The 288,358-nt window shown below is 40.5% G+C and overlaps 7 protein-coding genes across 8 annotated transcripts; 3 read left to right on the forward strand and 4 right to left on the reverse strand.

Annotated features, from left to right (window-relative positions):
- The first annotated feature begins 23,366 nt into the window (after positions 1 to 23,366).
- PUS7 (pseudouridine synthase 7) lies at positions 23,367 to 42,215 on the forward strand. Of its 2 annotated transcripts, XM_082490255.1 has the most exons (16): positions 23,367 to 23,762; positions 25,655 to 25,751; positions 25,863 to 25,964; positions 26,866 to 27,010; positions 29,023 to 29,040; positions 31,399 to 31,510; positions 32,868 to 32,945; positions 34,646 to 34,774; positions 35,023 to 35,148; positions 35,453 to 35,514; positions 35,934 to 36,094; positions 36,977 to 37,103; positions 37,609 to 37,710; positions 39,421 to 39,550; positions 40,652 to 40,743; positions 41,468 to 42,215. In XM_082490255.1, the coding sequence occupies exons 1-16, from the start codon at positions 23,398 to 23,400 to the stop codon at positions 41,602 to 41,604; spliced, it is 1,983 nt and encodes a 660-aa protein (XP_082346381.1). In that variant the 5' UTR covers positions 23,367 to 23,397; the 3' UTR covers positions 41,605 to 42,215. The 2 variants fall into 2 exon arrangements, with proteins under 2 accessions (XP_082346381.1, XP_082346382.1); XM_082490256.1 differs by lacking the exon at positions 29,023 to 29,040 and having other exon boundaries at positions 25,655 to 25,739.
- Positions 42,216 to 43,214: 999 nt separating this feature from the next.
- On the forward strand, positions 43,215 to 55,787 carry RINT1 (RAD50 interactor 1). Its single transcript, XM_082493727.1, has 14 exons — positions 43,215 to 43,234; positions 44,293 to 44,488; positions 44,642 to 44,883; positions 45,051 to 45,224; positions 45,302 to 45,451; positions 46,586 to 46,742; positions 48,533 to 48,643; positions 48,840 to 49,065; positions 49,921 to 50,058; positions 51,163 to 51,362; positions 52,604 to 52,818; positions 53,475 to 53,655; positions 53,742 to 53,860; positions 55,053 to 55,787. The coding sequence occupies exons 2-14, from the start codon at positions 44,312 to 44,314 to the stop codon at positions 55,267 to 55,269; spliced, it is 2,307 nt and encodes a 768-aa protein (XP_082349853.1). The 5' UTR covers positions 43,215 to 43,234; positions 44,293 to 44,311; the 3' UTR covers positions 55,270 to 55,787.
- A 540-nt stretch (positions 55,788 to 56,327) lies between these two features.
- EFCAB10 (EF-hand calcium binding domain 10) lies at positions 56,328 to 57,728 on the reverse strand (the record flags this gene model as incomplete). The annotated part of the gene is made up of 4 exons (XM_082483106.1): positions 56,328 to 56,364; positions 56,902 to 56,986; positions 57,266 to 57,430; positions 57,629 to 57,728. The coding sequence occupies 4 exons, from the start codon at positions 57,726 to 57,728 to the stop codon at positions 56,328 to 56,330; spliced, it is 387 nt and encodes a 128-aa protein (XP_082339232.1).
- A 12,008-nt stretch (positions 57,729 to 69,736) lies between these two features.
- On the reverse strand, positions 69,737 to 114,349 carry ATXN7L1 (ataxin 7 like 1). The gene is made up of 10 exons (XM_082481142.1): positions 114,277 to 114,349; positions 101,683 to 101,905; positions 92,605 to 92,888; positions 87,512 to 87,594; positions 86,400 to 86,656; positions 83,699 to 83,891; positions 81,129 to 81,250; positions 77,020 to 77,974; positions 72,761 to 72,835; positions 69,737 to 69,891 (listed from the first exon to the last, which is right to left on the reverse strand). The coding sequence occupies exons 1-10, from the start codon at positions 114,314 to 114,316 to the stop codon at positions 69,883 to 69,885; spliced, it is 2,241 nt and encodes a 746-aa protein (XP_082337268.1). The 5' UTR covers positions 114,317 to 114,349; the 3' UTR covers positions 69,737 to 69,882.
- Positions 114,350 to 144,210: 29,861 nt separating this feature from the next.
- Positions 144,211 to 189,795, reverse strand: LOC309682665 (ataxin-7-like protein 1; the record flags this gene model as incomplete). The annotated part of the gene is made up of 4 exons (XM_082496781.1): positions 189,538 to 189,795; positions 188,919 to 188,987; positions 144,406 to 144,510; positions 144,211 to 144,275 (listed from the first exon to the last, which is right to left on the reverse strand). Exons 1-4 carry the CDS (start codon positions 189,650 to 189,652, stop codon positions 144,211 to 144,213), a joined length of 354 nt encoding a protein of 117 aa, XP_082352907.1. The 5' UTR covers positions 189,653 to 189,795.
- Positions 189,796 to 215,149: 25,354 nt separating this feature from the next.
- CDHR3 (cadherin related family member 3) lies at positions 215,150 to 258,414 on the forward strand (the record flags this gene model as incomplete). The annotated part of the gene is made up of 20 exons (XM_082497993.1): positions 215,150 to 215,157; positions 216,677 to 216,759; positions 221,467 to 221,669; positions 225,729 to 225,897; positions 229,013 to 229,098; positions 231,063 to 231,157; positions 231,263 to 231,367; positions 235,000 to 235,148; positions 236,486 to 236,675; positions 238,331 to 238,499; positions 240,000 to 240,141; positions 240,245 to 240,343; positions 244,734 to 244,960; positions 246,718 to 246,889; positions 248,700 to 248,944; positions 251,546 to 251,727; positions 253,098 to 253,111; positions 254,595 to 254,626; positions 255,549 to 255,597; positions 258,089 to 258,414. The coding sequence occupies 20 exons, from the start codon at positions 215,150 to 215,152 to the stop codon at positions 258,412 to 258,414; spliced, it is 2,745 nt and encodes a 914-aa protein (XP_082354119.1).
- A 15,639-nt stretch (positions 258,415 to 274,053) lies between these two features.
- SYPL1 (synaptophysin like 1) lies at positions 274,054 to 278,423 on the reverse strand (the record flags this gene model as incomplete). The annotated part of the gene is made up of 5 exons (XM_082498018.1): positions 274,054 to 274,176; positions 275,048 to 275,236; positions 276,080 to 276,284; positions 277,471 to 277,589; positions 278,355 to 278,423. The coding sequence occupies 5 exons, from the start codon at positions 278,421 to 278,423 to the stop codon at positions 274,054 to 274,056; spliced, it is 705 nt and encodes a 234-aa protein (XP_082354144.1).
- Positions 278,424 to 288,358: the final 9,935 nt, after the last annotated feature.

Raw genomic sequence — 288,358 nt, forward strand, 5'->3', positions numbered from 1 at the left:
CCTGTGCCCAGAAATAGCTGCATCAATCCAGACACATATTGTACCTAGTGTAAAATAGGGCACAAACTGGCATGACTTAAATCAGATGTGAAATAGGATTAAACCAGACTGTGGCACTATTTTAATGATAATATTTCTTCTAGTGTTGAAGTACCCAGACTTCCAGAATGTCTTATTCTATATTCCCCCATTACTTCCAGCAGGCTCCAAACACCCCTTCAGTTAAACTTCCTCCAGTTTCCTGGGTCCTTGTCCCCTCTCCTTCTGGTTACCAGCTCTTTATCTAGCTTGCCCTTCTCATTTCAACCTCCCTTATCTCCTTGTTCTAATCTATTGCCTTTTTTTTCCTGTTTAAATTGGATGATTTCTTCCTTCATGCTGATTAAAGGTCAGCAAGGGAAGAGAGGATCACTGAAAGATTAGTGACTGCTTCAGTTTCCTGATCAAACACAACACAAACAATCATAGGGAGAGCTCTTCAGCAGTGATAACGCAACACAAGCAATTATAGTGAAAGTTTTTCAGCAGTGATGCAGCGGTGGTTTGGACTCGTGCCTACTATTTCTCTCTGAATGGTAGCTATGCAGTCTGGTCATGCATGAGAGATATTTATCCGATAAATGAGCATGGAATATTTTGAGACTTAAATATTAAACTCTCACATGTCTCTATCCATCATGTGCAAAATGCTGTTTTACAAAGTCTCATAATTTGGCCAAATTTGAGAAGATTTCCATAGGGATTGCAAATGCACATCTTTGATATTAAGGCCTCTTTCTCTGAAATCTCAACTTCCTACTCGAAGGTAGGGATTGCCGACTAGTGAGATGAGAATCCAATTAGAAACCAGATGTGGGGTTTACCCAGTTTCCTTTACTCTTGGTTTGGACTACACAAACAATAGTCACAATGAAAACAACAAGGGACAAACTGTAAGCTCAAGCTTAATGTAAGAGGAAGCAATTGACTTATTTTCTCTTGAAGAATAAAGCCTCTTTCTTCTCTACAACTTCCCCTGTACTTTTTACTTGATACAAGATGTTTTCATAGCCTTCAGAAAAATCAGACACCAGCTGACTAGTAGGATGATACCATGTTATGTCAGTAGTGCCCAGATGTCCTTTCTTCACACATCCTTCAGTGTGACATCGCTACAACACTCCCACCAACACCTTTCTGGGAAATTAACAGCCATTACCCTGCTGCATCTCAGTAAGGACTGGTGTTCCTTTACAAACTTTCAGGTTACAATGCATTCTGAAATAAACTTGTTAGTGGAATGGCCAGTAAAGAAATGCTGGCCAAACTGGTTTGTCTGGGTACAGTTAGAGAATTTCATCTTGACAGCAGTGTAAGCTTGTCCTGCTTTGTAGGAAGCAACCATTTGGTAAACGATGGCTCAGTTACACAGGCAACATGCATTAGCAGCTACAGTTATCAGTACAGTCTTGTTTACCATTAAGGCACAGCACAGTGCTTAATTAGTCTTGACTACATACTGGAGCCAAGGAACTACTGTGCTAGAGGGGCATTTCCAAGAAGTGTCTCAGGTTTCTTTTAATATGGTCGAAACAACATTGTTTAAAAAGTGTGAGTTATTTCATTACTCAGCATGGGATATTTCATCCCATATGATTAAAATTTTACAAAGTTAACAGTAACTGGATCTTACAAAGTGAAATGTCAGCCAGCTTCAATAGTCATAGGCATTACCAGCCTGGTTCATAACATGTGTGAACTAGCCAGTTTCATCCTATCTGGATATGTTTATACCATATCTATACCATGTAAAACGGCAAAATTAACTCTTTAAAAGCAGAAAATGTTACAGCTAATTGTTAAAATAAAAGCAGAACTGGCTTGGCTTGTTAGCCAACCAGTATTTCTTTCCAGCCTTCACAAAGAACACTCTTAAATGAACTTTGTTACTTTCAAAGAACTGAATAAAGACTTATTATCCACCTCTAGGCACATGAAATTCCCTGTGCTCCTGCTATAAGATGCGTAACATCAAACAACAGTGAAAATATTATAAACAGTCAGCTATGTTCATTCAAAGCACAGAGAATTAATCCATTGCAGTTTGGCCTTGTGCATTGTTTCTTAGAAATTAATTCAGTGGGCTTGATTTTTTGAGTTTGATTTAATCACGTTTTACACTCACTTTACCATTCATTGTAGTAACACAAATGACTGTGGTAGGAAATATACACATGCCTTTCCCTTCAGAGCTGCACAATATTATAATAAACATTAAGAATGTAAATATTGTCACCAAGGAGTATGTTTTTGTTGCAGTATTTACGCAAGCCAGGCCTTTAAAATTACTGCACTGTAAAACTGCATTCACACATGTCCATCTATTTACAGTAACTTCTAAGTATCAGGACTTTTACCCACCTTCCAGAGCACTCGCTACTTTACTAGCTGGGCTGCCCTGATAACAGAGAGGGATTAAGCACAAAACTAAAGGATTATGGTTATTTCAGTTCCTAGTGAGGAAGAAATCTAGTGTAGGACAATGATTTCTTTTTTTTTCCAGATACCTGACTTTAACCTGTTTTGAAAATAAGGGCTTTTATTCCCTTCAAACACTAGTTACAATAGGCACCTAAGTGCATTTCCTAAAATCTCATCCTCTGTCCTAACTTATGCATTATTCTTAAAGTAAGAACATAATTGCAGAAAACAGCAGAAAAAGCATGGCAAGAAACAATTGCAAAATGGTAATAGAATGCACATCTCATTAGCTGATGGTAGGATACATCCAAATCCATTTGTTTACCAATGTGCTTGGTGCTATTTGCATTCTATGGAACAATACACTGCCATTTCTGAATGCAGTGTACCATTTCTATGTGGACAGAAGCAAGCAATGATACTGTGAACTCAATACACAGCTAAACCCCGTGCATACACTCAGAGCATACCTTATCACTGAAAATGCAGGAGAACAGAGTGTGCCTTTTGTCTCTTCCTTTGAATTGTAGTTGAAGTCCATGTGGAAATGTGATGTTGTTGAGGGGTTTGTCCGCATATTGATTTATCTAATGCTGGTCAATGCATCTTTGTCTGCCCTGTTCAAAACTTTGAATAAAGTTCTCTGTCTCTTCTTTCCTTCCCCAAAATAATCCATAGTTCAAGACCAAGAATTATGTTGCAAACTTAAGTACCATATGAAATAGTACCGGGAATCTACCTGCAAATAAGAAAAATATGCAAAACTCTTATTTGCAGTGAAATTAACAATAATCCCAATTGTAATGGAAATCTGCATTGCCAGCATGCTATTCTCCTTTTCTCTGTAGCCAGCCTGGTCAAATACACCTGTCCAGGTGGTATTCCATTTCAGGAGTTTATGGTTGGCTATTACCCTTTAAAATCTGGAATTGCTTAAACAGCTGAAGAACCTGATGATATGAAGTATGTGTCCCCTGTATATCACATACAGCCTGGTAAAGATGTGGAGGCTGCAGCTTATTGGACATGAGAGGAAAGAGCAACTCAAGAAACTATACTTGATTTTGTAATTTGTGTATTCTAACTTTCCAGTTGGTCTCTAAATTATTGGCAACCACTTTTCATTCTTTCCAGTTCCTCTTTCAGTAGAACTCAAGATGCATGTTAGGCCTGTGTCCAAGGCTTATTTGCAGCAGGATATCCTTGAATCTTTGCTGTTTTGGTTTTTGTTTTGTTTTGTTTTTTAATCTTTGCTGGATCAGGGTCTTTTTCACCAAATATGTATCTGATTTTGCCCACAGAGAGAAGAAAAGGAAAAAAGTATCACCCTGTGACATTCTGTATCGTACTAAGCCTGAAATTAATATTTTATGTGCTTACTGTGCTTTCATTTAATCTCTCTCTTCTGTTTAGAAACAGTTATATCCCATGCTGCCAGTCTATAGAGCCTATAGTATTTCATATTAATGCATTCTTACACAGATTTTTTGATGGTTAGGGGGCCCTTGCTGAGGGACTGGGACTGTCAGATAAAAGGGGTGTTTACCAGTTACAGTTTCAAAAAGCAGTGCCATGAGAATAGATTAATCAGTTGGAGGTCCCAGATTAAAAGAAGAAACAACTTTTCCCAGCATCTGGTAGAAAACTATTATAATCTGGTGACCAATGAGCAAACCACTGAATGGAGAGAGCCAATAAGCTGTGGAACAGATACAGGAAGTTAGCTCTCTCCAGCAATTTCACTGACCACTGTGATTTTATCATCTTTCAATCATTTGGAAGACTCATCAAGCAGGAACAGGGAAAATATACAATTGAACATTAAAAGGATACTGAATTAGGATGCCAAGGCTAGCTAAAAATAAATCTGACTCTTATCTTTTTGGCTGGAAAGCACACTGTGAACTAAAAGTGACAGGAGACCAAACACTACAAGCACAAAATTATTTCTTCACTTAATACTTAAGTGGGACTTGCCATGGACGCTCCCTGGAATGGTGCTTTAATGCTAATACCCATATAAATGCTCACAGAATTCAGTAGGTATAGATAAAAAGGTAAGCGCTTGGTTCTTGCTAAGCCTCTAATCTGAGCTTTGAATAAGTTTAATAGTTACCAGTTAAACCATGGCTAAAGTAAATCGTTAATTGCATTGGTAAATTTTCCTCACCTGGAATCTGTATTGGATGATATGGGCACATACCCACTAGAATAAGGGACTCAAGTAAAAAGAGACAGGGGAGTGATGCAACTCCTGTCCTTGACCAAAGGAAGGGCCATACTATGCTGTCTGCTGTCCCCCACACTAATACCTGCATAGGTTATACTGCAGTAATTTCTTTCCATAACCTTTTACCTGATGGCTCAGTCATCAGTTCTGTTTCTACGTGAGTCCATCCTTTGATAAATCCATGGTGTCTGTCTATTCCGTTGTATTTGAGGTCTGCTCCATATATAGGTTACCACTTCACTACCTCTGCTGTAGGAATTTCCTACAGTACAGCCCTTTCTGCCCCGATTTTTGCCCTGAGACAAACTGTTCTACCTCAAAAGCTGTCCAGTGTGATTGTGCCAGCAGATGCATTTGAGGCTTTTAATTTTCTTTCTCTGACATTGAATTACCCCCTGCTTGATTCTTTCTTTCTCAAACTTACCAAAAGTAATCATCTGTAAGAGCGTGCCATCCAGAATTATCTTCTTTGCTACGTTCACCCTAGAGGACTAGTAGAAGGTCGTGCAAGTCTCCATCTGGCTCACAGCATGCTGGAACATAGCTGTCCCAGAGAGTCTCTTTTTGCATTTCTTGATTGAAATAGCTGTACAGAAATGGAGAAAGTCATGTGAAAACAGGGACATAAACTGCTGTGTAGCCACAGAATCACAGAATCACAGAATAGTCAGGGTTGGAAGGGACCTCTGGAGATCATCTAGTCCACCCCCCCTGCCAGAGCAGGGTCACCTACAACAGGTTGCACAGGACAGCGTCCAGGCGGGTTTTGAACGTCTCTAGAGTGGGAGACTCCACAACCTCTCTGGGCAGCCTGTTCCAGTGCTCCACTACCCTCAAAGTGAAGAAGTTCCTCCTCATGTTAAGATGGAACTTCCTGTGTTCAAGCTTGTGCCCATTACCCCTTGTCCTATCAATGGGCACCACTGAAAAAAGACTCCTCCCATCCCTCTGGCATCCTCCCCTTAAGTGTTTGAAAGCCTTAATAAGATCCCCCCTCAGTCTTCTTTTCTCTAGACTAAAGAGACCCAAGTTCCTCAGCCTTTCCTCGTATGAAAGATGTTCTAATCCCCTAATCATCTTCGTAGCCCTTTGCTGGACCCTCTCCAGCAGATCCCTGTCTTTCTTGAACTGGGGAGACCAGAACTGGACGCAGTACTCCAGATGCGGCCTCACCAGGGCAGAGTAGAGGGGGAGAATGTCCTCCCTTGACCTGCTGGCCACACTCTTTTTGATGCACCCCAGGATGCCATTGGCCCTCTTGGCTGCCAGGGCACATTGCTGGCTCATGGTCATCCTGTTGTCCACCAGGACTCCCAGGTCCCTTTCCACAGAGCTGCTCTCCAGGAGGTCAGTCCCCAACTTGTACTGATGCGTGGGGTTATTCCTCCCCAGATGCAGTACCCTACATTTACCCTTGTTGAATTTCATTAGGTTCCTCCCTGCCCAACTCTCCAGCCTGTCCAGGTCACGCTGTGAAGCAGCACAGCCTTCTGGCGTGCCAGCCACTCCTCCCAGTTTAGTGTCATCAGCAAACTTGCTGATGGTACACTCTATCCCTTCATCCAGATCATCGATGAATATATTGAACAGGACTGGACCCAGTACTGACCCTTGAGGGACACCACTTGTTACTGACCTCCAACTAGACTCTGCACCACTAACCACAACCCTCTGAGCTCTATCTGTCAGCCAGTTCTCAATCCACCCCACTGTCCATTCATCTAGCCAGCACTTCCTAAGCTTGCATGTGAGGATGATGTGGGAGACAGTGTCGAAAGCCTTGCCAAAGTCAAGGTAGACAACATCCACTGCCCTCCCTTCATCCACCCATCTAGTCACTTCATCATAGAATGCTATCAGATTAGTCAGACACGACTTCCCCTTAGTGAATCCATGTTGACTACTTCTGATAACCTTCTTTTCATCCAGGTGCTTTGAGATGATACCCAGCACAAGCTGTTCCATCATCTTTCCAGGGATGGAGGTGAGGCTGACCGGCCTGTAGTTTCCCGGATCATCCTTCTTGCCCTTTTTGAAGACTGGAGTGACATTAGCTATCCTCCAGTCCTCAGGCACCTCACCTGTCCTCCAGGACCTTTCAAAGATGATGGAGAGTGGCCCAGCAATGACTTCCCCCAGCTCCCTCAGCACTCGAGGGTACATCCCATCAGGCCCCATGGATTTGTGGATATCCAGTTTATCTAACTGATCTCTAACTTGCTCCTCGTCAACCAAAGGAAAGTCTTGCTCCCTCCAGACTTTCTCTGTTACCTGCAAAGTCTGGGTTTCCCAAGGACTGGCCCGAACAGCGAAGACAGAAGCGAAGAATGCATTTAGCAGCTCCGCCTTCTCTGCATCATCTGTCACCACAGCACCTGTCTCGTTCAACAGTGGGCCCACATTTTCCCTAGTTTTTCTTTTGTCTCCTATATACTTAAAGAAACCCTTCCTGTTGGCCTTGACATCCCTCGCCAGGTTCAATTCCAAGGCTGCCTTGGCTTTCCTTGTTTCCTCCCTGCATACCCTGACAGCATTCTTGTATTCCTCCCAAGCAGTCAGCCCCTTCTTCCACCTGAGCTTTTTCAGAAGGTCCCTGCTCAGCCATGCAGGTATCCTTCTTCCCTTGCCTGATTTCTTTCTCTTTGGGATGCACGGATCCTGAGCTTGGAGAAAGTGACGCTTAAATAGCAGCCAGCTCTCTTGAGCTCCCTTACCCTCTAGAGCCCTCTCCCATGGGATTTCTCCAAGCAACTCCTTGAAACGATCAAAGTTAGCCCTCCTGAAGTTTAAGGTTTCAACTCTACTTGTCATTTTGTCTATACTACACTTAATCCTGAATTCTATCTTCTCATGATCACTGCAGCCCAGTCTGCCCCCAACCTTTACATCCTCCACCAGTCCCTCTTTGTCAGTACCAGGTCCAGTAGAGCACCTTTCCTTGTAGGCTCCTCCACCACCTGAGTCAAAAAGTTGTCATCAACGCACTGGAGGAACCTCCTGGACTGTAGTCCCTCATACTCAAGAGGTAAATAGAAAATGTGTAAGTAGACAGACAAAAATATAAGTTGTACTGAATTGTGCAGGCCCCCAGAATAATGTCACAGTGCACATGCCGTAATTCATGTTCACACCACATAACATTTATCCCTTTAGCTATGCAGATGAGACTAGACTCGGAGGACTTCAAGAACATTTCCTAATATGACTTTTTCAGGAAGAGATCGCAAGGTATAAAAGTACAAGTCATGTTTCCTCTCCTGTCCTATTTTTGAACATCAATGGCCTTGTGTAACTCTTCACTTTTCCTCTCTCTGAGAAGAAATGGTTCAGCTTTTCATCATAGCCTAGTAATTTTCCTTTTTTTGTTGTCAGGATCAAACATGCCTTCCTGAAATTTTTTTAAATGCCCACTGCAGACAAAGATACAGGTCCAACTTGCATAAGCAGGTCTGTGTTAGCTTTACATGAGGCAGCTTAGGTACTATAGCAGCAGCCTGTTATTGGTGACCTGTGGTTATTCTGCGCTAAATTATCAAATTAATGAATTAGTAATCTAGAAAATTAGCAGGCTACTCTGCTGGATAAACACAAGCTAACTAGTTAAAATTAGTTTCAATTTATTAATACAAACTGTAATTACACAGGATCTGCAGAGCTGAGAACTATTTTCTGTGATCTTAGACCCTACATTACAGTCTGTCATGTAGCAGTACCTTGAAGGTGCGTCAGCCAGTAGATCACTGAGTCAATCTGAAATTTAGGACCTGGAATCTCCAGCTATTTCTCAGCCCTCATTGAAATGAAACCCAGCCACACTCGACCTTCTCCACCACCTGGTTTTGATGGGTGGAATTAGAATTGGGCATGATGCCAGAAAGCAGCTGTGCTGCGCTCTATCTAGTCTGGTCTCTAGTCTGAAGGAACGAAGGGACCAGAGTTGGGGTATATTGTGCAGCACAACGCTTTTGTAGACAGGACTTGAGAAGTTTAGACCATTTTAGATTAATAATGAGTTTGTTGAATAATGTGTGCATAAAAATTATTTTTTTCTGAATTTAATCATGCCTCGCCAGCAGATAGTAAAAGAGCATAGGTATTTCAGATTCTTCTCCTGTTTCTCTTAAAAGTAGCAGACCATTAATTTCCTGTTTCTTAAGCATTACTTTTGTGGGGGCTTTCTAGGCTTGATCTCTGGCTACAGGAAGAATCCCTATTTGTAATAGCAACAATTCACCCCATATATTTAAGCACTTAGAATTTTAAAACATCTTTATTTTTACTACATTCATCCTTCAAGGAAGGTTTAATTTCATTAATGAGGTAATGGTACCCTAAGACTCAACTTCTGTTTGCAATGTCTGAAAACTTTGCAAAACAGCTATCTCAAAAGTTTCATGTTTGTTATCATGCTGCATTTGCGTTTGTTTGCTAAGCAATAAAACAAAGATATCTATTAATGAAGACCAGAGACTCAGTTAACCACACATTTTTTTACTCAAGCAGTATTTAATTAAATTGGAAAATTAACCTTTTGTAGGGCCAAAGGTGTTGAATCTAAACAGAAATATATGTCAAATTGCTGTCTCCTGCAAAAGTACTAGAGTTCACAACAGAGTAATTTTAAAATGCCAAGAAATGCTAGCACCAGAATATTTGCAAATGTCAGAAATTTTTAGCTAGGTTCTTAAAGTTTTAACTCTGAATAACTTATACATCTCATAATTCATTTAACCTTTCTAAATTATAATCTTAAGCTTTTTTTCCTGAAGTGAAAAATTATTTATTTGTATGGAGTGCAAGCAATCTAATACTCTAAAGTAATTAAAATATCTAAGACAATAATCTCAAAAGCTACTCTAATTGTTTTTTACTCCTGTTTTAATTTATTTGATAGGATTTGTATTAATATTTTCTTAGCATATTTTCTAAGAAAACAATGTATGGAGGGTTGGTCCCCATCTGATATATTTTTAATTCATTGTTCAATTTCAAATTAAGCTGGCAGAAGGCTAGAAGTCTCAAAGTTACTATGAAGATACTAAGGGCAGACACTATTAATGTCTCCGTTGACAGCAAGGGAAGGAGAACTCAGGACCCTTTTGCTCTCTTTGGCAGGAGTTGCTGCATCCTCACCCGTGAGTAAACCCTTTCTCCTACTGTGGTCCAGGCAACAAGGTGGAAAAGGGCAAGCAGAGGGCAAAGGTGGCATCTAGAGTGATGCACAAATGAATTAGAAATATTACAAGGTGGGGAGAAAGCATTTGAGATATAGAAGGGAGCCGAGGGTATTGGAAGGAAGTGCAGGAGGCAAAGAGGAAGACTGGGAGAATATTTTGATGGCATCATGGTGAGAAGATGTAGGGAAGACAGGACACAAATTTATCAAACAATGACCTTCATTGGTTTACTACTCATGAAACAAAGTAGTGGTTTCATAAGCCAGCATCTTCTTAGCACTTTTTAATGGAACCTATCTGCATCTTAATTGCCAAAGTTGTTTGAAAATGGGACTTCTGACTGGGGTTTCTACATTTTTTCTTTAAAATGCACCTTTAGAACTTAGACTCATAGAATATCTCAAGTTGGAAGGGACACATAAGGATCGTCAAGTCCAACTCCCTGCTCCTTGCAGCACTACTTAAAAGTAAACCATATGTCTCAGAGCATCATCCAGATGCTCCTTGAACTCTGACAGGGTTGGTGCTGTGACCACTTCCCTGGGAAGCCTGTTCCAGTGACCGACCACCCTCTCAATGAAGAACCTTTTCCAGTCTGAACTTAAAATTAGAAGAGATTGGTATAAATGATTGTGTAATTTTGACACTGTCTTGGGATTTCCATATCTTTTTCAAACTTGAGAAAATATGATTTGCAAATCAGAGTTCTGGCTTTACAAACTTGATAAGTTGAGTGATCAGAAATTGGTTCAATTGTCATCACAATTATTTTCAGCTAATGGACATATTATAATTTATAAATAAGAGAGGTTTTAAAATGAGTATTGAATCTTACACCTTGATTCTGTTTGAGGGATGCAAAATAAATTGCAGGGTTATGATTCTAAGATAATACTTGCTCATTTGCACCAAGTTCAGCTCTTCTCATTTATTCTGTCGTGGACTAGTTGAACTGCATTCTTCCCAATGTCTAAATTCTGTTCACATTTTTACCCATGTGTCTTGAATATATTTGAACTCAAATAAATACAGATCTTCTGTGGGTATTCTTAGCTCAGAAAGTACAACTGTCTCTATGTCAGTTATGTGAACTGTCTAGTCTTACAATAGAAAATCAGAATTTGGCATCTTGTTCTTTAAAGTGAATCATGAGTTTGAGCTGCAACTTTGCTTAAGGCGCATTGTTTCAATTGCAGCCATGCGGTCAGTCAGACTTGTTAAGTGTGTATTTATATGGCAAGTCTTGCTGAGAAAAAGTGAGCATGTCTTTATCAATAATCAGTTATTGAGCAGGGTCGTATTCATGCGACTTGCCTTGTCATGTCTGCAGTTTTTGTAAAAGTTACAAAAAATCCTGAACCTAAATTCTTTTAACTTGAGTACAGCACTGTGAGCTGGTTACCATGAACCACCTGGAGCCGATTCAGTTTTCCTCGACCTACTTGGAGCAGAAAATTTCAAAAAATCTGTCTGCAGTGTGTTGTAGGGCATTTTTTTTTGTCAGTATGGACTTTTTTGGAGGGATCTCTTCTGATTGTATCCTAAGTGAGTATGTGTTTGAACAGCTGTGTAGAGGGATGCTTCAAGATGCGGGAAGAAGCTTTTGTGGTTTATTAGACTATATGGTTGTCAGCAAGAGAGAAAGCATTGGAAATACAAGGCACTTGTACAAGATAATCCATGTTGTAATTGCCACTCTATCCTCAACTGTATTTCTGTAGCAGGAAAACTAACACCAAGATGATGAGTGGAATTACTATTTGTAGACCAGGGGTGATTAACAGCAGCACCTATCTGCAGTCTATCTGCAGACAAGCGCGTTGTGTATAGGAAAGCTGCTGAATAGAAATTGGCCACCTATGGGTGCTGTGTGATGTTGCAGCGCAGCAGTGAGCCACAGTGTTTCTGCGAAGGTTGTTTACTTAGCATGGCTATCATGATTTTCAAATGGGACTTTCACACTGCACTGGAGAGAGCTTTTCACGTTTTTTCAGCTTGTAAAGGGCAGTTCCAGACCTATTGTAGGGAGGAGTGTAGAGCCAAATAGCTGCTGATTAATTCCTTCTGTTTTGTGCCTGATTAATTTTATGGATTACAGTGAATAAAAGGCTAATTTGTCTCCTAAAGCATATATTGATATAAATTGTGATCACTTTTCTGCACTTCCTAACTTGGGTTAATGGAGTGTTGATTCAATGTATTATGTTTCTGGCATGTTCTGACTGTATCAATAATGTCTTTGTGTGGCCTGAACTTCCTGTTCATTACAAATGCGTGAACAGCAATAAGCAGTTCAACAAACAGATATTTCTTGAGCTGTCAAACTCAAAGCATGAATAACCTAGAGAGGAGTGCAACCAGACCTGCCAACTGAAAACAATAAATACTTTTCTAAAATGCAGAATGTCTTACAAATCAAATAAAACTGCAAAGTTAGGTTGAACTGAAACTCTTTTGTAGTTTATGAAGACATTAATACACAAAAGAATGAAAGCAGCACCAGTGCCTCATATCAACTGCTTGCTTTTCTGCTTTTTTCTCTTTTCCTTTCCTGCTTCTTTCATGCACAGCGCAACACGCTACAGGCATACAAAGGGAAAGGGCTGCAGGGTTCCCTGAATTGTTCCAGTTAACTCTCTGCATGTTTGATTGCTAACTCCCATGCATAGAGATTAGAGAGAGACTTGAAGAGATTTTAGTGTCTTACTAAGAAGCTGAAGTAGCAGCAGAGCAAGAAGTAGGCGTTCATTTCTCCATGCAGAGGCCTGAACATGCACAGCTACTATCCCTGTGAGTTTGGCCCTTCCCTTTAGCTTCTACCTGTAAGAAATTCTTCTGGAATTCTTGGCTCTGCACACACTTATACCTGAATTTGAAAAGATAATGTCATTTCCTTAGTCACTTTTTCCCCATGATCTCCATTCTTGCAAGCTGCTTTTTCTGTTGCTTCCTCTTTTCCTGTAGTAATTCAGAATTCTCTACTGAACTTTGGACATAATGTTACGTGCCACACATTTCCATTTGGTCCTCTGTGGCAGCATGTGTGTACTGAGGCGAGACAGGAAAATGCCCAGGCTCTCCAACCTGGAACTTCAGACCGCAATGACAGTCCGGTCATTTTTTATGTGTATGTGGTAGAAACACCCTCCCACCCCCACCCCCCTTCTACTTCTGTAGAGTAAGGCCATCAATCACGTATGTATCAATCAATCAATAGAACTTGTATCGTGTTAGAATTTTTACCCTGACCCACACCTACAGGAGCAGGCAAATATTGATTAACAATAGAGAAAATTCACAATCTAGTCTTTTGTTAATTTAGATATTATTTTTAAGAAAGGTGTCTTACTCTAAGAGAAAGCAACATGACTATTAGTGAAACAGTTATCAGGGAACAGAAAATAAAGAGCTGAGTTTATTAGTCAAGGCTGTCTGTCTTTCAAAAAACATGCATATTTTTGGAAGCACCAGAATGATAAAAAGGTGTCTTTTCAGTCTTGGAAGAGGAGAGTGCCCTTTCAAGGGTACAATGGTGCTTTTCAGAAGACCAGTGACTGTGCAACATGTTTGTCAGTGGAAGGCTCATTTCAGAGAAAACCGTGCTCTACCACTTTAGGTAGCTATTGACTAACATTACTGATTGACTACAATTCTTGATGCATAAAAAAATCCATAAATATTGCCTCTTTAATATGAGTAAAAATCAGGGGAAAACCCAGATAAATTGAGTAGGCAACCACTTTTTCAATGGTGTCTGTTGAACCAGACTCCTCCCTTGCCACAAGTTAATGGGAGGAGGGAAGAGAACTGTCCGGACTTTACCATTGAGGGCTTGCTTGTCTGAGTTACTCCAGCTGAAACTGTGTCTGGCCAACAGGACCTCAGCCAAAAACACTTCACCTCTCCTTCTCTCCCCCCTGTTTTTCCTATTCCACTCCAACACACAGTTTCCACAGAGACAGAGTAGCATGAATAGTACAGGTTTTGGGTGCATTTCTGCAGAAGTAAATGTTTTTTAAACATAAGATTCTGAATATAGTTTTCACTAATTAACACCTCATTTTGGTGAAAAACATTATTATTATCTTGATACTAAAAATCATACATGGAACATTTTAAACCTTGTGTAGTAACTCCATGGATTGCATGACTGCAATCATGGCAGCAGAAATATGAAAATAATATTGTATTTTATCACTTGGTTTAGGGCTTTTTTGGATTTCTCCCCCCCCGTCCCATATTCATCAGCAACATTGGCAAGTGCCTTGGCAAGTGCCTGACACAGAAATAGAATCAAGCAATCCACTGTCTGCCCACTGTATGGCTTCCACCATGTCCCACAAACAAGCTTAGATTCAAAGCAGAATCCTCCCTAACGTTGCACTTATTTCATAATTACAGTGTAATTTCGTACACGGAAAAATACAGTGAAGGTGGTTGCTCTTAGGACATACTCCATGTTCGTAGCTGACTACCAAGCAGGTATCTGAGAGACCAGGTTCTCTGAAAAGCATACTCTTAAGTTTGCCACTGAGCCAGCCTCCTGACCTCCTTATAGACCTTCCGACTGAATAATTCCCCGTCTTAAAAATGTTGTCATGCCAGTCACTAAGCTCAATGATTAAAAATTGGCAAGTACCTCTTGGTCCATGTAACAGGCAAGCTTTGCTGGGATATTTTCAGGATTCTGGTCCTCATCCTCAGCTGCATAGGAGAGCTTATTTGTGTGCTCCCGGTACCAATGCACTGGCGCAGTGAATGCCCAGCTAAACAAGCTGCTGAGAAATGGCACTGTGGTGGAATACATTCCTATTACCTGTTTCCTATTTGAAATCATGAGTGTTTACTGTAGTCCTCCTAGGCAGTAGCCTGAAATCAGTTGCGCTCCTTTTGTCAAGTAGCCAGGAGAACCCAGGGATTACTTTTGCCAGTGCTAATCAGTTTGGACAATTCCACGAGTGAATGAAGGATCAATATTATCTCCAGGCATAAGGAAAGAGAAAGGTGACAGAAAGGTAGAGGATTGCCTGTATTCTGGATTTTACCATCCACAAACTACATGAAGAATTAGGTATGTAAAGAGGGAATACTACAATGTGACTACAGCCTAGAAGTTAACCAAATGCAGGTAACCAGGATTTTCTGTATGGATGATGGGGAATGAGATTTTAAAGTCATTCACAGCTATGAGTAAAAAAATACTATAAGTATTGCCATAATCCATTTTAGTTTAATGTCTGTCAATCTTTGACATGGATGCTGTGACTTTTAAAGTGGGTTTAGTGACCAGATCTAGTCGTACTGAGGACAACAGGCATTTTACCAGGAGCTTAATAGGGGACAAAATTTCTCACCAATAACAGTGATCAAAGGCAGCCAAAAAAATCAGGGAAAACCCAGTGTGACAGCAGGCACAGGCATGGCAGGCAGGCATATAAAGAGCATACTCTGCTACCCTGCAGGCCAGTGCCTGAGCAGCATGAGCTGCCAGGATAGCTCATTTTCTCCCTCCACCTTTTCAGCCTTCTGCTTTTCCTCCTGCCTGTGAGGCAGCAGCTTTGCTGCAGGAGACAGTCTCACCCGGCACCGCTCAGCATCCTCGCTCTTTCGTGGCCCCTGTGAGAGCAGCAGGAGCAGCCAGCCCTGCTGGCAGCTCATACTTCAGGCTCCGAGTCCTGTCTCAGCTCTTTTCCTTTTCCCATGTGCTTGGCACTAGCCCAAATACACAGAAAAAGGTCTTCCAGCCCTTGGAGGCGAAAGCCCTTGTGAGATAATTGTGGGTGAGGGCAGAAATATATAATTATTCCCCCACCTCAGATTCCTATTTCTTGTAATACTTGCTGTTTACTGTCTTTGCAAAAATTGAACGCTGCCGCTCAAAGATACTTGATCTGTGGGCGATAACATCCTGTTTTGTCTACACTGCTGCAAAGATTTACAGCATCCCTGAATCAAACTCCTAACAGTTAAACAAAGGTACAAAAAGAAAATGTATTTCACAGTTACCCCCCAATTCTATGGTTAAGGTTTTACTTAATCTTCTACAGTCACATGCATTCTTAATTTAAAATTACCCTGTACAGCACATTAACTAACAATTTGTTTACAGCTACCTTTATATCATTCAATTTTTAGAGAGGAACAAACTTGGTCAAAAAAACCACAGTCCTATCTGCCTAAAATTCTCGTTGTCTGTCTAGATAAGATGCTTTTCCACCTTTCTCCCATTGCAGACTAATTGACCAAGGGATTTGGAGAGATTAATTTGAAAAATAAGCAGCTTTCCATTTCCAAAAAGAAATGGGGGAAGGGAAAAGGGGAAGAATCAACTTAAAGGGGATGGCCTATTATAGCCCTATAAACCTTAATAATTTGTGTTCTCTGAAAACCACTTTTTGGTCATTATTTTGGAAATCTGTATGGTTCTTCTTGGACTGTTTTCAACACACTTCAAAGAACCTCCTCACTGAAATTACTGACCTTGTGCATTAAGTTCTCTATGTCCAAAAAAAACCCCCATTTTTTTCATAATACTGTACTTTCAGATTTTGCATGGTAATCAATTATCACCTCCACTTTTCACTTCATGCAAGGCTTCAAAATAAGCATTAGAAATGCAAACAACCTACATCTGAAAAATACATTAGGCTTTTGATAGGTCTTTCATTTTAATTCTCTGTAGTGCTATTAGTGACAGGTAAAAATCAGACCAGTTAAGTGCAGCTGGTGCAGAGAGGTGTAAAATTAAAACTTATCTGCCTGACTGTCTGTGCCCTTGGGGGGCATAAAACTGAAGAAGAGTGAGTGCAGTTATTGCTGCTCTATTTTATTAGTTTTTTCTACGGAGTGGGAACAACTCGACTTTGTACCTTTGGGTTTTCGAGGAGCATCTTTGGAGGAGACTGACTCAACATGCTTCTCACTTGTGTTCTCTTCCTAGCCAGATTCATGTTCCCATCTGCCAATATGTGCTCTCCTGATTTCCCCTCCTGGGGAGCCTGAGAGTAGGAAGACATTATAAACTTATTACAGGCCATAACTATGGTCAGTCATAAATTTTTTTCACAAAACAAACTTCCTTTAGGTTGCATTAAATAAAGTTTCTATGGGAACGTAGCAATATTCACATTTTAATTGAGATTGAAAAAATACTTTAATGATATCACCTGATAGGTATATTAGACCATTTATAATAGAGTATTTTTAATTATTAAAACAACCAGAGGAAAAAATCAAGCTGAAGTTGCAACCATATCATTATTTTCTTATTATGCTTTACACGATACTTCTGTATGTAAAAGGAGCTCTTGACAAATGGAAAGTGGTAATGACTGCATGCCCTGTGCCAGCCCACGCTTGGAAACCATCTTAGGGTTAGACCGTAACAGACAGTGACTGGGCATGCCATCTTTTAAGTACCGATGGTCTCTACTTGCTCAGTTTTATCTCAGAAGCAGAATTAGAGATTCTCTCCTTCCAACCCCTGAACCATAGGAAGGATGGTCTCAAGGATTTTGTCTGTAGATTCTCAGACATAGACAAATAGTTCTTGTAATATGTCAGAGATTGCTCACTGGTATTGAGAAAGGAGTAATGAACTTTGCTGAATATATTAGATAACTTCAGAAATCCATAGTAAAGATCTTATTAGCTATTTACCTTGTGGTAGCACCTGCAGGTCCTTCAAAATGCTAGTTCTTCACTGGATGAGGCACTTCATACCACTCCAAATTCTATTCGATCCAAGCTGATGGTAATGGATGACAGATGAGCATAGTCAACAGGGAGAACTAACAGTAGGGTAATTATCATACCAAGCACAGGTTGTAACGTACAACCTACTTAATTACTGACAAGGATTTTGTAGATGGGGAGATACTTAATGTAGGAATTTGGAGGAGGAAAAATAAGTATTTTAGGGAACTTCTCCCACACAAGATGAAATAAGTAAAGACTTACATGAGAAAAAATGTTGGCCCAACACATGGTAGAAGTCTTGCTGAAAGATGCCCCCAGCCAGATAATATGTCTGCCTGGGAGAGGTGAAGGAACTACCTTTCAACATCTACATACCGTGGCTATAGTAATTGGTCAAGTGACAGCAATTTTCAAAGGATGCATAGCTCTTTTTGTATTGCCCCTACCACCGAGACAGCCTGGGATTTGGACAATTGTAGTCCTAGCTCTAGATTCCTCAGTGCTGCTACTTCACAAGTACCATACCCTGCCTTGTTCATCACTAATGTCTATCGCTGTTATCAGTCCACTGTTGACCTGTTCACAGGAGCACATTAACCCCATTCCTGATACCCCTACTGGTTTCTAATTGGTTATTTAAATTCCAAGTGTGAAGGGTGGACAGGGGGTAAACTAAAGCTCTGTGATAAAGACACAGCTTTGATCCCCTAGAACTTGATAAAATATATCTCTAGGGATCAGTGTCTGCTCAGAACTAAGGATAGCCACAAATCTTTGCTCCTTCCCTTCTAACTGCAACATGCCCGTCCTTGATGTGGTCTTTTATAAGCTAGCCATACAGCAAAGCATGCGTACCTGGGATTTTTCAAATCTAAACCAAAGCTCGCCATTGTGTTACCTCCCCTCCTGGAGCAGAAAAAGAAAGTAAGTACAAGAGATGAGGAAGTAAGTCACTCAAATATGCATAGCTGTTGTAAGTCTCATCACATACAAGCGTGTGAATAGAATACAACTACGGAATGAGAACTATGAGGAACTAAAGAGTGGCGTTAATAGCCTGGCAAAGAGGAATTCTGAGGCTGGCTAGGATTAAGATATGACCCAAAGGGTCTTAAAAGTAAAGACAAATCATACATCTCGAAGTTAATGAAAATATGTTCTTTACACCACTGCTTAAAATAAAAGGAGGGTAGAAGATGACATTCTGAGAATGTCAGAAAAGACTCATAGTACAGATCCAGTGTCATTTTATTTAAGGTTAAAATAGTAGTGTGATTTGCATAGATACGGTGTAGGTTTTGCAATGGTACTTGAACATGCCAGCATCCTGAGACAATGTTCAATTAGCGCAACCTGTTTCATATGTTGGGGGAACTCAGGAGGGCCGCTCTTTCACATACATCATTCCCCACTTTAGCTGTAGCTGTATTTTAGAAATTTAAGCTTTTTCTGTAGAGTTGCTGTTTGTTTGTAAACTCTTATCTGCTTCCCCCAGATGCTTCAAACTAGTTTTTTACCGTCAAGGGACGCTTCAGCAGGCCAGAGGCGATGGCAGGGATTCGGGAGCACCCCCTGGATGGACAGGGACCACCTCCTCCCCTCCGGCACCCGCCCGTGCGGCTGGACCGGCCTGCAAACTCTTTAATTAAACACGATGACGCTGTCGCGAAGCGCCCTGCTAATGGTACCTCTTTCCTTCCGCGTTAGGACCCAACCCGGCGCCCTCGCGGGCTATTCGCCGCTTTTCCCTCCGTACCGCAAAGCGGCGGCCCTGCAGGGGTCAGCCGGGGCGCGGAGGCGCTGCCGCCGGTAAACGGCTGCTGCGGTGCAGCGGCAGCGCTGCCAGCCCGCCGGCCGGGCCGGGCCGCGCTGCGCCGGGCCCCTGCGGCGGCGGGGCCGGCCGGGGGCGGGCGCAGGCAGGAGGCCGCCTCCGCACACGCGGAGCTGGGGCGGGTCCGCGCCGCTCGCTCCCGCCGCCGCCGCCTTCCTTCCCCGCGGCGCTGGCGCCTGGCCCGTCCTCCCGTGCCGGTGTGCGGGTAAGTGGCACCCCCTTCCCCGGCTCCCGCCTGGCGGCGGGCGGAGGCGCGCCCTCCCCCGGCAGCCGCGGCCGCCCGGGGCTGCTCGGCCGGCCGGCCGGGCGCCGCGGCCTCCCCGGCGGGGCCGGCTCCCAGCCAGGGCGCGGGGCCACGGCTCGGCCTCGGGGCAACTTTCCCCCCACCGCTTGCGCCGGGTTTTCTCCGGCCCGCTGCGGGGCTCCCGCGGGCGGCCGCCGCGTGGTGCGGGAACCCAGCCAGCGGCAGCGCTGTTCTCCTGCCTCCTCCCCCCTCCCCGTCCTCCCGCCTGCCCTGGCCCCTTCGCTTGATCTCGCCCTGCCCCGGCAGCCTCAGGGCTGGCACAGCCGGGCCGGGGAACCCGCCGACGCTCCCCCGGCCCCACGCCCAAGCCGCCGCTGGGTTCCCGGCGCCCGTGGCTGGAGACGCTTCTTGCACCCAGGCGGGTTCCCCGCTGCATCCTGCGACCTCCCGAAGGGGTCGCTTTCGGGCGCTGCTGTATCATCGTGCCCTCTCATCGCTCGCCTTTTAATCCGATCTGCCTCATCTCATGAGAAACCAGCTTCGCACCCAGCGAGCTCCTACTCTTTTATGTTTTTTGTTTTGTTTTGTTGTTGTTTTTTTTTTTGGTTTTTTTTTTTTTTTTTTAAGTGGGAAGTATCCTGTCGCCCCCACTGGCCTGTGTGTCTGCCTGACAGGTACCACGCCAGAAGTAATCACGCAGTGTTTCTTGCTGGGGAGAATCAAGCTCTTTATTTGTAGTAGTAAATCCAGTGTCGGCTAAAACATGGTCTCTGTTGAAATTGCTGCGGAGTTGCTGTTTATGCAGATTCTGGCTTTTATGGAGACACCTGTTTGCTAGTAAAAGGACCGAGGCAGTTGAGCAGCTGTCAAAAAATAATAGGTGCCTCTCACTAAGCAATCTGCGCAAGTGAGACAGTGTGTGCCCCACTCGCTTCAACTTGCTCCTTCAAGTAATTAACCTGCAGAAATTTTACCAGATGATGGCCACCATTTGGCACAGGGTTGTACTTTGTTGTATGTGAGTCATTCCTCTGCTGTGAGAATAGGCCATTTTTGACAACTTTGGAACATTTGTGGCCAGTGTTGAATTCTTCTAACAGTTTGGATCATTTAGTAACTAGGTACTACGGTTTTATTTTAGAAACATGAGACTTGTCTTGTTACCTTCTTTGGCAGGTGTCTCAGAGGGTTTCTCTGTATTTTGTTCGCCATGCGAAGACATTCACAAGCCGTGTAGAGGCCTTTTCCATGTCAGTGCTTTATAACATGAGCTCCATAAATTTGGGAATGTAGAAGAATCTGGAAATGCTGGTAAATTGCTTCTCTTGGCTATGATTTTGTTTTGTTTTAAAGAAGGATTTTATATACTTTTGGTTTTATTTGAAGACAAACTGAAATTGGTGATTTCTGCTTGAAGGCATATGAATTTGCTAATTGTTCTGCTTTCTTCTGCATGTGTTTTGTCGCTCTTCTCTTCGGGCATCGCATACACTTTTTTTTATAAATCTCTCCTTATTTCCCTTCTGTCCATTCTTTTTTCTAGCATCCATTTTCAGTTCTTCATTTGAGCAAAACATTTCAGGTGTTTCTAAAACAGTTGTTCCTGCCTTTTTACCTGAAGTTTGTGACCTCTACAATGGACAGTCCAAACAATGAAATCAGCAGTGGCTAACAGCTAACTGGTAACAGTTAGTTAACAACCAAGCAAGTGGTGGTTATCGAGTTAGTAATGAGTCTTTTTTTTTTAAAAACATACCCTTTAAAATTAAATAGAATGTGCTATCTAGTGGCTGGAGAGATAATGCAGGATGATGTGTGTAGCTCTAAAATACTGCTCTGTGCCTAGATTTATTTCTTAGTAATAGTTGAATCCTGTTAATTTAGAAACTTGCCTGCTGTTGTGGGCAAAACTGCCTTGACTCGGGGAATTTAATTTATTGCCAGTTAACATAAACTTTCAATTACTGATTTGGCTCATGAGATACAAAGATGGCTACTGTTTAAAGAAACACTTGGGGAAAACTCCTTTCCTCTCCCTTCCGCACGCTCAACTTCGCTCCAGACACCCCCTCTCTCCTGCTTTCCTCATCCCCCTCCCTGGTTGTCCCCAAAGGTTTCACTTTGTCCCTTGGGTGAGGCAGCAGTAGTGCAGGAAGTTGGGGTTGGTGCATAGACATTTCTTTCTGCTGCTCCTTCTTTCTCATTTCTTCTGCTCCCATGTGGGCCCCTCCATGGGCCATGGTCCCCTCAAGGATGTCCCTGCCCTGTCATGGGCACCTCCACAGGCTGCAGTCACCTCAGGGATGTCCCTACTCTGGTGTGGAGAACCTCCTTCCAAGACTGAACCTCCAGCCACATCCCCAACAATGTCCCTTTCCCTGTGCCTCCCTCTGTATCTTTTTTAGCACGCTGTCACATGCTTCTTCCTGTGCTTCCCATTGTGCTTTCTGCCACCGGCAGCTCCTCGCTTTCTTAAATGAGCCTGTGCAGAGGCACCTTGTGCTTATCTGATGTGTTGGAGTTTTGGCAGGCAGTGGGTTTTGTCCAAAATGGAGCCAGCTGGAACTGGACATGACCAGCACAGGGCAGTTGATGGCCTTCTCCCATTCAGCCCCCTGCTACCAAAAACCTGTGGTTTATCCCCAACACACTGGTGTGCCAGTTGGGTGATGCTGGGAGAAAGGTCCTGTTGTCGCCTTATTATAGGAACTCCGGTCTCCTTTCATAAACATAGAAATAAAACCAAACTTCTCTGCCGTAGGTTGCTTAATGTCAATATTGTGTTATGTTGCTAGATTGGTAACACTTTTACAATTGTATTTATTATTAACTTGTCCATCTGAGCAGTTATGTCTGCCTCTATACAACTGTTGATACCTGGGTTCAGATGTGTCTGGTTTCTGTAATGGTCACATTCATACATGTGTCCATAGTTGGGTTTTTTTGCCTAAAACTTTCTCAAAGAGTTAGTTTTCCTCTGTTTTTCAGATCTGAAGGTACTAGTTCTGCTGACGCAAAAGTCGCAGCTCAAGTTGCCAGGGAAGAGTCAGAGCTCTGTTCCACCAGCGTGAGTAGTCATGTTCTTCTCGGAGATCATTTCGCTTCCTTGTTGTTTTGCTTGTCCCACTCATTCAATGATTTTGTTATTGCATCCCTCTTATCTTTTGGTCTGAATTTCTGCCACCTTGAGTTCCATGTGGGATTGTGTGTGTTAGAAAACATGAACGTAGAAAAAGAAAAGATGGTATTTCAAGTCTGGGGGAATCGAGCCATCCTCTCTCAATCCTTGCAAGATGGAATCTTGGTAGAACAAGGAATAATCAAGAGTGGTCATGTTTAACAGAAGGCTTGGGAACAGAAAGTTTCGTAGGCACTAAATTGCTATTGACAGCCTGTGTGCACAGGGCTGAATCTAGCTGTGGTAAGAGCTGGCAAGGGTGATGATGATGGTAAATGGTTGGTGCAAAATTGAATCCTGCTCTTCTGTAGCCTAACGTGCATGCTGCCTTGGGTGGGTATTAAGTCCCCTTAACGTTTCCCTTCTCTCTTCCCAAGTACATATTGTTTCTAGCTGTACAAAATCTTTACTTGATGTTTAACTTAAAAATGCAGAAAGTTATGTGGTTTTCCTGAACTGTTGCAGGGTGCAGAATCCTTGGAGTGAAGAGACTATGTATTGATATTGCTCTTAAGCAGACGGGAAATAAGCCATTCTTCTTGCTCCTCAGGGCTTTCTGTCCTACACTGTGCCTTAAACATGGAAACTGTAGAAATGAATAGTGTATCCTTGAAACGTCCTCACTCTGAGGATGATGTGGCTAACGCAGATGAAATTAAAAGGCAGAAGATCTCAGAGAAGTCTAAGACAGGGAACGACTCTGGGCAGAGTGTTGAGACTATAACAGAACAACCTGACAAATCTCTGCTTGAGGACATGAAAAATGAAATAATCCCCCGTGAAGAAAGTGAAGAGCAGGAAGATGAGGAACTAGAGGACAGTGATGAAGATGGAGATCCAGAGAGCTTTGCAGACATGATGAAGCATGGCCTGACAGAAAGCGATGTTGGCATAACTAAATTTGTTAGCTCTCATAAAGGGTTTTCTGGAATCTTAAAAGAGAGGTAACTCTTTGTCTTGTTATGTATGTTAATTCCTTGCTTTAAGCAGCTGTTCTCCATTTTCCTTTTCTGACTCACAGGATGCAACTGGATTATGTGCAGCCACTTGGGAGGTTCATAATTTTCTTTTCTTGTACTGAGACTGAAAGAAAGGTTTCATTTGGGACTTTCCTGGGTTGTTGTGTTTGTTATGGTGGTGTTTTTTTCTAATTCTTTCCTGTCAAATGGAGCTCTGAAGAAAGCAGCTGTGTATAGATAGAAATACATGATTACACTGACCTTTGGTGTTTGTCTTGCTCTCTGGCAGCATAAAACCTTCTGCAGTACTCCCACCTTTTGTACCGTTCTTCAGTGCTAATACAAGATGCACTGGAGAATGGTATTGAAACTATCCCTCTTTGGTTCTTTGCTTTTCCCTGACTTTTTTGTGCTGATATCTTTAAACATGTATATTGTCAGATGGTTCATTAGCCTTTAAATTATAGTCTGATCAGTTGTAGTGTCATCTACAAAATGTAGAAGGGAATTTTATAACCCAGGGTGTGAAATTTTACATTATGTACTTAATAAGATGTTTGGGTTTTAGTTGCTTTTTAAATGAAACTTCTAGGTTTTTTAAATTAAATAACATCTTTGAATAAAACAGAATGCAAATACAAAAACTCACTGAAGTGAGAATCATTGTTGCCCTGACTTAGCAAAGCAGTTAAGGATTCTTTGTTTACACACCAGGAAGTCCCTGTTTTTAAATACGGTCTTCATATATAGATCATTTTACATAATAAAGTGGTACGTAGATATTATATATGTATTTATATTCAGCATTAAGCAGCTGGCATAATCCTTCAGTGGAGGACACGGTCTGTGCTGAACCTCTTTCTGGGAAATCTGCCAATTTTGAACCAAGATGGCCAAAGGTAGCTGGGTGGTAGAAATGTTTGTGGGCTCACGGTTTTTCTTTGATCTTAGTTTATAACTCCTATCATTAATTTAGTCCTGGCGTTTTTATGGTACCGGTCACTAGTATGTCTAGAGAGGTACAGATAATAAGAGAGAGGACACAACACTGCTCAGGAAGGAATTCTACCAATATGATGTGTGGCTGCACAGAACTAGGGCAGATGGGGGCTTGGGGGAGACACAGTAGAAACATTCCCCTGGTGAAGTTTTCTTCATCTTTCAACATTCATAGACTACAAATGTTTTTCTTTTAATTTTTTTTTCTATTTACAAGCAGATGCTACTTAAAAAACATTTAGCAATTGCAACATAGACTTTCTCTGCTCTGTTAAAGTGAGGGTGTTTTTATTATTGAACATAATGGCTTGATTGAAAACTTCACAGTCAAATTCTTTGTTGCTATCATAGAATATGCAGAGTAACTTTATTTGAAAGATATTCTCTATAGCAGAATATATGTAACAGAGCTGAATTTTTCCTGCTTTCCTTAAAGAGTGGCTCACGTGCCCTTTATTCTGCAGGTTATTTGAAGTGACAGAGTGAATGCAACTGTGTTCACATTGTAGCAATGCAGTAGAGTCTTAATTGTCAGTAATGACTGGGATTGAGGATATGCATTACTAATCTCTGCAAGCTAGTGAGAAAATTACTCAGAATAACTATAGCAGGTGTTTGATTATCTGCAGAGAAGTCTGCTGTGTTTAGATATGCCAGACTTTGTTCTGTGTTCTCCTGGTATCCTGAGAGGTGAGAACGGGTGCAGCTTTCTCATCGTTGAAGTTTTTTTTTTTTTTTTTTTTTATGTGAATTTAATTAAGTGAATTCAGAATTCTTGAATGAATTCTCCTAACAAACAGCTTCTTGGGAAAGGACTTTATGTGATGTGGGATTTTCATTTTTTTGTTACAATTTTAATGGGTGTTTCTTCCTATCAGATACTCAGACTTTGTTGTTCATGAAATTGGCAAAGATGGACGTGTGAGCCATTTAGATGACTTTTCTGTTCCAGTGGATGATGAGGTAAATTTTGAGGTAAAGATTTGGTAATGGCTATGCTCCTTAAGCAAAAACATTGAAAGGCTGAAAGTTGTTCCATGAAGGTTACTGGATGTTTTGTTTTTTCCCCCTTCAAATATGTATTAGGACCCATCAGAAGAAACATTTACAGTTTTGTCAGACGAAGACAAGCAGCGTTTAGAGGAGCTCCAGCTTCTTAAGAATAAGGAAGCTAGTGTTGCCATAGAGGTAAAATTAATAAATGATACGAAGTTCGGGTGAGGGAAGAGGATGAGAGAGTGAGTGGAAGGTACATGCTGTCTTGTGCATGTAAGGTATAAGAGCAGTTTGAACATGATGCAGCAGGTAATACTGAAGTGTTTTCAGTTTAGGGTTCAATTCTGTAAAGCTTACAGATACACTCAAAATTCATGCACATGAGTTGTCATCTTGATTTCAGTGGGACTGCATACATGAACTCAAATACACATCTTAATTTCTCTGGTGTTAAAATTTTCTTGCAGTATTTTTGTTTTCTGTCTAGTAGTATTTTATAGGATAATTTTGTAAAAAGGATTAAATAAAACACCTGTCCTGATGAAAGACTATTTTCAAGGTCAGTATTTAGTGATTTAATAGAAAACAAGATAAATATACTCCTCTAACAGGAAAAATAAGAAGGTACAAAATGAAGTTAAAACTTAGTATTTTTAAACATCCATACATTTGAAGAATAACTGTTGACCTAAATTTGGGACAAAGAGATGAGTAGAATTAAATCTGGTAATTTCAAATAAACATTCACACATTAAATAATCTTACGTAGCCATTTTTTTCCTTTAATGCATATAGAAAAACTTCATTTTGCCAGAGTTTTCATTAGAAGGGGGGAATTTTATTAACCACAGAAGAGAGAAATAAATCTTGAGAATTGTCTTTTATGAATGTTGAAACTGGGGTTTGTAGCAGAGTTATTTATTGTTTTTCAAGCTAATTTTAATGAGTAGGCCAGACTTTTAAAAGTATACCTATTCAGTACTTTAGTGTGATATGGTAGGTTTTCTTTAAGCCTGCAAAATTTAACTCTGAGAGAATCCCTCCCCTTTTGTGTTACTTTATGTGGTTTCTGTATGCATGTGTATTAACACAGGTAATTGAAGACACCAAAGAAAAAAGAACAGTTATCCATCAGGCTGTGAAGTCTTTATTTCCTGGACTGGAGACTAAAACAGAAGATCGAGATGGAAAAAAATACATTATTGCTTATCATGCTGCTGGGAAAAAAGCACTGGCAAGTGAGTTTCAGTATCACAGCATTTGGGTAAAGTAAATGCTAAAATTATCTCCCCCCCCCCCCCCCAAAAAAAAAAAAAAAAATTGTTACTAAGTACTTCAGGTGGGGCGTGTGTCCTAATGTAGCCTGGCTTTGCTTTTTCTTCTTTGCGACTGATGCTGTGAATCTAAAACGACTAGGAACACAAGGAATATCTCAAAGTTAAATTACTACTTTTTTTTTTTTTTCCAAATCATTCATCAAATACAAACATGTTAGAAGGGAGAGGATCTTCTGCTGTTTCAGTGGGAATAGGCAAATTAGGGGTTTTGTTTTCAGTATTGTTTGAACTTAGCTTTCATGAACTTACCTGGATGTGTAAGTGTGTGTTGTGGAAGTAAGAGGTTGTAGTTGAAATGTGTACATTACACTGACAGTCAGTGTAATCTTGACTGTTTGAAAATCCATGACAAAATTGTCAATGACTTGAATAGAGACAAGCACCTATTTGTTTTCTCAGAGTTACAGTTTTATGTAAATATATTTGCCATGATCTTTAAGGCTACTTCTGCTTCCAAGGCTAATTATATTTGTAGAAAATTGTCTTTATTCATTATAAATCACAGTTACTATTTTGAAATAATCAAAGTAATGAAGGATTTCAAAATGAAGTATTATCCACCTTAATCTTGCCAAATACTGTTTTGGTTACTAGGGTTAAATTCATGTGTTCTAAATTTTTTTAATGTTATTACAAATTTGTTGAGAGGATTGTCTACATGCAGAATGTTGCACATTTAATGAATTAAGGTTTGATACATTTAAGGTATTAAGGTTTGATTTGGTTTAAACTTACTGCATTCCTATGTTGCTTCAACCTACTAGAAATGACAATGTGTAAACTGAGCCCTTTCATTTTAAAGATGAAGGAGATGGAGAAAGGATGTGACAATATAAAAGTGGAAATAATGCCATTTCTACATTCAATTTAGTTGTTATTTTTTAAGGCTTATTCTAAGCTAATATGGGAATGTTTTATGTTTACTGGCACAGTTACAATGTGTTATGTATCTTGTTTAACCATGTTTGGAAAATTTGTATGTTTGCATGCTTTATGCATGGAGTATGTATACTTACCAGCACAAAATTCTCCTCAGCCGGTTTTGTTCTCTGTTGGTTTGTAATGGTTTTACCTCCACCTTTTCCTTCTGCTGCTTCTATTCTTTAACCATTGTTACAGACAAGCGGTTGATATTAGGCTGACCACTCTGATTTAAGACATACTGTATAAAATAATTTAAGTATTTGAAATATGCTGAAAAGAATTTAGTTGTGTGTCTCTAGGATTAAAATATTACCTGGCGCACCATCTTGTGATGCAGAGGAGCATCATCTATTTAAACCTGGATTCCTAAGTTGTGATGCTACAAACACCTGTGCATGTTGGTAGAAATGTGTGCAGCTTCAGTGAGTGTGTGTAAATGCTTATGAATGTAGGATTTAAGAGTGCAAGTTCTTTTTAGTCAGTTTAGTGTTTTTCTAATGTGTTTATATAGCCACTAACACATCTTAGTCCTGAGTGGGTTCCCCAGGCAAGAAACATTTCAGAAACGTAGAATATTCGAATATTAGCTGAGATAGCTGATTACTTTTGTTGATAACGTAAAAGATTACCAAACATACTTTCTTAAAATTTAAAATTAGAAGGTGCTTTGTGTCTATAGCAGGTTTACACCCAAAATACTTAAAATACCGCCTTACTAAATTGTCAGTAAATTGCTGTTTCATCATTGTCCACAGATGAAGTTTGTTGCATCTCCGATTGAAGCTTTCCATATTTTCACTGTTTGCCTCTGCACGATTCCATTGCATAACTGTCTAAATTGCTGTCATCCACCACCTAACTGTTGGATGCTCCCTAAAACATAAACAATCCCATAACCATAAACCTGCATGTTCACCTCTAAAAACCCTTTGACAGTCTAAAAATTAAATGCTACTCTTTTGTGCTCTTTATGCTATGCATTGGGACAGAGGTCAGAACTGCAACAGGTAAGAGTTGTTGACATTTCATGCTAACAAAATGAAATGCCAACCATTATGACCTCCTAAGTAACAAGAAGACTGGCCAAAGTCGTAACAATTAATTCTTTAAAAAACTCTACACTTAAGTAATGCTTAAAATTCCCTGAAACAGACAAGAATTGGGCTTGTGCTACCTCTTTTTCCTAGTGCAGCATAGGCAGTAGTCACTTGGTGCAGAGAAAGTCTGCCAGTAATAAGTGATGCGAGTTATCATTTTTGACAATACTGTTTTGTCGTCTATGGTAAATTTTCCATTGATTTCTTTAAGCCAAGCCTTGTATTTCAGACACCACTACCTGTATTTATACAACTTTAAAAGTATATGTCATATATCCTGACATTAAAAAAGAGCTTTCAGCCCTTGAGTTGCAGCAAACGGTTTGGAAAAAGAGCTTGGAAATACGATTTTACTGTCAAAAATGTCACATGACTCAAACATAGCTGTAAGGACTGCAAACTGTCCCTCTGGTCAATCTACACAGTTGAATACTTTGAAGTATTGGGTGAGGAGTAGTTAAATATCGGGATTTTATCTCCAGCCTCCCAATACTCAGCATGGCTGCAGTTCGGTGCGTAGGCACATGGCTGTTGCCTGAAGCATGAGGAGCCCATCAGTATATATAGTATCTATAGAGTCCTTTTAGTCTAGCCCAGACTAGGGCTCACATTGTGAAGGGTGTTGAAATGACTGTGTGCAAGGTGGATTAAATTTAAAGAATGATTCCAGCTGGAGAACACTTTCCTTGTTTATCAGGCTCTGTCTTCTCTTCCCTTCTAATTACTGAGTTTGTCATGAGGGACCTTGCTCTTCAAGCTGAATGCAGTGTTTCATTGACTGTGTTTAAGAGCAGCGGTGGCTCAGAAGGGAGACCAGCAGGAGCATGAAGTCTTTTAACAGACCATACCACTCAGTTTAGGTCCTAGGAAACTCCATAGCAGGGGCTTTGCTTAGAAACTGATGGTACAAGGCAAGTGATGCAATATTTTTAAAGTTATTAAAAACTAGGCATATAATATTTTATACTGTAGCATCCAAAATTGTTTTTTGTAGAAGTGTGTGTATGGATGGCAGCTTCAAAAAAAAGAAAAGTAAGAAGAATTATCTTTTACCAGAAAGTTTCCTGAAAATTAAACTTATTCACTGTCTGTGTGGGATATCTGGGCTTTATTAAACTAACGTGAACAAACAGGGCAAAACTTCCCAAGAACTTCTTTCCTGCATTGGTGTTTATATACTGAAATAGGACTGACTTTTCCAGGTAGCTTTTGCTGTTATCAAAAACGCTTAAACCCTTTTTTGTACAAAACCAGGAATGTCTGCTTGGTGGCTACCAAGAAATAAGGGACTTCTTACTTAAAACAAAACAAATCCTTAGCGTTGTTCTTACGAAAAAAGAATTGACAAGCAAAGCACCTCAAAATTGGTTGCTAAACCTATGTAGAATCAGTCCCCCTTCCCAGTAGTGCCATGGGATGATTGTCAGGGGATGATTGTAAAAGGAAAGTTTTATCTCTGGAGGATTTTATGTGCAAGAAAAGCTTGACGAATACATTGATAGTTTTCTGCACTCTCCAGAAAAACACCAAATAATTGTACAGAATTGTAAATCAGTTGTTAGTCTGTGGGAGCTGAAATTTCCTCACCCTCTGGCCTTCTCTAAACACTGCACAGTATTTGGCTTGAATTATTTGTTAATGTCTCTATTCTGCCAGATTTTTCTCTCCCATACGACTTAAAAAAAAAAAATTCACCTTAAAGTAATTTTTGTGAGTATACTTTTTTTAGACTTTTGTAGAGACACAACCCATGCTTTTGCATGACACAGAAAAAAATCCGACAGAAATGAAGAATATGTTAGTACTATAAATAATAATTGCAGTCTTCCCACAAACAGGACTCCAATGATCCTCATCTATTAATTATAGAAGGCACTAGATGAAACATGGAGTGGCTTTTATGGCTGAAAGTCAATGTAATGATAACGTTTTTGAGAAGTTTAAATCAGGCAATATGGTAGTTGAATGACTAGGGTATATTTTTAGATAATTTCATGACTGAGGAACTGTTGCCATTTCATTCAAGATTTTCTAGGTCACAGGACTGATTAAAGAGAAGTTTACAGCTCAGTGGAAGGGGAGAAGGTTTTTTTCAATGTGCTTTGCAGCTTTTGCTGTCAATAATTCACTTTTTTTTTTAAAGCAGGTGAAAATTAGCAGAAATTGATTCTTGCATATTTGTTTTAAATGTAGCTGCAATGGCAAAGATATTAATTAATTTTTTATAAAAAGTGACACTTTACAAATTCTAACCTTTTGTTTTTAAAGATCCAAGAAAACACTCTTGGCCAAAATCTAGGGGAAGCTACTGCCACTTTGTACTGTACAAGGAGAACAAGGATACTATGGATGCCATTAATGTCCTATCCAAATTTTTAAGGTAAAGCTGTTGTTCTGCTAGCCTGGCTAGCAGGCACCCCTCCCCTGGCATGTTTCATGTTACTGTAAATGTTATGCTTCAGAATTATGTAAGAGCAACACAAGTGATTACTATTGCCTAATTTGTAGCCACTGTTTTTAAAAAAAAAAAAAAAAAAAAAGAGGAGTAAGTTATTTTAGAATATCAATTTGAAACTTGTAAGTTTTGGAAGGAGGTGAGACTGCAACAAAATGATCCCAAGAAATTTAAAAGACTGTACTCTGCTACTTCAATGGAAAAAGGTCCACAAAAAAAAAAAAATTGAAGCTGGCTGATCTGAGGAGAAAGGCTTGGCAGCTCAAAGCCTCAATGTGTGCAACCTGAACTAAACACCAGTTTTTTCCCAGTGTGTGAATATATGCAAGTATGTTATGAACCTCTCAGATATTATTGTGATAATATGCTGATCAGTTCCTAAGCAGCTACAGTTGATAAACTGTTGTTCCATGTATTAATTTCACCATGGCAACACAGTCCGAGTTCCTTTCACCCCATCAAGTGCAGCAACTAAAAGATTTGCCAAAGGCGTGATGTGAACACAGTGAATTGCAGAGGAAGGACTATTTTAAAATTGGGTCAATTCAGTCATCTACTCATAGAGAAACTTACCCACTTCTCCCCTCCTTTTCCCTTCGCCCTTCCAGTCCAAAAATAAATGTTTGTAATCTAGACTCTAACCAGTATACTACTAGTATTTGTATTTGAGAACAGAATGGTAGGAGCATAGTTTGGCAGAAAAATATGTGTAATGGCAATCCTGCTACCCCCTAGTGCCCATAGCTGGAATAACTGGAAATGCTCCCTTTGGAACAGGCTGTAAAGTACAAAGTGGAAAGGAAACTTCCCTCTCAAGGAAAGAAATGGATCAGATTTTAAATTAACTTCTCATATTCTCACATAATGTGCATGCATGGTATTCAAACAGGCATTTTATTTGAAGTTTAAGAAAGAAATGGAGATGAATTTTCTTTTTAGTGAAATTAATGGTGGCTACACACTTGCGCATTGAGTATATAAGAAGTACTTCATATAAGTATATAAAGAAGTACTTCAAAGCCTATATTCTGAAAGCACAGTTGTGGTAAAAGCGAATCTGTCTATGTATAATTAAAGCAGAGGTTTCCCTGTGTTTTATGTACTTATAGATGAGATTAGAAAATGTCACACATATGTCAAATTGTGGGGTAGTTCTGGGGAATATATGTATATTTTCTATTTTTAATGCAGAAGATTAATAATTCCAGGTAATTACGCTGAAAATTATGTTTGATCTGTGGCTATTTTAATATACATAATATCTATTACTGTTGCTTTTAAGAGTGAAGCCAAACATATTTTCCTACATGGGAACTAAAGATAAAAGGGCTATAACAGTTCAAGAGATTGCAGTTCTTAGGTAAGTGAAAATATACTGGAGTATTTGCAATTCTATTGTGATAGGTTGAATATCTCAGTAAATACCTTGAAGACTCTGTATGCATGTGACACAAATGGTGGGTTCAGGTCTTGATCTTGTAAAGCGTCTGTATTAATGAAGACACTATAATCCTTTTTTATTCTATGGTGATTGCTAGTATTTTCAGACAGTGGTGTTCTGACTCATAGGCTGGGTGCATGTATTTGGCTGAAGCAGGGAGCCAAATTGCCTATGTGCTCTTACACTGCATGGCTCCCATGCAACAGCAGAAAAACAGCATAACACAGTGAAAATTATGTCCCATTTCCTTCCTGACTTTAGTTTCCCCCTTCCTCCAGCTGGAATCCTGTTTTCTTTCTCACTGAACACTCTGAACAGCTCCAGAGAAGGCTAATCACTGCCTTTGCTCATCTGTGAGTAGCCAGAAGGGGCAAAAAACGATGAGGAATTTTTCCTGCCTTAAGCTACTCCCATAAGTTGCCTATTAAGAGAAAATAAAATCTATTTTGTCATATTCCAAGATAATTATATGGTTTCTGGGCATCTGAAATTAGTGTTACATCCATAACTGAGAATGATGGATGCCTTGCGGTTCTATATTACAGTGTCTGTTTAGTTGCTGGAATATTCTGCCTGGGCTACTATGTACAACTCTTTGAAAAACACACTGCCCAAGTGAGAAATTTTAAGGTTTGAGAGTCAGAAATTTGATCAAATCCTTGTTAAAAGGAGGGTGTTCGCTACTTAATTGTTCATATTTTTCCTCCTTGTGGTTTGCATGTGCATATGTTTGCACATATAAAAGGAATTATTAATTTGTGAACTGTGAGAAGCCCCAGATTGTCATTGCTGCAAGGCAAGTTTGCAAAGTGATGAGCGTTAATCAAACTTGTGGTGTAGCCATCTCGGGTGCTGTTCCATTTACTTTTGACACGATCACATTTAATGTTGTGTCCAAGAGCTTCAGTGTGTTGTAAGCACTGATTGGGGGGGAATGTACTGATTTGTGGTGTTTGTTTGGTAGTGCCACAGTACCTGACTCCCCTGTGCAGCCTTGGAGAAGGATGATGCAGGAGAGGAGACGTTACCATTTATCAGCCTGCTCTGAGCTGAGTACGCTGGCCATACTAGTTGATAAACTTTTCTATCCTGGTATAAATTTTGGCAGAAGTGTCAAAGAGCAGCTCAGTGATGCTAAGAACAGGGTATGCTTCCAAAAGTACTAGCAACAAAAATGACAGATATCAGTGACAGGTTTGATTTCATATTCCTTCATCTGCACTAAGCTTACACAGTGGCTAATTACTTAACTCTGAGTTTATAACTGTGCCAACTAGAGTATATTTATGGTATAGTCACTCAAATAAAGCAGAGCTAAGCTTGTGGGGTACAGTATACATCAATATTGCAACATACTTTTTTTGAGTGACTACTGTAACATAGATGTGAAATGACAGAACTAACAGTCTTTGTCATGGTATAAATTTTTTGTTGTATGAGTAGCCTTAAGAATTATCTGTACTTTTCTTTTAGATATTTCATTAAAATACTCTGACAAGGCAACAGTAGAAAATCGGGGAAACTGGACTCACTGCTTCTTGTGAAATGCCAGCATTTCTGTATTTATTTAATTATCTGCTTTTCTAAGCATAGGTTGGTCACTGTTTGTTTCTTTTTAGAATCACTGCACAAAGACTTGCTCATTTGAATAAATGTTTGATGAATTTCAAATTAGGAAATTTCAGTTACAAGAACCATCCACTGAAATTAGGAGAACTTCAAGGGAACCATTTCACTGTTGTTCTCAGGTAATATGTTAGTTCTGTTAGAACTAACTATAGACAGTTCTGTTAGATTTTTTTTTTTTCTTTAAATAGGTAAGCCGTATCATTGCATCTTGTGTTAGGAAAAAGAAGAAAATTCCTCCTTTCAGCAGGATTTTGTTGAATTTGATACATGCCATGTAATGTTGATGTTGAGCTTTAATATTATAGGGTTCACAAAATAGTGTAAGCCTTTAATAATCTCTCTATAACTTTTTTTTTTTTAATGCTAGAAACATAACAGGAACTGATGACCAGATAGAGCAAGCAATGCACTCTCTCAGGGAAATTGGATTCATTAATTACTATGGAATGCAAAGATTTGGAACCACAGCTGTTCCTACATATCAAATTGGCAGGTATGTGTTGTTTTCATCCCCCTTTTTTATTATTATTTTAAAATTTTATTTTATTTTTATCCTTGTATAACTTCTAATGTATTTTGGGGAACTTCCTTCTAGCATATTGCATGTGCCAGTTTTAATTTTAGATACAAGAAAGAACTCGTTTCAGAACTTGCTTCAGTAGGTATTTTGCATAATACCACTAATTTTAGTATTGCATAAATCTAAACACTTATACTTCTTTTTTTGGATGAATTGGCTAAACCTACTTAAAATGTATTTAGTCACTTCTTAATACACTTTCCTGTTTGAATCTTAGAGCTATTCTACAGAACAACTGGAATGAAGTAATGGATTTGATACTAAAACCACGACCAGGAGGTGAGGACTGAAAAATGATACGTTAAGTGTTTGTCTCTCCTCCTCCAAGAATTGTATGTTCAAGAAAAACGCTTTTAGATTCTTTTAATTTGAAAGGATGTTTGTGAGGACAGCTTTGCACATGCTAAACTTCAGCCACTTTAGCAATGGACGAGCAATTTTCAGACTCTCTGCCTTTCTGCTTCTCTTTCCTTGCTGTGCAGTTTCTTGCAGTGGAAGTGAAAAGAGACTGAATACTTATACACAGAGTCTGCTCAGACTCCACGTGGAGCCTTCCAATCTCAGCTATTCTGTCATTCTGTTGATCTGTGTAATTACCATAACTGAAACTTTAATTTTTCAACTGTTTTAACAAAAGGTGGGATGGACGCTTTTTTGGTGTGTAGTTAAAATATTTTTATTTTACATCCTCGTTCTAGCCGAAAAGGGATACTTAGTAAAATGCAGAGAAGAATGGGCAAAAACTAAAGATCCAGCAGCAGCCCTTAAGAAACTACCCGTAAAAAGGTGTGTGGAAGGACAGCTTCTACGTGGACTCTTAAAGTACGGAATGAAGAACATAATCTCTGCATTCGGCATAGTGAGTGTAAAAGCGCTGTGGGGTATTTACTTGAATAAATGCTCTTTTGATCGTATCATGATGAATTTGAAATAGACTCATAGATGCTTGATGAGTAGAAAGTTACATGTAAAATCTTTACATTTATCCTGCCTTTTTGCTTGAAGTACTGCTGCATGGTAACTGACGACATCTGTAATTAATGTATGCATAATGAGCTTTCCAGTTTATACAACTATCTCTGGTAGGTCGGAAGCAATACAGTTATACTTAGTAACCATATATAATACAGATCTGAGAATTGTCCAAAAGTTCAGTATCAGACTTTTTCTGTTGCTTTAAAAGCACAAATCAAACTGATAGAGTGCTAATGAATCAGCTTGGCGTAGAGGTGGTGGTTTCACTGTCATTTTCAAGTACTGTAATCAAGATCAAGTCTTTGGAGAAAATACCTCATCACCAGCAAACTACTGGGCCCATTGTAGGAGCTGAGGAATAATATCTTGTTTATGAAGAAGATAATTAGCATAACACTGTGCTTTCACATCTGCAAAATTTTACTTAAAATTTCAGGAGGCTGAGTATGAATTCAGTGTTTTGTAATAGCCCCATGTGTTTGAGCTGTTGAATGAAAAGGAAAATTTAAAAAAGCTTTTTTTTAGTTTAAGTGCAGTAGGGTTTTTTTAATGTGGATTTCAAACATATTAAAGCATTGTTTCTTCACATATCCTTTTCCCAAATAATGAACAAAACTCAAATCTGTATACCAAGAAATTGTGTTAGTCTTGCTGCTGGAGAAGGTAACATTTCAAATATATGCCTTTTTGGTTATGATTGAGAGAAAAAACCCTGAAAATACACATACGTCTTTTTAATGTTTCACTTTTTTTTCTTTATCTCTAGATACCAAGAAATAATCGTTTAATGTATATTCATAGCTACCAGAGTTATGTGTGGAATAATATGGTGAGCAAGAGAATAGAAGAATATGGGCTTAGAGCTGTACCAGGAGATCTCACACTTAAAGGAGGTAAAATCAGACAAACAAAAAGCCAGTGATGCTCTGTAGTTCAAATTCCTAGGAAAACAAGACATGTGTTTGTTTACGTGGTAGTGCATACATGTTCGCTTTTCCCTCTCACCCATTTTCTGAATCCATTGGCCAGTTTTAGTCAAATTTTACAAGGAATTGGGAGTTAGATAATACACTTCCATGAGCTATTGGTTTGCTTGTTTTTCCAAATAGCTGGGTAGGGAAGGGACTATGAAGGACTGATTGTTCTCAAGAATGAACTCAAACCTAGTTGAGCTATGGAGAACTATGGAAGAATGTTATGAAAGTTTTAACCACAGAAGTTTTTGTTTATGTTAGTATCTTGTAAAGCAGGGACTCCACTCAGTTAAAACTTTCTTCACTTGGATTTGCTCTGGCGTTTCCTTGGGGTGAGAATCGAGTGGTTCATTTTAAATTTAGCTAATGTTAACTGTCACAGGCATTCATACTGGTAACTCTTTATTTTCTGTCCTGATTGTAGCCACAGCTGTTCATATCGAAGAAGGAGATGTTGATAACTACACTATCCATGATGTAGTGATGCCATTGCCAGGATTTGATGTTATTTATCCAAAGCATAAAAGTAAGTCTGACTAATTACTTACTCTGAAAATGTAAGTCTGCTTTAAGATTGTTCTTAAAAGGAAGATTAGATCTATGCAACCTTGGTGACCTTTAAAAAAATATACTATTTCAGAGCTCTTGATACATTGCTGTCAACCTCTCCCGTTGTGATAATAATAGTCTGCATTGTAACTTATTTCATTTAACATAAATCTGTTTCACATTTCTTTTTAGCTAGTAGCTTTTCCAAAGAAAGAAATTTTTTGCTGAGGCAAAATTATTTTATCTCAGCACAAGGGGGAAAAAAATATGGTGGAATGTTAATTGAAAAGTGTGTGCGTTTGATTTTTAAATAAGAAAACAAACCAAAGTTCTAGAATTTGTAACCCAGGCAAACAGTTGAAGTTAGGAAAAAGAACCAGATCTGTTTAAATATTAACTAATATGAATATTTAAAAAGTGTATCTTTCATCTCCCGTGTATAAAATGCACTGGATGTAAATAATTTTTAATGGAATAGGTTGAGTGATCTATAATTACCTGCATGCAACACAATGCTATTATTAAGGGATAAAGTTGTAGAATCATTTTGGTTGGAAGGGACCTCAGGAGGCCATTGGTCAAAGCAAGGTCAGTGCTGTATTCAGGCCAGCTTGCTCAAAGCTTTGTCCTGTCAGGTCAGAAACTTTCAAGAACAAGTAGTCTCTAAGTCCTCCTCTAAATCTTCTCTTCTCTAAGCTAAAAAACCCTAGTTCTCTCAGGCTTTCCTCACAGGGCATGTGCTACAAGCCCTGTCCATTGGGGTGGTCCTCCATTGGACTCATTCAAGTTTATCAGCATCTGCTTCATACTGGACACTCTATTCCAAGTGCGGCCTCCTGACTGCTCAGTAAAGGACAGTAATTGTTTTTCTTGGTGTAGCTACTGGCTAAGCTCCTGCTGCTGTTAGCTTTTGCCACTGCTAGAGTGCTCTATTAAGTCTTCTTTCTACTCAGAGTCCCAGGTGACCGTGAGTGGAGTTGCTTCTTAGCCTGTACCATTGCAAGGAATTAATCACTCTCAGGTACAGAACTTAGTCTTTGCTGAATTTCATGAGGTTCCTCTTGGCCCATTCCTCTAGCCTGGCTAGGTCCCTCTGAATGGCAGTCCTGCCCTTGGGTGTATTGACTGCCCAGCTTGATTTTGTCCACAAACTTGTTGGGGTGAATTCCAGCTCATCCACTTAGGCTGATAAAGGTATTTAACAGGACACATGCCAATTCCTTGAGGAACTCTGCTTGTAATAAGCTTCTAGGCAGAGCTCAAACAAGTAGTGACTACCCTTTGAGAAATGAGCCAGACAGTTCTTCACCCATCTAGCAGTCCACCCACTGTACTGTTCTAACATTGGATACGAGGATGCTGTGGGAACACGTCAACAGCCTTGCTAAAGGCAAGGTGGGCAGCAGTCACTGCTCTCCCCTCATCCACAGGTGTAACAATTTCATCACAGAAGATGAAATTTTGGTTTGCTAAGATTCTTTCTTGGTTACTGCCTCGACTAATCAGGTTGTAGAAGCAAACATTGTAGGTAGTAAGATTTGTAATAAGTAATTTAAACTTCTGTGTAACACTTATCCCGTATATGCTGAAAACTACTAAATGTAAGGGAAGGAATGATCTATGAAAACGGGCTGTTTCAAGCAGCTGCACTATGCACTCTCCTATTAAATATTTTCCTCTTTTGCAGTTGGGGAGGCCTACAAGGAAATGCTAGTAGCTGACAATCTTGATATCAACAACATGAGGCATAAGATCAGAGATTATTCACTTTCTGGAGCATACAGAAAGATTATCATTCGACCTCAGAATGTCAATTGGTAAGTAGGAGGATAAAGGAGATTATACTTGAATTGACAGGACAGAGTATATATGGGATGACTAAGTACGAGAACCCATGGGACATACATGTAGACTGAAACATAGGTAGGGAGGAATCTCTCTGCATTTCCCTCATGTTTTTTTCACAACTGAAGTTGAACCATAACGTTATTTCTTCCTTGGTCCTCTGTTTCTGCGATGCACGAGCATTAAGACATCTATCTCATTGTTACACTCCTTGCAAGGGCTTGCCTGAACACTTCATACATAATTATGTTGAAACCATGATAGATAATATTCAAAATGGGATTTTTGTAGTCTTGCTGTGAGAAAGTTGGTCTCCAATTACCCATCTGTCAATCAGAAAGATTTGTATCACTTAAACCTACTAAATCGCTGTTGTTAGAGATAGAACCTAGTTGTTACATGGCAACTGAATAAATACCTTTTAATCAGGTGACTGTACTGAATGTGCATAAAGACTTGATCACTGATGCGTAGAAAAAAATAGAGGGTTTAGGAGGGAGACAAAAAATACAAATGCTTACATCTTATTTTAATTAGTGCTGGTTTAAACCTTATCTGCTTCCCAGTTACTTCTTCAGCCTCATCATTACATATGGAATTTCTGTTAAATGAGTGGCAGAAAGTAGAAGACGTATTTAAGCCCTTTCAAAGAAGTTTAGATGGGGTTCTTCAAAATGAAGCCTCTCCCCCCCCGCAAGTATTCTTAGAGTTGACACTATTCTTCCCATAATTTCATAAACTATACTTCTTGTATAGCTGGAAATTCTGACAGCTCATGAGAGAAAACAGATGAGTTATGCAAAGAAACATCTCAGTAATTTATTATTTTTTTTTTTTTATGATCTTCATCAGAGGCGAGTCTCCTACATAAAGCTTTACCACTTATTGCACCATAAATTCCATCTTACCTTATTGTATTAGAAAATCAATTCCATTTCAGTGGCAACTGTCAAATTGGAATAATACTAATAAATTCTATTATAATAAAAACATAAAATGATAGAAAATAATATATACATTTTATCCTAAATAATTAAAAATAATAATGTAAAAATTTTGTGTATATTATAAAGGGAGGTTGTTGCATATGATGATCCCAGAATCCCGTTATTTACTACGGATTTGGATAAGCTGGAAGGAAAACCATTACCAGTTCTTCCTACAGGTAAGTTGATTTTTTCTGCTGATGTTTGCAAAATAGAAGTTTGATCTGGCTGTTGTTTTGAACTGCTATGTATTGGAAGCTCTTTTAAGGAGGACCTTTCATTTAACTGGACTGTCAAGCAATGGTATTAAAGATATCCAAAGTTAGGTATCTAAATAAGGACCCTTATTTCTCAAGAGTGACAGCAATTTTGCCAGCAGTCTGTATTGACTGTTATATTTCCTTAGAGACCTCTCTAAAATCAAGTAATTGCTTAGCAATAAATGTCTGTGAAATGCATGAAGGTGGAATTAAGCCACAAACTGTCTGTATGCTTGAGCATGAACATAAGAGACTATTCAAATACTTAACAGAATTCGATGGAGATTTTTTTTTTTTTTTTTATAACTCTGGTCACAGGGTCTTTTGACAGTACTTTCCACAAAAAGTAAAGAGAGACTAGGAATTTGCTTTTCAAAAAAGAAAAGTTTATTTTGCTTTGAAAGGAAGAAAACCCCCTAAACACCACTTCCCTGCTGAGAGAAAATGTTAAAACCAAATTGCTTTATGAAATTCCAGTGTGTATTATAAATTGGAGTGTGGTGGTGGTGGTTGTTTTCTTTTATGGGTTGGGGGGTTCATTGTGGAAAATTCTAGTCCAGTTTAGATGGCATCCAAAATAAGCATTACTTATGCCCTTAACAACTTTTTCTTGCTTTCTGTCTCCTCTTACCCTTTGTGATAGATGGTAAATTCAGGGCACTGAAGATGGAGTTCTCCCTTCCCCCATCCACTTACGCTACCATGGCGATTCGAGAAGTTTTGAAAATGGACACAAGCATAAAAAACCAGACACAACTGAATACTACCTGGTTACGCTGAATGAACTGCTAAAATGACTCAAGATTTTAACATATATAAAGTGTTTTCCTATTGACATGTTCTGTACAAATCTTTACAGATTGGTAGTAAGATATTTGTATTTTTTTAAGTTTTTATTAGTGCTAGCATTTAACTTCAGTACTCATTTGCAAGGTGGTGGTTGTAATATATGGATCTTTGTGACTGGTGCTTTTTAATGAATGAATAAGTTGCTTGAGCTGTAACATGGGTACATCTTTAAAAAGTGGGCTTGTAATAATTTCAGACCTGGAAGAATGTCTAGCTTTTTTCTTTTGGCAAGCACTGAATGTTTTAATGAGTTCAGCACACCTTGAAGTCTCATCAAATACATTAAATTACAGCTTAGGAAAATGAGTTGCAACAAAATTAAGGTATCGATGAACACTTACGTTGCAGGAGGTTTTACTGGTACCGTTTGCGCTGATGTGTTAAGAGGATTCTATTAGCGGGGCTTTTTATGGGCTGTAAAGATGTACAGTTATTTTAATTAGTTGGTCTTTTCACTGAGAAAATACTTTTGTGTATTTTCTAGCTTTACTAATACGTGTACCAAAGAACAGGTACCGAAAATAAATTAACCTGGAAGTCTACGTGTGCATCAGTAACTGCTTCCTTTACCCATCTCCTGTGTCCATTACTGGCAGGGGATGAGCCGGGCTTCTGCTAGAAAAAGAAAATAAATTATAAAGCTGTTCTAAAAAGGCATTTTTAAGCCTCTTTCTAACCCAAACAAAAAGCTTGCGTTGCTAAAATCGTGTAAACAGAAAGCGGTGACGGCCGGTGCGTGCCGTGGCGGCTGGAAGGCTCCTCCCGCCCGTGCGGTACCTCAGGAGAGGCGGCGGCGCGAGAAGCGCGAAGCGGTTGAGGCTCCTGAACCAGGGGGGCTGCGCTTTCCACGAAAATCAGCTGCTCCTTGAGCCCAGCTGAGCTCGGCCTTCCGCCGGCCCACCCGGGGCGGTGTTGGGGCCGACACACCGGGCGGTCACGGCGCTAGTGCTGCCGCCCGCCCCCGGCAGCGAGGTACCGCCATGGCACATGCGCGCTGCGGGCGGAGGGCCCCGCCCGCCGGGGCGCCTCACCCGGGCGAAGGGACGGGCGTGGGCAGTGCGCATGCGCCCTGCGCCCCCAGTGCTGCGCCCACGTGACCCGCGGGGTTGCGGGCTGCTGACGCGGCAGGGGCGGGGCTGTGGCGGATGAAGGTGTCGCCGTCCTGTCAGCCGCCCTTCTGTTAGCGGGACTGGGCCGGGCCGGCGGCTTCCCGGGGCTGCGGGGAGGGCGCTGAGGGGACCGGCGGGGACGTGACCCAGCGGTGGTCCCTCCAGCGAGTAGCGGTCGGCCGGGGGGGAGTCTTGGTTCTGCCTCGACGGGCCCGCTGCGAGCTCCGCTGCCCGTACCCGCTCGCTGGGCGCCGTCCAGCCTGCGAGGGAAAGCGGCGCCTCGGGGCAGAGCCCGGAGCCGGGGAAGAAGGGCTCTCCGAGGCGTTAACGGCTGGCGGTGAAAGGGGCTGCTTGGTCACCTGGCCTGGGCGGCAGGGGCCCTCGCCCCGAGCCTCCCCGGGGCCCGCAGAGCCTCCCAACGCTCCTTGAAGCGGCCCGTCCCTCTGGCGAAGGTGGGTGCAGAGCTGCGTGCTTGGGCAGGGAGGTAGTTGGAGGATGCTCCCCAGTGTCCTGTTCCTCCTCCTGTATCCCGATCCTGTCCTCCAGTAATAAAAGAGCACCGCTTGGTTAGTAGTCTTCTGCGGCATTGTTTCCATTGCTGCAAACAGCACGGTGCTTGTAACTACTGTGTTGTCTATTCGATTCTTCCTCAGTAGCACATGTGGTGTCACAGTTTGTTCTTCCGGGTGCGCTCTCTATTGCTTCTCCAACTTTGGCTGATCGGTTGCACCGTTTTCTCACTCTTTCCTGTTGCCTGTTCAATAGGCGTTTTCGCTTAATTAAAGCTTGCAGCAGATAAAGTGTATGAATTTCATTTTTAGATACTGTTCTGAAAGTGATATTAAAAAGTCAAGAATTGAACTAGCCAGACGTTGGTCATTGCTGCCTTCTTTTGCTGCACTGTACATGATCATGCTCTCAATTTCAGCTCTGTTTTTTTCTGGCTGCTGCCCCATTTGTGGATCAGCAAGTGCCTCTTCTGTGTGGGTTTTCTTATAAACATTTCAGCGATGCTTTTACTTTACAAATCTTTCCAAGAGTGGATACTTTGCTAGTAATGTGTTAGTCATCAGTTGATATCTCTGGAACATCCTAAACTGTGTGAAAAGGGAAAGCAGAATATTGTTATCTTCCTTTGTATTTTACAAAAGTATTTTTCCAGTATTTTCCGTTGAGTTTTCTGTATTACATATGTAGAAGCTACATATATATATATTGAACTGTTTTTAATAAAACTGACACTTTTGCAGAAGGAAGAAATTAACAGGCATATTTCTCTTCAGTAATTAATGTGTGATAAATCACCAGTTGGATGTGTAAGCAAGGTTTTGTTATATCTCAGCTAAGACTTATGCCAGCAAATTGTCTCACTTAAAGTAGTGTATTTATTGAATGTCTTATTTAAGTTTCAATTTAAATTGAACTGCTTTTCATGGAGTTTTGTGTCATCAGTAGATCAATAGTTGTTTGTGCTGTCTCAGTGGTGACTAATTAGAAATTGTATAATCAGTATTGCAGAGAAAGAAATCATGGCAACTGTTGCTGTTAGAAAGAAAGAAGTCACTAGAGATCTAGATCATTGTGATATCCCATACTATGTTTCTGAATTTGTGGAAAGAGAAGTTGGAAATGACTATGATTCTCTGAGGAAGCTAGACAACCTTATTGATAAGCTATCGGAAAATAAAAAGCAGTTAGAAGAACAGGTAAGCTTTTTTTTTTTTTCCCATTTCTGAATATGCTGTATGACTCATTAATACATTGCTTTAATTTAGTTAAATATACTTAACTCTCAAATGGTACTGCTCTACATAGTGCAGTGGTTTTATGTCAGACTTAATACTTCTCTGTGAATGTAGGTACTTACAGTTTCATCAGAAGTCCCGAAAAGAATTCAGAATGCCTTAAAAAATGCAGAAGATTCTAAAAAGTCTCTGAGTCAGCTTCTAGAGGAAGAAGCTCTTCTATCTGATTCAATCAATAGCCACTTGCTGAAAGCTCAGCCATGGATGGAGGATCTCGATGTACTGATTAGTCAAGTAGAAGAGATTGAACGACACCTGGCCTATCTTAAATGGATTTCACGAATAGAAGAGTTAAGGTAAAGTCTGAGTACTGCGTGTGTGTTCTGACACTGATAATCCAATCTGTCATCATTAACATTTTTTAGATTTGAGAAAGTTTTATCTTCATTTTTCAATATGCAAATGATTCTTTTCTGTTATTTTTAATGAATTTTTGGCCTTTGACTTTTCTTGTATTTTATAGTGATAGCATTCAGCAATATCTGATGACCAACAATGTGCCAGAGGCAGCCAGTACTCTAGCATTCATGGCAGAACTGGATATTAAACTTCAGGAGTCATCTTGTTCTCATCTTCTTGCCTTTGTGAGGTCCACTGTTAAATTCTGGCATAAAATTCTTAAGGACAAATTGTCGAGGTAAGAGTTGTACTGTCACTCCCTCATCTTTTCATGGTACTGTAAGTTTGTGTTAAAGTGCTTATTTTGTGTTACAGTGACTTTGAAGAGGTACTAACCCAGCTCCGCTGGCCATTTGTGGGGCCACCACAGTCTCAGGCATTTGGTCTTGCGGCACCAGCCAGTGCTCCTGATGTATACAACAATTTGGAGATGTTGTTTTGTCAGCTTCTGAAATTGCAGACCTCGTATCCTTTTAAATAGTTGTGGTATATTTTAGTAAGAATAATAAATGTCGGAGATGCACATTCTCAAGGAGAATTATTTAAAATTTTGTCCTCCCTAAAGACAGAAGATAATTTGAATTTATGTTACTTTGTATTAATGTTAGAATTTTGTTGTTGTTGTTGTTGTTTAGAAAATGCCAGGTGCCAAAGTTGTCCTTTTTGGCGGTAGCAACTTTGTAACTCCAAGTCATCAGCTCTACTGATCTCATGGTAGCTGATAGTTCAGGTTTTTTGGGGATCAGGCCTTATATGCCGAAGCAAGATTACCCATGTTAATAAAAAAAATGGTGATAAATATTTTATTTTACACAGTTAAAACTTTTCCTTTCCTAGCCTTATTTGAAATCAGCCTTTATCACTTTGATATGTCTCATCCCAGAAGGAAAAGAGGGAAAGCTAACGATACACGTCTTGGAAGGAGACTTTGCAAAAAGGGGAGTCTACAGAAGGATTTTCATTGTGCAGCGATAGTAGTCTGCCTTTGAGGTTAATCAGAAGGTGCTGCTGCTCATCCTGTTCCTTTTTTTTTTTTTTTTTTTTTTGTGAATTAAATCACAGCTAAAGCTCAACCAAGCAATTTTTCCTGGAGTGGTTGTGCCTGCCTTATTTATTTATTTTTTTTTTTTATCGTGGAGCAGCTCTGAGTTGTTAACATTTTTATTCTGGCAGACTGGGTCACTGAAATCAGTTAAGTGAAAATGGGAAATCATGTATTGCGTTTATTAATCTCATGAGTCTTTTATTCTCCTTTAACAAATATGAATAAGTGTGTCTCTTGGACAGCCCCTTTGTTTGGTTCTGATAATGGTGGTTTTCTGTGTTCTTTTTTTAATGATAAGAGTTTCCTGAATCAAACTGACTGAAGTGACTTGTATTGTCATTGAATAAATAATCTTTAGCATCCTGAGTTGTATTATATAAATGGAAATATTTTGAGTATCCTTCATATTTGAGGAATTTGTATTGATTGCATAATACTGCCTTCCATCCAATGAGGTAGAACTAAAAAATGTTCATTTTTATAAACCCATTCTATTGAAATGATGATGTTGGGAGAATTCAACACTTAAATTTGTCCTTGACTGTCAAACTTAGAGATGAACTGTTAACTAAACCTAAACAATTGCCAGAAAAGTACTCTTTACCCCCATCACCACCCATTATCCTTCCGATACAGATCATGCTGAATCCTCTTCAGAAAAGATTCAAGTATCATTTCACTGGAAATAAACAAACCAATGTTTTAAACAAGGTATGGGAGAAAGCAGTTTGATTTTTTTTTTTTTTTTTTTTTTAAAGCAACAGATAGATTGTTGTATATAAATTGTATAGCTTTAACACTTTCCTTTCTGAAATTAAGATTCGTCAAAATGGTGCAGTTCTTGTGCTTACCTAAGTGTGGACAGACAGCAAGACAGCACTTAGAGACCTTTCAGAGGCATAAGCGTTTTCTCTGGGCCAGGTGATTTTACTCCCTTGTCCAGATCCTTTAGAAAGCGTTACTACAATCTTAGACTGACTCCCATAATTTCAGAAGCTTTGATTAATTTCCTCTGTCTCCTTGCAAATGGTTTTGCACTGTTCCTTATTGGTTGAGCTCAAAGGCTGTACAAAGCTGTGACTTTGATTTTTGGCATTGTGTTTTGCTACCATCATGTAACTGAAAGTGTTGGATTCTGCTGTTTAGTATATTAAATGTTTTTAATCTAAAGGTATTGTTATAGAATTAGTTTTCTAGGTTACATTTTTTAATGGGCATACAACAAGGGATGTCCAGTTTACCAGTTGGAAACTGACTCAGTCTTCAAAGACTGAGGATTTTTATCTGAGAATTATCACTGGAACAGGTTTCAATGTGTTAATGCTGCTGTAATACACCTGGAGCAGAGTTTGAGAGTTGTTTTGTAACAGTTTAGTTGCACAAGTCTGTGTGCTTGTGTTGACAATCTTGGGTAAATGTAAATATATTTGCAATCTTGACAGCTGCTACTACAGTGCTTTTTAAAATAATGTGATGTATATTAGTAGGGAAGAGATTTCTTTTAGACACAAACAAAATTATTTCATAAGCAAACAGGAAAATTATGTTCAAGAGATGAAATGTGTGAACAACTATTTTCCTAAAAAACTTGTGAAGAAAAGTTTACAGGTAATAAAATGTCGGATCAGAAAGATATTCCAGCAGGGCCTCGCTCAAATTTGTGTTGTTTTGTTTTTGTTTTTAATAATAACTTGGATAATGGAATAAAGAAAATACCCATGTGAAATATTTGAAAGACATCAGCCTGGAAGGGATTACAGGTATTTCAGAGGACAGGCTCAGAGTTCATTCACAACGAACTTGGCAAGCTGGGGAGGGAGTGTCCAAAAAAAAAAAAAAAAAAAAGTGATGCAATTATACAATTCAGTAGACAAGTGAAAATCAATATTGAAATGAGAAACAGACACACAAAATATGGAGAATGTGAGTGCAGTTCAACAGAAGGTTCTTTGGCTATTGGGAGTGAGAAGGACAGAAGCTGCTTCCGCTTGGACTACCATTGAAAGAAGGTGTGGAAAGTGAAAAAGCTTAAAGGCATTGTAATGTGAAATGAGAAAGTGATAGACTCCTCGCTTCCAGTGTGGGTTGTGGTTGCATACAATGACAATAAGAATGGAGCTACTGGGAAGAGTTTTCTTGGGAGTGCATCATTTTTGCTGTGCCAAGAAGCAAAGACCACATGGAAGAACGGGAGGAAGTATGAGAAGCAGAAAAGAGGACCTCATGAGCAGGACTTCAGTAGAGAAGGGGGAGCTTTTGCTTGAGAAGAAACAGAATAATTAGTGCATTTAAGACAATTAAAATCCAGAAATACTTCTCTGATACTGCTTTTATGGAAAAACAAAGCTACGTAAAACACAGTGGAAGATTTGTGTGATGTGAGATCAAGAGAAGGCAGGGGAAGAGACTGGTATTTTTAGAAGTTTGTCTCAAAATATTAGTAGCACTTGAATAAATGTTGTTTGGACGCATTTAATATTTTCTTTTCTTTTTTAAATAAGCCTGAGTGGTATTTAACACAAGTACTTATGTGGATTGGAAATCATGCGAAGTTCCTTGATGACAAAATCCAGCCAATACTGGACAAGGCAGGATCTTCAGTGAATGCTGGGGTAAGCACTTTCATGGTATTATATATATGAATATGTAAGTAAATTCCTGATAGTTATTTGTACAAGCCCACTTCCACTGATTTCACTAAGTATGTGGTGAAACTTAACTCATTCTAGTAGCAGTTTGTTATGTACATGTTTGCACACATTAATATTTCCTATCTCTGATATTTTATTCGCTTTTTTCTTTCAAAAGCTTGAATTCTCTCGTGCTCTAGTAATGTTGATCTTGGAGAAGCTGGCTGCTGATATTCCATGCCTGTTGTATGATGATACACTCTTTTGTCACCTTGTGGATGAAGTACTTCTATTTGAGAGAGAGTTATACAGCGTTCATGGTTATCTCAGCAGCTTTCCCAGTTGCATGCATATTCTGTCAGAAGAATCCTGCTTCCAAAGGTGGCTAACGGTGGAAAAAAAATGTAAGGCTTCCGTTGGATTTTGTTGGCCTCTATATCACACAATTAGAAAGTATGTGTATACTTACACAAATAGCCTTCTCAAATACGATAACTCACTTGGACAGGGTGACAACATAAGACATTTTTATACTCTGTGATTTTTTTGACTAAAAATTGTTTAGACTCTTAATAGTGATTCTGTAGTACGTAGGAGTCTTGCTGCTAAGCTGTATGGAATTCAGTAGGCTTATTTTTAGACAAGTGTTCTGTTTATGTGTGTGCAGACAAGGATGAACTTGAAATTGAAATAGGGGAAGGGTATTAAGTTTTGAGCAATAAAGAGTAAGTATCATAGAATCATAGAATGGTTTAGGTTGGAAGGGACCTCAAAGATCATCGAGTTCCAACCCCTCTGCCACGGGCAGGGACACCTTCCCCAAGAATGGGTTGCTCCAAGCCCCATCCAGCCTGGCCTTGAACACCTCCAGGGATGTGGTATCCACAGCTTCTCTGGGCAACCTGTTCCAGTGTCTTACCACCCTCAGAGTAAAGAATTTCTTCCTGATATCTGATCTAAATCTACCTTCTTTCAGTTTAAAACCGCTACCCCGTATATTGGAAAATAGCAAGCCAACTATTAAAAAACAAAAAAAAACCCCAATCAACTCTGACATATTTGTTAACAGCATTGCAAATGCTGATACATTGAAGCTGTTTTTTTATGAAGTCAGTCATCAGTAGTTTTTATAACCTGAAAATGTAAAATTTAACTTACTGGAGATAAGGCTTTCATGTTTATGTATTTTAGAGGGGGTTTTGTTAGAATTTTTTTTATTATTAAAAACTTAAACAATTTACAAGTTTTGTGCATCTCAGTTGCTCTTCAGAAAATGGACTCTATGCTTTCATCAGAGGCTGCGTGGATATCGCAATACAAAGATATCACTGATGTAGATGAAATGAAAGTCCCAGACTGCGCTGAAACTTTTATGACTCTGTTGTTAGTTATAACAGGTAATTATTACTATATGGGCATTGCTCTTGTTTGTAATGAATAGTAAAAAAACTTCAGCTAACAGATTTCTTTACTAAATATCTATTGTCAGCAGTAGTAACAGAATCACAGAATGGTCAGGGTTGGAAGGGACCTCTGGAGATCATCTAGTCCAACCCACCCGCCAGAGCAGGGTCACCTACAGCAAGTTGCACAGGATGGTGTCCAGGTGGGTTTTGAATGTCTCCAGAGTGGGAGACTCCACCACCTCTCTGGGCAGCCTGTGCCAGTGCTCTGCCACCCTCAAAGTAAAGAAGTTCCTCCTCATGTTAAGATGGAACTTCCTATGTTCAAGTTTGTGCTGGTTACCTCTTGTCCTATCACTGGGCACCACTGGAAAAAGCCTGTTCCCATCCCCCTGGCACCCTCCCTTTAAATATTTGTAAGCATTAACAAGATCCCCCCTCAATCTTCTTTTCTCTAGACTAAAAGTTGCAAAGTTGTGATGTTTGCAGTTTAATAATATAAATAAAAGCTTTCCTCTTCATTTTGTATTTTGGACACTAACTCAAGCATGAATAATCTTGAGCTAGTGACATATTTACAAAACAATAATTAAAAATACATTTGATATTTAGCATATTAAAACTAGTTCATACTTTAGAGAACGTAATTTGTTACGATGCAGTAATAAAAAAATCTTAGTATTCCTTTTGACTCTGTAACAATTTAGAAGTTATTAAGTAACATCTGCTTTCTTGGAACAGAATATAAAAGCAAGTAAGTTTTCAGGAGACACTTAATTGCATATTCAATGGCTTTATCTTACTCCGTGTGAATACGCTTTAGGGACCGCACTGGATCGTGTGGTATAATCACATGTTGCTTAAAGTATTAGAATACAAAATGCTAGTGGAATCAGGAGGGGCAAGAATGTAGTTTTTTTACATGTTTAGCTTTTGCGTTAAGTAGTTTCCCCGAAATCATTAAAATACTGTTTTAAATACTGTATGATGTTCTTACAGGCATAAGGTTGTGTAGGAAGATGACTGTAATGTTTCTTTTTGAAAACCTTTTATTCCGTGTTGGAAAACCTAAAAACATATTATCAAATGTTTTTCCAGACAGGTATAAGAATCTTCCAACAGCTTCCAGAAAACTACAGTTCCTGGGCCTACAGAAGGAGTTAGTTGATGATTTCAGGATACGATTAACTCAAGTAATGAAGGAAGAGACTAGAGCTTCCTTAGGATTCCGGTACTGTGCAATCCTTAATGCTGTTAACTATATAGCAACAGTGTTGGCAGACTGGGCTGACAATGTAGTAAGTAATTATTTTACTTTTTTAAAATGTAATTAAAAATGGACTTTGGATGCTTGTTTCATAACAAACTTTTCATTTTCAGAACTGTTTATCTAAGTGTATTAGAAGAAGTAATTACTGAAAAAATAGAATGAGATGCAAATTCAAATGTAATGAAAGATGTATAAATAAGGACAGATTATTGTTTGAGATGTAAGCTGTATTAATTATAAACTTTCTAAGGAAATGCAAAGGGAGCGTAGGGGTTGGAATAATCTGAACAGGCAAAAAAGTCTCCTTTACATGCTTTCTATTGTAAAAAAAATTAGTGAGTTGATTTTGGAGACCTCTGAGGCAGTGTTAACAGCATTGATGTTGAAGTGTGTGCAGTAGCTTGTGCCCGATGCTTGAACTACTCCCGTGGCAGGTTAGCTTAAATGGATTCAGCTCGGGTATCTGCGTTGCAACACAGTTTAGGTGTTGCTCAGAAAGGCCACTTGCTGATAACTGGGAATTGGGAATTAATAATTTTGCTATATAATAGTCTGGTGCAGCATGACTATTCTGTAGCATTTAAGTTTTTCTGTGGTTATTGGTACAAAAGGTCAAAAAAACTGTTACACGTTAAATGTGTAGAAATAGGTATTGTGTGTGAGATGGCAGCTTCCAAATTCTTTTTGTCGTCAAAGGAAACTGTGGCTCTAGCAGAGGATAATCTTGACTTGATAGAGCAGCAGCCTTTGTGTTGTATAGCAGCATCTACCTACGCGTCTTGATCTGCTTGAAAGCAAAACCAACAAGTTGTTACCACTATGTAACATTAAACTTAATCTGTTTTCTTGATGTTATCAGCCCAGAAAATTTATGATTTAATGAAAAACTATTTCTAAAACAAATTACAATTAAAGATTCTAGTTTACTTTTGCAAACATTTAAAAAAAAAAAACCCACCCGATTTTGACCTTTTTAAGCATTGTGCTGTCAATCTTAAAATATCTTTTTAGTATTTCTCTAGATCTATTCCCATTACCTATCTGCTGTTGTATCTGAAACCTGTATCAGTTCCATCACTAGGATTAAACCACCATGTTTTGTTTTTCAGTAAATCAGGAAAGATAAGAAGGTGTTTTAAAATCTTAAAATTTTAAGTTAATAACTGTCAGAAGTGTGTTTTCTAGAACTTTGCTTATTAAAGTACCAACAAAAAGTTCAGATGGTAAGATTATTTTTTGTAGTATTCATATCTGGTTTTGTTTGTCTAGTTCTTCTTGCAGCTACAGCAGGCTGAACTGGAGGTTTGCGCAGAAAGTGACACTGTCAGTAAACTACAGCTAGGGCAGCTGGCTTCGATGGAGAGTTCTGTCTTTGATGAAATGATTAACCTCCTCGAACGCCTGAAACACGACATGCTGACTCGTCAAGTGGATCATGTCTTCAGAGAGGTCAAAGATGCTGCAAAGCTGTACAAAAAAGAGAGGTCATTCTGTCTGTTTACTCTCCTCCCATATTAGAATATTATTTCCTGTCAAAAATATTGAGGTAAATAAAGGCAGGAATAGCTAATAGGCAAAATTATGTTCCTGGAGTGGCACAGGGTAGTAAGTTTTAGAAAATTCTCTTAACAATTACTTCAAGACTATTTTAATGCTATGTTTTCTAAAGTAGTTCCACAATTAGTAGGGACTTTATCTTAAAAATCCTGGGAAGAATTCTGGATCACTCTAGTTTGGACAACGATTATTTTCTTCATAGTAGTATTAAAGAGTTAATACAAAATGGCCTGTAATGACTGTTCTGTCTTCACAGACTCATAGCCCTTCTTGAACGTTTTTGCTCCTGAGTAGAATTTCTGAAGTACTTCATAAAAGGAATACAACTCAGTGATTTTCTAGATTAGATGGGCTTTCTTTGAATGGCATATTCAGAGATTTATAACTAAAGCATGATTTTAATGTTAAATGAAATTTAAACATAGCATTAGACTGTGATTACTTTTAGATTTGAATTGGGCAAAGAGAACTCTCTCTGAACCATTGTAAATGGGTAAGATTTTTTTAGAAGATAATTTTAACTTCAGTGGTTGTAGTATGAATAATTTCATTATAATTACTTCAGTGTGATAATTTCTTTCAGGTGGTTATCTTTACCATCTCAAGCAGAGCAAGCAGTAATGTCTTTATCGAGCACAGCTTGCCCAATGTTGTTGACCCTACGAGACCGCTTGCTACAACTAGAACAGCAGCTCTGTCACTCGCTGTTCAAAATTTTCTGGCAAATGCTTGCAGAGAAAGTGGATATATACATATATCAGGAAGTAGGTATCAGCAAAATGTGAACTATACAATACAGTGTAGGTGTCGGTGACTGGTCTAAACAGCAGATGCACTTCTCTGTTTGTAGATAATTATGGCAAATCATTTCAATGAAGGAGGAGCAGCACAGCTCCAGTTTGACATGAGTAGAAACCTGTTCCCTTTGTTTTCACACTACTGCAAGAGGCCAGAAAACTACTTCAAGCAGTAAGTAGGCAAACTTCTGATCTACCAGTATTTCAAAGGTGAATGTCCAGATGAATATGTTTTTTACATATCACCAAGACTTTTTCCCAGTTAGTTTTGATCCACACTTAAAATATGTAGCTTATTTATGCTTCCAATGTTTACCACTAGGAAAGTTTTGATTCAGCAGCATGTACTCAGATAGCAACAGACTGTGGCATGTGTTCTGGGGGATTTTGTGCAGTCAGGATGTCTAGATAAATTAACTTATAGAAGGAATATAAGCAGCACAGACTTCCAAAACCGGGGACAAAGAAACTACTCGAAGATATAGTTACAACACAATAAACTTTATTTATTGTTAGAAGAAAGACTACTTTAAATTATGTTCCTGCTCAGAATTGCCTTGCATAGCAGTCTAGGTGCTTTCATTGATGAGAAGAAGCTACCTTCTTTGTGGTTAGTCTTTTTTAAATAGCCCACAGTCTTCTCAAGAGTCCAGTGCTAAACTCCTAGGCTAATTGGGGCAGAAATCTTTTTAAATCAATATGGAGCATGGCATTCAGTCTTGAACACTTGAAGACAAAATTATATGTTGGCATTTTTTTAATTGGAATATTGACGTAGCATCTTCAGGTTTAAGGGGTATTTTGAGCACATCACCTTCATGAAGCTAATTCATACATACAAATTAAGAGGGCACAGATGCACAAAGGAACCGTAAAAAGTAATGCATAATGGATACATGGCTATCCAGCATATTTAAACTAGAAACAATATGACAAAGACAGGGTATCTGTTTGCTCCCTAATGATATTAATTAGGGAACATGTTCAGATTCTAGCAACCGTCTGTTAAACTGTGCTCTTAAAATACACTGAATAAGAAGTTTCTAATTACCTTAGGGGAAAATGTAGTTAGGGAAAGCTAGACAGATTAAGTGATAAACTCTATTCTGTGTTTTTAATACTTGTGGAAAAACTTAAGCACTGGGAGGCAAAATATTGATGTTTATACATCATACATAATGGAAAAGGCTTAGACAGTAGAACAAGTATAGTGTGTGCCTTGGTCTACAGGAGTACTTTTCAATGCAACACTTCTGATCCTTTTCAGAAGTCCATGGAGGTTTTTTTGTTAATCACTGCGTGCACAAAATTAAGTGTATCTTGTGGGTGCTGCTCATATTAATCCATACAACTTTTTCCGCTAGCATAAAAGAAGCCTGCATTATCCTGAACCTGAATATTGGCTCTGCCTTACTTCTGAAGGATGTACTACAGTCAGCTTCAGAAAATGAAATGACATTAAAGCCAAACCAGCCATCTGCAACAGCAGCACTAAATGAACTTGGCGTTTATAAACTAGCTCAACAGGATGTTGAGATTCTTCTCAATTTGAGAGCAAGTTGGCCGAATACAGGAAAATAAAGACTCTTCAGAAATGTTTAATAACTCAGTCTAGATTACTTATTTCAAACAAAAGCAAAGCCAGTATGCTGTAATAGACTTGGGTTATATTTTTTTTTCAATACTGTATGCTGAATGACTGGTTTAATCTAATCTTATGCCTTATTGTATACAGTTCAAAAAAAATTTCAAAATGCTCCTGACTTGGTTTTGACCTGCACAGATCTTGTCATTGCATTTAGAAGCTAAAACTGTCTTCATCTCTAATGAATGTCTGCCTTGTTGGTGGTGTGTGATGTAACATCATTGTAAGGAATATTTACAGTGTAAATACACCCGTGTACAATAGGGTAACTCTTCCTTATGCACTGGTCTACCTTCACTTAAACACAGATGTTTTGCATCTCTAAATCCCAGACAATGAGTGTTCTGTTTTAAAATGTGTATATACAGAACACAGAAGGAAGGAATGAAGGAGTATGTCGCTTCTGTTTTCTTTATTAAAACCAATTAAATTTTTTTATCTTTGCTGTACCAGTCATCTTTTTTAAAAAAGTTTCTCCTTTAAAATTGCGTAAATACTGTGTTATAAGGTTGAAAAGGGCATTTTACTTGGAAGTGCTACCTTTCTTTGACTGTGGGCATGTATCATAACTTGCTGAAGTTGTTCCTTAAAAAAAAAAACCCAACACAGCACAAACCCCAAAAACCAACTTAAGAAACAGCTCAACTCTTCCTTTTATTCAATGGTAATGAGCCAACGAGTAACAACCCCTTATTGTAAGCTACAAACTGAAGGGGGAAACTCCAAAACTATCTCTTAGTTGTAAAAGAGATCTGTATTTCTTTTTTAACCACCTCATTAAGAAAAGCAGTTCTCAAAAGATACCCCTCCAGTGCCTGGTAAACATGAACAAGTTCTTGTCATTTATCCATTTGAGCTGATTGCTCAAGCGGGGGTGGAGGGGGGACAATAAAAAGAGAGTACTGCTTAAAATCAGCTATCCACAGCTGACAAACCATAAGAAGAATTGAGGAAGATGACTATTTTTAATACATGTAGCAGACTACTGCTCAAACTAATATGCAGCCCAGCTCTCCAGCATCTTTTTCTTCCTAAGACAGAAAAAAAAGAATTCTAGTCACATAACAATGAGGATGATTAGTTTTGGTTCCCTTTCAGAGATTGCAACACTTACCAGAAAATTGCCCCTAGAACCATACTTTGACCATGAGAAATTATTACAGCTCTGAGCTTGTTTCATCTACAGGCGTGTCACTGCCTCTGGCAAGGGGACAATTCTGCTTCCCTATTTCACATTTCTAGATAAGTATTTGACCCCCTGGGCTCCCAAGCCAACCCCTCTGTCTGAGCCGAGGGTGGGTAATCTGAGAAGGCTGCTGTGAGAGGATCCTGGAGCTGAGACGGTGGAGGAATATGCTGAGTTTGATTCAGGTTACAGCAAGCCAGGCAGTAACTGACCTTTTCAAATCTTGCAATGCAAAGTAAAGGGGTTAAGCTGAGACCAGGAAGGTCTTTCATTATATAGTTGTGTAAATAAAAAACAAATTTCAGTAAAGTATCTCCTGTGCATACCTACACCCCCCCCCCAAAAAAAAAAACCAAAACCCAAACCTTTCAATTAAACTTACACTTCTTCCTTGAATACATGCAGTGTGATATTCGCATCGTTTCCAAACTGCAGATCTTCAGTGCTCAGTCCCAAAGTTTTAAGAGCTGAAGTTAACGAAAAATAATTTCCTATGCAAATCTTGGAAAGATTAATTTAACAACTTAAAGTGGCCTAGACAGAATAAAAGGTAAATATACATAACTTAAACAAACGTAACTTAAACATATGTAACTTTTTAAATTTTCCAAGTTACCAGGTTGTGTATTGGCAGATGCGTGGATGCTTTTAAAGTATACATATGCGTAGCTTTGAAACTATTTTAATAATTCCGTGCAGACAAGTACAAACCCTTTAGTAAGACCTGCTGTTCAGGTGAGACGCACCTTCTCTGTACTGCGCTGGCGTTATGTGGCCTTGGCCTACCACGTCCAGCAGCTCAAACATGGCGGCCAGGTTGGCCTCGTCCATCAGGTATGGGTACTCCTCCTCGGCCCGTTTTCCAGCCTTCACCCTTTCCAGCGCCTGGATCAGGAACTCGCGTGGCCTTTCTGCAATGAAATAAAATTGCCCACAGCCGCGGCACCCTCAGCTGCTGTCCGAAGGCCACACAACACCTTCTCCCCGGCCCCCCATCCCCACCCCGGCTTCTCGCGGCGGGGGAGGCCCTACAGCAGCCCAGGCCCAGACGGGGCGCCCGGCCCCGGCTCGGCCCTGCCCGGCCCTTCCCGCGGGGCGCGGTGCCGCACCGGGGCGGTGGTAGAGCAGCAGCGCGCCGAGGCGGTGGAGCAGCTCGGGGATCCGGTGCCGCTGCAGGTAGTCGCGGCATTGCCTCTCGCCCGCCGCCATCACGCGTTGCCAGGAGACTGCGCGCGCCCCGCCCCGCGCGCCGGCCGTTAACCGCCCTCCTGCCCGCTTCCCGCTCCCTGCGTGAGGTGATCCCGGCGGGACGGCCGGAGGGAGCCGGAGGGTGAGCAGGAGGGGCGGCAGCGGGAGCGGGAGCCATTGGTACACGGGGGAGGAGAGGAGTCGTCAGGAAAGGCAACGCCACACGGAAACGGCCGCGGGGGCGCGGCGGGAGGGAGAGCGGCCGCGGGCCGGGGCCGGCGGGGAGGCTCGGTCGGTCAGCCCGGGGCGTCAGGCGGAGCACAGCGGGTTACTGAGACTACCGACTGCGCAGCCCCTCTGCAATGGGTCGAAAGTGGGATGCAAAAATTAATTTGCCTAGATGTCACCAGCCAAGTTACTAGTTTGTACCGCAGTTGCGCTAATTCACGGGGAAAGGCAATTACACGCTATTGTTTTTAGCGTTTATGCGTATCCTCTCCATTTCAGCCACGTTTCCTTACATAGGGGGTAATGCAGGCGACATCTTTTGCTTTTCCCCGTACACCGTCCACCACCCGGGCTCCCTTGCTAAAGGTGGGCTCGTTGAATCCTGGTAAATGTGAAGGGATTACAAAATGTTCAGATGCCACCTAGCGGAACGTGGTCATGTGTGCTCAATACTGGTGTGATATGCAACAGCAATGATTAGCAACCAAGAGTTAAGAAAGGTTACATTTTTAAGTCATGCCTTAGGTTTGCAGCATAGCCTGTGCAAACAGAGAAGAGCCATCAAAGAACATTTTTATTGTACTACCCAACGTGAGCAGGAGAAAGATAATAAATTAAAGCGTCCCACTAAAAAAAAAGTTCAAACAAATCTACAAAGACATAACCATCTGCCATCAAATAACAATAGACAATGATAAATGAGCATATAGTAAAGAACAAAATGGTCTTGCTGTGAAAAGTCTAGCACTATTCTATGTTTAACTATTTTCCAAAACTAAAATATCACAAGACAGTAATAGAAGTCACTTTTTTTTTTTCTTAGAGAATAAGTAGGAGAAAGGCAGCATGCAAAACTGCAGAGATTGTACAGCCGTGATCTGCTTGTATTCTTTAGTATTTTAAATTGATTATGCTACCTGCTTCAAGTCTTAATTAGGCCTAGAGGAGTTGTAGGTTTGTAACAGTTATCCCCCTTGACAGCTATCTGGCAGTGATGGAGACCTCCTTTTCCTAAGGAATATAATTAATAGTTACTAAACCCATTTCTTCATTTGACTTTCCTATGTCTTTCAATAGAGTCTGCAAAGCACTAGCCAAGTTTTTTTTCCTAAAGAAGAGTGATGGGATAAAGTGTAGATTGAAGTGCAGAGAAATACAAATGAGACTGAGCTGGCCAGCAGAAGAGAAATAAAGACATGAAAAATATTGGACTGGAGAGAAAGGTAGGTAAGTTGGTGTTTGAGGCAGAGAAACAGCATTTAGCAAAATAAATTTATCCTTCAGTGATCAACAAAGATAACCAGTATGAAACGTGTATGTTGAGGGCTGAAAGTTTAAGAATAAACACCAGAACTACAGGTTGAAGTGTGTTTCTCTGAGGAATGCTTCAAAAATCACTAAGCAGAGCAAATTAATTTGATTGACAACTAGTAATATTCTTCATTTTAATTTCATTTCACTGTTAAGAAAGCACAATTTATTTCCTTGAAAAAAAATATACTGGTAATGCATCATGTGGGGAGTTTATTATCCTCAGTTCATACAATGATATATCAGCTATACATATATAAGTCCTAAAAGTATGATAGTTTGGGATCATTTGTGAGAAGCTCATGTGGACTATCGTAAGAGAAATTGAACTTCTGGTGGCTAAGAAAAACAGGATTTGACAAACATCTGAAAGTTTTCTGGTTCTATTACAGAGATGCTGCTAATTGAGTTTTAATCAAGAACTGAACTCAAGGATCAAATCTATTTTCATGTGTTCAAAGTGTCCTGGTTACTTAAAACTGAATTGGTTGAAAGACTTAATACCTGTTGTGGCAGAAGCTGAGCCTTTTGCAGAATATAATTAATAACTTAAGCCTTTTATCTAATTACATAGGACTAAATAGACTACCAGGAGTCTTAAGGGTTATAATGAAGAGCAACAGAGACTGCAGGTCAGATATGAAGCTGGTTGCAGAACAAGCATTTGTCTTGCTGAGGAAAACAGGCAGATGGAAATGTTCTTCCAAATGGGAGTGTTAGAAGACTGAAGTCTAGGGCTGTGGGAAGAGACAGGAGCAATAAGGGCTGGGAAAGATGCGTAGGTCTGCCATACGCTTACTGTGAACATGCTGAGTAGCGGCTCCTTTAATGCTTTACCCGCCTCTGCTCTTCCTCAACATGGACATTAGAAAGCACTCTGTGTTACTGTGTTACGGAGCATAGGCTGGAGCTGTAGGGATGGGATCCTGCCGTTTCTGTAGCTGCTTTGGAAGAGCTCCACTGCACCCTTCCATTGTGTATTCTGAAGTACTTCCAAGATGCAGGCAAGTTCCTCACCAGGGGATTTACACTATACATTTATAAGGGAAAGTGAAACAGCAGAAATATTAAGCTTCTGGGTATTAATTATCTCAACCTCCAGACATCCCCCCCCCCCCCCCCTTTTTTTTTTTTTTACTGTATAGAACAGCAGAATAATTCAGGTTCGAATGGGCCTCTGGAGATCATGTGGTCATCCCCCTATGTGGGCCTGCACTTTCCTTAGCCTTTCCTCCATGTTAACATCCAAAAAATGTCCTTTGCATCCCTCACTAATTCCAACTCCAGCTTTTGTTTTCCTAGTTCTGCTTCAGCAATGCCTAGGCAGCGTTACTGTATTCCTCCAGGGTAGCTCACTCCTGCTTCCCCAATCTGTATACTCGCCTTTTGGACTTGATATCAGTCAGGAGCTCCCCATTCAGCCATGCTGGCCTTCTCCTGTGTCTGCTCAGCTTCCTGCGTATCAGAATGGACTGTTCTTGTGCTTCAGCTAGCTCCCCTGGATCCTTCAGGGCAGTCTTTCGGGGAATTCTGCCAAAAAAATGTGTGCAGGAGACAAAGTCCGCTCTCTTAAATTCCAGGGTTGCAATTCAACTATTTATCTTCCTCACTTCCCTCGGAATCTTAAGCTTTGCTGTCTCTCCTTATCACTGCTGCCAAGGCTGCCACCAATGTCAGTGTTCTCAGCCAGACCTTCCTTATGTGTGACTAGCATGTCTAGCAGAGCCAGACTCAGCTTGTTGAACACTTCTGTCAAGAAATGGTCCTTGAGGTAGTACAGAAGTAGCCTGCATCACTTGTGCCTCCACCGCGTTGCCATCCCAGCCCCCTCCACAAGAACAAGAGCCTGCAGTCATAAAGCTAAGCTGTGAGTATTGGGGTCTTTTTTTCCAGTCAACTGCAAAATAAAGACTAAACCTGCCCTCAAAAATCATATACTGAGAAAAATTAAATACCAGGAATTAGAAAAATACTTCCAGTTACTGTTTCAGAGTCAAAGAGAAGTAAAAATTGGTCACAAAAAAGCTAGTTTAATATCAGGAGACTTAGCTCTCTTACAAAACTGGCCGCTTCCTAGTTGACTGAAAACCCAAGAAATTGATTTCCTAGATCTACAGTGGTACTTTTGCAGAAGGCAAAGGGAAAAAAGAAGTTACTTAGCAGGAGCCTTCATTCTATGAGATATATAGTATATTTGTCTGTTGAAGTGTGGCTCAGCCCATAGCTCTTAAGACCACAGATGCTTTTATTCTGGTGGTATCTGCACAGTGAGTTCACACTACACAGGGTGGTGGTGATCAGAGATTCATCTCCATCACCTTAGTTTCTCTGACACACAGACCCACCCCACCTACCATCCAAAAAAGAGACATTTTGAACAATAGAAAGGCTGGGCATGCAGTTACAAAGCAAAAGTAACTGGGGATTATGCATCTCCAAAGAAAGACTCAAGTTACTGATGAGTAACTTCTGTCTTTTCCTGTATTTGCCTGCTAGTCCACATGTCTATTCTAACAGCCGTCCCTTCAGTCAGTACCCTGTAAAATCACAATTACCAGGAAGAGGTCTAGGGGTGCTTCCTGATGTCAGCATTGCTCTACCAAATCCAACACTTCTGGATGCATCAACATTTGATGAAGGTGAATGTCAATGTAGGTGGTTTCCCACAGGTGTCAAGAGTAGGCATGCTCTTCATATAAGCTGCAATACTGCATGTGCTGTAATAGGGAATGTGCTGGTTACTGGTACATAGATTTAGAAAATAATGCTGTCTAGTCTGTTACATAGTTAGCCATCCTTAATGTAAAGATGTTCACGATCCCTCAAAAACAAAGACTAGCATTCTTGGAGAACATCTGAAGTGCTTGGTTCTGTGAATGTAAAAAGACAAGACTTAGAGTGGACAGTAGTTTCTCTGCCTCATACTGTGCTGTCTTAGAAATAAAGCAGGTAAATTGATTCAAAGGAAACTGTGGTATATCTCAGGGAGATATTTGGAAAAAATCCAGTGAAAGATCTGTCTAGGAAAGACACAGTAGAGTGAGAAAGGCCAATGATAAGGTCTTGGGTGTCACCAGCTCTGAGTGGGAATTATAGCTATCAAAAAAGTTGGTTAATGAATAACACAAAGACCAAGGAATGAAGAGGGTTTGGTATTAGGAAAATACCCCAAAGAAGGCCCTAGGGAGCGTTTCTGAGAAAAGGTATCTGCAAGATCAGTCCTTGAGAGAGGAGTTAGATCATCATTATTGCTTTCTTCACATTTGGATCATAGGACAGGAGGTCTGTAGTCCAGCTTCCTGCTCAAAGCAGGGTCAGCTCTGAGGTCAGACCAGGCTGCTCAGAGCTTTATCCAGTTTGAGTTTGAAAACCTCAGAAGTTGGACACTGCACCTACCTCTCTAAGCAACTTGTTCTAATGCTTGACTGTCTCCATGGCAGGGAAGTTTTTCCTTGTATCCAGTCTGAACCTTCCTTTTATCTTTATCAACATTTTTTCTCACCCTCCCACCTTGCAGCATTGAAGAGCCTGGCTCTGATCTCCTAGTGACCTCGTCATAATTATTGGCAGGCTGCTATTATGTCCCCTTAAGCCAGGGCAAGTGGTGAGCTGGAGCCAGAGGTTCATTACAGTGTGGCCCACTCGCTCTGTGCTTCAATTTCTTTTTCCCTTATCCTTTCTTGGCAACCTCATAAGGGATTTTGAAGGCCAGTCTGGGCCCAAAGGCCCTGGACAGAAGCTCAAGACAGAGAAGCTAGCATCTTTCAGGCTTCATTGGCATTCAACTGCAGCTGAAAGGAGTTTGGGATTCGAAGATCAATAGTGGGGGTCATGGGAGTGAGTGGTCCAGTAATACTCTAGGGGCAGTTACCAGAAGCATTAGGGAATTGTCTGTTAGGAATGGAAGGCCCAGTGCGGAGTCTTTTACCTACTCCAGGAGCAAACATACACTTGACTTGTTCTGGGTTGAAAGGCGCACAAATGGAGCATTTCCCTGTGTGTGCCCTGGCAGCCAAGAGGGCCAATGGCATCCTGGGGTGCATCAAAAAGAGTGTGGCCAGCAGGTCGAGGGAGGTCATCCTCCCCCTCTACTCTGCCCTGGTGAGGCCGCATCTGGAGTACTGCGTCCAGTTCTGTGCTCCCCAGTTCAAGACAGGGATCTGCTGGAGAGGGTCCAGGAGGGCTACGAAGATAATTAGGGGATTAGAACATCTTTCATATGAGGAAAGGCTGAGGAACTTGGGTCTCTTTAGTCTAGAGAAAAGAAGAATGAGGGGGGATCTTATTAATGCTTTCAAATACTTAAAGGGAGGATGCCAGAGGGATGGGAGGAGTCTTTTTTCAGTGGTGCCCATTGATAGGACGAGGGGTAATGGGCACAAGCTTGAACATAGGAAGTTCCATCTTAACATGAGGAGGAACTTCTTCAATTTGAGGGTAGTGGAGCACTGGAACAGGCTGCCCAGAGAGGTTGTGGAGTCTCCCACTCCAGAGACATTCAAAACCCGCCTGGACGCTGTCCTGTGCAACCTGTTGTAGGTGACCCTGCTCTGGCAGGGGGGTTGGACTAGATGATCTCCAGAGGTCCCTTCCAACCCTGACTATTCTGTGATTCTGTGATTCCCTTTGAATGTTTTCTTTCTTGGGAAGCATCCATGCTCAGGGTGTGAAGCTGTAGGCCTTGGAAGCACTCTGAAAAATAACACAAGTGAAAAACAGTCTTCTGCACCTTCTTGGTGTCTCCTTGATAGCAAAGCAGCAAGCCTAGTGTGCTGGTATTACTGTTCAGGCTATCTGGTCCAAACACAAATCCTAAAGGCAATTAACAAGGAAGGAATAACTGAAAGCAAGTTTTAAAAAAAGCCCACAACACACAACCTCTACCCCAAAAAGAACCCTGCAACCTCCCCCCCCCCCCCCCCCCACCTGATTATGGGTCAAAATAAGAGAAAAGTGAAGAAAAAGGAAGGCAAATACTTGCAATTTAAGAGTGGAGCTGACCAGAAGGGAAAGTTTCCTGCGTAGGCTGTCAAGAGGATCTTCAGAACTGAGGCTACAGGCCTATATATTCTGTATCTGTGGTGGGAAAGGCTAAAGGGTTGAGCCTGAGTAATTGAGTAATTCTTTTCCAGTGACCCATCTACACCTGCGACACAGCTCTCCAGCACTGACTGTGTTTGCCACTGGGAAGGGATGGTGGTTTCTCTTCTGCAGTGACGCTTACTCTGTCACCATTCCTTCCTGTGCCTCAGTAGGGGCCAGGCTGGAAATAGCTGACACAGACGTGGGACTCACAGGGTTGCAGTCAGGATTTCATCAGGCCATTCACTGTATTTACATCAACAGGCCTTTATACCTGTAGCATTTGGTAAATATACTTTGTTCACACTAAACAACTTTTCTGAAGAGCCAGCCTCTTGTGGTGTCACATCAACCTTGTTAAATAACTGCTCCAAATTAATCAAACCCAGATTTCATTTCAGAGCTAAATCTTTCAGGTTTGGGAAATCTACAAAGGGACTGCTGAATGTTGTGCACCGTCTTGAATACCTACGGATGTCCTTACCCTCAAATCCAGTTCTCCTGGATTCTGATTGTTATTTCTGGCAAGCTTTCCTTAAACAGCTTCCCTAAAGCTTCCCTTCTCCCTTCTGTGGGGAGAGCAGATCACAGACTAGATCGAAATATTTCTGCAGGTCAGCCATAAACAACAAAAAAACACACACGAAAGAATGCTGCCCATGTCATTTGCGATGCATTACAAAATGAGGACAAGAATATGCATGCATCTACCATGGATTCTCCAGTTGAAGGGCCTGCTGCTGAATTACCAGCTTTATCTTTCTTCTACTAAGGAAAGTATGTTTTAAAGGTCGTCTGTACTTGTTTTGAGTAGTAGCTTTCAAGAGGTACTCAAGGAGCAAAACAGCATAAAAATTTGCATGAAATAAACATTCTTGTGTTCCGAAGTCTGAATCTCTTGTATGAATCTCCTCCAAATATTTCTGGAATCGGTCTTTGGCATTTCTTCCAATTGTGAATCCTGACAGATTTGAAAGAGTAAAACAGATACTCGTTGCAGACAGCAATGACTTCCTTCAAAAATAAATATTTCTGTGGTAAAAACAGAAGCATAAAAACTAGAGTGAAATGAATAAAAAAGTTACAGTGTTATCTGCTTCCCTCTGAAACTGGTGGTATTTAGAGCACGTTAGACAATACAAGAAAAAGAGTACTGCTACAAGTAAAATACTTGTTGCATAACCAAAAAAAGGGTGGGGGAAATGAACTCCAAATAGAAAACAGCTCGTAAATCATTTCACGAACCTGCAAGTGCTAAAAAATTACTCAGTCATATTTGGAAAAGAAATTTAGTGGTCTTCGGCCTTTGCTGGCCATGGGCAATGATGGCAGGCAACTGATAGCTCATGGCTGCAATATTCCATTTTCTTGGCTGTAGCTTTAATTTCTAATGGCTGCTAGAAACAGCAAAGCATCTTTCAAACACAATGCCACTCTTCAGCTGTACACAGGGACCACACTCCATCACATGAGATGTCAGTATCTACTATTACTTCACAATGTTCAGTATACTAGAAAAGATAAGCTCTAAGATTAAAAAAAAAAGTTTTCAAAATATAAGCAGCTCACACCACGGCACAAATTGGACAGTAAAAAGGAAGTTCAGGATTATCTTTTGTCACATGCATCAGAACATGCAAGACATTCCACAAAAAGCTGTTTACCTAGAAGGTAAATGTTCCTTCCTTTGATTACTGTTTCCTGTAACACAGGCCAGCTTTCTATCTCCTCTCCAGTTCTGAGCATATGCATACAAAAATGCAGTTTGCAGTCCAAATTTCTTGCTTTTAGTAAAGATCATACCGTAATTGTGAGCATCTTCCCTACAGTATCTCCAATACTGAATTTCCAGACACTTCGTAAAAGAAGCATAAAAATGTGCATCTCCCCCAGATTTGCAGAAGAGGTTTGCTGCAAGAGAAAAAACTGTAATCCTCTCCGCAGAGCTGACAAGCCAATGAACAATTTAAGTCTCATTTGATCTGTAATTGGAACAGGCTTTACACAGAACAAGAATCTTAACGCCAAGATAAAAGTTGCATTCTTAGTATTAACAATGATAAAAAGACTGGTTATAAATTTGTATTGCCCACTGAAGTGAGAATTCCTAAACCTAACAGCTCAAGCAAAGTTAATTCTTACACTGATAAGGAATGAGAAAATGCATTCAGCTAAGCAAAGGAATTTAAAAATGATTTATCAGAGCAAAAAACTCAGTAGCTGATCATCAGATGTGTCCTGACATGTAAATACAGAAATATTTTAGACACAAATGCCGAAAATAATTCTAGAGCAATCCAGCCCTGTACAGAGAGCTGGGCAGACCTTTTGAACCAGCAGTCGAATTCTCTGTGCTGGCTATCTGCACAGCGTATTTCAGCCTCTGGGAAGAAAAAGGGCAGTCTCGCAATACATACCATTTTCACTTTGCAGAGATAAATAATGACAAACCCGATCTGTTTCTTACAAACATATAAATTATTTTATTTACAAAGCCATGTTACAAAAAAAAAAATAATAATAATAAAGCAAAAAACAAAAAATACAATCGCTCACTAGAGAATATCTCCAGGCCCGGTGTTGAACCATGGCAGTATCAATCAGATACATGTTTGTTCTGTTTTTCCTTTTTTAAACTGTAAGCCATAGAATTTACTATTTACACCTACTTTAGACATTTATTCTGCTTACAATTATCACAAGCATGGAATGAATTCTATTTGATACTGCTAATACATAAAGGTGCAGGACAAAGAATGAAAATACTTAGTGTTACAAAATATGGATTGTAGAAAAGAAATTGGCTGTACAAGTATGGCATTTTTTTTTCTTAGAATGATTGGACATGCTTTCTTCAAAAGTCTTCTGGAAAAGGTTCTAAAATCTGTAGTAGGAAAGCACAATATAGCAGGTGCAAATTCATTTCTGTGCAACAACAGTTATTTAATATATCCCATGACTGACCAGCTATGCAAAACCCACAGAGTTTTGTTAAAGTGCCATGGGTCAACAGCATAACAAAATATAAGGTGTAAATAGAAAAATTTCTTTTTTTCTTCTTTTTTTTTAAAACAATAGTTCACTGAGAATCAGCAATAATAGAATATGCTGTATAAACTATTCTCTACAAAGGTCGATCAGCACTATTTACAATTGTTACATCAATACAAAAGAAGGCATACAAGTTATCCAAGTCGCTTTTTATGGCTGACGGGCCTATGCATTGCGTATGTGTAACAACCAAAGCTTCTGAGCCTCTATTGCTGGAAACAAATCACAAGATTTTCAGGCAAATGGGGAAGAAAAAGAACTACCGAGTGAATGCTACACTGATAATGCATTATAAGCTGGTCCAGTTTGTATCCATTTTGTTCAAATGTTGACTTCCATTTCACTTTCCAGGCTGAAATTTTTGACACGTATAATTAAATCATGATTTTTTGATGATGAAAGAACATTGTGGGATTTTACTTGGTGCTTAACTTTCCTGAAATGCTGTCAGGTGTAAGCCAGTTGAAAAAAAATTTAAGCAGCATTCAAAGGACAGGCTCCATATTCCAGCTTTCCAATTAAAAGATGCATGGAAAGAGCTAAAGCTTCCTAAAACTACAAAATTGCTCCTTCAGTCATTGATTAACATTATGTCTCAGAAGCAACCACTGAATCTCACAACCACTGTTTTCCCTCAACAACTAGAAATAGCAGTTCATTGATTACAGAGGATGACTTTGTTACTGAGATTTTTAAACTCCTGCAGTTTTATAACTCAAAATAAATTAAAAAAATCAACATAGTACTGCTCCTAAAACTGAACAAGACAAAAATTGTGCAAAAATAACAAAGATATGTACACATTTTTCAGTCTGAAGAAATGTACAATAAAAACATAATTCAAAGAACATTTTAAAAATATAAACATTGCTTAAACTTTCCTAAGTTTCATACTGTTTCTGAAACTATACCGGTCAGTTAGCTCTGAAGTATAGCAAAACATAAATTATTACAAAATTAACACTATAAAAATTTATTTTAAGAATATTTCTAAACTTTTTTCAAAGGGTCTAGCCTTGTTTATAATTGCTTAAACATTTTTAGTCTTAAAATTTGCCTTAAGCCTTCTTTTTTTAAAAAAGAAAGTAGTAGTAATAATCTCCCTATTTGCAGTCTCTCGCCTTTCCCCAAGATGTAAATAAACCAGCATATAAGTGCACTTTTAACACTGTAGAAATAAAAATTAACTCCTCTGTACTATTGTTCCAGTACCTAGTATTGGCTTCCTGATTATAAAATCTATATTTTATTAAAAAATTATTCAGTAATCCTATAAGAAACACTGTCAGTGCAATTCTATTAATGCAAGCCAATCTGCTCAACTCCTGTCCTTGCAAACCCAAACTGTTTACTGAAGTTATCAAGTGCTATGATCTTAAGTGTCTAGAAATCCACCAAGATCTGGGGATTTTACATGTTGAGCCCCTGATAACATTAATTACAGTTTGGCGCAAAAATCCCTCTATGTATTGATTGAAGTATAGATTCCTTAAAAGCCTGATCCTGGAAGAGGCTGAACACTCAGAATTCCCACTGAAATTATTAAATGCTGTAGGTACAGAGCACCAGTCAGGATTAGTCCCTAAAGTTGCAGTGCCCCAGCTGTTTGCAAATTACTAAGAAATGCACTCAATTTTTATCCATAGGACAAGCTTAAATACAGAATTACTGTAATTTTTATTTAATGAAAAAATTTTGAGATCCTTTAAATAAATTCAAATCATGATCTGGATTTTTTTTTGGAATGTCCGCTGTGTTCTGGTAAGGAAACAAAGGGAGCATTGCAACGCTAACAGCTTTAAAAGGCATGAAACATAACCAAGCAGAACGCACAGATCAGTGGCAAATACAAGTGAAAAACTAAACAAATCACTATTACAGTTTTCTGTAAATTTAATTCTCTTTAAAACCACAAATTCATAAAAGGTTAAATCCATCTGCAGGACATAGAAAAGAAAAACCCTGTGGAGTAGGGCTGCTGAGAGCTAGAGATTATAGGCTGATTCCTTTTCCTTGTTATGGAAGAGTCCTTATTCTACCAGTCCGGTTTGATGTCTTCTAAAAGAGAAACCAGAGCCAGGTTCAAAAATCACAAAATGTCTTTCAGTATACAATACTTTAATAACATCTGCGTCTGACAGAACTCAAAGCAGGAATTTATTTCAAGTCCCTGAACTAAATTCCCTCTCTGTTTACTGATTACGTTAGACCTTTAAGAAAAGGAACTGCTTTGAATAAACAGCGTATTTCCTTTTGGGACTCTCTGATTCTAGTAAGCTTTGGTGAATCTCATGTTCATTAACTTGGTGTATCATTACAAACAAAGAGCAGCAATTAGACGACAACTCTGAAGAATCTTTTCCTCTACACAACATGTTTTCATGCACAAGGGATCCCCACACAGCATACACGTTGTCACCTTCCCTTAATAAAATGATTTAGTTACTCAGTATTTAAAAACCACGGCATACTGAGGTCTTGAAGGGTTAACACATTCAGGCACCTAAAAGCACTATGAAGACAAAAACACTTGATTAGTTATAAACCTAGAACAAGGATAAAATCTGGAGAAAACAAGCTTTCAATACATAATTTTCTATTAACAGGCACAAATAATTTAACTGTAGAACTATTTCATTAATGTTTGTTAAAAACCAAGTGGGTTTTGTAGGGAAAAGTAGTATTTTTTTATTAAATCAATAATAGTTGGAAAAACAGGCATGCTTTTACATATACAAGCCCCTGTTCAGGTCTGAAATAAATGCAGCAACATTCAAATTAAACATGAATTGCGAATAATTCATCTGAGTTTAGCCTGACTGAGTTTAATGCTAGAGGAGAGAGCAGACAGGCCCACAACAGTTACCCTCACTGCCACCAGTCCCTCCCAGCAGTACCCAAGAGTACAGTGTACTTCAACAAACATAGCAAATAACTGAAAGAAACTACTTGTGTGAAATGAAGACAACCACAGGGCACCTTTATCTCACAACTCAATAATGAGAAACACCAAGTTATTGGTGGCAGGTGACTTTCCCAGCACTGCTGCATGTCCTCTCAGCTCCGAATGGACACCTGCAGAAGGTAAGGAGGGAAGCTAGCCTTCTCAACTAGGACTGCGTGCAGGCCATCACGGGTTCAAACGAGACTGGTTTTACAGTCTACCGCAATTTCCCAAATGCCTCATTCTCACCAGTCACTCACCCCCGTGTTAAGGGCCACTCTCCCTTCTCTTGAGAAACAAGAGCAATCTTCTCCCTTCTAACTCCCCCTCCCTGCACCAGCAGGCGACAACAGCAGGCTGCCTGACCAGGTCACACAGTGGAGGCAGTCCAGAGTAACTGCTCTATACTCACATTTACCTTGACGGCTGCATTTCAACTTCAAACTACACCGTTGAAAGTCTGTTGTTCTGACTTGTATTTGTGAAAACTTGCCTGTTTTTTCCAACTGTAACCCCCAGTGGATAGCAGAGATTGTCTCTACCTACAGACCTTGCTTCACTCGGACTCCCTGATTATCATGGTTATAACAACACTAACGTTAAAAACGAGAGATCAGGTCCCCCAGTAATACTGTTACTGACAAGCATATACTTGCAGATCCACTTATAGTTACCTAATTAATAGCACCTTTATAAAGAAATATTATAGCACAGTTTAAGACTAAAATTTTATTTAGAGACTATTCAGTTGCTAGATTGGAGAGGAAAACTGTCAACAAAGCAGCTCAGATGTATTTTGACAGTGACAAGCATTTGTCAGATAGTTAATCATTATTCATGCTTCCAAATACTAAAATCCTGTGTTAGAGTTTAAAAAAAAAAAGTTTAATAAAACTTAATACATCTTCATTTTCTTCTGTAACTGTATTCTGAGCTCCATATTCAACTACCAAACTGACAGAAACATATTTTTAACAATAAAGAGTTTGTGGGACTTAAGACAAGCAAACACTTCTATTTTTGATAAAGTTACGGAAACAAGCAGCTGAAAAGCTGAGCAATAGCCTCTGTTTACATAAGGCTGCCACAAAATTAATGTTTTGTTCTGTTAGGTTTTCCCCATGGGATCTAGGCAACAGATCCCAACAAGCTCTGCTCCTCGGGTAGTGTGTATTTTATACTAACACAAGAGCAGGAGGTTAAAGCAAAAACAGTTTTGCACTTCAGAATGGCTTTATCCCATGTTTGTTACTGGCAGTTGGATGACAGTGTCTCACTCAGGAAAATACCACTCCCTACAAGCATGAAGAAACTTTCTACTTTTTTCCCCCTTCAGATTAGTTCTTCCATATGTATACTGCTTTGCATTCAACACCAGCAGAAAAAAAATTTACTGTTTGGCAGTCCATTGCAACATGTGAGTGATTCAGAATGGGGATGATTTTAATGGGGATACAGTCTGGATTATTACTACAATCATTACTATTCTTTTGCTCTGTCTACACAGCAGAAATTGAGCAGCACAGCCATTTGGAATAACTACTCCTGTATAATTTAGCCAGAATATATAATAGAATTCTAATACACTGACTGGTTGTACAGAAAAATCCTCTGGAATTTTTGTTTACTTGTGACTACACCTTGCTGAGGTGGGGAAACCTTTTCATACCAAGGATCTTGATGATGAATTCTTGATGAACTACTCAACTTGGAGAGTCAAACAGTAGGGGCCATATTAAAAAAATAAACTAGTCTGTCAGACCTCCAGACAGATGAGGGCTGGATCACAGGTCAAGCACCTGTCCTCACAAAACAGCTGAGTTACAGAATTTATTATAATTACCTGACGAGCAGTCTGTGTGATAAACAGGTTTGGTGGGAGCACTAAGGATTTCTCACAGTCTACGAAGAACTCAGATTATGCTTACTTTAGTTATGCTTTCAGATTAGTTTCTCTGAATAGCCAAGTGCCCTGTCTTCTCTGACCTGTTTGTGTCCTCCCTTTGCTGCTTTCACTTCTGGCCTATTTTTAAATGCCATCCCTTCTACGCTAGTTTGGGGACTGTGCTGTGCCATCTCGGTCAGCAGAGGAAGTTGGATAGAAAACCACGTCAGGGTAGCTGGATCCTGCACAGGCAGTTTCAGCTGCTGCTAAGTTTGTATCACAAAGCAACAGCCAGTGAATAGCACATAAGCCAACCTGAGGCATATTACAGGTGGTGAAAAACAAGCAGAAAACTTGTTATTCATAAATCTTGGGGGGTAAAACAGCTGGAAAAAAAATAAGTAAAAGGAGAAATCTAATATTAGTTCACCGAAAGGCAGCTTCTGTAAAGAATTGTATTCATAAAAAAATGGTATTTTAAGGTTTTACAGTATAAAATATTTCAAAACCGCTTACAGACTACTTAAATGCACTTTTTTTAAAGCAACTTACTTGTCTGTTGTGTACAGGATTTGATGTACTCGAAGGACTGGATTGTGACAAAGCTACACTGCTATTTTTTCCAATCTGAAAGACATTAATTGAGCAGCATTGAGAGGCATATTTGTCAGTTGAATGCAGATGCTGGTAATGGCCTTCCCTTTCCTGTGTAAAGTGGCACTAATTGCTTTGCATTTGGAACACAGGTATTTTGCTATTGCAAAAGATAGATTCGTAATTATCTCTCAGAACCTGTATACTTTAAATAAACTCTTAAAAGACACATAAATACTACTACAGGTCAGAAAACAACATAAGAAACAGTTACCGAGGGAATACAGATTGTAAACCCCTACCTCTCTAGACCGAAACACTAGTTTCTGTAGTTACTGGAGTCACTTAGTGCAGCTTGTCAGCAACTGAGAGCACACAGAGCGTTCAGGGTCACAGACTCCTCCCCAGGGGACCTTCCCCACTCCTGGTGAGTTTAAAGCAAGTAGCAAAGCACCATAGCATGCCTTAAGTTATTCCATTTTCTTCCATATAGAGTCTTCATTTATTATTGCTCAATAAAACAAATACTAATCAGAAGAATCAAACTCCAGAGGTTTAAATTTGCAATTGTATCAGTTTACTGCATCAGATAATTTCTTTGGGAATGAGTGCAAGATCAATAGTACACGTACATACATTTCAAAAGTACTTAGTTAAAATACTGCAATATTCAATCTGCATATTTCAGTGCTTGAGAGATTACAGCACTTGGGAAGGGCAGTCTGTCTTGGGTTTTTCTACAATGACCCATAAACAAAGTGTAGATATTTCTGTTGCGATACAAAAGGGGAGACAGCTGTTGAGTAAGAGGAGTAGTTCCTCACTGGTTACAAGGCTGGTAAAAATTAACCACGGATACCTGCCGACAAATGGCAGATGACTGGAGTTTGAATACTTACTCACAAGGTCAACGGACTTCAAGTAACATCAACTTTGATCATTTGATGGAGAGGTCATAAGGACCTGTCTTCTAAACAGTGAGAAATGCAGTTGCAAGTTTCTTACTGAATAGATGGGACTGTGGCATTGGCTGACAGGGCTTTCACCAACATCAGTTTCCTCCTTCCCTTCTGCAACATCACTTGTTATTTTGCCATTTCACGTATATAGTGAAAAGTAGCTTTTGTCTTTCTCTCCATATCTGCCCTTTCTCACACAGTGACTGTTTAAAACAGTGTTCTCTGGTCACATTCTATCCAGAAGAAATGTTTCAAGTTCTTATTTACAGCTAATTCTGAAGTCAGCTCCCACAGTGCACAAAGATTAAAAGGGTAGTCTCTGCCTGTCCCGTTCCCTTTGGCTTGTTGTTTTGCATGCCACAGCTGTTGGCTAGGTAGTAATGTGCTTTTCTTCCATATACAAATCTTGACTAAAAATACGCAACCTTGTAAAAATCACTCCTAGCCATTCAGAACATCATGACACACCTGCAAACCTTTCTTCTCTACATCCACTACTATAACATTCATAGATGCCTTCCATAATAAAATACATGTCCATCTTTTAAATAGAAGAAGAGCCACTAGGAAATTGACTTGCCGAGATCCTAGAATCATAAGAGGGAATATTACACCTCTTTAGGCTTTCATTCATTCAGTGCTCCTACAACTAACAGACTGCCTCCCTACATAAGACAAAGCAAGGAGCAACGCAGCCTGCAGCCCTGCGGCCAGCTTCGAGCTGCTTTACCCTCCTGCCGTCACTCGGAGCAGGCAGGGCAGCGCTCCACCACAGAAGGGTAATTCAGACAGACCAAAAAGTTACAGCACTCAGCGAAAATGAAAAAGATAGATTCCCAGTTGTGTTGGGTCTTTAATGATAACACCATTTCAAAAGGATTAAGGTTAGGCCAAGACTCAAATATTTTTTTTTTTCTCTTTTAAAATAAAATATACTTCAAAACCTAATGGTTAACACTTTCAGTTACTATCTATCCAGGCCAGACTGGAATGAAATTAGAAAAAAACCCAACCTGAGCCTATCACCAGTTACTTGATCTTTTTTCTGTGCTCTTAACCTCTAAATTTAATTTGTCCTATTACATCAGGGAACAGGAGCAAGATTTTAAGTAATACTGATTTTTTTTTTTGTGTGGAATTTTTACCATGACTCCATTCCTAGAACACAGCAAGTCAAACCAGCACAGCTTTAAAGTGATTTCAAGTATTGTATTCTCCAGAGCTTCGATATTCACATGTAGAGTATGTAATATTATTTGACCCATATGCTTAAGTGGGTACAAATTTAATTTATTTATCACACAAATAAACAATAGGAAAACTCTATTTTGTATTGCATACAATTCAGTGTCTTTGTCACAATTAGCTGCCAGCCAGACATCTGAAATACAATCAACTCCACTTCACCTCCTATTTTTGATTACTAGTGTGGCTCCAAAGATCAGCCGTATAAGAGGAAAGTGTGACCAACTTTTACATACCTAGACACAAATATATGCATTTATACATATATATGTGTATGTGCTTGTACACGTATAAAAAAACATTATGTTTAAAAACCTGTATATCATTCCATTCATTACATATATTTAAACTTTTACTTAAGGAAAAAAAATATTTGTGTGAATTACATATTTATAAATATTAAAAAAACCCCTCTGATTGATTCTTTGTGGTTTATTTTTTTCCATTACCATGCAACATGCTGAAATACACATCACAACCAGGAACAGGAATGTCCCACAGGAACAGATTTAATCACTAGGGGAGTCAGAATTTGAACTTGGAACCTCCTGCATGTAAGACTTCCTCAGACTGCACTAGCTACAGATACAGCCTATGTACTGTCAAAAGACCATACAATCCATTTCCTATTACCGATGTTTGTACCAAAGTAACAATTTGTACTTACTTTCTTCCCATTTGAGATCATATATCTCAGGGCAATTTAATCTTTTTGGACACACGCATATTTCAAAAATCTGATGCGTGATAGAATGAAGAATTTACAGCATCCTCCACTGACTTCAGTAACTTAAAGATTAGTTCTGATTGCAGGACACATTTAAAAGGCTTAAAATAAAAAGACAACGCCACTATTCATTTCTTTAAAAGCCAAACAAGTAATCTCAGTTGCACCTCTGCTGGAAGCAGGAAAGAGAAAATATATACTGCTGAGCCATTCTTTGAGACCTTCGTTCTGTCAGCTATATCAGTTTTAGAATTCATTTATTCCTTTCTTCCACTCCCATTTCCGCCTGCTATTACCTATGGACTTCTTTGCCGAAGATCTTACCCGCTTCATTTCCAAACTCCATTTTACATGCAATATCCTAGGAAATGAGAGTTTCATAACAACAACAACAAAAAATCCCTAAGCTACCTTCTCTGGATTTTCTGAGGTATGCTATTTTCTATGGTTTTGTCTTCTAGACGCCAGACCCAAGCTTTACTCTCCGTGTACTGCATAGCACTGGACACAGTAGCAGAATGAAACAGTAGATTGTATTGGCAGTTTTTCCACCAAATTTTAATTCACATATACTTTAGTTCTTATATAGCAAAGAGAAGTCAAAGCTGTATTGCTAGTGACAATGCAGTAAGTGTGTAACCGTATCTGTTGCACTGACTTCAATATTCTGAACACAGGCACACTGAAGAAGATAACCGTATGTCCACTAAAGATCATCTGGTAAGGATCTTCATTTCTTAATTTTTCCAGTTTTAAACAAGAAACAGCATCTGAGGTCAGGCATCTCAGACTGTCCCCAGGGGACAGGTAGATGTAAGTGTTTTACATAAAAGAAATGAGGAGACTTGCATAACATTAAGAAACGAATCAGCAACAAGTTTGGGGAAGGAAATAAACAGAAATGCTGACTTTTATCTTCCTGTTTTAATGTCACAATTTATTTCAGAGAGATGAGAATTAAGATAAAAAATTAATTTCTAAAAATTATTTATCCATACTGGACATTCAATTTTACTTTCAGAAATACAAATTCCTAATTTGTTAATCGAATTAAAAAATCTCATAAAAATATTTTAAGAAAGTAAATATATATATTTTTTTTAAACTCTCAAAACATCTTTCTATGATTGATACAAAACAAATACAAATACGTTTCTGTATTTACCTAGAAAGTAAGCTGTGTGATGAAAAACAACCTGAAGCAAACATGCTATTTTCAGAATGGATGAAATATTTCAAGTAAGTCAGACATGACCTGCAAAAAAATAACTGGAAGAGCCCCTTACCTGCCGAGAGATGGAGCTGCTTGTAGGATCTGGCACCGCAGAAATAAGGTTGGCAGTGCTCTTTCTATGAACACTATTCATACCAGGCATTTTAGTGATTTTACAGGCTTTGCTACTAGAACTAGAGTTTTTACGTTTTTTTCCTTCTGATTTGTCAAAAGAAAGGGGTAGAGAAGACACTGCATTGTGTGCTCCCAGGGAGTGGTCCCCTGAGTGGTGCACAAGAGAAGATACAGACAGATTAGAGGAGTCAATACTGCTTACTACCATGCTCATATGTTTCACTGAGTCTGTTGAACTACTTGATAATGAAGTCCGTCCTGAGGGCTCCGATTTGGCACTGAGTGGGCTTGTTCCATTATTGGTATTGTGCACAGACATGCTGTTATAGGAAGATGTAGCCTGATAGGAGTTCAAAGTTGAACTGGGGTTCAGGACACAGTTCTTTTTGTGGGACCCTGAAAATGAAGACGAGGAAGATGTCTGCAAAGATAATGAGGATGATGACGACGATGATGACGACGACTGCGGCTTTTTCTTTTTATTACTTGAAGACTCATCACTCCGAGATGACAGGTCTTTCACTTTTGAGGATTTGCTGGTTTTTGTTTTGGATGGCTTGTGGGATGGGGAAGGGATGACTGCTGGCACTGGTGACACAGCTGATGGCGCCTTAAAAGTTGAGTCCATGATACTTAGGCTTGCAGCCACATGAGGAAAAGCTGTAGTGTGTGACATAATGGAATTCGTATCTGATGTTGTCACAAAGGCTGCATTTGATAACATGGCTGACGTCATTATGTAAGAAGAAGAAGTGATTCTTGAACTGATAGGTGTTGAAGGAATATACACCGCACTGGGGTTGCTGAAAGGCTGTAAGACTGATGCTGGAAAAGGAGTGGAGACATGTGCTGCTGGAGAAGGCATGGGACTATCTGCCGCAGGAGGAATTTTCCTAAATAGAGAGAGAAAAAAAAAAAAAAAAGAACGTTTTAGATACATAAAAAATTCCATCCAAACAATGCCAATAGGAAATGGTTTCTGGGAAGGACCAACTTATTAAAAAAGGCAAACCTAGTTAATTCTAATTTTGATCCTGTTTACCAATCACTTATATTTTAATATTCACAGTTCAAAATCAGCTCTGCATTCTGCAACAGCTTAAAAATGTTATTACTTGGGTTTTTTTTCCCTCTCTTTAAACTCGCAATTCCATTCTGAGGGTCTTTGGGATTTAATACAAACAACAAAACCCCAAACACATGTGTTTTAATATTGCAGAGATTCAGAAGAGCTGGATGGTGAAGTATATTTTCCTAAAAATTAATTTTGAAATGAGGTACATTAAATCTGTGGAGGCAGCAGAGACCCAACAGAAGATGATTAGGTAAAGAACTACACAGTGCAATTTTCCCTAGAAAATTCTGTCATGGCACATGAGCCCTAAACTGTGTAACTCAGTTAAACCAGAACTGAGCTCCACTTCTGCACAAGTGCCCCGTGTAGCAATTAAGTACATAGCATAACAATTCGATCACTTTTCACAAATTTAATTTCCTTTTTTCCTCTCCTATTTTACCAAACAATTAAAAAATGCAAATAAAATGTCTGAAGGTGGGATCTATAAACATTCTAGTCACTGTGTTTCACTCATTGCAAATGTTTTGCTTGAAAGTTCAAGTTGTGGAACAGTTTCAATATCAACCTGAACTCAGAGGTTAGGTTTGATGAGGGCAGTGCATGAGCCAGACTTGGGGGCTGTGAAGCACTTAATCACTGAGCTTAAAGAGGAAAGCTCATCCCATTCCCAGTGCAGTTCTATTCCCAAGAGCTCACTTGAGAGCTGGTTAGACAGGATTAACTAGGTAAGTCATTGATTAATTTCACTGATATTGAAAAATTGACAAAATATTAAACAATGCTTGATATGCTTTATAACTAGTTGAATACTATTCTGAGAATAAGATTTAACATTACCTCTGAAATTCATAGAATGTCTTCAAATTCCTTTATATTCAGCCACCGTCTTCTATTATTTTACCTAGTCCAGCGTTAACAAAGAACCAGACTTCCATAATGCCTCTTGGAAAATTATCATGTGAGCTTTTCTCATTATTTAGACTAAAATTTAATTCACAGTTTAATCCTATTTCTCTTTGTTAAGAACCTGTACATCACCGTAACTCTGCCCTTGTTATCCTCACTACTGACACCTTTTCAGTTTTTAAAGGCTTGCTCTGGCCCTCAAAGAAGTATGATAAAAGAGCAGCACTGGGTGTGCTGTTTTATCATAAATCAAATCCTAATTACAAGTGTTCTCTCCTGGTATTCTTCCTATGGAGACTGTCAGACAGAACACTGTTTATGGCACAATTACATAAGGCATTACATACAGTCCATGCCTCCAGAAATGAGGAAGTCCTACTGCCTGTGACTTGCTACACAAAGCTGCTTATCAGAGCCACTCCTCAGTTTATTTTTTAAAGAAGGGTCAATAATTCTTACCCACCTTTGTAAAGTACTTTGAGAACTAGGGATAAAAATAGTCCTTTGTAAATGTTATTATTGTTCTCAAAATATGGCCTGGCATCCCTGTACCTTTAGCCACAGCGACAGAGCTGCATTAGCACCAGCTATAAAATACCAGTTTTACGCATACCCCTGCTTGGGGAAGACAGGAAAAGATCAGTCCAGAGTAGGGTTGAGGACAAGAGAAGAATACAACAGGGGTTAAGCACTGTGAGCTTCCTGTGTTATACAGAAAAGTAAGTACGGATGGAATTTATTAAAACATTAGAGATTACATAAACAGCTAGAATTTGGGAAAACATTTACAATTGGATTTAGCGGGAGCAGGATGAGGCCTGTTTATTTCTTGTATCATACAACTACTATAGAGGTTATTTTTGGTTTTCATGATCGTAGTGGTACTAGTGACACATTTTCGCAGATGCCCAAGTGTCTTTTCTCCTGACAAACAAAGCCAATAGATAACAAGTTTTAATCTTCCTATTTAAAGAAACCAAATTAGTTTTATTTGTGGAAGGAGACAGACACTAGTTAACAGCCAAATTTACTAAGTAGAAGAGAGGAACCCTTTGCAGATCAAGTGTGGTCTGTCTCTGAACAGACATGAAACTGGCCCTTTTACGGTAAACCCAACCGTTTCCAAGCTATGTCTCCCAGCACAGTAGCACTGTTATCATCAAGTTACCAGGTTAGTCAGACAAGCCAAGCTTTAGTGTTTCAAAAATATATTTAAATAAAAATCAAACCTTGTTTATCTAATGGCTGGTATCCAATGAATATAACACAGTCCTGATAATAAACAGCGACAGGAAACACTGCGCTTTAGTGTCATTACATTGGAAAAAGAATGCATGTTCTGTAGCAGAATACCCCCAAAAAAATCAACCCTACCTGCAGATGCCATGAGCTTTTCAAATATTTATTCTTTTAAAAAGAATTAGCATATTTTTTAGACGTGCAGTCTATTTTAATGTATCTGTGTAGCCAAAGCCTATAGTGCTTGGAACCTGCGTATGTGATATAGAGGTGCTTCAATACTGAGTAATAATCAGAATTTTAAGACCCCAAAGCCAGTAAAGGGCACTATGGACTAAAAAAACCCTATTATATTCCATCTTACACACAGGCAAATGTGTATTGAGTTCCTTATCTTAAAACACGAGTCTCACAGAGGAAAATCTGAATGGGTGATATGGGTGCATGATGCAGGTATAAAAATCTAGGCAAAATCTAACCTGCGTGTTATAAAACGATAAGATATCAAAATATATCTCCAAACCCAGAAAACATTGAGCTTTAATACTTTTAAGTAATGTTAACAGAACTACTCAATTATTCCTCCCCAGATTCAGAAGGACTAAAAAGAAGTCCTAAATCTGGCAGAAAATTACGTCAGAATAGGAGATTGTTCTGTTGTGCTGCATATTTCTTAACAGAGAAGAGAAAAAGTGTACTCATATTACTGCTATGATGTAACACAGAGGTAATTTTACAAACACTTCCCATGAAGTGTTTAATTTAGAAGTTTTACACAATTAAAAATGTTTAAACTACCCACCAAGTGTAAAGATCCCACTTACTTCCACATCTGTGAGTTCAAGTGTTTTTCTACCATGGAGTTTAGTGCGAATCGAAAATGGTCCCATCTTCTGTCAAAGACATAGTACCCTCTTCCCATTAAGCGACTGCCATATGAACAAAACTGAAAGAAAAGATATTTCAATATTGTTTATAAAAAAATATTTGTACATTATAAAATAATTATCATTTATAGATCAAGGAACACCTTTGTGATTTGTATCATGCATATAAAGCACCTTTTAAAAGGTGTTTTTCACTAGCTGCAGCATAAATACTTTTTGCATGATATATGAAATATGTACAAAACGTCCCAGCTTAGTGTAAAGTATACTTCATGCTTGACTAACAATGTCAGTTTACTATCAGGTACCTATGTGTGACAGGGAAAGAACACAAATGCTGCGGTACTGTTAAGGAAGCAATTCTGGCTAATAATGCTCTTACTGCCTTGGAATGACAGTTACACTGTTATGTGCACATTAAATCTTGTAATTGTGTAACAGGAATAAAAATATAACTGAAGAGGAAAAAGGTGCAATGGGAGCATCTTTAGTATCTATTTAATAAACAATCAAACCAGTGACATTTCAGTAAAAATATAAGGCACCTGTGCTACAACCGAACACCGGGTACACTCTTCACAGTGTATAAAAATCATATAGAGGAGTAGTAAATATTTTGAGAATTCTATACAGTTCAGAAGTATTTGCACTGCTTCCTCTGGAGAACTTCCTGCAAAGTCCTACTACACTGAAATGGTATGATTGGGAATCTACCCTTTCTTCAGTTCAGTCTTACTGATCTCACATTATGTAGAGAACTGCCACAACACCTATCTGTGGGAGAGAAACACATTATAAATCATCCTCAGAAAATAAGACAACTCTCCATCACGCAGGGACCAAGTCAAACAAATCCTGGCTGAGAGCAGAAGCTACTGATGCAGTAGGAAAGCATCTGTTTAAAGTACTTTTCAGCTTAACGGACAGCAAGTGGTGACTGTAATTGTTTACCTTGTCTGTTTCATGACAAGGGTAAACAGGTTAATTAAAACCACCACCTACATTAATAAATGAGCCTCACCTCCCAGTGATGCAGATCAGTTATCACTAAGAGGTAGTCTACGAAGCTACTGCCTTTTCTCTGTCAATTACTACCCCCTAGCTGGGAGAGGACTAGGTAAGGAAAACAGTCCACTTCAATATGCAATTTAGCAAGTTAGCATGAACTGTGCTGAAAGCAATTTACACCATCTTTTCTGACTTCACCTTGATATGGACTAAGAACAGTTGCACTGTCAGTAACTGCTTCAGCTGGGAGATGCTAAGATTTTGAAGAACAGGTGAGTCAGTGGGTTTTGCCTTGAAACAGAACTAGGATCCTAAACCAAAATGGCTGTTGACAGCCACGCCTCACTGATGATGCCTGCACAAGAACTGTCTGCACTTAAATTATTTCTTAAATTGTGTGGACACACATGCAGTGAACATTTAGTTTTTAATTCATAAAGAAGCAGCCAGCAAAAATGAAGCAGAATATGAGAGTACCAAGGAAGCAAGAGGTTACTGCATGTCATAGTATTATATGGACTATAATGTTTCTTATATCTGTATTTGGTTCTTACACAGAAGGATTTCATCTGACAGTCATTTTAAGTTCAGCTCATACTTTTTCCTGGTGTCTGACAGTAACAAGTTCTCCTTTGCTCTAGGGAATATAGACAATGCTACAGTTATCACAGCGTTCGTTGTCTTCTGCATATCATATGGAGAACAAATAAGTGAAGTCTTCATTAATTTTATTCCTTGGCTCAATTTTGATGAGAACCAACTGCTTAGAAGTTCGAGAGTTCTCCCATTGCTTCTTGGTTTGTACAGTGTAAACAAATTCACACTGCAGAGATAACACCACATGGCAGCTCTAAATACTTACAATGAAATTTCTCACTAACATGATTGAAAGACAAAACAGCTGCCAGAGAAGCACAAACTTAAGCCACCACCAGAGCAGATGGGCTAGGCCATGCTCTAGACCTTCCATTTTTAGACGAACGAAGAAATAGCTCATAAGTCCACATACACTCACATAAATTATATTTAATTACTGCTTCAAACCAGACTACAAAAATCAATGAAGCACTGTAGTAGCCTTTGCTGCCATCTGATTTTCAGAACTATAACCAATTACAAGGTACAGTTTCATAAGAACTATGACAACAAAGAGATTATCTGTTCATATCACATTTAAAACAATGCAACTTTTCTCAGTTTAGCAGAACTACACACAAGTTGCAGTCTACTGAGAGGAAAATCTAACACTAAAACTTGTGATTTTCTGCTGCTCATCCTGTCCTGCAATCTAGCAATGGTTGTCACATGCACTGACCGGTCTTCTCCTCCTACTTCATCTCATCAGTACCATTTTCTGTCAAATGAATTTGTTGTCTTTGGAATACAGTTTTCAGAATGTAAGGTCCTCATTCCTCACATTTTTACTAAATTAATTCATTTTTCTCCCCTCTCTTATTACATAAGAATAATGGCAAGGCATGCCAGAGACAGACACATACCCCAAGAGGTCTGGGATGGTGTCCAGAAAAATGACAGTCTAATTTCTCAGATTCTTCAGTTCCATCCGCTTCTCCTTCATCACTGGATAATCTGCTTGTTAAATCTCCTCCCATGGAAGGCAGTGGCAGTTCTGGTACATACCCACTGTGGTTTGAAGAACTGTTGCTGTTTATGCTATTTGCAGATGATGGTCTAGGAGGAGAATATACATTTAAATCATCAGTGTTGAAAGGCTCTGCAAACCTACCCGCAGGAGTCAAGCATCAACATAAATCATACCAGAAGTGATCATATAAAGGACAGTAAAAGATACAGAATACCTTACATTTGGTCTTGTCAGAAATATATCACGAGCTATCATCAAGTTAATGTTAGCAGAAGCACCTTTGTATTGCCTGAAATTTTTGAGTTTAAGACCTTGAGAGAGGCAAAGTATATTAAAAATGCAAACAAAAATCAGATGTGTAAAATCTTCTTACATTGCATCACTACTCTGCTACTTTGATTAACCCCAAGGGTCCAGTTATGAAATTTTATTTCATACCAAAACCCTACTGAAATTAGTGTATTAAATATAATGAGAGTGTTTAGCTGACATCCACTTACTAATCTAGCTGTAGAGAAGTAACTGGGAGGACCTCTTACAGCATGTAGTTTTTCTTTACCTTTGTCTAAAACCCAGTAAAACAAAACAGGAATGCCTTTGCACCACAGGGCACGATGCTGCCTTGCCTTTCAAAAGTAGCTTGGACAGAAATCAGGTTAGAAGTGGGGGTGGAAAAGGATTCTCAATTACAGTCTGTACAACCAAGTATGTATGTGGACCTCTGAGGTTGGAGCAGATGTCCGCACTGAGCAAAATCTGAGGAAGATTCCAGAGAAGGGCTACAAAGCTGGTGAGGGGTCTGGAGGACAAGTCTTATAAGGAATGACTAAGGGAAGTGGGGTTGTTTAGCCTGGAGAAGAGGAGGCTGAGGGGAGACCTTATCACTCTCTACAACTACCTGAAAGGAGGAAGTGGTTTTGTCAGGGTAGGTTAATGGTTGGAATTGATGATCTTAAAGGTCCCTTCCAACCTCAGCAATTCTATGATTCTAAGATCTTCAAACTCAAGAATTTATGCTATCAGGACACAGCAGTCACTAAGACTGTGGACAGGTGCCCTCTTCTGAACTGGACAGGGATTGCTTAGCAATGCCCATCAGCTAGAAATAACTGCTGCAGCTGCTGTTGCAAGGAATGAATTGTGCGAGTGCTCCTTAGCCTTCAGGAAAAGTCGGCCAGGTCAAGCCTAGTCACCTTCAGTGAAACCAGCAAGCTTTGCCTCAGCAGAGCGGGGAGCACTCACATAACCTCTTCCAGCAGCAGAGCTGCAGGCTTGCTGACTCCCAGCAGAGAGGTAGCAAAGCTTTCCTCTGGCACAGCTGCTTGCAAAAACAGACAGGACGACAGAACAGAGGCACTGCAGCAGAAACAGAAGTGTAGATTGTATAAACACAACGTACGACTGCTAAATTCCTCCACCTTTGCAATTTCTTCAGCTGAAGAAATGAAAAACTGAATCACATTCCAGTTTTGTTTCTTTGACTGTAACACCTACTAAAAACAATGTCTGCCTGTCCCTCTGTGCTCCTCTCTATGTAAGGACTGTGTGAGGTCACTCCTTTTACAAGAATTATGCAGACTTCTCACCACTTCATGTATTTACGGGTTTTCCTTCATTGTCCTTTCACTCAAACCCTGTAAGACCCACCTCTGCCACTGTATGAATAAAATTTCATTACGGCTTGATGAACACACGGAAAACATAGGAAATGGCTTCCTCTGTAAGACTGGAGATAGCAAATACAACAAATATCTCTGAAATAGGGACTATCTTAGTACAAAAGTTCCCAAATGGGCACTCAATCCTGACCCAGGCTTTTGCAAAGAAAAGAAACATGAAACAAAAGAAATATGAACAAAACCAACTAGTTTAGCTCTATCTACTCCAGCCAAAACTGGCACCAAAAAGAAAACCCAGCCGATGAAACAAAACATGTGGGAAGTTTACCAGAGGATAAGTAGAATTCAGTTAAGTCAAATACATCACACTAATTTTTCTAAAGGGATGTCTTTGGAAGTTTGCGTTGTCTGCCTGAAGACTGTTTTTGTCCTTAACAAGAAAAATCTTCAAAATGAGGAAAGACATGCTGTGAAGCAGTTTCAAATCAATAGTTTTAAGAACTAGCTGCTTATGTTGTCATTTACACTAAATTACAGCCTTTTTTAACAAGATGTTCCATTAACATAATTGGTGAAGTATTTGCAGAGAAAAATTCTACATACATGTGCAGAATTGCACCACTGGTACCCACCCTGATTCGTGTAAATAGACTTTTATTCCCAAAAGTGTCAGAATGACTTGAATGAAAACTTTCCTAATTATTACTGATCATTTCAGCAAAAATGACAGTTAGTCTGAGATTCTGATCAGAGGGTGGACGCGACCCCTCACCCCATTTCCTATCAGATAACAGGCTATTATGGACAGATTTAGGTCAATATAAATGTAGTCTATCTTCTACTGCTAAGAGAAACTCTTATATTGATACGTTTTACCAAATATACCAAATGCTTATAAAATTAGCTGTATGAAAGATTATGAGATTTCTTACAGCACCTTCAGAACGCAACATTCCACACTGGAGAATTGCTTACCTTGGAAGTACAGAATTTGGCGGTCTAGATTTTGCAGGAGATGTTACTTTAGATTCTTGCCCAGAGTTCACTGAAGATCCTGACAGCGAGTCTTGTGCTGGTGTGGGCTGGCTCTGATAGCTTTCCCTTGCAGATGGTGGGTGCTCTTTGTCTTTTGCAACTTCTTTTTCCCTGGATCGAGCTTTGTGTTCAGCTAGAAGGATGTCAAACTGTTTTTTACGGCCTGGAACTGCTCGTCGATGATTAAGTGAATGAGTCTAAAAATAGGGTGGTTAAAAAGCATTTGTGTGTGCATGACATTGTTTATGAGTCCTCTATACTTCCGATACACCACAACTCTAAAAGATAAAATCTACTTCAAACAACTTTAGCCACAGTTATGGAAATAAAGCTGTTATTCCATACCATCTTCAATAATTTATGAAGTAATTCTTAAGAAATGACAACATCAAGGCTAAAATTACTTTTTGCAACAATTTTCATATAATAGAGTCTATTGACTTACCTTTTCCAAGACAGAAAATGTAATTCCGATAATTTTAAAATATTAAGAGTAACATCATTGTAGCTCTTTACTTACAATGAAAAATTGATTTCATTGGATTGAAAAATGGAAATACATTTTAAAGCTAATTTAACTGATCATCTCTACTGACAGGCAGCACATACACATACAAATGTTCATTATAAATGTCTTACACTGCTGCTACTTTTTGACATGAGACTTATTACTATCACAAGGGCAGCCTCCAAGTAATTTATTATACAAAAATCATGTTAATTTTTTACTAAAAACTGACGATACTTCAACATTGTTGCACACATGGACCAAAAAAGCAGCATTTAAAATAACGCTTGTGCTTCTACATGAAACGTTAATGCTTTTTGCATAACAAAACGACAAGAAAAAAAATCTTTTTAGAAATATCAGTGGAATAATGCAGATGCTCTGATTCAAAGAAACAGAATTACTCAAAAGAATTACCTGAAGACAGCGCCTGAATACCATACCCATTGTCTGTAAGACAGGAGCAGGTATGACCTCTCAAACTACTGTGGTAGGATTTAAACTATAACAAAGCATCTGATATTTTATCTTCTAAGAAAAATACCTTGCAGGTGAGTGATCTTGTGCAAGGTTTCTTTGTTTCAGGATCCAGTACTCCACAGTGTTTATTTGGGTCAAATTCTCTTTCTGTTTGACAGGAGGGTGGGTAGAAAAAGGAAAAAAAATACATTATTACAGAAATTTTAACCAGAGTAGCTATAATTTTTGCCTGATACAACTTAATTCAGCCAGGCTCAACCTGAACCACTGATCCCCCCCTGCCATCACCCCATAATAGTGCCATGTGCATCTCTCATGCAGTTATGCTTTTTTTTTTTTTTTGTCCTTACATGTTTCAAACTATTTAGCACAGGATTTCAGTCACAGATTTCAAAGAAGTAAGTCTGCTTACAGAGCTGTGCTCAGCAGAGTGGCCCAAACACAGGACTGAGCCAAATACCCACAAGTTCAATTCCCCCTCTAACACTGACTGCCTCTGGGGCTGTGAAATATAGCAGTTGCAAATCTGGCCTCTGAGTTTCGCTAAGACGCGTACGGACTAAATATCCCAAGTACTTCGAACAACATTTCTTTGACATACTCAGAAACTCTGAAAAACAACGCATGTGTCTCAAAAGTAAATGCAACATTATTAGTGGCATTTTGAAAACAAAATTTATCTAAATCCGTCCCTTAGATCTGTATAAAACAAACACGTATGTTAGTTCTTATTTCCCTAAGTGACGGGAGGCATGGAATTTAAAGTTTGCAGACATTATGAAAAAAAGGCATTTACTTGAGTTCTACTCATGATTAACATTAAAAGTGCAATAATATTGAATATACTGTATATGCATATTTCATTTTAATTAATATTTTAGTATTTATATACCACAAATAGCATCACCTCCTTTAGGTTACATTAATGTAAGTTTAGGGTTTGCACTACAGAGCTGTAATAAAACTAAGGACATACACTTTTTAGTTTATGCAGCCAAAAAAAATCTACCCTTATCTTTATATACCTTGACATCCTATGTTTTAATTGGCAGACTGGTTTGCTTTTATTTGATAGTGCAATACAAACTATTTGCTAAAGCCTATTTTAACTATACAGTGGTGTTACATTCAGATATAATAAACATCCTGTACTCAAATACAACATTTATTCTAAGGATCTAAAAATTCTTTATAAACAAACAAATCAGAGCTAAGATGAAGACAGCAATTCACAGCTATGTTACAATGTTATGACAGCACCACAGCAAGAACAGCTGGAAGAAGAAACGTGAGACCAAGTAGCCTACATTAGAGGACAACTATTGTCCAGATATCATGATTACTAGCAGTCTTACATATTCTGATATATGGACTTAAAAATGATAAAGGAAACATTAAACAAATGGTTATGTTATTAACCTATTAGCAGAGACATCCCAAAAAGCGAGCTTGGAAAAAATAGTCAGAACTATTTTTTTGGGGTGAAATCTACAAAGGGACTGAAATCTGTCACAAGTAGTTGTGGTTTCTGTGGCCTTAACAGCACAACAGAAATGGGAAAGTATCTGTGTATGACTACTATAAACACTTTTTTTCTAGTTAATAGATGAATATGCATGCTCATGTGCTACAGGACTTAATTACTTTTGTTTTTGAGTGTATGATGTTCCTATCACAGTTTTGTGAATCACTCACCTAAAACCCTATAACACAAATTAAAACAAACCAAAAAAAAAAAGAAACTAAATAGACTATATGGACTTATACCTTCAAATAAAAAAAAATCCCGAGGGTAATCATAAGGCTGTGGAATGTGTTCTGAAAGTCACCAAGCGAGGAATTGTTTTAGACCAACAGGGAAACCTACTTCAAAAAATCAGAAGTGCTCCCTTTGGGAGCATCTGGATTGCAACTTGTCAGTAAGAGTGTCCCAACCAAGCAAGACTTGCAGGACTGATTATAAAAAGCCAGTTTTTAGGAAACCATATTGAGGTAAAATCCACATAGTGAAATATAGTCAGAAAAAGTGGGAGCCTCCACCACCTACCGACCAACAAAATAACATGCTTTTCCTGAGAAACAGAAAATACTATACAAACAGGGAACCACTTCTCCTGGCCGAAGCATGCGTGGCTGTTCCAGAGAAGTCCTGAACATCTAACTGCCAGCTACAGACGTGCCTGGTTTGGGCAACACATTGCATGAAGATTATCACCTTCTTATCAATAATGAAATGCAGCTTCTGACTACCTCTTTATTAGGAACTGTGTAGTGTGAGAAGCCCTAGACTCCTGTGCACAGGCACAGCTTGAGGAGCCTGTTTCTCCAGAATGGATTCCCCTTCACGTTTGTAAAGGACACTCATTATAACCCCACTGGGTCAAAACTGAACTTTTACAAATTCCTGTTTGCAACACAACAGATGTGCTTGGTTTAAAATGGGCATCTGCATTCTTTAACTTCACCTCAAAGAGAATCACAACTAAGGAAGACTTAGAAAAAAAAAGGGTTTTTTTTGCAGTTTGCTACTAGGGAATGCTGATCCACTTATGCTGGGCAGCTACACACTCTCTTTTGTGGTTCCACAAGCTGCTTCCTCTCTCTCACCACCAACAGCCCTCCTGAAAAGACGGCAGGTTCATTCATCACCCAAACAATGACCAGCTCTCAGCAAAGAAAAAAACCCAAATTTCAGCCATGGTCGGGGAAATGGTGTGAGAGAGAGTGGAAGTTGCTAAAAAGGAAAAAAACCACATGTAAACCAGCCAGACCTATTAAGGAGCTTCAAAAATTAACAGCTGTACAGTTCCACAGCAGCAGACTGAGGGAAACCTAAATCCCCCAGCCACCATCTCATTCTTTTAATGTGAAATGAATGAAATTTATGGGATATCTAAAATAATCATCTCATTGACCTTCCAAGATCTTTTTCTCAGCTTTTCAGAGTTCTGTATAATAATGGAGAGGAATCCATCATAGTGACACCCAATCTGCAGGCCATTCATCTACAGCGCTCTCAGGACTTCTATTTGCATCATCGCTAAATTATTGTGTTCCTGCATCAATACATGAGGCAGTAGGAGCAAGACTGAATAGATTCTAAATCTGATAGTGATAGAGGAGCTTTAAAAAAAAAAAAAAGTATCATTTGTGTGGATTTGTTAACCATATAAAAGTAAACTAATGCCTATTGTAGTGCTCAAAAGAGTCCTGTGCAGAGACCCAGCCTGTTTGGAAATTTCCAGCAGTGAAGTGTCTTCTAGGCTAGAAGACACTGAGTGACAGCTTAGAGACAGAATACCAATAGAGTCACCTCCAAAGAAAAAGCAAGAAAGCTGAAGGAAGGCCTTACAGAAATGATTCTCCTTAACAAAAATTTTCAGCCAACTCTCGAACAAAAAAAGGTACGGGTACCACCTACAGCCCTGCGGTGGTATGTGGTGACATGAAGAAAACCAGTATCTCAAAAAGTATCAGTTTCAATTGCCCAAGTAGGAATTCAGAATTGATTAGCTGAATTAAACATCTAAACCAATAAAGGAAATAATGGTTTAAAAAAACCCAGTATTTTAAATTAACTGGAAAATATAGACAGTTTTTATTACAATAACAAATTGGATCTTAGCAAGTGAAATGTAAGGTTTAAAAACCTAATCAGCTACTCTCTCTTAACATTTTTTTCATTTTGTGGAACACTACAATGAACAACGGTTCTGTTTTCTTATATGCCACTAGTTAAAAAAGCAATCAGCGTACTGAATCCTTTAAGGCGATGGCATTGTTCCATACCCCACACAGCCCTAGCAAACACCTCGCACTGGTCTGGAATCAAGCCAAAGTAGCAGTACCACAGGCTAACTGCCAAATTTGAGAAAACGAAAAAAATAAACCTGATATTCAGTCAAAAATCAGGGCACATGCATTAACTGGAAATGAAAGCATTTATCTTGTACAACTTCTACTTGGTTCATAACTAGTGCACATTTAGAAATCATGCAAACTAACTTTCTACTAAACTGACGATCTAACGTGGATCATGCTGCCATTAGCAAAATTAGCCTTTCAGTACACACAAGAAGTTCCTGACCAAATAACAAAGTACTGCCAGCTGATGAATAGACTCTGCACAGCTTCTGAAGCCGTAAACTTGAGTCAGTTATTAAAAAAAAAAAAAAAAAAAAAAAAAAAAGTCCCTAAAACCACTGTTTCCTTTCATTCAGAACAAAAATATGTTTTCAGCTTTAGGGGGCAAATTCTCTACTTGCTGCCCAACAGCTGGCATGGGTCACCTCTGGGGAACTCCACAGAAAATAATTCTTCCTCCCAATGGATGGCAACCTTTGTAACTGAGCCTCTGTCCTCCCACGATGGAGGGCTCTGTGCTTTGGTGGCAGATTTGCACAGGGACGTACATCCTCCATACTGTTGTCCCGGTGTTCTTGCTCAGAAGATGATTCCATTTTCTAAAGTACCTCAATGCTGCCCTGTCTAAGGCCATCCGGGGCATTTCCTCATTTAATGGCACTCCTTCAACCCCACTGACCTGTCTTCCTGAGAAAGATCGAGATCCCCACACTACAAACGTCTTCAGTCGTATGTGAATCACAGGGGGAGAGGGGTGGAAGGGAATTACGACTTTTGAGACTTCCACAGCATTTCCCATATCTACTTAGAATATTCTAGTATTGAAAACCAAGAAAAAATATTCTTTAAAAAATCATGACTTGGTGGATAATCCAATGTCTTAAACCTCAACTGTTCAGCTTGATCATGACGATACTAAAGTCACCCAACCAAGGCACATTTTCTTTTGTTGCAAATAGAACCAAACTACATTACAGAAGGCTTGAGAAAAGCCTTCTGCCTTTCTGTTTTAATGAATTTACTTCCTTAAAAATTTATATTTGGCCTGTTGACCAGTTGAGAAACACATTAGACACTAATTTCAAGCTAAACAGAATGTGTACTTTGCAAATATTTTACACATGCTAAAAGTGTGAAAGCTGTCTTATTCATATATGCAAACCGACATCTTACAGTAAAAAAATTAAACCTAAACCAGGCTACAGTATTTTATTAGCACATTATTTCTGACCTATAGAAATATTAATGAAGAAAGACGGATTACCTCAAAAGATGGATTACAACATCACTTACCTGAAAGTCTTTTGTAAGGCTTGTTACTGCTTTTAGTGCCATTTTGGTGTTTCTTGTCTATTGATGGAGCTATAATTCCTTTGCCATTCAGAATCTTTTCTGGTGACGGTGGCACTGACTTGGATGTCAAACCAGATTTAACCAAAGTTGGAGCAGGTATGGTGGATGAAGAGGCTGAGGAGGAGGTGACGGTGGTAGTGGTTGCAGAATTCATTTTAACATTGGCACCATCTGCCTTCACTAGGTTAGGAATTTTCTCTAGACTGACTACTGGAACAGGAACGCTGCAAAACCAAAGAAAAAGCTTCAAGTTGTATTTTCTGTACCAAAGATTTACTTAATCACCTTCCACAGATATAAAAGTTTCGCTGCAAGTGACACAATATCTTCAGACCAGACTGAAATGAAATACTCAGTACCATTATTGACCGTTTTTGTGCAATCAAATGTTTACAAAACCAGGCATCTGTAAAGCCTGGCAGTGCAGAGAATTATGAAAATGAACCTTTGTATTTTTCTTTAAGATCCAATCCCCCACTATTCATAAACAAGTTTCTGGTACTAAGCAAAACATACCCCCTTACATATATGGTCTCCTGCCTTTAACACAAGCACTTATCAGGTATGTGTACGCTGCACTAAACTCATCATGATAATGAAGTATTTTGCTAATAATATTAATCTTTTTGAACAAACACAAAAATAATTCATTTGCTCAGATGTGTCTGAATGACATACAAGTTCTGGAAACAAGGATAAAAGAGATTTTAAGCACAGAAATCTTAGCAGCGGTCCCTTTAAAAGTATTAAAATCCTTGCTGAATTGAGCATTATTAAAATGTATTTTTAATAAAATTTTAGGAACCTAAAAATAAAAATTCCCAATATAATTACTAGATTAGTTCCCCCTTTTCAGAATAAAGTTTGCAATAACTAACTTTTCCTAACCTAAATACCACCACAGCATATTTGTGACACTAACAAATGCTACCTTCTCAATTTGGCAGCAAAAAAACCTGAGACAAGTGATTTTCAGTTCCAACATTATTTTAACTTTTCTGGCTCCTATCTGCTTGAGGAAATATCCAACAACGATAGCTGCTTTTTACCTACCCAACATCTCCAAAATCAAATGTCTTGTGATTACCAATTCATATATAAAGTATACACCCCTCCTTACTGAAACAAACACAGAGAAAAAATATTAATTTAAAAAACTAAATTCTCAAAGCTTTTGGCCCATGTTTCATGGGAGGCCACGAATTAAAACATCTCACTTATTCAGTTCTTTCCCCACACTGCCTGAAGAGCTGCTTTTGCCAAATAGTTGATTATCTTCCTTGTAAGCAAATTCACACACAGATCATCCAAAAATGACAATTTTCAGACTATCATTCCACACTAAGCAAACAAAAGAAACACAAGTTTTCTTAAATACAAATGCAATGGTGATGTTAAAAAAGTAAAACAAATCTCTCACTTAGAAGCATGAGAACCTCCTTAACAGTATTTCAGTCTTTTCCTTTCTGAATTGCACAGAACTAAGCTAACCTCTGTAATTTTAATCCCCAGCATAAAGGTGACAGTCGAGGAAGCTGTCCCACGCAGAAAAACTTCTTAAAACTTGGGGATTCTTTAATCTATTATTAGGTTTAGCTTGATGTACGTATTTAAAGGTAAAATGAAAGACTTTTTATAAAGAGTGTGAAAATACTCCTTAGCAAACTGTACTCAAAGAACAAGCTGCTTCTTGCACATCACTGCAGTAATTCTGCACGGTAGTGCAGAGCTTCTGCAAGTGCATTACTCATGTGACGTTTCTTAAACACACAACTGCTGTTAAATCAGTATGTATTCTTAAGTCTGCTGGCGCGCTGCAGTTCAGGTAAGCGGCGTTTCTTGCCAGAGACCACACTGTTGCCAGTGTCCCAAGACAGGCAGTATTTGCCTGTCTGCGCATCACTGTACGGTTCAGGGCCTCCCCCCACTCACGCGTCTCACATAATTTCAGATTTTTGTGTCTGAAAAATGGCACCTTCGCTGCATTTTTTCTACAGAAGGAATGGTTAACAGGTGTGGAGCTTCTAGAATCAGAAAAAGATGACTTTGAGACGGCGTTCTCCATGGGACACCCTTCGGAAGCAGGGTCCAAAATAACTCAAGTCTTGACCTTCCCAGGCTACTACAAAACCTCTTTCTCCGCAGCTGCTGAAGATGATCCATAGAAACTACAGTGTGTGGGGCTGGAGCAGACTCCCATACCGGAAAGTTGTCAATCTTTGTTCTAAGGGTATTTTCACATAGAAAAATGTACAAAACTTGATATAAACGATACGTATACACAAAACTAAAATGAAGATTTAGACACCAAGACATATTCTGGAGCTGGAATTAAATTATATGAAACTTCCACATCCTGTGGTACTATAAATACAGCAGTCAGCTAGTCAGAATACAGATCTGACTGCAGTAAAATGTAGAGCACTGGCCAGTAACTAAGCAAAAAAATGTAATTTACTCACAAAACCAGAATTACATTAAGTATTTCAATGAACGCAAACATGGAGCTATGAAAGAGGATTTGATCCCCTAATTTTTTAAACTGCTCTGAATTTGTTAAGTCAAATGACAGACAAAAATTGTAACATTTCAGTGTAGGAATTAATTTTTTTTTGGCATTTAAACAGATGGCAGTTATATTTTCTGAAAATAGGAGAATGTTTTTATGCTTAATCAAGTAGTTTTACTATATAAAAATGATGTAAAAACATGTGAACAAATCACACCCAGTTGCTAAGATCCATCTTAATTCAAAGTACTGACACACAGAGAAAGGGCCAAGTGCATTATCTGGTCTAGTAGTAAAATACAGCTAATAAATATGAAAAATGTTTCATTGTTTTGCAGTGCTCAGAACTTCAACTCCTAGGGTACATATGGATGGATCACTGGGATAATGAAAAAAGCCCAGGGAAAGGAATATTTTTGCTTAGTTTTGTTACAGAAGAAGTCAACCTTCATCATGCATTTCATTGCAATGTAGAAGAAAAAAAGAAAAATACTCCAGTATTTGAAGAGAAGACCTTCTATAGGACTCCTGGCAGACTACAGTAAATTACTTGAGATTTTAGAAGCTACAGATGATAATTTCTCTCTCTCTTTTTTTTTTTTTTTTTTTTTTTTAAATATAAGTGGGTACTGCATTCAACATTAAGGAACTCTAGTTTCATCTTAGTGTAACACATAAAGATGAATCGATAACCAAATAGCCAATCAGAAGCTGCACAGGACCAGTGACCTAGTCAACTACTATAGACTAAAAAGGGAAATAAATCATAAATGCTTACATTTATATTTGATGGTTAAAAGGAGTTCTTTTTCCAAACTGAGTTTTTTGAGTAAAAATTGGGGATTTCTTTTAAAAGTTTGTTAGAAAAATAAAAATAAAGTTTCTGATCTTATTTACTATATTTTAAAAAGATTTTTTGAACGAAGAGCCTGTTTAGATTTATTAAAGACAACTGCTGAAAGGAACAATTAGAAAAACAACATGCAACAAACATAAAAACCGAGGCAGGGCACACAACAAGCAGTAAAAAATTGGGAGTGCAGATGATTGCCAAAGATAGGTAAGGAAAATCCATGTTTAGTAAAGACAAGATTACTTTTTTTTTTTTTTAACACAAAAGAAATTCTAATAATAATAGCAGTATCTACCTAAAGGTCAGTAAAGCAGTTATTAGCGATGCAAAAATGACAGCAAAAATGACAGAAACCTTCATTATTTCTTCTACATTAAGAAGGAAGCATGATAACTACCTCCAATCAGATAATTCCCTCAGTAAGTGTAAAGTGCCAGATGAAAAATCATGATTTTTTTTTTTTTTTTTAAATAAGCAAATCTGGATAATGTGGCCATGAGTTCCAAAAGGGTTGGGTATCAGCATATTAATTTCTAATTGAATCTAGGAATATTTTGCAACTTAGAGAAGCTAGCTGAGTGCTGCCGTTTCATCCACACTGAAAACCCAAACCAGTGCCTTGGAAGAAATAATGGAAAAAAATAATTAAAATAAACTCATAAAAAATTAGTTCACATGGTTTTACTGAAAATTAGATCTTGGTAAAGAAATCTGGTTTCACTTTTTGATGAGATTACCAGTTAAGCTGACACAGATAACTGAAAATGTTCTTTTGAAATGCATTATAAAATACAAATAAAACCAGTTTAAAAGCAGATGTTAAACAACATAAAATTAAAAACTATTTTTTTAGAGATTTATGATTCAGTAAGGGTGCTTGCTAGGGGGACTTCTTAGCCATCATTACCTAGTCTGACATGACTGAAGACTTCACTGGTCTTCAGAAATAAATGTAAGATTACTTGTAATAACATTAGCTGGTGGAATCAGCAGAAGGGGAACTAAATAATGAAGAGACAAAGGCAGTTATAAAAAGTAGCATGGAGTGTTGTTTGGTAAGTTCATAAATTCAAAAAGATATGTCAATATAAGCAAATGTGAAGTTATACATGAAATAAAATGCTATTCAGTCTGCAGTGAAATATGGGGAAACAACATTTTGGAAAATAGGGGCAGGAATATTTAGTGGTCACAGTGTATAAGCAATTTGAGCTTTTATTGTATTGTTGTTCTTATATTAGGAAAAGGATATGGCAAATTAGATTAAGGAGCAAATTTATTTTTCATACATCCCTGGTTATACTGATACTGGAATATGGCTTCGAGTGTTGCTGACCAGTGGTTCAATACCAATGCTGACAAATTAGAAGCAAACCAGAAAAAGGCTACAAAAATATCTGACGGCTACACAAAGTCCTTGATCACAACAGCATTCAAAAGCTCCGTCTCTTTTTCAGATAAGTTAACTAATTTTCTTCCGTCTTCTGATGTTGTTGGTCAGGCAGCTGGACTAGATGGTCATTGTAGGTCCCTTCCAATTGTAGGTCCCATCCCAACCTACCCTATCCGCTTCCTTCACCAGAACCTGTGATGAACTCCCAAAACGAGTGAATTTCTCTCCCAAGTATTTTGTGGCAATGCTCTTAATTCCAAGCCATTGCTTGTCACTGACATTGCCAAGCAAGAAAAATAACTGTAGTACATCACAACTCTCCTCATACCGGGAGCTCCTTATTACCTCTGTTTTCCTGCCTTCAGTTTTTTTAAAATTATTTTTCCTTGCTGTTATATAATTTTGCTGGGTGGTATTTTTGGTCATTCTTAACTATATTCATTCTAAAAACCCCAGCCAGTCATTCAACTCTTCAAATTTGTGAGAAAAGAAATTCACAAACATTTAAAAATATAAACCACTGTTCTATTCTACATTGCTGAGATAGCCTCTGTGATGTAACAAAGTATTTATGATTTAGTGGTTAGAATATGTGGTCCAAGTTAACTCTGCTGAATTTTGCTTCCAATTCCATGCTGCATTAGAAATATCCTTAAATCTTGACTAGCTTCACTTTTGCAACCTCAGTATGAATAATGGCATTTCATAACACAAAGAAATAAAGACTAAGAGATGATTACAACAAATCCTTTGAAAAGTGACATTATAAATTTTAAATGACTACCCATAGGTAAACCTTTGTGATCCTATTTCTGTTTACAGTAAGAGCGTCAGTTTTCTACATGTTGATGAAAACCATATATTTTCCATCTCATTTTCTTCATTTTCAGAACAGGCAATGGCTAATCTTTGTGGAGGGAGGTCAAGGAGACTTGCTTCAGCTGGTATCTCAGGGCTAGCTGACTTAACACTTCATCCCAATTTTACACTGCCTCAGGATCATGGATGGGTGGAAATGAACACCCTGTAGCATCAGAGCACCAAAATCCTTCAGGGCAGCACTCAGAAGCTGCACTGGGGCACAGCAAGCAAAGCAGCATCCTTTTGGCAGGTCAGCAGTGAGAAAGAGAGTTCCTGGCTGCAGGAATGCCTTTTATAAAGGCTAAGTCTGGGGTATTCTTATTAATTATGATCGCTTGTTCATTATTATTATTACTAACAATCATCTTACTCTTTGCCTTTTTCTCTCTATTGTCTACCCTTTTCCTATACCTCTTACCACCTCAACTGCAAGCTTCAGAACATGACGGTTTACATTTATCTTGTGCACAGCGCAGTGGTGCTCCAGCACTGCTCCAGTCTCTAAGCACTGCTGTATTAATAGCAACGATGTTAGAGAGATACAGGGGAAAAAAAAAAACAGAGCTGACAGATATTTCTGGATGATGTATTCACAATAATCTTTCATATTCCAACTACAAGAAGGGAAGTATTAAAACAGTGGCTACAAAAATGAAACAATTCCAGATCTCTTTCATCTGATCGTTCTGATCATGCTTTTAAAACACTAGCCAAGGAGCAACCTGAACTTCCGCATCTTTGAACGACACAGGATGTGAAGATGAAAAAGACCTACTCAGTCAATGTTTAAGATGATCACACAACCAAAACTATAATGAATTAAACAACGGACGAGTTGGGTCTACATGCAGGCAGGCATGACAACAGGCAGATCTACTGAGCCATGCTGTTGCAGAGGCCATTGCTGAAATACTACTACTAATTGTAACAGCTAAAATTTAAAAGAGTTGCTGTATGAATGAATCAGGCAAGCAAAACAAAGGTTATTCCAGGTCTGGAAAGCAATCATTACAAGTGATACAATTCCTGAATTAAGCTAATTTGGTAACTGTCTGGAAGAACCCATGTCAAGTAACTATTTGTGGTACGAGACTACAACATAACAGACACAAGCACTAAATAACTGGAGCCTCTGAGGGTGATAAACCACAACACACTTGGATACAAGATGAATCCTATTTGCAGGTTTGAGACAAATGTATTTGTGTTGATTGAGTATTTCTTTCCAAAAGATAAGTGAGTGAAATTCTATGGCTTGTACAGACAGCTGAATGGAAGATGTGATCTTATCTTAAAAAAAAGAATAAATTTTATGAATAATTTCTCCTTTAAGAAAATCAGGCCTGCTGAATATTTTCTAGAATTCTAAATAAAAATTATAATCCACTAATGAAATAGGAACAAACACTTTCTTCTGTAACAGCTGTCAGCTCTCTATAACCTGTGATGATTATCAGACTTATTTTATTCTTTAACAAGTCATGTAATCTAAGGCACTTAATGCTAAGTTTTGAAAGACAATTTTCACTAATCTCCGCTGATCTCCGACTGTTTGCGATTTGTTATGTGATGATTACAATATTGTTAACTACTACACGTCTCATTTTTCCCCACTGGTAAACAAAACCACAGTATTATCTTCCAGTAGTGCTGCAAGAATTTGGTAATTCACAGGTACAACTACTGACATATTCGTTGTCAAAGTATTAACAGATCAGTACAACGGTTTTAAAGGCTAAATCTACCTTGTTAATCATCAGTCAATGCTTGGGATGTTTCCAATAAAGGGAAAAGGGATTGGTGGAAATGTCTCAGATATTTTGTTCCCTTCCAGCTTTTACTGACTGACAGAATGCCATCTGTTGCCAGAATGGAAGATATTGTGTATAGATTCAGTTAGTATGCTGAAATGTGGATATGAAAGTTGCTGTCTGTAACACTAGGATGAGAAACAGGTTTATAGCCAACACTGTTAATATTCTGAAGTCCTTTCTGATTCCGTTTTAGACTTAAAAACCCACAATCCTGTCTTGTATAAAATTCCTCTCCAACATTCAGAAGAAAAGGTCACTATTCAGTCAAGAATACTTTTTTTTTTAACAGTAAATAAGGCACTTAAACCTTAACTAGAATAACCTCTATCTCATCTCTGTGTGTGTGCGTGCAACCTAAACATCCAGATTTTCTGTTTTCAGAATTATATACCATAATTGTCCAGAATGCACATCATGCTTATAGAGACGGTGGATTCAGATTTATAGGAAGATTAAACTTTGATCAAGTTTGTTCCAGTACAAGGTAAATTCTACAGCTAAGCAGAAGCTGCTGTCTTTGAAATCATACCAGCTAGTGCACATTTTGGGCAGAAAACATGAGCTATTACTTTAATGTAATTTGAGTTTATGCTTTGTGTCATGTGTCACGAATGGTTTATATTAGATTATTTACTGCTATAAGTCAGTTGTGTTCAGAAACCTTACCTAAAATCATGACCTTATGCTAGATATTCATATAAAAAGGAAGGATCTTTACACAATTAGTAGATAAAACTTACGAAAAAGGAAGTCTTGCTATCTCAAGCTTACAGACGCAGAACTGAGGCCGAGGAGACAGTAACAGGCCGCGTAACAGTAGCCTGTGAAGAACCAGGAACTGAACCCAGATCTCAAGTCACCAACCTAGTGACCTAATCACAAAGCATCTTTTCTGTAGATAACTAAAGACAAAACAGTTTTTTATGGGATAAAATAGTGACCCTGTTCTGCTTTTATCTACATTTTTGCAACTCTGCTGCTAATATCACAGTCACGGGAGGATGGGCCTGGCAGTCTCAAAGCCTCTATTTGTATATATATATCACAGTACATGATGTAAGACGCCCCCAAAATAGTGATTTTTGCAGCCAGAATTTTCTTCTGTCTTCTTATAAGCCATCAAACATTATCAAAATACAGAATGAACTCCAACAGCATCTGCTGTTGAAGATAAATGACTATGACCAGTAAGTTTCATAAACATCAGTTAAGCCAATATTAAGAACTCTGCAGAAATTACCCTATTGTTTAAAAGCATCAGTTTTAAGGGCTGATACTGTAATGGAAGATGGACCTTAAAGACAGCAAACTGGGTCAAGATCTCACTTGTTATATGCATCTAAGAAAAGCAGACATTTGATGGAACATCAGAAAAGCAATCCAGTCCTTTTTGGTTTTCCTTTATATAAATTTTTTTTAATTTAAAAACATATCCGTTTCCTCCCTTAGGAAATGCAGAGGCCTAAGCTGTAAACTTAGATAAGATGGGAATATGGATTTTTTTTTTTAATGATTGTAAATTAAACATAGAGATACTTACTATTTTTTGAACACCAACATCTTTGGTAACTATTATTTTGGTACTTACCATGGTTTATCCCGGGATACTTTTGAAGGAAAGACTGTGTGCTGTTTGCTACTGGAGGTAAGTAGATTGTCTTTGGGCGTTTTGAATGGCTTTGAGTTGCTGCTGACAGGGTTATGGCCGCTGATACAGGATTTCGGTTTCATCTGTACTAGGGATGTCCTGGAATTGCAGGCTGGAGAAGCTGGAGAAGGGGAGGGTTTACACATTGAACCGTGTCTTCGTTCTGTAATGGAAAAATAATAAACTTCATAGTTTCATAGCATTCATAGGCTAAAAGAAAAAAAAAAGATGTCAGGGAAGAGGAAACTGTTCCTCTCTATGCTAGTTACAATGATTTCACCACTCTGAAGCACACTAGTTCATTACTGTTGTCAATGTAATCAAGCCAAATGATAGTTAAACAAAATCAACTCCATGAAGTGCTCTGAAAAATGCAAAGATAGTAAAATAAATTAATCTACCAGCAATTTTCACCAAGAAATCTCAAACCGTTTTTTAAGTGATGTCCCAGCTCTTTCATGTAAAGAAGAGAGGAGAGTATGTAACACCAGCTCAGATGACTTAGGTGAAAAACTGACAGACGTGAGATTGCTTCTATAATGGTTTATGAAGAATTCATGTGACCCGGTTATTGGACAGTTTACTTTATGACTATCTCATTTCCAGTTTAATCGGAAGCTATAAGGAAAACAAGCAGAAGACTGAAAAGTAGCGAAAGAGCTGCTCCCAGCCCTTCCAGAGAGACAGGCTCTGCCTGGTTCACTAATCAACGTAAAAGCTTATTTTTTTCCACACAGAGCAAACGGCAAGTGCAAAAAAGCAGGAAGTTCACGTATCAGTTACAAACATTGCATCTAGAGGTCTAGCCCTTGTGTAAGCACTGTTCACGCTCACACGAGAGACCTCTTAAGCACTGCAAAAAGCAAGGCCTTGCTGACCCCATAGCAGGAGAACAGGCTTCTGGACAGACAGGCTTCAGTAAAACTGTTTGGGTTTGGTTATTATTATTACTGTTTTTTAAAAAAATGTAAGTGTCTTACCCCTGATATTGTTAAATAAAAAGACTGTTTAAGAAGATATTTGGTCATTCTTTACAAATTATATACTTCTCCAGGGCAGAAGTGCTTGTGCTTGGCCAGCCAGCTGGATCACAGCGTGCTGCAAGCGACGGGCCTGGTGCTGTGAACTTAAGCACGACTACAAAATATTACAAGAGACAGGAGTTGTTTTTTGCTGAGAGGTGCGATAAATCCTTAACAGTCCTGTCCCCCCATTTGCAGGAACGCCCCTTCCCCAACGCCGTCACCCCCGGCGCTCCCCAGCCAGAGGCAGCAGGCGGCACGGGCGGGCTGGGGAAGAGGAATTTTCCAGTCAGCAGGGCCGTGCTCGGCAGCAGCTGACTCCGGCTTGCCGGCACTCCGGCACCAAGAGCCTCCACGGCGGGGATGAGCCAGGTACCCCCACTACTGACACAGTAACCAATCGTAGCAAGCGTAATGTAATTATAGACCGAGAACTTCAGAGGAGCTGGACTTTCTTCTCCAACACGCAGCAATTTTTCCTCATCTAAAGCCTTCAGCGCTTCACTGGAAGAATCCAAGTGGGTGCTACTCCTTGAGCTTGCGCAGCATCGCTCCATCAGCCAAGAGCAGGGTAAGGAAGCAACAGTGACCTGCCGCTGCAAGGGAGGGGTTTGTATTTACATCGTCAACCCCGTGCTCCCTAGTTTGATATTTCAAGGGTAACTAAGAAAAATTTTCCCACAGAGAATCAAACCACGACAATTTGTCTGGCATCCTCACAAGTAAAAACTTGCCAGTAGCAGAAGGATTCATCCATGATTAATTTGCAATAGGCGAATACCTCAAGAACAAAGATAAATGCTTAAAAAAAATTTAAAGAATATTCCAAACTGTTTCTATTATATCTCCAACGACTAAATAAAGGCATTTTCTATTAAAGATCAAGCACTTCCGTATCTTCATATTCACAGCTGTAATTACAAATGCTAATTCCCTCCAGATTCTCCTGCAATTGAAGAACAATATTTTTTTAAATACTTTTTTTTTTTTTCATTTATATACATAAATAAATGTATAAATGCTCCCCTTACACCCCAAATGCCAACTGTCATTTGCTGGTTTTCACCACGCCACACACCTCAGTGTGCAGCCCCTGCCTTTAAAAGTCCTTTGCAGGATGTATTTCGTTTACATTCATTTCACCCCACATTTGCGGCAAAAAAGTTTAAGCTACGCATCTGCCTCTGAAATGCAGAGTTCCATTCACAGAGTATTTATTTCATTAAATAATAGTTATTGTTTCAAGATTCACCAACCTTCTCAGCAACTACTTAATCAATTTAAATTAGCTTAATAAAAATTTGCAACTTTCCCATTAATGTCTTGAGGGCTGATGAAAAGGAACTGCTATGTAACCAACAAAACCAAGCTGTATATAAAGTGAAACTTGGGGAAAAAAAATATTTCCACAGACAAATTACATAAATTCAAGATTAATTACTCCAATCTTTACCACTGCTACTGGTTTTCTCAAGACTGACCACCTTCCAATAAACTGTGTCTTCGATATCATCCCTATGGATATATTTGGAAGTGAAATACACTACTCTGTTATTAAAATTAATCTTCTGGAAAGACGGACATTCAAGATACTGACCATCTAAAATTACACTTTCAAGTCATCTAAGTATCACGTGCCATAGCAAGTTATTTTTTAACAGTCTCTTTACACTGAATTTTTAGTCAAGCTAAACATTTGGTGCTTTTTCCTCGACAACTTTCTCAACTTATTAATTTCTAAGAGCAAACCAGTACATTAACTTCGGATTTTTTACTATGAAACAGAAAATGAGGTAAGAGGCATTGTTGTGACATGACAATATAATAAAGTGCATCCCACTATTTTAAATAAATATTTACTTAAAAGATTGGGAAGGAAAAAATGACAAGATTACTTATTTTATCTGAGTGTGTCAAGATTGGTGGTCACTCTTGTGACCAGAACCAACTGCTATTACCTCCTCAAACCTCCCTCTGCCCCCAAACCATGCCTACATCAGTCCTCCATGTTTTAGACGGACTCTGACACATGTCTGAGAATTAGCAGCATTACCCAGCTTCTCTTGAAATTTCCTAGAAGCAAAATGGAAATTATCACCACTGTAAAGTCATACAGGAGGAAGAATGTAAATAGCCAGTGCCGCACAACTGTTGGTGTTCTCAGATGCTGCTCGGACGGGGAAAACCTGCACATTTGCTCATGTAAGTGAACGTCACTTTAGTGTCAGCAGGAGAAGGCAGCAGCAACACCTTGCAGGTAGGGCCACAGTGGAGAGCTGAAAGAGTAAGTCCCTCCAAGGGGGTAGAAAATCCCTGTTTAAGCCGGCAAGCACAGCCACAGGAGGCTGGACTTGCCAAAGGCGTGAAACCTCAAAGACAAATCTTGATGGTGGGGGCATAAATCATAACTAAATACTGGTATATTCCTTCTCAAGAATTATTAGGTTGCCTCTCACTTCCTCCTTCCTTACTGTGGTAGTGAATCAGCCTTAGATACTGGTAATAAGTTTCAGAGAAATAATGGGAATATATAACAAAGAAAGAAGGCTGTCAGCTGTCAAAATCAACTGCGAAAACCAGGGTGGAGAACCTCTATCAAACTGAGTTTCCTGGTCACATCTGTTTTTTAAAAAATTCTACTAATTTGCCTATTAATATTTTACATCTATATAAAAGTAATTACATACAATATAGAAACCTGCTATTATACAACCTATGTAATAAATTAATCTGTGAACAAAAGACATTTGCACACCAAATAGTTGCTATAAAATCTGATATTCACATACTAACACATTCAGGCGACAACCAGCCATCTGTGCAAAATTTCTACGCTCGTTTGCAGTTCATCTGTAGACAGATTAGATCTAGCAGGGCAGGTAAACTCGTACGCACACTAATGTGGACATGGCTGTCCCTGTTTACATACAGAAGAGGCACAGTCACTGGACATAAATGAACCTAAAGAAGAATGAAAATTTTTGCCCCTAAAAAATGAAAAAATCCTGCAAGGCAACTAGAAAACCAGTTGTCACTCATAAGATACTAACCTAAATTCTACAGGCATTTCAGTTTCAGCAGAAGCCTGCAATGCCATGAATGAGTGCTCAAGTTCAAAACACGAAAAAGGACTTTTCCAATTCATTTAAATACTTCCAAATGGATGTTTACAATCCACACAAATAACAACACATATTCTGTTTTGTTTCTAAATGCCAGTTGCTGTCAAATCCAGGAGCAGAGAGAACACAATCAAAGTTACAATCCTCTTTACCGCATTAATCCTTTTGCAACCTCTCAGCTGTCTCAGCGCAGCCACTGCAGCAAGTGACAAGCAACATGTGATTTCTGCTGTCAAACAGTTAATGTATTAATGACATTAATCTCAGAGGAAAGTTTAACACACTCTCACTGAATTAACTGCAATTTCTAAAGAATCAATTTCAGGTCAGTATCTGTTATTTTTCCTAGATAGTGGCAAGAGTCTAAAAGCCCAACGTTACATATGGTCCTAATGCGCAGTACAAACTCTGCATCAGTAGCATTGCGAACGATCTTAAACTATTCCAGGAGATTCTCCACGTCCTATGGAAACATGGATATAGTCCAACTTTCTCAGCCAAATCTGAATTGTTTGCTAGATGCGAAGTCCTTCTGTTGTTGGAGACTTAACAGTCCCTGAACTTCCAGAACTTCCCTCCCATGCCCTTGCACTCCATTTCTAACCCTCCGTCCTGCATCCTACACAACAGAACCCCATACCTTTCCCCAAAACCTCTGCTGCAGCTGCCAAAGTCCTCTAGGTCTGCCTTTGAATCTGTAATTCCACTGGATCCTCTCTGACGGGTCACCAGGGAATACTAGCAGCTGTTTTGCAGGAAACGCCACATCTCCTTCTAATCATAAGCAGAAAAGCAAAGCAATAGAGGCAACATGAGCTCCAGTGCCACAAGCACAGCGTGTGGGAAAAAGAGGCAAAACCACATTCTGAGTAGAAACTCTCTTCTCAAATTTTTGCGTCGACTCTCTCACACAAGATCAAGCACTCACTCAGCTCACAGCAAACCTTACAGACGACGACACAACAGGGAATATGTTGCCAGTAAAATACGCCAACCATATGTTTCCAGTTGGACTGCAGTAGTTTTGTACCCAAAAAGATCTTTATATGATCCAGAAACTGCAGATATCTCTAATTTGGACTAAAACAAAAAAACATTTCTTAGTATATCCCACCTACATCCATTCTTACCCAACCTGTGCTACTCAAAATTGATCAAATCAAGTGAGCCGTTTTTGCCCACAATGCCTTCTCCATCAGTAAGACACAGAAGACTGAAAAGGAAAAAAGTCACGATACAGCTTGAGCATAGAGAAATATGTGCCTTTGGTCTTTCAGTATTTTTTTGCAGGTAGCTGAAGTAAAACAACAACAAAAATTCCCTCTAACGTTGTCAGAAGAGAGATACTAGAACTTTGTCAGCAGCAGTCATTTTGAAACATTACTCTTGTTGAGCATGATCTGACTTCCTGCATACAAGAGGCCTAAAGCAAAAATCAATTTTAGGTTGACCCACGAATAACTCGGAGACCCAGTGTTATGGATTATAGCTTGGCATTACACTTGGTAAAAACAAACAAAATATAATTGCTAAACCCCAGAAAGGTAAGACAGTTATTTGCTGTTAGTAAACATTACAGAATAATAAAAACTCCTTTTACGCTTGTATTCATCACTACCCTTGAGTTCACAGCCCTTTTACTTAAAATAGCACAAAGTAATTTATCTGACTGCCCTTAACACAATACAAATACTGTTTGTTATTCCCAATTTACAATATTTAAGCAGACGGTAATGCAATTTAGTATCTCATCCACGATGTGATTCTGTTCCAGTAATGTATCAGTCTTGTGGATGAAGATGTTACTTATGGTAACTCCATACACCACCTATGCACAAAATACAGTTTTTCTATTTACAGTATATCCTGAGGTGTTTTGTTGCACAGCCCTTCCCTGTGCAAAGTTGAGCAATGTATACTTACAATTTCAGTAAACAGTAAGTGAAACCTGCCGCCTTGTACTGATCCCAGTTCAAAGTTTGCAAATGTACTTGGCATTAATTCTAATAAAACTAAAACAGAAAAAACCCGCACATGCCCGAAAAGCAACAGCCAGCAACCAGAAAATTGAACAACTAGACTGCTTGCAGAAATGTGTCATCCTGCAGTAACTGGCAGCTGGTTCATAACAAGAGTTCATAAACACCTTGTAAGCACTTTCATTTTGCAGTCACAATCTACAAAAACCTAACAAAACCCAGTACGAGAGGTTAAGCAAAAATAAACTTGGATTTGATGCTAGCAAACAACAGCATAGGATACCGAAGGATAACTTTACCAGCTTTTTTGACTAAACACTATTCCAAGTCCAGCTGAAAAAGTTTGGAAATAATATCTGCAAACCGTTCCACCCTTCTTGCGCTGCGCGCTGGAAAGGAAACAGCACAGTCGGTTTCATTTTGATACTTCTTGTAAACTGACAAAGGAAATACACTGCCAGCTCAAACCCCCGGACTGATCCGCTGCATAAAACGCAGCTCGACATCGCAAGCTTCATTCCAGGTCAAATGACATAATTGGGAAATTATCAAGTGCTAAAATAACCACCGTTCTGCTGGTGTTTATTTACAATAAACACAAGCTCTGCTTTCTGACACAAACCCACTAAAACGATTCTCCATTTCACAAAGTCTACAAGTGAGTAGGATCAGCAAAATTATGCAAAACATCCTGCTAGAAGAAGAAATGTAAACTGAGCCACTTACAGAGAGGAGCAGGCTGCCAACTTAATCTGATTCTACGACGGCTGTAAACATGTACTTTTGGAACGTGAAACGATTCACATTGCCACAGATGCCGTCAGAGAAACACAGCAACGTGATTAGGTATGCTGCACACGGTAAAAAATCAGGCAGATGACCTGCCGCAGCAAATACCAGATCAGTGCTCGCACACACCAACTGTTTTGACTACAGGCACTTGTTAAACACCAAGTTTCAGGTCCTACCAGTTGGACACCAGAACTGATCCTGTGCCAAGAACAACAAGCGCTGAAAACGGCTGCAGGGTTAACCCCCCGCCCCCCTTTTTTTTTTATAATTGTTGATACAACTCGAATAACTGCAGAAATGAACCGTAGTGCAAAATTAAAAGCAGCAAAACCCACAAATGTATATTTAGAGGAAGACCTGCATTTTTTCTTTCTTGATTCAGGAAAGGAGGATGTTTGTGTTTAACACAGTAGGACGAACCTGCTGTTTTCCTGAAAAATATTTTATTTATGGGATAACTTGGCATTTGCCAGGGTAATTCTAAAAGGCAGGAGGAATAATCTCTAGAATATCAGTAAATTACACTTAAGTGGCCCAATGTCTTAAAAATGGCCAAATTCCATAAAAAGCCACACACTCAGCATTTCCCAGAACACTTCCACTCCTCTGCGGTAGAAAGCATTAAAAAAAAAAGGTCAAACAGAACTTCAGCACAGCAAAAAAAATGCTTCACACAGTGTGATTAATTACATTAAATGCAAAATTAAGCTGCTAGGTACTTGTATGTTTCCTTTGCAAGGATTTTGAGATTTTAAGACGAAGCTCCAAGGTATCACCAATATATCAGAGAGACAGGAAAATGACGGAAGAGTGAATACCTTGCCCTGGTGACAAAGCCAGTCTTCACATCACTGAGCTGGAAGGCCTAGATTTAACTCTGGTGTCAAGGCCTGCTTCTTCAGCTATAAAAGGGGATATTAATGATTTAGGGTATTAACTTGATTTAAAAAAGAGCTGAAGATTTAAGTAGGAATTGATCTCTTCTTGTCATGACACAATTCCACACATGTAATCAGCATTTGTCACCTGATGCACTGCTACTACAGAAAAAATGACAATTTTCTACTATACGTCCTACATGTTTCTCAGCTCAGCAAGGCCAAAAATCCCCAGGCAAAAAAAGAAATAACAGAGCAAGTGAATCCTGGGTATGCACTTTTTTGAGTGACACTCTACCAAAGAAAAGCAAGGAGAGGTTATGCACAGAAATTTCCCATTCTGCTGGAGGAGATGCCCTAGCAGTCCCACATGAAACTAGTGAGACATCCCGATGTGTCTGGGAGTGTTTGAGGTAAATACCATCTCACACCATATGTCCGGTGCTTATACCACAAGGACAGTCCTCACCATCCTTTTGCACCAGTTCCTCTGCACTGGTACCTTATTACCCGCTGACCTGTGGTAATGGTATTTCCACCATTTTTGTTCTTGGAGCAAGGAACTGCACTATCAGCCCTAACCCTAGGGCAGGTACATCAGGTGAAAAGCTAAAATACTTCTAGCAGTCAAGCAATGGAACTTTCCTTCAAGCAAAGGTAAGCACTGCCAACAAATCAGAATTTTATGGGTGATTTTATATGTGAAAAGACACCTTTTATTTGGCTATTTGTTGGATGCAAGAAAAAAGTATCTTTACATTTAACACTGAAATATAACACAATGACCAGCACTCCAGTTTTAGTAAATACACAAATGTAAAAGCAACTCACCAATTCATTCCTCCAAACACCTGACTTTGATAATTTTATTCCAGACACACTGTTGCAAGTAGAGGAAAATTTAGTATTGCCATCCTCTCACGCTTCCTATTGTGTAACAGACCTGTTTCCTCAGGCAAATCTTTCACACTCAAGGTCATCTGATGATACCATTTTTTATTTATTTACTTATACTTGTCAGGTAAAATATTTTACTGTATCTCTATCTCCATCTCTAATGATATTTACAAAACAATAATAAAAAAAAGTAATTTAAGTACATTATTGTTTTAGGAACTCATAGGATGTTTTCCCTCATCTATCGTAAAACTACTATAGAAAACTCATACTTCTTTAATGCTTTACTTAATCCAAACAGATATAACAGCATTTCTTTTCAGATAAGCAAAGAGAAACCATAGAAGAGCGAGATGGGACTACTGTCCCTGTACTACGACTCCGAGAAAACAAGCTATCGTTTTTAGGAGACTTACTTTCTTGATCTGTTTTTGTGCATAACCATGTCAGATTTTATTCAATATCAAGATAACATCACCGGTTCATTTTATCATTCCTTAGAAGAAACTTGTACAAAAACGGTAACTTTACTGATATTAGAACAGAATAATAGCTTTGCTTGCAGGACTTGTATATAACCTATTGTTTAAACCTTCTGGCTTTTTCAGCTCTAAGTGTTATTTGGGATCCAAAACCAGCATCTGGTGAAACAAAGTATTTCTTAACAAGCTGTTTTATAACCACAGAAATAATGAAAAACATTTTTCTAAAGCTACATGGGTTTGATCCCTAAATTTGCTCCGTCTCTGTTACCTTGAGCTTCTTCGCCCCCCAGCACCCTCACCATTTCATCACGTATCTACAGTCCTTTGCGCCCCAGAAAAGAGACGGGATAAGTTCCATTTGGTCTGTAGGTACACGTGTGACAACTGTCAGTACAAGCATGCTACTGCCACGTGAAATACTGTTCTCTGGGGGCATGTTAATTAAGGTGTCTCTTCACAGTTGCTGATTTTCACAAGATTGCTGAAACTTCGTATTTTTGAAGCCAAATTGGCAGAGTTAAAAATTCTTAGACAAAATTGGTATAACCAGATAAGCCTTCTTGCTATTATTATTGTTAGCAGTATTACTACTATCATTATAATAATTATCATCTTTTCAGAAACTCAAGTTAAAATTTAAATATTAATTTTTTTACTTGCTTTTCTGTTTGCCACTCCTCATGGATATTCTCAGGCATCAAATTAATCCCCCTGGAATACTTTGAAAGCTTTCGAAAATCCAGGTAACCAAACAGATTTGCCCAACTAAGGACACTGTTTTGTTTTGAAAACTGAATGAGCTTATATTTAAGTTTCAATTTGCTTTATCAAACCCTGCTACAAAAGCGGCATAACTGTCAGTGCAGAGTATTTCCTCATTCCAGATGTTTTAGATAAATCCGCTCACTCATCTTTCAGGCACACTATTTACTGTAGATAATAAAAATCTATTATTCAGAATGCTGCAGGAACGCCCACAAGTGATAACCTGCTAATACACAGCCTCCAAAGTGAATGTGCAGAATAATTCCTGAAGAGGTCACTTGTTCACATTCCCCTCACTACCTACAATAGCTCTTACAAAAAGAAACCAAACTCTCAATGTTCTACAGAACAAACCTGAACAGACAACACTGAGACATACCCAAATACAAAAGTCGCTTTGTAGGGCATTTTTTAACTGTTCCTCTATGTTAAAAATCTCTTTATTTCTATATTTACATGCAACTTAAGGTACAAAAGGATGGCTTCTACCTTAACTTGCATCATTTAAGATTTCTATCTGTGCAAACTAAAGAAACTCAAACCTAACCGCACATGAATGAAATAGATGCAAAAGAACCTCTCAGAGTCCAAGTGACAACTTCTTCATATTCTGCCTCTGAATGCACCTCTTAATCATTCTTCACTGCAATGAACATCACGTATTACAAATTACTTGTTTTGGATAAACTATTTACCTGTTTATAGTACTAAACAGCTTTCCCATCATTGCCCTGAATGGGAGAGAATGTTGTATGTCTACAATTTTAAATGTCTGTTCTACCTATATAAATGATTTCTCTCAGACGGGCCTTTACTCAGTTTTTTCAAGCTACTACATAATCAATAACAAATTGAGATTTCAAAATTTGTTGAAGCATGGTCAGTGTTTCAGATGCTGTGTGAAGAATGGTATTTTCTAAGGCCACACAGGGATTAGAGTGTGGATGCGAATTTAAGGCATTCCAAGTTTATTCATCCTCTCATGTCACCTCTGTCATGCATTAATGTGGCAGGAGTGGCACGGGGGAAAAAGACAGATGATTTCCATTACAACTACCTACCAAGGTGCATGAACTCCACAATGTAGCACAGATGTGACAGCACAGCTGTGCAATTCAGCTTTCCCTCCTACTATTTCCAATGCCTTGAACAACTTGTCATCCAGTGCAGGTGGTTCCAACTTTCTACACATCTTCTCAGAAGCAAACACGGACTATATTTTAGAAAAACTTTTAGGAAAAAATAAATGTGTAGACACTCACCAGCTCAAGACATGGAATATTTTTCCTATGAGGCGCTCTAATGACTTTCTATAATTACTAACATAAGTTCATTGGGGAAAAAACACTTCTCATTAAAGCAAGGCATAGCTCAACTCAGAACAATTCTTGTGAGTTTTAACATGGATAGTAAGCAAACAAACCAAGATCATTAGAAGTTCAACTTGCAAGCAAATCCACATGAAAGAATCGGTTTTACCTGAAGACATTTAACTATGAGATATGCAACAGGAGGTGTCTGAGAACAAGTATGCAATGAACATCTTTCCAAGGTATCAAATGTTTGATATGTATCAGTCATTTTTGATTTAAACCACCTGAGTCAATTGCAGCATAGGTAAAACATATTAGGATGATTATTTCCTACCAGGGCTTAGCTGACTTTCTATAGTGCTAAAACCTGGCTTCATCCATGCTTGATGTAACATGTCACTTCAGGTGGGAGGAATGAATAGTACAGCCTTTGGTCAGCAAAGAAATGATTACAGGGGAAGTAAGCTTGGAAGCTAACAGGAAGAAGAGAAAACAATTTAAAGACAAGGATTTCAAAGTGGGTTATTTATAGAGTCAACACTCACTTATCCATGGTCAGATTATCTGTACCAGAGATGCAGGAACAAATCAGCTCCAGCTGGGCTCATTATCCTAGGTGCAGCTTGGTGCAAGTGTTCCTGCACTTCTAGGGATGGTGTGGGTCCAGAAATTATACAACAACTTTTTTCCAGCATAAGACTAAAGAGGCGCTTCGGTTGTCTCTGTATGGCATTTCCAAAGGCAAGAGCATTGGGGAAAATGGCAAAGACTTCAGATGAAGCCATGGCCTTGCAGCGCTACCCCCATGCTCTTGGTCTCCAGGAGTTTTATTAACTCAGGCACAGCGTCAAGCCCGAGCTGGCTGTGTGCATTCCTGCCATTGCTGCATCACAGCTGTGTCCTCTGCCTGGACACCGGGGAGCTCGGGAGCTTGGTGGAGAGAAGCACAAGATACTTGTGACAACGCAGGAGCCAGGCACCAGCCAGCATGGCAAACACTAATAAACCCAAATACAGCTGGGACGGCCTCTATACAGAAGGACTGAGCTGTGAGATCACTTGAGATTATGATTTACAGTTAAGTCATTTAAACCAGATATTCTAAATAAGGGAAAACTTACAACACAAGTGCTTTCCTAACTGTAAGAAAACATAGCAACAGACAATACCAATCCAGATTGAAGCTGTTTTCCTGACCACAGTGCCAAAAGTGTAATTGACAGTGAAATAAAAAGGTTGACAGGGAAGGAAATGGAAAAAATCCAGCATTGTATTTCCTACCTGCCAATTGCTTCCTCTGAATCAGACTATCTGTGTTCATGCTGAAGGGCCGAAACCTTTCTCCATCTGTCAGGAGACAGTAAACTCCAGAAGAGACTTTATGCTCTTTAGACTCTTCTGGAAGTTGTCCCTCCTCATCAAATTGATGCTGCTATAGCTGAAAGAAATCCTACTATTTAAAGACAACATGAGATACTTCTAAATTGGATGAGTTTGAGATTCAGTTTATTTTTTTCCAGCAATGGGAGTCACTTGACCAAAGGGGCAGGGAAAGGACAACAAGCAGGACACTGGCATGAAAAAATCTCAGCTATAATCAGCTGACTCCAGCTTGATTACAGAGGAGGAACTAAACTCTGTATTTGGCAAATGGATCACAGAGCAAGTCTTTTCTAAAGCTTTCTGCTGAGTCTGCCAATTGGTAGCTAGACAGTACAGCAGATTTAACCAGCAATGGCTAACAAGCAAACCAAAACTACCCATGCCTGAGCTATCACCCCTGGGATTTGCCTACTGTATCTAGACACTGAGAGAAAAAGGCTTATTTACACTGAAGAGCACAATGTGTAGCAGAGAACTGCTAAAGGAGTTTCAAATGATAGCAAGAAACAGAGGGTCACACAGCATAGGGTGAGGTAGAGCGTTACCTAACCCACCAGAACATCATTGTAACACTTGAGTAAATCTGCAGGTCCTAAATCTACAACCTTATTACCCCTCCTTTTCTTCTACCTAGTCCCAAATGCCTTGACTTTTCAGGTTACTTAAGGTCTGAAAAACAAGCAATTCAAGAAAAACAATAGTTCAAAACCAAAATTCACTATGATTGATATTACTTATCAGAGAACTCTGGCAGTTTTAGTTGTTACTAATTCTGCTTACATTTCAGATCCCTAAATGCCTACTGCCTGAAAGGTCATAGCAGTAGAAGTTACAGAAGGTTTATTGTCTTTCTTTGCTGTTTATTCTTGGTATTAGGGACTAACATATTTTGGAACATATAACATTCAGCAAACAAAAATGGAAAATGTATCTTCTGCTGTACAGTACTTGCAGGTTTTGTTTGTGGTATTTGTCTTAGAATACATACTAAGGAGGACAACAGCACAAGAACTAGAAGGGAAAGGACTCAATTACTGTAAACAATGGGGAGCAAAAGACTGTTAAACATTCAACAATTCACATAAACGGAAGGTTTAAAAGTTTTCAACTCTTATTTGCTGTAACAAGATTAGGTCAATACTGCCCTCCTCTGCCCCTAAGCCCCATCAAACTAGAAAAAATCATAAATGCAAAACCATTGCACTAACTCACTGCCCTGCTGAAAGTCTCAGTTGCTGTAAGGTTTGAAGAAAGACACCCACGGCATTTCCCTTTCCTGGGGACTACAGCCACGGCAAATTTCAGCCTGTAACTTCCAGGTAAATTGGCTGTGTATCTGTCAGGCACATACACACGAACTGCGCTTATGTAAACTTTCTTCTCCAATACTGCTCCCCCCACCCCAAGATACCAATTCTAGCCAGGAACCGGATTAGCAACAGACTGTGAAACACTTTCAGAGAACTTCAGAGGTGGCACTTACAAAAGGACAGTGACATTTTATGGCCTGAAGGCCCCAGAGCAAAGTGTGGCAGCTGGTTCCAGGCCTTGTGTGTTACGGCTGCAGTCGTATTGCAGATCAAATAGAGATGCAATTTCTATTTCTGCTCTTCATCCCTTTCAAAACATTCCTGGCTCACCTTTGGTTTCAACCTGGTATTAATACCTGGCTGCATTACAGCCAGGCACAATGTACAATATAACCTTAAGGCTTTCAGCAACTGCTTCCTAGAATAGGCTGCTCTCGTCCTGCAAGTAGAGAGTGTATTGCTGCCCCCAGATATAGCCTTGTAGATTCGGTATATTGAAATAAGCTTTCTGAACGTGCTTTCGCAAACTATCTTGATTCATGCTGTACCGAGGACCTCTTGCTTTTTAATAATTTTATGCTAATTTACATGTCACAAGTCTTACATGCTTCCCCCCCATTCCTAGTTAACTGTAAAATTATTAAATACTGTAGTGATATCGACAACTTTTGTATAACTTGTGTCTTCCTCTTCATAATTACCTGTCAAAATCTGTTACATAGCGAGTCTAAAACAAATTATTCTATGCTGGTTTTGTATTTTAATTAAATATAAAGCAATACTGGTCAGATACCTCAGGACATTTCTAGCTTTACAGAAATCAGAGGTCATTTAACAGCCTTAGTATTTCACAGATTTAGATAGATACCACCTCCATCAGATGACACTGGTTTCAGGTAAACAAGTAGGTTTTCTTTTTCCCCTGAAAACCCTAATAAAGTTTTCTAGTGTCACTTAGACACTAGAATATGAAACTTAGTTTCATATTTACAACCATTTAAAAATATAGAAGAGATATAGAACTCTAAGTTTTTCTTCTAAGTTCATTAGCACAAATAGAGGCAGGCTATAATCCATGCACACAGCAAGCAATTCAGCTGTAATTCATACTACAGCATAGCAGAGGTAAAGTGGTAATGCCAACATTAAACCTGATACTATATAGCCCTTAAAGCTTGCAGGTAATCCCCCTCTTTCCAAGAACTCCACACTGAGAGAAATCAGATATATTTAAAGAAAAATTCAGTATCATGAAAATACTCTTTTCCTTTTAGTTTAAACTTACACATCCAGAACTGTATCAAAGCTTCCAAAAGCAAATGCTTAGCAATTGCTTTGTTCTTATTTAAAAAGCTCTATGGAATATATATAAAGGAGTCCATAAAAAAGTTGACAGCTGCTAATTCAAGAGTCAGCAGTTTGCCATTATAATGGCACATTGTGTTCAAACTGCTTTGGTACCGCTGTCATATTATTAGTCAAATAATTAAAAAAAAACCCCTATGAATTATATATTTCTAAAACACTACCTATTACCAATGTAATCAGACACAGTTTGCACTATTTTTTTTAGCATTGTCACATGTGAAACATACCTGACAGAGCAAAACATAGAACATACAAATATATGCTATGCATAAGGGAGAAATCACAGTAACTTCTTTGCGTATATGGGTCTAGCTAAGTTTCTAGTTACCTGCCTGTCTTGCTTTAACCTTTCTGAAGCAGCTGCAAATGGAGCTTAGTGTCTGCTCACAAGTTAAAATTTTTGCAGTAATGTGTGTAGATTTGTACAAATAAAAATCACAGACTGTATTAGATTCCAAGACTGTAAGCAACACGAGCTATCATATTTGCACAGGCTGATATAGCTGGGAAAAAAAAAAATAAAAATCCCAGTACAGATAAGCAAGGGTCAAAGTTCTGGTTATGCTTGAAGTTTCAGCACTGGCACTTCCTGATCTGAGTCTAAAATACTCTTAATTAATTCTATTTTGTCCTTCTATGCTAAAGCAATGAGCTACTATTCTCCCCCCTCCTTCATATATCTCCTTCCGATTTGCTCACTTACATTACTATAAATCATTAGGCCAGTTTTAAAAGGTCTTCAGACCACAGGAGGCATCGCCACCATTAGTCAGCTCAGGCCAGACCTGCGTTTAGCCTTGCTGCACGCCGCTCGGCCCAGGAGACACCTCCAGCAGCGCGGTGGGAGCTGTGAAGGTCCCCTTGCACCCTTTAACGTCTCAGCCAGTTTGGACACCCTAAGAGTTACTGACAACGCTCAGACGCACGCCACCTCCCTCCACATGACACAGGTATCTAAAACTGTGGATGTTTCTCTCCAGCAGCAGTTGCGTCCTATAACCTCGCACGGCTCCTGCACCAGGCTTCTCACGCCGCTCGTCCTCAGCGGCAGCAAACCAACCCGGGGCCTTCAGCGACCCAGACTCACATCCAGACCGCGCTGCAAAACCCCCACCAGCGGCACCTTCCCCTGCTGTGCTGACAGGATCCCCTACGGAGACTCGGAGCCCACCTCCGGCGGAGGCAGCGGCCCGGCAGAGCCCGCCCCGCCCGCCGCCGGCTGCCGGGAGAAGCGGCAGCTCCCGCGCCCGCCGCCCTCCGGCGGCGCCGAGCAGCGCCCCGTAAACAAGACACGGTCGCTGGCGCATGCTCCCGGGGCGGGCGGGAACGGGGTGTGTGTGTGTGGGGGGGAGCATTAATCTCTCTCTTCTTTTTTTTAACCCCTCCCTACTCAACGCGACGAGCAGGGCAAGCCCAGACAGTAAAAAGCTCAGGATTGGCACAGTAGACGTTAAAGTTTTCATCGTGAAAACCCTGTTTTCATTTATCACTCGATTCTTCTCAGGGAAAGTTGTCAGACCCCTCGTTCGGTTCGGGAAGGCGCGCGGAGAGCACCTCCTCCCGCAAGCACCCGGGCAGCGGCACCGCAGCTTCGGCCGCCGCCAGTGAGGTTACGCGCTCCCTCCGCCTCGCTCAGGCTCCGGCACTTGCTAAACGCCACGGAACAATGCGTGGTAACCAACCGGTAATTAAAAATTAAGCTTCAGAGGATCTGATTATCTTTTGATTTTTACACAGTGGTGTCCTGGTGGACACGGAATTAAGAAGCTGTTACAGCAGCTGCTGGATAAACACAAAGTTCTTTATGACCTATTTTTCTTCTTACAAGTACTCTGTACTCACAAGTACGCAGATATCAGAACTATGGTGTCACCACCCGAAATAAAAAGCTACATCAACAAGCGGCACAGCGCTGCCTGTCAAACGCTCACCCGGCTGACTGCCGATGGAAACAGCAGGTTCCCCGTTAACTGGAAATACTTCCTTCAGCATAACTCTCAAGATTTGGAATGGAAGTATGTTTAATGCTTACCCGATGCTATTAGAAGTAATTTGTTTCAACTGTATTTCAAAGGGCTCTCCCCACATATGTGCAACTCCTCTCGCAGCGGAGTAGTGGTTGGCTTGTCCACTAAAACCAGCCAAAACCATCACTTTGTAGCAGACCAGCGTGGGACCCCAGTTTAAATGCAAATTTATTCTCACAGCTGTGTCCAACGTGAAACACACTGACGAGTGCAAGCTCACATCATAAAGTACTTACAAATGTCTTAGGATTAAATTCTATATATTTGCACATGCACGTGGTGCAGTGTTCCCCAGGAAATGAAGCTGAAACACATTCTCTGGGGTGCTGTACTCCCCAGCTGCGCACCCTCTCCGACTCTGCAGGGATCCCAGTGGGTCAGGAGCAGGAACGGCCCCAATTTATTCAAGTTTCTTTCTTAATCACAGAATCATCTGCCTGAGGCCTTGGAAGAAGAGAGAAAGTGGATGGGGAGTGTGAAAACACAGAACCAGCCTTCTCAAAGATTAGTCACGGTAAATAAGCTCTTCAGTGCGTGCTGTGGGTCCTTTGGGATTCAAGACATCCTGACCCAAAATGGAGCCCAGACATTTTACCAATAGATCTTTGACGGAGCATAACCTGTTGGTTTGTGGTATTTTTAAAATTTAATTTGAACATGGGGCTTGCAAAGTTAAAAAATAAAACAGATTATATGTTTGGGGCATGAGCCTACCTAAGCAAAACAATCCTGAATGCTTCTGGGATTTCTGTGTAGGAAAGCATTCACTGCAGGTATACATACCTCAGAAGAGGCAATCATTGAAGCTGAGAAAAAATGAAACAAAATCAAATATGCAAGGAGAAATAAGCAGAAGAGAAACGAGTAATAGGCATAGAAATAATAGGTAAGTAATATTAACAGATAAATAAATAGGACAAATAGTTAAGAAAAAGTTTAAAACTTACTAGAAAAAAATCCAGCAAAAATATATGGTCATAAAAAGCTCCAGCAAAGCTGAGAACTTGAAGGCTAAAAGAAACTACAGGTTGTGTTGCATACCTCCATCATTTTATGGCTAGGATGGTAGACACTGCTAATACCTATTTGTACGTCTCAGGTTCATGGCTGTGGAGCAGCTGTCAAAGCACGCTGTAACACATAATCCTGGGGATCCACAAGCACTGTAAGGCTGCTGCAAAGTGAGTGGTGATTGCTGCCTCATGTGAGTGTGTGATAAAGGTCATATCACAGCTCTTGAATGGCCTGTAAGTCATTGTGTGGTTCTGAATGTTTAAAATATAACACAGCGTCATGTTAAGGAAGGGTTGACTTCCATGTAGAAACAAAACAATGCACCAGAATTTGAGGGGAGAGGGGGGATGCATAGTAATCATGCAAACAACCTAGCAGAAGTAAATTTAAAATGATGCTTTCACTATCTGAAAATAAAAATCCATCTTCTGAAGAGTGAGGCTAATGTTAGCTCTTGTTTAAGATACAACCAGGATGTTGTCAGTTTTCTGTATCTTAATATTAGGTATCTCAAGCGGTATTTGCTAACTCTAGAATCTTAATACAGAAGTTTTAGCTACAGAACCCACAATCTGTAAAAAGGTTGAGAACAAAACAAGCCAATAGTTAAAAGTACAATTCACTGTAGGTAATATGGGGAAAAAAAAGGATTTCTTTTTGGTAAAGGATCACTCTGCTCATCTTGCAGGCTTTAATTAAGTGGCTAAAAAATAAGGAGCAGCTAAGAGTGTTCCTTTGTAACCTGCTTTTTTTTCAGGCTATAAATGTGGCTCTGGTAATACTAGTACTACATAAAACCATTAAGAAGACTGCTTATTTATCAATGCCCTGGATATAGACATTAACTTGCCTGATGCCAGCACAAAGATACAATACCAGGGTGTTTTTAAGACTATCTTGAAAAGAAAACATTTAATATCTGTGGGTAGTTTTGGACTGATGGAGCTGGGTTTGTCTTTATTGAAAAAAAAAAAAAACAACAACCAAACAACCAAACCCGATATGCCAGCAGCACTTTAGAGCAACTTCTTTGTGCTGTGCATCAGGAGAATATTCCGTTAGAATTTTCAATAAGAGGCCCCAAATTTAAATATTAAGTGCTTTCCTGACAGACACTGGCACTATCAGACAGCTTGCACATTTGAGCTACTTGAACCTGGGAACATTTCTTAGTACCCAGTGCATGGAGAGCGCCTAGTCTGGAAAGCGTTCTGGGACTAAAACTTCAGAATGCAGAAAGAAGAGTCCAATCTGTTGGGAGTATCCGTGCTTCTTGCTAAAGCTGTGCAGGCCTAAAATAGTGCCAAAATTAATTTTGTTTCCTTGTACTGCTAGGTAGGTCAACATGCTGATTTTTTTTTTCCCACCTAGAAACAAGGCTACAGCTTCAGCAGTTCAGCACCAGCAAAAACAAGAGAACAGACTTCAGGAAAAAAAAAAACAAACTGACAGAGAAACAAAACACCAGCACATATATTTGAGTGGCAGCTGTATGACGTGTTTTGTTTTTTTTTTTCTGTAATTGTATATTAATCTCATTCTGAGCTCCAAATCAGGTTTCTTATGTTTAATGCCATGGATATTTCAGCACCAAAGGACAGAAGAGAGGTGTTAAGAGAAGTGCAAGTCAGAGCACTTGAGAAAACCAAAATTGTACTGATTTTGCCTGCAGAGATTATTTCAGAAGAATCGCTAAAACTATAGCTGATGTTTCTGCAGACAGAACTAACAAGCGGTGCTTGAGACACTCAGTTATGCTTATGTTACCCTACAGATCAGATAGATGCCTCAGCAGTCCCAAATTTTCACAGCAGCTCCTCCATAAAGGTCATAGCGTTCTGGCCTCTTGTTTAATCTCTTAGAAACAAAAAGTGATGAATGCAGGTTTAACTGAGGAGTGCCTTAGTTCTGCACAGTTCACTCCTAAATCCATAAATTAGACTATTATTTTTGGGAAATCCTAGAAGGCCTGAGATACATCCATACCCTGAGATACTCCCTTTTTTTTTTCCTGCTTGCCCTATCCATGTATCTGTGATTTGTCTGTATGTCAGGCAAAAAAGAGCTACTCCAGTCCCTTTCACTTGATTGCAGTTAGTCCTTGCATGAGGTTTGCCCCATCCTTCCCATAGAGAGATGACAGTCTTCATCCAGGCCAAGAAGGCGTTGCCCCCTTAGATGTCAATATGCATACAAGTGACATTTTAAAAAACAGCTTCAAATACTATAACAGCATAAGAAAAGACAACCTACCATCTTGCTTTCTATGGAAAACATCGTCTTTTCAGAAAGTGCTCATTTAATGTCTAGCACAGGGTTTCACTTTCTTGGTCATGATCCCTAGGGGTACCTTAGAGATAAGTTTCTCTTATCAAAGTATTGTAACAACAAAATTAAGAACCTTTCAATTTGCAGCTGAACACAGTTTTCCTTGCTGTAAAACTTCTAATCTAAATTGTCTAAGCAAATTGAAGTACCAAGAAGTGAGCACACTATCTTTCCAAAACTTAGCTAGAGATAATATTGTACAATCACATAAAAACCAGTCCTCGTTCTCAATTGCTTATAAATGATGATATCAAACACCTGGGCACCTCACCAATGCCATGGAGTTCAGCAGTACCACTACAGGTGCAGCATCAAGCTTACGAGCTTCTAGGATAACTGCTGAAACTAACCTGACAAGGAATGCATGTTCCTCCTTCAACACTGAAACTTGCAATTCTTCAAGCAATCTGACGGAGACAACAGATCCTTCAGTACGTCTCTCATACAACTTCTTCCACTGCTGTAGGGCTCTGAAAGCTTTTGAATATTTTTAAAGAATATTTACTTCTTAAATGATACCTAAGAGTTAATGAATGCACAAGTAAAATACTATTTTTGCAGATTTCTTATAGCAGCAATGCTGCTGTACATTGTAGTGGTTTCCTAAGTTGATTAGTTTTGTCCTCAGACAAATATTGCTTCCTTTAAGTGTTACATGGAAAAGGCCTCAAATGTATTCTTTAATGACAGAGCAAACAAGAGCAAATTTATTGCTTGATATGTGCAATGCTGTGTGTGTGCAATGTATGCAATGCACCTTCACAAGCACCCCAATGTTATGTTTCTTAGCCGTGAGATTCCACAGTCCTAGGTACTAGTTGGTATCTCTTACTGACTTAATTCAACTAATAATAAAGGTTTTATCTCAATTAGTCTCTTCATCTCACATTAGAATCAGTGATTTAGATTTAAATTAAATTCACATACTTTTCATGTCCTGTGGGTATGCATATTTGACAGCACTATAAAAAATGTACTGCAAGTTGCATAGAAGTTGATTGAAACCATCAAACCAGTATATAATTGCTTGCTGAGATGTACCTCAACACCGACTTACGAAAAAGTCGAGTGGATTTATCTGAACATACAAAAGTACACTCAGAAAACATGTTTTCAAGTCACCTGTATAGATGTAAGGAATACAGGTTTTATTACTACGTTTTAAATTCCTGAATCACGCATCACAACTTTATTCCATTATTTGCTCTGTGACTACCTGTACCACCTCAGCCTTTCAGATTTTTTTTCCCCACATAATGGATATCATAAATTTCTACTTTTAAGATTCAAAAACATCAGTTTTAAACATAAAAATTTCCTTACTTCTTTTGTTCTTATCTCCAGCTTTTGAAGAACTGTAACATCCATGCAGTCTCGTTAAATAAATTTCCTCAGATAATGTGCAATAAAAGCAATCCTTAAGTTAAATTCAAAAAGTTTTTGTAGAAAGTTGTATTCAATCTGTTATCTCTTCTCTCCTGAATTCAGTGCTGCAGAAGGCAATATTGTAGACACGCAGTCCAGCAGTCTTCACCATTTTTCCCCATTTAATTCTCATTTTCTGTAATTTAGAACTTTTATTTTAATCCTATTCAGTCAGAATATCTGGAATTTTAGAGCTGTCCTAGACTTTCTGTGTCTTTTGATAATATTAACAGGCTTACTCCACACATTAAAACTTACTCCCTACTACATCCTCCATTTTAGGGCTTTGAATTCTTGTTAGAGACGAGCATGTCTTTTTGGGGGAAAAAATAGCAAGCTGCCACCAATTCTTAGATATACCAACAGTTTGTACATACCAACTACCAAAAAATACTCAAATCCAAACAGGCACAGCCCAGAAAAATACCACTTTAAGATTAATTCAAACAGTAAATCTTTCACCTTCAAGGTCAGGTGTCCTTTTCAAAAGATACGCTTTTATGATTGTGGTTTAGATAAGACAGGCAAAGCTGATTTAATAATTAATTGCTCCTGCTGTTCCCTCTGTAAGGGCTACTCTGAACTATGCATTCTCCCTGCTTTTTCCTTGCACCATCTCTGGCATTCACCTGATGGGCAACCTTAGCTTGCTAAACCAGCAGAAAACTAACTAAAGAAAGGGGGAAAAAGCGTGAAACCACAAACAAATCAAAGTGAATGGCCTTCTCCTATTATTTGATAGCAGGTTGAATAGTGTCGCTACAGGGCAAGATGAGCAGCAGAAGCGCTGCAGGTAAGGAAGAGGATCCCAGGGCTGGGTAGGAAGGGCAAGGTGAGAGGAGTGAGCTCTGCCCTCTCTGCAGCAGCGTGCCATCAGATCCATGCAGGTGCCCCTCAGATGCCCAATGAGTGACAACCTGGCACAGTGATGGCCAACAGAGCTGTAAAAAGGTCACCGATGTCGCCAACAGAGAAAACATCCGGGAGAGATGATGGAATTTTAAGCTGCTGAAGGTTTTGCTGCTGCTGAAACAGGTTCTTGCTTATTTTACAAGGACCGCGGCTGTCACTCGGTGAGCAGTCCTGGCTGGAAAAGAGCACCACTGCTCCTCGCAGCCTTGGGTCTGCTCTTACACCTGAGCCTCCAACCTGCATTGTCTTCTTCCAATCTATCAATGAATATTTACCATCAAGGCTCAACAGTTTATTCCCACAAAACATCAGACAGGTGTGCTGTTTATAACCATGTAATTTTGGGAAACAATGGCAAGTGTTAACAGTCTGGCACCAATTGCCTGACTAATACTTGTACCACACTGGCTGGTCTTAGCTAACCTAGCTGCCTTCAGTTATGGGCTTCATATAGCAGAGAGGACATGACAAATGTGGTAAGAATGAGCAACTAACTCTTCACACAGAAATGTTTTGAGAAATGTAATCAGGAATCTGTAAAGAACTGGATACAAATGGAGTAAAACTTTATTCACTATCTCGGTATATCACCAAGAAACAGCTTGCTTCATTTTCAAGAACAAAACAATACAATAACTTAGAGCTGTTGAGCCTACTGGACACTGCAGACCTGTTTCATCAGTGGCTTTTACACATCTAAGAAAATACTATCAGCAGAGGCACAGGGAATTTGTTATAATGCTTCTATACTAAGTGCAACTTGCTAGGCTTAGGACTCAACGCTATCATAATATTAGTACCTTACTTGTGAGAGTAATACATTTCATTACAAAAAAAAAAAAAAAAAATTAATCCTGCCACTGAAAATTCTCTAAAACCTAAACTTCAAAATAAAAACATTTTGTGGTGTTTTTAATTTGTCCCAAAGTTTTCAAATAAAAAAATGAACTGGAAATACAACAGTCTCACTGTTAGTCTCACTCTTAGTTAATTAAAAACAATTTTTTAAGTTAAATCAAGAATTAAAAAATTAAAACTAAGTTCTACATTAAAAAAGTTTTCACTATACTAAAGCCAGTAAGTCAGCATGAAATAAATAACACATAGGTTGCCTGTCAAAAGAAAAAACAGTATGAAATACAGTGTAACACTGTTAAACATGAAAATATAAATGTTCATTTGCAGCACAAGCAAAGTAGTGATTGCATTTCTTGCTACACTGTATGAATATTCCACATGTTAAAGAGAGATCACTAAAGCAACAACATCAGGAAGCCTTTTGATAATGTAAGAATTGATGGACTGTAATCAAAGTTAAAAGCACAGACAGCTACAATATGAGAACTTTTCTGTAAATGATTAATCCACATTAATAAAAACACTACTAAACATCACTGCAGCTAATCTTTTACTTTAGATTAATATCAACTAAAACAAAACTTATTTTAATGTAATGGTATGGGGTATGTTTTAAAATTGTTCAGTCATTTTTGCCATCAGTACGATCTAAGGTTTCTAGGAACGCAAGTTATTAGGCAACCAGCTGCAGACATTGCTGGAAGTTAACTACATTAAGTTCCAGAAAACCTGGGAAAATTACCATTCATATGAAAGCTTCCCAAATGGAAGCTGTGTTTGAATGGCAAAAGTCAAACAATTTTGAATCTAGATTAAAGGAAATAAGTAGTGATTTATTTGCAATGTATCTTCTTATTCCACGTAAAACAGCTTGTGCATAGAGACCAAGATTTGGTCTATGCTTATAAGAAGGTACTACTGCAACGATGTATTATGAAATAATCTTTAAAAAAATGAACTATGATCAACTGCTTTAAAGAATTACTTTCACGCACACAGAGCTAGGAAAGGCAATGATGACTAATGGGGAGAGGCGCTGCTCAGCCAGCTGAGTCCCACAGCGTGGGGGAGGCACTGCATACCAAGGAACGCATGCAGGGAAGGTAAAGCAGATACTCTTACATCACGGTGAAAATATAAGGCAAAATAAATAACCTGCTCAGCCTTTCCTCCTGTAGTATTTTTTTATATAATTAAAATAAGCTACTAAATGTCAGTGCAATTATATGAAAATTCCCTTTGCTATCACTTCTGTAAAGCTCATACTCAACGACTGCCTCACATATAGACGTCTATACTGTCTTCACCTAAAGACAGGTAAGCCTAGGTCTCCATGTCCATACCACATCATAGTATATGCAAAGCCGACATGATAAAATCTTATTTTTTGTAATAATATTGATTCTCAAAATTTCAATATTCTTACATTTTATGGATAAATCATCAGACAAAAGGTATTTTAAGCCACAGCACAGCTTCCTGTACAATACTCAGCATGTTATTGTTCAATTTAAACAAGTTTTTAATTATTACAGCTCCACCCAACAACACTTCTGCATATTTCTAGATGATCTACTTAAACTTCTTGTTCTTAGTAAAAAAATTGTTTTTGCAAATAGGTATGCTTTATTTTTTAGACGAAAATAGACAAACTATCTTTAGGTGATCTGAATCAGACACTTAATACATTCACTGCAGTCTCTAAGGGTGTAAAAAGTAGCATCAGCTAACATTACATTGACCACACTTTATCCTCCGAACATGCAAGGAATGGCAGTAGCTCAGTACTGTGGCCACCCAACTTTATCAAATCTTAGAAAACTTGCAAGGAAGCTCTTGGCAGAAACTTTGCAGACTCAGAGTCCCAAACACATTTCTCCCAAACCAACCAGTAGACATCTTGCTAACCAACATGATCTCAAAGAAGCCAGCTACACCTGCATAACATAAAATGCCTGTGCTCTATCTGTGGTTGTCCTTCAGCTTGGAGGGTTGACTTATTTAAGAACAAACCAACGTCCCCCAAACTAACCATTAAATGGAACATTTTAAAAAACAATTGGGACTGATCTGTGTGGTTCAGCTGAAGCTGAGCTTTAAAGCAAAGCATATCAGAAAAATGAGAATGGCAAAGCTTAACCAGTAAAGCCAGCTTAGGTCAATACTGATGCTGTCTCATCCAGTGCAAACGCCTTGTGTGAACTGCACTAAGAAAAAGAATCGTAGTTTAAAGGGGGGTGGGGTGGGGTAGGGAAGCAGTGCCAGGCAGGGTGAAATAGAGCCTTAAAAGCCCAGCATGACTTGCAACACAAACACTGAGAAAGGCAAGCAGCTTCCTCTTTGAATGAAGTAAGGGTCTGACCCCTTCCTGTGTCACAACTCCCTGCCCTTACTTAATATGTTTTCTACTGGCAGTAAAACAAACATCAATTCTATCGGCTTCACAAACACGTGTGTATCAAAAAAGACACCATATTGATATTACATCCAGTTTTAGAGGAGATAGAAGATGTATTTGAATGAGCACTTTCAGATCTTTGCTGTCTGGACTGCCCAGTAAGATTACAACTTAGACTGTATAAATTAACATTAACTTAAGTTTAAGCAGATGCTGTACAGCCGCACAAGAACACAAAATGACTGCTCTAAAATTTACAAGGAAAACACAAGAAGACATAAAGAAAATGCTACCTTGGCATCCACTGTAACTCCAAAGGTATGCTTTACAAAGCTGAGTTAACCCACACTTTATGCATTCATTTCCTTCACCGACATAAAATGCGCAGGTCAGATCTTCAGTTAGCTGACTCTTACACAGACACACACACACACACACAAGTTTCAGATGATTATGTTAATTGAAACTAAGAAGGCTGTAGTACTTTTTCAAGAAGATTTTCTCATAAAATAGGTTTCAAAAAATGAAAATAGTAGTGGACCCCTAAAAATCCTGTTTGGGTAGATCTGAGTAGAGTACAGTTTGTATTTGCCAAAGCTAGAGAAGGGAACGCTGCAAAGTAAAGGTGTGACATGCTGCAGCAACAGAGACGACAGTTTTGTTACATCATAAACACTTAAAAGCATCACCTGTTTTACTTGCTTAACAGTTGATATTATGCAACTCTGACTACAGAGAGTCAGCTGGCGTACATATATTCTTTTCCCCGCTAATCAGAACTTTCCAGTAGATAGTCTAACTTTCCTTAAGCATTAAAGAAAATAATTACTTTGTTTTCTTTTTTGCGTTGTATGTATGTTTTGGGAAAAAAAATAAAAAATCCAACTCTACATTAAACATAAAACCGAAAAAGCGGAACCAAGACACAAGGCAGTTGTTCTAAAAAGACATTAAACTAAGACAGTTTAGAAACTGCAAATCTTTTGGTTTTATAAAATGGAACTATGGAGCAGAACCTCAATGAATAACTAATGGTTAAAACAAAGTCTTGCATTAAGCTAGATGAATTTTTAAGTGCTCAGTGGAACATATTTGTTTCTATAGCTCTGTTTTGAAACCATGGTACTTGAAGCTCTATGTATCACTTATTTGAACTTTGTTTCATCTAAGTGAAACTATCTAGCTAGAATTGTCACATCCATACCTGTCAGTTAAAAAACAAAACCAAACCCAAGTTGTCAGCTTAAACAGTGCTTCTGGTGCAAACGCTGGCAACAACTTTGTAATTCCTTCATATAACTGCATCACATGAGAAGCAACTGGAAATAAAACTGTCCTAGCACAGGGGCTACTGAGTAACTTGAATCCTTCTCTGCGGATAACAGCAAAGCAGAAGAGACTGAAGCCAACTTCGCCAGGTTTCGCCAACAGATCTCAGAAACGGAAGGGACAAAGGCACTTCACCTTTTCCTGCAGGCATTTCCAAAATCTGCCTTTATATTTTGACTTCTCATCACACGAAGAGCGAGCAGGCCACTGACAGATTCAAGATTACTGGGCATCCTCAAATTAGGGCAGAAGCAACAATTCAGCTTTGTTCCCTTGTGCCTCTCTACAGCCGTTTGCTGCGAGTGCTAAGACAGCATTGCGATGGGAAGGCAGGAAAGCACGTGGATAAAACTGGCACAAAGTGTCAAAGAGGAATGACCTCAGAGCATGCACAGGCAGGATCTCCACTTGTCCCATGCTAACTGTAAGATAAAATCTTTTCAACTGTCTGTTTCCAAGAACTCCAGAATTGCTGAATGACTGAGTAAATATTGTAGTGATCTCAAAACTACTGTCTGTGACACATGGTAGTCCAGTATTTGTGGTTTTGTTTCTCTAGTTTATAAAAATAAACTAGAGTGAAAGCTGTGAACATAACATGGACTGGATATGAAAATATCCTGAGCTGCCACTCTTCCTAGTTCCCTTAAAAAACCCCAAACCCTGCTAAGCATGTTTCTCACTGCAGCATTGCCACTGACCTTTCATTCTTGCCCCTTTTCAAATGCAAAGACAGGCTAATTTTGATCTGACTTATTCCCAGTCTGCCAGATAAGGCTTAGGAAGCAGTAGGGTTCTGGGCCATGGAAGACAAGAAACCCCAAAATACTCCAGTTCTTTCCAAGTCTGACAAACTATATGAAGTTTTCATGACCCCCAGGACTCCAAGCTAGGAAATGTGAACTGTGGCACTGGGGTTGCAGGTAATGTCCTTGTGCATGTCCCTCCTCTGCTCTTGGGGGAAAATATAAAGGGTTGGTTTTTTGGTTTGTGGGGGTGGGGTTTTTTTTGTTCAGTTTTTATTTTTCCCCTTTTACCTTTTTGCAAGAAAAAAACCACCTGACCTCAATAGGGCAAATGTTACAGGGTACGTGGGGTATTATCGTGCCACGTGTTAGGGAATATTTAACTCAGTGCATGTATAACCCATAGCACTCCGCAGCCGCCGGACTGACTGGACATGAGCAGTGCAGCAATGAGACAGACGAATCGTAAGGAAATGCTCAGGCTTTGTCAAACAACCCACTGCTGGTAATCACTGTCTGAGCATCCTGACTGTCCTCAAAATTATTTTATGTTCAGGACACATCAGTAGTTATCACTGATCCAAAAAATACAGGAGCTGGTATTATGATGGCTTTTTCCCCCCAAATATCAATTTAAGATTCTCTGACAATTCTGTGACTCGCTTTATTTCTCTTTTATAACTGGCTACTTTGGCTTGGTTCAGAAAGTGGATGTGTTTTTAAAATTCTGACTGGTAAAATACTAAATATTTCTTTTTTTTTTTTTTTTTATTAAAAAGCCATTTAAGTGCTGTCTTTAAACAAGAGAAAGGTGGTGAACACCAGTTAGATGACTACTCACCTTTCTGTAATGAATCTTCCCCTCTGCAGAAGAGGGCTCTGACTGTGAGGACAAAGTATTGTGAAGGGTGTTGAGGGGGGTTTGCTCTCCCTCCCACTGAAATTATTTGAACCTTTTATAAACACATTTCCTGAACCACAGATTGGGTCCAAACCGAGCATCTTACTTGTCAAAGTTAGGGATTAACTCTGTCTCTTATTCTGTTCAACAGCTACTTAATTATTTTATGCAAAATAAGAACAATAGGAGAGAAGAAATCAGTGTGGACTTGAAATTGTGTCTTCCAGTAGCAGAAGCACCCAGTCCCTCAGCCTGCAGGTGATTCTGAGCCTCTCTCAATCCTTTCCATTCCTTTTCCATATAAAACACACAATCAGAGAAGCAGGCAAAGCCTTGCAAGCAGAGTTGTTCCACCACTCCCTGGCAGATGAGATACCCCAGTTCCCATCAGCATTTCTTTATGGTAAGGAGAACACAATGCATACGAGTGATTACAAACACCCATTGATACCAGGTAGCCTGCTTAAGGTGCTCCTGATTCAGCTCCCCTCAGATTAGGGAAGAAAAAGGTAAAGAGGATGTCCTACATTGCACATTAACTGTTCTAATCTCCACACTAGTGGCTAACGGATCAGAAATAATTTTGCAGAGTTGTAGACTTTAATTTCTTCTGTTTTTTCTTCAGTCTCCTAAAAGAAATATTTTACCTCAGGCCAAGTGCAACCCTTCGCTTCTATGGGCACATTAATTTATTTTGGTAAGAAAATGAGAGAAAAATTAGAGTCAAGCCATTTCTTTAATGTGAAAATCCTGTGTGTTTTCTTGTTCAGCAAGATATAGGAAAAAAAAATCCAATTTTTTCCAAATACACCTATCCAAGAAGTTACACTAAACCACTCCGTAGTGGTTATTCTAGAATTAAGGATACAATTACATACAGGGTGCAACGGATTGATCAGCCAACATATATGTATACATACAGAAATGCACAAGCACACACAGACACATACGCATAAATAAAACTTCGTTTCTCTTCTAGTCCTAAAAAAAAAAGACCTTTGTGGTCCAGAAGCTCCAAAGGACTTGGAGATCCTGTCTCCAACCGAAGCAGTGGCAGAGGAGGCTGCAAAGTGGCCTGACAGAGGCGGACCATCCATATTCATCCAGGAGCTCCCCAGAACCCACAGATGCAGCTATTGAGCTATTAACGAGCAAGCAAAGCCTCTCACTGAAAACCACCTTGTACCTGAAGATCAGAAGGCAACATCAATATATGGGAGGGCCCAACGAAACAGAGAGTACCAAGCCTGAAGTGTGTCCAAGCCAGAGGGGTAGAAGCTGTAAGAAGCAACCAAGTTAGCGCACACATGGGTAAGTATGATGTATTGGGGAAAAGTAAGCGTAGGTAGACTGTTATGGGTCACAAATGTCCCGGAAGGCATAAAGGGGCATGTGGACGAGGGAAATCCATTGACACAGTCCACTTAAATTTTCAAGTGAAATGAGGCCACGTATTCATGTTTCTTAAAGGAAAGATAACTGCTGTGAGATGGGAAGGGGGGTTCCAACCCCCTACCTGAAGGCTAATAAACTACATACAGGGTAAGGAAAAGAGGGTAAAAATGGTCCTTACAGAAAGAATTTCAGCAGTGGCATGCAGCAAGGGTCTGCATTAGGGCCAGAAGTATTCAACGTATTCAGAAATCATCCAAAAAAGAAGGTGGTTAGTGAGAGAATAAGATCTTTAGTATACAATTACTCAGAGTACTACTAAAGACGATTGCAGATTGCAGAAAGACTTAACATTACTGAATAGTATTATAAAACAGTACATGAAATTCAATGTAGAGAAATGTAACGTGACAGACATGGAAGAAGAAACCAATCTTAACTTTATGTACAAAATAATGGTCTCTGAATTATTACTACACAGTGATGAGACACCGGTAACAGTTCTATGAAATTATCATCTCAATGATCTGTAGTGGTCAAAAAGGCAGACCAAATGTTAGGCAAGGAATATAGCTCATCATACCACTGCTCACTTTCAAAAATGGTTTAGAAGGGTTCGGCAAGACACAAAAAAACGTAGCAAAGACATGGACAGTCTCTACAAGAGTGACAATTAGACAGATTTGGACTTGTCAAACTGGACAAGTGACGACAGAGGAGGGTTATGATGCACATTTATCATGAAGGTGGACAGGAAATGATGTTTGTTGCTGGTTCAAAAACAAACCAAGAAATGAGGTATTTCTTCACACACTGCATAGCTAAATTTTGAGAATCCTTTCCACAGGACCCCACAGCTCTCAGGTTTCCATTAAGTTCAAAATAACACTGGGTCAACAGAATTGTTTAGCAGCACAACGACACCAGACTTATTTTCAAGGTTCATTTTTTTGCTGCACCGTTTCTATACTCACCTTACTAAACATGCAGTTCTGCACTGCGCTCTTCTCCCACAGCCTTAGCTGTCTGGTCCTGACTATGCCTTTCCTGCACATGCAAAAATGCTGAAAAGCTTTACTGCTCATTTCAGCATTCCCACTAAATGCATCTGGCATCAGACAGTGACAAAAAGATATATTTAAACAGCAAACTAATCTTTGCTGTCCTAGTCAAATTCAAGAGCATTATTTTTACGCATACCTTACCGGTTTCATCTGCCTAGGGTCACAGAATGAGAAACACTTGTCTTCAGACTCATGTGGACACCCCCAATATTACTGCAAGTTCAATAAGTTTTAAAGTATGCTCAAGGATGCACTGATCTCCACAGTTCATGCAATCCGATCACCATCAAACATACATTAAAGCAATCTGAAACACTTTTAATCACTGTAGACCTTTTCAGTATTGTTGGCCAATTACTGGTCCATGTTTCAGCTTGCACAGATGTATTCCTGCTTCAATATTTTGAGGTAAAAGCGGCACCAAAACCAAGATTCCTCCCTGTCAATCCTTCTCTTAACAAACTAAATTAAAAAATGAAACAAATTTTCAATCGTCAATCTCAAACCTAAAACTAGATTAAAAAATATTAAAATTTTCTAGTTAGACAACTAGTAAAGCACAACAGTGATGATATGCTCATGAAAAGAATACCTTATACAACACAGGGAATAAACTGAAAGCAGGTGTATCAAATAACGAGACATTAATGCTTGTCTTAAACACGTTTCTCGTATGCAATGCTTGATATTTTATGTAAGTATTGTATTAGTTATACTTCTCTAGTTGCAGAGCAGATGCTAGGCATGATAAAAGGTTATTTCACAGAAACAAGAAGCCTGTCCAAAAAAAGGGGGGAGGGAATCTTATTTCCCAGAACACTAGCCAAAAAAAAAATGTTCCTGTTTAACAGCATCAGTAGTCTCACAAACATAAATAGCTAATAAGGCAAGTTTCATAAATTTTATTTAGGCTCTTAACATTAGGTAGGTTTTGGTGCAGGAAGCTAAATCAAGTATTTGAAATTGAATCAAAATCAAAATATACATGTAGTAAGGTGAACAAGTTGCCCATCATCATTTGCCTAACATATTTTAAACAGTTCTTTCATTATGCCTTGAAGAATATAATTTCATTAATCTATCTAGATAAATGCAAATATTTTATTTTGAAAATAGAAACCTACAGTGCATCTAACCTATCTGTAATAATCAAATATATTTTAGAACAAGGCCTAATTCAATATTTTGGATTTTAATATGACAATTATTACATTGATATCACCAGTTAAATAGAATAGCAATAAGCTATTAAGATAATTATATGAATCACTACAGGATTGTGAAATGGGAAACACATGGGGATTCAGCTGTATTTGAAATGATGAGAATTTTAAGTAGAGTATTTTATGCATACAAATAAAATGTTTTGAATAGATTTGGCACTAGTCAGGTATCAAGAGGTTGTGTACTACTATTATGATGAAATAAACAGAATTTAGTAGATTTTAAGCATGAAGCTGTGACAAACGTGCTTGCATACTAGAGGAAAAAGATAATATTAAAATAAACAAGAAGAAATATTAAAAACATTAAGAAGTTATACAAAATCTAGGATAAATATTCTTACTGAAAATTGTGGAAAAAGTATCTAAAGTAGATTTGCAAGCCTTGTACTAGTTAGTTTATCACAGCTGAGATTTCCCTCTACTAACAAATAAGAGATTTTTAAACACCAAATAAAAAAAAATATTTCTTCATGAAAGGCATTTAATGTAAGTACTTCCAACTTGAAAAAAACATAAAGCTCTTGAACTACAGCTCAGTATTTATTTCAGTTGCTCTCCATTGCACCTCTTTGAAAAAGGACACTATCATCCTCCTGTACGTCAAGGCACTTTTGTCTTCCCCACTGCAGCCCAAGTGGCCTATAGATGTTAGAAAAGGCAATAGAAACATTGCTGGAAAGCAATATTTCAGACTATCAGAAGTAGTACTTCTGGAAAGTAACAAACTGCCATTCCACTTTTCTTTCTACTCACCATTGTACGTAACAACATGGTCTAATCCTGGCAGCTGTGAGGGCCAGAGCTATATTCTGGGGTCATCCAACCTCCTCCCAGGCCTGGTTCTCCAGCTCTGAAGGGAGCCCTGAACGCACAAGATGAGTTGGCACCTCCTGCCTCACCTGCCAACTCACATGCAGACTCAGTAACCACTACTCACGGCACAGGAGATGCTCAGCTGCTAGGGAACACACTACCCCAAAATTGCTGCTGTTTCCCTTGGGAAAAGTCAATAGTCAATGGATGGGAATCAACGTTATGAGCTAGCTTATAGTAAACATTTTAGCACAAGGAGAGTAAGAAGTTCCTAAACTTGTACTATGCTTTGCAAGAAACTGCTGAATAATAACACAGTAGAAATTGTAACAGTTAGAAAATTAATGAAACCCAAAATATTTAGACAACTGCTAAAAGTCATTGTCAATTGGCAGGGCTATATGCAGACAAGACTTCTACAGACTTGAAATGGAACTTATAATATTTGCTAGTGACTAATCCAACTGTTAATTACCTTCTGTAACATGTGCAGAGTAAAACACTGTACTACCAAAAAGCCCCATGCCCCACTCTCAAAAACCCCACCACATCTTCCTTGCCTGCTCACATGCAGTGTAAACAAAGAGAAAGCAGAGAGAAGAGACTCGACCTTAACACTTCTATACTTTTGAATACAGTGAAGAAACAATGACTTCTTAGTTAGGCCTTCAGCAAATTCAGATTCCACTTCAAATTTCCTTTCTTTACAGTACATCACAATTTAATACAAAAAAAGGATTTGTTCTTGGTTATTTTTTACTCACCATAACACTTCTAAAAAGTGAATTCAAAAAGCTCTTAATTCTGTTTTGGACTTTATCTAGGAATAGGACCATGAAGTGGGGGTTTTTTTGTGTGTGGTTTTTTTTTTTTGTGTGTTTTTTTTTTTTTTAATTATTTTAAAAAACATTCCTTCTCTAAGATGGAAGACATTCAACTTATCCAGCCTAAGCAAGACATGTTATGGAAAACTTTAAACCAAATACTCTTATTTTTAATTTTGCCAGATTTTTACAGGTTATGATGGAAAATTTTCACTATACCTTTTTCCCCTCTCCTCCACTATTACAACCCACATGCCTCCATGAGTGAAGCAGCTGGATGAATAATGCACTAAACGCAGCCTGTAAATTATAGTATGTAAGAGATTAAACTTAAGCCTAATGCTACAGTCAACCTTCAACAGCTGAGTTCTATTAATGGACACTCCTTAAAAGAAATCCTTATTGGTTACTATTTAAAACTACATCTCTATTAAAATCTTGACTGAAAGAAATTACAAGTGATCTGTATCCCCCATCAATGCCATGACAACAACACCCAGTTCAAGTATGTACTGCATCATTTACCACAATTTATATGAAGTAAAAAAAATACAAGAGGGTTCACTAATCAAATACTATCAATGAATATACTATGCAAAAGAGATGAGCTAATTTATAATGACAGGAATTACGTGTAAACTAGAACAATACACTTCCAGTGCACTGAAAAGCTCAGTGTCATTATTAGTCTTTCAATCTACTTCCTATGTTGATTTATTTAAGATCAGCATTGTAACATTACAGAACAGTCAAGGCACTGTAAAGGCATAGCTTAATAGAACAAATTAGGGAAAAGACAATTAATCAATGTTTTACTTCCAGACTTTTCAATTTCATACACAGGTCCAGAAATAGGTAAAGGTGATGGGGAGGGAGAAGGTTACTGCGCTTAATAGCAACTGCATACATGTGTCACATTCTGTTCACTGCTGAACATTTTCTTCTGTTGAATACTCACTGCTCCCCAATGCACAATCCTTTGAGATTCAATGCTGCCAAAATGTTCCTGCTTTCTCATTCAAAGATTCATTTGAATGAAGCAATTTTCAATTTTTGACACATCAACCTAGGGCAAAGTTTTGATGTGCAGAAGTTATCTATGGGAAGTTGTCAGCTTCCTACTTACAATACTCATTGACCTTGTAAGTCTCTATATATCGTATCTATTTCTATATCTGAACTTCTCTCTTTTAGGCTCTGTCACTGATGATAAATTAGTAACAACAAAGTAGAAAGCAGTTTAAGCAGTGGGATGACAGCAGAAAATATAAAAAAGCCAACCGTATCAAATATTGTGCTACTTGTTGCAAGCAGGTCAGCAGGTCTGAACGCAGCTCTACTTTTAATTCACACAGTAGACTAAGAAAAGAAACCACAACAAACTCCTCCTAGCCTCAAGCAGATCTCAGCAAGCTGCAAGGTGAAGACATGTTACATTTGCTGATGCTCACAGCATCAGCTGCACATTTTTCAGTCCCTATCACAGTCCATCCCTTGCATCTGGGTGTTACTCTCTACATTCAGGTTTGCTTTGCCTGATACATCTCCAATGCAAAAGGCACGCGCTAGTCTTGTTTTAGTCTGGGTTATGTTGTGCCTGGTGGTCAGGACATTTTCCTCTCCTAGGAGCTGGAAGATGAGAGAATAGCTCCTAATAGGTGGTCAGGCTACTAAATCCAAGAGTCTTGCTTCCTGGACAAGTAATTACAAAGAAGGCTGTATTTCTTTCTTGTTTTTCTCGAATGAACATGGCCTTGTCAATGTATCTTTCGTTGAGCTCTCCCCAGGGCACATATAAAAAAAACAAGCTGTTTGCAGTCCTGGATGAGCACAGTAGCCACTAGTGAAGTGACCAACACTCACACGTACGAGCAGCTAAGAAGGATTTTTATTTATCGCTTCATTTGAGTCATGTATTAAAATGTCAATTGGTTATCTTTTATGCAAAGTGCTTTTCTGAATCTGGCCAGAGTCTATCAGCAGTTAGGATATAGAGCTGGTCTCTCCAAGGACTAAACAAAGACGTATTTTGCATTTCTGTACCTATTCAGAGTCTCAAGAATTGCTCTGACCATGAATTCAAAGGACTGCTGGTTTAGTTTTGCCTCTTCAAGGGTAATAATCACTCTACCCGGATTGTCCATGCAGCAATGTACTACTGAAGTTCTATCGGAATGGTGCAAAAGATGGCTTGGAGAATTTGCAGTGATGTGGACGTGACAGACCCACATAACCTGCACATACCATTGCAGGAACTACAGCTTAGATTTTCATCACAGACAGGAAACAGAGGGTTATGCCACTAGCTGTACTTTGATCTCAAAAACAAAATTTCTGATAGAAAGACTGTAAAGCCAAAAAAGGGAATTTTTTGTATGCTTTCAGCTACTAGGGGTTTCCAATTTGAAGTAATGGAAATGAAAGTTACAAACAAAATCAGTGTATCCTAGGCAATTGCACAAGCCAAAATGTACAAATAAGGTACACACAAAACTTTCAATTCCTTCTTCTCCCACCCTCACCAAAAGAAAAAGAAAACTGGGATTCTTGTCAGTCTAGCTGCTAATATTTCCACATTTAACAAAAAGCAGGGCGGGACAAGAGTAATCTTCATTATTTTAGTTCTTTTATGCAATGAAACCTAACCATGTGACAACCAGAAAGTTATTCAATCAACAATGATATCATATAACAAGTTTTGACAAGGCTGTGAAAAAAGAAAGTTGCAGTAACAGAAGGAGAATCATTCAAAATGCCATTATCCTTGAAGGGCACAAATGCACTTCCCCCAATAAAAGGTCAAATGCAATGGATAAAATATTAACAAAACCCCAAACAGCTGTATTTAATAAAAACCAAGGCATTGAATAATTGAAAATAATATCAAAACTGAGAATAATCCATCAAATGTGACAGTGATACCCATATCAAAAACCTTATGCAAAAAAAGATGCCAGCTAGTAATGTTCCAGCTCATGTTAAGAAAGCAAATCAGTCTTATTCTTACTGTAAGCTCAGCTGCCTTGTCTTTAATCGTGGCTCATTAAACTGTAACACACAACTAGTACAATGTAAAATAGCTAGTCTGAGTCATTCAAAATACACAACCTCTCTTAGGAAAATAATTATGATATGGAAGGGAAAATAATTTATTGATATTCTTCAGTGCTCCATTACTTTCTAGCTTATTTTTCTTTTAAATGATGCTTATACAGACAAACAGAAGGAAAAAAAGGAAATATCCTTTTCCAACTTTCATGAGGACATGAGGATGTCAACCCAAGAATTTATAACTCAGAAGTAATGAAAATCAAGGCTATTTTTTTTTTCTTTTTTAAGGAATAAGAATTTCTACTTCTTAATTAGAATCCTGTTAGAATAACCTTAGAGACAGGGAGGATAGATAGCAACAAGCCTCCAAAAAAGGAATTAGCAAAAGAAGAGATCTTCATTGTCATTTCTCCTTGACGAAGCAAAATTCTTCTCCTCTGTATGCTACAACTTCATCAAATGGGATCTTAACTATTCAGTTCATTAAGATACCCTCCACAGTTTTGGAAACTGTTCCAGAATATGTTTGGAAACTTTCTTTGATGGTTATACTGCAGTTATTGTTTAACCAAGCTGCATTATTTAGCTTGGCTAATTCACCCCTTCCCCCAGCTTTACTTTTAACACTTTCCCATCATTAATTTATTTCCTCATAGTAAAATAAAAAGTCGAGATGTTTTGACAAGTTCTCTGTATGTACACTGCTTGTTCTTCACTGTGCCAGAGCTACCTTTTATGACAGACTTTCCTTTCAACAGGAACAGACCAACATTAACGAGGCTACTATTGTATGGAACATCTTTAAAAAAAAGTAACCAGAACTGTATCTGGAGCTTTTAATCTAGTGAAGGACAATGCAGTATAAGAATATGAAGCTTTACTCTCTCTGGGGCCAAAGGAAAATAGAAACGTCTCCTGGGAAATGGTACGGGTCCCATCTTAACAAGCAACAGACAGACTGTCACAGAATTGGGAGTTAACAGAAGTCATATGGACAGAGCTCAGCATAGGCTGCCACACGAAAAATCTTCTAGAAAACATATACACGAGAAAAAACCCCAAACAAACCCCAAGAACATTATGGTACTTCAGGGATACTAAAATGGTACATTTTTGGGGTCCCAGGAAGTGCTCTGTCTTCACTGAGGTCAGCATTTGAGAACAAAGTCTCAAAACTAAAATTCCCCACATGCCAAGTACACTTCGTAATGCTACAAGCTGTATAACTAGACTGACTTGTCATTTCAAACTACTTTATGGGGAAATAAACACAACTACATGTTCACACATTAAAAAAATATCTAAGACATTGTACCACTGCAACAAGTTACTCAAAAGAACTGGCTTCAGAAGCAACACTATTTCAACCCTATTGTTGATGACATTATGATATACTATTTTCTAAGTGCACAATAATACTGAATGACCTCGAGAAATTGTTTGATTTATATAGTTTATCCAGCAGCCTACAACAGCAAGTCTCTCTTTCAGTTGGGCTTACGCCACATGTACATGAATGATTTAATCCTTACAAATGGATACAAATGTTTATCCCACAGATACGAGGTCATGAAACTGCTCTTAAAAATAATTCAGTATTTCTCTGACTTAGAGGCTAGAAAAGATCTACTCCTTTGCAACACTGAGCTTTATGCTGTGTTTACTACAAGGACTGTCAAGTTCAGCAAGCTAGTCCTCTAATTAGCCAGAGCTCTTCTTTTACCTTCCTGATTTTTACCAGTCTAAGGTTGTATGATGCATTGCCTCCCATTAAAAATGCCCAAACCACAACCAGATTGTTCTCTTTTTCTACTTGATATTCTAGGAATCAAACACTTAAAAGTTAAATAACAACATCTGCCTCTATAATCTTCATAACTTCCCAGTGCCATCAAGGATGGCTGCCACATGTCTGAAATTAGAAAGGAATGAAACAGTGGGTCTCCTTATGATCTGGAGAAAGGCAAACGCCAGCAAGGGCTCAAGAGAAGTGTTATAAAAATGTTTGCTAAACTAAGCATTCCAGTGCAGTTCCAAATCCAAGACCTTCAAGTTACAATGCAGGGAACCTAGAAACATAAAGCACGTGTCTGGCATAGACCTAAATCCTTACTGAGAGAATATGGACTGGATCTTACCAGGGATATTAGTAACAAACCGTACTTTGTGGGAGATTCTGGGATAGATCTCTACAAATCCTTGTCAGTAGCAATAAAGTCTCCCCATGACACTGCCTTCAAGAGCCAGAAAACAGTAGAGGCTTCTAATGCTTTCTCATTCCATTGTCTTTGTTACAACTCTAAAGCTGCAATTCAAGACATGTATAATAACGCATTTTATGGTAAATATAGTCTAAACTATCTCAAAGTCTACTGACAGCATCACTGAATTTACAGGTATTATGCTGCATGGACTAACTAAACAAAATCTGATCCACCAAATTGATTGTTTCCAACTCTAAATTAAACTGAAAATTAACTACTCCTGCTTCACAGAAGAGCCCAGTGCAGCCAGTACCAACGTCTCAAACAAAGCCTTCTCCAAACCTTTCTCAATGAACTACTGATACCATAACGTATCCAGTGAGAGATTATTCAGCCACAAGCACCTCACAGTTGATCTGTTTTCTAATGCAAAGATTTTTATCATTGTCTCACCAGACAATGCAACTACAGATCAATTAAGAAGATCCCTGTGTAGCTCTTCTTTAGATCTTAGTAATTTCTTATCAAAACAACTATATGTTGGGAGATGTATGTCACATATACATGTAGTACTTTTAGCAGATTGATTTTTTGAAAATAAATTATTAGTTATTTTATAGTAATTCCCAAGACCTCCAAGAAACCTTCTCTCTTCTAAAACTTCTTTTATATACTTTTATTACATCACTTTTTCTGTTTCTTGTTTAAAACAAAAATTTTATCTATACATTCAAAGCTCTTCCACATGCCTTTCAGCAATATTCCAGCACACCTTTCCTGAAACAAGTCCAACTAGCTTAAGTACAATCTTCAAGAGGTAATGCCTTTGGTCAATTATTTTCAGTATTCTCCATTTCTTTTAATATAGTCTACTTTTTTTTTTTTTAAAGTCTTTATCGACCTTAGGCTCAATCAAGCCTAATCAATTGCTTGATTTAATCAAGCAATTCAGAATTTAATGCTCAATTGTTCAGTGTAACAGGATTGCTATAATGAAGATGAAGTAAAAGGATTTGTGTAAGTAGTGGAGCAATGAGAAAAGGGAAAAAGAAAAAAGGACAGTGGCTCAGAGGATCTTTGCAGTTTACAGGCAACACACTAACACTGATGGTAACTCATTACTTCCAAAGAGCTCAAAAAGTTCCTTCTAACATTACTTTACTCTCATCTAGAAGAAACATAATTCTATATACCTCCTACAGGAAAACAGGACCAACTTTCATACTGCTCCCAAACCAGAAGGTCATGCCCAGGAAACAGCACAACTATGGAAGGCTACAGCAAGGTGTTATCTAGGTTCTTCTGTTCTGTAGCGCATCTTTCATTAATGCACCAGATCAATGGTTATGGTGGCCACTGTACCTATAACCATATAGAGAGAAGCTTTTCAGTCACTGAAAGAACCATAAGATACCTGAAGCTGGGCAGAAAGAAACCACAGACAACTAAGGGCAAGAAACAAATTACGAAAAAAATTGCAGGATGGCTTGTTAAAACGCTGAAATTAACACCTGCCCCCACCATTAAATTAACAGGTCCTTCTCCCACAATGCTAATACTTTCAGACTTTTTCTTATTCACTGGATATAAATACTATATTCTGCTATTACCATTTTTTTCACAATTATTTCAATCTAGGCCAAAGGTAGTGGTGACTCACACAATTTCCTTTCAAAATGAATGCAGTTGCTCCTAGTTAGTTGTTAGCAGTCCATCCATACAAACCAAAGGTAGTATTTTGGTAATGTATCTTTAAAAGTAAATAAACTATTGTATTTTCTGTTCATCCCACTTATATTCTCCCCTTACTGTGTTGCTTTGCTGCCAAGAAGACTGAAAGGGGCACAGGATTTGTGAAATTTATTTGTTGTATGTAGGCAAGGAAAATCTTGCTGGGTCTTTTTTTTTTTTCTTGATGTTTTTAACTGATTCTATCCTCAGTACTAGCTACCTTTCATTATTATGCAATCACCTTCAAATTAATTTTTTATTAAACTGAATTTGATTAAATGCAAAACTAGCCATTCCAGTCACATTTTGCAAGCCTTAAAAAAACCAACCAAACAAACAAACAAAAAAAAACCAAAACCCCAAACAACAACAAAAAAAACCCCAACCCCCCAAAACCACCACAGAAACAAACCACTGGACAAATAACAAATAAACCACTGGATAAGTAATAAATAAACCAGACCTTGGGGTGAAGTTTTTCAGACAATATTTGAAAGTAGTTTTTTCTAACTAAACTAGTTCTGTTTACAAATAATCCAACATAAAAACTGTCATCTTTCTGTTGTCATACTAATTGAGAAATAAATACCTCCACATTACTGCAGCATCTCAAATGATCATTTTTCAACAGAATCTTAACAAATGTGACTTGACATGCCAATTGCGTAAAAAATTAAACCCTCTTATAAATATGAAAATAAACTCTATATACACCTATGCATAAATCCCATCAGAAAACGATCCATAACAGCCAACTTCTAGTTAATGTAGATCAGTATCACAGCCCTCACTTTGCAGCTTTGATAAAAGACAATCCAATAGTTTTAGCCTAGCTAGTATCTAACTAACAGGATTTATTTGTTGTAATATACTAATTTATTATAACAAGTTCAACTGGAAAAGCCCAGCTTCTAGAACAACTGATTTAACTTCCTCTGCAAGAAAAAGGCTTTTTTGCAGGCATCGCTGGTATTTTCTGTGGAAAGAACACAAGATAACCAGAAATGTATATCTGCAATGCCTCTGTCATGATCTTATGCAATGATTCTTAAGAGAACCATACGCCAGTTTGGCACTGTAATTCAGGAAAGAAAACATTCACTTACCGCAGTGTGACTGGAAAACCTGTGGCTTGACTACCTGATTGCAGATATTGCACACTACAAGATAGAAATCATCATGAGCTGGATAATGGCCAAATAAGTGCATATCTGTGGGAAAGTTAAAAATATATACAAGAATTAGAAATTATGCTTTAAATATATATTAAGAAAAAATAAAAGAAAATACTGTAGGGCCACTACTGTTATATTAATTTATACAAAGCAAATGTATACATTGCTCCATAAGAGCTTCTTATCTATGTTAAAGAGATTTTTTTTCCTCTTCTGGGTTTAAAGGTTCTGCTGCAATCTCATCCCTCAGTCTGAGTCAAAACACAGGCAGCAACACCTTGTCTTAACACTCACTGCCAAGAAGTGGAATAAGCATTTCTGCACTGGTCAACTGTTGAAACACTAAAAGAATGTGTCTTTTAAAATCTCTGCCTAAAGATCCTTTCAGAAAACAGAGCGCACACGTTATGCTCCATGTTCCAATATTCCAAGTTTTACTACAGATTGCTAGAGAACTCCTGCTTAAAAGCTAGTTATTGTAACCAAGGTCAAGGATCCTATAACTTAAAATACGGTCAGGAATGTCATCCCTGCTTTGAACCAGATGCCATGAAATAAAATTTCTGATTCTTTGTGAACATCCCTCCTAGTTCAAACTCCCTACTGTTTGTTTGCCCAGCAAAATCTCTGGGAAGAGACAAAGTTGGTTAATGAGGTATTTCTCAGTGACAGCATGAGGAATTTCATGAAAATCAAAAGATGGGTACAGTCAGACAATGACAGGCACTTGTCCCTCTCACATAATGCAACACATGCATTCTTAAACCATTACAAACACTGAGTAAAATGGGCTTAAATTACTACTGAAGGTCTCAGAGCTCTAACATTACAAGTGAGGTAACTTGTTTCACTCAATATTGCTTTAACCTAAGAAGAAGCACACATACTCACCCACCGCAACTCAGCTTAGAGGGCAGAAACTCCAGTCACTTTTATGCACTTTGGTGTGATCATGTCACCACACCCAGTGTTGTTAATGAAGGTGTTGCTGCATTAGTAACCCTGTGCTGAGTATCGGCCGCACAGATTGCACTACCTCTCAGAACAGGGCAGTGACATCTTAATTTAAAATGGCATTCCAGTGTTATTCAGCAGCATCCGAAATCTATTGCAGAACTTGCAAATGTGGCTTATGACTCCAACTGAAATATCAATGTGGCGCCCTTTAAACTGGAGGAAAAACGTGAAGACCCTCAGTGAGGACAACCATGCACAGCAGCAGCCGTGATTAATAAACATCAGCAACCAAATCCTACTTCTCCAATAAATACAAGTAATATTTTTCTTTAAAAATAGTGATTTCTTTCAATAAGTGACTCAAGCAGGTACCTTATTTCATTAGTTCTTAATCAAAGCAAACGTTTTGGCCCTAGAACTATTTTTATAAGTAATTCTGCCCTGGCCTGTACTACTGTGTAAGTAACATCACTACTTAAGATGGCAGTATTTGGGCATGATGAAGTGCAAAGTATCTTCATTCCCCAAAAAAAACACAGAGGAAAGGGGCACCCCTCTTGCAGTAATTCAGGCAGTTATCACAGGTAGATACAAACAGAGTTGTTCAAGCATCCTTCGGTACAAACCAGCACCACCAACCTGCAGGTTATTTCATAGTCTGATACTATGCGAATGGTTCCTTCACACTCTGAAAACCAAAAGTCTCTCTCTATGTTACCACTCATACCAGGCTATGAAATCCAGTTGAAACGTTAACCAATCATGACCCCTTCGCAGTGCTAGTCTTGGACTAAGCAAGCCTTTAAATGCATTACAGCCAGACGAATGCAATCAACATATCCAATTTAAAAGAATGGCAGTGGTGAGGTATAAACTCCTTTGGTAATTTCTTGTAGGTAGCGTTAGTACTGATGAAGCCAAAACTGCCCAGTTAGATTAAACCAAATCCTCCCTACTAGTAAAGTAAACAAACAAAACCCTAAGCAGGCACTATATCTGGCCTGTTTATTTTATTTCTTGTTTCAATGTGACAAGTCAGTGATCTTAAAAAAATCACTTAACATTGGCAGTTCTTAGCCAAGGATATATTTGATCAGAACCTACAGATTTCCACTAACAGTGCTGTAAACTCCATAGAAAGGAGTACTTCTTCCACATGTAATTTGACCCAAAGTCTCAGCTTGAAAACATGCATTTAATTACAGTTACAAAATATTTCAAACATGGTTAAAACATCTCAACAACTTTAACACTTTTTTTCTGTTATTTGAATGGTCCAGTGACAATCTTCTTATGAAAACATACAGACTTTGCCCTTTACAAACATAAAAGTTACAACTTCTTTCCATTTTAAATTCCTTAAGTCCCTTTAACCTTCACAGCTCTGTATACTACCCTTTAAAATATGCCCAGCTCTGAGGTGTATGAAGTCCGGCTGGGTCTGAGTCTTAGTTTTCATGAAGTCTGGCTGCAGGGAGTAACTATGAAAACACATAAGGTATTAATACTGGAGAAATCTATCCAAGGACATAGATGGAATAAGAAATCAGGTTAGTTCACAGGGTCACAAAATCATCTATGTTTCCACCAGATACTGTCAAGGAGCAGTAAAGGAAAAGTTCTGGTACCTGTGAGCTCGCTGCACAACCCTGGCAAACAGCACTGCACCTAATGGGTAAATAGCACCATTTGAGTTTTTGTGATACTGAGATGGCAGAAGTTGACAGGCAAAGAAACTGCACAGATGTGTAGAACACCCAAAATGCTGCTGTGTGAAACACAGCATTAAAACAATACACAGATGCAGAGTAAGTGACATCTTGAAGTAGCACTTTAGAAGTTTTTTTCATTTTGCAGATGCTTAGAAATAGCCCAGTGGAGGTGCAAGCATCTGTTGTAAATGTGAGCCTCCTGCTATGAAGTTGAAGTTATTAGCTACCTGCCAAAAGTCCACTTAAATTAATCCAAGTGTCTTAAGGACACAAGACCATGGGTTGGAAATCAGAAATAGGAATCACTCTACACAAATAAATTGTTCTTACTGAATCAGAATAGCTAAAAAACTTAAATTAAACACTATCTTTCAGATTGGATTCCTTAAAAACCTCACCATGCAGAAGTTTGAGGAAAATTCATCAAGTACAAACAGGTTCAACTCTTTTAGTTCATCAAAACTAACACGATTGGCATGAATCACTTTTCACGATTAGATTCATGATTTGTAAGCACACACAGAGTATATAAAAATTACTTTTTAATTAAAACTGTATGAAGCATTAATATTGTCTCCCCACAAGTTTCCACTGGGGAGTCACTTTACTAGGTGCGATAATATTACAAATGCAATCCAGATCAGAGAATTTACAATGAAGAAAGTAAGGAAAGTTTGAAATTAAAAAGAAACCAGAAAATATAAACAACTGTATATCTTTTAATACAGGTTTTCTTGTTTTTAATAAGAATAAGTTCAATGCTACCACATCGTACTTAAAGTGACCAGGACTGAAGTCCAGCCTGATCCACCACAGACATTTGACAATCTAGACCTTGTACATGCAGCAAAAAAGACAACAGCCTCTCCAAATAAAAAATTATCTTCTAAAGGCAACAATCACACCTCCCTGCCTGCTTAGTCAGAAGCAATGGTGATAAGCTTTTCAGGAAAGGTTAATTTTGGAGAAGAAAACAGCTATCTCCAAAGTTAGCTCAGGAAAGACTTCTTCATGGGAAAAGGTAAGACCACTGGAGAAGACAGCAAATAATTGGTGAATAAGGTGAGTGACTATCAAATAGTACTGAAATAATAATCAACATACAAAAAGAACAGGGAGGGGCAGAAGAGCAACTGCGAAGAATATTTATTTTCTACCAAAACTTGGCTTCCCCTAAAAAGGGAAAAAAAGCGACCAAGGTCTGCATGACTCACCCTGGTGATCTCTACCACAGCCTGTGATCTGCTTGTTCCCTCTGTGCAAACACAGATAGCTACAAGTCTGAGACAAAAAGAGATGCCCAGCCATTCTGCTAAGTAAAAGCAGCCCGCAGTCCCCATCACAGTTACCTCATTTTACTGGGAGATGCTTTCAGTAGATTCGAAGTAGACTCTTGATGGCAAGAAAGAACAAATAACTGATTTTCCAGTAGCCACACGCCTTGCAGAAGTACTATCTATACATACCCTACTCCTTGCAGTACTGAATCATCATCCCCTCAAAATGAAATCTTTCAGCCAGCCATGTCTGTCAATACTGTACACTGACAAAAGCCTTGCTTGAAAAAGAGCTATTCAACTAACAGGATGCAAGAGTGTCCCATATCATGTGAAAAATATGCCAGATAGGTGGAAATCAGAGCCAGTGAATGCTGACTCTAGGAAATACGACTTTTCTAGATTAAAATCTTAAACCAAGTATCACTTTGTGTATACTTTGCTATGGTGCTTGGAAAAATAAATATAACTTCTCCTTATAGCTTTAATATTACTAACGTTTGCAAGTAAAGAGACAGCTGTAGCCATATGACAGTTTTGTAAGACATCAGCTTGGTAAAATGTGCATTAAACCCACAAATACTATAGAAACAAAACATTGCTTCTGCAAATTGTGGTACAAACACAAAAATACAGGTGTCAGATATGACACTTTATCTTCTCCAGTAACACACAAAAAGGAATTATTTTTAGCAACAGTCAAAGCCAGATGATTTATATGAAGTTCCTTCTCTATTATTATATAATTCATAATCATTTACATCCAACTGTATAATAAAACACAAGCTAGAAATAATCTAAAACATTCTTACACTGCAGAATTAAGGATGTTGAACAGTAAGACCTCACAATATTGCATGGGAAATTGAATTTTTAATGATGATCTTTTGCTATAAATTATACACACTTTAAACATTCTTTATGTATCAGTTGTTCCACTAAATATACACACAAAGTCTGCTTTGAAAAATATTAGTGATGTTTGTGTGTAAAGAAAAGGGGAGTGAGGAGGGGAGTGAGAAAGACTATTCAAGACACGCTAGTTTAAAATTAACAAAGAAAAGCTAAAAAAAAAAAGGCAATGGCAAAAATGGCAATGGACAAAACCAAATCCATGCGGTTTTTTCAGCTCCTGGAGATACAGATTTTTAAACTCTGTGTCTAGGAATGTGCTGAATATTTCCCTCTTGTTTCACAGAATTGACAAATCTGTCCATCATTCAAAAATGGAGGAATGCCCAAAATCTTTCAGTGCATTGGATTACTTTTACATTTGAGATTACTTAAAAAACTAAGCAATTTGAATGGTGAATTGAAACTAGAAACTGAAACAATAAAAAGACATCTTTGGGGTATTACTCAGACAGCAGTTAAACAGGCTTGCATAGACAGGATAGTCTTGTCTTCGAAATAAATGTCACACTCTTTCCATTTAACACCAGCTTTATTCTCCTCCAAGTATGGTTCTCCTTTAGTTCCTTTCCTTACTGCAAAAAACCAGTAAGTTGCTTCAGTAATTAGTTAGCCAGAATAAACTGCATTTTACCCCTGAAAATGCCGAGTCACAGTTGCTATTAATCACAGAATAATTTAAGCTGAAAGAGATTGCTGGACGTCATTTACTCCTAGTCCCTGCTCAAATCATGGCTACTTCAGAGTCAGAACCACAAACTAATGCTCAAGCTCATTTATTTTCTGACGGAAAAATGCAGATCATGGCTGAAGTAACCATGAAATTGAGGAACAAGTAAAATGAAAATATTCAGGACAGAACTAACATAGGGCCAAACACAATTGTCATTAAGTCCTGACTGATGTCCTTTGGGTGTTAATACAAGGAAACAAAGACTCTGCACGCTAAAAAAAAATAATCAAGTGATTAATGAGAAGAAAACAGAAATACTGGACTTTTCAAGAACAGCAATAATAAATGAAATGAAGAAAAAAAAATGCAGGGAAAAAACAGCAAACAGACTTAACAAGAGGCAGTGTGGTAAAGAGTCAAGGTGATGACGTCTTTAAACCAGTCCAGTAACTTCGAATGGTATGCTGCCTCCCAGGTTAGAGCAATCATGAGGATCCTGCAATCCTAAAGAATGTTGGGAATTTTTCATTAATTATAGTTTATACAGGAAATACTACCCTGGGTGACTTGGAAAGATTGTGTACTACACTGCCTTATATAGGCATTCTGAAACTGTATTGAAGATGGAAGTGGTGCCTTCAATTCCCAAAGCCCTGTAGCAAAATTTAAAAAAAAAGTTCATAATTGGAAATTGGTGATCTAAACAACTGTTGTGGATTAACAGTATCTGTATACCTTTCATAACAACAATCTGTTTGGAAGGGATTATAAAGTAAGCTACACGTCACTGACATTATTATTTTGCTTAAAATACCATACATTAAAAAAAAAAAAAGAAAAGAAGAAAAGAAACAAACATGGGAAAATGTGACAAAGCTTTTCTTCCACAATTCTGAAAACTTCTATGAAATTTATGTAAGCTATTTGCCATCCCAGTCTAAAATAATGTGGCAATACATGAGCAGAATTACTACCAAATTAACACATCACAAGAATACTGGAAGAGAAAACCCCAAACTCACAGGTCTAGAAAGTATGCTGCACACCTACAACATCAAGAAATCTCAGCTTTTCTGATCTTAAGGTATCTAGAGGATAAGACAGTAACTAATGTTAAGTTTTTCCTCCTTGAAAGACCTACATCTTAAAAGTTGCTTACATGGATGCACACAGTCCCTTACCTCCTGGAGTAGGCAGAAGACAGCTCACCTGCTTATGAAGTCTTGATTTCACTGTTCGTACACAACTCAGATAAAGTACAGCTTCCAACACTAAATAACTAGTAAAGTGAACAGCTACTTTTTCGTATTTGCAAAGGCATTTAATTTCTTCTGTAAGGATCTTCTTTCTGTAACACTGGATGACAAACATTATTTTGCAATTTTCTGTTTCAATAGTAAGTCAGGCTGCCGTTCCACAAGAATTTAAACTGATCAAAGTTAGTCACTGGTATGGTCCTTTTTGCCTCCAAGCTTCATATTCCTGCCCCTCCCTTGTGCTTGTACTATCAATTAACTGATTACACAAGGAGTAAAATCCAAGACAACTCTGAACGAGGAGCAAAGTAACATGAGGACAGACAAAACAAAACAGGAAAAGATTTTCTGACAGTTAAATTCCATGAGTTGTCGCACTGCAGAGCCTGATGAACACTACCGCTAGTGTAAGGGAGGGGAAGGAAATGCAGAGTCCAGAACTGGAAAGCAGGACCAACAGGACCAAGACCAGTTAAAACCGCTGTGGAGCAGCGGTGCCTCTCTAGTTCACGCTGAAATCTGTCACCCAGGTATCTGTGTAATATTACAAAGGGAGACACTTGGCTCCAAAGGCAGCTTTGTAAAAATAAAGTTACTTGTCTCTCAATTAAAAATAGCAGTAAACAAATTTATTAATTTGTACTGTATAAAAACATTCAGAAGAATATAATCTCCTTTTATATAAGTTTTTATGTTTCTAATGCTTTAGATTACTGAACTAATATTTAAAATTGGGTTCCCACTTCACCATTTAACTTTTCAATTCTTTTGTACAATGTAACTTTCACCTTTTCAGTTTCTGAACACACTGGCTTTCCTGCCTGTCTTTCAGTTAAAGAGCCTCCTCATTTCTGATGTGAAGGCTGTAGGTAACACCACTAAGAAAACAGCGCACATTAAGAGAGGGTCACATACAACGTTTTGGATGGTTATGAAAATTTTAGTTAATGCTTTATTTTTAATTTTTTATCATCAGAGTTTAAACTACAGGGCAAATACAAACATTAAAGCTGCTAAAATATATTAATAGCTTAGTGAACAGTTGCATTTGGCCACTGCAGCCCAGGGCTGGAGTGACAGGGGATGGTCCTGGGAAGGACCAGCTAGAGCAAAGACAGACCGTTCATGGCCTTGGCCATGCTCTGCACCAGCCCTTCTCTCAGAAGTCCGCATGGAAGAATTTGGAAAGTGGAACGCTGAAAGGCAAGGGCTAAAGACAGTTTGGCAGGGTGACAGGCAATACATCCCATGCTTGCAATTGAAATGGACATCACTCAATTACACAATATTTAGTTGTAACTAGGTAAGCGTAATCATAACATATGAACATGAGGGAATTGTAACAACTCTGGTAACATCAAACGATGGCATACAAAGTTATAACTGTTCTTACATTTCTCTTTCACAACTAGATTACATCTCAGGGAAATTATCTCAAGGAGCATCCTCCTTCTGAACCTGGATTTTGAGCTGCCTCCCATTTTACGTACAACAACATATTCCAGGAACTAGAGCAACTGCTTAAAATTCTACTATGGTAAAATTGCACAAAGTCAATACCCAGAAGAAAATCCTGTTACATTGCAAAAGAGATACAGTTAAGCATATTAAGGTCCAAAGACAGAAATGAAAGAAAAAAAAATCCCAAACCTTCCACACATCAGTTAAATAACTTGTCTCAAAAATCAAGGTGAGCAAAATACAAGGAAGAAATTGCCTTTCATGTGTTTAAAAGCACACTAGAAGAGTCATGTAAATGTAGACAGAATCTTCAATTAGACCAACAGCCAAACAGTTAGATCTGGCTTTTGGGCTTTAAGGAGATGTCTGCCCCAAAATGTCTCTATTTTCCTTACCAGCTACAGTTAGTCTAATTAAAGGTATCACCTCCAGCCACAAATTTCATCTTGCTTATATCTGGCAATCTTCAGGACAGCAACAGTATTATTAAATGACAGCAAAAATTAAATTACTGAGGGCAAGGAAACATTAAAAGACACATTATTTATAAGGATCCAGACTACGCACTCTGTGTCCAGAAGCAGAGGTGACATCCCATTTGTAGAACATATACTATAACTGTCCCCAGACTCCTGAGTATGGAGAGCGTGGCAAAGAAGTTCTGATCAGGAGACTTTCTTACCCTGCAGAAACAGTGGATTTCTCTTGGATGCTCACATATATCACAATCAAAAAACTTGGAGAATGAGTGTGGCTGCACACAGGTGTGCATACAAAGGATAGAGAACATGCAGGAGGATTATCAGTCTCTGCATTAAACCTCTGATCTCTCAACTTCCCACAGGCAGGCATAAGTGGAGGAATAGAGGGAAATTATCTTCATTTCCCTCATAATTCAAAGTGAGCGTCATGCGCCTTGACTAGAGAGTCTCCATGAACCACTATATAGCAACAGAACAATTCTTTCTTCCTTGAGCATGTATCAAGAGAAGACTCACTGCAAATGAGACTTGTCTGCACAAGTAGTATCCTTCATGGATGATGGGACGGAATTTCAGCTCAGATTGATGTATGGCTCTCCTGAATTAGATGCTTGACCTTCAGCAACAGTTAGAGGGTTGCACCACATACCCACTTTCTTTCTCAGAGACTTCTACAGCAGGCGGACTCTGCCAGCTTCTCTGCTGGGAGAGCACATCTTGACACAGGAAGAGATACCAGATCTGCAAGTTAACTTGCAGAAATACACAGCATTTCAGATTTTGATTTTCTGCCACAAGATGGTTAAGCTTTCTGATGTCTAGCCAAATACACTAAAGAGGCAAGGAAATAACATTAACATACTGGTCCTACAGAAGTAGAAGGTGAAGATCTGGAGGTATCAAATGCTGGTTGAAATATATGTGGTCTTTTTAATTTTTTCCTCAGTATTTCTTATTTTTCTAAGCTACAGAAATACTCAGGCTATACAGAGGGTACCTGGGACCTCTTCTCAGCTTTAACCTTTGGCATTACAACAGCCAATGACTGCCAGAGGGCAATAGCTTGGTATTGCTGTCCTTCGCCAAGTACAATCTTGCCATCATGACATGAAGCTGGGGGAGAGCTGCAACTACTATCACCCCCTCCTGACTTTTTATACGGAAGACTTCAGCTTTCCAAGACTGCTGGAAGAACCTGACTCAGTTAAAAATACTTGGTCTCACATATGAGAGTGACATGTACTACTGCAGTGGGACCAGCAGCAACACCTACTCCAAGAACCTGTTCCAGGTACACGAGACGTCCTCCTTATAGGATACCAATTAAGACTTTTTAAAAGAAATCAAAACGCAAGAATTTTCATTCTGGAGAAAATGCAGGTCTTTCTCTACTCCAAAGAAAATCTTGCAAATATTTTTTAATGTTCATATTCAGTCGACAATTGCTAGCTGACTACCTCAGAGAACAAAATGAGCTCTTGTGAGGTTATTAGAATAGCTGATGAACAGCCAGAGTGACCAGAGAAATTTATTTTAGTTCACCATAAATGTCACTTCTGATTGTGGCTGGCTGAAGAAGTGAGAAGATAGCATCAACTATTGTCAGTTTGTCTTCTGTATCCCAGCACAATAATATTAAGAGTTCACTATAATCAATATGTATTTACTAACAATGTAGGTATGCTATTACTCAATTTCAAACCAGTAGGGTTTCTATGTGGACTTAGTGCAAAGACTTGAAGTTTTCTGTTGTGCACGTAAAAATACATACTTGAAATCAAAATAAATTAACAACCCATCTGTACACTACACAACAGTACATCTGTACTACAGATCATCTTTACAGCGGGCCAGGGTCAGTACTAAAGTGTTTGGTTTTTTTTTTCTTATTTTTCTCCATTTGCTAAAACCATAGTTTCAATGATCTTATATTATTAGGTGATCAAATATTAAGTGATCTGAAAAATAAAGTTTGATAGGAAAATAACTTCTCTGATCTGTATTGACTTTTTTTTTAAAGAAATGTTGAATACAGCCATACTGTATGTGGACTACTGAATGGGGAGAAAAAAAACCACAGGAATCTTTTAAATATAATTAATTTGTAACACTTTATTAAGTCCATCATTTGGAGTGCTAGTAATGAAACACTACAATGATTGCAGGTTTTCTTCTTTCATTTTCTTGTCAATGCACGCTAACAAAAATATGTTATCTATGCAGTCAAATAGTCCTCAGGAGAAAAATCCCACGGCTGAAAAAAACCCTTCACTCCTGTTTTTTCTGTGCAGACTGCCATGAAACAGACTTTAATCCTCCAACTGGTGTTTTCTTCATAAACACTCAGCAAGACACACTGGCACTCACACGCTAGCCTGCAAAGTTGTATTGTCTTCTGCAGAAGAGTGACTCTGGTTTAAGGCAGTACAACTGCACTGAAGGAGAGCTGGCTTAATTCCTGGCTCCTGAACAACATTCTTGCATGACCCTGATTAGATTTTTCTGTGCCTCAGTATCCCATCTCTAAAAATCAGCATAATATGCTCTTTGTCTGCCCTGCCTGTTTAGATTGCAGCCTTTCAGTGTTCTCTTACTATTTGTCCATACACTGCAGCCACAATAGGGCCCTTCATTTTGGCTGGGACCTCACTATGGCTATAGAACAAGAAATGAATAAGATAACTTTCAGTATGTTTTAGAAGCAGTGTGTAACAATTGGGATGCTATCACAAAGACTTATTAAAGAAGTCTTAATAATGTTTAAAGGAGCATTTTCACATCCAAGTGGCACAAATATTCTTCTTTGTTGACATTTTCAAATAAAACTTCTGTTATGCATTCTATACAGAAATCCCACTTTTTTGAGTAAGAACATAAGTTATTAAGGGTTAAAAAAGGTCACATAAAAATGAAATTTTCACTTCTAGCCCAGCTCTCTAATAAAATGATTGTAATTGTTATTATAATAAAAGTTTAATAATAAAGATAGCATCATCAGGAAAATATTTCTCAGACTGACTAATGAGTACATTCTTCTAATTTTTCTAGCAGGGAAAATGACGAGTAAATGAGCAAAAAACACTGAGAAACATAAAATACCTAATCTCATCTATGTCATTTTACAAAATGCTGAGTATCTTTTCGCTCGTCCATGTACAGGAAGTGTGGACTCATGTGCTGTTCCCATTTCATCAAGTGTTGCTATGGGTGCCTTTCCTCAGCAGCAATGGATACTCTGACAGCAGTAAAGTCAGTAGTTCTTTATACTCCAAAACTCAGCCATCAGAAAACTCACAGAAAATGCAAATCTAGTTCCTCCTCTCTCAAAGTGTTCCAGACAGTTTTACAGTCAAGTTACTATTTCTCTATGACAAATAAGGAAAACCCCTGTCATTTCAGTAGACCTAAGAAAAAGATGCTACGTCCAGTAAAAGTGTAAGCCTGGTGTATATCATCTTTCACTACTAGGTTGCTACTTTAAAGCAAATTGCTAATGATTAGTACTGTCCATTAAATATTTGGTGACCACTGTGCACTTAAATTTGTTAAGAAAAAGTTTGCCAACAAAAATAATCACAGCCAGATCCAGGATATCACTGGTACACTATAATGGAAATAGAGCTAATCTTTAGCAAATGACATCATAAGATACTATGAGAGAATTTGCTGTCTACCTGCTCTATGGCCAACTGTAGTTTCTGGGTCATGTAAGTAAATATCCAAATACTTTGCATATCAAAGCAATCAGAAACACCCTCTGAAACAGTTAGTCATGACATTTACAACACATATGCGCTTTACAAGTGAAACAATCTGCAGCATTCAAAAGCTGACTGAAGAAATTAAAGAGGACTTCCTATGCAGCCACGTATATAAATTTCTGTTTTGTTTTTCCCAATAACTGCCTGGCTTTTTCCAATCCCCAAGCCCATTGCCAAAGGCACTTCTGTTTTGTTACTTCACTCCCCCCTTCAACAAAAGCATCTTTTAATTTAAGAATTCTCTTCTCACCCAAGGTGGAAGGTGTCTGCTTGTTCTTAATCAACACCTGGATATTAAATGAAAATGTATTGTCTAAACATATTGTCTAAAAGGACAGAAATAATTCTTATGCCAATTCTCTGTGCTTTTTCTGTATTACCTCCTACACATATAACAGCACTTCTCTTCGGGAATATTGTCTCTTATGTACCTCGTCTCTCCTAGAAGTCACTTTCAGACAGACTTTCAATAAGATCATCTTTTTCCTTCACACAATTCCAAATGAAATGGATTTCGTTCTCTTTCTCGTTGGTGTGCAGATTGAGGTACCACCTAAAGTGCTCAGCTGCGCTTTTTTCAGTTAGAGGCCTTTATGCCAAAGAAAAATATATGAGAAAAAGTTCATTAATGGATAACAGGATACAGAAATATGAATGAGAAACTTTTTAACCAAAGTCCAAACACACAAAAACTACCCCAAGGCCACTTACACAAAACAGTTAAAACAGGTGATAATATTTCCTGCAGAGTGAAGAGTAGTCTTTAGTTCCACTAACGTACAACTCCAGAAAAAAGCTCTCATGTTTTAAGAATTCTGCTCTCAAGGGAATAATTATCCTTGCAAGTACAATCAGTCAAATATTTTTAATGTCTGAAAAAGCATACATACATCATCAGCTCTTACACTGAGATTTATATAGTACACTTACATGCACACCACCAACATTTTCCAGGATAGGAATATGCTCTTATGGTTAAGCATATTAAGAATAGACAAACTAATCTGGCAATGCAACACTCCGTACTGGTATAGTAGTCTCTTCCCTATTCCAGGAGATAACAGCAATTTTGCTAGACTGGCAGAGTCCATGCCAAAAGCCTGCTGCACACCTCAGGGAGTGTTCTTACCTCCGAAAGACACAACACTTAGAGAAGAACATGGTCATGAAGGGCTCAAGCCAGTACAAGTCTGTCTGTGTGCCACTAAAGTGTCCATCAAATCTTCAATATGAACATCCTAAAGCATATGTACACACCACATACAAAGGTATTCCTTTCCTTCTCACTCCCTCCTTCTTCCAGGGGTACTACTAACAAAGTTACTGTTTGTCACAAGTACAGGATCAACCACAATTTAAAGCCTCAAAATAAAGCTCTACAGTTAAAGCAATCACCTTATAAAGGAGCAAACTCCGCTACCAAGACACACTCATGAGATTTGCTGCCATTAGATAAGAGAAAAATGAATATTTTTTTTGTTGTTGCTATGTCAGGCAAAAAAGGCCTTAAGAAACTTGAGGAGCTTTTACCAAGTAAAGAACGAGCAAAAGAAACTGTAAGTGTCTCCTCTTTGAAATACCAGGATATTTCAGTTCTGAAGACTCTGTTGGTTGATGAGAAGCTCGACATGACCCAGAAAGTCAACCATATCCTGGGATGCATCAAAAGAAGCATTGCCAGCAAGTCAAGGGAGGTGATTCTGCCCCTCTACTCTGCTCTGGTGAGACCACACCTGGAGTAATGAGTCCAGCTCTGGGGCCCCCAACACAGGAAAGACATGGACCTGTTGGAGTCAGTCCAGAGGAGGGCCACAAAGATGATCAGAGGGCTGGAGCACCTCTCCTGTGAAGAAAGGCTGGGGGAGTTGGGGTTATCCAGCCTGAAGAAGAGAAGGCTCCAGGGAGACCTTACAGTGGCCTTCCAGTACTTAAAGGGGGCCTACAGGAAATATGGGGAGGGACTCTTTATCAGGGAGTGTAGAGATAGGATAAGGGGTAACAGTTTTAAACTGAAAGAGAATAGATTTAGATTATATATTAGGAAGAAATTCTTTACTGTCAGGAGGGTGAGGCACTGGAACAGGTTCCCCAGAGGTTGTGGATGCCCCATCCTTGGAGGTGTTCAAAGCCAGGCTGGATGGGGTGTTGGAACTAGATAATCTTTAAGGTCCCTTCCAACCCAAACCATTCTATGATTCTATGACACTTTCAAAAAATGCACAGAGCCAGTCTAAAGAAACCTGCCTATCTAGTAGTACCTAAACAGCAAAAGAAATAAATGAAAAAGCAATGGAAGACATGTGTTACTTGTATCTGCAAAAAAAAAAATTATCTTCTGCACTTGTTATGCTGCACAGTTCTTATTCACAATACAAATCATCAGTTTAATATTGTCACTCAAAGGCATACACACTAATATGATAAAAGCTATTAATGGGGGTCTTTTAATGAAAAAATAAAGCAGTTTATTAGTTCAATCACGTTATTGTTCTATTTCAATTTCTGCAACAATTAATACTGCACAAGTCATATTCTGACTAGCACCTATGCAATTCTCAGTATTTAACAAACAAAAAGTTATGCAACAATTTCATTTTCACATTCTCAAACAGAGACTTGGAAAAGCTTCAGTTGTCTTTGGAACTGTTTATTTGTTTCCTGGACAGGAGAAAAAGGTGGCTTTTGGGGAATGGACTACTCAAAATACAGTAAGATAACCATTTTTCCTAATTTTAATCTTAAGTATTTGACTACTACAAGGATCTTCCCGGTTCACTCTTCTTCACAACGTTACCTCACTTCCCACTACTTGGCAGCAGCAATGACTTACTAGTACTTGATTAATACTTCAGGGGTTAACTCAAATACCACAAGGTAGCATTTCTGAGGCTTGAGAAGTCTTTTGTTTTAAAGGGAGACCACTGTGTGTAATCAAGAATCAGCAGGCTGATTCAGATCTTAAGATGTGCTACACTGACCAAAAAAATAAGAATGTTTTAGAGCCATTTGACCATGGAAGTAGAGCCCACTTCCCAACGCAGCTCCTTGAGCATGGTTTCCTTGCAGTGGGTACACTGCAGCTTCATTGCTGTTGACACCTGACTGAGGTTAGGATACGGAAGGCTCAGCCATTTTTATGGGGGAGCTAAGAACATCCTAGGAACATGCACAAAGAAAACTGCACTGAGATTAAAGCAAATTGCTGAAAATGGGTCTGCTCAGTGACTGTCTCAGGCTCTCAGCATGAATGTGTGAAAGGTCAGCAATGTTTGCTGACATGACCTGGTCCCAGAAGTGATGCTTTCACCAGCACCCAGCTTCCCAGATTAATCTCATCCACCTAATAGCTCATGGACACGAGTGGACCACTGAACGCTTCTTATGCTGCAGCCTAATGCCCGTCAACTTTGCTTAGAAAGTATAATGCTGGAAGGGAGATTCCATTATGAGGATTTGGGTGTAGTAAAGCAGCTATTAAATTATTTCACCCAGTATTACAGTGTTGTGCTAGCTCTGCAACAGTTAAAAAAAAAAAAAAAAAAAATCAGCAAAACAGTTCTGTTTAAAGACTGATTTTTCATGTGTTTAGAATCCACATTTTTTCAGCTTTTCTTCAAGTCTGCTGTGCTTCCTCATACTCCATGATTTACCTACTTGTAGGGTTGTTGGAACAAGAGGTTTCCTAGAGTTCAAGACACAGCTTTTCAGAGACACTCACAATGCTCTGTCACACACCTGGCTTCAGCAGTGATATGCCTTGAACAGACAGAAGATAAAGGAGGTAGAGAAGCAAAAATGCACTGCCTTATCTTATGCATTAGAGGTACACTCCAGCCTCATAAAGCGATAAAAAGCCATCAAGATTCATGGACAGAGACCACTTCAGAGACCTTTTCACCAACCCCATTAAACAGAAATAGCCTCCCCGCACTATTACAAGGAACAAACCTTATCCCCATTTACTGTAACAGTATGGGTCCTTGGAGGGCTGTTACTAATTTCCACACAATCCAACAGCACAGGACAGTGGACAAAGGAGGAGTCAAACCCTGCATTCCTTCATCACCTACTGGGAAAACCTTTAGCCAAATTTCATAGAATCACAGAATGGTTTAGGTTGAAAAGGACCTTGAAGATCATCGAGTTCCAACCGCCCTGCCATAGGCAGGGATACCTCCCACCAAACCAGGTTGCCCAAGGCCCCATCCGACCTGGCCCTGAACACCTCCAGGGATGGGGCCTCAACAACCTCTCTGGGCAACCTGTGCCAGTGTGTTACCACCCTCACAGTGAAAAACTTCTTCCTAATGTTCAATCTGAACCTGCCCTCTTCCAGTTTAAAGCCATTCCCCCTCGTCCTATCACTACATGCCCTAGGAAAAAGTCCTTCCCCAGCTCTCCTGTAGGCCCCCTTTAGGTACTGGAAGGCCACTGTAAGGTCTCCCCTGGAGCCTCCTCTTCTCCAGGCTGAACAGCCCCAACTCTTTCAGCCTCTCCTCACAGGAGAGGTGCTCCAGCCCTCGGATCATCCTCATGGCTCTCCTCTGGACACGCTCCAGCAGGTCCATGTCCTTCTTATGTTGGGGACTCCAGAGCCGGATGCAGTACTCCAGGTGGGGTCTCACGAGAGTGGAGTAGAGGGGCAGAATCACCTCCTTTGACCTGCTGGCCACACTTCTGATGCAGCCCAGGATATGGTTGGCCTGGGCTGCCATCGCACATTGCTGGCTCATGTTGAGCTTCTTGTCAATCCGTACCCCCAGGTCCTTCTCCTCAGGAATTCCTCCAGCCATTCCCTGCCGAGCCTGTATTTGTGCTTAGGATTGCCCCGACCCAGATGTAAGACCTTGCACTTGGCCTTGTTGAACTGCATAAGGTTGGCTTGGGTCCACCTCTCCAGCCTGTCTAGGTCCCTCTGGATGGCATCCCTCCCCTCCAGCGTGTCTGCCTCACTAAAGAGCTTGGTACCGTCAGCAAACTTGCTGAGGGTGCATGCAACTCTACTGTCCATGTCTCCGACAAAGACATTGAACAGTACAGGTCCCAGTACCAACCCGTGAGGAACTCCTCTCGTCACTGCTCTCCACTTGGACATTGAGCCGTTGACCACAACTCTTTGACTGTGACCATCCAGTCAGTTCTTTATCCACCAAGTGGTCCATTTATTGATTCCATGTCTCTTCAATTTAAAGGCCAGGATATTGTGTGGGACAGTGTCAAAAGCTTTGCACAAGTCCAGGTAGATGACATCAGTTGGTCTTCCCTTGTCCACTGCCGCTGTAACCCTTTCCTAGAAGGCCACCAAATTTGTCAGGCATGACTTGCCCTTGGTGAAGCAGTGTTGGTTGTCACCAATCACCTCCTTTTTTTCTACGTGCCTTAGCAGAGTTTCCAGGAGGATCTGTTCCATGATCTTGCCAGGCACAGAGGTGAGACTGACTGGCCTGTAGTTCCCTGGGTCTTCCTTGTTTCCCTTTTTGGAAATAGGATTTATGTTTCCCCTTTTCCAGTCGGCAGGAACCGTGCCAGACTGCCACAACTTCTCAAATATGATGGCTAGTGGCTTAGCGACTTGATCTGCCAGTTCCCTCAGGACCCGCGGATGTATCTCATCAGGTCCCATGGACATGTGCACCTTCAGATTCCTCAGGTGGTCTCACACTTCATCTTCACCTACAGTGGGGGGTTCTCCATTTTCCCAATCCTCGTCTTTGCATTCAGCGTCATGGGCGGTGTGGCTGCAGTCCTTGCCAGTGAAGACTGAGGCAAAAAAGTCATTGAGTACCTCAGCTCTGTCTCTGTCCCGGGTAACCACTTCTTGCATTTCCTTCTGGAGAGGGACCACAGTTTCCTTAGTCTTTCTTTTCTCGCTGACATACTTATAGAAGGATTTTTTGTTTGCCTTAATGTCCCTGGCCAGATTTAGTTCTATCTGGGCTTTAGCTTGTCTAACCCGATCCCTGGCTGCTCAAACGATTCCTCTGTATTCCTCCCAGGCTACTGGCCCCTGTTTCCACTCCCTATAGGCCTCCTTTTTCCTTTTGGTCATGTCCAGGAGCTCCTTGTTCATCCATGCAGGCCTCCTGGCTTTTCTGCCTGCCTTCCTCTTTATAGGGATGCATGGCTCCTGAGCTTGGAGGAGGTGGGCCTTGAATATTAACCAACTTTCTTGAGCCCCTCTTCCCTCCAGCGCTTCATCCCATGGCACCACACCAAGCAGATTCTTCAAGAGGCCAAAGTCAGCTCTACCAAAGTCAAGGGTGGTCAGCCTGCTGCGCACCTTCCTCACTGCCTCGAGGATCTCAAACTCCACCATTTCATGGTCACTACAGCCCAGGCTACCCTTGAGTTTGACACTGTCTACCAGCCCCTCCCTGTTGGGAAGAACAAGGTCCACCATAGCTCCTCTCCTTGTTGGCTCCTCAACCACTCGGAGAAAGAAGTTGTCCTCAATGCAATCCAAGAACCTCCTGGATTGCCTGTGCCTGGCTGTGCTACCCTTCCAACAGATGTCGGGGTGGCTGAAGTCACCCATGAGAACCAGGGTCTATGAACGTAATGCCGCCCCTAGCTGTCTATAGAGGGCTTCATCCACTCGGTCTTCTTGGTTGGGTGGCCTGTAGCAGACTCCCACTGTAATGTCCCCTGCTCCCGATTTCCCTTTAATCCTGACCCATAGGCTCTCAGTTGGCTCTTTATCTATCCCTAGGCTGAGCACCATGCATTCCAGCTGCTCCTTGACACATAAGGCAACACCACCTCCTCGTTTCCCTTGCCTGTCTCTCCTGAAGAGCCTGTAGCCTTCCATGCCAACACTCCAGTCGTAGGAGTCATCCCACCAAGTTTCTACGATGCCAATGAGATCGTAGCCTCGGAGGCGTGCACACATCTCTAGCTCCTCCTGTTTGTTCCCCATGCTATGTGCATTTGCATTTGGTTTATTGAATTTCTTGAATTTTTAGTGTCTTTCCCTCTAGGTCAGGGGGAATTACGTACATTTAACTCCTAGCTAAATACTTTCAAATTTATTGATGAAAAGCATCACACAAGAAAATAAGTATGTCCATTATTAGGCACATCTTAATATATGTTAACACCTCATCTGCAAGTTTATGTGATCATTACAATGGCACAAGTGGCAGCTAATTCCTATCACAAATTTCATCTGGAAAATCCCACTGGTGTTACTACTTTTCCAAAAGACTGAGTTCAAAAAAATTCAGCTTCAGAAAAAAAAAACAACAAACCAACAGAAAATAGCCTAAAAACAGTACAGCAGCCATGCAAGTGAACATCTGTCCACTGAGAATTGTTTGCATGTTCTCCAAGTGGAACTACATCAAGCATCAAAAGCAAACTCTGGATCTGCTTGTGTCACCTGAAGCTGCTTCAGTGTGAAAGAGGTACATATGTATCTTGAGGGATGCAAGGTATCTCAACACAGGACTGCACTGCGTATGCTATTGGAGCACCAGACCTATGGAAGGTACCTGCCTCAGGGATCTTGGCAGCAGTTAGGTAACAGATTAATGTGGTGCACAGATTTAATGAAGGGTAAATAAACACAACATCAGACAGAATCACTAGTCTAACCAAAAAAGCCTGTGAAATTCTTTGTTAAGGAGGCTAAATATCTGAGTATAGAAAATAATGCAGTATGCACTAACACCCCTCTCAGCACAGTACAAGGAATGACCACATACATCTGTAAAGTGCATATTTAGAGTATCACTCACCAAATCTCCAAGTTAGCGATGTGCACCTTCCTTCTGAATCTCCTCTTTTATAGACATGTGGGTTTTGTTGAAGTTTGTATCTGAACGGCATGAGACACCACTTGCTAACATAAACTCCCTGTTAATGAAGCTTCTGTAAATGATCTATCCAACTACACTGCAACTAAATGCCGTCCTGTTTCTGAGATTATTGCGAATAGTCTTTCCAACAACTTTCCAACAGAAAGGAGACTCTGTGGTTATCAGACCAGAAAGGTTGAACAGTCCATTTATTTTTTTCCAAGCATTCATGATAGAAAGCCTCTGCCTAAGGAAAACTCTTAAACCCAGAATACGTTTTCTTCCACCATGTTAAAGTATAAGGCATTTTCAAAGCTTCTGTCATAAGCAGATGATTCCTAAACCAGTTTCATACCTCAAAGTGCATTTGTTCTTTTAAGCCTCCAAGTTCAAGTGCAGTACATCATTTGATACCTAACGTCAAACGGACACACTTTAAGACTACCCTCTCAATTGTGAGCATTAGAGTCAAGAATCTTTGTAGTTTATAAAACTGAACTCTTTTAATTTTGATTAGAACAACGTATTTCTGCAATGTAAAAAGCCACCAAGAGCTGTACAAAAAATAATAAAATCAGAAACTAGCTGCAAGCACATACTCCGAGTAAGTTACTAGGATGCACAGTTACTGCATGACTATACTAATAGAGTTAAGGCAGTCTGGATACCTTACCTATAAATTTCTTTACTGATTTAATGCACTTTAATGTCTGAAATACTACTTTATAACTTTATCATGCATTACCTATATTTGCAATACTTGGAAGGACACTTGCAACATCACTTCAACCATTAAAAATCCTGTAATATTACCACATTTTCTCAACATAGTTTTACATTCTCTGATTAGTGAAAAACAAAAAAGATTTTTTTCTTCCTGACTGTATCATCCTAAACTCTTCACAAACGCAAACCAGAACTTGCTAATTACAATTCCATTTCTTTATCACTTAAGTGGAAGCAGTTTCCATTTCATGCACCAGCTGAATTTTACAGCTAACACTACCAAAGTCACGAGCTATTAAATTCAACAATACACTAACAATTTCAATGGAAAACATGGGCATAACTAAGATCCAACCCTGGATTCAAAATCTTAGTCTAACTGCATGTACATAAAGTGGTAAGATTTAGTTTCATCTAAGAGTTATATTTTACAGCAAGAATGTTGCAACTATCTACCACTAACAGTTCAGAAGCTGGACATTTACAATTAATTTATTTTGGTTCAGTATCAACAGGAAAGCTACCAGAAATTAACAGATGACAACTCCCCTTGTCAAAGAAGGAGGAGCGGGAAGAGAAAAGAAAAAAAGGGAGCAATACTGAAAAAGAAATTAGAATACAATAAAAATCACGAGTAATCATTCATGCCCTGTTAATTACCAAAACATGCCCCAATGCTTATTAAAACAACATACTCATAGCTAGCTCACAATCACTGTTTACATTCCAAGATAATTTACAAGTACTTTACAACTGTATGTTTCAATAACCTTACAAGGACTTTTATTCCTCTGTGGAAACAGAGCATTACAAAATGTCAAACTTATTGCAAAACAGCTGATGAAATTGTGAATAAAATTCCACCAAAAAGATACGCTATACAATAAAGAATCAAAGCATTCCTCCTGTGTGAATGTTTCTTCTTTGCAAAAAAATATTTAAAAAATTATGTAAATAATACAGTACTATTTTTTCCAGTTCTATTGTAAACTGTTATTTCACAACTGGAATTGTATTTCACTTTATTAGTTACAGAACAAATGTACCAAGGCCTAAACTTATATTTTAATGACTGGATTAATATAGTATCATCATGACATCTGTATAAAAGGATATAAGGATCTTCTTAAGTGACATGCACTGATTTGACTGCATGGCTTTCAATTATATTCAAAAGACTTCTAGATTTTACAACCTCCAAACATAAATGAAAAAGAAATGTCCTCATTTTCAAAACAGTCAATATTCTGGACTTCTAAGAAAGGTTTTTAGACACGTAAGGTGAGCAAGATCATTCATAATGGGAGCTAGCCTGCTGTCAATGAAAACTTTGCCCTCTATTTTGCCGTGCAGAGTGCTGAACACACATACCAAAGCAAAGGAAGCCATCAGTGGCCCAGACACCATCAAAACTCGGGACACTCTAAGCAAACAAAAACTTAATCATTTACCACACTTCTTGATTCCTTCAAACAGGTTCTGGCAATTTGCAAGCTCCCATAGTATTCCCATTAAGCATATCTGAAGCACTTACACATAAAGCAAATTAGGCAAGAGGGCACGCTACTAGCCAGGACACATTCCCTGAAACTTCAGAAGATACACTCCCAGAACTCTACCATGGTGCAAAATCCCCCCTGCTCCTCTTCCCTATCCTTCTTCTCCAGGATAATTTCCTCTCACTTCTAGTCCTCTCTGCTCTTTCACCTGCCCAAATCTCTCTAATTAAAAGCAAACCTATAACAGAAAACACCATGAACAACTCAAAACCAAGTAAAAAGACCTATCACACACAACAGCAAGTTCCTTGCTGCAAAATGTCTCTCTGAATGAACCAACTCCATAAGAGCACTCTGACTTTGCTCTCATAAAAAGGAAATAATGAACTGATACATGCTAAAGTGAAGGAAAGACTCCTTCAAGCTATGGAACCCATACAGTAGCATCAAATTGCTACTCTCCCAGAAGCTCAGATCTAAGAGCAAATTCTGAGGGACACCTCCCCTCCCCCCCCCCCCCCCCCCCCCAGTTCAAAGCTATCTGAGGCTTCAATATACAGGTTAGTAGAGTGCAGCCCACATACATTCCTGTACAAATAATACACTCCAAGTTTTGCCAGTGCTGTCTGGACAGAGACCTGGATTTTGCTAAGTACCTAACTTTGACTGCAGGTACAGCAAAATTTTAAACACAACAAAAGAAAATAACAACAGCAAAAAAAGCACAACTATTGTGATGATAAAATCTTTTCCATAAGATAGTCCAGTAAGACTGGCACACTTGGGAGAGATACGGAAAAACAGGTTTTACCTCCTCAAATGAAGAATTAAAACTTAACTTGCCAGCAGCAGTGTAAAGCTGTGGCTGGTATCAGTCTCCAAGTTGCCTCACCTGTACCTGGTACTCCATTACCCTCCTCTTCATAAAAATATCAATGGTTACACAAAGTGAGGCAAAGGGGGGTGTAGCCTCTGTACAGATGCAACTAGCTACAACACGTAAATAACAAGATACAGGTCTTTGGGGAATGTTGTTGAAAATGTGCCATGTGCTGCAATTACATGCAGAATTTTTTTATTTTGTTTTACTCACCTCGGCCTCGTACAATCTTCAAATGAAGGTGCATCTAACCAAAAAACTCCAGTAACACAACTGGAGATTTATCTTATATGTTTGGAGCAAGTCACTTGGCCTCTCCATGTTTCTGTTTCTCCATCTGTGACACTTCACAGAAAGACTGAGAGGCTGAATTTATCTAAAGCACTGCCAAGTACTTTAGACAAGTGTATTACTAAAGCATTAAAACCGTGTTCATTTGTTCTGAAAGGGTAAACCGTTAGTCAAACCAAAATAAAACCTACCATATTCTTCAGAGAAGGCTATACTTTTTAAATGCATAAGTATCATGTTTACCTTCTTTGCCTTTATAGAAAAAAACCACCCAAATCTCCAGACTTTAGGTATTTTATTACAGTAGAACATCAGAGATTTGACTTTCTTCTGGTTCCCCTTTCCCTCCATTTACTGTTGTACTCCTGGAGGAGGTGATAAGCTGACAGAAACAGACCAGTAACGCCAAATGAAAGTGACACATGCCCTGCCAGGCTCACTGTCCCCAGGCCACAGGGAAAGACCTCTACACACCAAGGCCCTCAGCAATCTTTAACTGACAGCAGATGTCAACTACAGGTTGCTTCATCAGGGCAGAAAACAGTTTGGATGCTAATAAAGACAAGGGCAAACTGTTCTCCACACCTGCAGAGACAATACATTAGATACTGGCAGCGAACACTATCTAAGCTTAAGCACTAGACTTCTTTCAAAGCAGTATCCACGTGGAAGTTTTGTATCTATACAGACCCAAGGTTCAGGCCTTCACTGTTTTGTAAACGTTGCTTTTGCTGCAATATCACTGAGAATTCTCACAAAGCCATTCCTGGCAAGAGAAACAATCCACCTAAAATACTGACAATGGAGAAGGATCGTCTAAAAATACCAGCTATATAATACAGACACATATTGACCAACTCCCAAACACTAGTTCCACTTAAGAGTATATAATAAATATTTTATATAGCTAAACCCAGTGGCTATAAAAGAAACAATTGAAACAAAATAAGAAACCCAAGACAGAGACTGATAAATAGCAGCACACTGATTTGTTGTAATTTTTCAAATTATTAAAACACGAATAGCCAAATAAGACAAATATTCTCCAATGCATCACAAATTAAAAACAGCTTTCATTTAGGCACACTGTATAAAAGTTGTAAGACCCCCAAGCACGCTGTATAAAAGTTGTAGCATCAGATGAGAGAACCATAACTGATGCCTTGAAAGAGGGTCATTTTGAATCACCAGACACTGAGGAAAAATCTCAAAACCCAAACCCAAACATAATTACAAAGGTTTTTATAAATATATGAATAGATGTATACCCATATATGTATATTTTTAAGATCTCTGCTGTAATCCACCTGTAGATTTTCAGTATATATATCTGGCAAATCTGCAGTGCCATCCTTCCTCTTGTTCTTGCTAACCTTTTTGTGTGCCTTAGATCTTTTTCAGACTGCAAATGTGTACTTGTAGTACACTTTGCTGCTGGTGTATCCAGCACATCATTTAAAAAACAGCCAGATGCAACTGTCAGGATTGTGCACTAGGTCTCTGCATCCTTTAGTTCCCACATAGAATCATAGAGTGGTTTTGGTTGAAAAGGACCTTGAAGATCATCGAGTTCCAACCGCCCTGCCATAGGCAGGGATACCTCCCACCAAACCAGGTTGCCCAAGGCCCCATCCGACCTGGCCCTGAACACCTCCAGGGATGGGGCCTCAACAACCTCTCTGGGCAACCTGTACCAGTGTGTTACCACCCTCACAGTGAAAAACTTCTTCCTAATGTTTAAACTGGAAGAGGGCAGATTCAGATTGAAGCCATTCCCCCTCGTCCTATCACTACATGCCCTAGGAAAAAGTCCTTCCCCAGCTCTCCTGTAGGCCCCCTTTAGGTACTGGAAGGCCACTGTAAGGTCTCCCCTGGAGCCTCCTCTTCTCCAGGCTGAACAGCCCCAACTCTTTCAGCCTCTCCTCACAGGAGAGGTGCTCCAGCCCTCGGATCATCCTCATGGCTCTCCTCTGGACACGCTCCAGCAGGTCCATGTCCTTCTTATGTTGGGGACTCCAGAGCCGGATGCAGTACTCCAGGTGGGGTCTCACGAGAGTGGAGTAGAGGGGCAGAATCACCTCCTTTGACCTGCTGGCCACACTTCTGATGCAGCCCAGGATATGGTTGGCCTGGGCTGCCATCGCACATTGCTGGCTCATGTTGAGCTTCTTGTCAATCCGTACCCCCAGGTCCTTCTCCTCAGGAATTCCTCCAGCCATTCCCTGCCGAGCCTGTATTTGTGCTTAGGATTGCCCCGACCCAGATGTAAGACCTTGCACTTGGCCTTGTTGAACTGCATAAGGTTGGCTTGGGTCCACCTCTCCAGCCTGTCTAGGTCCCTTGGGACGGTATTCCTCCCCTCCAGTGTGTCTACCTCACCAAAGAGCTTGGTACCGTCAGCAAACTTGCTGAGGGTGCATGCAACTCTACTGTCCATGTCTCCGACAAAGACATTGAACAGTACAGGTCCCAGTACCAAACCCTGAGGAACGCCACTCGTCACTGCTCTCCACTTGGACAGTGAGCCGTTGACCACAGCTCTTTGACTGTGACCATCCAGCCAGTTCTTTATCCACCAAGTGGTCCATTTGTTGAATCCATGTCTCTTCAGTTTAGAGACCAGGATATCGTGTGGGACAGTGTCAAACGCTTTGCACAAATCCAGGTAGATGACATCAGTTTCTCTTCCCCATGCTATGTGCATTTGCATAGAGACACTTTGGCCGTGTCTTCGTTGAGGCTGACTTGGCTGGAGCAGCTGTAATTACTTTGTGCTGCTCTCCAGGCGGCATTCCTTTGCCATGTATAAACGGTGCCTCCCCATTGGCTTCTGTTGGTCCAGGAGCTCCTGGCTTGTCTCTGTAAGACTTTGAGCATGCTGCAGCGTAGCCAGCACATTTTGGAGCTAATGGCTGCAGGCTCTCACCAGCACCCCATTCCTCTATCCTTGGTACAACATCCCTTGGCTGGTCATGGGCAAACCTGATAATATCCCCTTCCCCTGTCGAATCTTGTTTAAAGCCCTGTTAATAAGCCCTGCTAATTTTTGGATGAAAACCCTTCTCCCTGTTTGAGTGAGCCAGCCCCAACATCAGCACAAAGCATTTCAGTCCCACACTTCCAAGCCCACACTGCAGAACCTACCCTGCCTATAGCATTCTAAAGAGTCACTACTATAGTGAAAGTAACGTTTTTTTCCTCCTGACAGGTCAGTGTGGCTCTCTCTCAGCAGGTGACTGGCAGTAAGAAAGTAGAGCTTCACAGTTCAATCAGACACACAAAGTACTCCTCTTCTGAAGCTGGCATCTGACCTATGTGCCACATCAAGCACAAACTGTTTAGCAAGAGTTAATGGGCTTCTTCACATTGCTGCCATTCAGGACAGGAACTTTTCTGGTGTGAATCACTGCTGTCATTTGTCTCCTGCAAGAAGCACACCTTGACATTGTGGTAAGGGGCGCGAGGAAGAGAGGAAGGGCTTCTTCATAATCCATAAATATCAGACTGAAACACAAGGTTCAAGATGACTTTTTTTAGGTAGAGCAATGGCACAAAAAACCAAAGAAATATCCAGAATCGTTTAATGCCGGCATATGTTATATGAGGCTCTGAAGCTCTGCAGCTTGTTTATCCTGAACCAAGTACAACTTTTGGAAGATGACGGTCCTGATCCATTTAGACTTTGAGACTGTGGCATGACAATCTAGAGCATGACTATGTTCAACATGTACCTTGTTCCTGTAGAAGGCAAATGAGAAATAAGAACTTTGGTGCTCTTAACTTCCAACTTGAATAACAGCAGTGAGGAACACTACCTCACAGGAAGGTGAAGCCTTGAGCTTTCTACAGTATTTCCAGACATTCTAAAGATCTTTATCTGACAGCAACAGTGAGATAGATCTGCCTAATACAGCCCATCAAACCACCACCTTGGCTGGTCACACCGTGCAGGCAGAATAACTTTATCTGACCACTTCCTCCAGTTTTTAATGAATCTGTCCCTACTGCAGGTTATCAGTCTTCTTGAACTCCTGCTTTCAGATTAGAAATTACCTTTTTTAGTGACTTATGTCAAAGCAAATATCATCTTTTGTTCTTGTACTTGCCAGTCTCAAATACAATTTACCCGAATACAGGTATGGATTAAATGATGCTGGGAAGGTTAAGTAGACCAATCATCTGCTTGATCTTAACATGGTTAGTATTCTGCAGAGAATACTTACCTAATGGCAGATCTTGACCTAATCCAACATTTGTGAAATTGTGGCTAGAGGGATCTATATAGTGAGGGGATCATGACAGGGACAGTCAGTCCAAACATTCAGTCCAGCTTGCTACACAGGTGACACACTAAAGGCAACTTGTGTAAACTTGTAACTACTCAGCTAAGAAGTGATGGATCAGACACTTGTCAAGCTGTGCCACCTTGTCACAGGCAGCAACAAGGAACTGAGGAAGATTCAGATTCCCTGGACCTTTAGAACCCCCTCATGGTACTACTACAAGATAGCACAGGACATGTACGACCCTGCACATTCCCAACCAGAAACACCAAACCTGAGCTCGTGCACAGAGAATTCACATGGCTCTAGAACAGGACACACACTGACACGCATTTGAGGCAAACCTAATCTCCCAATTCACAGTTTGTTTTAGCCTTTCCAACTGCAGGAAAAAAGAAAATGAAACTAAAACCATCTATTCTGCAGTCCTGAAATTCATTAGGTTTTTTTGGGTGTGTACAACCAAACCCCAAACATTTCATAAAAACAAAACCGATATTGCATTTTTTTTCTTTTTTAGAACCCCAATTCATGCTGCCTTTTACAAGTTTTTGGAGCCAGCAATACTGGTAAGGGGATGAGGGAGGAGAATTTATAAACTTGAGATGCAGCACATTTGCTTTCCACTTATTTTGTGTACAGTGCTTACAAGACCACTGGTGCTGGGGAAACCTCTGAAAATATGTCTTCACTGAAAGTAGGCTAGGTGCTGGCTTTAACCCCACATACACAACATCTCTCATCCAAGTTGAACGGTACCTTAAATCAGCATTGATTTGCCTTACTGTGAGCATAACTAAAAGAAAAGGTGACACTTTCACTCAGACTGGTGATGATTTTACAGCAGAGAGGCAAACCAAATGATTCAAGTGCTAATGTCTTTCAAATGATTCCTACTATTTCTTTTGCAAAACTAGGACAAAAAGAGTTCTCACACAATTCATTAGAAATTACAGAGCTTCTTGCCTTACCATAAAGATTGACCTGCTATGTCCGCATAAATCCATGGACAAAAAGGCAGCACCAGGAAAAACACGTTAACAAAGGTTGTTTTGCTTTGTAAACAAAGTAAAGTCAAAGATGTTCAGGCCCAGCTGCCAGTTACATGAACTTACAGAGAGAAGGCACGAACTATCTGCAATGCCTCCAACAAGGCTAATCATTTACTAATACAATTATTAAGTTATGCTTAGAATTCATGACTGGAGGGATATTTCTGGTTTTGATTACTAGGAAAATAAAAAGAGAGAATGGAAAGTGTTACTTCCTCATTTACCTGCTATTAAAAGACAGTCCCTTCTCACCCATCTATCTGGAAAGGTGTTGTTTTGCTTCAATCACCTCATCCAAGTGACAGGACAAGGGGCAATGGGCACAAGTTAGAACACAAGAAGTTCCGTTCAAATACACGGAAAAACTTCTTTACGGTGAGGGCGACAGAGCAGTGGCACAGGCTGCCCAGGGAGGTTGTGGAGTCCCCTTCTCTGGAGATTTTCAAGACCCACCTGGATGCAGTCCTGAGTAATGTGCTCTGGGCAATCCTGCTTTAGCAGGGGAATTGGGCTAGATGATCTCTAGAGGTCCCTTCCAACTCTGAAAATTCTGTGATTCTGTGATCTTTCACATGAACTTCTCTTTTAACAAAAGCAGCATTTAAAATGTATGAAATTTTAGAGAGGAGAGGAATTAAGAACGAAATTCTTCCTTATTATCTGTACTGAATTTCTATGTTAAAACAGGCCATAGAATTTCATCACATTATTCTAGCCTCAAACTCAAGCTTTCTGGCTGGCTAAAGCATCCTTCCTGGGAAAGCCCCAGGGTCTTATGTAAGGATTTTGTGCAACAGAGAGTCTATTACACCCCTTGATAAGCTGCTCCTATTTAATTGTATCATTAGAAAACTGCACCTTATTTCTACTCTGAACTGATCTAGCTTCAGCTTTCAGCCATGAGAATCCCCTTAATCTAGCTGACAAAGAACTATCTAACTGTCAGACACCTTTACCCTGTCTAAGTACTTATAGACTTATCAGGTAGCCTCCACCGTCTGTTGATAAACTAAATAGATTGAGCTTCTTAAATCTTCCATTCTAAAGCTGATTATCCAGACCTCAAATTAACACAGATTTTTCTGAACTCCTTCCAGTTTTTCCAACACCTTTTTAAAGTGTGCACATCAGAACTGGGATACAGTATTTCAGTAAAGCTGTATAAAAAGTGGTAGCATTCGTCTCCCTCCTACTCTATTTCCCAGTCATGCACTTACAGCCTTCTTCAAAACTGCTTTGCACTAGGAGTAATGCTTACATTAATCAACCCTCTAATGTAATTCTTCCTTCCCTACTTATATTACAGATATGTTTTTCCTAACACAACAAATTCCGAATGGACCATAACCAAATTTACTTCTGTTTGTTATACATAAAAAACATATATATATTTTTAACCTCAATTGCATAAGCTCTATGTATGATGGAATGTATGAATTCAGCACCTGTATTTTACAAGAGAAAAACTGCAGAGAAAAAGATTACGTTGCAATCATGTAATAGTTACCCAATTTAGTAGTTTGAAGAGGTAGCTTTATTTCATTCAATAAACTCACCACTCCCAGCCTATTTTGCACTATGGCATTCTGATGCTCACTTGTATATTCACCTCTTGAGGTGCTAGGTGGCCACGGTAGATTTTATTTTCAGCAAATTCCAGCAGGCACAACAAAAAATTGCTTCAGGCTAGAGGCAGCGTTCTACCAGACAAAAGGCAGAGCTGCAGGATAGTCGTGGAGGATTTGCTAATGTTATAAATCTACCCATGTAGTGAAAATTAATTGCCAGTTATAATCTTCAATTATTACTGTATCACCAGCTAGTTTCCCTTCCTATCTTGGATGAAAAGAGAACCCAAGTAAAATCATGAAGTATCTAGGATGACCATTTCCACAAACAGAAACGAAAAACAAACCACCAAAAAGAAACCAAAGAAAAGAGATTGTAAGATCACATCCTATTGTATCTGGTAAAGCACCCATGGTCCTCACTGGCAGAGCAGATGCAGGAGAAAAGATGATGCTAATGATGTTTGCACAGGAAAGGAGCAAGCAAACTACTTTTTGGAGTGGTAACATCAAATTCTATTTTTAAGTAATTTTAAAAAGATAGAAAAGCACCATACTAGTATCTGTGGTGACTTGCTAAAATATAGTGAAGTATTGCGTTTTTTCAGTATAGTAAGAACTGGCCTATTCTAATAAGGTTCATTTGGGTAATCGTTCTTTGGTAGAAAGATTAACCCAAACAACGTATTTGAAAAGATGGCAGTCTGATCACTACTTAGCTTTAATGAGCAAAATTTGATCCCAATGGGAGCATCATCTTTTGGAATCTGGTGAACAGAGCACTAGTCAATAAAGCCTGCCATGAACTCTCACAGGGAAACGTAACGTGCTTTGGCCATTTTGCCTGTTCTGTTTGTTTGTTTTAAAAATAAATATCTGCTATGCACCTGTATTCTCTCTGTAATATAGAAATAAGGTATTGTTCCTTTCCTTTCCAAATCATTATGCAATAGCATATTTCAGTGAGGACTGGATTACACCCTATCATAAATTTCTGCAAATAGCTGGTAGAACACTTTGGGTCTTTTTCCAATGAAAGGTGATCTATAAACATTATCAGTAGTCAACTTGTTTATTCTCATGATTTCTTCCCATTCACTCTCTCTCTCTCTGCCTCTCCTCACACTGACAGGTGAGCTGTAGACATGAATCACATTTCATACCCTTTCTCTGCATATACACACACTTTCCCGATTATTACTCAAAGCAGCTTTAATACACAATTTTGAACACAGGGAAATTCTCTCTCACAGTCTCATAGTATTAACATGAACAAGCTTTTAAAAGCCCTTTTTCTGTGTATTGTTCTCATAGCACTCTACGCTTGCACAAGGCACATCAGAAGTCTGCCATGAAAAGCCCATATTCAAGGGGTTCTCCCAAAATAAATTCAAACTTCAGAGGAATTTGGACACAATAGATGCACTCTAAGGTTGAAAGTCCATAATAAGAGTCAAAGCTGCTTAGAATTTTGCATGTCATTTATCCTCTGATCATGTCATTGATCCTCTGATATACAAACAAATGGGCATAAAAGAACTAATACAGAAGAGGAAGGAAGAGAAGGAGTATGAAGGAATGATAAATGTTGTTGCATACACAATGTATTAGTTTCTCCTCACTTTTTGCCTAGTATCAAAACTAGGGCACCGTTCAAGAGAACAGATGAGGTTGAAGCATAATGAGAAAGGGAGTGTTTAAGTATTTGGAGAACAGAGGGCATGTTTAGGGAACAGAATTAAGGAAGATTAAGATTTATCTTTCAATATTTATGTTATTTTTGCAGTTTGGCAATTATAATCAGTTTTGCTTTCCAGCTTCAAGACAGTAAGACAATATTAATAAAACAGGGAGAGTTTACTTTTACAAGTAAACTGCTTTCACTAGAAATCTCTTCTGTACACTACACTATCAGCTTTGATACCTCTTTCATCCACATCAACTAGTTATTCCCTGCCTCCTTCAAATTCCTCCTTAAAATAGCTGCCTGCATGAAATTTTTCAACATTCATAGACCAATTTTTGTCTTCACAACATACATTGCCTATGGCTTTGTCTGAAGTGCTCTCTGAAATAAAGACCATATCTTACTGTTTTTTAAAGCTACCACTTTTATACACATTACATCATTTGAACACGTTACACATCTCTTTAGAACTTTTCCAAATGTACACCTAATAACAAGGAATTTAAAAAACAAAAAAACCCAACAATGCACAAAAACTCACATTCAGGATAAACTCTTACCTTCCACGAAAGCAATAAAGGTTTATAATAGCCTTGATTTTTGAAAAAACTTGGAAAACAAACAGTCAGAATAGTGACAGGTATCTTGAAAAGCTGGAAACAATAATAAATGACACAAAAATTGTAGCATTCCCTCCTTCAGAGATGCAGTCAAGAATAAATTTTTCTGATGAACAAGAAATCAAAAAATATATAAAGTTGCATTACCTCTTTCAGAATCTAAATACCTACAAGGCTTGATAACATTCACACCCAGTGTGTTGCGAGTTATGAGAATAGCTGAAGAAAACTTACACCAAGCATAGAATGTACAAAGACTCTATTAAAAGCGCTATACAAAGAGCTCATCATAGTTTGATGAGCTTAAACATTCTTTTCTGCCATTTCTCCTTTATGTTTCCATTGCCATGCATTCAGTTTATTAGTATATTTGCCCAAGGTTCTCCAAGTCTTCTAAAACTCCAAAAATAAAGCAAAAGCATGAATATAGATTAGAACCACGAAACTTTATGATAGTGCATAAAACCCCCTGAGAGACACTGAAGAGAAAATCTGAAGACTTTTTTCTTTTCTTTTTTTCTCAGTAAAAGTTTCTCAGCAAGACAATGTGTATAAGCTCTTAGGATGACTGAACATAAATAACATACAGGGACAGGCAGAAAGTTGCTTGGGAAAGGCAGGCAAAGGAATGAGTAAAACCTTCCAAGTCAAAGGATCAGCTCAATCCTCTGTGCGTGTGCAAACAACTCTTACCCACAGCATTCTCCTCTTCTGGTCTCTTTCCTTACACAGATGTTTAGATCTACTAAAGAGATGTGAAAACCTGAGATTAACTTCTTAAACACTGAGAAGCCTGCATCATGAATGACAGCCATTCCATATAACACCTCAAAAATCATTAAGTCCTGCTTTCTTAGGGAAAAAGATAAGTGCTGTATCATAAAGCATCACTGCCTGTAGCACGTAGACAGCAATAAGTTTGCTTTGTCCTGCAAGACAAGCAAAAGCCATACAACCATGTTCACTGCAGCACTGCACCCAAGCTCTGATGATACGCCCTGTGCAGTACAACGTTAGCCGGCGCCCAGTCCATGATAATGTAATCCTTTGGCCTTGTCTCAGTTCTGGAAGCGGGAAGCTCAAGTCAGTGTCAGTATGCGATAGATCATGTAGACATACTATCTATTTATGTACTGCAAAGAACAGAACTACCAAGCTAGAAAACAGCAAACTACTTTCATGTGTGTCACGCGATGTGACAGGCATGACCAGTCACCAAAGCACAGAAGCATTCTGCTGCCACAGGCATGATCTACACACTCTTCTCTCTCCTTGGAGAAAAAGGCAATATTCTCTGTATTTCTCCTAAACGCCAGCAGTCTTCTCTCTAGTCATCTCCAAAAGAATCTTTCATCCAAGAACCTGACTCAAAGGCTGACCTGGCATATACTTAATGGCATCAATTTGTTCTCTCAACACTGCTTATTATTCCCATCCCATTATTTCTGATACTCAGGACTCCACCCTCTTTCACACTGACACAGTATTTTTTGCCCTTTTTCTTTCCACCCTTGATGGCTTTTCTCCTAACCACAACGAGGTCCAACTCCACCAATCCTGAACCCATGCCCATCTTAAATATCAATTACCTTTGCTTTATTCTTGCCTGCCCTAGTATTTGCAGTGGAAAAGGAAACTAGTCTGGAAATGAGGTTATTACACATTTTCTCTCTCTCTCTCTCTCCTGCTGCTTACTAAGCTGTGCCATTCCTCCAGTTGAGCTGAACCCACACCTGCAATTTCAGCCTTTTTTCCTCCTACTTTTGACTCACTCCTCAAACCTTTCTCTTGTATCCATTTCTTTCTCTACAATAGAATGCAAATATTTATTCCAAGAGAAAGCCAGAAAACATAATAATCATTTCATGTTCTCCCTTCCCACTCCCTTTCTCTTCATTACAGCTCTCTCTTCTTCCTTGTACCATAGATACTAAATACATCTGTCCCACTCTTTCTACTTGCCTCACTGACATCACCCCATACCTCACATCTCCTTTTTCCTCTTGCTCTGACAGAACAGCAGGACAGCCAATCAGTCTTTCCTATGTTTGGAAATCTACCTCTGACTTGTTGCTCCTCTAACTACACTACTTCTCTTTCTATCCTTCTTTCACCTCTAAGTTCATTATGAACTGTTTGCTAATAATTTACACTTTTAATTTGTCTCTTCAGCCTGAACTCTTTTCACCTGTCCCTTATACTACGTTGAAACTATTTCCACTAAAATGTCTAAAAACCTTACTATTGCAACGTCAAAATAAGTTAATAATTTCCATCATCTATAACTCTTGAGTGTTTTTCATAAAAATTAAATGCATTTCTCCTTTTGAAGCATTCATTCTCCCTTTCTGACTTCCATGACTCTACTCTCTCCTGCTTCCCTTCCTCCCTGTACCAACCCCTTCACAGGTCACTGGAAGGCTCCTTATTGCTCCTTTATCTTCTAGTAGGGTGGTGGTGGTGGGGCCGGACTGGCCACCAAGGTGAAACAACAGATGCTCTCCATTGAGCTACATCTTTTGTCCCTTCCCTTATGTCTGGGTATTTCATCACAAACTCAGTTCCTGAGGAGACAGGTCTCTACACAAAAAATCTCAGCCTACCTTTCTGACACCTCTTGTCAGTTTCATCTCAATACAGCTAGAATAGAACTTAGATCTCACCTCTCCCACCCTCTTTTCTCCATGTCCTTTCTTGATCACTGTGGACAGCATTATCACCTTGCTCATCATGCAAATATGAAACGCTATGTTGTCTTTGACAATGACTTCTCTCTTGATCATTCAGGCCATGTCTATATCTAAATGACTCTTCCTGTCCTGCACGCTTAGGACAAAATCTTTTCCAAATGTCTTCAGAGCTAAAGGTTTGTCTGGGCCTTCATCTCACATTAGTTACTAAAATTTTCTTCTTTTTTGTCTTGACAAACATTATCCTGCTTGTTCACACTGTTCCAAAAGTTATTTCTTCTATATTGGCATACTGATATACCATTGTCTCTACATCCTCCCCTTCAACTTTCAACACTGGGAACGACTCATCTTTGCTTTCCAGGCTCCTCTGTCTTACCTACACTACACTGTTCACATCCTACTTGCTGTCACACCATTTGCTTACATTTCTAGTTGGCTCATGATGTCAGTAACAATTTACTAAGCTTTCAACAACCAGTCTGTATTTTCATTCAGGTCAACTTCCACACTCGAGTAAGGACACCTTCCAAGCTTTTGCAAAACTACTTCACTGCCCTCTGAACACCACCTTAAAGCTTTCCTTGCCACAGTTCTAAGAAAGCCACTTTAGCTTAGGCTAAAGTCTACCACCTATCATGTTGAGCAACTAAGTGCTTTTGTTTGTCAATATTAAAATTCCTGCTTCGTCACATATTAAAAGATCAGTTTTATGCAGCACAATGATTTCACAACACACAGGCACACACCCTTCCTCCCTGCGCTGGTACCCTGCACAGTAGTGTCTAGGCTGATGGGGCTGCTAGGCATTAGGATCACGCAAATAACAATAATGCCTCCTTAATCCTGGCAGTAACAGATGAATTACTTATATTCATCCAGACCATTGTCCTCTGACTGTCTCCATTATCAACCCCAAACAAACAAGGTTTTGGCTCTGTCAGTGGTTGTTGTGGTGGCATGGGTCCAACAAACTTTTCACATTTAAATCATCAGTAGCATCCTGTCTCAATGAGACACAGCTAAGAGCAGCTTAAAAAAATAACCGGATATGCTAACTACCACCTCATAATCTATCTAACCTGGACAATCACAAGAGGCCAGCCTAAAGGCCACTCAAGGATAGAATACCTATCAGAGATTCAGAGATGAACACACATAATGATTTACAGTTCTGTAAATCTCTGCTTCCATTCTGACCATTTCAGCTCAGAACAACAACAAGCTGAAGTCACCTTATTCTCCCACTGGAGAGGTCCAGGCCATCCTGTTTTGTCTTGCTAGAGAAGACACTTTTGATCCAACAAACTTGTCAACAACTATTACTTACATGACATTAACAGTGTTCAAATATAAGTTCAAATTCCTAGTCTCTGCCCACCCCCTACGTCTAGCCCCCTGCAGTAGGAAAAGGAAGAATGACTAGACAGAAAGCATCAAACACTGTGTATTAGAAAAAAAAAACACAAACAAAACAAACAAAGAAAATTGCACAGCTAAGATCACTACACAGAATCAAACCCCATGAACTCTTGCCCTTTGCCAGTTATTCTTAGGTCTTGATGTTACTTCATCAATCACCCTTCTGTCCCTCCTGCTGAACACCTGCTCCACGGGAACGGAAAGGGAAGCAAGCCTGAACCCCTTGTGTACTGTGCACAACTCTGTCACAATACAACTGCTTCCGTTTTACAGATGATTCAGGAGGGGCCCGGGGATTAAGTGAAACTGCACTGTACATTGGTACCAGTGGTTGTGCAGAACCTAGAACTTTTGTCTTCAAGTTCTTTGCTCCTTCTGGTTGATGCTCTTTCTGATCTAGGAAAGGTCCACTTATTTTTTTTTGCCAAACACCACACATTTTACAAATGCATGCACGTAGAAACCAAAAACCAGCAAGACCAAATAATTCTAAATTCCAATTGCTGTCAAGAATACAGATAATAGGAAGTTGTGTTGGGCTTAAGGGTTGCACTATTAATAAAACTTAGTAAATTATGAAAGGAAATTGATGAATAATAAACACAACATTTTAGAAGTAAGGAAGACATCTCTGTTTCTACTGAATACAAGACCAAGAGCAATCTGAAAGCCTACTTCTCCAGCAACATCAGTGGCTTTCAAGCATAACTTTTAATAAGCCATACAACAAGTTATGACAACACCACTCCCTTAAAATCATCAACATTCAACCATAGAAAGGGACACAAAAAAAGAGAGAGAAATGATGCATGCAATAGTTGGTTTTCCTCTGCCCCACATCGATCTTAAGTAACTGTACTGGATTCCATCTCCAATCTGAGTCAGCTTGGACAGCTGTGCAGCACTACGATATAAAATTAAATCATTTTACCCGCATACTATCTATCTTTCTCAGCCAGCAAAAGAACCATCAAAGACTTCTTGCTATAGGCTTGCTGAGAGACCTCTATCAAACAACCTTACAGCATCACGACAGCATTCACCAAAGGTTTGTGGCATATAAATTACCTAAAGACACCAGCTTCACCTGGCATCCTGCACCATTAACTCCTGAATCAGCTTTTTCAAGGTCAAGGTGAAGAACTTCAGCACCAAGTTGAACTTGGAAGACAGAGAGATACAGTAACTTAATCCAAGGCCATATAAACTGAAAATCTTTCTTGCTAGTTATTCCAAAATTAATAACAAGTTGTCATGGCACTCATACAACCTTATGGTGCAGTTAACTCTTTAAGAAATACTCATATCTATATACTATTTTTATGGAAGGTGATCTTTCTTAATAATGCACGCAGTGTTATAAATCTAAACTTTCACTGGGACTACCAGAAACTTACACTGGCTGCCTACAGGACTCCTGCAATCCACAACCTAAACAAAACGTGATTTGAAACATGTTTTCTACAGGATTTTCCACTGCTTCCATCTCATACACCTCAGCTTTGGTTAAATGTCTAACATTTTTTGCCCCAAAGGTAAAACAGAACCTGATAATGTCCTTATTTTCAATTAACTAGGAACAAAAGGCTCACTTCAAGGAAATTACTCCATTTCACAGCCGAAATGGTTCAGGCCTTGTGTAGTCTTTTTTTATGCATGAAAACCAATACTTAATCTATAAACTATTAACCACAGACCGAGGCAGATCAACAAGAACACACACATATGTTTTTATATCTCAATCAAAATTAGACACACATTTCACTTTCCGTGGTGACAACAGGGCTTGGGGTATGCTCTAGTTAACATGTCACTTCCCACTTTCACAAGTCCTGTTATAAATTACAAGTAGAAGGAATGTCAGAGACAGATCTTTAGTGACGGTGCTGTCCGCTCACAGAAAACCACACATGGTTTCCCCACCAGTGTTCAAAAGAGGTACCTTAAACTACAGCAGAACTAACCTCTTCAGAATAACTGTTGCACAAATACTGGGAGAAATATCACCTGAACTCCATCAAGATATGTGCCGCCTAACAAAACCAGAATTTTTAAAAAGTCATTTATAGAACAACAGTTTTAGATACATATTCAAAAACATCAAAATCCTGATTCAAAACACAGAATGTCTGATCAGAGAGCCTTACCATTACTCCACTCTTTTTACCCAGTGTGTGGGCTGATGAAACTAAAGGACAGCTTTCAGAAAATAACTATGTAACTATGAGGATAACTATAATTCTGACTAAATTTCTGGGCACTATCACACATAATGTTTCATTCTTCCTCTGTCACCATTCCTTGAGACACATTAAATGAGGTGACAGCCACAACCAGGAGCCACACCACCCCCCTGCAGAAGCTGTCCATGGGGGAAAAAAAACATAAAAATCAGAGTCAGATATATACTAAACTGATCAGGCATTTAAACACCACAATGCAGACCACAATCAATCCCACTGTTATTTTTCACACCAAAGAAAAATAAGGAAAACCCCCATGGGGACATTTGCTCACTATTCTTATTCCCAGCATAAAGATAAGAATGACAATAAAAAGTTTCTCTTGACAACAGCCACAGTTTTGTACTCTGCCAATTCTCAGTTCTCTCACTCATCAAGCTCCACCTGAATATTACATCTGTTCAAGAACCAGTATCTCTGGAAGACGTTTATTAGCTCACAGGGAAGAGAAATAAAATTATACAACTTTCGCCCCTCTCTTTTGCCCAGTGCAAAACCAAAACCAAAACCAAAAGCAACTCCAACACCAGATTAACAACTAAAGCGGTCTAAATTCAATAACCTCACCTCTTTCTTTTGTGGTATGTGTTTAAAACTTTGTTATAACTTTCTTTCCCTCTCAGCCCTTTCCAACATTCTCCACCACCACAAAAAGATGAAAGATGAGAACAGCTAAGAAAAACAAGAATGTCTTATTCTTGAGTTTTTGTTTGATATGCTTTTAAAGGAGACAAACAGCACCATCAGCAAACCACTAGTAAACAAAAAAAATAAATAATAATTAAAAAAAAATCTACTCCAATCCCTATGCTTACATTAACCAGCTGTTTTTGTCGTCTCCTCTTCTTTCACAATCTTCTTATGAATAATTTTAGTTCTCATCCTCTTGCATTTCATAAAATAGAATGTTGTACACTACATGCTTTTTTTTTCTACAGAAGTGTTTATTATCATCTCCCAACATCCTTAACTCCTTATTTTTCCATGAAGAATGATAAAATCATCAAGATATTTTTCTGAAGAATAAAAAAAAAAATACTGAACACAAAACTAATCAGTATCCATTTAATTTTGTTCTGGTGTTGCCGAAGGATTTACCAAAAGGCTTTCCATCAGATATTTACGTGGGAAGTCAAAATAGGTAAAATACATTGTAAACAACTATCCAATAGATTTAAAACTCCAGTTTGCATATGTAATCATCTAGTCAAATGGTCAAACTTGGGGCTGCACGATAAGGACAGAGAATCTCAAATTTAACACAACATCAGAAAACCAGAAAAGAATTATTTATGTAACATCCCTAATGCTAAACAATGAGTCAGTAGGGTTCATGAAAAGACTATCTAAGACAAAACACACACATCATCAGATTGAAACCTCAATAATACAAACCCACTGAACTGAGAAACTGAAGTTGACTATGACACCAAGTACCCAGATATAGATCTAAATCCCATAGGTCATATTTAACCCTGCTGTAGTTAGTGAAGATACACAGGATATCTTTTGCACCTTTATAGCCTGTGCCTACCTAAATATATGCTTGCACATTTGCTAAATGTATTATTAATAAAAGTTCTGTAAGTAAGACAACAAAATTCACATTCTTCTACTATTTTCTTAAATGTCATATAAAGTAAAACATATGCCTCCAAAATTAATCTAAAATATGTTACAGGCTTAGACAGATACTAAAAGATCATTCATTTATCTCAGGCATACAGCTACTGTGACTTCTTACAGGACACAAACTGAGAAATAAATATAGACTCCTTTTACTATGCATGCTATGTACAAGAAAATCTTCAGTTCTTCAAATGTGCCATTCAACTTTTTGAAATTCAGTATCAATTCTAAATGCTGCTCCAATTCTGATAACCCCTCTTTTAGCTAAGCCGGTTGGTTGGTAGTGATTTGTCAGATAAGTTACACAATACTGTTTCTGCTTCCTGATTAGATAAGCAGATAAGTTGTGGGGGTTTTTTGTTACTGGTACAAACATTTATGAATAAAATTTTTCATTTTCTGTGAACACTTGCAACTTTGTAATCCCCTCTACCCAAATCTACATGCCAGTAAAAGTCAACCACGGACATGCTGCATTTGCTAAAGGAAAACGTAGAGTATTAGCATGCAAAAAGCAATTCCATCTACAAAACTGAACAAACGTTCAGGAAATTTCTCTCCCTCTGTGCTGCCTACATACACACTGTAGAATACGGGAAAGCAGTGATCAATATTTCTGTATCTTTACTTCTGCCCTAAAGATGGGGCATAGGGGGCATGTGGCCTTGGTGCATCTCATTACAGAAATGAGCAGCACAGCCAGACTGTGACCCCTTTGCCCAGGGATGTGCTAGGAAGTATCAACCACTTCAGCAGGTGGAGATTTGGTGGTGTTTCTCCCCACTATCACTGGGGAACCTCCCAGGTCCCCGTCTGGGTCAACAGGAGGAGGAAGAGCAGCCCATCACTCTAAACACATATAGTACACAAGCAGAAGGGAGGCAGCGATGCAGGGATGAAGCTAGCTGGAAGCACTTTTTGACATCTGACATCTTTTATTTTTTCCTACAAAACCAAAAAGTGAAACACCTTGGCCTGGTCTGGAGGAGATCACTGTCTTCCCACCTCTTCCCCCACCATGTTCTCCACACACAGTTTCACTAGTCTAAAAAGGCTCCTTGCTTAACTGCTTACAAGTGAAAGGCCACGTAAATCTGGTTGTATCAACTAAAGTTGACATAACACAGACAAATATTACAGGAAGTAAACGTGGCAAGATCAGATTTTACACTGTCTTTATCAAACAGGACAGTAATTTTTCATACTTAGAAGTCCTGTCTGTCTGTTACACCCCAGTTACCATATGCACGTAAAGTAAGATTTTTCTTTAAGACATGGCTTACAATCTCCTGGCACCACAAATGCTATAAGAAGGCCTACTCAAATAGGTAAGATTGCAAAGAAAAATTAGTTGGGTTTGGTATTACGACCTACCACGACCACAGCCCTTATCTATGGACAAAGCAAACAAAAAAGTCAGCATGTCACACGACAGAGGTATACAAGACCAGAATAAGCACACAAGTGTTTCTGCAAATACACGAGCAATGTTTTCTGCAATCCAATCTAACTCTTCAAATTTTTCCCCACCTTTATTAATAAGGATAGTGAGACTCAAGGAAGATTTACAGTGGGTGTTCAGACACACAGATGGGTGTGGTGAAAACACCTGTATTAACAGACAGCTTAAGTGAATACAGTAGAAACATTTCAACACACTAATTTATTCAAGCTTCATGAAAGTTCTTTCTAAGTGATCCAAAGCAAGTTACTACTTGGAAGCAATAAAATTCCAAAAGCTTTTTATTTGCTAAATATAACAGCCAGTTTTGGTTTTTTAAACTGTATTACAACGTAAGTACTATAAATGCTAGTAAGTGTTTCACACCTGTCACTATCGTAATGTCAGCAATAACATTACACTTTGGAAAAAATTTTTCTGGATAGTGAGTTTAAATACAGTGGTTTTGACAGTCTCTATCCTCCCCCCCTCAAAAAAAAACCCAACCAAAACAATGAGACACTAGATCTGATAATCTAAACTGAATCATTCTAGGAAACAATTTGCATATTAGGTATAAACTAAGGAGTAGGGATGCGCATCAATCCTTATGTCTCAAGTAAGTTTATAAGAATTTGTGTTCAAAGACTGCTAGGTGCAAAATATTTAATCTCAACCAATTAAGCTCCTTATGAAGGCCAAGCTCCAGTAGCAAGATTTTTGTTCTATTACTTTTGAATTGAACATTACTGATAGACATACAAACTGTTTGAGCCTTGAACCTCTTACCTATAAATATACTACATGAAAATGCCAGTTCTGCCTTTAACTTATTTTTGGGCTGGCAAAATAGAGAGGTTCAGGCATGTAAGAATCAAGACAGGAACACAATGAAGCTTGGCATCTCTATAAAGGTCTTAAAAAGGGAGGTTTTATGGTATTTTAAATAATTTTATTTAATGTGTACTCCATACAATTTTATAGTTTATCACACAAATCTACATTAGTGATTAATTCATTCCTTTTTCAAGGGCTTGATTAGAAAACATAAGATTCCTTTAAGCTGCCAAGATGCTAAAATTAAATGCACATGTAATGACAACTATAATATAACAAGAAACTTAACATAATTTCAGAATATATATTATGACATTACATGTAATAGTGGGATTTCTCTCAGCATCAGTAAGTCACACCAAAGTTTCACTGTGATGGCATTGTTCATTATGAACTTACTTCACCAGAAATATTTCTCATGACAGAAAAGTTGTATATGCATACTGCCTTCTTAACAGAACAGAAACAAACAGAAAGCTATGTGAAAATACGTCCCAAACCCTTTCACTAGTTGCATTAGGTGTTACCCCAGCATGACCTTAACAACGCGTGTCACAAACAAAATGTGTCAATTTGATTTGCCTACATTCACCACTAAACTGTCTCCTCTTGCAACTGACAGAACTGTGTCAGGCATGGCATATTAGCAAATACCCTTCACCTGGAATTTGCCTGTTTGTACTTATGGTACCAGAAAACCTTACGGCCCAAATGACCTATTATACTTGGTTTTGTATAATCTGCATGGCTTAGCCTAATGTAAGATAATACTAGATGCTGGCCACTCAGTTGACTGTAGGCCACACTCAGCAGTGAGAATGAAATAATAAAATGATACTTGAGCTAAAATGAATGAACTCAAGATTGTAACAGATCATTTCTCTCCATGAGTGGAAATACTTTTCAATACAGTCGCCAAAAATAATATAACATTTAAAGTTGATGCACGGATTTATGTGCTCATCTTCACGCAGAAGTGAAATGTTGCACCAAGAAGGGACAGGGTCCTTGAAAAAAATCCAATATGGCCACTGATGTGTAGTTGTCTTTTGACTTAAAATTGCCTTATCTTTTACCACATTTGTCAGTCACACACATACACCTGTTATACTCGTACTTCAAAAGAAGTTGACACAGTGACAGTCATCTGCGTGTACCCAACCTTGAAACATTCTTCACAGCAGAGAGATCCACATGCTATTAGACTACCCTGTCAAGGCCAAACCACAGTCATCCACAGCCACCAAGAGACAGACAGGTAGAGAGGTGTGCCAGCACTATCCACTTACCTTCTTTATTAAGCCTCATAACCTCCCTGCTTTTTCCACCCTCCTTTCCAGTCTCTTCTAGATCTACACCTGCAGAAGAGAAGCAGAGTCAGGAAGCGCCGAGGGCCCAGGGGTGTGCATTTATTGTTTGGCGGGGGGAGGAGGAGAGGTGAGGAGGTGAGCAGTGTTTCTATTTGCAACAGCAAAAGCACAATGGTCGGAGCATCTGCCAGGGAGCGGAACCGCCGGGCCTCCCGCGGCAGCACCCTCCGGCCCTCCCCGCAGCATCCTCCGGCCCCTCCGCCCCGCACATCCTCCCCCTCGCCCCCTTCCCCCACCGCGGCGCCGGCCCAGCGGCGGAGCCCGCGCCGCGGGGCAGCGGCACGGCACGGCGCGGCGTGCGCCAGCGCCTCCCGCACACATGGCACCGGGGGCTCGGCGCGTCAGCTGAGCGCCCGGGGGGGGGTGGGGGGGGGGGGGGGTGGCACCTCCCGCCGCGCCGCGCGGCCCCGGGAGGAGCAGGGAGGTGGGGGGGGGGGGGTAGCCCGGCCGGGCCCCCCGGCCCCTGGCCCCGCCGCCGTGCGTGCGCTCCGGGGGAGGGGAGCGGCGTGCCGAGCCGCGGGCCGGTCCCTGCCCTTACTGTGCGGGGGGGCGGCGCCGTGCGCGTGCGGGGGGGCGGCCTCCCGCACCCAGGCGGCCCAGGGCTGGCCCAGGAACGCCTCGGGACTGGGCACGGGCCGCTCCAGGGCCGCCATGGCGCCGCGCCTGCTCCTGCCTCCTTGTTGCTTTTCCCGTTTCCTTCGGCGGCGGCGGCGGCGAGCGAGCGAGCGAGACACGGGATTCGAGAACGCCGCACGTCATCCTCGGGACGTTCCGCCGCCCACACGGGGGTAGTGTCAGCCCCTGCTCCCTATCAGATCGGGCTCCCCGCCGCCCAGCGCGCATGCCCGCGCCCCCCGCGCCTGCGCGCCGCGCTCCGCGACGCCGCCGGCAGCAGGGCCTGCCGCCCGCCCCGAGGGGAGCGCCGGGCCCGCGCCGCCCCCGCGCCGGCCGCGCGCTGCCCCTCCGCGCCCCCGCGCAGCGCCGCCGCCCGGTCCGGCCCGACCCGGCCCGGCCCGTTGCGGACTGGCCCGGTGGAGCCGCCGCCGTGGGGAGCGGAGCGGGGCCGGCGGCCGAAGAGCCTCGCCGGGGAAGGCAGCCGCTGGCGTTGCGCGCCCCGGGGTTGCGCGCCCCGCGTCTCGCAGCGCCCCGCAGTAAGTGCCTGGGACGCGCTTTCGGTAACTGCGGCGCGGCCCCCCGCGCCCCAGCGCGGCCCGGAAACGGCTCCGGACTGTCGGGGCTCCCCCTCCCCCCCGACTGCTTCCAGCTGCGCCCCTGTGGATCACCTATAACCACAGCCATTTTGTTGTCCAAGTGCTACCTCATCTGTGTTTGAGTACAGGCTTCGGCTGTTTGCAAATGTTTTTTTTCTTGTTTTGGTCTTTTTAGGCTAGGTCCCACTCCCCTCAAATAACACCCAGGTTTCCGTCTCACTATACATAACCCACGGGATACACATGCTTTTCATTTAATTCTAGTACTGTGTCATTTTTGGTTTATTTCTCCGTTGAGGTGAGAATAGGAAATTACCATGAAAATTTTTGTACTCAATATACCTAATTTGGGTAAGGAGTTACAGCGTAAGCCTATGGCTCCAGCCGACACCTATGATGCCAAACATAACCGCCACTGGTGAAGGACTTTGTTTCATTTAAGCAGCCTCACTGACTCCACATGCAGCATCTTCCATACAGCTGTACAGCCCCTGCATGAGCACTGACGATTGAAGTTTGTAGTTCAACAGACAGTTCTCGGAGTGGTGGTGTGGGCTTTCAGTGGTCCCTTTCCCGTCCTGCTTCTCCTCTCTGCCATGTATTTAAGACTCTGTCACCATTCACTTTTTGCTGGTTCAAACCATTGTGGAACAACACTGAAGCAAAGTATGGAATTAATCTAGACTCAAGAAAAAAGAGTAGCATTTAGGGTCCGCTCAAGGGTTGGAGCAGTGGCCAGAGGGGCAGGACTGGAGTGGCTGAAGTCAGCACTGCTGCCTGGAGAAAGGTACATGGTACTACAGTCTACAATGGATTTAAGTAAATTTCTTAGAATTTCTTTGAGACTGGGCTCTTTCCAGTGCTAAAATGAATAAATATTTGGGGTAAAGGACAAACACCTTTTGCCTTATATACACTGTCAACAGATGCAGTATTAAATACAGATAGCATTCACACTCCACTTCTTCTGGAATATACAAGTCCCATCATTAATACCCTTTAGTGCCATATGGCCTGGCCAGAGTGCCTCCAGTCATGTAACATTAGCTACAGGAAACTAGAGGAACATGATTAAAACAATGAAAGGAGCAGAAAGCTCACCAAAGTACACCTCAAAAGGGAACCAGTCAGTTGTGGCAGGCATATTAGCAACCAACGTGGAGCAGTCATAAGATGTGTGACCTTAGATATATCACACACACAATTTCCAGAAGCAGGAAGAGTAGTTGTGGTATAATACAAAGCCCTGGCAAGACCTATTCTGGAATATTAAGTACAGTTCTAGCCACCAGTTTAAATTCATCTTCTTACAAAAATGTGTGGAAAGGGTTATTGGAATGATCAGCGGAATTAAGAGTCTATCATATGAGAAGAGCTAGCAAAATTCAGCCTAAACTAAACTCAGTCTAGCAAAATTCAGCTGGAAATGAATAGAATTGATGTTTTTAATTATAAGGAGACATAATCATCAATGAGGAAGAAAAAAATAAAAAAGAGACATAAACTGCTGATGTTGAGGTTGAAAACCCTGCTAACTACACATAAAACTCTTTAGTCAGGAATACCAAGATGGAACTCCTTAGGAAGAATGATGAATGATGTGAAGTTAATAGTCAACCATATTTGGTACTTATGCTCAAATTCACTGCAAGATAGTTGAGCAAAAGTCTTGACAGTGGCCAAATAGTCTCGTAATTGAAGAAGTTACACGGCACAGCTTATAGCATGACACTTCTGTGATTACCCAAGACATGTATCTGGAGAGAAGATACAAAAGAAAGGCATGTGAGCACCCAGGAAATCCCCATCAATGAAAATCGATGTAAGATTTCAGGGAAGTACATGTGGCCAAACATCTAACTAATATTAAACGCTGCCACAGGATACACAAGCAATAAAGCAATTCCTAACCACACAACTGAGAAAAAAGGGGAGGGGGAAACTATTTAATACAAGCTGCCACAAACCAAGCAAAAAAAGTGAAGAAACTTTCCAACTTTAACACATGGCACTAATCTACATGCTGCTTACCATGACACACTGCAGATCTACAGTCTAGGCTCTAACAGAAACAGACCATATGAAGGAAAATTAGCATAAAATCAAAGATGCAAGATGTACCAATTCCTTCCTAAAAAGAAACAATCCAGTGACTTACAGTTTGAGAGAAAGGTTTCCAAAGCCCTCCCAAAGGAATTCTTCCTCCTCCCTACCATATGTATTCAAGAACAACATTATCATTAAACAAATGGTTCCACAATCATCAGAACAGATATGCCTGCTTTTCCAATGATCAGCATCTTTTGTTTGAAAAGTGCAAGTTCTGCTTTGATTACGTCTATACTACCTCTGTGATCTGCACAAAGGAATGAACCCCATCCCTGAGCAACCTATAGATGGGTTTGTCTCCATTGGCTTGTGGGGTGCAAGTCCTGAAGCTGCAGAAAAGTAGCCTCCATTCTGCACCAGGGCTTCTCCCCAAGAACACTACTTATTTCACTCCAGATTGGAGCCAAATCAGACTCGTGTATGTAGCATGGACAACTGTCCACTATGCTCTAGAGGCCTATAGTGAAATGGGAAGAGAGCCAATCTGACAGTATCGAAGTTTTTCCCAAGGTTGGGAATATATGTTGTTCTCTCTTGTGAATGTGAACTCAGGCTGCAGCTTTACCATAGAAAAGGCATTCAGATGGTTTCTTCTTCTCTTTTCCCGGCATCTGCTTTCACAAAATTTGTAGAAAGACAATTCTATTTAAGACTTTTACTCCTCTTTCAAAATTTTTTGTATTAATGGATCCAAAAGTTACGGGTGGAGATGAAAAAAAGGAGGGAAAGGTGCAAACGTGATTGTAGAAGACTTATTTCCATAGGAAATGAGTAAAAAAAACCCTCCATGTGAAAGTACAGATTAAACATCCTCTGTTTCTTTTCCACCTGCTCACCAACACAGAAACATAATTCTTCTATGACCTTGAACAGGTCACTCTGCCATACAAAAATAATTAAGTCAATCAGGAAAGATACTTCTTTCCCTCCCCAGTCCCTGTGGATCTTATTTTATTTCAACTGCCAACTAAGGGCTTCCTTTTACTATGTGATTTTCCAGAATTGAATATAATGCAGCCTTGATCTTGGTTGCAGCTTCTAAATACTACAGTGATCCAGTCATAACATAGAATTAAAAAAAGTAAACTATAAGCAAATTAGGGCCTTTAATTAATAAGCAGCAAAATACAGATGAAACCTTAATTCTAATCTTTTAAATCCATATATCACTAGTCTTTTAATAAGGCGATCTCCAAATGCCAGCTATCTGCTAAGTAACCAGGAGATAAAAATCATATGTTCCTGTATCTGCTTACTAGAATTATAGTTAAAGACTTGGGCTTTATAAAAGCACAGGAAAATTTGCAACATTTAGAAGAGATCCAAAGCTTTGTATCAATCTTTGGCTTATGTGGAGATCAATCCAACATTTATATAATTTTCAGGATCTAAATGTTAAGAGATAACAAACTAAAACAGTGGTTCTCACGTGGCTATCAGGAGCGTCATATGTAGTCAACATGTACAAATAAATAATGACAGGATTTCATTTCAACACTACTGTCATACACTGAGAAAATATCATGAATTTGCTGAACGTGCATGTGTAGTGACGACAACAACAACAATAACAACAACAAAAATTTGTGACCCTCTGCTTTAAATAGTGTATACCTGGCAATAAGTGCACAAGATGGCTTTAGACTGGCTACAAAAGTATTACAAAAATCCCAGCTGTATAAGGCTTCAGTATCATAACAAGATTATAAACGTATGATGTTCTTGTAACAAAGTCATTATAATTTCAGCAGTTTGGCTAGAGATTCATTAGTACTTCTCAGGATGCTATTTTGCAATGGATTTATCACAATAGTGGTTTTATCTTATATAGCAGGAATTATTACATAGACAGTTTTATGAACCCAGGTATCTACTTTGGTGGGAATGGAACAGTAAATGAATCACAAAACTTTCTTAAAGAAAAGCACCAGCAAACTAGTTGGCTGTCAGTCACAGAAGTGCAGAAACTTCAATCCTCCTCCAGGATTTTGAGAAGTGTAAAACTAATTTATATGTTGACTTGTATGCAAATGATTTTTATGGTGGATTCTTATCCTCTTGCTAATTTTAACCTGTAGATTATCTATCTGTAGTCTCTCTTTCCACAGTGGATAAATGAAGTTTCTATTTAATACTACAACTGTACCTCAGGGGAAGAGATACCGGAGAAGTTTGTACTGAGAAGGTGCAAAACCCACCAGATTGATACTCCTGCTTTTCTCTAGTGAAACTGATTCTGAAGCTTTTATTTTTTTTAATACAGTGTAGCATCCTAGTCTGCTATGTGATAATTAGAGTAGTGAAATTCATTAAACAAACCAGATACTTAAGAAGTCCTATGTCTAGGTTTCTGCAAAAAGATGCATACAGGATGGCCATTAAAACAACTCAGCACTTAGCAAGCCAAATGTAAAAACCACTATCAGCCAGTCTCCCTAGAACCACTCTGGCCAGAAGTTCAGTCCCTGTACTATTTACTATTTCTGATCTTTTCATAATTTCAGAAGGTGTCTCAAACATCATGTTAGTGCCATCATAGAAGACTTGAGCTAGAAAACTGTATTAAATAGCCACTTATAGCAGGGAAATCTATTTTAATGTCCTCTGAAATAACACAGGAAAAAAAACCCCAACAAACAAAGCAAACTAAATTAAGCTTTCGGTTCCACCTTAGCCAAAGAAGCCAGCACTTAAAAAAGAAACAGTCAGAAAAATGGAGAAGTGAAGAAGAAATTCTAAGTGAGTTAGTCTTGTAACCCAAGAAAAACATATTTCTCGAAAAAGTTTTTTAAATTGCTTCACGCAAAACAAAACAATGCTTGAAACACTACAGCAGTACTAATCAGATGAAATGGGAAATCTTGAGAGGTATACTGCCCAGATCTATGAACAGAAAATGCACAATAAGATAACTTATTACAGCAAACTCTGGAAAATTTGAAGAAAAAATGCTACCAAAAAAAGGCCATGAACTAGAGGTGGAAATCAACAGTTACTACACATTTCAAACCCAAGAGAGTTATGCAAGCACTGTGAAAAAATAAATTGCATGTCCTTCAGTTCCAGTGTCTAAAAGCTTGTTCTAAACGATTTTTCTCAAGTATTGGTTGTAGTCTAAATGCATTAACATAGCACTGTACTGCAGCTAATTTATCCTGCTTTTCAAGAGGATAATTTATCTTACCTGCTGTATTACCATAGCTGAAGTGTTTCTGATACCAAAGCTAGTAATGGTAACTATCAGTGTATCACAGCGCAGACACGCATCTTCACTGGATGCAAGGACTTACCAATTGCTTATAAGAAGCAAAGCAGTTTCATTTTTTTCTGCAACAATTTCAAATTTCATCCAGGAGTCTGATGCTGCCACTCCCAACGCAGAATGGGCAGATCCCCAAGCTACATCGCCTCTCGTCTCCGAGAGTTCAGTTCTGACCCATCTACATTTCCAATATTCTCTTTCCTTTGAGAATGCTCCCTGTGTCCTGGCCTCCACCAAACACCTGAACATCCAGTGTCAGCAATAAGGTACAACCCATATGAAACATGGATCTCAAACTCACTTCTTAAAACACACTACCCAAGGTCCCTGGTCTAACACTTCATCAGGTGGACTTATGGCAAGGAGCTGAGGATTAGGCCAGGTCAGGGGAGTGCATTCACTGCAGAAGACTGAGGGGCAGATTCTTAACAGTGTGGCTGTTTGGGAAGATGGGAGACATGAATGACAGGTCAAAGAGCACTAGACAGGCTGAAATTCAATTTCCCTGTATTGACAGGTACTCAGGAAAATCATAGGGGAATTGTTTTACAATACTGTCAGTGCATGTTTCCTACTGCTTCTTAAAATTATTAAGTGTATCTAGCACTGGTGCAATGAATCACTTGTATTTTACTTATTAAATATTTATCTGTTTTGTTTTATTTGAAACACTTTCTTGGTAAATAACAGCAACAATATTTTTGAAGGGCATATCTAGAGTCTAGAGGAAGGATCTTAACCAACCAGTTGGGAGAGAAAAGAAGAAACTTGGAGGAGTTCCATGCGTTTTTGAAAGACATAGCAAAGTTCTTTAGATTATGAGATATAAAAACACTTGGGGATGGAGAAAGTTACCTCACCTCGGTATTAAGTCTACATTCAAACAGCACGCTACGTTCCTAAGCTTTGCTCTCTCACAATGCCCATGTGAATAATGAAAACCACAAAACTTGTCCCCAAAGATCTTCACACATTTCTCATGAGGTAGGCATAGAAATATACTTTCATTAAACCTTAAGTTTGCCTTGCTGAATAATCTATATTATAACTTTCCATTCACCAGCCACGTTTGCGTGTGTTGGCAGCACACAACAGCAACTTACTGCATCTCCCTCGCTGCATCATAATCAATTTTCTTCTGTTCCTTCTCAGCGTAGATGCCATATTTCTCCTGTTTGTATCCCTCTTTCTTCCAAATGCTTCCCTTTTCTGAATTTTGCTCCCTCTTGTCTGTCACTTTTTCCCTAGCACTGCAGTGTGGGTTTCCATCTCCCACCAGGTCACTCTGCTAAAGCACCGTCTTGGGGCCTGTTTTTTGCTCCCAGCCTCTCACTCACCATCCTCCCACTTGGGCCCAGCTGCCTCACCATGTCTTTTAATAGGCCCTGCCTTGCTTTTTATCCCCTGCTTCGCAGTTAGGAGCCTCTGCTCTCCCCTGCCTCCCTCAGTGCAGGACAGGTCTCTCCAAAACATCTCTCCCAGCCCTAAGTGATCTCTCCACTTCCCACCAGGGAGCTGCCTCTCTCCTCACAAAACCGTGGAGTTGTCCCCTTTTCCTCTCTAAATGCTTCCTCACCTGCTTGGGGAAAGCCCCCTTTCCTTCTCCCCTCCTTTCAGCAGCCAGCTCTCTTCTGCCTCTCCCTGGAAAGCCAGCCAGTCCTTGCCAGCCTTGCCCTGGCCCTGGCTGGAGGTCCCTTTCCCTCAGCACAGGGGCCTGCCTCCCCTCCTGCCATTTTCCACATATGATGGCACACAGGCTGTCCCCCTCTGCCCGCAGCTCTCTGATCCCCACTGTAAATGGGGACTCATCCATGGCAGGGCCAGGCAGCGTGCCTGAGTGGACTGAGGTGGGGCACCCCAAGGGCTGTCAGAACAGCAAAATAAAGATTTCAGCCAGGGCAGGCTGTTCCTTGCAATCCGGGAGATGCTCGAGTTTACTTCAGCCCAGCTCTGAAAGTTTGGGGCTGCCCAGACAAGAGGTTTGAGTGAGGGTCAGACTGCAATGCCTTTGGTGGAGGTCACGTCCGGGCCCTAAATTGGCCGATAGCAGAGAGGGTGCAGCCTGCTCACATGGCTCCCCAAGCCCTCACTGCTTCCAGGAGCTGCCTCCAATCACACCTTGCTTGAGGTTCTGAAATGTTTTGACAGTTGTTATGGTATGTCCTATTTCCAGCTCGTACAGGAAGCAGACATGTTGAAATCACAGAAGAAAGCAAGCCTGTTTGTCTTGTATTTCTGGCTGAGGCTGGAAGTAGAGTGCCAGAAATCAATTGTGTCTCATCTATTGTACAGGGAAGTCTCTTGTACCTCCTTGTATCGATGTGAAAACTTTGCAAGAAGCTTTGTCCTGATAAGATTCGCACCTTGAATACTCTGTTCAGTTTTGGGCCCCTCACTACAAGAAAGACACTGGGATTCTGCAGCGTGTCCAGAGAAAGGCAACAAAGCTGGTGAGGGGTCTCAAGCACAAGTCTTATGAGAAGTGGCTGAGGGAACTGGGGTTGTTTATTCTGGAGAAAAGGAGGCTGAGGGGAGACCTTATTGCTCTCTACAGCTACCTGAAAGGAGGTTATAGCGAGGTGGGGGTTGGTCTCTTCTCTCAAGTAACAGGTGATGGGACAAAAGGAAATGGCCTCAAGTTGCACCAGGGGAGGTTTATGATGGATGTTAGGAAAAATATCTTTACAGAAAGGGTTTGTCAGGAATTGGAACAGGCTGCCCAGGGAAGTGGTGGATTCAACATCCATGGAGGTATTTAAAAGACACGTAGATGTGATGCTTCAGAACATGGTTTAGTGGTGGTTTTGGAAGTGTTAGGTTAATGGTTGGACTCAATGATCTTAAAGGTCCCTGCCAACCTAGCCAATTCTATGATTTCCATCCCAACCTGGAAGAGTCAAAGATAGTATCTTCTGATAAGCACTGCAAATCCTGTACTCAGTTCAAATGGATCCCAAAGGCCTCAGCACAAATTTGGGCATAGTAAGTGACATGCCTGACAGCTAAGGGCAACTGAAGTAAAAAAATATGTTTGATATTGGCTTACATGCAATGAGAGATTGGTTCACAGATGCTTTGATACCATCATCCTTCAAAACGTCTCACGTGCCACCCTACACTTCTGTCATCAGACTCTTCACCAGACATTTTACAAAGACAATATAGTTGCAGAGACCAGATGTGGATAGGCCCCAGTTATGTTCTTACAGATCTAATCAATTTTTTAATTAGCTCCTCCTCTTAATGATATAAATAGGTTATTCTTTGATAGTCTGTTTATGGGAAACCTATGGTTTGATGAGTGTTCCTAAGGTACTATTTCCTCCAACTAAAGTGTAAGCACACAGTACTAATGATACTCAGGGATTAAATGGAAAAACATAGCTAGTCAAGAAGACAAAATAAAACTTGAGACATTATGAAAAATATCCTGTGTTGCCTAGGAATGGTGCACACTTCTGAAATGCATAGGAGCTAAAATTGCAACTTTCCAGGTTCAGATTAAGAAAATCTTCTTTTGACTTCTATGGCTGTCAAACATTTTAACTGGCTAATGCCCGCCAGTGATGCAGCTCTGTGCGTTGAATCAAGTCTTGTTTTGTAGATACTCAGCATGTGACATCTGGTATATGCAAAAGTTACAAGACTGATGAAAAGTGAACAATACTGTTTTAGGAAAAAAAAATAACTAAAAATCATCATAAAATTTTAATTTAAATATTTTGTAGTTCAACTTCAGATACTCGTTTGTTTGATGCAAGATTATAGTCAGAACTGGCTGTTGTTTCCCAAATCTTTTAATTGACAGACAAAAAAAATGCTTCTCCTTCAAAAGACAGTGGTCATCTGTGGATTCCCTCTGTCTGTTTAATTTTGCTAAATAATAGCAATAACAACAACAACATTAATAATAATAATTTAGAATATTCAAATTCAAACCAGTTACTAAACACAATCTCCTCTTCCTCTTTGTGTGGAATTGAAATCTTATTCTGTGTATACTAAAGATGAGCTCTTACATTTTCACCTGCACTCTTATTTGCATTCAAGGACTCTATAATACTCTGATAATACAACACCTGTTTTTTCTTCTGCCTTAAGAACATGTCTTTCCTCTTGGCATTGCAGGTACTAATGACTTCAAAATACTGTTACAATAGTAGCTGGTGATATAGGAAAGTTACCAAAGTCGGAAGGCTTTATGTATGGTGGGCTGAAAAATCTCATGGAAGATTATTTGTGGTAGCATATTTTGACTGTCAGTTCTCTATGGCAAGAGGTGTTTACTCTTCTGCTTACAAGAACAGTGGAGCCTTTTTTCTGTGCCCTTACGCATCATCATAATTAGCACAATGATACAACTGAGTCAAATCTATTAGTAGCATAAGCAGTGGCATTTTATTGAATTATGTATTCGTGTCACAGTAGAGTTGGGCACTTTTAAATATTTCTAAAGTTGTTCTTAACTAATGGAGCAAAACTTATGTTATGCTGTTATAAACAAATACTAATACAAAGTTAGAGGCTGTATGTAAACAGAGTGAGTTATGGTGGTGAAAAGACCTAACAACAGTCCCTTGATAAACACAATATTTAATAGCAGTACAATATTAATTCCTTGAAATAGAGAGATGAGTCTACATTGGAGTGGTTAGAAATGGTTGTGTTGGAGAACTTATGGGTGCACAGAGCCATGAACATATGTCTTCTGGATTTGTATAGGGAAAACTTGAAGGGCATCTCTAGGTCCTGAAAGTGCTCATATGTGGGTGAGCTCCTCCACTTATTCAGTGTTTAATACTTTTGCCTATGGGAATTTTTACATCAGCTGACAAAAGCCCCTCAGTCTGTCAATCTGAAGCTTAATGTAGCCAACTGTTCTGTTCAGTTCTCACACTATATTTGCAGTATAAGAGTCTAAGAGCATGCTGTGTCAGCCATGGGATTATTGGTCCTAGAGTTTGCAAAATTTCCCATACGCACTTTTAAAACAACAGCAGATAATTATGAAAGTTGGCAGATACCACAGACATAATTGTTTTCAGCAGTTACAATAGATGTTTTAAAAATATTTCCTTATTCAAACCTTTAGTTAGTTCAGGGCTGGTGAAATACAATCCTTCCTATTGTCTCCTGCCCTCAGTGTATCCTCTGGGTACAGCAAACAGCAGAACTTTCCTCTTTCTCGCTCTTTCTCGGTCTTCACCTGGTATCTTGCCTTTTAGATCACTGGTCCAGGTAGTTTGCTGGGCTGCCTCTCCAATGTGCTGCCCCTACAGCTATCCAGCCTTTGCAAAGGTTTTAAAAGAATCATACCTCAAAATAACTATTCCATCAAAACTAAACCATGTCTGGAAAGACAGTTGAACTCTTCAGCATTTTATTTCAAAAGGGAACATGGATAAGTTCCATCAGTATCAAAATGTCATGTGTTAATATTTAAGGAATGATGATGATGTGGCTGTCATTTTACTTTCCTTTTCTCCTGTCCTTCTCTCAAGCTTGACCTGACCTGGGATTAAACAATCAGAAGTGTCAGCCTAACTTGCTTCTCATGCCAAAAAAACCACAAATATGCTGAGCTCAGCACACAGCAGAAATGGTTGGAGTGGCAAAAAGTAAACAACAGCAAATGTGATCTTGACTTATACCGATACCCTGCCTGGAGCACAAGTGGCCATACATCAATGAGATGATAGAAGTTTTCCTTTCTTTTCTATCCATTCACTTCCCTGCTCTGTTTACCTAAGCAGCAGGAGTCATCTTAACAGTTATTAGTGAGATAAGATACAGAATCTAATACATCATCTTGTCCCTCAGGAAGGACTTTTGGAATAAATGTCTTATCCTCTCCAGGATACTCTGCCTGTAAATTTGGAAAAAGGAATTTCTCTGAATAATTATAGTTTAAATGCTGAATTCCATATATATTTATTTTGCTTTTTTGTTGGTGCATATTGCATACATGCTTTAAAAGATTTCTTTTTTGTGGTTGCTATGGTAAAAAGCAGTCCCCAGTCCTTTTACTTAAAACCCATGAACTGCAATTAACTGTTTAATATTGTAACATACAACAGCTCTAGTAACACCTTAACAGCTTTGAGCATGATACTCCATCATCTCAGCAGATGGTGATTTTTGGCATTCTGTGTTTTCAGTTTATTCTTCTCCTTTCTAATCCTTGCCATTATATCTTTTGACAAATGCTTCTGGACTAACTTAATTGCAATTTGATTATACTGAGGCATTCCTCGGATCTTTCTGTATTTCTGTTAAAGATGACCAATATGTGAAAAAAAAAATGTTTGTACATGTTTCCCTGGCAGCAATTATAAAAGCAGATTTTAAAGTTCCTTGAGAATCTGTTTCTTCTCATCTGTAACCATAAAAATATAGTCCTGAAATACGCCTAGTATACTATAGGACCCCTATACCTCAACAGAGAAGGAGACGTAAATGATTCTTTTGTGAAGAAAGAGCAACCCTGAATGTTTGTCAAGAGTCTGAATTAAATAAGTGTTATGAAATTCAACTTGTTTTACCAAAGGGACTTGCCCTTTATTATTATTTCTATAGTGCTGGAGACTGAATTCCCCGTGAATTTTGCTCATTGTTTTAAAGATTTATGACTCATATAAATCCCTTTTAACATGGAGTTTCAACCATATTTAGAAAAAAGTTGATTTTGTCCAGACATTATCAAGAGCAAGATTGTCTGTTGAAACTGTTTTTCAGCTGCTCTCCCTCTTTCTCCCATAAAATACATGTGTTCCATTTCTTTTTTTTTTTTTTTTTTTTTTTTGTCCAGTTAGAAATGGATTATTTGGATTTAAAATCAGGACTGTTCTTCATTTTGCTGCTTGAAGGCTTGAAGGGATTTTGTGTATTAAGCAGGCAGGACACTTCAGATGTGTAATTTTGCAATACAGGACCAAGTATACTTTTTTTTTCAGTACGTTCAGCAACAGTATTAGCATTTCTTCTCCTTTAGGAATAGACAACAACAGGGAAAAAGGAAAAGAATAGTTTTCCCAGAATGATAACAATAATTTTGCAGTTTCAAGTTTTAAAATATGAATGTGTCCTTCACAGCTATTTCCTGGCTGACTCCAGGTTTCTATGATTATTATTTATTCAGTGCTGATAGTGTGCTTGACATTTTGCAAATATAGAAAGAGATATTCATGTGGACGATCTGCCAGGATTTCCTCGTTGTTAGTGGCAGTGTTAGCCTCTTTAAGCAAAAGCTTGAGGCTGTCTTTAAAACGGAGATGCTTATCCCTCCTGCCAACATGCAGCTTCATACATATGACTGTGGGAAACACTGCTTAAATGCACCCAGCAAGGCTTTGGAAGGATGGACCCAGTGGAGTTTATTTTAATTAGGACATTAGTGTGTGGTAGCTCTGACTGATCAAACTTTTAAACCAGTCATAGTAATTTCAAAAGCTGGGAATATTTTGGGGAATGGTAACTGGGAAGAATCAGTCCTCCTAAGTCGCCTAAAGAATCAAAGGAAAACTGTTTTCCTGAGTGCTACATGCTTTTAAAATCCTGTGTCTTCTGTGAAGTCCATAAACTCTTTTGTAACTTATCTGTAGGATCTACTGACAATCTCTGTGTTAATTCACCTGGACAGTGATGTTGGTGTCCCTCAAGTTGTTGCTGCCCTTGGCAGACTGTCCTTTGCCAGACTGACATCTGCCACAGGCTTTGTCAGAAACGGTACCTTCCAAACAGTAGAAGTGGAAGGCTTTTGTCAAGGACTGATTTCTCAGGTTAGTGGCAAAAAAAACCCACAACCCCAAACCATCTTAATCTAAACGATAGGATTGTGTGTCACTTTATTAGGAAAGAGTTACCATCTTTGGATTTCCTCTGTAATGGAGCCACAGCAAAATCATTCTAATAGATGGGCTCTCTAGTGACTGTTTCTTGACTTTACACCTGAAAAAGCAGAAGGTTTGTTGTTTCCTTTTTCATAAATGAAGAATATTTTCTTCATGATCACTTAAAAAATTTTTAAAAACCCCAACTTGCAGTGAGGGAAAAGATGGAATGCAAATACTTATCCTTGTATTCTCCCGGGCGAGGATGAACATTTCATCATCTGGTCCTTTCAGATATCCCAGCAGAATGAATAGATGATGACAGTCTTCTTATCTCTTTGTCTGAGATGGTAATACCACCCATCCAAACTAACACTCAAAGGCCTTTGTTATAGCAACACAAGTCATATATAGGACTCAGTATCAAAACCCCGCGTGTCCAGAAATGAACACATCTGCCATGTATTGTATAAAAGCAGCCAAAACAGAAAGACAAACCTCTAAGGGATTTGAAAGCTGAAGTCAAACGTATTGACCTCAGATCAGAACTGTGAAGCAAGTTAAAAAGGGATATCTCAAATCTGATGTATATATTCCAATTCCTGTATTAGTCATAGTTATTATTGAAGATCAAGTATGAGACCACCTAAGGAACCTGAAGGTTCACAAGTCCATGGGACCTGATGAGATACATCCGCGGGTCCTGAGGGAACTGGCAGATGAAGTTGCTAAGCCACTAGCCATCATATTTGAGAAGTTGTGGCACTCTGGTGAGGATTCTGCTGATTGGAAAAGGGGAAACATAACCCCTATTTTCAAAAAGGGAAATAAGGAAGACCCAGGGAACTACAGGCCAGTCAGTCTTACCTCTGTGCCTGGCAAGGTCATGGAGCAGATCCTCCTGGGAACTCTGCTAAGGCACATGGAAAAAGAGGAGTCTATTGGCAGCAGCCAGCATGGCTTCACCACGGGCAAGTCATGCCTGACAAATTTTGTGGCCTTCTACAAAGGGGTTACGGTGGAGGTTGACAAGGGAAGACCAACTGATGTCATCTACCTGGACTTGACACTGTCCCGCATGATATTCTGGTCTCTAAATTGGAGAGACATGGATTCGAGAGATGGACCACTCAGTGGATAAGGAACTGGCTGGACGGTCTCACGCAGAGTTGCAGTCAACGTCTCGATGTCCAAGTAGAGAGCAGCGACGAGTGGCGTTCCTCAGGGGTCGGTACTGGGACCTGTACTGTTCAACATCTTTGTTGGCAACATGAAAGTGGGGTTGCATGCACCCTCAGCAAGTTTGCTGATGATGATACCAAGCCGTTTGGCGAGGTAGACACGCTGGAGGGGAGGGATGCCATCCAGAGAGACCTAGACAGGCTGGAGAGGTGGGCCCAAGCCAACCTCATGCAGTTCAACAAGGCCAAGTGCAAGGTCCTACATCTGGGTCGGGGCAATCCCAAGCACAAATACAGGCTTGGCAGGGAATGGCTGGAGAGCAGCCCTGAGGAGAAGGACCTGGATGTGCTGATTGATGAGAAGCTCAACAATGTGCCAGCAATGTGCTATCACAGCCCAGAAAGCCAACCATATCCTGGGCTATGTCAGAAGAAGTGTGGCCAGCAGATCAAGGGAGGTGATTCTGCCCCTGTACTCTGCTCTGGTGAGACTTTGCCTGGGGTACTGCATCCAGCTCTGGAGCCCCCAACATTGGAAAGACATGGACCTGTTGGAACGTGTCCAGAGGAGGGCCACAAAGATGCTCAGAGGGCTGGAGCACCTCTCCTGTTAAGACAGGCTGAGAGAGTTGGGGTTGTTCAGCCTGGAGAAAAGAAGGGTCTGTGGAGACCTTATAGCGGCTTTCCAGTACCTAAAGCGGTCCTACAGGAGAGGTGGGAGAGGACTTTTTACAAGGGCATGTAGTGACAGCACAAGGAGGAATGGCTTCAAATTGGAAAAAGGAAGATTTAGATTAGATATTAGGAAGAAATTTTTCACTGGGAGGCTGGTAAGGCACTGGCACAGGTTGCCCAGAGAGGTTGTTGAGGCCCCATCCCTGGAGGTGTTCAAGGGCAAGCTGGACGTGGCCTTGGGCAACCTGGTCTAGTGAGAGGTGTCCCTGCCTATGGCAGGGAGGGTGGAACTCAGTGATATTCAAGGTCCCTTGCAACCTAAACCGTTCTATGATTCTATGCCAAATTTTTTTGGAAAAGGAAAGGGATCACTCAGATTTCCTTGCCTCTCCACCCTCCCACCCCCAAAAAGACTTCCCTTTGCTTGCAAGCATTTTTTTACACTGAGCAAAATGCCTGGTTTGCACTCAGAGGAAAAGTTTAATTAATTCTTATTTTACAAATCCTCCACAATATTTATTCAAAAGATTGGCAAATTCCAGGAAGTTCACCCATCCCTGAAAGAGAAGTTTTGTAAACAAATCTGGCAACAAATTTATTTTATCAGCAGCAATCCTGCTAATCTGTCAAGATGTAGTTTGTTTCTGACACTTGATTAAATTCTTTTTGCTTAAGAATAGAAAGTAATTTGCTATAAACAAACCATTTAGATTAGGACATGGTGACTGCCCCTCTGATACTTCACAGAGCATTTAATTATTTTCAAGAGAAAAAGCTAATAGTATAATGTTTAGCACAATTTATTTTTTTGTAAACAGAAGCAAAGCTAAATTTCTATATTCACAAAAGAGCAATAATATTAGAGCTTTCAGGGTCTGTAAAACCCATTTATGGTGTATCTTGCAGCCTGGACCAGCATTACTCCATATCTGCTGGACATAAATGAGGGGAGTGTTTTAGGCTGTGGTTCCACAGGCACTTTCTTGCTCAGACCCCCTGTTTCCTGGCCATTTGTTCCTGGCTGTATCATCCACTCACTCAGCTCTTATCCAGCATCAGTTCATGGATCCAGTTCCTTGTGTGGCAACACCAGCAGTTGTGCAGCCCCATTAGCCTGCGGTATCCCAGGCTGAGATGAAAGAACTGAGTGGACTGTACAGCGTAGGCTGGTTTCGTCAAGAAAAAATGCCCATATCCAGAAAAATGGTTTATGCAAGGAATCAGTCTCAGAGGTTTGCGAATATCTGTAAAGCAAAATGGCTAAACCCCACTGTCTGACATTAGTGTCAATTGAAACAAAAGATACATAAGTGCTGCTGGTAAACACGTATAGACATTACCTTTCTTTGCATTAAGACTGTCCATCCAACTGGACTGCTGGGCGTGTAAACATTTTGAGGGTCCACCTCTTGATTCTTAAAGAGATTTGGCATCTCACTGCTGCCCCTTAGCATAGGAATACAATTTGTGAATTTATTTTATGTCATAGGTTCATAAAGTTGTGCATGTCCTGGGGTAAAGGCTCGGCTGGTGCAAATGTCAGTAGAGCCATGACAGTTTGTACCAGCAGGGAAAATGTCCATCCTTCTTGCCACTTCCCCAGCTCCTTCAAACCTAAAAGGCTGATCCAGATCCCAGTGAAGTCAGTGAGAGCTTTCTCTCTGTGCAGGATCCAGGTCTAGGCAGGTATGCAACCTCTTAAGTACGGCAATTAAGATTTTGAGCTAATGTTAGTAATCCTTTCCTGCCTGCCCTAGAATACTCAAACTGTCTGAGCTAGCCTTCATCTCAGGCAAAAGCTTGAGGAAACCAGCTAGGTTTATGTTGCGTCTGAAAGGTCAGTCTGTGTCCCCATGGACTAAGAGGTATGGGGGAATTCCAGACTTTGCTGCCAGCTTCTTGGTATTTATTTCTGGAAGCTGTTAGCTTAGATTTTTTTAGCTAATCTTACTTATGGGGAACTGAGATGATAACAGTGAAGGTTTTAGAAAGTCACATTTTTAGGTGTTTTAAAATGTGTTTATAAATCTACCATCCTTGCTTTTCAGGTTCCTTTTTAGATGGAATTTTAATTCAACATTATTTATGGACACTCAGGATTGCACATATTATACTTCTTTACTAATGCCACATATAAGGACTTTGAAAAGTGAACCTCCCTCTAAAGCAAAGAAAATACCCCTAAAAATCATGGCAGAGTTTGATATCAGTAACTTCACGCACTACTATTATTGTGACACATTTTATTACCTAAATAATTCCTCATTTGAGGAAACTTGTGATACACGTTTTTTGCAGCATATTTAAAATCAGCGTAGAAAAGGAAAAAAGTCCCCTGTAAGTATTTATATTTGATGCTGTGAAATAATGAATTTTTAAAATAGAAACAAATTAATTTAGCTTAATTGGGATTCATGCTACTTAAAAGATAATGGAGTGGTGGGTGTCTGAAATATTCTAACCCTTGTCAAGCTGAAAAATAATATTACATTATTGACTCTGATTCCTTCTGTGATTTAATTCTTTTCTTTACATGGTTAGTGGGTAGAAATAGCTGGAAAGTCACAACAAGAACTAATAACGTGGCAATTAACTCAGAGGTACTGGTGGGACTTTTAAGTAATTTTAAGTCAACATATATAAACATTACGTTGCTGGCCTGAAAATCTGGACGTTGTTTGCAGCTGGAAGATTTGATTGCTTAATTGATTTTGATTTTCAAAAGCAATTTGAAAATCAACCACTGGTTTGAATCTGCTCCAGATGGGCAAGGACTGAAAATGGTTATAGTCTGGCACGTATTTGGTAGCATAGATAAGTGAGTTGACGGCCTCATTAAAAGTATCTCAAACATATGCACTGATTAAAAAAATCCCCATCTCTGGCTCAGCAGGGTCTTGGCTGAGGAGAACTGAACTTCGCTGTCACCCCTAAGGGCTCTTTCTGGCATGGCAATGGAAGAAAGTTCATAATGCTGTTGCACACAGAGGTGAATATAAAATATGTTACGGTCCAGTTTGCCTATCAGTGAATGCAATATGGCATAGGCCGGTGCTTGTTTTCACTGTGATTGGTGGGAACTCTTGTGTGAGTACGTGTATCCCCCCACCTGAAGGAGAATCACACAACTGACATCATGGGTTTTAGGAGTCTGAAAATGGTATTTGATTTTCCACCAACAGGTCATCAAAATTATTGCCTACCTAGTTAAAAATGTTACAGAGAGATCGGCAGTAGGGGTTGGAGGGACCTTAACATCAGAGCTAGCTATCCTGAACCCCCTTTATTGTCACTGTGTAAAAACAGATGTTTCAAAAGTGCAGTGCTTCCCATCCTAAAGGCAATGGTTAAAGTTGGTGACACCAATTGTGCGCTATTAGTGCCTCTTTGTTTCCAAAAGAGGTCTGGGGTGACTATGTAACATTAACATACGCAGGTCTATGTTTTAGTTATTTCAAGGTAGGTAAGATAAATCCCATCCTCAACACCATCCCATTATTCTGACTGCTACTTGCTAAAATATTATGTGAGTACTTTTGCACTTTTTTCACAACTTCTGAACGACTGTGAACAGGGTCTCTCTTCCTAAGTGTTATGATTGAGTTCCCACAACACAGTCATTTTTTTAAAGGAGAAAATGTACCGTTTTCAATAACAAGCTTGGCAAAGACACTGACCAAAATGATGTCCCTGGCACATAACGTCCCTGTTTTTTCATATGCTTTGTAACCATTGCCTACATGAATTAAATGGCTTTCTGTTTAGACAGCTGGATTTCTGTGTGGCACTAGATGGCAATATTCCCTCAGCTCCAGCAATGGTCAGGGGAGCCGTACACAGCAAAGCGACATGTTCTGACCTTGTTTCCTTGTTATCACCCATGTAGCTCATATTATAACAGCCAGGTTTTATGTGACTATGGTCAGTCTGGGCTGCAGAGGTTTTTTTTCCCTCTGTGCATTCACCCACCTACCTTTACAGCTTCACAGTTCTCTGTCAAACGTTTGTTGGATAGTATGCTTATTGTGTGAGGTCTTCGGTTACGTTAAGAAAGCTCTTGTGGTCTCAGGCTGTTCCATGATGTTGATGCTCAAATCCACAGGCAAGAAGTATCTACATCCGGAGTATTGCATTGCTTTCCTGCTGCCTTTTGCGCACTGATGTGGTGGCAGACTCAGTCAAGTCATTACTCAGATATAATGTTGCCTCATGTCACTCCTAAGTGGCTCATTTTTTTCACTGATGTTTGCTCTCAGATCAAATAAGCATAATCTAAACTCAGCAACTGTAAAAAAGTGATTCTGTGTCTGTACCCAGATTAATTTGGTCCTATCCCTGTGTGATATTTCTAAAGGTTTTCTCTAGTCACAGAGCTTACAGGCAGCAAGGAACAGAGCCAGCGATAAATATTGCACCTGTCCCCATTGTGTGATTAAAATTTTGTTTGCCTTTGGGTCACTTTATTCAGGCCCAGGTCTATTGAAATTGCTCCTTTCGAAATCAGGCTTGTCATTGATCTTTGTGAGACCAGGATTATTATTATTGTTTTCCAATAGCCTAGATGAAATGGCAGTGCTACCCAAATGTAGAAGAATTCCAAGGATGGCTTTAGACAATGTATGTCTGAAGCAAGATATTGAGGTAGAAACTGAAATTATTGTGGAAAAGGTATCTTTTTCTGTTCCCTCATTGCCACAGGACCACCCAAGCCTCCTCTTCAAGCCGATGCCTGCCGCTTCCCATTCATACCACCACACGACCTCTTTTCCAACTTCTAAACCTAATTCCATGCCACCACAGCACATACTTCTTAGAGCAAAGATCCCAAAACCTCGCCCACTATGTCCCTCATCCTCTCATGGCACATGTCCATGCCCTCGGATCAGGACCCCAGCTTCACACATCCCATCTCTTTCTTTTTCTCACCCCTTAACTTTCCCAGCAGAGATCAAACTTTTCCTCCACCAGGTCCCTTCACTGTCTCATACTTCACAGCCCCAGCTTCAGTCCTCTGCCTCACAAGTCTCTGTCCTCATGTAACTGAGTAAATCATGGTACTACTGCATTAGTTATTGCTAAGCATGAGAATGGAGCAGAAACAAAAGTGATACACCAGATCCTCAGGTGGTATTAGGGTGCTGCATGCTGTCTGATGCATGGTAATGGTAGGACTGAGACTCTATGCATGCTGTGGTTACCATCAGTCGGTCATTTGATGGGGACAGAACTTCACAGGAACACCAGAAGCACAGAGCCCTGAGCAGTCACCCTGCAGTTATTTAAGGTCCCGCATAAAAGCGTAATGTCCTGTTCCAGACACTTCAGTCCAACAGCCAGACTACAGCTCACACTGCACTGTGAAACAAATGGACAAGAAAGTGAAAAGTCCCTCCTTAGTCCCTTACATGTTTTCTACATGTCAGGTACAGCTGCAGACGAGGGCAGAAGCCACATTTTCCCCAGGGGAGGCCTATGCTAGGAGGTATATGCAATACTTATCTCAATGGCTTTGCCATGCCAATACCTGGAGGAGAATGTCCTCTCCCAGATACCAGCTGCCATTGGGCTACAATCTTCCAAGGACAAATGCTTCAGTTCAGCACTTGTTGGGGCTTGAGGCAAATCCCACTGGAGCCCCGGAGCAATGAGACAGAAAAGGATGAGGATCAGGGAAAAGCAGAATCAAGTTTAAAGCAAGCAGCTGAGGTAGAAATTTCCTATTCTTTTGTGCTACTTCTGATTAAAAAAATTAAAGAAGCCCGTTGGAGAACACAGAGCTACTTCTGATCAGTGTGTCTGGGGAAACAGCCATTGAGAGGGACTGGAAGTGAACAAAGATGGCTATAATACACCTCAGGGCCCTGGCACAGGTCAGTCCCCACCAAAGCCTTGGCAGCCCAAGCAAAACTGGAGTGTATCTAGGGCTACATGCCCTTCTCTCATCACAGATGCCTCCTCTGCTCCCCTGGCGAGCTACAGAGCCCAGCTGAAGATCTCAAAGTTCTTGAAACCATAAACAAAACTTCACATGGTTAGGAAGTAGTGAATTGTTCTCGCTCCTCCTGTTCAAAGGATGCAGGAACTTAGATGTAAAAAACTGTGCAACTCCAAGTGAAACTCCACCACTCCAAGCCCTTGCCCAGTGCCCAGCCATACTCCGTTCTGTTAATTCCATACTTTTTTTTTTCCCCCAAAGCCAACAGAAAAATATTTTATTTGTGCTAAAATGCAAGGTTGCTTTTGCTAAATATAATCAATTCCTTTTTGCTGACAAAATAGGTAAGATATAGCATGTTTCATGATGCAAAGTCCTGCTTAAGTAATTCTTGGTGGTGTATTAAAATACTTGACTAAGTGAAGTGCATCATGCTGTGTACATAGAAACCTCAGAGTTTCTGTACCCTTATTTGCCCAGAGCATTCTTTCTTGTTGCATTTGCATAATTTGCTACTTCACATCCTTGTTTGTATATTTACCAATCAGCTCAGGTGGCCAAACAATCACAATAATGAACTTGTAACACGCAGTAAACACTGTATCATGAGGTACAGGGTATTGCCACATGGGTTCAGGCCCTGATCCAATATCCAGTAAACTCATAAAGAAGACTTCATTGGCCTCAACAATTTTTTCACTGAATCTTTACTTGTGCTAGAGCTTTTTTTTTAGAAGACAAATCACAAAATTAAAATTCAAGCAACGTACGTGACTGGTGTAGACAAGTGGCATAATTTCTTAAAGGTATTGAATGTTCTACACCACTACACATTTTTGATCTTGAACCACAAAACACCAGGTAGTTGCTGATAACATCTACTTTTGCTTAGGTGAATGAATATTGAAGCTTGTGTTTCACTGACTTTCATGTTGTGTCAATAGAGAAAAATGTGATATTTTTAAGCAGCACAAGAACTTCCTAAAGAGAAAAACTTGGCAGTAATGTGCTTTTTACAGCCATGGTGTCTTACAGTCATCATGATTGAGCTTGGGAGTGGGAACAAGAAGTTTGGCTTTTGTGGCCTTAGAGAAGTCACTTGACCTTTTTGTAGGGAGAATTCAAGTACATCTAGAGCTTTCTTGGATTTACATCCTTGGAATCATCTGGCTGTCTCAGTCCACATTTGTCATTACAACAGCAGGAGGGAAGTAAGAGGCTGAGCAGGCAAGATGGAGGGGAGGGAATGGGAAGGATCAGAACAATCTCTGCTATCTTAGTGCCTTGCATACCCCTAGTCCTCCTAAAGTAAGTGCTCAAATTCTTCGTGTCAAAAAGCAGACTCCTGGGATTCCTTCTTGCAAATACTTTCATCTGTTGGGTGTGTAACTGCTGTAGCAATGGGTGAACCTGTTTTCAGCACTGCAAACATGTACATTTTCAGGCTTCTGTTTGTACTCGCCCAGATTTTAGGCTGTTTTTTAACTTAAACCTGGATCCCCAAAAAGCTCTTGATGTGATGGAAGTACTTCTTATTAACAGACACCTCAAGTTAATTATCAAGGAGGTGACTAGTGGGTTTATGTGTCTACAAGTCAGTGCTAGAAAATAGATGTCCCAGATATCTGTCTGGGACTTTTTTTGCATAATTGCAGAGGTTACTAACCTTGCTAAGCTGGGATCACTTTAGGTGAGACTAAAGTAGCCTGGGTAGTACTGATGACTTTTCATTTGCTCTTGTCACTCACAAATGGTACAGAGGAAGCTTTTAGCTGAGAAATCAAATGAAATGGTGCATAAGATTTTGATGTAGGATGCTAAGGTACTGTTTTAATATTTTAGGAAAGGTTACCAAGGCAGCGGATAGAGAAGCTGTACTGTTTAAAGAAAAAGACAATGAAAATAAAACCTGACAGTCTAGGTAATTTAATTCATGAAATAACAACAATAAATACTCTTGAACTGAGGTTGGACTGGGTGTGTGAAAATTCTCCTTAGGCTGCTCAATTTCTGGTGAGTAATTACCACAGTAAGGGCAAAATGTCTCCTTTCCTGTGAGTTGGCTAAGCAGAAGAGAGCAAATACTCTGGCTGAAATAGCCATTAATGTGAAAATTATGTTTTGAACCTCTGATGCATTTGAAAAGTGAGAGAACATTTCTTTCCTGTTGACAGACTGGAAGTCAATTGAGAATTAAACATATAGAAAAAAGATTAATGTCCTGAACCTGCACATTTTGTTATGCAAGTAGACTACTTCTCTGAAGCTGGCCTCTCTTAAAATCCTTCACTTTCCTAAGGACAGGCAATTGATAGCTTGCACATCAAGTTCTGCTCTGTCCCACCCAATATCCCTCACTTCCCATGTTCTTTCTCTCTGCAGCCAAACCTAAGACCAGTGCAGTCTCTCGCACTCTGATCTGTTGGTCTTTCCTCTGGAACCAAGATTCTTTTATTTCTTGAAAGATGTAGTGTCTTCCTCACGTTCTCCACCTTACCTGATAATCCAGAAGACAGTTTTTCAGTTCTGCACTGCTCTGAAATGCCCAGGTTTCAAATAATCTTGAAAAACAAGGCATGATTAAAAACACGGTTTGTTCCTTGGCCTTTTCATTTGTTTCTTCCCTCTATTTCGCCTGCAAACTCCCTGGTTGCACTCTTGCTTGCGCTGCCTTGACCTCTTTTCATCTAGCTGCTCTAAATTACCAGGAATCTCATCCCTGACCTTCTTGCAGCGGCAGAGCTACAGCTGCCAGGCTCGCCAGGGAACTTCTGCCTTGCTCTTCTTTCCCTAATTCATCTGTTTCTAACCAGCTCTGTATTTGATGATATGCATATACTTATTTCTATTGGATTTTCAGCCTGTTCAGCACTCTTTTTTAACTCTGGCTGCTTTTTCACCTTATTCCTCACAGCCTGTCAGGATCAATCACAGAACCACAGAAATCCACTTGGCGGAGGAATATAAGAAAAGAGGGATCTAAGGGAGGTACTGAGAGGTACTGGCAGTGACTGACAGAAGAAAAAGGAACCAGAGCTCTTTCCACTCACACTTGCTCCACCTGTGTGAGCTGCCCTTTTTTTGCACTCTCCTCCCTCGCTTGGCTCTCCCCCTGTCTCCCTGGTCACCTCTACAGACTCTTCTTACAACATGCTTGAACCGTGAGGCTTATCAGGGACTACTTGAAAGCCCTGGAGACATATTTAGAGAGAAAACAGAAATTAATTGCTCCATGGGTATTTACACAGCACCTGAAACAATTGCTTATTGCACTTCCAGGTGAAGCTGGGGAAAGGCTGGCATTTCAAGCACATCTGTATTCCAGATGCCTTTGCCATCCATGTCTTGCATATCCCTCTATGGTGTCTCTATCACAAGATGTGCAGAGGAATGTCTGATTTATGTGTATGCACACTGAAATCTTGCTGAAAGTAGATCTGTGTAGGTTCTCAGATGAAGGAATGACAAAGAAGTTGAGAAATGTATTTATAGGACCCCCCCACACACACACACCCCAAAACCTAACCCCCCAAAACCCCAGCCTAAGAAGTAAGAGAAAGGAAATAAAGAACAAAAATTGTGACCTCTGAGAAGGGTTGGCTATTCGGAGCATAGGATGGAAACAGTCCTATCACTCAAACTAGATACTAAACAAATTTAAACATGTATCTGAAACATTGGCTACTTGAAAACTTAGCCCAGATCTTTCTATAGTTCTTTCAAGATTAAAAGAAACAGCAGGATAATGGGATAGATTATACACTGCAACTAAAAGGAGGGACTAAAGCCAGCAGCATTTTTACAGTGTTCTCATAATTAGTAAAAGATCACAAGTTTATTGTACAAGCGTGGTTCATGTCTCTGTGCACAGACTTCATCTTTGTGAGATGTCCAGTCAGATCAAAAGCTCCTTTGTGGACCCAGGAAATGCATGTGAAGGGATGGGCAATGATCTGGTAGGTAAAGGGACAGGCTAGACTTTTGCCAATATAAATACATTTACATTAATATCTTATCAGCATAAGTAGGTCATTTGAGGGTGAGGTTTTCCATATATTTTTTTACTAACGTAAAATCTAGGCACACATTTCCTGGGGCAATGGAAGATTAGCTTCCTCAGTAGTACGCATTGATGCAGTGTGTGCTTCCAGATGATATGGTGTGGTCACATTCACTTTAAACCCAGGCTGCATTTGGACTTCCCAAGGCCCTAGAAACACTACAAAATAGATGCAGATCAACCATCAAATGAACGTTTGTTATGATTCCCCAAACCAGTATCAGATATGTAGGTATGGCTCAGTTCCAATCAGTAGGTTTTACGGATGCATCTTTTCCAGTTTCGTCATATCAGCAGAATCCCCCAGGGCATATCTGTACAGTAGTTTAAGTTGCACGTGCAACAAGCAAAGGCAATGCCTGTCCCAGCATTAAACTAGCTGTTTGTGTTCAGCATATTCAATTAACATGCTCGTACTACACAAAACACAGGAGCACAGGACAGAGCTTTCTGAACTACTGTCAGCTTTCACTGGGACTGCCACAGTGTGTCATGCAGAACCATCTAGAGATGCTAGCTTAGCTCACACATCAGTGTGGTTTCCCCAGAGCTGTGTTAAACCTATATCTCTAAATTCTGCCTCTTTGCAGAGCTGTTAAGTTTGTGTGGAGGTGTTTGAGAATCAACTTGATGAATCCCCGAGCAACCTGATCTAATTAAGCCTGCTTTGAGCAGGGTGTTCAACTAGATGACCTCCAGAGGTCCCTTCCAACCTAAATTATTCTGAGTTGATGCTGATGTAACTATATTGCTTCCAGTTCCAGTATTAGTGTCACCTCTATACTATGCTCCACAAAAAACCCCATTAGGACTGCCCTTAGATTAAAAAAATAAATAAATTTACATGGGTGTATTGTAGGCAAGCTGGCTAAATGCTTCATCTAAAGGAGCCAGTGCACTTTACGTAGTGGTCCATGCTGTCCTACAGCTACAGCAAAACTAATTGCATCATGTACGTATGCTGCAGTCTCACCTCCAGGTGTGCAGTGTGTGTAGTCTGAGTAATTCTCTGATACCCAGAGAAATTAGAAAACTTCAGGTTCTTGTTTTAAGTAAGAAAGCATGAGTATTGATCCTGGTGTGGGAAGAGAGCACCCCATTTGCCAGAGCAATGAAAGCAGCATGGTAGTTCCAGGTTTAGAACATACTAGATTATTCTTTTCATAATGCTTCAATAAATAAGGTGATTGCATGAAAGGACTATTAATGATTGTTTTCTCAAGTGTGGCCCAGGTCTGTGGATGGAGTGTCAGCAAGGAGCAGGTCTCTGACAAGCAAACAAGCTGACGGTGTTTAGAAACTCCCCTAGAGACACGGGTCCTTTGTTTTGCTTCTCACTCCACAACATGACAAAGAGGAAGAATTTAGGTGGAGCTGATGTAAAGTAGGGTAAACATATGGTGATCTTCTTTCAGTTTGCATCCTGGGAACACGAAGGATAGGGTCGTAAAGACGATGAAGAGCATGTTCCTTCTCATTTTTCTGGGAGTAGTGTCTGGTAAGAACATGATTTCATTACATTGCTAAAATTAGAACACTGTTGGCTGTTATACTTTCTCTTGGGAGCTTTATAATACATATTTAGGGATCAGACACAGATGGAAAAAATCAAGTAACAATTATTTTCCTACTGAAATAGATTGAGTTCTGTGGTTACAGCACTATAATGAAGAAGAGAATATGACTCCTTGCTAAGACACTTTGCTGGATGAGGCACTTCAGTGTGCAATAGCCACTGCTCAGTATAACAGTGTTGGAGTGGGAAAGGAGGTCAGTTCTTCAAGAAACAATATTTCGTATTAATACTCCAGTATTCTCCTTTCTGCCTAGTGGATGAAGGGAAGGTGGTGGATGTAGTTTTTCTGGATTTTAGTAAGGCTTTTGATACCTCACAGCATCCTTCAGGACAAGTTGTCCAGCTGTGGGATGAGCAGATTCACGGTGTACCAGGTGAAGAACTGACTAAAGGGCAGAACTCAAAGGGTTGTAGTGAATGGGGCTACATCTGGCTGGTGACCAGTCACCAGTGGTGTCCCTCAGGGTTCAATTCCAGGGCCAGTTCTGTTCAATATATTTACCAATGATTTGGATGCAGGAGCTGAATGCACCATAAGCAAGTTTGCTGATAATAGGAAACTGGGAGTTGCTGTTGACTCTCTTGAGGGACAAGGTGCCTTCCAGAGGGATGTAGATACATTGGAGCATTGGGCTATGGTTAATGGGATAAAATTTAACAAGTCCAAACGCCAGATTCTGCACCTAGGATGGAGTAACAGCAGGCACAAGGGAGAGGAGTGGCTGGAGAGCAGTCCTGCAGAAAGGGATCTGGGGGTGCTGGTCGACAGCAGCCTCAACAGGAGTCAGCAAGGTGCCCTGGAAGCCACGAGGGCAAACCGCATCCTGAGGTGCATCAAACACAGCACAACCAGCCAGTCAAAGGAGGTGATTATCCTGCTGTATTCAGTGTTGATGTGGCCTCACCTTGAATACTGTGTGCAGTTCTGGGCCCCACAATTTAAGAAGGATGTGAAGGTCCTTGAATGTGTCCAGAGGAGGGAAACAAAGCTGGGGAAAGGGCTGGAAGGGATGTCCTGTGAGGAGCAGCTGAGGATTTTGAGCTTGGCTAGTTTGGAGAAAGGAGGATGATGGGTGGTGACATCTTTGCTCTCTACAGCTTCCTGAGGAGGGGAAGCACAGAGGGAGGTACTGATCTCATGTTCCATGGTGTCCAGTGATAGGACATTTGGGAATGGCTCAAAACTGCATCAGGGGAGGTTTAGAATGGACATTAGGAAGCATTTCTTTACCGAGAGGGTGGTCAAACACTGGAACAGGCTTCCTAGAGAGGTAGTCAATGCCCCAAGCCTGTCAGTGTTTAAGAGGCATTTGAACAATGCACTTAGTAATATGCTTTAACTTTTGGTCAGCCCTGAATTGGTTGGGCAGTTGGACTAGATGATAATTGTAGTTCTCTTCCAACTGAAATAGTCTATTCTATGCTATGTTATGCTATTCCTTTCAAATATTGGTAACATTTCTATTTGTTGAAATAAAACAAGCAACCAAACAGGACCAAACAGAAAAACACTTGTGGAGAATATTAGTAGGATAATATCAGTATCTTTGCCCAGTGTAAAAACATGGGAGAATTGCCAATACAAATATGTGCACATTAGCAACTTAAAGTGAATCTTCAAACTGCAGTCTGTGGGGCTACATGGAGCACTTGTTTTTGCTTGTAGCAAGCTAGCTGCTCAGGTAGGGTCCCTTTGCTCTCAAGGAACTGAAAGAGTTCTGCCAGTCCTCAGGAACCTATTGGTATTTGGTGGTTTTCCTTGATGTCCCCAAAACTGTGAATAGGACACTGCATGTGGATCTCAACTTTCCTTGAAGAATTGTGTTTTTCTAACCTGCGTGGTTATGGAGAGAGAAAAACTTGAAGGCATGACTCAAGCACGTCATAAAGACTAACAAATCACACACAAATAAGACTTAGATGTGCATATACTTCTCAAAGACAGTCTCATGGTTGCTTTGTCTTGGAGTCAGCATTTGTCAATGTTTGGGGTTGGTAATTCTGATAAATAATGTATTAAATTGCTTCAGGCATGTTTTGTTCTCCAAAATAAGGAGGTAAGCAAGGACTTGTGAATATGGAGGGAGGGCTTTTGTAAAATCAGTTCAAAGAAGAAGAAGAAGCCATTTAGATGCAGTACTGAAAATTTCAGTTAAAAATAAAGAGCAAGAAGTAAGAACTTATGATTTAGAGAGACAAATCCTGAATAAACAGCCAATGAAATCTTTTGAGATAATATAAAAAGAGCAGCTCTTTTCTTTCTACATTTCTAAATGTTATAAATGATTTCATTGATTTTATGAATGGTTTCCATTAATGAACTGTGGCTTGCTGAGAGAACTGGTTTTGTCAGGTACTGTCCACAGGAGATTATATTCAAAGTTCAGCTCCACTTATGGAAATGTATCCCTGGAGGCCCCTCTCAGCTCAGTCTCATTTGCATGGGCAATTTTTGTTGATGTTATTTTCTAGAGTCTTTAAGAACATTGATAAAAACTCAGTGTTTCACTGGGTCCTGCTTCCACTGACATAAATCAGTAACGGCTCAGCTGAACTCAGTCTTAGCTGAGTGTCAGTGTGACCTGTTTAGACTAACTTACAGATGGTTCCCACATCACAGTCTCCCACATCCCACCCTGTACCTCACCCACCTGAAGAGCATCTCCAAGGCCTTTTTTTCCATAAATGCCAGAGTAATCCCACCCAAATCAGTGATCCGTGGACTTGCTGTATCTGTAATGTGGGATCATGGGAACCTCTATGCAATTGTGGAGAGGCTTCAGGGAAGTTCTTCAGCTCTGCGTCTTACCAGTAAGGCCCTATGCTCAGAAGAGGTCTTCCCAGAGGCAAACTCTCTCACCACAGCCTCGTATGGCTGGTTCCATGAAGAATACTCACTATGCTCCCTCCTTCTCCTCCCCACAATGCAGTGAGTTTTGCAGGCTACAGGAGGAAGAACTGGAGGTGTCTGATGCTGCTCTAAGAGGTGCTCCAGGAAACCTTGCAAGGACAAGTGCCTCTTGGGGTGGGATGTGGGAAGAAGAGGGACCACGGGACTCCATGCTTTGTCTTGTGAACTTATCTACTGCTATTAGTTTTCCTTCTCATGTAGCAAAGGCACTGGAATCCTAAGTCTTCTCTGAGCCTATGAGGAACAGTTACTTGAGAGGCCAGTAATAGGACTAATGTCTGTCACACAAAGGCCATATGTGGTCTGTCCCTAAAATGCTCCAAAATTTTGCTAGGGATGCAGGGAGACAAGGTTTTAGATAGTTGGGCAAAACTCACCAAGGCTTCTTCTAATGTTATTGGAAAGCATTGGAGCTGAACTCTCCCCCTCCAGATTAAAGATCCTGCTGCCATTGGAGGAATGGCAATTAGAGTGCCTCTTTGGTAGCTGATGGGGCCATCCTTTCCCAGCCACATGAGAAGGGGCAAAGGGAGATGGGTCTCTCCCACACGGCAGAAGTGTTGCCAAGCAGATTTCCCCTTGGCATTACATTCCCAAGCTCCAGGCTGAGCCTGAGCATCCAAGTGGAAACATGCTGCAGCCCTAATGGCCTCAGACTAGTTTCTGTAGCAGCTTTTTACTTTGCAGCTGCCCAGCAAAGATAAAGACTTTGTGGAGCTTTTGCTACAGTAATTGCTGATGTATGAACAGCCTGGCCAGGCCCTTGAGTTAGCAGTATCTGCCTCTGCCTTGGCACACTGTTTGTAGGAAATTTTACTGAATGCAGCCAGATTTCTAGGCGAGTGTTTTGGACAAGCCAGCAAAGCACCCCCCAACCAACGTTCAGCCCTGCCATAGTCTCATGTTGAATTACATTGCCAGTTTAGGGATGTCCTGATTTATGTTTTCTAGACACTCTTCATGAGATAAAGCACAACAGGTCTGTGTTAAAGTAACAAAACCCACAAGCAAAACAGCAGAGCAAGCACAGATTTTGTGTTGGGGTGTCCAGAGGCCTAATTGAGTAGCAAGGAGCTCACATGAGACTGTTAGATACCACAGCATGCTGTGCTGCTTCAAGGGTGCTTTTTGGGCCCCCACATCCCCTCCAAGGAATGGAGGTTGCTCTTCCATGCTCAAAGCCAAAAATACAACAGCACAACATCCCAAAGTTGTTGCTACCTCCCACTACTGACGAGCCAGATGTGCACATAGCTATGCTAGAAAGAGAAAGAAAGGGGAAAATGGAGGAAAAGGGCACTGCAGATGGCATAATTCACAAAAAAAAAATGCTTCTTTAACATCCGGGTCTGTGTGATTCAAGGTGCTTTTTGATGTGATTAGTGCACAGAGGCAGCAATTAGCAGAGGGATGAAATGAAATAATGTGTTTGGTTACTTTGCTTCTATATAAAAAGCATATATGAAGGTAAATGATGTGGTAACAATAGTACTTTAACATCAGCCACTGTAGAAGAGAAGAGTATAGTACTGAATTAGAGAAAAGATTGATTCTTTTGCCGTTAGTACTGGATTTACTACTGTGCAATGCCACTGTTCATAAGCAAAAAGAGAATCAGGCCATTTTGTGCTCATTAATGGCAGCTCTTGGCACAAGCTGTGTGCTCCTGCTGGCCTAAGATTCCCAGAAGTAATTTTACATTCATTTTCATCTTGCAGGAAGAAGAACCCAGTTGCTTAAGGGCTTACCTGCAACAAGCACTGTTGAAGAGAATGCAGCAGCTGGTGTTTCAGTTTATACCTTTAATGTAACGGTTTCTCCACTGTCTTCTGAAGGTGTTGCAATACTTCCTACCATAGTAAATTCAAATCCACTTACAGAGGCTTTTGGTATTGAATCTAAAGGAGATCTCGAATACAGTGTGAGTTTTACATTTAGGTTGAGCAATGTTCTGCCATGTAGGCTGATGTTTCCTGGATTACTGAGCACTGACAGCGCACAGTGACTCATCTTTTAATCAGAAAAGAGTTGCAAATGTGGTAGTATTTGGACATGCTGTAATAGATATGACAAATGAGTAGCAATAGGGATTATAATTTTTAATTGCATCTAGGCAAAAGCCACCTATCACAATAATTCCATTTATTCTGTGATAGAAAAAAATGTGATTTTTGGAAAATAAGAGGTGAAGAAGGACATGTAGGACCTGCTTCTCTTTTGAGGATTTGTCCGTAGTTTTTCATCTTAATTTATATGAAGTCACTGTGAATTTAAAGTGGCTTAGTTAAACAACATGCGGGTTCTGTTTGGCCACTCTCACCTAGAACTAAAATGAATTTGACTCACTTTCAAGATAAAGTAAGCTGAGTCAGATCAAAGTCATATTTAATTCTGAACGAAGGCTGTGACACACAAGGAAGTTATCTTGAGGTAAGAAGTTATCACACTTCCACACATCTGTGATCTATTTCTATCTATTGCGTGCTCTTGTCCTATGGCAAATGCAAAGCAATTTCTATTGCTTCACGCTAATTTTCATTGCTGGATAAATTAGCAAGTATTAGCTCACATCTGTCACTGGCAATGAGTGTTCAGACGCATGATAACTTGTCATCCCATTGTAACTCACTTGTATGTCTGAACCTGAACAGTGACACTGAAGAGTGTCTTTAAAAGATACGGATAGACACTGAGTAGAGACTTAAAAAGTTAATTTGAATACATTTTTCTGGGTGTTTCCAAAGAAGCTTAGATTTTCACAGAACTGATAAAGGGCTCTTTTCTCATTCTCTTTGCTGCGTTTTCTGGGAGGAAATTTGGGGAAAGTAAGACAGTGAGGGCAGGCAGTTGTGGCTCATTGGTCTGACCTGCCTGGGGGAGCTGCTTGTGTTCCCATGCTCCCACTTCCTGGCAGAGTACAGAGCTCAGTTGTGCCAGCTCTGCTGCTTCTTTAGCTGCTCCCCAGCCAGATCACTGAAGTGGTCAAAAAAACTTTCAAAAAAAGCCTTCTTTCACCTGTGAAGCATGGGATGTGGTTGCAGAAACTGGCTCAGCTGAGGAGATGTGACAGGCAGATGGAAATGGATACGTCCCTTAAGCTGGCTTTCCTGACAGAGAATTCATAATGTGGGACTCCCTTCCTAGGCTGTATTTTGGCCTTCTGAATTAAAGCTATCCCTTCTGCTGCAAAACATAGCCCTTTTTTATACCTGCTTGGTCCTGTCCCATGCCATCTCTATACTGTGCAGCACAAGCATTTTATGTTGCTGCTTGTTGAGTGGGACTGAGAAATTAATCTGGAGGGATTTTTTTTCATGGCAGGGATGACGGAGAAATTCTTGTTCTAGCACAGTGCAGAGAGTGACACAAGGATAAAAATGAATGGCCAAGAAAGATATAGGCTGGAGGCTGCTTCTTCCAAAGTGTCAGTTTATATCCATTTCATGCCACAGCCCCATTACCGGAATGGGCTGTGAGGACTTAGTATGTCTTGCTTAAACTGTGGCCATTTTCAGGGTTTCCTAACTCACTCCAGGGATTAGAGAAAAGAGGTTGGGCCAGTGAATATCAGTCATGAGAAAGTCATAAAGAAAGCTACATATGAATTCTGGAAACTAGCAGCTGAGTGAACATATACAACCCATAAGGCAAAGATAAATACTCATAGTTAATTTATTTGATAAGCATTAGTACTTTTAATTATTTATGCTATTTTGTAGCAGATTTATACAGTACTTTGCAAAAGTAACGTGATCCAAGATGAGATACCTCAGCTCTACCTACTGCCATTAAATCTTTGATAAGATATAGAAAAAGGCAGTATTTCATGTACGAATTATGGGGTTTGCAGATCAGCTAAGTACCTGTTAGCACAGGCTTTTCTGTATTTCTGAAGCACATTTATTCCTGTTGCAGCAAGCCTAGGCAATATCACATTTCTTGATATGTCTTGGGATTTCTGAGAAAGTCACAGTTACTGAGCTATGAGCCCTGCCCATACCTCCTCACTTTACTATTGTTTGAAGAGTCCCATGATGTGCTGAACTCATGAATACATACTGCTGCCCAAAGCTGCCTTGAGGCTGTTAGTGATGCTCCCTCTGCATCCTGGGGGTGGAGCAGGGAGCAGTGGGATTCTCAGGTGGAATGATGGGTAGACAGTTATGGGGTGACTGTAGATCCCCTTTCACAAAGTCTGCAGGTGCTTCAAGTGTGTGCAGTGCTGCTTTTATCAGTAAGCATTGCTCCGGCCTGGAGGAGAGGTGAACTGTGGCTCACAGCCTACACCAGTGGCAAGCTGTCCTCAAAAGCAACCTAGAAAGAGACCACATAGATTCACATCTTCAGTGGCAAGTTCTCTATAAAGGAGGGTGGAAGATGTGTATTTAGGCAGTCTGCAGTTACAACACCAATGAAAATATTTGACTGTGAACTGGAGGTGTAATCCCCAGAGCACATAATTTCTGCTTAGAATTGGACAGTTTCTCATTCTGAATTCATTGCATCTCTTTACTGTATTTAGATCTCCAGCAAACATTAATTTTGGAGAGCAACCCTCCCATTGGTGTTACAAGTTTTTGTAGGATGTTTTTTCTAAGTTAGCATCACTTTTATGGGAAACTTCCATTTGCACAGTATAGGAGAGGAGGAGACCATCCAGGACAGAGTTGTTTTCTCCAGCAGTATTGTAACAAAGAGATCCACAAGATTCCAGAGAGCAGCTTTTTCACACACCAAAAGGCATAAAAAGTTTGTGCCCCTGTTCACTCTCCTCCAAGTGTCTTTGTTAATTGGTTCTATTTTGACTTCTCTCTTCTAATTGTGCTGATATCACTTTTGCATTTGTCTTCTGGCCATGGCATCTCATCTAAAATTAAGGGTGTGTTCTCCTTCTGCATCCTCTCCAGGCTCCTTCACTCTGCAGTAATATAACTACACTGACATGCTCCTTGTCACACACACTTGTGAGCCCCAATTCTTGTCCTTCTCCAATTCCATAGCACCCCTGCTACTGATATTCAAGCTTCAGAGCTTTTAGCTACACAGCAAATTTAACAGCCACCTTTTCCTTTCTTGTCTTCAAGGAAAGTTCTTGTTTCTTTATTAATTTCATCAGTGAATATCATGGCATACAACTTTCAGCATCCTGCTGTTGCTCTGGACTCATCCTAAATTCAAAATGAATGTATTTAATGTTTTTTTATGGAATGTCAATCTGGTGCTTGTACATCTTCTATGTTAAGAGGTGATGTGCAGAGCTGGAAGTCTAAAAAAAAAACAGCCCAAAGTGAATGTTTGCCTTACCAATCTTCCAAAATTCAAGGCCTATGATATTTCTTAATTAGTTCAACATTTTCACCAAACAGCTGTGGTCCCTCTCATGTACAGTGTGCTCGTAGAGCTTCCCCCCTTTCTTTGGTTTCCTTCAAGTCTTTTTGCAGACACAACTTATACAAGGAAGGGGCTGGTACCTGCTAGACTATTTAGTCTCCTGCCTACACCCCACCTTACCCCCCTCCTTATTCCAAGTAAAAGGTCTTCCCCCTCGTGCTCCTGACTCACAGAAACTGTGAAGCTGCCCTTGTGTCCTGCAGGGCTCCCAATTTTCAGTCTCATCCCACCTCAACTGCTCCTGGATCTTGGTCAGGAAAGGTGAGGACTTGGCACAAACAAGTACCTGCAGGACGTAGTCCTGGCCTTGAAGGCAAAGCATTGCCTGTGAGCTCCTTCCAGGCTTTCTCCTCCTCAGACTGTCCCACACACAAGAGGTCTGTGAGTTGCTCCATGAAGCCACAACATTTTGGTCTTTCCACTCTGTTTTTCTCACATTTCTGCCACTTACAAGAAATGTACCAGCAAGCAGATGATCTAAAATACTCACTGCTTACTGATGGAAAGGGTCCCTTTACTTGTATTCACTCGCATAGACTATAACTTATATCTCTTGCATTATGTGCTAACAATATTTTTGTCTTTTCAGGTTGTTACCACTGGAAACCCTGTCCTAGATTATGAAACTATGCCAAAGAGCTTTGATTTACAGATTTTTGTTCAAGATACAACTGGGAGAACTGACCTTAACATACTGACTATCCGAGTAACAGATAAAAATGAACGTCCTGTATTTCGAGGAAATATGGCAATTCAAAGTAAGATAATGGTGGTATTTGAAAAGGGCAATACTCAAAAAGATGACATCAGATTATAAAAACACTGTAGCTGTGTACGGTGCCTGTAGCTAAAGCAATTTAAGCATTTTCCTTTAGGAAAACAAGGGAGGAACAGGACACTGTCTTTACCAGAGCTTTATTTTACAGTAATATTTGGTATGCTTCATCTCTGCAAATGCCCTTTTAGTTTTCTTGAAGCTTTGACCAAAAATGATTTAACCATTTTGAAGCACGTGAAGAATTAAAAGAAAATGAAAAAGTTTTTTATACCAATAAATATGTATGTTCTTTTTTTGATGAGATGAATACCTACCTAGAGGTATGTATTAGAAACTTGAAGTTTGGTGGGGATATAACCATTGAGTATGAATACATGTTTCAGTAATTTGTTGAAACCTGGACTGATTTGGAGAAGGAAGATAAATTTAAATAAGTGTATATTGTGCATGTGCAACAATTTCTGAGAGAAAATGATAAAAACATTGCTCTGCCAGTGTTTTACACCTGTATATTGCATTTGCACCTACACGTGAGAAATTAAGTAGAAAATCAGTTTGAAGAGTAAGATCTCAGAGATTGTGATCTATGGTGGTGCAAATGGGAAGAGGCAAAGAGTTCTGTTTCCTGTGCAGGGAGATGCTGTTAAACAGGTTTACTTTCAGACAAGTGGGCAAAGGTACAACAGGGAGGAGTATGCAGTAGCCTTAGGAATGAGGCTGGAGCGTCTGGACCCTGGCTGTTGTCAGTGCAGGCTTTTCATGCCATGCAGTACCTAACACGAGTGTTTATAGCTGATGCCCAGGCATGGTATGCAGAGAGGCTCTTGCTTATACTTATTGCCATAACCCCCAAGGCCAACCAACTTTGTTATTTGCCACGTTGGAGGGCAAAGCATATGCGGAAAAGCATAGTGGGGTCCCACCTGCAGGGAGGAGCGGACAAGACAGGTGACCCAAAACTGACCAACAGGGTATTCCATCCCATCTGCCTCATGCTCAGTATAAAAGCTGAGGGATCAAAGGGTCATGGGCTCTTCCTTCAATGGCCGACGTCTGAGGAGGACTCTGTTTGTCTGCCTGTGATCCCAATCCTGAATCCAGATCCGGAATCCAGTTCCCGTCCATCACTGAGTCCAGCCTGGGACTGCCCCAGTGTCGGTGACGTGATTGTCATCTCGGGAGCTTGATACGGTTTTGTATATTTTTCATTATTTCTTTTTATTTTATTATTAATATTTTATTAAAGTAGTTTAGTTCCTTCTAAACTCATAAGTCTCTTTTTCCTCCTCTGCCTCTCTCTTTGAAGAGGGGTAGAGGGAAGCATCTGTCGGTCCCGTCTGGGGTCCCTTAGGTCCCCAGTAGTGGATTTGGCCTAAACCACGACACAACACCATCAATAAAAAGGACAGAAAATAATTGTCTTTTACTCTCTGGGCAATCTTACCTTGTTTATTTACTAATGAGAGGAACCTGGAAAAATTGTACCATGAAGCGATAGAGTATAGCGACGTATTTATTGTGTGTTCACATACAGACAGAACAGTTCAGGCAGTGAGTAAAGATATGATCTTATTATTTCATGAGGTACTGAGAGCCTGTTTGAAGTGTTGATATTCTTACAGCACTGTACGGAAGAGCATTAAATAATTCAATATTCTTTTTTTTTTTTTTCTGTCTGAAAATACCAAACTGTGATCTGTTTGTGGTAGGTATTCAGAGCTGGCTGCTGATCCCCCCTCTCCCAGATCTGGACTGGTAGCGGTTCTACGTAGGCTGCGACTCACAGCCTGTGGAGTGGGCAGCGGTGCAGCATGGCTGCAGCATCGACTTCTGCCTGCTGCGGAGAGCAGAGCTTGTCTGCTGGGATGGGTCCAGCCCAGACCCGCTCAAATTCAGCCCGTTTCACTAATGCCTCTGAAGCACACTGACTTTCCTGCTTCCATACAATACTTAGTTTGTAAAGCAAATTAGCTTCCCCTAGGGAAGAGGCGGTGTCATCTTCTCAGTATAGCTGGTGTCTTGCATATCATGGGTGCTGCTGGAATCTAATAATAATTAAATGTGACACTTCAGGGGATTGGCACAGCGTGAAATACACTCTATGTGGGAGCTTGTTACAAATAAGTGCATCAGCTTAACTCTCAGCTAGAGCTGCCATAAATTGGTGAGCACAGATGTCTGATCTGTCTAACTGTGTGGCTTTAGTTAACAGTACCAGCTACAATTAGACACTAATTGCGCATTCGCTGGTTATGAAAAAGCATCTCCCTCTCATTAAACTTTATATTCATATTGTTGTCCTCTGGGAACAACTCATTACTCTGCTTTGGGATTCCCACTGCTCTGATGAGAAACAGCAGTCAGCAGGGGTCACAGTGGAAATTAATAGTCCAGAAACAGCAGGTCCAGCAGACACAAAAGGGCATAAAGCAAATGATGTGATCTAAAGATCTGTTGTTCTGTTAATCACTATACCCAAGGAGAGCTCAGCCCCTTGCCGGTGGCCCAGCACGGGATGGCCCAACCGTGAGAATTCCTGACATGGAAATCAGTACACCTTGCCCTGAATCAGCACCCTTAATAAAGCAAAAATTCAAGTCAGCGCAGACCATCCACTATTTATTTACCTGGCAGGTGTAAAGGAAAAGCAGAAATTAGAGGAAAGGCTCTGACCTCTCCTGGCAGGGAACAGGGGGTGGAGAGGGAGGGGATGGCCATGAGGACCTAGAACAGGGCTACGTTCTCCCCATCTGCATAGTAAGGAAAGACAGGGGTGTAGCCCAAATGCATTATTTTACTCCATACCCTGTGAGCAGCTCAAGATAGGCCATATGTAAAGATCAGTCTTTCTCCTGAAGGCACAATTCATATTGCAACTCACAGTGATGTTTGCCTGTTTACAGATAATGCAATTGGTTTCTTTTTATTTTTTGTGTATTTGAGCTCTTTCCTGGGATGATTTTGGAATTACATTTGTGATGTGAGAAGACGCAGCAGGCGGTAATACATCTGGACAGCTTCAGTGTATCAGTATGTTTGCTTTCGTGTCCTTTATTCTACCCCAATTAACACTGAGTACACTTATATCCATGCAGCCGTAATGATCTATGTCTTGGAAGGAACACGTCCGGAACGCATTTACCAAGTTGATGCAGCTGATCCTGAAAGTGCTGAACTCAAAGTAAGTTGTATTAAAGAAAAAAAATACAGAGATGATATAATCCACTGTATCTGAGATGCTAATTGCCAGCATCTTTCAACAAATTCCTTTCTTGTCAGGAACACAGGAAAAGGTTTTGTCAGGAAAAAAAGAAGCATTTTCAATAATAAACTAAGAAAACCCAGCCTCAGTGTTTGGACTAAAATTGTATTTTGAGTTCTCAGCCCTCCAAGATTAAGGGACATTGAAAGCAGAATTTGATACAGTTAATCAGAGATACAGTAGAAATTTTGTCCCTTTAAAAAAAAAGGCTTACAAAACATTTCTTGCAGATGAGAGTAACTAAAAGTAAATTAAATTTTTAACCTTCTGTATCGCAGTGTAAATTCTTTTAAATGAGACAGTATGGAAATCGCTTACAAGGCAACTGAATCTCAGCTTTTTGATGATCCCAGGGCAAACTGTGACCCTCAGTTAAGAAAATGTGTTAGCTGATCTGAAAATACTCTTGCTATCAACAAAAATTTCTGGAAAGTGATAGGTTTGTTTGCAGACAGAGGAAAAGTAACTGCACTTACCTAAGAATTGTGTTGTAGCTTTGCTTTGTTGGCTTTGGCTTTACAAAAGACAACATGTTCAAGAACTGAACCTGAAGATGCTACTTCAATGTGTAGCATTATTCAAGACAGCGATTAGCTTGAAGTCTGTCCTCAGGCTTTGCCCAGTCAAACCACCAAACCTGAGCTGGTGAGGAGGGAAGCAGAGGCCTGGGGGTTTAGCTTTGCTTTGTTTCTGAAAGCAATGGCAGAGAGTTCCACACACCTTCCAACCCCTGACGAAGCTTAGGCATAATAAGAAGCTGCAAATACAGAAATGCTTGGCAACGGGCAAAATAATAATCCAGAGAGGGAATTTAGAAAGGTCAACTAGCAAAAAAAAAAAAAAAAGGCAAAAGAATTGTGATCACCTAGCTGTTTTTTTAAGCAATTTCAATTAAATCTATCACTGCAGGAGGCAAATTGTTTTACTCAGCTTTCTGTTTGTGTTTTGTTTTGTTTTTTTTTTTTCCAAAAGGTAACACTAGAGCAGTTGCATCCCCTGGACAGATCTGCTCAGTGGGTTTTGCAAATTACTTGTACAGTGCTCGACCCTCTGATGTTGCATACTTCAGACTTAATACTATGAGTATTATTAGCACCTGCACAAACAAAGGAAATGTCCTCGAGGGCTTATTGGTGATGGCCTGGCAGAGGCATGTGGACGATAGCAGGGAGGACATGGTGCCTGTGTGGTGCCCGTGGGGATCAGGGTGCTGCCTTTCTCCCTGCTGTGTAGAGTGTGGAGGTTCTCATTGCTCTCTTGCGCCCGTGCACCAGTGTGGTACCCATTTGTGTTGTGCGATGCACAAAGTGGCCGCTGCTACATGCCACTGCTGAGCAGCCACGCTAACACCGGGCTGTTGTGAACACCCTTCAGCTTCACACCCTCATGTACTCTGGGAAAGTCCACTGTCCCCTCCTTGCCCTCTCCCATTATCTGGACCCTAAAACTTCATTGCTTCCTCCACAGTTCTTATGCCCCCAAATCCAGCCTCACCCCTTCTTTCTCTTCTCCTTTGTGCATGTACTCTGCTGCCACCACAAAGCCGATTTTGGCCTGCTGTGCTGTGGCTCTGCTGGCTGGCTGCTACGTTAAATTCTCATTGGAGACCTGGAGTTCACAGAGATAAAAGAGTAGTGCGGGCTTTAATGTAGTTCAGTGTCTGTGACTCTCTACTGGCTGGTAAGCGAGGCACGAACGACCAAGTTTGAGCTGCTTCAGCTCAGATGATCAGGGCTTGTGCTGGCATCTCTATATCCACATGTTTCATTATGCAAAGTTTGAGGCAAATGCTGTACTATAACTTAGCCCGTTCTACAAGGCAAGGAATGAATGGAGGGATGTTTAAGGCCACAAAGACTAATTCCTCGCTCTCTTCATTTCAGTATTCACTGCTCCCTGAACCAGTGCCATTCTCAGTCTCAGAAAGCGGAGCCATTTTTTCCACAAAAGTATTTGATTATGAGAAAGATCCACATTGGTGAGAATGTCTTTTATTCACATGTTCTGCTAGCTTACAGTAGGTAGAGAAACGTTTTCCTGCATAGCCACAGAACGATTCTTGTTTTGTTTTCTTATTTAACAGGTACTTTTTAAATATAACAGTGACAGATCCAGACGGACTCAGCTCAACTAAAACAGTGAATATAAATATAATTAACATCAATGATGAAAGACCTTACTTTACCACGTGAGTGAATAACTTCCATTGTACTCAAAATGTACATGTTTTCCCAGCTTTACTGCTTTGACACCAATGGGAGGGTGTAACATAAGGGCAAGTAAATATAACAACAAAATACTACTGAAAACAATATTTTCATTTTGTTATGATTCCTGTTCTTTTACTGGAAAGCTTTTCCCTTATTTCATTCTTTTATTCTTATTTATATTCTTAATAGTTTTAAGTTTTCCAGGCTATGCCTTCATGCTAAGAGCAGCCAAACAAGCTTGTTGTACTTGTTAGTATTTAGAGAGGTTAAAGCTATGCAAAGACCTTTGGACAAGTTCAGACAGGGAGATGAATTTTACCCTGTGTGAACACAATCGTATAGACTTTACCCTTCATGCAGATGTGCATTTCACCATAATGATGTTTATTCATGCAGAAATGTCTAGACATAAAAAGGTCTCACTTTTGATCTGTCTTCCTCTTCCCAGACACTTACACTTGTAAACGATCCTGGTGATCTTTGAAACATTGCCATCTCTTACTGTGTCATAAGCAGGAAGTTGTGTCATAACACACAAGTCAGAAATAGCTTTTGATGACTAATGGAGTTTTAGCTGGAATCAGGAATATTGTTGAAAATTTGGAAAGATGGGAAAGAATATACATGTGCCACTAGCAGGCTGTTTTGCGGTGGAAAGCATGATGGACAATCATTTCTGAAGCACGAGCTTGACAATTATTACAGTCGATCTGATTCTGTTGTTGATTTATCTTTGTCACTTGCCTGAGACACTGATTGGATTCAAGTCACTCTCTTTATGTGTCCTGATCCTGAGGCTCCACAAGGTCCCTGCTGAGAATATTTACAGTGGCTGGTCTCGTGTCGTCTATGCAAAGGAGAAGACACTGTAGCACCTGGGCCATGCCATTTTTCCAGCCACTTGTTTGGAGCAATCCTCTGGGTGCTTCATGGAGCCAGAGCAATGCATGGCTCCTGGGCTGAGGCCAAGGATCTGGACCTCGCTGGGTAAAGGGGTGGAGAATCTGAAGAAACAGAATAGTGAAATGTTAGAAACAGGCATGGATTTTTTGTTGCTACTTATTTAATACTTGAACCTTATGTCTTCAGTAATCAGTAAAGTTAACAGCTCTCCACTTTACTGTACTGCTACAAGCTGGAGGAATCCTCTTCACAGTGCCAACATTTGCACATTGTGTTCTAGACTGATCATTTCCTCCAGATGTTGCCATTTCTGTTTATTTATCCTTATGTCTGAAATGCTAAAGGAATTCTTTTAATTATTTATCTATTTGTTCAAATCAGTGAAAGCTGCAGTGACTTGAGCATCCATAATACCTAAGGTCTAAGATTCAGTTCTCATGTGGCACAAATAAGGCCTGGTATTTGTTTGAATCTTCTCCCTTTTAGATTGACGCTACAGACCAAAAAGAGCAGCTCAGTTTGTAATGAACTTCAGATTAAATTATTCTTCATGATCTGTCGTCAGTATGCACATGTATGGCCTCTCCCCTGCTAAAGTGTGAGTTGCATGCTGGGGCTATGTACTTTCTGACACTATGATAATTAGTGCTGGCATGGGAGCTGGGGAAACTTGATGAGTTAGCAAATCTTCTTTATTTTCTCCCAATCAACGCTGTCAAGAACAGAGTTTCAAAGGATCTTTTTAATTGTTCCCATATTATATGCAAGCACATCTGGTTTTGGTGTTCACAACACTACATTGGCATTCAGCTTTTTGAAATTCTGGCTGTTAAAATCAATGGAAAACTTGTGGAGTCAGGAAAGTAAAGGAGAAGACAAGAAAACAAACATGCTTCCTTTGCGATTACATTGCGGTGTCTAAAAGGTCTGCTTGAACCATCCTGTAAAAAGCCACTGGCAGGTGGCAGACAGATGGACAACAGGACGCAGTCCAGACGTAGCTGTGGAGAAAGTGGTCCCTAACTCCTCCCCAGCTGTACTCAGTGCTATGAGGAAGTGCTCAATAGTGTCCTGCTTCTTTCTGAGAGATCTGGTGGGGACAGGACAATGGCTCATGCAGGGTGCAGGAGGCTGGTAGGGCTGTGAAGGTGGAGCTGTGGTGAGTTTGCTGTCCACAGAGAGGTCGGAGTTGTGGTCCCTGTGGGCATAGGGAGTTACCTACTTTGAGCCAAAACCAGTTAGAGCTGTCCCTCCCATATTCCCCAGTGATCAGAGAGGCATTTTGGGGTGGCATTTTTGGTAGCAGTGAAGGAACTCTGTTGCTATTTGTTTTGTTCCTGAGTGACTCTGGAAGCAACAGGAGAACAAGGAAGGAACAGATCCAATGCCAAGAGTGAGATAGAAAATTAATAAATACACTGACTCCGCAGCCTTCACAAACTCCTCCTTTATTTCTGCCTATAAGTTAGATATTTTTACTGGGAAAACAGTAAAACATGTGCAAATCACAAGTATGTGATTTCTCTCCCATATGCTTTCCTCTTTCCATATGAGGTGACAAAACTGTTGTAGATACTGTGTCTTCTTAACCGTTCTTAAAATTGCAAGTGGAGACCTGGACATACGGGATCTTCTGTTCTGTCTCTGCAATTCTCTGCTCCAATTGCTAAGTGCTCCATGGTGCTGTTTTTCAGAGGACAGCGAAGGGCTCGTGCTTTCCTATACTGGGAACCATGGACTAGTCAATTAGCTAAGCAGTGGCATAGGAAATTTAAAATGTGCAAAAATGATTCAGTATTGAAACATCCTCCCAATGCTTTTCTGAACTTTTGAGCACCTTCAACTCCCTTTGATATGTAGAAGCAGGAGATGTTTGTGTGTGTTTCAGTAGTATAAATCAGCCTCCACAAATTCCTTGCACAATTTTTGTGTGCTTGCCCATGCCTGCTTTTGCATGTGGTTCAAGCACCATAATTGCATACCTGAGTACCCATGTGAACATCCAACTGCAACTGTTAAAAGCAATCCTCCACAATTGCCATCCAGACTGTATCTGAGCTATAAAACTCAATTAATGGGAAATTTGGAAGCACCGGCATACCAAACAGCAGCAGTAAAGAACCATTTTCTCTATGTAAAATAAATCAGACAGACAGATGTTGCTGGGAGCATGTTCATGTGGTGGGGACCCACAGGAGTGCTCCTCCTTACCTCCAGCTACTGCAGGGGCAACTCAGCTTTTTAGTAATACTGTTGTGCCCCAAAAGCCTCCAGCATTAATTCCAAAAGATGATTAATTACATTACTGCTTCTATTTTTGTTTTTCTCTTGCAAAATAAAGGAATTAAAGCAAGTGGCTTTACAAGCTGGTGGCTCTGCAGAGGGATGGACTGCATGACTTAACAGTCCCTTCCATCTTCAGCTTCCATGATTCTGTGAAAGTCAAATTGTTTTTGCTAAGAAAAAATTGCAGGGGAAGGACACTTATTTTTGTGGCTAGGTCATGCTTTATGACCACATACCAGCTCAGCTATTGCTACACATCCAACTGACAGAATCAGTGACTGGGATATCTACCCTGACATGCAAACAGCCATCTCTGAGCCCAGCGTGGCCATGGCTCTGCTGCTACTGTTGGCTGCTCAGCTAAGTCTGTAATCAGCTTCCCTTGCAAACATGCTTTGCTGAATTTTGTTTTATCTTGTAGAGAACAAAGAATCTACAGGATTCTAGAGGAGCAAAGCCCAGGCACCGTTGTTGCCAATATAACAGCTAAAGATCCTGATGATGAAGACTCTCCTAGCAGACTTTTCTACAGCATCCAGTCTTCTGACAGATATTTCTCCATAAATCCATGTAAGACAAACAAAAATGTGCCTTCTGACACCCCAAAAAAGAGAGTGGCTACTTTGGAGAAAATGTTTTTGCCTTAGTCTTAAATTTACTTACTTTATTCTGTGGCTACCCCTAGAAATAAGAAATGCTCAGTACGTTATTAGGGTCAAATTCTTTGGTCAGCTGACCAAGATTCAGTAAGATATCTTGAAGAAAGTAGACCAAAGGTGACTTCTTGACAAATATTGACTTACAGCTGGAGGGTGATGATCCCTTGTGTGGAAGTAAGATTAGCTGCTGCCTTTTTAATCTCTGAGGACTTCCAGTGACCCCTCTGGGGCTCTTGAAACAGCTGCACCTAGTTAGACCATAATGTCTTCTCTCCCACCTGAAATCTGCTGTGGCATTGAGGTACACAGCAAATCTGTACCTCAGATTCATTGCTCGATTCATGGCTCTCCTCAGGCAAGGCCATCCAAAAGAGTCCTCTCTCTCATGCTGGTCCTATCTCCTCATGGTCTCTGGGGTTCATACACCAGTGCCCTGAGGTTTTTGCTCCAGGGCTGGTATTCAGTGACTGCTTTGCTCCTCTAGGCTTTAGAACTGCTTATCTCAGCTGTAAGACGTGCCACACAACACAGTACTGTGGGGGATCGGGAGGATCCTTAACTGCTTTGGATTCCCTACCCTATGCCCTTTGGCCAGATATTGCCACCCTCCCCCTCAATTACACTCCAAAAGGCAGAGGATATATAGACAGTTCCTTTTACCTTCTTTGTGCTCTGGGAATTTTATTGTGCTGTGCCATAAAAACCTTCTTTTTTGAACAGAGGCTAACAGAAGTGAAAAAAAAATTAAGCGGCTGACCAGAGCACTTGGCGCGATCTGTCACAGCTAAGAGTAGCTCTGTTGATGCGCGCGTAGATTTAGAGGTGCTGAAGGATGCTTGAACAATAACAGTAGAAAGTGAAGCGGTCTTACGAGCTAGAGAGCAAGGACAGCACAGGCATTAGCAGCTTATTGTCCTCAATGCTCTGTAAGTGCACTCGACTCTGGTTTGTACTATCTTTTTGAGAGCGTAAGGGAAATCTAACTGCTTTCCAAGCCCTCTGCTGAGGCCACCTGTGGTGTATTTTTGAGCAATGGGTATCTATCCATTAAAGTCTTACACAGAACTTTCAGAGCCATTTTGTACCATTTAAAAAAAAAAACTAAACCAGCCATGATTTGCACGGAACATAATACTTTTTATTTTGCTACCTGTCTGCTGAGCTACCCTGTCCTCTTGCATGTACGCAACAAGTGTTTGTTACTTCCCTCCACGGTGAGCATCTAACTTCTGGCTGCTTTCTGCCCAGCGACTGGAGTGCTGCAGGTGGCTGGGAGAATCGACCGAGATGCCCATCCACTGCGGCTCCTTCCTAACATTTCAGTGATACTCCGGGTGGAGGACAGTCCCAGTGGCGGTCACACCAGCGAAATGGAGATCACAATCATTATTGATGATATCAATGACAACCCTCCAGAATGCAATCCTTCTACCTTCAGGTATTGAGGCTCTTCATTGCTTTAGTGCTGTCTTATTGCCCCAGACCAGTGTGCAGTCTAAGGCACATCAGTTAGGCTCCCCAGACCTACAGCTAGAGGTTCAAATGGACATTTATCTTTAAGCCTTTAAAGGTTAGTGTACACTGTAAGTGTCTTAGGGCACAAAACTCAATTTCCTGATATGTTCAAACTGGAAATTTGGACTAAAAATACCTGTGTATAGTCAGATACTTTATTTATCTTTCTTTCAGATACCTAAACCCTGTGTTTATAGAGTTACCATAGAATTGCCATGTGTTATAGAGTTGCTTTTCTGACCCATACAGACCCAGGCTCCTCCTTTCTTACTTTATGCTAAACTGTGAGGAATCATTCACCAGGGAAAGCTTGCCAGTTAGTTCTGGAGTTTTATTTAAACTTCCTGATCTTCTCTTCTAAATCTCTCCCTGGTGACCTGCATGTTTTTTGTCTAATGCAATCTGTAAAGGTCTTCAGAACCCAGACCACCTCTTGTTATAGGTGTTCTCTGAGCATAGTAACTTAGTCGTGGACTTTGCTATGGCTATGAAAGCTCTGAGACCTTTGTGATGATCAGGTAGTTTATATTTGCAGATGAGAACATAAAATTAACTCAATTTTATAGGTTAGGTGTGTCATAGAAAGACTGAAGTTAAAATTGTCCATCTGAAGTGGTTGATGTGTCTGGGCTCTGATCTTTCAGGGTACACCACAATGCATAGTGCAGTTCTTCAGGTGCACTTATGGTAGTTTGATGGTCCCGGAGATAAAAATCCAGCATCTCAGGCCAAGAATCTATCCAATAAGGAATTCTCAGTTAGTGGGTATCTGTTTAAATTGCTTGCTTACTGTGTAATAGAAATGTCTTGCATTTAAAGCACATGCTTTTATGTACTGGCAGGAAGCGAATCCAATTCTTCGGAGCGCTGCTTAGTTACAACATCCATGACAATAACACAACAGTGTCTTGTTATCTAGTGAGCTTAAATTTTGGTCTAAAGGAGACAAAAATCTTCCAGGAAAAATGCGATCAAATAAAGAACTGGTTTTATAGGAATTGCACAGGGGAACAAGGGATTAATGATATTTCAGTTGGTTCTTCATTTTTTTGTATTTAGTTCTCTTGATTAAAAAAAAAATAAATTGACACTCTCCGCCCCCAGTTTCATCACATGCATCACAGGGACCCTCACTGTCAGCAGTGGGGTCAGAAATCCCAGTTTCACAAAACAGCAGAATGGTCCAGCTATTAGTTAAGGAGAAAAGAACGAGCTTCTCATCAGGAGAACATTCTAACGCACTGAAGAAATGAGTGTTGTAAAGATGTTTTAAAATACTAATTATTAATTGAACTAATCTTGAACATTAAGATCTTGTGGCACCTTCTGAAATTTAGCTGAGTTACAGGTTTATGGTTTGGATCTGGCTAAATGTTCATTACCTGCCCACTGTACAGGGCTGTTGTCCACCACAGTGTATGGATCACATTCTGGGTTGCTTCATCGACTGTTGCCTACTTAGATGCAGGATTTCACTTAGAAAATAAAGGGAAGTCAATGTTTTGGCATGTAATATATGAAGAGTTCAAGAAGAGAAACGTAAGTTGCTCTGATGGGATACTTGTTTGTTTTAAACAGGAATGAGGCAAATGAAAATACAACTGCTGGGACATTTCTTCTTGATCTTAGAAATTACTGTAAAGATATTGATGTTGATCCATCAAACAATCAATTTAGTTTCACTGGATTATCTGGTTTTGGAAGCAATAACTTCGGTCTGGAGTCCACTGTGTCTGGAAGACTTGTGGTCAGTCGTTTGTGGCTTTATGTTAGATTGTCCCATTTCAGAAGTCAACTTATCAAATATTATAAGTTCTTTGAATTCATTGTCTGTAAAAAAAAAAAAAGAATTACTGTAGTTCATGTCACAGTGGGTATGATGTGGAGAATGACTGTTTTGACTGAATGTGAACTACATACTTTTCGATAGGATGCTTCCTATGGATTCTACAGAATTTAGTGAACAGAGAACTGTTTTCTCCAGTTTTAAATAAATGTGTTAGATATGATTGAAAAAAAAAATATATTTCTAGGGAGTGTGAAGCACTGACTTTGATATGGATAAACAGAGAAATTTGATGCCATTTCATACCCATTTATTCATGACAGACTGTGGAAGATCCTTGCTGTTCAGCACGAAGAATTGAAATACTTGAGAAATCCCACACTCAGTAACTACTTCCCAGCATGGTCAAAATTGTAAAACCACTTTGAGTGGTAGATTTTCACAAAAGTGTGGTAGGATTTGCACTTGTGTAATTTTGCGTGTCAAAATATGTGTTCTTTATGCTGATAGCTGCTGGCATATTTGCATTGGCCAGAACCCCCACCAGTTACTGGACACGTGCAATGGTGGTTGTTTCGTTGCTTTAAAAAGAACCGTGGACAACTACAGAAAAAGGGAAATGTAACAAACAATAGTCATTCTGTCTAAAAGACGAGTGCTACAAAAGCAGTAAAACGATTTTGTATGGCTTTAATTTTTGATCTGAGGTATACACATCAATAAGCACTGCCCTTAGCTGCTTCATCTGCCAACATAAAAAGCATTTTCATTGCTGCACAGGATATGATTGTTGTCAGCCCTTTGATCACCTTGTATGTATAATGTAACAGGATATCTGAAGTGTCCTGTTCCTCCAGGAATTTTCCTGTAGACAATCAACAGTGGATGCCTGTGCTTTAGTCCTGCTGCCCCAAAGTTTATGAGGCTCCTACAGAAAGAGCAGAGAGCTCAGGAGATTAGGATTTTAGTCTGCATGAGCCACCATTTAGAAACAACTTGGTTCCTGGATAAACACTCATGGCTGAACCTGATACCTTTAATACCTACCCGCAGGCGTGAGCTCAAGGAGTAACTATTACTATTTAGCAATAGCAGATTTTTGTTGAGCCAACAAAAGTCAGAGTAAACAGCCAACTCATTACATGAGCTTTGAATTAACCAGGTAAAAGGCCAAGACCTTATGATCCAAATGATAACACTTCCTGCACTTAAGGGGAAGAAATTTTGTTGGCAGAAGGAAGGAGTTTTGAATTTCCAAGAGACAGCAGAGCATGAACATGCAGAAAAAGCCTGGAATTCAATCCTGTAATTGATTAATAGCCTATATTACTCCTAAAGGACAATTCTATATAACCAAGGGGGAGACCACACCTGGGGAATGCTGAGAAAAGTATTTGCCATCATGTGTATTGAGACTTTATGTAAGGAAGTATAAATACAATTGTGTTTCTTTTAATTTAGATGACTGAAAATATTGATTTAGAAAATCCAGCTAATCTAGGAGTTGAAGTTTATTCTTTGACTGTCAGGGTGCAAGATATTGCCCGTCCTAACTACTCAAGCAAGTATCCATTTTACACTTCTTTTGATATTTTCCTGTGCTGTAACAGCATGGAGAGAGGAATACCATATGTATTTTGAATATATGCATGAGAAAATTTCACAGCCATACTTAACTATGATTTAATCTTCTGTTATATTTCCAGATATCATCTACATTTACATCAGGATAAAGCCAGTGAATGAATTTTTTCCAGTCTTCAGTAATTTGTCATATGAATTTAATGTTCCAGAAATTACTAAAGGTACAGTAAGTAGCACCTACATGATAGAAATAATGTTGTCATGTTGATAAGTACCTTTTTGCTCCAAATGTGTTTTCATATATTTGAACGTGGAGAATGGCTCAAACTTCCAGTTCAACCAGGGTCTCACCGTACAACCACCTACTACCTTTAAATAGACAAAACTGGCAACAACTCCAATTGTGCAGATGGAAACTGAGACACAGACAAACTCAGCAATTGCACAAGAAGTCTGTGACAGAGCCAGGAACTGAACTCAGATGTCTTGTTTTAGACCGTCTTTCTGCTCTTGCTAAATTATAGCCTTTCAGAGGAACCGTGACGGTGTAAAGAGACCACTATAGACTGACACAGATGAGTGAGGACTCCCTTGGCCCAGGCATGCTGTAGGATGGCCACCCCACTGTCGCCTTACACCCAACTCACCTCGGGTGCAGTGGGTGCCTTGGAGATAGGCTGGGATGGGAGTGCTCGGATAGGGAGGCTTCGCTCAGCGAGAAGGCAGCCAGAGCAGCTCCTTGTGCCTGGGGCCAGGGTCCTTCCCATTCCTGCAACAGCCCAGGACCAGCAACTGCAAACGTGGCCTTAAAACTGAATTTGTTGAAACTTTTCATGTGCTTGACTCCTACCTCAGCACCCTTCCTGTCCCCTGGTGAGTCCTGTGTCTCATGAATTTGCAGACCAGTGCCATGGCATCTTGTTTCGTTGGTAATCTTTGTGTGCCAGCCAGCTCTGTGCTGTGCTGCTTGGTGTCCAGAGGAGTTGGCACAGGAATGGCATCTTCCCTAGCTAGCTTCAGCCTCTCCCTCACATGACCTGATGTACCAAACACAGGCCTTCTGCCCCAGGACCTCGCTTACTCAGTAAGCTCGCAGATGACACTAAGCTAGGCAGGCGTGTTGATCTGCTTGAGGGTAGGATGGCTCTGCAGAGGGATCTGGACAGGCTGGACTGATGGGCTGAGGCCAATGGTATGAAGTTCAACAAGGCCAAGTGCCGGGTCCTGCACTTGGGTCACAACAACCCCATGCAGTGCTACAGGCTTGGGGCAGAGTAGCTCGAAAGCTGCCCAGCAGAAGAGGACCTGGGTGTGTTGGTGGACGTCCAGCTGAATATGAGCTGGCAGTATGCCCAGGTGGCCAAGAAGGTCAACAGCATCCTAGCCTGTATCAGGAATAGTGTGGCCAGCAGGACTAGGGAAGTGATCATCCCTGTACTCGGCACTGGTGAGGCCCCACCTCGAGTACTGTGTTCAGTTTTGGGCCCCTCACTACAAGAAATACATTGAGGTGTTGGAGCGTGTCCAGAGAAGGGCTACAAAGCTGGTGAGGGGTCTGGAGGACAAGTCTTATGAGGAGCAACTGAGGGAACTGGGGTTGTTTAGCCTGGAGAAGAGGAGGCTGAGGGGAGACCTTATCACCCTCTACAAGTACCTGAAAGGAGGTTGTAGAGAGGTGGGGGCTGACCTTTTCTCCCTGGTGACACGTGATAGGACGAGAGGAAATGGGTTCAAGTTATGTCAGATGAAGTTCATATTAGATAGTAGGAAAACTTTTTTCACTGAAAGGGTTATTAAACATTGGAATAGACTGCCCAGGGAGGTGGTGGATTCGCCATCCCTGGAGGTGTTTAAAAAAAGGGTAGATGTGGTACCTGGGGACATGGTTTAGAAGTGGTTTTGTCAGGGTAGGTTAATGCTTGGACTTGATGATCTTAAAGGTGTCTTCCAACCTCAGCGATTCTATGATTCTGTGATTGTACTGGCTTTATTGTCTTGGCTAAGAAAAAATTGAGAGGTACGTTAGATACGTACTGGATAAATCTTGACCCTCATTCTGAACTTCCTAGGGTCACAGAAAAATTGAAGGTGTAAGGGACCTCTGGAGGTCAACTTATGCTCAAAGTGACGCTAGTTTCAAAGCCAGATTGGGTTGCTCAGGGCCCCATCCAGTTGCGTTTTGAAAATCTCCATGGATGGAGACTCCATGACCTCTCTGAGCCCCTGTTCCATCTGAGCAACCTTAATTCCAGCTAATTTTACCTTGTACCCAGCTGGAATTGTCCATGTTGTGGCTTGTGGCTGTTCTCTATCATCCTTTCACTGTCCTGTTCTGAGAAGAGCATATCCTGGTCTTCTGCATTATTGCCCTTTTGGTAGTGGAGCACAGCAAGCACAGCAATTAAATCCCCACGTCACCTTCCCTTCTCCAGCCTGAACAAACGCAGCCCCATCAGCCCCTCCTCCTGCATCCTCTGCTCAACCCTTCCCAGCCTTTCTCCAGTTTTTTAGCATCTCTCTTGTGCCTGGGCCCCTAAACTGGTCACAGGTAGCTTTATGAGTGCTGAGCAGAGTGAATTAGTCACTTCCCACCATGTGCTGGTAACAACCTCGTTAATACAGCCCAGTATGCAGTCTCCATTCCCCCAAGGGTGCCCTTGTGGCTCATGTAGAACTTGTCCACCAGGGCCTGGAGGCTTTTCCTGCAGAGCGGCTGCCTGCTCACTCAGTTTCAGCCTGCACTGATGCATGGGCTTGTTCTGGCCCAGGTGCAGGACTTGCATTTATCTGTGCTGAGCTCCATGAGTCCTGTTGGCCCGTATCTCCAGCCTGCTGGGCCCCTCTCAATGGCAGCCCTGTCCTCCAGCATGTCCAACACTGCCACAGGCTGCTGTTACTCACAATCTTGCCCCAATGGCCATGTCACCAAGGAGGATGTTAAACTGCATCACTGCATCTGAGTGAGACGTGGTGAAGCTGCCCATGAAAATCCAGGACATTTGGCAGCCACATAATCTAGTATCTACTTGAATTAATAAAATTATTATGGCCAGGGCAGGCTTAAAGCACAGGCAAAAGCAGCTGTCACTATGGTCAGCAGACCTGTGGGCTCTATGGTGCTTCTGTGTCCATTTGCCTAAGCCAGGAGGCAGGGGGTGGTGGGAAGGAAAAGGCATGCTTCAAGCAGCCCCACCATCCTACCCACAACCTCCTCTCCCCTGCCATGGGCAAAGGAGCAAGGCCAAATTTCCAGCCCTCACACTCAGCTCTCTGTTTTCCTCCTTCTCTGGTCAGGAGGATCCTGCCAAGGTCCAGAGGTCTGCAAAACCCACTCCTGCCTGCCTTGTGGAGAAGCCATGATCAGCCACTGCTGAGTATGGCAAAGCTGCAGCTGGTGTGGAGATGCATGGCCTGGGAAGGAGCTGGAGAGACTGGGGAGGCTGGGGTAGAGGGGGCTGGCTCCCAGGGGAGCCTGCCTGGCAGAGACACCCTGGCAGCCCTGGCTCCTGCAGGAGTGAAACTGCCAGGAAAGCAAGGATGGCTAAGGACAGATGAGGGGGCACAGGACAGCCACTCAGCAAACAGATGACCGCCACCTTTAAGTGTTCATACCAGTGCCTTGCATTGCTCAGCAGCCTGTTGTTCTTGCCCAGCTTTTATTTCTATGGTGCATGGATGGAGCTTGGCTTTTTACGCTGTTTCCCAGGAGGCATGATACGGTGAATTTTGTAGCATTTGCTATTCTGTGTGTGCCTCCTCATACCACTGACGTGTATCTTAGCAATATAACACTTGAAACCCATCTGTGACATGGATATGTCTGTAAAGCTCTCTGTGTCAGCCACAGAACTTTGCTGGATACTGAGCCCATCAAGAGAAATTATGTTTTTCTGACTCAGACTGCCTTTTGTTTTGGGGTGAGTTGACGTCCACAGGGTGCTTGCTATTGCTGTACCAAACAGGAGCCAACAGTTTGCAGTAGGGCCAGAGTTCACAGGGTCAGGAAAGAAAAAATACCAACCCTTCATTTACATCCTCCTTCTGTCTTACTCTGTGCATGTGGATTATTCATGCTGTATATCCCTGGGTCATGTGGATCCACTTAGAGTTGAATCAATGTCTGCAGAGACGGGCATGCACAGTCCCATCTTCATTCTCGCAGTTTACAGCACTGCTGTTTGTAGTTTCCCTCATAAATTCTTGGCATGAAGGTAATTCAAACAGCTTTTCAAACACCTTGGAAGGAACAGCAGCAATTGCTTTTCAAGCCTTGTTCCTCGAACCAAGCCAGTGCTCGGGCTGCCACAAGGCAGGAGTTTGTGCGTGTCGGTTGAGGGCTCAAGGTGGCCCTCACCTCCAGAGCACTTCTGTTGTGGTTCTCTACAGGCTCCTTGTGTTTTGGTACTTATTACTAGCAGGTGAGCTCATGCAGGGGGTAGCCATAGCACAGCATGGTGAACTAGTATTTCTCACACCTTTGCTTTACTTTTTTGGGGTGAAAAACTCTGAAACAAATCTTTAGTTCAGTTTCATCAAGCTTTGGTTGGTACAAGTACTCTGTACTTCCTTTTCCTTAAAATGTTAATGAAATATGGATTTTCTGTTTCTCAGTTGGATCTAGCATTGGAAGAGTGAATGCCAGAGATGACGACTGGCCACCCAGTGTCATCACTTATTCCATTGTAGCTGGAGGAGGCACCAGGGATTACACAAATATCTTCTGGATCAGCCCAACCAAAGGAGATGTGAAGATTTTAGCTAGATTAGACTATGAAACAACTCAGAAACACATTCTCACAGTACAGGCCTCAGACCAAGAGAAGACTGCAACAGCATCTGTGAGTAAATCCACTCTACTCCTCCCCCTTTAGCTACATTTTTCTCTCTTCCTCCTGACAAGAATGGTAAGACATTGGGCAAAGCACTTTGGTCTGTAAAAGGCAAGTCCATCCCTGCATAAAGCTGTATATTAGTCAGATGAAAGAGGTGGTGTTCACTCAGTCTTGCTTTATTTCTTACAAAAAAGTTAAATGAATATTTTTATATTTTTAACTCCGTGTTTTTTGTTTCTCAGTCTTTTTTTTCTTATTTTACCTGGGCAGTGAAATTGTTTTCTTGCCCTAGACAATTTGAGATATTCTTTACGGCTACATATATACTGGAAAATAGAAAAAGGAAAGGGTCTTGAGGCCAGGCAGCACAACCTAATTTTAGCCATGCTTAGTGCCAAGTCCTTTTTGGACCTCATGTAGTGCTGCTTGACCCTCAAACATACTTTTGATTTTGTATGTGATGTTCTTTCACTGCAAAGGGCCCCAGGCAATCTGAGAATCATGTTGCAGCCCATCAGAGTTGTGGTTTCATGGGCTGGGACAGAGGGGATGTTCTGCATACGTTGAGGATGGAAGGAGGGCTTGAGCAGCCTCTTGGGGTAATGCCAGAAGGCCCACTCAATACATCTGTGTCCACATGGTCTACTGGGTATGGACCCTTGCATGTGCCTTCCCTTAACCATGATCTAGTTTTGTCCCCAATGATGCTATCTGTCATGAGCCAAGAGCATGCCAGGGATCATGATAACATTAAACAGTAGGCTTGTGCTCAAGTTTGCTTCCCAGACCAATTCTATTCAGGAAAAAAAAACAAAACAGATGGTATATCCACAAAGGTGTTTTATAGTCACTTCTTTCAAAGAACCTCGGTGTCCTTCACATACAGACTCCTTTTTACTCCTTTTCACATCTTCTTCCTTGTGACTGTCTTACATTTGATTTTTGCACATCTGTTGAGAGGAATACAGGTACTAGGCTTGCTTTCTATTCCAGCCAAGCACCACCCATGAAGATGCTAAGTGGGAAGTACTTAATCTCTTTATCACCTGAAGTACTTAATCTCTTTATCACCTATAATATTTCAAGTTGATGATTAAGGAAAATTTATCATCAGGAGCTTTCAACAATGACAAGTTTATCTGTTGCCTGTTTAAGACCAACAGACATTAGAGGAAAGAGCTTTGAGAAGGGTAACCTTATTCTCCCAGCCAGCTAACCCCAGCTGACATTAAGCACATCTGACGCAACCTGGGGTGCTCCCAGCCATGCGGAAGGCCATTACAAGCATTTCTCTCTCACTGGGAACAGTCAGTCTGTAAGGAGTCCTCCTTCCTTCCATGGATCGTGGTCTGCATTACTATTAAATATGCTAAGAAGCCTAACTAATGACTGTGAAGCAATTTGAGAGATTTGAAAGGAAGTTTAATGAATACCTGGTACTATTATTATTTCTCACTCTTACAATGACACAGTTCGGGTAATTCAAATAGTCAGACACACCAGCTCGAAACCACCGCGATTTTGGAAGATGGTTTGGGTTAAAGAACCTGTTCCCAAAAGAGTGCTGATCACAACAAGAAGCAAAGGTCAAATGATCACAGACATTTTCTGGTAGAAACTTGATTGGAAGGGAGGTTCATTGCTCTTCAACTGCTGTTGATCAAAAGAGCGAAATGGGAAAAGTCAAACAGTTTCTGAAGTTAATAAAATTCTAGCTTAGCACAGTGGAGGAGCTTCAGCTTGCTATTGCTCTTTTCTTTCAGGTAACTGTCAATGTTTTGGAAGTAAATGATGAAGAACCAGTTTGTTCGCCCAGTTTCTATTCATTTCAAATCCCAGTCAGCTTAGCTGTTGGAACCAATATTAATGGTTTCAGGATTGAATGTCAAGATCGTGATTCTGATCCTAGGTCTTTCCGTTACTTCATTAATGAAGGTACTGTGTCATGGTGTGTGAGCTGGGACCAGTGCAAAAATTTATGAATGCTGATGGTTTGCTTTGACTTGTAAATAGAAGTCTTGCACAGTTTATGTGCTATTTCTCATGGAAAGCTAGCTGTGATTCACAAGTTTTGCACATTATTACTTTGCTGCTTACCAAAAGAGATGTCTCTTCACATCTACCACCTAGAACCATTCCCCTGCAAGATTGGATTGCCTACCATGTTAATTAATTGGCAATTAGTTGCATAATTGACAAGGACTTCAGAAGAATGAGATGGAATGATATGCAGGGTCAAATTTCACTTCCAATTACAGCTGAGTAAATCTTGAGAAATGATGGTGGGTTCTGTTACTCTGCATACCTCACCTTTAGATGCTGGTACACCGTTCAAAACAATCGAGCAAACATGCATGTCCTAGGTCCATGCTGTATGCATTAAACCCCTGTTTTAAGAGTGTGTGTTTGGACCTGATAATCAACTGCATCCACGTGGACAACTGCTGTGGTATGGGATGACATTCAGCTTCACAAAAAGGGAATGCACTCTTTTGGGGCAATTTCTTTTTTTTTGCTGCTGAGGTGACTGCTGGGAAGGAGGGAGCAGATTGTGCAGGTTCCAGTAAAAAGTTGTGAGCATAAAAAGAGAGAACCTCTGTCCTATTCCAGCCCCTTAATGCTGCAAAGGAGCTCTGCAGCAGTGGTATTTACACACAAGCCATATGAAGTCTGCATTTGTATCAGTAAGTCAGGGCCTGGCCACAGGTCCAGTATTGGCCCACACTGCTGAAGCTTTAAGTTTGGTTGCTGGCATGATTTTGGTCTGTGCCAAGCAGTGTATTCCCAAAGAGATCCTGGGCATTGCTGAGGGATGAGGACCTTGCCAAGCAGGCACTCTGTATGGGCTGACCAAGGTGAAGACTCAGGGGTTTGGCTGTACGGATGTGAGCTGTGCCATGCAGTTGGCCTCTGAGCCCCAGGGCAGCCCATGGCCCATTTTGTGCCATACAATTGATATGGCCTCCAAGGTCACTTCAATTTCTGGAACTCTGTGGGGCAATAAGAGCAAAACTAAAGCACAGCTGGTGCCTTTTCATGGCTCTGATCTCTCCTACGTGTGGTCTGCTCAGAGCCTGAGAGCTGGAGCTCATCTACCTGCAGAACAGGCCATTAGCAAATCTCCAGCTACATGGACAGAAAATGGAGGGCTGAGGGACCAGGATCACTGAGCTCTCCTTTCTGCCCCCACAGTGCAGATGAAACCCTGGAGGAGCTGTTACAAGGCCTCTGCCTCTTGGCAGAGAGGCAAGCCATAGACAGGGACTGGAGGGGCCTCTGGAGACACTGGTTGTGTCCATGTGGCCTAGGGGCCACTCCAGGGACACCCCAGTAGTGGAATGAGCCCTGCAACAGTGTAGGGTCCTCGCCCTGGCTGGGTGCTGCTGCTTCTGGGTGCTCTCCAGGCTGTAAGGACAGGCCATTTGAGTGACCTCTTGTGTGCCTTATGGCTCTGAAGTGTTTCCACAGCCTCTTCTCAGCTGTGTCCCCACAGAGGGTCTCATTCCATGTTTTAATGCTTTTATGACTATATTGTTTTATCTGATTTTATATGATATCAGGAAGACCAAGGAGCTGTTCTTATCAAGAATATTTCACTGCACAGGGGTATAGTGATCCATAACAAGTTGTCAACAGAAACTGATCTTTTAGCTTGTTGCAGCCATTTACTTTAATGTGGGACTGCTTTTCTCTCTCTCTTTTTTTTTTTTTTTACATTGTTTTGTTGTTTTGCTACTGCTTGCAGGCAATGTGAACAATCATTTCACCTTTTCACCAAGTGCTGGCTCCAACACATCTCGGCTGATCCTCGCATCGAGGTTTGACTATGAGAGCGGACTTGATATGAACTGGATTTACAAACTGCATGTCTATATAACAGATGACAATTTACTATCTGCCAGGGGCAAAAATACACACCTAATTAAAACTGGAACGGTGACTTTAAGCATCAGAGTTATCCCAAACCCAACTACTGTCATTGCCACAACGGTAAGTTCACTGAAATTTATGTCCACTTCTGTGGTTCTTTCATGGGCTGCTCTCCATGGGAGTGAAGAAAAGAGGGTAGATGTATGCAAAAGGAAAACAAAAACCTACAGTGGGTCCAGTCATGGGAAGTGCTGAGCCCCGTGCTCTTACATTGGAGCCAAAGGTGGTTGATGTACTCAGCATCATGAAGGATTGGTCCCAGGTACAGAGTCATAACATATGTTTTGTATTTTAGTTTCTAAAACAAAAAGGGCAGGTAGCCAAAAGACCAGGCATGCTGCCATTACCACGTAACTGGAAAGTTAAGATTTTGGCAGCTTTATTAATAAGGAAAGAGCAGGGGTTAACCTTTGCTTGGAACCTTAAAATTACCTCATGCATTTTGCACTACCTCTTTTTTTTATTCATAGCTATTCACTCCACCAGCTGTCTTGCAATTGAATGTGCTTCTTTAGCCATGGGACACATTAATCTGTGGCTACCAAAATGAAAATAGGCATCAACAACAAGAAATCCTCATGACTTACAAGGGGCTTTTTTCCATCCCTGAGGTCACCCTCATGTAAAACTTTGATCTGCCTGTCAGGAACTGAATCGGTTGTGCACAGCTTCAGCGACACGCTGAGGCTGCAGCAGGTTGCAGACAGCAAATCCAGAGAGGTGGGGTGGGTCTCTCCAGAGCTCCCTGCCCACGTGGTGGCCCATAGCTAAGCTGGGGAAGCCTGCACAGCTTTCGGCAGCCAGGGTGGGATCTGGCCTTGCACAGGCTGTGGAGCTGTGAGCCTGCGTCCCAGCAATACAGCCTACTCTTCCACAAAGCCATCCCAGGCAAGCTCTGGCTAACCAATTTCATTTTGGAGCTGATTTCCTTCAGGCTGTAGCAGGCTGTGTTGAGAGCTTGCTTTTCTCCAGCCTGCAGAAGTGGCACAGCCTGAGGGTACAGATCACTCTGTCCTCATCCGTGTGCCAGCTGCTACCTTCATCCCTTGCTGCACCATCTATCGGTCATCCAGAGCCCATCCATTTTCTGCCTGCCAGCAGATTGCATTGCCCTTTTTTCACTCGCATGCAGGAAGAAAAATATGAGTACGCTGGTAAAGGGGTAAAGTGCTATTCCCTGTAAAATGGTCTGGATCTGGTAGGGGCTACTGGTAACTGAGCCAGAACCAGGGGATCCTGCAAACAGCACATGGAAGTCTGGACGCTTTGCTATGAAAAAGCTTAAAGGCTAACTTGCAGACTGATTAATAACGCTGTTATTATCTAATGCTCTGTTGGGAAGGAATAAATGGTTTTCTCACAGCCTTCTCCTCCCCCTACTTGATGTGGAAATGAAAAGTTAAGCCAAATAACAGAACTTATTCTGTATTTCTTTCCTGTGCTATACCACAAATACAAACAGTCTAGACCACATACCACAGCATTGAGTCGGCCTCCCCAGAGATATGAGCCTTCTACTTTCAGTCTGTTTTCCAGACGAGCACCTCCATTACAGCAACTTCTCCCATCACTACTGCTGACATGTGTTCAGTGCAGCAACTTGATGAATCAGATGCTGGTAGACTGGTAGTGTGGAAAAGAAGTGCTGTCACAAAAAGTCACTTGTGACTTCAGTCCCAGTGAGGATGAAGTGGTGGTTGTGCTCTTGAGATTATCTGAGAGTTTCTCTAAGGATTGGATGTACCTTTTTTTTTACAAGGCTAAATGTATTTTTTAAAGGTATCCTTAAACAGGAAAGAAACAGATACCCTGCTAAATTTCATACGCAATATGATTACAAATGTCTTACAGAAAATTAAATAAAAATCTCAGTAGATGGTCAAAACTAAGAGTACCACACTAGGCAATGACCTAGGTAGAGCAAATGAGTAATTTCTGATCTGTGTGAGGATAGTTTTATGATGGGCCTTAATGAATGAATTGCTACCACCAAGTGATGTGCCAGCTCAGAGACGTGTCTCCTGGCACTTGGGAAGATGTGGGAGATGAGAACTGCTCAGGAAGTATGGTTTTCCCTTCTGGAACTAGTCACAGGCGAAAAAAGGGAGTTTAATTTCTTTTTATACAATAACCCAATTCCTTGGGGTTCAACTCCTCTTATGAAGAGCGCCGAATGATCACTGTAGTGAAGATAACCTACTTCCAGTTTTGCCTTAGGTAACAAGAAACCATTATCTCCGTAATGGCAGTATTCCCTGAACTTGCTCACCCTCCAACAGTGTGCTCGCAGCTTCTCAGACAACCTGAGGCTTTTAAACCCCACCATGACACGCTTGCTTTAATATAAGACATTGAAACATGATCCAGAACCTCCTTTTTGCATCGTGGGTGGTCTCCATTTCACCTGCCTTTGATTGCCCCAGGAGCTCAGTGGTCTATCTCAGTCATCCGAGCTGCCTCAGCAGTCGGCAGAGAGGTACGAGGGATGAATCACTGTCTCCAGCAGACACCATCTCCATCTGCCCACCATCTGCAGAGCCCTGGGGCAAGCTTGGGCCAGGTGCTTCAGTGCAGAAGTTCAGCCAGATGAAAGGTGCTGTTGGTGTCAGTAACCTTACAAGTGTGCAGCCTTGAGGAACTTTTCCTATCTTGTTTTAAAAGCCTGGCTTCACTGTTGTGACAAAAAGGGAAAACCTCTACTCTGAATCGGCGTGGTACGTGCCGTTCGTCATGACCCTTGGTGGTTTGCTGCTCCTCGGACTGCTGGGGTACCTGGGGTTCCTGCTGGCGACGTGGGTCTGCACCTGCTGCCCTCCGGCAGGCAAAGCATACAGCGCACCTCTGTGAGTCCTCCCAAATGTCATGCTGGGGAAGTACCCACCAACACCTGGCAGTAACAGAGAGAACTCAGGCCTTTCAGCCACAATGAAATCTATGCTTTTAATATTTTATAGCAGTATGCTGTGTGCTGTAGTAAATGCTACTACCAGCTACAGGGATATTTGGTGTTAATGATATGAAGTCAAGGAAAAATGCCCATGGAATTTTATTTCATGGATTTACTAACAGTTTAACAAAAGCATTAGCTGAAGGTAACAGTGGAATGAACAATTATGACCTCTAAAAGCAGCTACACTCATAAGGCGTAGTCAGAGCCTGTGCTTGACTGTGCTCACCAAGAACCCAAATGGTTTTGGTTTGTATTTGGCTCACACACCAAGGGAACTCCCATCTAGGTAGTTACTGGATGCATATTCCTTCCTCTCAGCTATGGACCCCAGAGTCCTTTCCTTGGTGCTCATGCCAAATTCTTTGTTCAGGCAAAACTCCTGCAGAGTTCCTAGAGTTTTACCCAAGCCTGTTGCAAGGCTCTGGCCCATAAAACTTCATGGTATCCCTAAGCGCTCATGCTTGGCAAAAGCCACGGAAGCACCTGGGACCAATTCTGGTTCATTGTGAGAAGCAGCAGAGATCGCCACTGGCTTCCTTCTCAGCGGACTGGAGCCAGACTGCCTCTAAATTGACTTTTTACTTCACAAAACAAAGATAAGCAGCTCTTTAAATGGACTAGGATTATAAAACCATATTTCTCTAAGTATTCTCAGGATTTGGGCTTAAATTTAGAAACTATGGTAAACGTAAAGAGGTAATATATGACTGTAATTATAATTCAAATGGTGTGTGCAAGGAATTTAGTAATTTGTGATAAAAAAGACAAATCTAGCAGCATATAGTTTGGCTATTGTTATTATTTATTAATTGGGCCAGGCTCTCCGATTAAAAAGCAATTTCTATATTTTCATAAACGTTTACAACCTTTCAAATATTTTAAAAGGTATTATTTGAGCACATCAGATCCAAAAAATTGACCTTCCTCCAAGGATGGAACAAGATGACAATATCTGAAAAAATATTTTTCCAGATAATATAAATCCAACATGCTATCATCAATAAGACTTTATATTTTTTAATATCATCCCTTCTTGGAGAGGTGTTAGAGCAATGCTCAGGGTTGTTTTCCTGTTTGGGAGCAGCATTAAATGATGCAGGCCTTCAGTGAAAGTAAAACCAGAAACCAAACAAATCAAGCAAATCTCAGAACTCAAGGAAACACATCCTTCTTGCCAAATGAAAGAGAACAAAGCATGATATTTTTATGTAGGTGAAAGTATGACATTTTTTAACTACACTCTTAATCCTTTTTTCGTTACAGGATAAACGCTCCAGGTGTGTATCTCCTTTCTGTATTTTAATACTTCACAACAAGACCTTGTTTATGATTCTGTGTAAAATTTGTAAATCCATTTCTAGACAATTACAAGAGTATTGAGATTAAATAACCCTGGCTGATTATGGGAGGCCTGCCTAGGTGACATCACAGTCCTTTTGGTCTTCAGATCTATTAACTATTAGGTAAAAACCAAATTCAGAGTAGCCTGGTATTCTGGCGTGGATGCTAAAGTATTATTGTATCTTTTCACACGCAATTTGTATGCTATCTGTTGAAAAATAATCCTATCCCTCTACAGCACCTTCAAAGTTGTCTCTACTCTAATTCCCTGTTCTCTGCTCCCTTCATTTACTCCCTTGACACCATTACTTCATGTACCTGAAGACTTATTCTAAAGCATTGGTGCTTTTAAAGGGATTTGTATAACTTAGCAGGGGTGTAAGTTGCATGTAAAATTAAAAGTGTTTTTTTAAGCAGTCATGTTCCTTTTAGCCCCATTAGCTTTCTGCTCGGACACGTGGCTCATATGGGCTCAGTAAAACCCTGTTTTTATAACTGCCTCTCCTCAATCAGCATCTCCCAGCTTGAAAAAAAACACAACTAACAAAACCCAACAAAATTAGTTGTTCTTTTGGTTGCCCAATTTGAAACATTTCAGCATTGGCTGGTTTCCAAAAAATGGATGCTTGATGCTTTCTGAGAAACTGGTACCCAAACGCTGGGCAGCAAAGGCCAGGTTTCCCATCAGTGCTCAGGTTAAGACCCATCTGCAGCACTTCAGAGTATTGCACACCCGGTTGTAAAGCTTGTTGGTGGCCAGGCATACAGTTCTCCACAGAAAGGCCATTAAACAAATTGGCAAGGAGCGAGCAAGAAGAAATCATAGCAACTAGTTGGGTATCATCCACAAATCTATGCTGTCGAGATGCCCATGGCACTGCTGCTCTATTTGTTTGCATGTGGGATGAGTTAATAGTGTGGTAAATTCACACATACCCAAACTGTTCTTCAATCTGAATTTTACTTGACTGGATCTGCAGCACTTCCCTGTTTTGTCTCCAAGCACATGTTTGAGTGCACAAGCTTTGCAACTACAAACATTCATGGAAAAAAATAATCTACATTTGTAGTTCAAATATCCTCAAAGGTGAATTTCTATATCTGTTCATATTATTTAGAAATGGAAATTTGTTAAAGAAACCATTGTAATTTATTCAGTACTGAAGGAATAAGACTTTTCAAGGCTAAAATTTGATTAGTCATCGGCAACTGTGGATTCTTACTCCAAAATACTATGAAGCAGTTTGCTTTTCAAACAGTATGAGGGATCATCCTTTGAAAAGAAATGAGGCTCATGTGAGATGCCTCAGAAGTTGAGTACCAAAAATGTCTATTTGTTTGAGGAAATCTTGGCTTTAGTATCTATAGTCACTGTCAGAAAAATCTGATTCTTTACAATGTGCATTTCCTTTTCTGTAGAAAAGAAGAAACCTAAGAAAGAAGTGGTTGTGGTAAGTACAGCCAGACTCAAAACAGAACCCAGTTTTGCCCAGCACCATCATGCAATATAATCATAGGACCCTTTCTATGAAAGATGTCTGTTTTCCAAAGAGAATATCAAAATGATAGGCAAGGAAAAAAAGATTGCCCCAAATGCAAAACACTTCAGTGCCCCAGCTGGCCTCTGTATTTGGAGGCAGCACTGGGTGTGATGGGTGCTCACCCGCGCTGTGACCCCATTGCTTCCAGATGCCAAATTCTCCAGCCTCTTGCAGCCCCATGCATGAGAGGCCAGATAGGCTGTGACTGGAGCAGTGACAATGAGACTCGCTGCAGCTGCAGAGGCAGGACGACAAGTTCCCCAGCTTCACTGATGGCAACGTTGTGCTGCTGAGACACCATTGACCTGTGCAGCTAACCCTGACCTGCCTGAGTGCAACCAGTCAGGTACCCAAGTGTACCCAAGCTGCAAAGAGTTTGGTCTTGATAAGCTGTTTGCAGCAAAATGCCATAGTTATTTCCACTGTAATAGATGTTTCTTTGCTTCTAGATCTGGGGGCTCCTTCCTTTTTCATAGCCATAAAAGCATAAAGGTTGCAAGGCACTTTCATTAGTGTACTCTTCCTCCCCAAATTCTTCAGAGAGGGGATTCCCAAGCCTTCTCTGGGTGGAGGTGACCCTCTTGTGGTTACACACGTGGAGGCATTTAGCGTGTCAGACCTTATTAATTCTCCTTTGAACATCTAGTGGCAACACCCTACACCACAAATGGCATTTGTTGCCAGTTTTGATTAAACCCAGCCTACAGGAATGCAATACGCAGGTTATACAAATCCGCCTCCATCCATGTAGGTCACCATTTCCAAGTCACTGCTCCTCCTTCTTGCTTAACTGATTCACAGGATTCATTTCACATTTTGTCTCTCTTCACAGACAATGACAAAGCTAAGCACTGTCTTTGATGGAGAAGCCAGAGACCCAGGTAATAAAAAGCAATTAACAGTGGATATGAATATTTGGCTGGAAACAAACTGGATTAGTTGATTTAAATATGGTTCAACATTTGCATTTCGTATTTCAGGTTTGCTGTTTCCAAGGAGAAAGGGAACTATATTTCACAGACAGTGAAAATCAAGAGAGTGCCCTAGTAGTATTTCTAGTGGTAAAATATACTTATGTCCCTCGAAAGCACATGTATGGTGGCCAGACTATTCACTGATCCTCTGCTAAACCTGAATGTACGGATCTGGTATTGGAAGGTGAGAGGGGAGGAGGAATTTGCTGCAAGCCTCCTGCTGCAATGATCACCCAGGATGACCTCCTGCGGGGATGACCCAGGAAGTGTAGTGCTTATCCCCTTCCCCAGGTGATGGCCACTGTGCTCTGCAGCAGGGTTCATAACAGAAAAATATTTTTTTTCTAAGGGTTGATCTGCCTTAGCTCATCCCCCTGAACCACAGCCCCTGCCTGAGCCCACGCCACGTTGCTTGGCCTGCCATGAGGGTGCGCAGCCCTGCGTCTAATGGCTGAGGGCCCCAGCATGGAGGGGGAGGGGCTGCCTGGTAAAATGTGACAGTCAGACAAAATAAGCCTTTAACAAATAGATCCGAAAATTGGTCTGAAACAATAGGTCTAAAAATTATCCAGAAGAAGGCAGGCTTATTTCAAGGCTTGGATTCATCTGGCGAAATTTCCACTCAAGTGCCTGTACCTTGTGTTTCTTATTAGCTGGCTCGGAGCTGTTGGATGCTGTGAGCTAATGGGAAACACTAGGCATGGGGACTTCAGTAGAATTGGGGCAAACAAATGGGAACCTACTGTGCAATTAAGCCCATCCACAAGGCTGCTCAAGACCAGTTTGGTCCAGGTCCAAGCCCACCTGCTATTTATAAAGAGGTCTGGAGGGATGGGCTCCAAAGTCCTGGCGTTTTTCCTGTGTAACTGCATTTGTACTATATGAAACATGAATGTTCTCTGGGCCACTGCAAGAGCTGCTTCCTGGTGTTTTTGTGGGACAGCTGGTGGCTCCCTTCCTCAGCAAACCTGACCACACCAGACTTAAGGATATCTGAGCCCATCCAAACTGCCCTCAGAGCCATAGTGTTTGTGTCATGCCTGACGAAAACATTAAGCTATAACACAGCTTTGTGGTGTCAGCAGATAAATGTGTGCTCCCCACTCACCCCTCGACTCCCCTGCCTCCCCTCTATGGCTCATCCCAAACCTTAGAGGATCAAGTGTTGGTGGTTTAGAAATGAGATTTCATAATTCCCAGGACATCATCTGTTGAATATGATTAGGAGGGATGCTCAGGAGCTGCTTCCTGATCTGGGCTGCTTTAACACATACCCACCTTGTAAGCAGTCAGAAAAAATAACATCTAAAGAGATCCAGTTTCAACTTTAATAGCTCAAATTGTGTTAATGTGTCAGAAACCATTAATTCTGATACAAACTGTAACATGTAGTAACACGTAACCACCATTTCTTTCCAGGCATTAATGGTCTTTTGTTTGTCTCATATGAATAATGTTTAATTACAAGAAGTGCCACTATAGCTCCTGATTCTCCATCTGTTTAGCAAGAGACAGTGTTTTCAACTGTGAGCCAATCACACTGGACACATCACAATTTTTCCACCTATCTCTGGGTAGTAAATGAACTGAAGGAGAAGATACTTGCTTTTACCCGTAAAATCTGAAGAAGGACAAAAATCTTTCTAACAAGAAAAGGTAGCCATGTGTGCTTAACAACCCAAATTTAACAATATTTTTTATATATGAGGGAAGCATGTACTTGCACAAACAGAAAATACATAGTATTTCACTCTATTAATGACACTGTGCACAGCAAGCCTGGAGGAAAGCATGTTGTGCAAGTGGAGAAGCAATGCATCCAGCCAAAACACGTTGGGGATCCCAGATCTCGAATCTAGGGTCAACCTAGATGACCTGACGTGGTCTGGAAGATGTATGTAGCCTAATGTGCTCCCAGTGGGTTTTGCTACCTCAGGTAGACAACTCTACTTGAAAAAATAGGCAGAGACATACACAGTGGCCTTGCTCAGCATGGCCAGAGGCAAAAGTTTTGGGAGCGTTAGCCCTGACAGCTAAGGACTATGGATGTGTTTGTTACATTGCCCATGTTGATCTATGGTAGCCATAACTTGGATAGAGGTATAGATAAGGTATGAGGATGGATGAGGTATGTATAAGAACATCCTTTTTCCCTGAACCGCAGACCTGGTTTTTATACTGATAGAATAGCATCTCCTCTGAGCAGCCACCATGATGCCCAGGTCCCCAAACTCACTTGTGGAAGTGAGGCTTTCTTTCTCGGGGCCACCTCCCCAACTCAGCTGATTTTCCAGGTGCTTCATGTTTCTCATTTCAACCCCATCCGGAGGAGAACTGTTATGTCTTAATCTGCTAAAGCAGGAATGATTTTAATTAGTTGTGTTTTCTCCCTTGCAAGTTACTGGCAAAATGTATGAATTCAATACACGGTCAGGGGCCCGGAGGTGGAAGAAGAACAACGAGCCCCTTCAGCCGGCACTGGCCATGCAGGTAACATCCAGTGCCACAGATGGTAGTGGCCAAGGGACAGACAGAGCAGAGGCACCAAGCAAAAGAGCGCCTTCAGAGAAAAGGAAAGAGCCAACTGCAGAGACAAAACCAGCTGCTAAGCCCTCGGCAGGGCAATCAGAGGCACCAGGCCAGGATGGGCTGAGATTACAAAAGCAGAAAGAGGAGTCTGAGGACAGGGGGTTATCCTCGCCAGCCCCCCAAGGCAGATACTGATCTCCTCTCCCAAAGTGAACACTGCGTTGCTGTTAAGCCAGCCTTAAAGCAGAGTGCATGAGTCTCCAAGGCACCTCCCAAACAACCCTCATTCTGAACAGCCAAAGATTCAGACATGATTTTCTCTATATATATCTCAGCTACAAAACGTAAGGCGGCTGTTGCTACGTAAACCAGACCCAAAGGCAGGATGAAGCTGGACTTACCTTTAGCAGGTGCAGGTAAGAGTGGGAGAGAAGGGGAGGATGTGAAAAGGGGAGAAGAGGAAACGAAAGCAGAGTCATGGACAGAAGCATCTGCTGCCCACTGCCCTGGGCTATAGCCACTGGCAGTTTCTTCCTGGAAGAGCTCTGTGCCCCGAGGCCAGCACAGCCATGTCCTCTGACTGCCTTTGGGGAGGGCAGCATACACACAGACATGCTTTCGCACCAGTGAATGGGGTCTCCTGTCCCTGCTGAGCAGCAGAATGTGTGAAAAGCCCACCAGGGTTAAAAAGTTTGCTGGTAAAAGTGAAAAATATTTTCTTTTCATTCAGTATTTTATTTCAGCCCTTCCTTACCCTCCCATCTTGCTGTAGTAAAGCTCATGGATTGAAAGCAGTTTTGGAGTGGAGAAAACCCACAGCTTGTTATGGTATCTCAGGCTGTCATGTCAATGCTTTCAGCTTATTTATCTTTTGTAACACTAGAAGCATTCAATATCTTCTACCTTTGGTTTTTCCTCTGGCATATTTAATGTTTTACAGAATCAAGTGGAACACACTCAGAAGAATGACAGTAAACACATGGGGTGAAATAATCTTTTCCAAGTGTGGGCATGTATAATGTTAAGTGCTGTCTAAGAACCTGATAAAAAACAAGCAAACCCTACAAGGTTTCAGAAAATTATTTTAATCTGAAGAAAATTAATTATAAATGATGATTTAATACTCCATGTCTGGGCTTCTTTTCTTTCCTGATTACAAAAAGTTTTTTTGGTGGCAAGGGACTGGTATCAGGTGGCAAAAGAAAATACTCGGTTTAAGTTGAGCCGGGGCAGTCAATGAAGATTTTATCCAATCTATCACATACCTTGGTTTTTGTCATACAATAGAGAGCCTGGACGGAGACACCATGGGTAATTTCACCGAGGAGCCTACACTTTACAAAACCACCCGTCACGGTACTGCAGCTATTTGCTGCGCTCCCAAGGAGCGTTTTGGCTCAGGAACAACTTCCCTTACAAACACCAAATGTTTTCAGTCAAATGCCGTTTCATTGCGCAATCAGAAACCCAGTGTGCCCTAAATACCACAATAAGAGAGATAGCAAAGAGTGACTTATGGTCTCTGAGCAAGTTATCGGTTTACTGTGTCTGTGGTGGTTGTTATAGTGTTGTTTGACCCTCCAGCACCAACAGGTCTAGCCACACATTCAGAGCTCCAACCCACCATTGTTTGCATTCATTTGCTGTAAATATGATATATTCTATTTCTATGCAGGTGGTTCTCCAATGGCATAGAGAAATTCTTTGGTAACCAGTAGTACTGCTGTAACTCTGATCTTTCTATCGCTCTCACACCAAGCTACCCACAGGCACGCCTGGCACCTACAAACATTAAATCTTTGCTACCTGAAGAAGTTAACTGCATTTTTTTCATGACAGGAAGACACACAGGCTTTTGTATTTATTTTTTCTGAGCCTTTCTCTAGGGCAGCCACTCTGCTTCCTTGATTCCTCTCATTCTACTTTTGTGATTAAGAGATACTTACCTTTTTTAAGGGGAGGCGGAGACAGGCTGTAGTTTCAGCCAGGAAACCTGGAAAGAGGTGGATAAACCCCCATCTTTCTTTACTACTGTTCCTGCTGCTGAACTGCACAAACTTCTTTCCTTCCTTCTCAGGAAAAAAAAAAACAACCCAAACAACAGCAGCATAACACGGTATCACAGCATGCTCTGAACATCCATGTATGCAAACGCATTGTCACAGCCAACACTGCTGGTGCTGTAGTCTCCCACAGCTGGCCAACAGCTAGGTGAAAACCAGCTACCCTCGTAGTGATGCTTACATACTCTAACCTCTGAAAAACTGACAGCTTTACAAAGAGGCACCGTGGGTCTACAAGCTGCCAGATCTAAGAGCTAAGACTGCCCAGGATGCCCCTGGCCAGTTGAGGTGAGTTTAGCTGGTGTACTCAGCCTTTTGGGGGCAGGCTGAGACAAGATAAGCTGTCTTGCAAGTCCCATGCAACTTGCTGCATGAGGAAACAAATGTGCTGACCCTAAAACATTGCTGTGTGCTTTCTGACTCACACTGTTGGTTCAACATGCTGACCTCCAGCTCCAACTAATTCTTCACCCTGGTCTTCACTGTAAGATCTTATTTTAGCCATGCACAAAACTACTTTCCTTGCTCAGGATCAACAAAATCAAGGAATAACAAGGTTTTATCAGAGCATCAGCTTTATGCAAAAGCAGCACATGTTTCTTATCAGCTGCCTGTACTACTATTGACTTTCCTCCCTGTGAAGGAATCAAGAATGAATTCAGGTCTCACTGAGCTGAAGCACAGCTATTCATCTCTTTGGTAGAGCAAAAGCACAAAAGACAGAACTGACTGACCTAGATGTACACTTATTGCATATTGGATGGAACGATATATGAAAAGATACTTTGAATATATGCAAAAGAAACATATATTGTTTCATGAAATACAAATTATAATACTTATGCTGTGCAGTATAGCTTTAAATGTTAGAAACCTCATCTAATTGCTAAACCAGCTTTTGGGCTTTTTTCATTCAGAAGTGTCTTTGAGAACAGAGATTCAGTGTTGAAAACTGCCACTAGATGGACCGAGAGCAAGGATTAAGTGCAGGCTCTAGACAATAAAAGCATTTAATTATTGGAACAATTAGCTAAGACTGTGAGGCCTTTCCATCATTGGAAGACTTCAGAAGTCAAGAATGGATACTGTGTGCTGTAGAGGGTCAGACTAGATGATGGGAACGGCCTCTCTAGTCTTTAACAGCTCTGTCAGTCTCTGTGCATGTAGTTACAAGGTGTGAACTTTGGTGCCATTTATTTTAGAGTGATGACACTGATAAGCTAAGACTAGAAGAGGAAGAAAGGCGCCTGGTGGTTCAAGCAGAGTGGCTGGGGGCAACAGTTCCTGACCTCCAGCTGCCTGTTGCACGTTGTACATCAATTTTATCCAAAGGCTACAAAAATTAGCATGAGCTCTGCCACAGCTTTTGATTGCTGCGTCTCTGCCTATTACACATCTCTGAAGTGCTTTGAGACCTTTGGATTAACATTGCTCTGAAAGTTTCAAGAGCAATTATGAGAGAGCACAGGTCACTTTTCCTGACTGGGTGTCGTTCCCCCAGTAGTTTATGTGTGATCACATTACTGCTTTTTTGGTGCTTTTCTCCAAAGTGAACGTACTTCTAATGCATAATACTCTACTTTCATGTTGGTATTATAAATAGCACTTGCAATAAACATCAAAAGTCTCAGCTTCTGGCCATGTAACTTCATTTATATCAAGGAATGTAAAAGTGCTGACACTGTATTTGTTCATGGCCTCCAAGAGGCCTACACTGGAGAACAGTTTCAACTGCAGAGATGGCAAATGTCTGCCCAGGAGGCTGCTACTTTGTGACTGCTCACTAGGAACAGGAGATGGGGCTTGGACCCCCTCAGAGACCGGGGTTAGACATGGGGAATGATCTTCCTTCTCCTGAAGAAAGAGCCTAGCAGCTAGGTTATTTTGTGAGACCCAGTCAGATTGCAACACCTCAATGGAAGTAACACTTGAACAGCAAGCAGCCACAACTGCGTATTGCACATGCCCCAGCTGATCAGTTGCCCGAGATCTGCAACCACAACAGGCCCTTTGCAAGGCTCCAGCTGAAAGGCTGAACACAGGCTTGGCACCTGCTGGGCTTCACCAGCACATGCCTTGTCAGAGCTAGTTGCTGCAGGCTCCCCATGTAGTCACTGGGGAGAAAGAGACACTTGGGGGTGACTTACTGCAAAGCAGACATCTGTCTAGAATAGATCAGTTGAGCTGTGCCCGAAAAGCAGCTCTTTCTGGCTGACTACATCAGATGTCAATGTCTACACACTGCACACACAAAGGTAGATCAGCCCAGATTGTTCAGGACAGGGCAGGTCTGTGCCACTGCACCAGTGCCTGAGGAAGCTGAAAATCAGCAGGACGCTGAGCACAGAGGTCAGCCTGGCTCTGCTGCTGCCTGCTCAGATCTCAGGAGGAGATGGAGCACCACCCATGCAGTGATAGCACTCTGAGGTCTGCGGGCTGCTTTCTGGGACCTGCCTTTGGGGTCACTCTGCATTTGGAAGCACAGCAGGAGATGTGCTTCGGAGCAGCCAAGTAAGAAGAGCATAGGCCCGGCCAGGAGATCGAAGACAACAAATACAAGCTTCAGTGAGTTTCTGCAGCAAGCTCCATATTGTTGAGGGAAAGACACACGTACAAACAAAATAGATCGATAGATCTTACTCTGAACATCGTTCAAGGATGCCACTGCTCTGCAGTTTTCTGGTACCAACCTCCAGCTGCTGCACGTCAATAAACTCCCTGGGATTTGATCTGGAAGGTGAGTCCTTGCTTAACCTCCAGGGCTTGAAAAAGGCAGATGGTCAATGACATGGGCAAGGCAGGGCTTGGACCAGCCACGTAGTCACCCCTGATTTTCAATTCCTTCCTGTGGATACTAACTGTGGCCATGCAGACAGGAGCAGCAGTGCCATATTTGCACAGGACCTGCCTGGATTAGCCCCACTGGGCCCAGCACAGCCTGCCTGGCCGGGGTGTCCATGCCAGGCTCACCCCATGGCACCCTGCCTGCCAGTAAGCTGTGACAGCAGACTGTTTCCAGAGGTGCTGTGCATATCCCGGTGCCAACAAACCTCCAGGAGGGTTTGCGGGCTGGTGTCTGGCCCTGTAGGCAGCAAAGCTGGCAGGCCCACAGGCTGATGGATCCGCACATTTGGCAGAGCTCTGGGCACAGCATCCAACAAAGGCCAGGCGGGCTGCCAGGACAACATGTGCACGTCTGGCCACACAGGCCCCAGGGAAGAGGTGCATCAGCATCCCCTGATCCCAGCTTGCTCTAGCCACCTCTCCTCTCCAGTAATTACTAAAAGCAATGGCAAAGAAGGGGTCTCTGCCATCTGGTCAGTGACTAGCTAGCTGAAGCCTCTCACCAGGGCCTCCGGGCACTGCTGTCAAAGAGGAGGGAAGCAGGTCAGTCCCACGCACTGCATTTCAGAGAGGGAAACTGAGGCACGGAGCTCCCCTACAGAAGCACAACCGCAGCGTGTCTGAACATCCCAGGCTGAGCCTTGCCCCTGCCAGCTGGCGGAGCCGCGGTGGCACAGGACCGACACCCCCAGCCCGCCCCCGGGGGCGGCCGCAGCTCCGGGCTCCCACCGCATCCCGCGGCCGCAGCCCCGGGGCAGCCCCGGGGAGCGGGCTCCGGCGCTGCCGCAGCTTTAGCGGAGCAACACTGACCTCCAGCGGGTCTGCCGGCGGGGAACCAGACCGCCAGACCGAAAGGCTTTTTTTGTTTGTTTGGGGTTGGGTTTTTTTTTTTTTTTGGTCCCGTTCCCCCCCCCCCCCCCGGATACAAATTTGTGTATCCGCCCATACCTCCGCGGAGGGTCTGCGCAGGGCGGCGCGGCCTCCCGGGACCGCCAGCCCGGGGGCAGGAGGAGGGAAGGAGCCCGGGAAGGAGGGTACAGGCAGAAAGAACAAGCAAATTTGAGGAAAACAAAGGAAAAAAAGCTGGATCATCAACGTGCTGTAGCACTGTAGACATATCGAGAGAGAGAGAGAGAGAGAGATGATGATCCCATTATAGGATTAATTTTCTGGCAGAGCACACTGGGTCACTTCTGGAATAACCAAGTGCCTTATTTTCTGTTTTCTTTGAGCTTTTCCCTTCACCACACTGAGTTGAACCCTTCCTTACTGCTTATGTAAGCCAGAGGGTAGATGCTCCTGTACTTCATCGACTACTCTTTCATATCTGTGCAGACTGGGTGCAACTAGCAGGTGGGAAGGACGCTCTGGTGTTTCTCTGCATGGCCATGGACAGCCAAGCCTTAAGGAATTGGATCCAATCCATTTTCACATTGAATTTCTTGAATTCTTCTCCCCACAATACCCCACTTCGTGCAAGCAGTATTACCACACTGATACCTACAGAAGAGGCTGAGCTTTCCCGTTAACTGCCATCAACCAGAGCTATCTGATGTACTTGCTTTGGAACAGCCTTACAGACATGAGAGCATGCACCATGGGGCAGAGGCATCTACAAGATCAGACACCCCCAAAATTCCAGGGTGGGGGGTTTGGGGAACCAATTCGGAAAAGTGGCAGCATTCAAAGAGATCAAAATGGACACCACTTTCTGCCAGTCATCTCCTGTCAGAACATATTTGCTATTCCCTACACCAAGAGACAGCACTATTTACTTGCTATGGAAGATTAAAAGGCAAGGACTAAAGTCTAGATATGCAGCCTCACCTATTTAGCTGCTACCCAGCTCTGAAACCGTCTGAAGAAGTTGAACACTGCCCCAAAAGCCTCCCTAGGTGCCTCAGCATGCACTTCTGAGCCTGACTAGAGAGACCAGAATTGTGACGGTGCTCAACAGCGACATATCAAGCTCAGTGATTTATCAAGCTCACAGAGGAATTTCCCCAACTACTTTGCCTGATGCCAGGTGGAGTTTTTAGGTCCTACCTACCCCACTGGCTCTGGAGAGGATGAGTGCGCAGGGGGGAGCAAGCAGAGCATTGGTGTGACTCTCCCTGACTGGATAATCTCTGTGGGACACCTGACAGCTTACTGGATTTAATGTACCCTCCAGGACCAGAAAAGCTGCAGCTGGTACTTTATACTACTCTGTCCCCTCTCCTCATCACTGTTGTGCTTGGTGTGAGGGAGCAAGCTCAGATGAGCAATGAAGAACTAAAGTGACAGACATTTCAGACCAATATTTCAGTGCTGTTCTGACAGGTAAGTCAGGACAAAGGTGGATGCTCCCAGGGATTTCCTCACACAGCCAGGGCTGAATCAATACTGTGTTCTTACATGCTGCTGAAGAGATCCTGCCCCATCACTGAACCAGAAGCTTTTTCCCCTGAGTTAAAAGAGCATGAACTTACCCACTTAGTAAAATAAAGCAGTAGCCAGCCCCAGGGTGCCTCCAGCCAGAACTCAGCTGTAATCACTCTGCAGACTCTTCTCAGGTGGAAGATTCACAGTCCTTTCAGCGTTACCAGCTATGTGGTTGCAGCTGAATGGTACCCCAAGGGATTAATCCTGAGGGGACTGATTCTTCAGAGTCCTGCCCATTTTGGGGCATAAGCACTGATGCATGGCAGGTAAAACGCTGTTGCTCCAGAATGAAGGCTTATTGCACTGGCTGTAGATCCACACAAGTAACTGCACAGCGCATAGGAGAACAGGTTCATGGTCTTGCAAGATCTCTGCTTCTTCAAGAGTCTCCAGCAGCCCTGCTCTATTTTCAGCAAGGTTGAAAGCTCTGAAGTGCCCACATGGGCCACGTGTAAAAACAGCTGGTCACTAAAGTTCAAAATTAAATTACTTCCTTGATTAAGAGCTTTCAGAGCCTCAGAACAAGATGGGAATATGGGCCCTTTGGCTTTTTTGATTTAGTAATGCATTTCTCAAATTCATTCCTTGGTCTAGCTTCATCCTAGAGATGCTCTTCATGGAGCTGAGTGTAAACCTCACTGTGTCCTGTGCCTGTCAGTCCTTTCTCATTACTTTTGATGCACAGTCTCTGTGGAAACTAAAGCTAAAAATAATCACCCTCATCTCCTCTACTGGCACATACTATTTTCTTCTCTAACTGTAACTGCTTCATCTGTGTGATCTTCTGGGAAGAGACCCTACCAGTACCGTACCTATTTCTGCAGGAGTCCTCTCCAGGGGCACTGCTGGTGCTGTGCCTGGGTTCATTGCTTGTGCGCTGTCATGAAGATGCCTTGTGTGCCACAGTCACTACTAGTTCTTAGTAGTGGAACCCTGATAACCCTGAGATCAGCTCTGAGCTTCTCCATCATGAAGGATTGCATGTCTCTCTCTCTGCTTTGGGCCCATTATTAGTACATTGCATCCTTTTCTCTCCTCTTCTGCTTCTTACCAGAGATTTCTTCTTTGATAGTCAGCTCAACAAATGAAGATGTTCAGTTGGATTGCAGGCTGTTTCCAACAATGACTTGTTTCAGGAGCTCTAGAAGCACAACATACCAGTGAAGAGCCCAAAGACAAAGCTGACCCCCTTTGATCAGGGGAAGGCTCCTGAGATGCAATACTCCATGAAGCCCTTGTGTAAGAACAGTGCAATTTCAGTCTGAAGGTATCATCGCTTCCTTTTGCCATGTTCAGACTAGGGCATCCCATGGCCAGAAAAAAAATGTTTTTTCATTAGCTAGTCAACACGTGTCCTTTACAGTCTGCCCAGTCTTTTGTTTCTTCACTGGATACCAGTCTTTATGTCACTGCAGGCAGCGACCTCAGCAAGCCACTAATGCCACCCAAAGGATAATAACTGATCTAGGTGAAGATCAGAGCAATATAAGGGAATCAACAAAAAGAGCCCAACATGTTCCAGGCTAGAGGCACCTCTCCATGGAAGAAGGGATGTTTCATTTCAGCCCATAAGAGAAGGGGTGATATAGTGTTCTCTAGTTATGCAGTGAAACTTGAGGATACAATTCCTGTATCACTGTGGCTGGTGTGGGAAAAATAACTACTTTGATCTGAAAATTATGTTTTAAAAGAAAATGCTAAGAAACTGGAGAAAGAGTACAGTCTAGTGGCTCAAAAAAGTAATAATGAAATACGGTATTTTCAATTCAGAAAAAGGGAAAGAAAAGCTGCAGAAGCAGAAAACGGCAGAATCCAGTAGAAGGATTAACATGCACAGTGCAGCCATTCACCCTAGAGCAAAGGAGAGCTCCAAGGGAACCTGATCATATTAAATGTGAAGCTAAAATTAGATGCTTGCAAATGCAGATCGGGATGCAAAAATTAAAAATAGCTGGCAGAAAGTGGTGGAGAATTAGATTTGAAATCACCAGAGGAAGATGATTTAGGGGATGATATATAAAAAAGGGAAAAGAAAAGTGAGCTGGAAACTGCAGCATGTATAATTGCAGACAGATTACCATCCCAACACAGGGGGTGCATCAGGTAAAACTACTGCTGCTATATAAGACAAGAAATGACACAGGGGACTTGAGGCAGATAGCTGCTGATCTTGGACCACCGAAAGCAAGTACAGCTGTGTACTACAGTGCGGTCCTTTTAGAGACTACTTCAAATTTTGAACTGAATTGAAATAAAATGGGAAAATTGATGACAGCTTGTGTGAAGACCGGGTTTTACTCAGACTGTGAGTAAAGGACCAGTATACAGCCTCCTTGATGATTGCATTAAGTCAAATTGCCGAGCAGACATGTGAGAAGAAAATGCAGCTGGCAGCACTAACATTAAGCTACAAGCCAAGAAGAGACAGGGTGCATTTTATGAATAAACGAGGAATTACTGATAATATTGGCAGAACATAATACCAAGCACAAACCACCCGTTGCTGATGGGGCACATGGACATGCAGCACTCCTGGCAGCAACAGCAGTCAATCAGGTTCCTCAAACAGAAAATGGACTATGAGAACTGGCTGCCCAAATACACCCCCACTGTTTGCAATGAGTGCTGGTGTAGCAGAACCAGAGGGAACCTACCTAGAATCAGCTATAAAAATACTTTGATATGTTACTGTTTTTCTTATGGACTGGGTCCAGAAGAAAAAAAAAAAAAAAAAAAAAAAAAGATGGGGGAGTTCCCCATGTTGGCCAAGCAGGATCCACAGTGAAGCAATGACTGAAGACATTGATAGCAGAGAAAAGGATCTGTCTGAGACAGATTTTCTTAAGGAAAGAATGCAAGAAAAACACGGTCACGGTTAGCACAGATTTCTCTAGGGCCTAGAGTGCTTGCCCTGAAATAAAAGGTAAAACCTTTGATTGTGTCCATATGGGCACAGGTTTTAAGGCTGGCATGACCCAGCTCTACATTTCTGCCCTCCTGACTTGAGATGAAGAATGATATATCTAGACAAGAGTGCTACTGAGCACAGGCAAGTTTTTAGAGGTTGGAAGTGAAAAGTGTTTTTAGACACCTGCTTTATACAAGTCAGAAATTTTGACTCAGGGCAGTGTTATTAAGGGCACACCTGGATTCACTTGATATGCCAGAAGAAAAGGGAATTCCACATTTGAGTCAGACAGTAAAATACAACTCACGAGCTGTGACCAGCATACCCAGGCTTGATTTTAACCTTGAAAGAAACTTCCTCGTTCACTAGTATTTAAGAGGGGGGATGCACTCCTACCCTGTAACATTCTTTTGAATAATTTTATTACTCAAGTTAATAATTAAAGGTGACCAAGCAGCAAAGACTGGCCTCTGAATTCATGACAACAACTTTGCTTTAGGCTATACTGCAAATCTGCTACAAACAAACACATCCTACGTTCTGCCACAAGAATAAAAGCAGATGATCCAGGATCATCCAGAATGCCTGATGTACAGTCATGACTTGCTCAAGACTCAAGCATTTGTGGAAGCACCAGAGGTTATCTTAAGACAGCTTCCAAGAGTGAGATACCCTACCAGCTCCTCAGGAGTTCGCAGCAGGACAGGCAGCCAAACCAGCATGGTGCAGCACAGCATGGCCAAGTTCCCCAGCTTTACAGGCTGCTCGGTTCTAGGGGATAGGGAAAAATTAAAAGGCTGCAGCTACCCTTTGTCCTCAAGCAGGTGAGGAGCCCATAGTTCTTCACATCAAGAATGCCCCCATCCTCTTTCTTGCCTTCAGTGAGAGCTACACACCTACACCTTCTGCTGCTAGCAATAGGAGGTGTGCCAGCAGGGACAGAGCCCCGATGAATTCACTCTATTGTAGTAGAGCTATCACAACACTGCTCAGCTCTAGTGCAATGTAAGCTACAAATAGTGCTGGCCTGTCAGCTGGCATTTCAGGGTCCTGGCTCCAGCCTGGGTTTGAGATGGGTTTGCTCACTGGCGTGACAGTGGCCGTAGCGCTACAGATCCCAGGGTGACTCCATTCAGCACTGCCTGCACAAGATTTGACGTTGTCAGATCTCTCTTGGGATTGAGTTCCTATGGCTTATCCTCCAGGTTGGTAGCAAAGCACTCGGCCACCACTGAAACCACGCTAGCTCCCATGACAAGGGCTCTTCTGGGAGTTAGTGTCAGTTAGCACACACAGTATGTACATTTCTCAGCATTGTCACACAGGCCTGACCCTCAAGATCACTGGTCACAGCACCCTAAACCACAAGTTACATAATTCCTTAAACACCTCCTAATGCTGATGGAATTCTGTTCACCAACAGGGAGTTCCCTATTACTATCTCATACTGACCCTTCAGCTTCATTTTCCTTCACTGCCACCATCCAGCCTTTCTTCCTGCCATGGGTTTCTGATCACGATTCCTCTCTAGTAGCACACCATGCATCATACTTCATTTCACTTGCTAGAGCTGCATAACTATAGCCTGCTACCAGGAGAATTCATGCAGCGTGCGAGACTGCTGCCAGCTGAGGATACCTTACCTAGAGACCTGGCAGATTTCCAGGCCCTTTGTTCCCTCAATACAGAGGGATCAAGTGCCCTGCATCTCCTGATAGCAGTGGTGATGGCGATTGTTATGCAGTCCAGATAAAGCTGGTAAATCAGTCAGACACCTCCTCCCCACTCTCATGAGTAAATAAGACAGAGTATTTCAGTGTTGCCAGCATGAACGTGGTGTTAATGCAAAGGCAAAGGCTGCTCAGCCCTTTGAGGGTGTCCAGGGAAAACGAGAGCAGCTGCTTGCACCTGCTGCACAATACTTCCCATTGCATCTCAGCTGCAGGACTCCAGCAGACACCAAAGCCAGCAGGATTCTGCATCAGTCCCTCCCTCTTGCAAAGGAAAACAAGTCTTATCCTAATGAACCAGCAGGGGACATGTGGTTATTTTTCCTTTTTAAAATCTTGCTTGCTCTGGACGACGTGTCACACTCACCTTAGCCTGCAGAGCAGGGACGCTCTTAACATTTAGCTGTGTAGAACACACACATGCATCTTGAATTTCTACAGAACATAACCACATATCTGTTGATCTGTATTTTACCAGCTATACTCCTGCCTGCCATATTTTGTCTCCCTGCCTTCTGAAGGAAAGCACTCTGGGGATGGGATGCACTTATTTCATCCACAAAAAGTGTAAGGGAAAGTTTCAGCCCTATGGAAAGCAGGAACGTCTCTTTGAGTGCATATGAAATTTGAGTTTTGTTGAAAAAAATCAGTGTGCTAAGCTTTCCAACTCTGTTTTGGTTTCAGTTGTTGGCTAGACCTTAGCCATCAGTGAGGCATATACTGATCTAATCCATTCCTTCTCTCGTGTGCAAAAATACCCACAGTTACCATTTTATAACTAAGCCATCCCAATGACTCTAACAGGGCTATTTGTTACAAAGTCAGTTTGTCATAGAACTGGAGCTTCAGTTGGTAGATAAGCACATACTAAATAGACAGGACCACAGTTTTGTTAAAAATATTAAAGGTTAATAAAAGTGTTTTAGCCATATTATGTGTAACGTTACATCCCAGAGAATGAGATTAAAAACTTAACCTATAGTTAGCAGGGATTTTTACTCAGGCAATATGAAAACTCATAGAAGTTTTAGATTTTATGATGAAATACATATTTTAAATAAGTACTCACAATGATGCAAACAGGGAGCCTCCGGCTAAAAGACAAAAAAACAGGGCAAAAGCAAACAATGGGCCATCAGATATTAGACAAAGAGAACATTACAAAGAAGGGACCTCTGGGGGGAAAAAAATAAAAAAAATAAAATAAATAAAAAAAAAAAATCACACCAACTTTTCTCAACCTCCTGCTCAAAGCAGTGCTAACTTTGATCAGGTGACAGATACTAATTTGCTTCAGATCTAGCTTTGAGATTTAAAATACAGTAATAGAAATACCAAAACATCTAAATATTGATCCTCATGGTAACCTTGTACCAGTGATCCTATCACAGCTCATTGTGATGAAACATCACTGAGCTTTTTATTTCAGGTGTCTATAGTCCTGTTCGGAAGAGAGCAGGAGAGAAGGTCCAGTAGTTTTGACTTGAAAAAAAAAAAAAAACAAAAAAAAAACAAAAAACAAACAAACAAAAAACAAAAACAAAAAAAAAACACAAACCCACCCAACCCACCTTCCCCCCCAACTCCTATGTGCAGCAACAAAGTTATTTTCTTTCCTCAACTCTTCTCAATCCCTCTCAGTATTCATAATGATATAGATAAACATTACAACACAAGCTATCTGTGGCAACTGTCAGTTCAGCGCATGGTTAGGTAAAAAGTGAACTCACTTTAAGGAGGAATGAGGATTTAAGGTTTAAAGTTAGCACTTGGAACACGGAACTGATGCAAGCAAAGAGACCAGAAAGGGCACAAAAGTCATTGTTGGCAGGGGTTCTTGAGACGCAGGAGAACAGCTAGCACAAGAGCACTTCAAAAATAACACCTTCTTATATTTGTATTCAACTACCTGACTCAGTACTTTAAATCTTGATAGTTTTGTATTCTGTGTTGGCTAACACCAAAGCATTGCAATTGCTACACACACAGCCTTTCCACAAGAGTCATACTATATTTATAGCTCAATTCAATTCTGCTGGGTAGGGTCCAGTAGCAGAGATGAAAGAAAAGATCACACTCATCTTTTAAACCCTGTGCCCCAGTCTTCTGCTGAAAAATGCCTCTTGGGTTGCAGAAGGTCCAAAACAGAGAGGGGAGGTCCTAAGAAGATCACATAGTGATTGATTGCCATACTTTTGATGCAAGAGTTAGAACAGAGTACTGCTTTTCTCATATTCCTTCAAGAGGCCATTGTAAGGTGGGATAATACTTGGTACCGGAGTGACCACTGAGACAAGGCAAGTGACAGTATCAGGGCTAGTATTGTTAAACAGGAAATGGCAGAAGCTCATTGCTTTCAAATCCCTTATCCAGGAATGTGGAGAAAAAGCATGCTTTTAGAAAGGAACACCCAGACATTGCACTTCCTACCTTATCCAAAAGGAAGTTCAAATGAAATTTTGGACAGTTATAAGTAATATTGCCCCCCCCCCCCCCCCCCCCAAATGACAGAAAGAAGTACTGGGCAGCACCAGGAGTGATAGTCCTCTCTACAAAAAACTCAAGGCATCAATGAAAAGAAAAAAAAAAAAAAAAAACAACCCTTCTGCAGCACAGATAACTCATTCAGCTAGCAAGGTCAGCAATAGCTAAAGCCATGTCCCAGAAGCTACAAAGCTAATACATTTGCATTGCTGTTACAGCAGAAAGGACTCAAGGCACATTCTTTCAGCAACAGTCATGCTTATTTTATTATGCTCTTTGGACTGGAAGTTTACTATCAGAAAGTCAGTAGCTCTGGCACACCAAACAAATTAGGATTTGTGTTACATACACACTATTATGTCCATTTTCATCCTGAACAGTTTAAGTAAAAACCCCTGAACAAGCGCTTATTAGATTTGTCAAAACATTTTCTGAGAAATTCACAGAGCATTGGATATCTTCATAAAGAAGTCCACATGAGAAGAAATAAATATTGCTCCCAATGAATAAGCTGAACAACATCAATGAAGACTTAGTCATATTCAGCCATCTCCAGTTATGTCCTTTCACACACAAGCATTGCTCATGCACCTCGAAGAATTCATAAAAGCCTAGACTCTAGCAGTTAGAATACATCAGCTTTGATTTCTACAGGTTTGTAAGAATTTCAGGCCATAATTGACCTTATTGTATTTAAGCGCTTAAGTCACCTGTTGCACATTTATATACTCTCTCATCTTTGTTAAATGAGTTTATAGTGAAACTATAAGCTATCTTCTTGTTCGGAGATTGTCCCAAGCCATTAAATAGTGACAATACAATAAAGACAGAAGTAATGTCCTTCCGGACAGGCCTGTCAGCAGATTTGATACAGTTATCTGAATGGAGTATCTGGAAACCAACACACGATGGCTGCAGCTATGACAGAGCTATGAGTTTTACTCAGATGGCTTTTGCAAGCCATCACTGACAGGAAGAAGCTGAATTGCATTTTCAAATGCCTTAGTTGCATTTACATTTCATTTTTCAGCCAAGGCTTGTTAGAACTAAAGAAGTGGTAGTAATAACCCAAATGCAGTTGCTTCTCAGCCATTCATCCTATGAGGCTAATTTAAGAACCTGAAAGGGTCAGCATCCAGATAACCTCAACATCTTGCTCTTCAAAGACTGTAATAAAAAGCTGCACAGCTTCAAAAGGTATAATATATTTCAAGATAATTAAACACTTTAACTGGAGTATCCAAGACCTTATGTCAAACCATAGTACAAAACAGAAGTTTGTACAAAGTATTATCAGTTATTATTGAGGTAAATCTTAATGGCTTCGCGCTCTTAGCAATGTGATGTAGAAGTGGAAGCATTTCGAAGTATCACCTTGTTTTTATATTCCTCTTTGAGTTGAATATATTCCTGAAATTCTTTTTGATTCGTTGTGTAGGTTGGTGTCCTTATATACAAACCAAATATTTCCTCCCCATAAAACTATATTAAGCAAGCCAAACACCTGTAGGTTTAGAAAAATGGTGAGATTAATTTTTTTTTTTTTTTAAAAAAAAAAACCAAACACCAACCAACACACTAGAATATGACTTCAAGGCAAGCCAGAAACAACTGCTATCTTTGGCACCCCTTTGATTTGGGGAAGACATTTTCACATGCTTTAGAGTATTACAAGCTATTTTAACAGACCTCTTTGGAAATCAGATAGTCAACTTGCTCTATCCTTTGCATGGAATTGACAGATTCTTTTCAGTCACTCAGCACTTCTGCATATGCACATCCAGCGCATATGATTATTACCGGGCAAACAAATAACAGCCAGAGTTTTGAAAAGCAGGATTCACTAGGAATATCCTACAATAAGCCTCATTTGCCCTGCTGTAAAGGGTTCTTTATAAACATGAGCTTCATATCATTGTGTTAGAAGGAACCTCCACTCTATGTGTAAAAATGCTCACAGTTGATCAAAAAGCTAGGTTCAACACCAAAAGACAGAGCAGGAAGCATAGTGTTTCCTCCTTACTTACATCAGTCAACAAACCACTTGGGTGGCTCAGTAAGATATTGTAAGGTGCTCTCGGCTACAGGCAGAAATAATATAGAGACTCAAATGTGTCTGGAAATGCTGCATCTAGCAGCTCTAAAGACAGATCCTACAAGTTGTTTCCCTTAATTTCTTTGAAGAAACAAGTTTCTTCTAAAGAAAACTTTGGGCAGTGTTTTAGCACAGTATTAATGGGCCTGAATGACTGATAACCCATAAAGCAATCTTAGCACATAAAGCAACACATGCAATCAGTGGAACGGGGCTCTCGGGTGCCATCAGCTATTTTCTATCACATTTATTGTACCCATATGGTGGAAGGCATACATACCACAGACGCATTCAGAGTTCCCATGCTGGTCACAGAAGCAAAACGACAAGTTGTTCCTTGTGCTTTGCAAGATTCAATTATTGGAATAATGCTGGCCCCTGTGGACATTTTGATATCAGCAAGTGCCTTTGCCCAAGCAAAAGTACCGACCAGCCACAGAAAGGCTGTTATGACAGTGATAGCCAAGTCCTATAGAAGAGAAGTGCTCATTAGTAGGTTAAAAGAAAATTTGCATGAATGTACTTAAGAGAGCAAGGCAGAGATGGTATCAATTACATCACCAAAATAACTCCATCAGTGCTAACATTCACAAGCAAATTTAGCTATTAACAATGTTATATTCTGTGTTGACAATGAGCTACAAACCTGTGTGCCTCTTGCAGGAGGAGTCTTATCCTTTGTGAGAAGTTAGTTTCTAAAATCAGATGCCTAGCACTTACATTATAAAAACTTAAATCAATGTTTAGTGGGGGTGACATGGGAGAAGGGGCAGAGGATTTAAACCTGGATGGCTGATATGCTAAAATTTGGCTTGAAAGGTCACTTGGTCTGTTTCTGGGCATGCTCTGAAATTTCTCACTCTGAGAATCGGGGCTTTGATATCAAAGATGACTAAAATTCACGAGGTAACTATTTCCCTCTGCCAATTGCATCTGCACAGCCGGTGCTCTACACAGGGAAAATTCCCAGAAACTAGAAGAGGAGGTTCCACCTATGGAACAACTATAAATTCAAATCATGATACAAAAGAAAAATTGTGGTGAAGACACTATTCACCTGAGAAGGTAGAATTTCATTCCACTTTGTTTCAATACCTGCAGAAGGTATGATGCTATGTATGTTCATAGGCTTTGGGCTGCCTTTTCTCCTTAACCCTGCAGTGACTAGTTTGAGATACTCGTGCTCATGCTGCACCTAACTTTTGGAACTACTGAATATTCTTTAGTTATGCAGATATTCTTGTATTAGCAGTATTTCTCATATCTTTGTGGTTTCTAAGGCAAAACATTAAAGTGTCTTAATGTTACTTACAGTTAGTGGAAACTTGCTATTTTGCTGATACACGTGCTTATATCCAGTGTATACCACAAGGGCAGCAATGCAGTAGAGGAATACCAACACTGCAAGCATAACAAAGAACTGTGCAGAAGAGGAGAAGTTGCCCACAAGATAGACGTCAGTCCAAGTACCACCACAGCGTTTTGGGTCTGGTGCACTAAATACAACAGTATTCAGCCTGCAAATATTACATCCTTGTAGTTAGAGTTTGCTATAGAGTGGAAACTTCATACAGTCATGCTTCACAATAACAGTGCCTCAGCATTCTGGTTGTGTAAGTTTACTTTAAAAGACAATTTATATTTGCGCAATATATCAGTTATACAACACAAAGATTTGTCAAGGTATCTGAAGATTGTTCACCATCCTACACTGAGATACGCAATAGCAACTTCAGGAGAAGAATCTTAATCTCATCTTTAGAGCAACTGAAGAAAGAAACCCCAATTTGGAAGCAGACTTAATGACATTATTTTAGAGATTGGCAGTTAAATGAGGGGATCAGGACTTAAAAGGCACTGAGTTGCATTACAGCTACAAGAAAATGCAAGCCAGGCAGTTAAATAAAACCTGTGTGACTACCAGTGACTACTCAGCGGCCAGCACAGAATCATCTCAGATTCCTACTCTCCCCTCCAAGTCCTGTTACAATGCTGGGTTTTGTGACCAAATTCTATACTTCTGTAGTAGTTTTTACTAGCTGGCCTCTGAATCCATTTCTATACTTACACCTATGCTTATTGAATACATATGGAACACTAACTCCGCACTCAGTGTAACTGTGCAGCTGTGAGAACAGAGGAAGCCTTCCTCCTCATGCTCCAGGAAAGGAGCTTGTCTCTAACAAGAGCACTACAATGGCACTGGAGTATTTTGGTTTTGTGCACTCAACACCCTCACTGAGGCCATACTGGAATAAACTGAAGAGTAAGTATTTTCCATTCAGTCTTTAAACAAGAATATGATAATGGCACATCCAAAATAATCTTATCTGTGCCCCCAAAGCAACTACAAATTGATGAAGAAATAGGCTTTTAAAATTAATTGTATTATTTTACTTATTAATTACTTTCTGTAGCATTCATGCACTGCTAGAATAGAGCTTAAGGTAGAGTGATACAAAGTGGTAATACAGCCTATCGCCATTTCTACCTACTTCTTTCCATAGGGCACTGACAACCACAATGCTTTGAACAGTTACAACTAAATAAATATTCATTTATTGCTACTACACAGCAAGCCAGGTTTCACACATTCATTCAGATATATAAGGTATATATTCATAGGGAGACAGATGGGGGGAAAAGGTGAATAATAAATAATTACTCTGAAGAGTAATTATTAATTGAAGAACTAATACTCACCGGAATGGATAAGCAAAAGCAGCTGTAACTGTTTTGTTTACCACACCTTTGCAGGAAACTAGAAGGGTAGTTTCACCTTGAAAGCCTCCACATGTGGCAAAAGCAAAGATGGAAAAAATCTATAGGAATTGATACACAGACATATTAGTGCATACCACTAGAGCTCAAAGGAAATAATGTTTAGCTGAAACAGCTAATGAAGGCAAGGACAAAGTTAGCAATAGTAAAGTATGAAGTGATGTAAAGAGGTAATGAAAACACTGAGTTTCTACAATCCAAACCCATGAGCAACACTGCTAACAAAAACCCATTTGAAAATTCTTTTTGTTATGTTTTTCTTAGCTCTTTAGCTTCTCTCTTCTTGTTCTAAAAGCAAAAGTTTTGTTTTACCTTTTTTTTTTCAATGCTAAAAGGCAGCATAGTACCTTTTGCAGCTGGTAAGGGAAGTATTTTTAGGAGTCTCAGACATCTACAACTGTAGATTAGGGTAGCTAGAAGGTATGTGCTCAGAGTATTGCACATCAGCTTGACTCTCTAAGCAGCTCTCATTTTCCCTTTGCTCACTAGCAAAACTCTAAGCCCTCTATAATCAGAAGGCACAACACACAGCAGCACAAGTTACCATGACAAACTTGTAATTAACAAATAGATTTTATGTATCTGCAGTACTCTTCCCTCCCAGCCAGAGGACCTGGCTGAAGAGCAGCTCGGTGTTGAGCACCCACCACCAGCAACCTGAGCCAAGGAGCAGGCAGCCCATCAACACACACCTCTGCAGGCCCACCCATCTGGGACAGAGGAGCAAACCCAGGCCTGGGAAAGGAGAAGAAACAGCCCCACAAGGAGAATGAGGCTTCCCTCTGTGCATCCCCAACCCCACTCACCCACTCAAGGACCTTAATGAAGCCCAGGGGCTCCAGGAGCAAGCCCAAATCCACCCTCAAGCCAGCCATCCTGGGAAACACCAGAGCAGCCAACAGGGACCACACAGACCCACACCACCACCTACACACTACTACAGCCCCCCCACAGACACCTCCCTATAGGGCCAGCGCCTGTGCTCCTCCCTGCCACGCCCCTGCCACGCCCACTTACCCATGCTGGGGCTGGGCCCACTCACAGTTAACTCACACTGGGGCTCTTCGGCCCCAAATCGGAGGTCAGGGGAGGCTGGGCCCCAGCGAGAGGGGAGAGCCCAGCTGCGTGGGGTGGGCACCGCTACCATGGAGGACCCTGTCTGTGCACCAGGGAAACGGGGCAGGAACTGCCATGGGATGGAATGGCTTCGGCCATTTTGTGGAGCGAGGCAGCAGTGACCTCCTTCCCGGGAGGCTGAAGGGGCTGCGATCAGCTGAAGCTAAGTTTGCTTTTTTTTTTCTGACTGTGCTCTACTGTTGTTACACTAACCTTCAGTGAAACCGAAGAGCTAAAACTCATGCTGAAGAAGAGCCGAGGCCTGTGAGAGGGGCTGCCCTCTGCCCTCCTCCCTGACCTGAGAGCACGGCTAGCCAGGGCGGCCAGTGGACACAGCACTCGCTGCAGCAGTTTCCTGCCTCTGCTTCAAGATCTTCTAGAAGCTTCTTCTAGGATTGTTGGAGGATGCCTGGAAACCCTCTGAGGAACATCAGGGTGTCTGGTCCTGCTCTTAGGAAGGGATAGCTAAAGGAGGCTGTGGCTGCTTCTAGCAGTGTCTAACTGATCTAGCAGCTTCCAGCAAGCTCTGGAGCTGCTCCTGGCCGAAGGGTGGTGGGAGATTTTGTCCCAGCTGAGCCTTGTTGCGGCTGCCAGGCAGCCTTGCAGCAGGTGCTGAAAGATGCCAATGGAGGGGCTGGCTTGGAGTGCAGCTCCTGGGCGCAGCAGTTTGTGCAGAAGGGGTCCAGCAGCCTTCACAGAGCAGCATACATGTACTTAGCCGTGGTGGTGGTGTGCTGCGGGTCACGGTCCCCAGCACTGCCTGGATCAGCTGTCCCTGGTGCATCAGAGGCCTTGGCTTCAGACTGAGCTGCTCTGCTGTCCTGAGGCTGGGGAAGGATGCCTGGGGCCTCTCACTGTGGCTGGGAGATACAGGCTCCGTGCTTGTAGGAGGTGTGCATAGGTAGAAATTGTGTGTCACCAGGAGCTGTGGGAGGAGGTCAGCAGCCTACATAGCATCAGAGATTATGAGAAAGGGATCAGCTGGATCTTCTCTGCGACCTTGCAGCTTCAGGAACCTGAAATCTACTTCATTCCTATAGGAGGGGCAGGCAGAGTCTGTGCTCATCGCATTAAGAAATGGAGACTCCTGTGATGGTGAAGGCTGAAAGCTTGTGACTCCTGGCACTGGAGGATGGTTGCAGCTGCAGATTTGCAGCTACAGAACAGGGTCAATACCCTGGTAGCAGACAAGGGGTTGGGAGCTTTCTCCAGTGAAGCCTCTGTGCCAGATGAGCCTGGGCCATGCAGGAGAACCAGGAGGAAGAGGTGACTGACAGTGGAGGGGAAGCCCCTTCTGCATGGGATGGAGGCCCCTACCTGCTGACCCCACCCGCTGTCTAGAGAGGTTTGCTGCTCACCAGGGACTTGGATACAGGATGTTGCGGAGAGACAAGCTTCAAACTATTAATCATTGCTGCTCTTCCACATGGGCATCCCCAGTACTGCCGGGGGAGACCTGGAGCATTTCAAGCATAACTACTACGTTATTCTGGGGAGGCATTCAACATCTTGGGAACCCGGATGGTTTTCTCCTCAATTTTTCTAGTGAGGAAGAAGTGCTTGAGGCGGAGTGAACAGATCCTGCAGGTCAACAATTGCTTGCACAGCTGGTGTTGATAAAGGAGATTCAGCTTTTATGACCATGGAACCCTCTGTGAGGATTGAGGACTACTAAGAAAAGATGGGAACCACCTGATTAAACAGGGCAAAAGCATCTTTTCAACAGGCTGGTCAGTCTACTGAGGAGAGCTTTAAATGAGGAATGATGGATGTGTCACTAGGGAAATAGATGATGACTTACAAATGTAAGTGAGAAGTGGTGGATTGATTTGGTTAGCAAAGGGTACAGGGTGATATGATTTCAAGGAGAGATTTTTAAAACAAGAAAACAGGGCAGAAGCTTCCCCCCTCCCTTCAAGTGTATGTATGAATATAATGAAGTGCCAATAGAACAGCATTATGGGGAAGCTCTCATAACTTTTCTGGGAAATCAGCATGAGTGAGTGCTTTTATGTTAACACATGCAGCATGGGGAACGGGAGGTATTAGAGGGCTGGGTGCACTTGCAGGTCTATGATCTCATTTTGATCATAGAGACTGGGTGGGTGGGATAGCTCGCATTATGTGAGTGCTGCTGTGGAGGGATACAGGCTCCTTAGGAAGGGTGAACCAGGATGGTGAGGAGGCGGAGGTGCCCTTTATATGACATAGCAGCAGGCATGCATGGAGCTCTGCCTTAGGATGGATAATGAGTTAGCTGAGAGTTTATGGGCTAGGATTAGAGAGAGGGCAGACCAACATGGATGATGCTACTGTGGCTGTCTGCTACAAACTACCCGATTGGGAAGAAGTAGAGGAGACTTTCTTCAGATAATCAGAAGGTGGCCTTGGTCCTCGGGGGAACTTTTAAGTACCTGCTGGAAGGGCAACACAGCAGGGCACAAGCAATCCAGGAGTTTTCTGGAGTGCAGTGATAAAAGCTCACTCATGCAGGTGATGGAGGAGCTGCCAAGCTCTATGGACTTGATACTTACATAAGGAAGGACTGGTCAGGGATATGGAGGCTGGGAGCAGCCTTGGCTAACTTTGCTCTATGACAGATGTTACTACTGTGAATAAGTTTTGGGAAGCCAGCCAAGGGTGGGAATACATGAGGAAGCTGCCAGGTTAGGGAATACATATGGGAACGGTAACAAATAGTCAGTCTTTCAACTGGCCTGGGGCTGCACTGCTGCAAAACATTGGCAGCAGGGTGGGATGTTCTCTCACAGTTTGCTTCTCTGTTTGAGACGGGTTTTTGACCCTAGCTTTCTGCTCAACAAGCAAGAGAGGTGCTGAGATCTAGCTGCTGCTAAGGGCTCCTGGAGGCAGTCCAAGTTTAAAGCTATGGAAAGGATGGCTCTTTCCTTTATTTCGCTGCTACATTATGAATACAGTGGGTGTCCAGCCTGGCAGCCTCCTTCCTGACTGGTGACTTCTGCTTTGTTCTCATTTGTGCTTGTGAGCATAACACGAACTGTGTGCACAAAATATGGTCAAACCCCAGTTGTCAAGTTTTGATGTGCCTATCCTTGAGGGTTATAGAAACTCTTAAAATGAATAGAATAGACTCCTTTATTACATGAAAATGATATTGTTGATGCCTCAAAATACAATAAAGTAGTATCACTGATTCTATTAATTCCAATATCTGTAAACAGCTTTTAAGTCTGGTGTAACTGTAGACATGTTAGCATCACTACTAAGCACATACTTAATGTATGAGCTTGCTGTTAAGATCAACTTACAGACTAGGAACTAATTAATTACAAATGATGACTAATTGGCCTGTATATTGGAAATCTCAGAATACGCATTTGTGGGAGAGAAACACACCTGGTGCAGAATGCACTGAAGGGTGAGAGCACCTGCGTGGCACGGGCTGTCTGTGGAGCTTGCCTTCGCAGAGTAAGGTCATTCTGGAAGTTGGGAACGGGGTGCCAAGCCTCCCAGGACTCTTAACAGAATGTACAAGTGTCATCAAGCATATGTTAAATTTAATTTTTAAAGCATTATGTTGTCTTACTTTGTCATGGGTAGAGCATTCCCAGATGTGTGCAGGCTTTTGAAGCACAAAAATGATCAGCTGCTCCTCAGAGCAGGCTACTAAAACACTCTTTGTACTGTTAGAAATCACAGCAGGGTACCACAAGAACTGGAACCCCCAGGGTAAGAGAGGTCTAAATCATCAGTCTGCAGAATGGCACCCTGCATTTCCAAAAGAAGGTGACAAGACCTGTGAGGGTCTGGGCCTCCCATGTGGGGTCTGGTGTGGTCTTGGGCACAGCTGTATGTCCTGCAAATGTGGTGCTCTGCAGTGCCATCAGCCCTTTAGTACCACAGGGCCAGAGCTGTCTGCTTGAGCCTTCATCCTGCATTTTCAGGGGTGTTTTAGATAGGCTCAGCAAAGGTTGTCCAAGATAAGGTCTAAGACAATAAAGCTAGTTCTTTCATTAGTTATAATGAACTTCTAGTTGGTCTTCATAAGATACGTCATTGACTGATGTTGCAATCTGATTTTTGGTGCTGTAATGAATCCCTCTTGGAGTCAATGGAGTTGATCAGTGAGTGCAAATTAAGGAACAAGACCATAGCAGAACTGTGCAAGTCTCCTAGGGTCTCTCTCATGGGAATATTGCAATGGCACAACTAAAACCTTCTTTAGTTTGGGCTACGCAGGTCTTGTAGGATCAAAGTCCGATGGGGAAGTCTCTGCGGAACTGACAGTGCTTTTTATGTATTTCATGGTGGTGTTTCTAAAGCAGCTGGTGAAATGCCCTCTGATCTTGTAAGGGTCTGTCATAGTTCAATGCTATTTCCCCTGAATTAAATAAGCAGTGGCTGAACCGGGAAAATGTAGCCAATGAGAGACTATTTATGCGCCCTACTCTCCATATAGTACATTAATCTCACAGCCCCCCCCAATCCAGACAAGCAGTGCTGAGGATTCAAGCCACCCTGATTAGCTTGGCTACCTGAATAGCCAGTACCTTTAAGGAGTAAAAATAGGAATATATAAAAAAGGGACAGACCAAGACAGAAGGTGGAATATCTGTTTGCTCATTGTCTCCGCATCCTTCATGCCCAAGAAAAACTGTTCCGTATATAGGTAGCATATAAAGTCTTGTTTCAGTCTAAATGAACCAAGCAACTCCCTGCCCCCCATCCAGTATGTCTCAGTATTTTTTGTTCTGTTTTCCTTCTTCTCCAACTTCTAGTTAAATCCTATAAGCAATGTATCTCCCTAAAAATTCATATAGCCACTTCTTTTATTCCTCTCCTTTTCCACTTGTCAGTTAGTTAAAAGTATTTAATCATTTAAAGCATTCTTCAGAAATGCTTTCAGCCCTTGACTGATATTCCTCCCCCCTCCCAAGTCTTTTCAGGTGTCAGATATCTGGTATGAAGTACTTGAACTATATGCAATGTTCTAGCTGTGGGCTCATTAATTCGAAATTGGAAAAGGCTCTTAATTTTTCACTCCATATAACTTATCTCTCTACTTGGGTTTAAAGTATTTTGGAACATTTTTGCTAGTGGATTGTATTCCAAAGTGATATCAAACACTTTAAACATAGATAGTACTTCCACAGGGCCAATTTCGTAAGCTGAAACCAATTCTGAATCAAATCTCTGCAAGGAAGAATTTAAGCAGGTAGACTGTATACTGTTTAAGAGGACCAACAAGGCCCACTACAAAAAAAAAAAAAAAGAGTTATTTTGCCTGGAGAATCAGTTTGGTTTAGAGAGAAAGTGACAGAAATATAAAAATTATATAGCAAATGAGAGAAAAGAGAAGTTGGTAATAATGAATATAAATTAGAAGGCAGCCTATTGCAGAAAAGTGATAAGAAAGCAAATGGACTGAGGGACCGGTATATGGTCTGCAGACTTGCAGACAACAGCCATGCATTTTTGAAACATAGGAGGAAGAAAAGAGATTATACCAAAGTGAATAGACAGAAATGATGGAAATCACAAAAAAAAAAAAGGCAGGAATGACCAATATTATATTCTGTATTTGGGAAAAAGCAGGAAAGTATTAATATGCTAATTGTGTAATAAATCCTTTCCACTCCAGCAGGGCTCAGGGGAGTGTTGAGTCACATCTGCTAAAGCTTTTATATCAGTTGTCAATACCCAGCAACCCCAGTTTGGACAGGGCTGATAAAGGAGCTCTCATAATATGAACGATGATTGCCAGTCATCTTTGAAACACTGGTCAAGATCCAGATGTCTGATGTTATGGCAACATAGGCCTATCCATTTATCACTATCCCTAAGAAAAATGATGGAGTGACTGATGCAGAATCCTCTGGATAGAGAATTAAATTAGAACAATATAGTTAATGTCAAGCTACATGGTCATTTGGGAGTTAGTTTTTGCTGATTAGCCTATGTTTAACCCTGTGCTTAAGCAGTGATGATCAAAAGGTTGGACTGATGCTTTAATGGTTGCCACTGTAGCATACCAGATATCCGACCTGGTACTTGATGAATCTTAGAAGGATATAAAACTGATATGAAACAATGATTTAATTAGAAACTAGGTAACTGATAGGTTGTAAACTGAAGATTAACATGATTAGTGAAAAAAAATATTTTTCTCAGTATACCAAGTCCCATTCTTTGGAAAATAAAAAGGAGGACAAAACTGTGGGGTTTATATAACTGGTCTCCTGGTGTCTGACTATGCTGTGGGAGAGACCAGCAGGATTCCCGTCTGCCCCAGGGAGACATGTCAGCAACAGGGACAGCAAAGCGCTAGTGCCCCTGTGCAAGGAGCAAGTGAGCTTCCTCTGGAGCATTATGCAGTAGTCTCATTTACTAATTCTTGGGGAAGATAACTTTAAATTACCTGGATGATTAAGGGTCATGAAGAGCTCATTTTCTTAGACTAAAAGAACTTGGGTGGTTTACCTTAGGAAAATGAAAGGTAAATGAAGGTATTACTGCTGGCTTGAAGTGCACCAGGGAATAAATGCAGGGAAGGCAGAGATTTATGCTAAAAGACAGCTTTACCACAGGGATCACTGCATATAATCAAAGAATATAATTTATGCTGAACATAAAGTGTGAGTATGAGATTCTGGAAATGACTTGCAACAGAAGGCAAACACTGGAGGTTGTTTTAAGAGGGAGTTTAGAATAGTTGTGTTGTTGCTTGTGATAGCAGTGGAAAAGAACTTGATGATTCATGATGTTCTTTTCCCATCCTAATTCCCTATGCAGTCCAAACAAGGATTAATTCAGGGAAGTCCTGAACTCTGTGTTTACAGATAAAACAAGAATGGATGATTAAGTTAATACGTATCTGGCAGGGGAGACACCGTTGCATGGGACTGCACAATACTGTCTGTTCAGCAGGTCTGCCCTAACTTTGAAAACTCCAGGTGGGGAAACTGCTTTTCTTCCTCCCATGTTAAATAAATAGCACATGCCAAATAGCTGTCTACAGGTAGTTTCTCGTGATGCAATAAGCTGCGTTTTTCTGTCTATTTTGTTAGCTGTGTGTTTTCTTGTATCTTTGCATCATTTTATTTGCTTGTACACTCTGATGTTTTAAACCTTTCCTTTGGTATATTTGTTATTATTCCATTTATTTCTCTCTTGGCTCTCTAATAACAATGCTAAGTTACATTGTTCTTTTTTCACGATTTCTATGGCATCCCTTTGCCTTTTCTCCAAGACTTTGGAAATCAATGTTTAATTTCTTTTGCTAAAAGTCCTTGAGACGTTTTTCACTACATGTGCCATTCATCTATCATACCCAAGCAGCTTTTAAGTTCTGTGGTTAATACAAGTTAGATTTTCTGAGACCCTGTATCAAAATTTTAAAAATAAATTCTAAGCATTTTACACTGACTGCCTTTATTTCATTTACTCATCACGGCCTAGTTGCTTATGAACTATTATGTTGCTTATTAGTACCCTTGCTGCCTTGAATTTTAATTTTCTACTGCTGCATGTGTAAAGATTCTTGTTATTCTTCTTGATCCCTGTGGAAGACACTGAGGGGCAGGCAGTCGTGTCTCCTACCCCTCCCGCCCCCCATTTCTGCGTACGTTTCCAAAGGGCAGGAGGGAAGGCAGCTCTTCACAGAGAGGTGGTCCTCTGGAGGATGCTTCAGAAGTTCCTTGTAGCCACTCTTGCCTCCCAGGCAGTGTGATTTCCACGTGGGATCACAATCTACAAACGAATCCTGCGGCTTAATTTTCATAGCTCATCATTTTGTAGGTGTTAACTAGGTATCTGTGAGACCCAGCCTGTGCAATGTGCTGGTACGTGCCTTGGTCTGTAAATACACCTTGGAAAGTCATCGCTGAAGACAGAGCTCTGGAACGTAACAATTAACTGTAAACGACAAAGGATATGATGTATGCACTTGGAATAAAAATTCTAAATTGCACAGTAGGCTTATGAATCTTCAGCCAGAATTAATTTAGTTGCTCACTGGAAGGGTTTTATCGGGAAGTGCTTAGTGGCTGCTGAACTGTGCAGACAGGATCCTGTTCTACCATCTAGTGGCGTGTTGTGGCAGTGCACACTGTGGAAACTGCCCCTTTTCAGGGTGAGGAAGTTATTAATTTAGCATATTATTATTAATTTATGTTTGTCATCTCTGAAACCCGCTAGACTTTCTTGGTTGAAGGGAAGACATTAAGAATGCCATAGGTGCTGATTTAAAGTGGAAAGCATGGAGAAAAGGAGGTAGAACATATTTGCTTCAGCCAGTGCAGTTAAGCTTCGTGTGGGCATCAGCAGTATGCCTTAATATACATTAGCCTCACTAAAGCCTAGCATTTACTACTACACAGCAAAGCACGCCTCTGTGGTGCTGTTATTAATTGAATTTTTGATGAATCTAGAAATCAGAAACCCCCTTCTCTTTCCCCTCTCTTTATTTTCTGACAGCAATCTCTGAGAACTAACCTATTAAGTTTGGTTTTGACCACACCATGCCACTTTCAGGCGACATCTGTCCATCGCACTTCAGCCTACTGCTGTGATTTCTGGTGCTTTATGAGCTGCTTGGTTGGCACTGCCAGTTAAGCAAACATACTTGTCCTGGTTTTGGTTGAGATAGAGTTAATTTTCTTCCTAGCAGCTGTGTTTTGGATTTAGGATGAGAATAGCGTTGACAACAAACTGAGGTTTTAGTTGTTGCTGAGCAGTGCTTGCACTAAGTCAAGGACTCTTCAGCTTCTCATACTGCCCTGCCAGGGAGGAGGCTGGGGGTGCACAAGAAGCTGGGAGGGGACACAGCTGGGACAGCTGACCCCAGCTGGCCAAAGGGCTATTCCATGTCATATGATGTCACGCTCAGCATATAGAGCTGGGGGGACTTGGTCGGGGTGTGGTGGCCACTGCTTGGGGACTGACTTGGGGGCATCGGTTGGCAGGTGGTGAGTAATTGAGTTGTGCATCACTTGTTTTGTGTATTGTTTTATTGTTGTTGTTGTTATTATTATTATTATTATTGTTTGCCCTTCCTTTTCTGTCCTATTAAACTGTCTTTATCTCAACCCATGAGTTTTTATCTTTTTTTCCCAATTCTCTCTCCTGTCCCACTGTGGGGGAGTGAACGAATGGCTGTGTGGTGTTTAGCTGCCTGCCGGGTTAAACCACAACAATACTCCATCCATGGCTGCACTGTTCTCTGCAGAAGTTTATACTGTTACACATTTGAACTGATCAGGACAAACATAAACCCATGAAGAGATTTTTTTTTTTTTTTTTTGTACAAAACGGATGCACAAAAGCTTGTGCTGGCACAAAGCAGGAGGTGGTTTGAGGCAAGATCCCAGCAGTGTTCAGAACACAAAGAGCAGGAGAATTTGGCTCCCAGCAGAAAATGCTGGGTAGGACAAAAATCCCTTGGGAGCTCCCAAATGTACTGAATTGGCCTCAGGATCAGCTCAGATCTATATACCAGTTGCAGAGGGCCTGTTGTAGCATGCTGACTCTAAACAAGCTTTAAAATGTGTCTATTTATCTGATGGATGGGTAAAATGCAGCATCCGCTCTACATGCTGAACTACTACTGCTGTGCTGCTGTGCAGCTAATGCTGCTATAAAAATTGTTTGCATTTCTAACCAAATCTCATTAGAAGTTTATGTATAATTAATTATACAACTAATCTGAATGTATTAC

Source organism: Vanellus vanellus, assembly GCF_965231255.1.
Source record: "Vanellus vanellus genome assembly, chromosome: 1".
NCBI classification, from domain to species: domain Eukaryota; kingdom Metazoa; phylum Chordata; class Aves; order Charadriiformes; family Charadriidae; genus Vanellus; species Vanellus vanellus.

Excerpts from the sequence above, each read along its gene's own strand:
- PUS7 (XM_082490255.1), top strand. The coding sequence starts at position 23,398 with ATGGAAACTGTAGAAATGAATAGTGTATCCTTGAAACGTCCTCACTCT. Across the intron at positions 25,965-26,865 it reads AAGCTAGTGTTGCCATAGAG|GTAATTGAAGACACCAAAGA; the intron begins GTAAAATTAATA and ends GTATTAACACAG. Across the intron at positions 35,515-35,933 it reads ACTAAAACCACGACCAGGAG|CCGAAAAGGGATACTTAGTA; the intron begins GTGAGGACTGAA and ends TCCTCGTTCTAG.
- RINT1 (XM_082493727.1), top strand. The coding sequence starts at position 44,312 with ATGGCAACTGTTGCTGTTAGAAAGAAAGAAGTCACTAGAGATCTAGAT. Across the intron at positions 44,884-45,050 it reads TCACGAATAGAAGAGTTAAG|TGATAGCATTCAGCAATATC; the intron begins GTAAAGTCTGAG and ends TGTATTTTATAG. Across the intron at positions 45,452-46,585 it reads CTTCTGAAATTGCAGACCTC|AGATGAACTGTTAACTAAAC; the intron begins GTATCCTTTTAA and ends TGTCAAACTTAG.
- ATXN7L1 (XM_082481142.1), bottom strand. The coding sequence starts at position 114,316 with ATGAACACAGATAGTCTGATTCAGAGGAAGCAATTGGCAG. Across the intron at positions 92,889-101,682 it reads GTATCCCGGGATAAACCATG|CGTTCCTGTTCCAGTAGTCA; the intron begins GTAAGTACCAAA and ends TTGGTTTTGCAG. Across the intron at positions 72,836-77,019 it reads GCAGCTCCATCTCTCGGCAG|ATTGGAAAAAATAGCAGTGT; the intron begins GTAAGGGGCTCT and ends AATGTCTTTCAG.